This window comes from Loxodonta africana, chromosome 23 (assembly GCF_030014295.1).
Source record: "Loxodonta africana isolate mLoxAfr1 chromosome 23, mLoxAfr1.hap2, whole genome shotgun sequence".
Lineage (NCBI taxonomy): Eukaryota > Metazoa > Chordata > Mammalia > Proboscidea > Elephantidae > Loxodonta > Loxodonta africana.
In genome coordinates this window covers 54,880,037-55,168,394 of record NC_087364.1, presented here as the reverse complement: position 1 = coordinate 55,168,394, position 288,358 = coordinate 54,880,037, and the positions used below count along the sequence as shown (strand labels likewise).

Here is a 288,358-nt window from a genome sequence, read left to right as displayed (position 1 = left end):
GAAATTGCACCAACATACAACCAGGATGCATTGATAATTACTGGTGTTTAGAATGTGAAAGTTGGAAACAAAGAAGAAGGATCTGTAGTTGGAAAATATGGCCTTGGTAATAGAAACTATGCTGGAGATTACATGACAGAATTTTGCAAGATCAACGACTTCTTCTTTCCAAATATCTTTTTTCACCAACATAAATGGTAACTGCACATGTGGACCTCGCCAGATGGAATACACAGGAATCAGATTGACTGTATCTGTGGAAAAAGAAGATGGAAAAGCTCAATATCATCAGTTAGAACAAGGTGAGGGGCTGACTGTGGAACAGACCATCAATTGCTCTTACGCAAGTTCAAGTTGAAGCTAAAGAAAATTGGAACAAGTACATAAAAGCCAAAGTACGACCTTGAGTATATCCCACCTGAATTTAGAAACCATCTCAAGAATAGATTTGACACATTGAACACCAATGACCAAACACCAGACGAGTTGTGGAATGACATTAAAAAGACAGGAAAGAAAGAAAAGACCAAAATGGATGTCAGAAAAGACTCTGAAACTTGCTCTTTGACATCAAGTAGCTAAAGCAGAAAGAAGAAATGGTGAAGTAAAAGAACTGAAGATTTCAAAGGACAGCTCGAGAAGACAAAGTAAAGTATTGTAATGACATATGCAGAGAGCTGGAGATAGAAAACCAAAAGGGAAGAACATGCTCAGTGTTTCTCAAGCTGACAGAAATGAATAAAAAACTCAGGCCTAAAGTTGCCACAGTGAAGGATTCTATGGGGGAAATATTAAACAATGCAAGAAGCATCAAAAGAAGATGCAAGACTTAAACTGAATCGTTATATCAAAAAGAATTAGTCAACATTCAACCATATGATCAGGAACCAATGATGCAGAAAGACGTCCAAGCTCCACTGAAGGCATTGGTGAAAAACAAGGCTCCAGGAATTGATGGAATATCAACTGCAATGTTTAAACAAATGGATGCAGTGCTGGAAATGTCCACTCGTCTATGCCAAGAAATTTGGAAGACAGCAACCTGGCAAACCAACTGCAAGAGCTCCATATTTATGCCTATTCCCAAGAAAGGTGATTCAACTAAATGAGAAATTATCAAACAATATCATTAATAACAGACACCAGGAAACTTTTCCTGAAGATCATTCAAAAGCATTTGCAGTAGCATATTGACAGGGGACTGTCAGAAATTCAAGCCGAATTTTAGAAGAGGACATGGAACACGGGATATCATTGTCGATGTCAGATGGATCCTGGCTGAAAGCACGATTTACCAGAAAGAGATTTACCTATGTTTTATTGACGATGCAAATGCACTTTACTGTGCGGATCATAAGATTGCAAAGAATGGGAATTCCCGAAGACGTAATTGTGCTCATGAGGAACCTGTACATAGATCAAGAGGCAATTCTTTGAACAGAACAAGGGGATACTGCATTGTTTAAAGTCAGGAAAGGTGTGCATCAGGGCTGTATCCTTTTACCATACCTATTCAGCCTGTATGCTGAGCAAATAATCTGAGAAACTGGACTAAATGAAGAGGAGCAGGGCATCAAGATGGGAGGAAGATGCACTAATAACCTGCGTCATGCAGATGACACAACCTTGCTTGCTGAAAGTGAAGAGGACTTGAAGCACTTACTGATGAAGATCAAAGACCACAGCCTTCAGTATGAATTATACCTCAACATAAAGAAAACAAAAATCCTCACAACTGGACCAACAAGCAACATCAGGATAAACGGAGAAAAGATTGAAATTATCAAAGAGTTAATTTTACCTAGATCCACAGTCAGCACCCATGGAAGCAGCAGCCAACAAATCAAATGACGTATTGCATTGGGCAAATCTGCAAAAGACCTCTTTAAAGTGTTGACAAGCAAAAATGTCACCTTGAGGACTAAGGCGTGCCTGACCCAAGCCATGGTGTTTTTAATCGCCTCATATGCATGTGAAAGCTGCACAATAAATAAGGAAGGCCAAAGAAGAATTGATGCCTTTGAATTGTGGTGTTGGCAAAGAGTATTGAATGTAGTACCATGGACTGCCAAAAGAAGGACAAGCCTGTCTTGGAAGAAGTACAACTAGAATGCTCCTTAGAATCAAGGATGGTGAGACTACGTCTCACATACTTAGGACACGTTGTCAGGAAGGATCAGTTCCTGGAGAAGGGCATCATGCTTGGTACAGTAGAGGGCCAGTGAGGGAGAAGAAGACCCTCAACAAGATGGACTGACACAGTGGCTGCAGCAATGGGCTCAAGCATAACAACTATTGTGAGGTTGGCGCTGGGCCAGGCAATGTTTCATTCTGTGGTACATAGGTTCGCTATGAGTCGGAACTGACTCGACAGCACTTAACAACAATAATATCATATGTCTTTCCTTGTGCTTTTGCCCATTTGCATATCTTCCTTTGGGCTGTCTCATCAAACCATTTGCCCATTTTTTGTTTGTTTGTTTTGTTTAATTTTATTGTGCTTTAGGTGAAAGTTTATAGCTCAAGTTATTCACTCAAAAATTTATACACATATTGTTTTGTGACCTTGGTTGCAGTCCCCACAATGTGACACCACTCTCCTCCTTTCTACCCCAGGTTCCCTGTGTCCATTTGTCTAGTTTTCCTGTCCCTTCCTGACTTCTCATCTTGGTTTTGGTGGGGAGTTACCCATCTAGTCTTGTATACTTGATTGAACTAAGAAGCACGTCCCTCACTCATGTCATTGTTCGTTTTACAGGCCCGTATAATCTTTGTCTGAAAAGTGGGCTTCAGGAGTGGCTTCAGTTGAGTTAGAAGGGTGTCTGGGGGCCAGATAATCTCAGGGGTTCCTTCAGACTCTGTCAGACCAGTAAGTCTGGTCTTCTTTTGTGAATTTGAATTTTTTTGTACATTTTTCTCCTGCTCTTTCTGGGACTCTCTTGTGATTCCTGTCAGGGCGGTTGATGATGGTAGCTGGGCACCATCTAGTTCTGGGTTCAGGCTGGTGGAGGCTGTGACTGATGTGGTCCTTTAGTCTTTTGGGCTAATATTTTCCATAAGCCTTTGATTTTCTTCATTCTCCTTTGCTCCAGATGGGATGGGACCAACAGAGATATCTTAGATGACCACTTGCAAGTTTTTAAGACCCCTCACCAAAGTTAGATGTAGAACATTTTCTTTATGACCTATGTTATAACAATTGACTTAGATATCCCCCTCAAGACTGTGGCTCCCAGTTCTGAGCCCCAGCAACTTGGTGCCTCTAGGTACTTGGATATATCTAGGAAAATTGTATGACTTTGTCTTGGTCGAGTTGTACTGACTTCCCCTATATTGTGTGTTGTCTTTCCCTTCACCAAAGTTGACCCTTGTCTCCTAACTAGTTAGTGATTTCCCATCTCCACCCCTTCCCACCCTCGTAACCATCAAATAATTTTATTTTTCTGTGTGTAAACCTTTTCTTGAGTTTTTATAATAGTGGTCTCATAAAATATTCATCCTTTTGTGATTGACTTATTTCACTCAGCATAATGCCCTCCAGATTCATCCATATTGTGAGATGTTTTGAGGCTTCATCATTGTTTTTTTATCAGTGTAGAGTATTCTATTGTGTGTATGTACCATAACTTGTTTATCCATTCATCTGTTGATGGACACTTTGGTTGTTTCCATCTTTTTGTTATTGTGTCTTTTGCCCATTTTCAAATTGAGCTATTTTTCATCTTATTATTGATTTGTAAGAATTCTTTATATATTTTGCTTACAAGTCTTTTATATGTTTTGGAAATAGTTTTTTCAGTCTGTGGCTTGCATTTTTATTTTCTTAACAGTGTTGTTAGAAAAGCAGTGTCTTTTGAAGAATAGAAAATTTTAATTTTGATGAAGTACAATTGTTATAATTGTTTCTATTTTATGGCTATTGCTTGCTCTGCATTCCCCAAGGTTGCAAAGATTTTGTGTGTGTGTGTGTGTGTGTGTGTGTGTTTCAGGAAATTTGTAATTTTGGCTTTTATATAAGTCTATGAACCATTTTGGAGCCCTGGTGACATAGTGGGTAAGAGCTCGGCTGCTAACCAAAAGGTTGGCGGTTCGAATCCACAGCCCCTCCTTGGAAACCTCCTGGGGCAGTTCTACTCTGTCCTGAAGGGTCACTACAAGTCAGAATCGACTCGACAGCAACGGGTTTTTTGGTTTGGTATCAACCATTTCGAGTTACTTTTTGTGTGTGATGTGAGGAATAATTCAAGGTTTATTATTTTTCCACATGGATATACAGTTGTTTCAGCAAATTTGTTGAAAAGGCCATCCTTTCCCTATTGAATTACTGTGACACCCTTGTAAAAAAAAATAACTGAGCATATACTTATGGACCTATTTCTAGACTTCTAATTTTGTGTAATTAATCTGTATGTCTATACTTAGGCCAGTACCATACTGTTGCTTTTTAGTGAATTTTGATATCAGGCAGTGTACACCTTTCAATTTTGTTATTTTTCAAAATTGTTCTGGTGTTTTGCATTTCTATACACATTTTGCAATCAGTTTGTTAATTTTGTGCAAAAAGTCTATTGGCAATTTTATTAAGATCACATTAAATTTATAGATGACTGGGCAGAATTGGCATTTTAACAATATTTAGTCTCATAATTCATGTGTATGGGGTATTTCTCCATTTATTTATAACTCAATAATCGCTTAGAAACCCTGGTGGTGTAGTGGTTAAGAGCTATGGCTGCTAACCAAAAGGTCAGCAGTTCAAATCCACCAGGCACTCTTTGGAAACCACATGGGGCAGTTCTACTCTGTCCTATAGGGTCAGCAATGAGTTTTTAATCTCTTTCAGCAATGTTTTGTAGGTTTGTAGTATATGGGTCTTGTGTGTAATTTCTTAAGTATTTTGTGCTTTTCTCTTTTTTTTTCATTTTATTGTGGTGAAAATAAATATAACAAAATGTATGCCATCTCAACAATTGTATTTTGTGCTTTTTGATGCTTACTGGAAATGTTATTATTTACATTGTATTTTCCAGTTATTTGCTGTTAGTACATATAAGTAAAATAAACAAAAAAATTTCAATTTAAATATGACAAATGATTTTGTCTGTCATTCTACTCAAAGTGCTTTTTCCCAGAATAAGCAAATCTTGAATGGGAGATGTGACTCTGCTGTTCTTTCAGTCATACTTGGGTCCCATGTGCCTCTTGTAGTGAAAGTATTCACCTTATTACTATGAAAATAGTGACTAATGATATAGGTTTGTCCCTACAGCATGGCTTTTAAGTGTAAGCCAAGTATTTTATCTGGTGCTTAAACAATGAAATACTATTCTGTTGCAATGTTGGTGGAAAAATCAGGTGTGTGTTGACTATGTAAGAAATGTTATGGTTTCCACAAAGTGGCCCCTTTCCAAGAGCTTTTCAAAGATAACTTTTATTCATTCATTATTTTTAAAAATAAGTAATTGTGTAGTTTTCATAAAGACAACTACTTTGTCTGAAAGATGATGAAGTTTCAGGTAAATAACACAAATTCCTTTAATGGGAGTGTGTCATGGATTGAATTATGTTCCCCAAAAAATGTGTGTATCATTTTGGCTGGGCCATGATTCCTGGTATTGTGTGATTCTCCTATATGTTGTAAATCCTGCCTCTATGATGTTAATGAGGGAAGATGGGCAGCAGCTGTGTTAGTGAGGCAGGACTCAATCTGTAAGATTGGATTGTATCTTGAGGCAATCTCTTGAGATATAAAAGAGAGAGGGGAACCTCACACCACCAAGAAAGCAGTGCCAGGAGCCGAGCTCATGCTTTGGACTTAAGGTCCCTGTGTGGAGAAGCTCCTAGTTTGGGGGAAGATAGATGAGAAGGCCAACAGAGAGAGAAAGCCTTCCCCTGGAGCTGACTCCCTGAATTTGGACTTTTAACCTACTTTATTGTGAAGCAATACATTTCTCTTTGTTAAAGCCATCCACCCGTGGTACTTCTGTTACAGCAGCATTAGATGACTAAGACAGAAGTGAAAAGGTACAAGTTGCTACATCCAGACAGCTATAAGGAGCAAAAGGTGAGGCAGCAATCTCCCTGTTGGAGAGGATAAGTTTCTTGGCTATCACCTCCCAACAGGGGTAGGGGTGTCTTGCTGCTGGTGGCACCATCGGTTGAAGGAGAGAACTCTTAAAAGTCTTCAAGAAGTTCTTTGCCATTCTCTGAGGTTTTTACTCCCTCTTGATCACTCTCCACTCTTCTGGAGGCCTTGGTTATGTTCTGAATGTTCACCAGATGCAAACTAACTCATGACAACCCCAGCACATTCCTGAGTGCTTACTGTAAGAATGGGGGAACTGGAGATCAATTTCACAGGGCTGTTTTTCCAGGTGTACTAACTCCCTAGCTGAGCCAGTCCTCCAGAGTCTATTCCCAACGCAATACATGTACAATGCACAAATACTAAATGTACAAAAGAATGCAGTGAAAATAAATCTCCCTTCAATGGAAATTTTGATTATAAATAATTTTTAATTACAAAATACAAATTCACTGAAGTACTTTTAGTGTTTTAAGCTGAGTGGTTTTAGGCCGTTTGTGTTTTAGGCTGGGTAGCTTTTTTGTGTTTTGTTTTGTTTTCTTGGTGTGTGCGTGTTTGTTTTATTGGCTCTTATTTTCCTTCAATTTCCCATCCACTTTGTTTCTTCCTCAAACCACTAGTCTGATGGTGGTACACATTTTTTTTGTTTTTCATCACCATTATACTTTATAAAGGAGTCCCTGGGTGGTGTAAACAGCGCTCCACTGCTAACTGAAAGGTTGCTGCTCAAACCAAATCAGTGTTGTGTCCAAAGATAGGCCTGGTGATCTACTTCCAAAAAGTCATAGCCTTGAAAATCCTATGAAATGCATTTCTACTCTGCAACACATGGGGTCACCATAAGTTGGAATCCACTCAACAGCAACTGGCTTGGCTTGGCTCGCACACTTTGTAAGAGAAAATGAAAAAGAAAAAATGTAATCTAAAGGGATTTGGGACAAATAAGTAGACACATGTGTTTTTTTTTTTTTTTTTAATGTGTTTAGTCTGACATTTTGTTCTAAACTTCACTTTTGCCTTTGTCTTTGGCATTGTGGGTGTCTGGGCATCTAATTTTTGGCTTTCCTGCAAGGACTTTGGCTTGGGTGTGGCCTCCCCATCTCTTCCAGGTTTTTTGGGTTTTTTTTTTCATTCTTTTTCTTTTCTTTTCTTTTCTTTTTTTTTTTTTTACTATTTCAGGTACAATTCCTTCACTAGCTATCCTCTCAGAACCAATTTCTGATCCTGGTACTCTGTTTAATATTACTGACCTATCCAATTCCTCAGAATGGGGGAGGGGCTGGGGCAAGGCCTCCTATTTGGATCCCCATGTGTTGCTGTGGTGGTAGCTGCCTCTAGGGTCCACTCTGATCCCACTCTACCTTGCCCTCTCAGTTCCAGCTGCATAACATTCATGCCCAGTTTAGCTTCACTGCCCTGCCTGTTTCATGCTTTTCTTTATGTCTAGAGCAGCCTCGTCCATCCCTTCCCACATACTCAGTTATTGCTTAGCTATTTTCAGGTCTCAGTTCAAATACCACTTTCTCAAAAAAGCCTTCCCTGGCTCCCCACACAGCTAAGGCACCAGAGCACCACATTCATTTTCTTCATATCACTCATCGCAGCTTGTAATCATATACTTTTGTGTTATAATTTGATTAGTGCATTTCTTTTGAGACTAATAGCCTCACAATCATGTCCTCAGGATCCTGTCTGTTTTGCTTACCATTCTCAACTACTAGTGTAGTGTCTATTTGAATTGTTGAATAAGTGAAGTGCCGGTAAGTGTTCCGTTATGTGGTTTGAATGAAGGTATTAAACGATGGACAAAATTGATGTTTCATTCTTGTCAGATTTCTGACATTAGTAGTATTACAGGACACATACTTGTGTTTATAGGAAAAGTAAAGTTAGATAATGACAATTTTAATATGGACACTAATGAACAGATTTCTTAAAGTGAAATTCTGTTCTAGAATATTGCATTGAACAACCTCAACTCACCTATATATCAGTGAGTTACTATTTCATAAGTGGCTAGCATTTGATATTTTCATTAAATAATTATTTGATTGATTTAATTTCCCTTGTCCCCTTTTCAAGCCTAAATATGTCCTTTAATCTATGACTATTGGGTAGAAATTCTGCCCTTCCATTTGGAAGACCTGGTTTCAACTCCTGGCCGATGTACCTCATGCACAGCCACCTCCCTTCAGAAAGTAACTATGAAAACATCATAACAAGATACTTTGTTTCTATTCTCTCGGCTTCGTTAACAACATATAACATCAGTGTAAGTCATGGTTCTTTAAGCAACAAGCATATGGCTGCATTAAGCCAGCTAATATTGATACAATACATTCTATGAATTGGAATTAATCTAAATTTGGTTTATAAACATGTAGAATGGATTCTATTTCTCCCTGTGTCACAGGCATAATATAGTACAAAGGGTCCACTTACATTGATAACTAATTTTATAGTTCAAAAGTCCAATGATATTTTGGTTAGGGTTCTTAGTTAAAATCAAGCATGTTTATTATGGGCAGTTTAAGTAGCAAAGAAAACCTGTTGCCATCGAGTCAATTGTAAATCATAGCCACCCTATAGGACAGAGTAGAACTGCCCCATAGGGTTTCCAAGGAGCGCCTGGTCAAGTCAAACTGCCAGCTTTTTGGTTAGTGGCCAAACTCTTAACCACTACACCACCAGGGTTTACAAGCAGCCAAGGGTAGTAAGTAAATGACAGTATTAGAGTTGCTATGTGTCCCATCTGTTCAGGAAATTCTGGTTTACCCCTGGAATTATTTAAGAGTTGCTCTATTTTCCCGTTAACATTTACCATTTGGCAAAACAATACCAAGAAGTACCCATAGGAAATCTTGTATAAAAAACATTTCTTCTATGTCCGTATTTTGTATTCATAATTCCTTATCCCTTTTTAATGAAGCTCAGTCACCCAGTTAACATGTAACCCCCTTGTCTGCATGTTTGTCAAGCAGTTCGAGACACTTTTGTGCCCCTAGGTGGAAATATTCCTCCCTTGAATACTCAGATTTCTAAACCAATGGAGTCAAATGTGGCAAGGAAGTGAAGTAAAATTCTATTAGTGGACCATTCGGGAATAGTGAGAAGTAGCACTCCTAATTTCACTTCTTGGTTCCTAAGCTCATGTGTTCTGGCCATGGAGGAAAGAATATCATGCTTTGGTCAGAGTTTGATAGCATATACTGTATTCAGTGGGACAGCATCCCAACTTTGTGAGATATCTCCTAACAGGCACCATAACTAAACCTTCAATAAGCCACTTCACTGCTTTATAAAGTGAAATGCTTCTGGTTAACAAAGCACATAGATATCTTGATGCATCCTAAATGTATCAATCCAATGTCCTAATTATTTTGTTATAAGATCCCTGGTCAGAAGCAATGTTATGTGAGTTACAGTGACAGTGATTAGGCACTTGGTAAGTCCACAGATGCTGTTGGCAGAAGCTTGGTAGACAAGTTACACAAATCCACGTTTAGAATGTATCAATTTCTGAGGACAGACTCCAACACTGTCTGTGTTTGAAGGGCCCTATGTAATTAATCTGCTGTCAGGTGGCTGGTTATTCCTTTTGGGGTACAGTGCCATAAGTCAGGGCTCATGTTTGCTCATGCTGTTTTCAAATGGGCCTTTAGCAGTGGCAGTATGCAGGCATTTGGGGGAGAGTAAGTCCAGGTTGTGAAGCCTACGTACAAACTCTGTCTGAAATTATGACCACTTTTTCATGAGGCTGTTAAATAATTGTCAGAGCAACTGTGGGAAGAGGCTAACAAATCCATAGAGCATGTCATCTTGTCCAACTCCCTACTGACAGCCTCCCCCACAGTGTCAGTCTTTTTGTGTATTCACATGGAACACAAATTTTCTCAGAATCTCCTCTGAGTTTGAGAGGTCTTTGTTTCAGTCCTCTTTCTCACCAATTCTCCAGCCTTGTTCTTCTCAAGTCCCTGACCACCCAGTGAAATTACTAACTATTGCCAGTAAATTAACATAGATCTGCAGATGTAGTCATCTGTCCTTCCAATAAATCGATCATGAGATGTATTGTATGAAGTTCTGCCCATTGACAATATTCTTTTTTCTCCTTTGACCCTCCAGTCACCCCTCAATAGGGTTGTCATGCTGCAGCGGTCCAATTCTGCAGGTGGGATGATTGAGCCTCATTAAAATGGAATAAATAAATACTGCTACACAATGTAGATATAGAGGAATATGTCAATATAGAGCTTCCTGTAGGGTGCTTCTTAAAATTGTCATGTCCAATGGATCCAACAGTAAAATAACCTGTAATATTTCTCTTCTCAGTCTCCTAGTCATTGTTTCTGTTGTTGTGTGACACTGAGTCAATTTCGGCTCATAGTGACCCTATATGACAGAGTAGAACCTCTAAATGAGGCTAGAGGTGAGGCTTGAGGGAGCAAAGGTGATGTGGCAGGAGCAGATACACTGAGAATATTAGTCACCTGCTCTTGCAATGTGTGTTTCAGGACCTACTTGAGCCTGTTCAAATACAAACAATTTCCAAGGGAAGATAAAATGTTGCTAGGAACATCTGCCTTTATGGCTCAGTAGATGGGATAAGCCATAGTTTGTAGTGGGTAGCTTAATTTTCAAAATTACATAGGGTACCACTGTCAAACATTCAGTCTCTTCCAGGGTCTAAAAGTGAACCAAAGATTTCTCAAAAGGAAAATGCTATAGTTACTTATTGAAAATGATACTGTACTGTGAAATCTGAGGGCATGCACCACAGTCTAGATCTGCTAAAGAGCCTTCTTTTTTAAATAACATTTTATTCTGTTTTTGGTGAAAGTTTACACAGCAAGTTAGGTTCCCTTTTACAATTTCTACCCAAATTGAACAATGACATTAGTTACTTTTTTCACATTGTGTCAATATTCTCAATAATTGTGTTCTGGTTGTTCTGTTTCCCTGTCCCTTTACTTCCTAACCTTTGCTGTGAATTAAATATTGACCTTTTAGACTCATACAGGCACTTTTTTTAGTAGAGCACCAATCTCGTAGGTAATATCCTTTATTTTGTCAGTCACTCTACTTTTAAAAGGTGACCTCAGGGGATAGCTTTGGTTCAAAGTTTAAAAAGCATCTTAGGGCAATAGTCTCAGGGAATCCTCTGGTCTCAGGTGGTTCAGTTAGTCTGGCCATTTTTAAGAATTTGAGTTTTGTTTTGCATTTTTTTCTCATTCCAACTAGAATCATCTATTGTGCCCCAGGTCAGATGGGTCAGTGGCGGTAGCCGGGCACCGTCTAGTTCTTCTGGTCTCAGGGTAGCTGAGGTCGTGGCTTGTGTAGGCTATCAGCCTCGTATACTTGTTTCTTCTCTGTGATCTTGTTTACTTTCTTACTCTTTTGCTCCTGACGAATAGAGACTAATTGTTGCATCTTACGTGGCTGCTTGCAAGCTTTTAAGATGCCGGGTGCTACGCACCTCACTGGGATGCAGAACATGAATTTTGTGAGCTGTATTATGCCAAATGACTGGGTTGTCCCATGAGACTATGGTCCTAAGCCTTCAAACCCAGAAAATTGATCTTGGGAGGTATTTGTTTATGCCTGAGGAATACCTGTAGTTATGTCTTCAATGAATATATGTGTCCATCTACACATACCTGTATTTACACATACATGTAGATACTTCTGTCTGTTCTCACGTTTATGTAGATCAGCACCTACCCATACAAGTATATGTCTATACCCATCCTTATTTGATCCGGGACTCATTTTTTGTACTTTGTTGAATTCGTTGCCCTCTTATATATGTCAGATTCTTTGGTATAGGCATCCTTTTCTGCTGAGTGCTTCTCATTTGCTTTGGTCATGCTATGCTCCCTGTACTCATATTTGGTGCCACTCTTTCCATCAATAAAAATAAGTATTTGTGATCTGAAGCATGCTTCCCCTGCCCTCTCTTCTTCCTCTGGTAACCACCATTAAACATTGGTCTCTTTATGTCTATGCTTGTCTTCTTATAAAAGAGGGATCATAAAATATTTGTCTTTATGTGCTTGTCTTCTTTCACTTGGCATTGTGCCCTCCAGGTCCATCCATGTTATGTTTTGAGGACTCATCATTGTTCTTTATGGTTGTGCGGTATTCCCGTATGTACCACGTTTTGTGTATATACCACATTTTGTTTATTCATTCTTCTGCTGATGGACACTTCAATTGTTTTTATTTCTTTGCTAGTGTTAAAAAAGCTGCAATGAACATAAAACCCACTGCTGCTGAGTCGATTCCAACTCATAGCAACCCTATACAATGAACATAGGTATGTGTATATCTGTTCACGTTACTACTTTTAGGTCTTTAGGGTATACCATTAGGAGTAGAATTGCTATATCCTGGGGTAGTTCTATTTCTAGTTTTTTTCAGGAAGCACCATACCATTTTCTAGAGAGTCTTTTATACTCTGTGCTACATTTAAAGCTGGAAACCCATTTACATTTATGTTTCTCCTTCACTGACCTAAGCACTGTTCTAGTTACTAATGCTATATGCTGAGATACCTCAAACTTAATACTGTAATCCATAGGAAAACACGGTATGTTATATTTTTAGTTATACCAGCCCTGTGGCCGCATAAGATAAGGTATTCATTTGGGTATTTACAGTGCTATGCCCACGGCTCGAACCAGGGTTTCAAAACTTTGAGCCTGTGTTTTTGTACTCATAACAATTAGAAGCAACCGGCCTGATCCTCAGTCTTTTATTTCTTGTTTCCTCTTTCTCTTGTATATCTGCAACCACTTGGTCCCTGAAAGGCTTGCCTTTGATAGACTCCTCATTCTATATGACCAAATGATAATTTAAGTAATGCTCTCTCTACTTGTGCCATGAACTGGTTTCTCAGTGCCTTTTAACCAAACCATACCAGATAACCAGCCACACATTCTCATTTCCTGAAAGGACTGTTGGCCACCACCACATCTGCTAACAATTACTATATTGGTCAAGGTTCTTGCCTGCAAACAACAGAAAACACTCTGTCTGGTTATAACTGAAAAGGATTTAATAAAGGATATTAGGTAGCTTGGAATAATTGGGAAGGCTAGAGAAACAACTAAGTTTCCATAAGTAAAGTCCAGGGTTACACTGAAGAACTAATCTAATGACGGAGTTGTCACCTTCGCTCCCAGCTCCAGAACCATGCAGCAGAACTGGCTTTAGGAGAAAACTGGGTGCCAAGCCCACTGGTGGAGGTGCAAAAGTGTACTGTTTCTGGGATACATACACAAGAATGGAATAGATACAGTTAAAAATAATAATAATAATAAGTTAGCTACTTATTACCCGGTTTGAAGGAATGCTCATTTTAGAGTATTGAATACCTAATTTCAATATGGTGGTGATGGTATGATGCTGATGCTCCCATTTTTCAGATAGTTAAGTAAGAATATGGGCATTGTCTCCCATTATGTAACCATTACAGCTACTTCTACAAGCAACAAAATGCTCTAGGTTATTGTGGTAGGAAGAATTCTAAAATGGCCCCCAAGATTTCTGTCAGCTGGTGTACATGCCCTATAAAGCTCCTCCCTTGAGTCTGTAAACAGTGATATCATAGACTATCACTCCCACAATTAGGATGCTAATCTGTTGACTTTGAGTTAATCAAAGGAAAGATTATCCTGGGTGGGCCTGACCTAGTCAAATGAGCCTTTTAAGAGAGGATAAAGATTCAGAGAAATTTCTCCTGCTGGTGTTGAATACTAAGTAAATTTCCCTGTCACAAGAGGAGGAGTTTAAATGCTAAACCTGAGGGTGACTTCTAGGAGCAGAGAGTGACTCCCATTGATGACCAGCAAGAAAACAGAAACGTAAGTCCTATAACTGCAAGGAACTGAATGTTCCCAGTAACCTGAGTGGTCTTGAGCTCCAGATGAGAATGCAGCTGGACCAACATGTTGATTTCAGCCTTGTGAGACCCTAGCAGAAAATTCAGTTGCTATGTTCAGACTTCCGCCCCACAGAAACCGAGGTAATAAATAGATGCTGTTTTAAGCCACCAAGTTTGTAGTCATTTGCTATATAGTAATAAAAAACCAATACGGTCACAATTAGGAGTACTAAGAATACCATCATTGAGTAATAAGAGAATTGTGAATGGCATTAAAGTACCTCTGCAAATCTATTAACTTCATATATGCATTGGGAATGAAGGCTTTCCCAGAGACGTTGGGACAAGAGAAGAATAAACTCAGCAAATATATACATGAATTCAATGAATAGTTCTTCACAAGTAGGACTCTCATCCTCTGACCAATGAAGCAGAGAAATAAAGACCAGATTTTGCAGTGAATCAAAAAGCAGGCATTCAAGCCTCAGAATCTAATACAATATTTGCCCAGTTATTGGCATATTTTAAATAGTAGCTTTTATCATTATTATCAAATATATATAGAAAAATCTTTCTTGTTAATATTTTCATATTATTTTTTCATTCTGCATTTTATAAGCTCCTACCATTTCTACTGATAAATGTAAAAATCCGTTCGCCTGAGTGTGCAATACTACACAAAGGCATAAACCTGAACACAAGAATTCTTCATGTAAAAAAAAAAAAATACTTATATACTTATTGTCACTCTCCAAAGAAAATAATCATAGTGCCTGTCTTCTTTTCTATCTCTAATATTATTTGACTGAAATAAATGGAGAGTGGATAGTAGCATTAGTATTTTTGTCTTTCTTAATGATGGAATCATATTTTGATATGATTGATCTGATTCACCAACAGACAATTTGGCTTCAAATACTATTTGAAAATACCTAACGCCTTTACAACAGAATGTTCAATCATGCTTTGTAGGCCTATCCCAATTTTTCAGCTTCAAGATGTTGAAAACTTCATATCCTCTGTTACTGTTTATCTGACCATTTAGAAGTTAGAAATTGCATTTGGCTGTGAATAACAGAAACCAGATCAGCACTCATCTGTGAGTTTATTGTACTGTGGTGGTCTGCACGTTGCTGTGATACTGGAAGTTATGCCACCAGTATTTCAAATACCAGTAGGATAACCCATGGTGAGTAGGTTTCAGCTGAGCTTCCAGAGTAAGACAAACTAGGAAGAAGGTCCGGGGGGTCTACTTCTTAAAAAGATTGGCCAGTGAAAACCTTATGAATAGCAGCGAAATATTGTCTGATTGTGCCAGGAGGTGAGCCCCTCAAGATGAAAGGCATTCGAAATGCTACTAGGGAAGCGTTTGCCTCCTCAAGCAGAGTCAACTTTAAATACGTGGATGGAGTAAAGCTTTTGGGACCTTCATTTGCTGAAGACACATGACTCAAAACGAGAAGAAATAGCAGCAAACATCCATTAGTAATCGGGGCATGGGATGTATGAAATGTGAATCTAGAAAAACTAGAAATTGTCAAAAATGAAATGGAACACACAAAGATTGGTAACTTAGATGAGATGAAATGGACTGGTATTGGCCTTGTTAAATCAGACAATCATATGATCTACTATGCCACAAATGACAAATTGAAGAGGAATGGCATCACATTCATTATCAAAAAGAACACAAACAGCAACTATACACGTGAACCTTACCAAATGGAATACACAGAAATCAAACTGACTACATCTGTGGAAAGAGACAACAGAGCTCAATACCATCTGTCAGAACAAGGCCAGGGGCTGACTGTGGAACAGACCATCTGTTGCTCATATGCAAGTTCAGGTTGAAACTGAAGAAAATTAAAACAAGTCCACGAGAGCCAAAATAAGACCTTGAGTATATTCTGCCTAAATTTAGAGACCATCTCAAGAACAGATTTGACACATGGAAGACTAACGACCAAAGACCAGAAAAATTGTGGGATGACATCAAGGATATCATACTTGAAGAAAAAAACAGTCATTAAAAAGACAGGAAAAAAAGAAAAGATCAAAATGGATGTCAGATGAGACTCTGAAACTTGCTCTTGAGCATTGAGTAACTAAAGGAAATGGAAGAACTGGTGAAGTAAAAGAGCTGAACAGAAGATTTCAAAGAGCGGCTTGAGAAAACAAAGTATTATAAGGAAATGTGCAAAGCCCTGGAGTTAGAAAACCAAAGGAGAAGAACATGGTTGGCATTTCTTGATGTGAAAGAACTGAAGAAAAAATTCAAGCTTCAAGTTGCAATACTGAAGGATTCCATGGGCAAAATACTAAACAACGCAGGAAGCATCAAAAGAAGATGGAAGGAATACACTGAGTCACTGTACCAAAAAAGAATTGATCAACATTCAACCATTTCAGGAGGTAGCATATGATCAAGAACTGATGATACTAAAGGAAGAAGTACAAGCTACACTGAAGGCATTGGCAAAAAACAAAACTCCAGGAATTGATGGAACACCAATTGAGATGTTTCAACAAATGGATGCAGTGCTGGAGGTGCTCACTCATCTGTGCCAAGAAATTTGGAAGACAGCTACCTGGCCAACTGATTGGAAGAGATCCATATCTGTGTCCATTCCAAAGAAAGGTGATCCAACAGAATGCAGAAATTATTTAACAATACCATTAATACCACACACAAGTAAAATTTTGCTGAAGATAATTCAAAAGTGGTTACAGCAGTACATAGACAAGGAACTGCCAGAAATTCAAGCTGGATTGGGGAAAGGACCTGAATCAAAGGGATGTCACTGCTGATGTCAGATGAATCTTGGCTGAAAGCAGAGAATACCAGTAAGATGTCTACCTGTGTTTTATTGACTATGCAAGACATTCAACTGCATGGATGAAAACAAATTATGGGTAACATTGTGAAGTATGAGGATTCCAGAACACTGAATTATGCTTATGTGAAACCAGTACATAGGCCAAGAGGCAGTCACTTGAACAGAACAAGGGGATACAGCGTGGTTTACAATCAGGAAAGGTGTGCTCCTGACTCACATAGCTGCAGGTGCTGACGAATGCAAGATCAGCAGGTCATAGGGCAGGCTGCTGGTTCATGAGCTGCAGAGGCTGATGAATCCAGGATTGTCATGTAAGGCAGCAGGCTTCTGGCTCACAGACTATGGAGCCCAAGGAATCCCAAGATTTGCAGGCAATACGGCAGGCCACTGGCTCAAGTCTCCAGAACCAAACGTTAGGTGATGACAAGCTAACTGCAGGATCCAGAGTGAGCAAGAGCCAGTGAGCTTTGCTAGAACATCCATATATATTGAATGCAGACCACACCCCTTACAACTGATTGGCTGATCACGTTATATCACATCATGTAGGTGATCACATTATATTACAAAATGAAGCATAAGCTCTCAATCATTAGCCATTGGAGAAATGCAAACTAAAACTACGATGAGATTCCATCTCACTCCAACAGGGCTGGCATTAATCCAAAAAACACAAAATAATAAATGTTGGAGAGGCTGCGGAGAGATTGGAACTCTTATACATTGCTGGTGGGAATGTAAAATGGTACAACCACTTTGGAAATCTATCTGGCGTTATCTTAAAGAGTTAGAAATAGAACTACCATACAACCCAGAAATCCCACTCCTCGGAATATACCCTAGAGAAATAAGAGCCTTCACACAAACAGATATATGCACACCCATGTTTATTGCAGCTCTGTTTACAATAGCAAAAAGCTGGAAGCAACCAAGGTGTCCATCAATGGATGAATGGGTAAATAAATTGTGGTATATTCACAAAATGGAATACTATGCATCGATAAAGAACAGTGACGAACCTGTGAAACATTTCATAACATGGAGGAACCTGGAAGGCATTATGCTGAGTGAAATTAGTCAGAGGCAAAAGGACAAACATTGTATAAGACCACTATTATAAGATCTTGAGAAATAGTATAAACTGAGAAGAACACATTCTTTTGTGGTTACGAGAGGGGGAGGGAGGGAGGGTGGGAGAGGGTTTTTTACTGATTAGTTAGTAGATAAGAACTACTTTAGGTGAAGGGAAGGACAATACTCAATACATGGAAGGTCAGCTCAACTGGACTGGACCAAAAGCAAAGAAGTTTCCGGGATAAACTGAATGCTTCAAAGGTCAGTGGAGCAAGGGCGGGGGTTTGGGGACTATGGCTTAAGGGGACTTCTAAGTCAATTGGCAAAATAATTCTATTATGAAAACATTCTGCATCCTACTTTGAAGTGTGGCATCTGGGGTCTTAAATGCTAACAAGCGGCCGTCTAAGATGCATCAGTTGGTCTCAACCCACCTGGATCAAAGGAGAATGAAGAACACCAAGGTCACACGATAACTATGAGCCCAAGAGACAGAAAGGGCCACATGAACCAGAGACTTACATCATCCTGAGACCAGAAGAACTAGTTGGTGCCTGGCCACAACCGATGACTGCCCAGACAGGGAGCACAACAGAGAAACCCTGAGGGAGCAGGAGATCAGTGGGATGCAGACCCAAATTCTCATAAAAAGACCAGACTTAATGGTCTGACTGAGACTAGAGGAATCCCGGCGGTCATGATCCCCAAACCTTCTGTTGGCCCAGGACAGGAACCATTCCCGAAGACAACTCATCAGACATGAAAGGGACTGGACAGTGGGTTGGAGAGAGATGCTGATGAAGAGTGAGCTACTTGTATCAGGTGGACACTTGAGACTGTGTTGGCATCTCCTGTCTGGAGGGGGGATGGGAGGGTAGAGAGAGTTGGAAGCTGGCAAAATTGTCACGGAAGGAGAGACTGGAAGGGCTGACTCATTAAGCGGAGGGCAAGTGGGAGTATGGAGTAAGGTGTACATAAACTTATATGTGACAGACTGACTTGTAAATGTTCACTTGGAGCTCAATAAAAATTAAAAAAAAATGAAGCATAAGTACATCATTCCATAAATGCCAATCATATCATTACATAACCGTCGAACTATATCATTCCATAAGATCATTATATAACTGCTACACCATGGAGAATTGTGGCCCAGACAAGTAGACAGACAACCTTAACCATCACAGTGAAGAATATTGAACATACCACGGACTGCTGGAAGGAACAAATCTGTCTTAGAAGTACAGACAGGATGCTCCTTAGAAGGGAGGATGACAAGACTTTGTCTTAAGTACTTAGGACGTGTTATCAGGAGGGACTAGTCCCTGGGGAAGGACATGCTTGGCAAAGTAGAGGGTGAGCAAAAAAGAGTAAGACCCTCAACGAGGTGAATTGACACAGTGGCTGCAACAATGGGCTCAAAAACAGCAATGATTGTGAAGATGGTGCAGGACCAGGCAGTGTTTCGTCCTGTTGTATGTAGAGGCACTGTGAGTCGGAATCGACTTATTGGCACTTAAAAACAACAAAAAAACAACAAGCTACCGAAAGTCAAGATATTGATGACTGAAAGTGATACCAACCATGCAAACATTGGCAGAACATAGTTGGTGGAGTTCATGGCTGATGCAAATGGTTAATGCTCCTGGCTGCTAACTGAAAGGCTGGAGGTTTGAGTCCACCCAGAAGTTTCTTGAAGAAAGTCCTGGTAATCTGCTTCTGAAAAGCCAGCCGTTGAAAATTATATGCATGCTCCTGAGTTTCACTCTTCAGCCAAAGATTAAACAGGCCCATAAAACAAAACAAGACAAAACGGGCACACCAGCTCAGGGGCAAGGATGAGAAGGCAGGAGGAAACAGGAAAGCTGGTAATGGGGAAACCAAGGTTGAGAAGAGGAGAGTGTTGGCACGTCACGGGGTTGGCAACCAATGTCACAGAACAGTATGTGTACTAATTGTTTAATGAGAAAATAATTTGCTCTGTAAACCTTCATCTAAAGTACAATAAAATAAAATATACATGCTCCCAGCTGATTTTTGGGAGAAGTTTAAGTAACGGGGTGGGGGGTGGGGGGAGGAGGAGAGGTGGGGAGAGAAAACTATATGGAGCACAATTCTATTCTGACACACATGGGGTCACCATGAGCTGCAGTGGACTCCATGGCAATTGGTGTTTTTAATGGGTGAAATGAACTAGGAAGCAAGATGGTGGGAAGGATCAGGGTCCTGACAGCCTTCCTTTCAGAGTGAGAAACACCATTACAAGGACTTTTACCTGATCTCTGTTCTTCATGCAGCTAATACTCAATTTCAGTTTTAACATTTAATATCTATTTTTGTAAGTAAAAGAAAACAAAGTTGTGAGAATAATTTTTCAGAGCCCAAAAAGACCTATTCATATATCTAGATATATCTGTGAATGTATTTTTTATCTAATTATCTGGATTTTTTTTTTCTATTTTCCACTTGATGTCTGTAGAGTAGAATCACATTTGAAATCAAACACATTAAAAAAAAAAAAGTGTTTCCTAATATACCAATAAAAAGAACCCAAAGTATCCCTCTTTGATTTCCCCATTCAGATCAATGTGTATTAATTAACACATCTGAAATTCTTGTAACATTTAATATAATGCCAAAAGAGAAAAACAGAACAGAAACATTGCCCTTAGATGATTTAAAAAGCAGTTAATCATCCAATATAATTATCCTTTAAGCCCCAATTGTAATATATTATTATCCTAACTGAAAAGCAAGCCGTCTTGGGTTGTAGATAAAAGTGGTAAAAAAAAAAAAAAAAAGACTTCTTGGTCTGATAGCCAACTACCTACACACTACTAAAAAAAGTCTCAGTGTTCTTTCTCCAAGTGCCTGTGTTCTGTTCCTCCTTGCGGTTACCTTCCAACTGCAAAAAAAAAAAAAAAAAAAAATGAAGGGGAAGGTTGAGACATAAAAGTGTGTTAATGAGAGCTTATTCCTACTCTGACTCATTATTTGTTCTCTTGGTATCCTCTCCCGTGTGCAGGACGATGCCTGGCACATCCTTACACAAAGCATCAAAGAGCTTCTGCCTTCCAGAGTCTGGAGCCTGCTGGAAACCCTGCTGACTTCACAGTCTCCAGCCCCAGGAGGAGAAATGGCACGGGCTGCCCATTACCACTGACAGAGGATGGCCGCTGTCTCTGCTCTGCCTTCCAAATCTCCCACTGATACGTCTCATGGGTAGAGCTCTAAATGTATGTGCAACTCTCCTGGCAAGGGCATACTAGAACTAGTGTTCCCAGGCTTCTAGCATGCAGAACAATGGAGATGTAGGAGTGTAAAAAGTGCCTAGAACCTAGAGGTAATATCTGGTCCACTCGTGTATTAACAAATTAATGTGAGTAGTTCTGTTTGACTAGAATAGAAACAGCACCGAATACTTACAGAGAAGACCGATTTCTGGTTGGAGAGAGTTGGAAGAAGGGGAAGGAGAGAGGGGAAAGCTTGACTTAAAGATGAAATGGATTGAATGGAATTTACTAGAAGTCTGTTACGGTCTCTGGGACAGCTGAAGTTATGTGTCAACTTGGCTAGGCCATGATTCTCAGTGGTTTGCAGATATTATGCAATCATCCTCACCGGTTTTTCTCCTCTGGAGAACCCAGCCTGAGACAGTCTTTAAACAGGAAAGTTGTGTCATGAAAAGAGTATATTAGGAAGAGTGATACTACTGATGGAACAGTAAGGACTTTGTGTTTGTGTGGGGTGAAAGTGGAGAGTATGAAGGAAAGCATACAGATCTGAAGTGGAGAAACAATTTTAGGACTATACAAAGCGGTTTGGAGGCTATGGAAAGCGGTGAGAATGAAGGGATATGCCCCCTGGGTCCAGACAGTGAACCTTGTCCCCCCAAATATTCTTTTTTGGGGGGAGGGTTAGTACTTTTTAAAAATATATTTTATTGTGTTTTAGATGAAAATTACACAGCAAATTAGATTCCCATCCAGCAATTCATATACAGATTGTTCTGTGGTATTGGTTATAATCCCCATAATGTGTCAATACTCTCACCATTTCTACCCTGCCAGTCCCTTTTCTATCCAGTTTCCCTGCCCCTTCTTGACTTCTCATCTTTGCTTTTGGGTAAATGTTGACAATTAGGTCTTGTATGGTTGATTGCTTAAGGGAGCACCTTCCTCATGGGTGTTACTGTTTATTTTATAGGCCAACCTATTATTCTACTATTGTTTTAGGATAATAGTCTCAGGGGTTCCCCTAGTCTTTATCGGTCCAGTAAGTCTGGCTGTTTTTATGAATTTGAGTTTTGTCTATATTTTTCTCCCACTCTAACTGAAACCTTCTATTGTGTCCCTGGTCAGAAAGGTCGGTAGTGGTAGCTGGGCATCATCTGGCTCTTCTGGTCTAGTAGAGGCTGTGGTTTGTGTGGGCCATTAGTCTTGTGGACTAATGTCCACCTACAGTCTTTGGTTTCTTTCACTGTCCTTTGCTCCAGATGGGAAGACATCAATAGTTATACCTTAGATGGCCGCTTGCAAGCTTGTAAGACCCCAGACACTAATCACCAAACTAGAATATAGAACATTATCTTTATGAGCTAAGTTATGCCAATTGACCTAGCTGTCCCGTGAGACTATGGTCCTGAGCCTTCAAATTCAGTAAATCAATCCCACAAGGTGCTTGGGTATGTCTAAGAAGTATCCATAACTGTGCACCATATGTACTTTTTTGTGTATATGAATATATACGCAACACATACAAACATGTATATAATGCCCGCAAATATACTTATATATGTACATGCATGCACTCCTATATGCCTTCCCACACCCCTATAACCTATATATCTACCCATGCAACCACACACATATTTTTTGCTTATTACAGTCAGCCCTCTGTATCCATGGGTTCCACATCTGCATATTCAACCAACCACAGATGGAAAATATCCAGGGGGAAAAAAAAGAAAGTTCCAAAAAGCAACTTGGATTTGCTGCAAGCAGAGCACTACACTGAACGCACGTGAATGAAGTCGTGTGTAGGCATACGCTGCTTTAGCCTCGCCGCCTTTTCACAGCTCCTCAGTCTCTCTCTAGCACTCCTTGTTTGAGCATTGTTTGCCCCTCAAGTCTCATTTGTTTGCTACTCCTGTTGTGTTCACCCTTTGTTCTGTGAAAAAGTGGCTCCTACAAAGCAAGGAAATGGTCAAAGTAATCCCTCCAAGGCTAAGTGTGAGGATGTAGAATAGAGCAGGAGGAAGACTGGTAAAGGATGGCTGGCTAGCTCTGCAAGGTGCTACAGCCTCCAGAACTTAAGGTCAGGGGCAATCAGCATCGGCTTATGTCCAGGCAGCATCAGCATTCCCAGAAGAGCTATGGAAACTCATAGAAGCACAAGTCTACCTTCCAGAGTAAGTCTTCAATTGGAATAAAACAACTATCTACATAGCATTTACATTGTATTAGGCATTATAAGTAATCTAGAGGTGATTACTTATAATGTGCATAGGTTATATGCAAATACTATGCCATTTTTTAGAAGGGACTTGAGCATCCATGAATTTTGGTATCCTTAGGGGTCCTAGAACCAATTGCCCCTTGGATACCAAGGGATGACTTTACTGTTGCTGCAAAATTGTGCATGTTACAGCATTTACTCTGTCTTATACTCTTGCATACCTCTCAGTGTCTTCATTTACCTTGGTCAAGTTGTGCTGACTTCCACCATACTGTGTAGTGCCTTTCACATCACCAGAATTAACGCATGTCTACTATCTAGTAAGTGACTCCTACTCTATCTTAGTTATCTCGTGCTGCTATAACAGAAATACCTCAGATGTACAGCTTTAACAAACAGAAATTTATTCTCTCACAGTTTAGAGGCCTAGAAGTTGGAATTCAGGGTACCAGCTCCAGGGGAAGGCTTTCTCTCTTTTTCAGCTGTGGGGGAAGGCCCTTGTCATCAATCTTCCCCTAATCTAGGAGCTTGTCAGTACAGGGACTCCAGGTCCAAAGGTCATGATCCACTCCTGGCTCCTCCTGCTTGTTGATAATGAGGTCCCCTTCCCTCTGCTCACTTCTCTCCCCTTTTATCTCTTGTAAGATAAAAGGTGATGCAGGCCACACCCCAGGGAATCTCCCCTTACATTGGATCAGGGTTGTAACCTGAGGAAGGCATTGCATTCCACCCTAATCCTCTATAACGTGATCTAATTGTGCCTCATTAACCATAGGCAGAGATTAGAATTTATCACATATAGGTAATCGCATCAGATCACAAAATGGTGGGCAACCACACAATACTGGGAATCATGGCTTAGTCAAGTCAATATACATTTTTGGGGGACACAATTCAATCAATCTGTAACACCCTCCCTCTGTCTCCCATTCCTGGTAACCATCAAAGAGTCTTGCTTTCTGCGTATATACCTATTCTTAACTTTTTATAAAAGTGGTATCATACAATATTTGACCTTTTGTGTTTGGCTTATTTCACTCAGCATAATGTCCTCCAGATTCTCTCATGTTATGTTTGTAGGGCTCATAATTATTCTTGATTGTTGCATAGTATTCCATTATATGTACCACAATTTGTTTATCCATTCATCTGTTGATGGGCACTTCGGTTGTTTCTCTTTGCTATTGTGACCCCCCAAATATTTTAATGTCCGTGGTCAGTGGCCATACCATCCAACTCATCTGTGGCTCCACCCTTGTCTCCTGGAAGAGCAGCAGGCCAGCTGAGGAACTTCCTTACCAACACAGCCCCATCTACAAATCACCCTCTTCTAAGGAGAGATATGGGTTTGCTTCTGTCTTTTTATCTCCCTTTCCAGTTTCTTGGGAGTAATTACATTATGTATGAAATTAAATATGGGAATGATGAAAGCTGAGCCTGAGCAATGCCGTCATGTGGCCCCTCTTTTCTATTGCCTAAAGAAAGACTCTGAATGCCTTGTCTCCAATCTAGCATCTGACAACTAACTCCATTTTATATTCCTTCCCCACTGGAACTATCTCCTGCATTCATTCTTTCATTCAATCATTCACACTTTCGTCAGTCAATAAACATTTTATTGCATAGCTAGTCTGAGCCAGGCTCTGCTAAGGATTTAGTAGTTTAAAAAAAAACAAAAACCTTGTATTTTGGTTCATACATTCTAGAAGAGGGAGGCAAACAAGAAGTAAAATGTAGAATATGTTAGAAGGCAAATGCTGGGAAGAAAAATAAATGTAATGCCTACCTTCATGGAATTCTCTAATGACCTTGCTGCCTTTCTAAACCCAACCTACTTTTCAAGGTTCAGAGCAAATTTTCTTCTACTCTGAGCCTTGCCTAATCCCTTGAGCCCACAACAGCCTGCACTTGTTCAATGTCTTTTGCTGTCTCAAGTCTTTGTGTAGTGTTCATGCATACAACACTGTCCTCTTCGAAAAAGGATTGTGTAGAATAGATGTGGCCGCATGGAAACGTAGGAGCTTCAGAACTTTTCAATCTTCAGGGAAATCATATAACTTCTGGAGCAAGACGATACTGCTTTAATTGATGTATCTGAAGTCATGAAATAAAACTTGGAGGGAAAAACACATAATGACCTACATTTGAAACTGGGGATTAGAAATCAAAGGAAGTGGTGCTGTCAGGGCTGGACTGGGCAGATTTACAAGAAATGAAAACTTTTTTAATGAAACCATGGGCACAGGAGAAGGAAGTGGGTAGAAGAAATTTATTTAGAACATTGTGAGAGGAACCTGTTAAATAATACTTGTTGTTGTTAGTTGCTGTCAAGTCAGTCCATGACTCATCATGATCCCAGGCACAATGGAATGAAACACTGCCTGGTCCTGCACCGTCCCCATGATCGACTGTAGATCAGACCAATGACCCACAGGGCTTTCATTTCCTGATTTTTGGAAGTAGATTGCTAGGTCTTTCTTCCTAGTTCTTCTTAGGCTGGAAGCTCCGCTGAAACCTGTTCAGCATCATAGCAACACGTTAGCTTCCACTGACAGGCTAGCGGTAGCTGTTCATGCAGTACATTGGCCAGAATTGAACCCAGGCCTCCCGCATAGAAGTCGAGAGTTTTACCACTGAATCAGTCATCAAGGCCTCATAAATAGCACGTAAGAGCAAGAATTATATATAAGGACATAGAAAAGGAAGAGAAGGTACAGCAGCTGAAAAAGAAGGATGGGCTAACAGAGATGAGCAGCTCTGTTACGATGTCCTAAGGAGCTGAATGCTTATAACCATGAAAAAGGCCAATCGGAGAGATCCTTTAGCCTAATAATTCTCAAATTTGTTTAATCAGATAAATCTGCTGTTATGTGTGTGTGTTTTATTAATATAAATTCCTGACTCTACCTCTAGGCAAACTGAATCAGACTCTTCTGGGGAAAACCCAGATAGTTTGTATTTCTGTCTCCTATGTATCCTGAGTGATCCTTTTGATGTGGCAAGTTTGGCAAATAAGACTTCGGAAAGCCTATGGCAGTGAGTAGCTATAATCCTTTCCAGTTTTTAATGAGGAAAAACAAAAAAATTTTTTTTTTTTTTAAGTAGCATCATGAGCAGCAATGGTCTAGGTCTGGGCAATGCTGGCAATACCGATGTGTCAGGTTTCTGCCAGTTTATATTTGAAAGCTGTGATAGATGCTATTGGTTGGCTGACCCAAGAGTCATGCTAAACTCCCTTACCGTTTTCAATTACAGAGGCTGGAAAAACTAACTACTACTCACTTTCCACACCTTGGCTGCTAGAGGTTCCACGTGACACATAATAGTCAATCAGATGCAAGTTGAGGTTTCCTGAGGGCTTCTGGTAATTATTTTCCTGGTTGTCTTAGGCTGGGTTCTCTAGAGAAATAAAACCAGCGAAGCATATATATAGATACAGAGCGAGAGAGAGCATATGCAGAGTGAAAGACAGATTTATCTCAAGGAAATGGCTCACAAAGTTGTAGAAGCTGGCAAGTCCCAAGTCCATGGGTCAGGCTGGAGGCTTCTCCTGACTCACGTAGCTTCAGGGGCTGACAAACTCAAGATCCGTAGGTCACACGGCAGGCTGCTGGCTCACAGAGGCAAAGGTTGGAGAACCCAAGATTAGCAGGTAAGATGGCAGACTGCTGGCCCAAGTCCCAAGAACTGGAAGTCAGATGCTGACCAGCCTAATGCAGGATCCAGAGCACAGCAAAAGCCAGTGAGCTTTGCCTGAAAGTCTACCTACGTTGGATGCAGGCCATACCCGCAAGGAAACTCCTTTTCAGCTGATTGGCTACTCTCAGCAGATCTCATCACGGAGGTCATCACATTATATCAGATCTCATTATGGAGATGATTACATTATTATATGACTGCCAAATGACACCATAACTGCCAAGCCACTGAGAATCATGGCCTGGCCAAGTTGACACACAACCTTAACAATCACACTGGAATAAAAGACCCACGTGACTGGTTATCAGTCCACATCTTCTTGGGGCTGGAATGCAGGTAGGATGTTTCTCTAACCTCAGCGGTCTTCATGGGACTGAAGGTAACAAGCACCAGGGAAAAGTCAAGAGAATTACAGAAGACACAGATACTCGTAATGTGGAGCTAGATTGCTTGTTATTTAAAAAAAAAAAAAAAAAAAACCTCCATTTTTTAAAGTCACGTTAAAAGGTAGTTTTCTGTTTTGTAACGTACCTGAGTCAAAGGGAAAGTGGGGTGAGCCCAAGCCTAAGACAAGAAAAGATCCCTTATCTTTGGGGGACATACATGCCTGGAAGAGCAGGCTTAATCTCTGAAGCCAAGAATCAGAATCTGAAAGAGAGTTCTGAAAATGAAATAGAACAGAGAAAGCTGATACTTTAAGCCTATGAATCGTAACGAAAGGGGCACTGTGGCACAATGGCTAAGCCCTAGGCTGCCAACAGAAAAGCTTGTGGTTCTAACCCACCCAGCAGTTCTGCAGGAGAAAAGATCTGGTAATCCATTCTCATAAAGATTATAGCCTAGAAAGCCCTACGGAAGAGTTCTACTCTGTCCCATGGGCTCACTATGAGTTGGAATCGACAGCACTCAACAACAATCCTAATGATAGAATATTTGCCTAGGATGAAGCAAAACTAATTTTCCTTAACAGGATATATTTTGTAACCTCGAGTTCCCTCAACAAAATGCTAAAATTGGTGCAGAAAGAAGATAGAGTAGTAAAGGGAACATCAGCTATCAGGGCATCTGTTGCAGGTCTCACTGTGCTGAAAGCAAAGCATCTGATAAACCAGGAACTGGTTTTTCTAACAATTTCATCTCCCATAGGGTTGAGGAAACTACCAGGAGAAGTGCTACTTGGGTTAAGTAAACTACCAGGAGAAGTGCTACTTGGAATTTAATTCTAACCGAAAAAAAAAAAAAAAGAAAGAGAGAAACTAGTTGTGAAATGGATGCAGAGTCTGAGGGGAAAGAACCCAGGTCCCTTTAGATGTTGTGATATCCAAGCATGTCAAATGTGCTCCCAGACACCGAGAAATTAGATTTCAGGTAGTTGAAGGAAAGATAAGTCAAATGCAAAGGCCTAAGACTCTAAAAGGAAAGATTTTTTTTTTTGAAAGCCTTTCAAAACTGAAATTTTCAATTCAACAGTTATTTACTGATGACCCCTGTTTTTTTTTTTTTTTTTTTTAACCAAGATAGAACCATCTGGCCCAGGAGCTGTAATACTTACTCTCAAGGAATTTAGTCTGTAGAGGAAGGAAAATGGAACAACCACTTAAATACACAGCTACCATTTATTGAACATCTACTGTGAGAAAAATCCGATTCATAATTTATGTATGTTTAAAATATTCAGAAGTAGTCTGCAAGGTAGATACTACCCTCAGTTAACAAACGAACTAAATATTTAGACTGATTAATTGCTCAGGGACTCAGAACAAAAGGGGATTTGAACCCATTGTGTTTGTGGCTAACGCCTGTGTAGTGGTAGCTCCTCAGGAAACTGGAGCTACAAACCCCTTCCTCTTGCGTTTCTCAAATCTGCTCGATCCCAGGGGCCTGGTATGGTAAAAAAGAAAGCTTTGCTTTCTGTTCTGCTTTCTTCCCTGTATATTCAAGATAGCTGAGGGTTCATTTGTCCCTTAAAACTGGCAAATATTAACAGCTGACTACAAAGGAATAAAATTAGTTTCATCTTTAAAATTGGGATATCTGCTAAACTTCTGGTAGGAGAATTCACTGACTGAATGAAAGACCATTATCGACCTTTCTTTATTCAAAATCTTTTTCCTGCACTCAGAAATGTCAGAAAATCATCACTTAAAAGATAGCTGTTTCATGACAAGACGTGTAAAAAGACATTTTACCATTCTATGAATTTTTTTTTATTATGAGAAGTTATATATTTTTAAAAAATTGAATCTTTTTTAATAACTTATTTATTAACCACACAGTTTTGCTCTCACTTAAATACATTAATTACGATACTCTTATCAAATGGCAATGTGATTCACTGTGCTTCATTATTTTTGAAAAATTTTTTTATTGTGCTTTAGAAAGATCGACTTTTAAACGTTCAAAATAGCTTAGTTGTATAATGTATTTAGAACCCTAAAATGTTAAGAAGTAGATACAATTAAAATCTAAGAGTTTCATTTTAAACTTTAAATGAACCGTATAATAAGTTAAAATGGTTGACAAACTAAAAAATTGAAGACCTGACCAATTATATACTGACCAATTTTGGTACATATAACTATTTTCAATTTGATTGAAACAAGACACCCACTTTCTTCTCTGTTACAGTTAATCCTTGACTGAATTATTGGAAAATTAAATTTACAGTCCACATTTATTTACCTATGTAAATTCAACTTAAGATGGCTTAGCTAAAAAGTATAAAGCCAATGAAGTCACTAGATGTGAGTGGTCTAAGTATTATACCTTCAGAATATATTGACTCTGATATTTAAGGTAGCAGCAACAGGAGGTAGTTTTGGTCAAAGAATATCACTGAATTAAAAAAAAAAAAAAACCACATAGCTAACCACACCCTATTTCCTGTGATGTATTCCTGGAAGGGGAAAATACCCAATAAACTGAACTTGAAGATGACATTGTAACAACTTGTAGTATACACAACACCAGCTTTCCTGAGAGTTAAGATGAAAAGTTATGCGTGCTTTCCTCCTAATGGGTAGGGAATAAGGATTATTATACTTAGAAGTAATTAATGATGACATGTGATCTATTCCACATCCCTCCATATACAGAGAAATTAGGGAAAATCATAAACCACATTTAATCAGCTGTTTGCTTTGTACAGAGACACACATATATAGAGTTCTTCAAAATTCTCTCATTCCCTATGAAAACCAAAACCAAACCCATTGCTGCTGAGTGGATTCTGACTCATAGTGACCCTATAGGACACAGTAGAACTGCCCCATAGGGTTTCCAGGGAGCACCTAGTGGATTCAAACTGCTGACATTTTGGTTAGCAGCCAAGCTCTTAACCAGTATAGGACTGCCGTAGATGGTTGTTAGTTTGGACCTGGCACAAGTGGCATAAGTGGGGGTTGGAATTCAGCCTGTGCCCCTTTTCTAATTGATTCACCAAGAAGGGCACAAAGGATCCGAGTGTGCTGGCTGTGGCCCTCTTTGGCCCTATTCTCCTGAATGAGCAGGACAGAAGGAGGTGGCTCAAAAAAGGCTTTCTTATGGGGGAGGGGGAATGAATGTATAAATGTGACCTCAGCTTGGTCTGTCTGGGCTTTGCACACTGGGGCAGCACATGTCTGGGGCTGCAGAGTGCAGGGCCACAGTTTCTGTGCTTTGCTAGAGGGAGTGGGCTATAGAATGATCAGGTATCAGCTACCCCTGCACATAAACATGCACTTCTCAGCCTGAAGGTGTTTATATGATCTTGCTGGCTTTCAAGGAAGATAAGCTTATTTGTGTAGCAAAAATCTGGCCTCAAGTAGATCCCTGGCCAATACTATTTTATGGCTCTGATAAGAGAAATAGTCAACAACTTGCTCTCTTCCTACCTCCTTCTTTTCCCCTTGACCCTAGTTACTCCCTGACCTAGAAACCCAGGGTGTTGAAAAGTGAAGGCTCCTTTGAGATCAAACCCAGCAGCCTCTTGCTTTCAGTTTGATAGAATGGAGGCCACTTTGTGCTTTCTGCCTGACTTGTTTCTTCTCATATCTACTCACATTTTGCATCATCCCCAAAATCCTGGACAATATGAGCTAGAAAAATTTGCTCCTTGAAAATCTTGCTCTGCCTACTCCCCAGCCAAAACTAAGGAGTATGAAGAGAGAAAGGCAGTATTTGTAAACTTAAAACACCATTGACATTCATTATATTATTTGTACCCAATATCAACCTTTTCCTTCATAAGCTACAAAAAAAAAAAAATTTGAGGGTAGAGGCTGTGTCTTTTAAACTACCTTTTAATATATACAAGAGCTAACATAGCATCACAAGTGCCCAGGAGCTTCATAAATTTGTTGATGATGAACTGGTCTATCCCCTGGTCTATCCCACATAATCATCCCAGACAGATGAGAATCCAACCTGCTTGTAAAGACCTCCAGGGAGTGAGAATCTAAACTTTCTTCCATAACTCATTTCAGTGTTTGATAAGCTTTAGTGTCTGTTGGAAGATTCTTTCAAGAAGGTAGCACTTAGAAATGTTGCATAGTAAGCAATAGACTCCCCCTGGAGACCCTGGTGGTGTAGTGGTTGAGAGCTACGGCTGCTAACCAAAAGGTCAGCAGTTCAAATACACCAGAAGTTTCACAAAAACTCTATGGAGCAGTTCTACTTTGTACTGTAGGGTCGCTATGAGTTGGAATCGACTCGATGGCAATGGGTTTGGCTTGGTTTTTAAGGCACTGGAGCCAGTCACTTGAATTACTAGGACTACCCCTGGGGGAGGAGGGATAAAAAGTAAGAGGAACTGGGTGGGTGTTGGTGGAAGGCAGTCCAATGAGGAAGAAAAACAGCAGAGAAGAGATTTCTTTCCTGTTCAGAGGAAGTAGCATCACACTTACCTATTAGTAGAGCTATCCTGGCTTAACAGGATTTAGAGAAGTCCCTGGGTGGTACAAAAGGTTAAGTGTTCAGTTACTAACCAAAAGGTTGGCTGCTCTGTGGAAAAGAAGGCTTGGTGGTCTACTTTCATGAAGACTACAACCAAGAAAACCCTGTGGAGCTCAGCTCTACCCTGTTACATATGGGGTCACCATGAGTCAGAATCTACTGGAAAACAACAGTTTTTGTTTGTTTTCTGGTTAGAAGCCAGGAAGATGGAGTGGGGTTGGGGAGAGCTATAGGATCGGAGGCGACAAGGCTGTCATTGGCCATCCAGCTTTTTACACCCCTCCCTGAAGTAATCTCTCCATAAGGATCAAATTGCCTTTGTAGGCTACCCTCATTACTATTCCATGGATGTCAGCATCAGCTCCAACTAATAGAATAAGAATCTTCAAACCCTAGCCGTGCTACACGTGATCTGAATAATTCCTTATCACATGTGTGTATAAGATGAGGGTTGAAGGGCAAGTGTCCAGAGTTAGAACAACAGTAGGCAAATGAAGGAACGGTTAGTAGGAAACTAGCAACCTCTCAGGGCAACGAAGAGCTAGGCAAGTGGTCAAGACCAGAAACTGTAAATTCCATGAAAGCCTAAGAGAAGGAGGAGGGCAGAGTTGGGCAGAGAATAAGGACTGAGTGAGGAAGTACAGGTCAGAGAAAGTAGGCCTGTGGAGGTATCTGCAGAGTAGCTGAAGGGAAGAAAGAGTTTTGCCTTCAAGGAAATGGGTTGGTAGGAACCAGTTCAGAAGTTTACAGCTTTTTGAGTGGGAGGTAGGTCAAGGCTTTCATCTACCCTGTGTCCATATCCTGGGCTGGGAGGAGGGCAATGGAAATACTGTGTTCAACGTACCTAGGCAAAAGGAAGGTAGGTTTGCCTTCCCACGGGGGTTTTAGGGTGAAATACAACTAGATGGAGTGTCACTGGGTAGATTTGAGGACATATTCCAATCAGGAACAACCAAGACAAGTTTCAAACTTTGTTGAGTTCTTATCGTTTGGCCTGCAACTAGCTGGAGGCTTATTTTGAGATAGCTGGTGCCAGGCAAGGATAGGGCACAGTCCGGTAGAGGGGATTTGTACCTCAATGAAAACCAAGTAATTAGTCAGGAGGATCTAGGTCAGTTTGGGTGAAAAACATCCTAATCCATCAAGCCTTCACCAGTCTGTCTTCGGATCCCCACGAATAGAAAAGGCAGTTGATTGGAGAACAGATGAAAGCAATGGATTAAAAACCTAGGATATCATAAGAAGCTTTAAGTGGTAACAAGAGCGTGGAGGGGAAGTGTGGGTGGAAGGGAGTGAGTCACCAACAGGGGTTTGTAAGCCTTCTAAGACTGTCAACCCCTTGGAACAGAACAAAGTCTCCATACATTTGTTCCATCTCTTATTTCATATTAGCCCCCAAAGTTATTTTCTATAGCACTGCAGGAAGCAGAGGTTATTTTGCTCTTATTGTAAATGATTTATTTTGTGAATGCTGAATTGCAGGACTATGGTTCAAGGAAATAATCTCCACATAAAAGAAACGAATCCCCAGCCTGCTCCCTAAATTCTAATTTTCCTCCCTCACTCTGTGTTGATTGGGAGATCTGTTCAGATATCAGCATTTTCTTTAAAGCATGAGTCTTGAGAAGTTTTTAGGTCAACAACTAGAATTCGCATCTAAAGCTGGCCAGGGCCCCTAATATACCGCATCTGCTATTCTTGGCATTTTCAATTTTCTCTGGCATATCTGTGTGAAAAATAATGAAATATTTTTTAGGAAACTTTTTGGGTATAGTGGGGGATTTTCTAACCTGCTGCTTATGTATTAGCGACTATGTCACTCTTTTAGACAGGGAGATGTACATATATGTTTTAAAGGTGAGTTTATCTACTTTAGAAAATAATGACCCACCACATGTTGATTTAGACTTAATTACTGAGGTGTGGGAATGGATCTGACATTACTAATATTCTAATCTCACATTTAAAAAATATGAGAGGAAAAAGGAGTCTTTCTTCCACACTTAGGACATGTTTTATAATCCTTCTTTTTAAAAACTTCTCAAATGTTTTCATCACGCTGCTCTTAATGGTGGAACTCATACCCCTGGAAGTAGGTTAAGATGAAAGAAGGAGGTAAGAGCATCTGAGAAAAATGGCCCAAATCTCAAAATTCTTTAAAATTCTCTTTTATCTTAAAACCATTCCATAATAGCTCTTTATTATGCTACAAAAATGCTCCTCTCCAGCTACATACACACATACTACCCCATGACCCTTCAGGACAATACACCGTGTTCATCCGATAGCTATGTTTCCCACTTTCTTGTGGATTTATCAGCTTGAATAGTTTGGTATCATGTTTGCATCCAGGTTAACAATTCTTATCTGTGTCAATTTTATAAGTAGTAAACTTGTAGAGAATATTATGAAAGGTTCCAGACGAAAAGCTGGTTTGCTCCTGTAGATGTATTAATAATAATAGCTTATTTGGAGTGTTTACTGTGTGCCTTGTACATTAATGAATAAAACTAGCATGATCTTTGCCATGAAAAAACTCATGGTCTAGGGGACCAGATAGACTGTAAATCAAATAATCACACAAATACATGCATAATGGCCTCTTAATGAGTCAGATGATGAGTAATTTTGAAGGAGCAGAGTCCTACTGTAAACAGGCCACATGAATAATAGGGGGATATGACCTGGTCTGGGGGTCAGAAAAGTTTTCCCAAGAAAGCGATGTTGGAATTGAGATCTGGAGGTTAAAAGTGTGGGGGTTAACTAAGAGGAGTGGCTGTTGGCACTGGGACAAGGAGGATGTCCTGGGCAATGGCTACCCCAAGCAGCATGGGACCATGGTCATCTCTGTGGGAGCACGGTGCTTTTGATGAGCTGGGAGCAGCTTAGTATAGCTGGAATACAGAGCCCAGGGGCAGACAGGGCACCATGAGGCTCAAGGGCTGGGCAGTAGCCAGGCCATGCAGTGCTTCAAAGGAGTTTGGACATTGGAGGTTTTTAAGCTGCTTTGTGAGAATGTTTTGGAGAAGAGCCAGAAAGGAAGCAGGGAGCGTAGTTAGGAGTTATTGCAGATGGGAGATATTGCTACTTGGTCTAAGTTCCAAATTTTTTTTTTTTTAAATTAATTCACAGAATTTAAAGCAACCAATTTATTTCCAAACCTTCCAGGTTATTATTTTACCTAGACTACACAAGAAGATAATTGTTTATTATTGAAAACAGTTGCAGAACGTGTTCCTAACATTTATGTTGAGGTAATTCTCTTTTTACTGCTTCTCAGTTAAAAGGTAGTCTAGTAGCCTGCCTTGTCAACAAAGGAACACTTATCAGAGAGATGTGAAGGGGCTGTCCAGACCAGGGGAAATGCAAGGAGTTCAACAGGTACTTCTCAAGTTGCCTCTAGGCAGGCCCTAGGCAGGGTTTGTGGAATAGGTGACATTGTTTCCAGGACCTTTCTGCCCCAGTTATTGGCCTCTTTCATTCCTTTAAGCCTTGGTGTTTCCCAGCTGGGTGTTTGTCTCCACCTCTTTCCTTCCTATTTTCTTCTTCTCAAACTTCATGCTGCTATTGAAAACTTTTCCGTTCTTTGGCCCATACTCATAACTTTCTCCTATATTTCATTATCCACCACTCTTCTGTCAGTGTGTCGTACTGTGGTGGCTTGCATGTTGCACATTTCATTATAAGTAGTCTCTCAGACACATTAATTCATGTTCAATGTATTGCAGTGTTCTAATAATTACTTGGAAGCCATAGGTTCCTACTAGGAGAAAAAGAAGTTTTATAATCTCACCCACCCCTACCTCCCTGCCTTAAAACTGTGCCATTGTGTTAGAAGTTCAAGTCCAGAGTGGGAAGAGAGGACTGTTTGGTAACTGGATATGGGACAGATAGTTTTGGGCAGAAGGTAGGACAATGAGCTGACCCTCTAATAACAAGATATATAAAGTTGCATGCTTTATGGCTGTGCTTCCTTATTGCAAAGCTGGACTCTTTGAAGAAGAAAGTATAACTGAAAGCCAAGTTTATTGAAGGATACAATTCCTGTTGAGGGCAGGCTCTTCCCAAGGACATCGAGACATTCCATTTTTAGAGCTGAGTCGGAGAGATTCCTACTCCACTTTCCGTGTAACAGAGCAATGCTAAGTTTCATTGCTCTGTGATATTGTCTTGGGCAGGAGTTCCCAAATGGAATGTGGCATGAAACATAATTCTTGCAGCGTTGCTCATGTGTGCAGCTGTGCATGGCGTAAAAATCCCCAGAGCAAACCTTCAGGTTGCCAAGCGGAGTTAGTCCTGGAGCATCTCAGTGGAACATACCTCAGATTTCGTGAAGCATCACCAGAGTCAGGACCTTATGCCCTCTCCCTCATCCCAGTGCTCCTCCAACTCCCTAACCCGAAAAACCATACTGATGGATTTGAACTGCTGACTTTTGATTAGTAGTCGTGCTCTTAATTACTGCAGCTACTAGGGCTCCTCCGACTCCCTAGGAAAAAACCAAACAAACAAAAAAACCTGTCGCCATTGAGTCAATTCTGACTCATAGAGACCCTACAGGACAGAGCAGAACTGCCCCATAGGATTTCCAAGGAGCAGCTGGTGGATTCAAACTGCCAACCTTTTGTTTAGCAGCCAAGCTCTTAACCACTGCACCAACAGGGCTTCTCCAAACCCCCAAACTAAACCAAACTCATTATCATAGAATCAATTCCGACTCATAATGACCCTATGAGTCCAACTCCCCAGGAGGCCCTAATTAGAGTAAAATGGCAAACACTGGGGAAGAAGTCAGGGTCAGACTCAGGTAAAATGACGAGGTTTACAGGTTCTTTCTTTAGAGCAGGGGTCTGCAAACTCTACTCCATAGACCGAATCTAGACCAAATGGCTTTTACACCTTTAAAGGACTGAGGAAAAGCAAAACAAAGAAGAATATGGCCTGCACAGCCTAAAATAGTTACTATCTGGCCCTTTTCAGTAAAAGCTTCCTAATCTCTGGTTTAGAACTCTCCTGTCTCCCTTTCCCTGCCCTGTTTCCTCTCTAACCTCTCCTCTTAACTTTCTAGAGGGGAGCCTAGAGTTCTCGGTTTCTCCCAGCCTGATCCAAACCTGAGCCCAGCCCCCTGCTCCACCTTTATTTACTTAACAGTTAGAGCTAATCCTCCTATCCTAAAGCAAACCCATTAAACTAGTTGCTTTTTCCTAACCAGAGGGAGGGCCTGCTATTCTCCTACTTCCTCTCTTCTACCCACTTGACTTCCCCCAATTTCCACCGTAAGGCCAAGGAGTGGAGCCACCCTACCTCAGGCTGTGGGTGTCACCGTCCTCAATGTCTGGGGGCAAGGGTTTCGGCTAACTGAGAACTCACTGGGGGAGACCCAGGGTCCTGTGTGTATCCTCGGCTAAAGCAGTGCAGAGATTTGCTCCCTGGGGCCCTTTTGGGTTATGACTCCTATTGTCCTAAGAGCGGTTTCACAGGACCTCTGGACTCAGTTTGATGACCCATAATGCTCTGGCTACCTGCCCCTCAGTAGTTCCTTCCTCCCCTGCCAGGCTCTCATCTGTTTGCTGTAGGGAGTCACCGTGGTTAAGGGCGTGAAACCTTCCACCTAGATAAAACTCTAGCTCTGCCACTTACTAGCTACAGAACCCTGGGCAAATTATTTAATCCTCCTGTGGTTCGGTTTCCTCATTTGTGGAGAGGGGATAATAATAGTTCCCACCTCACAGGTGTGTGGCGAATAAATTAATCTGCATTGAATTATTGTGAGCAAGGCCCACCTCGTGGTAAGTGCTCTATAAAGTGCTTGTTCTTACTATTCTTTGCTATTCTGAGGTTAAGCTATGTCATTGGCTGCTCTTGGCCCAGGTCTCCACTTCCTCATGCTATTGCTCAAGGTGAGATTTGCTCCCAAAATTAGGCCAGGCCACCCCACAGTGTAGGCAAAAACTGTAAAAGAGATGAACTGTGTTTAAGAGGCTTCCTATTTTCCCTATTCTTTATCCTTTTACTCTGCAGGTAGTCCCAACTTACGTATTTGAGTTATGACAAACTGCACTGATGACCAACTTTTTTTTTTTGGCACATCTTATCATTAGTAACATGTACTAGATATAATGTTGCAGTGCACAATTTGCTGATGTCATTTTCAGATTTCACTCACAGATGTTTAATGTTATGATTTACTGTAAACTGGGTTTTCTGGGTACACCATATAGTGGGCTATGAGAAAAAAAAGCTATTTGACTTAAGTCAGAACAGACTTAGGATAGAGCCATCGGAATGGAACCCTGACATAAGTTGGGGACTACTTGTATGCAATGACTAAAAATGCCTTCCTTCTGTCTGGAGGTTCTGATTTGCTTTCACAAGCCTTATTTCATTTGATATATACAACAGTCCTGTGAAGTGGCTGGCACCTGGTGGGTGTCCATAAATGTTGACTGAATGAAGGAGATGGGCTGTGAGCCTGCTCAGTAGCCAGAATGATCTGGTATGATGTACTTGCTGTTCGGATTGATTGGTGGCTATGCAAAACTGGTTGATACATATTTTTTAATATTCTCTCTGTAACAATATAGTTAATGTCGCCACTATTTTACAAACATGGAAACTGAGGTTGTGAGAATTTTAATGTCTAAGATCACATAACAACTCGAGGGCACTGGGTGGGTGGGTTAAGATCGCATAGCAATGAGGGTAGAGTTGGGTCTAAAACCTACCTCCTTTGACTTCTAAGCTAGCCCTGTGGCTGATTATACTTATCACCCAAAATGTATAAAATCCATTTTGTTTTGTTTTATGACAATAATAAGCTTGGTACTGGCTTGCACAGCACAGTCTTCCAGGTTTATTGCTTAAGGAAAATTCACAGTATTAGAAAGCTGTATATAAAGGGAAGGAGAGTTCTCTGCAGTTGCTGCCGTTGCTGTTAGCTGCCATCGACAGAATGAAACACTGCCCAGTCCTGCCCCATCTCCGTGACTGATTGGGACTGGACTATTGTAGTCCATAGCGTTTTCACTGCTGATTTTCAGAAGTAGATTGTCAGGCCTTTCTCCCTAGTCTGTCTTGGTGTGGAAGCTCTGCTGAGACCCGCTGGCTATGCAAGCCTCCACTGACAGACATGTGGTGGCTACACATGAGATGCATTGTCCGGGAATCAAACTCGGGTCTACTGCATGGAAGGTGGGGATTCTACCACTGAACTGTTAATGCCTCTGTAGTCTCTGCAGGGCCCCTTTTTCCTCAAAGGACAAGTGACTTACAAGATTGTGAGAAGGAAGTGACTAGGCACTAAGTGCCCAGGGACTTCCTCTCTCTTTTTGTAGGAGCTTTACTTCAGGAGAAGCCCTGGTGGCACAGTGGTTAACAGTTCAGCTGCTAACCAAAAGGTCAGCAGTTTGAATCTACCAGCAGCTCCTTGGAAACCCTATGGGGCAATTCTACTCTGTCTTATAGGGTTGCTATGAGTTGGAATTGACTTGATAGCAACAGTTACAGGGTTTGCCTCAGGAAGGGAGCACTGTTAGAGGAGTGGTCAAAGCACTCATCCTTATAATCATTGTTATACTTGAGTCTGTCGTTGCAACCACTGTGTCAATCCATCTTGTTGAGGAAGCATGATATCCTTCTCCAGGGACTGGTCCCTCCTGATAACATGTCCAAAGTATGTGAGCCAAAGTCTCACCATCCTCTTTTCTAAGAAGCCTTCTGGCTGTACATCTTCCAAGACAGATTTGGTCTTTCTTCTGGTAGTCCATGGATACCCAATATTCTTCACCAACACTGTAATTCAAAAGCATCATTTCTTCTTTGGTCTTCCTTATTCATTGTCCAGCCTTGGCATGCACATAAGGCTATTGAAAATACCATGGCTTGGGTCAGGCGTACCTTAATCCTCAAAGTGACATCTTTGCTTTAAAGAGGTCTTTTGCAGCAGATTTGCCCAATGCAACACATGGTTTGACTTCTTTTTTATTGCAATTCAGGTAACAGTTTACAGAGCAAATTAGTTTCTCATTTAACAGTTAATACACAAACTGTTTTATGTCACCGGTTGCCAACCCTGTGATGTGTCAATACTCTCCCCTTCTCCACCCCAGCTTCCCTGTTTCCATTCATCCAGTTTTCCTTTCCCTTCCTGCCTTCGTGGCTTTGCTTTTGGGCTGGTGTGCTCATTAGTCTTGTATATATGATTGAACTATAAATTTTAGTACATCCATCACGTGTGTTATTTTTGGCCCTATAGGCCTGTCTGTCTAATCTTTGACTTAAGGGTGAACCTCAGGAGTGACTTCAGTCCTGAGTTAAAATGGTATCTGGAGGCCATACTCTTGGGGTTTCTCCAGTCACCGTCAGATCAAAAAGCCTGATTTTTTTTTAATTTGAATTTCGTTCACATTTTTCTCCTACTCTGTCCAGGACCCTCTACTGTGACCCCTGCCAGAGCAGTGGTGGTGATAACTGGGCACCTTCTAGTTGTTCTGGGCTCAGTCTGGTGGAGGCTATCTGTCATAGTTATGGTCCATTAGTCCTTTGGACTAATCTTTCTCTTGTGTTTATTTGATTTCTTGACTGCTGCTTCCAGGGGCATTGACGGTGGATCCAACTGAAATGAAACCGTTGACTTCAATCTTTTCTCTGTTTATTATAATGTTTATTGGTCTATTTGTGAACATTTTTGTTTTCTTTATGTTGACATGTGATTCATACTGAAGGTTGTAGTCTTTGATCATCATCAGTAAGTGCTTCAAGTCCTCTTCACTTTCAGCAAGAAGGTTGTGTCATCTGCATGTCGCAGGTTGTTCGTGAGTCTTCCTCTAATGGTGATGCCGTGTTCTTTTTCATACAGTTCAGTTTTTTGGATTATTTGTTCAGCATACAGACTGAATAAGTATGGTGAAAGGATACAACCCTGGTACATATCTTTTCTGGTTTTAAACCACTCAGTATCCCCTTGTTGTATTTGAATGACTGCCTTTTGATCTACATACAGGTTCCTCATAAGCACAATTAAGTGTTCTGGAATTCCCATTCTTTGCAATGTTATCCATAATTTGTTATGATCCACACAGTTCCATGCCTTAGCATAGTAAGTAAAACACAGGTAGGCATCTTTCTGGTATTCTCCGCTTTCAGCCAAGATCCATCTGACATCAGCAGTGATATCCCTTGTTCCATGTCCTCTTCTAAGTCTGGCTTGAATTTCTGGCAGTTCCTCGTCAATGTGTTGCTGTGACCATTTTTTAACTTATCTTCAGCAAAACAATTCAGGGAAGGGTTGTAATTGTTCAGTTCTGCCTGTTGCTGCTGAATGGAATAAGTTTAATGGACGGGAAGTATTAGGAAGCCCATTTGGCTGTGTATCAAAGCCTTGTTCTTCAAAAATTAAATAAAAAATAAAATAAAAATATTTTATCAAATAAAAACATAACTTACCTAATGGTGCTAGCTTTTTAAGCAAAAAGATTTGAGAATTTTACTAAATCTCTAAATATTTCTGTTATGTTCAACAGAACATAAGATTCATCATATTTTGTAATTAGTTTATCATATTTATGAGCCTTACTTATTTGTGATTCTTTTGTTTGTTGAGCATCTGAAATATTTTAAAAGAAGATTGAATACATTAAATGTATAAATGCAGTTTAATAATTCTAGGGAATGGAATTAACCAAATTGTAAACATCTCCTTAACGGGAGAGTTGGGTATGTAACTTGAATTTCAAAGTTGGAAATAAAAGCAGGTTTTCAAATGTATAATAAATAAAACTGAATTATTGTCTATTGTCTTCTTTGCCCAAAAGAGCTGTCTCCAAAAGTACCCCGCAGAATGTAAAACAGTATACCAAACCAAACCCGTTGCCATTGAGTCAATCTCGACTCATAGTGACTGTATAGAACAGAGCAGAGCTGCTCCATAACGGTTTTCAAGGAGCACCTGGTGGATTTGAACTGCCAACCTTTAGATTAGCAGTCATAGTTCATAACCACTACACCACCAGGGTTTCCATAGAACAGTAAAACCACTTTGGAAAATGATTATGGTGTTTCCTTAAAAAAACTAGAAATAGCAATACCATATGACCCAGCAATCCCACTCCTAGGAATATATCCTAGAGAATTAAGAGCTGTCACACGAATAGACATATGCACAACCCATGTTCACGGCAGCATTATTCACGATAGCAAAACGATGGAAACAACCTAAGTGCCCATTAACAGATGAATGGAGAAATTATGGTACAGACACACAATGGAACACTACACACTGATAAAGAAAATGAAGAATCTGCAAAACATCTCACAATATGTACGAATCTGGAGGGCATTATGGTAGGTGAAATAAGTCAATCACGAAAGGACAAATACTGTATGAGATCACTATTATAAAAATTCAAGGAAAGGTTTACACTCAGAAAGAAACAATCTTTGATGGGAGGGGAAAGGTAGGGAGGGAAAAACACTAACTAGACAATAGGCAAGTGGTAAATTTGGTGAAGGGTAAGACAGTACACAATACTCGGAAGTCAGCACAACTTGAACAAGGCAAAGTCACAGAAGCTCTATACCCATTGCTATCAAGTAGATTCCAACTCACAGAGGCCCTATAGGACAGGGTAGAACTCCCCCATTGGGTTTCCAAGGAGTGCCTGGTGGATTTGAACTGCTGACCTTTTGGTTAGCAGCCGAACTCTTAACCACTACACCACTAGGGTTTCCAGAAGCTCTATAGGCATAACCAAACTCCCTGAGGGACCGAGTTACTGGACTGAGGGCTGGGGAGTATGGTTTCAGGGGACATCTAGATCAATTGTCATAACATAGTTTATAAAGAAAATGTTCTACATCTGACTTTGGTGAGTAGCATCTGGGGTCATAAAAGCTTGTGAGGAGCCATCTAAGGTACATCTACTGGTCCCACTCCACCTACAGCAAAGGAGAATAAAGAAAACCAAAGACACAAGAGAAACATTAGTCTAAAGGACTAATGGACCACAAATACCACAGCCTTCACCAGCCTGAGCCCAGAAGAACTAGATGGTGCCCAGCTACTATAACACACTGTTCTGACAGGAATTGCAATAGAGGGTCCCAGACAGAGTGGGAGAAAAATGTTGAACAAAATTCAAAGTCACCAAAAAAAAAAAAAAAGACCAACTTACTCGTCTGACAGAGACTGGTGAAACCCCAAGAGTAGGGTCCCTGGACACCTTTTTAACTCAAAACTGAATTCAGTCCCAAAGTTCATCCTTCAGCCAAAGATTAGCCAGGCCTATAAAACCAACAATAGCACACATGAGGAAGTGCTTCATAGTTCAATCGTGTACAAGACTAAATGGGCACACCTGCTGAAAAGCAAAGCCAAAAAGGCAGGGAGAGGAAAACTGGACGAATGGAAATGGGGAACCCAGAGTAGAGAAGGGAAGAGTGTTGACACATCATGGGGTTGGCAACCAATGTCACGAAACAATTTGTGTATTGATTGTTTAATGAGAAACTAATTTGCTCGGCAAACTTTCACCTAAAGCACAATAAAAGAAAAGAAAAAAAAAAGAACACCCCCACACCCATAGTGCCATGTGGTGGCAGAGGAAGTGGTGAGAGGCAGGGAGTGAGGGGCACAAAGTCCTTCCTTTTGTGATGAGGAGATAGGTACACTAGTAGTATCAAAGAGTGCCAGAGAGCGAATCTGACTCGTCGGTTATAACCACGTCTGCATTCAATAAACATTTTTTGCGATTCCGATCTAGGAAATGGATGTCATATAAATGTGATTCAGATGGGGTTCCTCCTCTCCAAGCAGTTTCTCCTTTCCTCCACTTTGTATTTCCCTGTTCTCCTCATTCAGCAAATGCTTGCCCTTTCCCGCCTTGACCTGCTTAGCTTCACAAGGTGGAAGAGCAGATGCTGCACACAGACAGCCTTGAGTTCAAATCCTTGTTTTGCCATTATTGGCCTCGTGACCTCAGAAAAGCTATTTGGTCTCATTGCCTCATTTTCCTCATATGTCAAACTGGAATAATATTACTTAGCTCTTCAGGCTATTGAGAATATTAGAGACAACAAACATAAAATACTTTGAAAAACACTTGGCAGCATGTTCAATAAATAACTGCAATTAATATTACTATGGCTTCCATCAATATCCTTGCATAGTTAGAATACTGTGATGATGAAATATGATGTATAGGCTTCTGACTAAATCAAGAGCAGAAAGGCCTTGGTAATTTAACAACAAAAAACAACCAAAAACATTTTGGTGCAGGAGACATTGGATGTAACAGTGAACTCTTCCCTATCTGTACTTATTCCCTTATCTATTGTACCTAAGCCCATGGTTTTAAATACCCTTACTCTATTGAACCAATACCTACCAGTTGTCATTGCATCAATTCCAACTCATGGCAACCCCATGTGTGTCAGAGTAGTACTATACTCCATAGGATTTTTCAGTGGCTGATATTTTGGAAATAGATTGCCAGGTCTTTCTTCCAAGGAGCTTCTTGGTGAACTCAAACCTCCAACCTTTGGTTAGCAACCAAGCATGGTAGCTGTTGGACCACCCAGGGATGCTGACTTAAAATGATATCTTTAGCCAGATACCTCCCCTGAACACAAGATTTGCATATCTGGCTGCCTACTCAACATCTTCACTGGGTGTCTGATAGGCACATTAAACTAAAACAGCAGCTCCACTGCCTGGCACACCAAGCTTTCAATAAATATTTGTTGACAGAATGAGCAGCAAACCCATCAACGTAATTTGAGGCCTTGAGTGTCGCCCCGAGGAACTACATGGCTGGTCAGTATAAGTAAGTAATTGATGGGTATAGTACTATATTCTGTATGCGGGTGCTTTTCTGTACTTAATCACAAACACAAGACACAACCTGCTATTTCCATTCTGGGAGAGGCGTAAATAGTTGTAAGATGGTTGTGTGCTTCTTTTGTAATTTAAATTAAGACTCCCAAGTAAAGTTCATTGTTGTAATGAAATCGGGTCACAGAGGCATGGAAAACTGTGACAAGGTTCACACTGATGAGAAAAGGTCATGAGTGGCACGCTAAGGGCAGATGGAGAAAAGGAACTTGTGTGCTGAGATCTCGTGATGTGTGGCTGAGTTGTACATCAGTCCGGATGGCAAAAGCTGATAGCTGGGAGAACCACAGACAAAGAATTGCAAAGTCAAAATGAAACAGAAACATATCACAGGCTATCAGCAAGACGCCTGAGGGTGAAGGCTACAGACATAAAGCTATTGAGTTCCTGGGTGAGTAAAGAATATCAAAAAAGCACCAGGATGGTATTTTTGGTATCATATATCCTTTTCATGGTATTAAGTTTGTGTTGAACACTTTAATTGTATCTGTCAGTTCGTGTCAACAATGTAAAACATCATGGTGGCTTTAAAAAACATGAGGTCCTGTAGGCCTGTGAAGAAACCACTTTAAAATGCTCTATTTCCTGAATGATGAAAGTTGCAAAGATGTAGGCTATCCTGCCATACCACACCCCCTGGGTGTAATATTACTGTAATAAAACAAGTCAGGATTTGTTTAGTCATTTTATAACATATATGTAACTTCTGGTAACAGTTGCTAGTATAAGGTTTCTCTTTGTTGAGTAATTAGCTAGAAAGTTCAAGAGAACTTTCTTAATAATGTGTCCCTTTTTTTTTTGCTTTAGAATTTCTTTGTAACAGTAATTTCTCCTTTCTAGAAACATATTAACATTTATATTCAAAGCATAAGGCCAGCTTTTAGACTAGGACAGAGCTCTGAAGATTAGCAACAATAGTTACTTCTTTGTCCTTACGCCCTACACCTACTTACCGTGTGAATTTCAGCGCAGCCTGTGATCTTGCATACTGGGTAAGTTGGAAAGGTTAGAAGGGGAGGTAACAATACATGCAACCTTGTGGGGTGAGTATCTGAGCATTTCATGTTGAAAGCACACTGTCTTTTCAGTTAGGTCCCCAAAGTACAGAAATCAAAGTGATCAAAATATGGTCTCATTTAAAATTCCCTTCATGGGGGTGGGGCGGGGAGGGGGGAATCGGGTTTTTCTACATTAGTTGCTTTTCTTTGCCCAAAGGTACTTGAGTTTTCTCTTCGGTGAGCATGCTTTAATAATGACAGGTGAGCAGCACTTTATAAAAACTAGTTGTGGTACCTGATTCCGCCTTTAGTGATTTTTAACATGACATCCAAATGAAGGAAACCCTGGTGGCATAGTGGTTAAGTGCTATGGCTGCTAACCAAAGGGTCAGCAGTTTGAATCCGCCAGGCGCTCCTTGGAAACTCTACGGGGAAGTTCTACTCTATCCTATAGGGTCGCTATGAGTCGGAACCGACTGGACGGCACTGGGTTTGGTTTTGGTTGATATCCAAATGAAGTAATTTATGCAGAGAAATACCTTGTAACCTACGATGAGGTAAACAAACGCATGAATTATTATGATTATGCTGAGGTTCAACTAACACAACCTCTGTTATGGGAGGAGGCAGTTTGGTCTAGGGTACAAAAACTCTAGGCCAGAAGCCATGGGTCCTGAGGAAGGTGGGCCCTCTCTCCACCACGGGAGTAGTTATAGGGGTCATTCTCGGGCTGGGTAAGGCTGGGGCCCCAAGTTTGGGGATGATCCTATTAAGAACTGGTGTGGTTGGGAAGTCCTTACTCAGTGGAAGAGTGGTTTGGTTTTACGGTGGCTGCTGTCTGGAGAAGACCCCTGTGGCACAGTGTAAAACTTTAAAAACAAGCTAGGCCAAGAATAGATTTGTTTCACTGGTTGGCTCAGATAATGATAACTGTATTGAGATAGTTTACTTCTTGAAGAGAGGATTTGGTGACATACATATTTCATTAATCAACTCTTAAAATATTAAAAAAATGAAGATATTGTACTTCCATCACTTCTTAAAGAGACTTTGCAAAAATGCAAGCTCTGTGATAAATAAACCTCTTTAGAATCCTACTGAAATGCAAAACTCTTTGTTCTGTTTTCCTGTACACTCTGAACAGTGTTTTGGAAACCTGCAGTTATCTAAATTCCCATCGGGTGACATTGTTTAATCTAACATTCCCTCTTTCAAATATCAAAATAGCTAGCTCTAAGGACAAATGCTTTGAACTTTTCTGGTGGTTGGGAGGGAGTTTCCAATCACACTGTTTCCTCGCTTGTTTTTCCGGCTCCCCTCCCCCATCTCATGTGGGTCACGAAAGGCCTGTCTGCTGTCTTCAAGCTGGGGCTCATCAGGGGACACAGCTATTGACCCTAGCCAAGAAAGCTTCTGCTTTCATCTCTGAGTTTATTAGGCCACCCGGAGTCCACATGTGTAAAAGTTACTTCAAATGATACTTTTTTTTTTTTTTTTGGTGTTAAAATTTAGGTCTCTGATATTAAGGAAAAGACTATTGCTTTAAAATGACTACACCTATTTCCAAATATTGTGATAAAAGTATAAAAACTGAACTCCTCACTTTGAAAAGCTCCAAAAATATTATTTTGCTTTGAAGATAGTAAGAATTGAAAATAACAACAAAGGTTTCTTTTAAGCTGTATTTTAACTTCCAAAGGGTAGCCGCTTTTTCTGTCCTAGGCTTACACAAAGGTCTGAGAAGCACCCCCACCCCTGCTTTCTGAGAGCCTTAGAAAGATTAACACCACATTTGCTTTAAAAACTGAGGGGCCTCCGTCTTCAAAACAACATGCTGCACTCCCTTCTTCCATCGTATTGACACAATATCACTTAAGTTCTACTTTATAAGCTGCCTTGGTGTGCTACCCACATGCAAAAAAGTACACAAAGTGGATCAACTTCTACCGTGGAGACTGCCTTAAAAGGCACATATTTAGTCAACATTTAGTTACATTATTTTTTGTGAAATGAGACCTGATCGACCAAACCTCTAAAACAGACCCACCAGACGATAAATACCACCATATGTTCGATTCACATTGCATTTGGGCATAAACACTGCAATTACAGCTTTGTGTTTAGTATCAAAAAACCTTTTCTTGCGTGCATGTGTGTTTTCTCTACAGGTCCTGTGCTCTGGGTTCAATTTATTTAAAAAATCGCTCATCACAGATAAAGCGCCTGCCCAGGTACGCTCCTGAGAAACACAGGTATTTAGGCACACAAAGGTGCGTGCACATCTTCTCACAAACAAACGTCCCCAGGATGCCCGTGGCTTCTGCGCCGGGCCGGCCTCGCCGCGCAGCCCGGGAGCCGCGGGGACAGCCTGCGCCGGACACCGGGAGCCCCGCCGGCCTCCCTGGCGACTCCACCGGCGGCTCCGCAGCGACCCAGCCGGGGGGCCCCGGCCCCGCTCGGGCCCCGCACCCCGGCCGCGAGGCCGACACCCCCACCGCCCCGCACCCCGGCCGCGCGGCCCCCGTGGGGGCAGGGCGCCCAGGGCCCCGGAGGCGCCTCGGAGCGCCTGCGGGGCTTCGTTGCTTTTTTCAAAGAATGCGCCGCACACGCCCAGCCCCCAGCGCCGCGGCAGCCGGCCGGGAGGGGAGGGAGGAGGGAGGGAGGAGGGGAGCGGAGCGAGCGAGGCCGCGAGCCCCCCCGCCGCGCCCGCGCGCCCCTCCCCCGCCGCCCGGCGCAGGCCGCTCGGGTTTGTTTGGCTGCGCGGCCGCCGCCGCCGCCGCGGGCCTCGCGAGCTCATTTGTGCCTGGCTGGTCCCCGCTCCTCTCTCCCCAGTGTGGAGTGTCTGAGCCGTTGGCTGCTCCGAACCGTTTGGCTCTTTCCCTTAGTAACAGCTTTTACCTTCTGCCTCAATTCCTCTCCCCGCTCGCCCTTCCCCCGCCGCCCCCCCGCCGCCGGCCGCGCGCCCCCGCCCCTCCCCCGCGGCGGGAGCACCTCCGCTCGCCACCTGGGGACCCGCGCCGCGCCCCCGCCCCGGCCCCGGCGCCCATCCCCCGCCCTGCGCTCGCCGGGGTTATCATTGCCTCTCACCCCCCGGAGGGGTTATTTTGGGGGTGGTTGGAGGCGGCGGCGGCGGCGGCGAGGAGGGGAATTTCCTTGTGCCTCCGTTCCCGGGAGGGGGGAGCGGCGTTGGAGGCCACCGTGTCCAGGTAAGAGCTGGAGGCCGGGCCCGGGGTGGGGGCGGCCGCGGGCCGGGGCGGGGGGCGCGGGCGGAGGCAGCCGGTGGGCGCCGGGCGGCGGGGGGATGGGCGCAAGTGGAACATGCATTTTCCAACTTGGCCCTTTGGGGAGCTGGGGCTGTGGTGGGGGAGGGGGAGGGAGGGCATTTAGGGTGCCCCCACCCCCTCCTTTTTCTGCTGTCGGACTTCTTTGCAATGCTCACGTGCCCGCCCACCCCCTACCCTTTCCGGATCTCGGGGGGATCCTCACCTTTATTAGGTTGTTGTTGTTTGCCCCGAAAATGTGCACCTCGGCCTTCTCCCCCTCCTTCCACCCTTGGTGCATTTACACCCCCTTTATTCGTGTATGTCGGGGGAGGCTTTCAGGAAAGAATTTGCAACAAATTGAATCAAGGAGCCATCATGAGGCCGACTCCTTTATAGCCTATTTTTAGCAGAGGCGAAGGCTCTTTTCTGTGCCTGTTATTTTGTCAAAACCTCGGGCGGCGATGGAAACGCGCCCCCTCCCCAGGCGCCGCCCCAGCCCGGCGCGGCGACCCGGGCCCAGCCACCCCGGCCGGCGTGCGGGGCTGCGGGCGGCTGTTGGGGCCGCGCGTCCTGGGCGGGGGCGCCGGCCGGGGGAGGGGCGCGCCGGTCGCGGGGCCTCGGTCCGGGACGTGTGTGTTTGTAACTAAGTGCTCTTTATCGTCTGAAGGAGGTATTTCATAGAGCCTCTTTGAAGTTGGGTTCAGAAGTGTAGAATTGGCAAAGTTATTGCCAGCTTCCTGGTAAGTTTTGGGTGGCACAGAGTCACATTATTTTCTGACAGTGTAAAGGCCACGTTGTGAGGGTGGTTTCTTGGTAACTTCCTCTTTGCAACCGATGTCATTTTTTGAACAGAAGTCTACTTTTTTTTTAATTGAAATGTTAATCATAGGTGGCTGCTCGGGGGAAGCCATGCATGTGTCAAGATGTTCAGTATTTTTGGAAGTTCCTAATTTGCTGGATTAGACATCACTGGGCAGTGGCAGTCGAGATTGTGCTGTGAAAATGGTGTGTCTCATGTAGAACTTGGGTTGTGGTGGCTTTTGAAAAAATGCTCCCTTTGTTAGGTTACCCAATGATAATGTTCTCTAGGCTAATTTGGGGCTTAGCAATGAGAAATGTGGGAACCTAGTTAAAAGTTAGTTTTCCTCAGTGTCTTTGGTTTACTTCCAGCCTTGGGACCTGTGCCAGGGTCAGGGGAGAGGAGTCTCAGTACCTATGTAATTTACAGTTGACTTAGGGAAGTTTACTGTGGGCTTTCTTGTTTTCCAAACAAGAGCCTTATGCTAATCTAAACAAGCTTGTTAATAAAATACGGTGAGTGAAATGATGGGTTATTTTTAGTCTGAATGCTTTATCTCCCCTCCCCCTCCAGCTGTATAATTAAGTAATCATCTCCCTCTCCCGTTTTCCCGAAGACTAACCTTCACCGCACCGGATAATATTAGACCCTCGTGGTGTTTCCAGCTACTTGCCTAAAACAAGTTGCAATAAATATCCTGGTTACACACTGAAGATGCAGCAAGTGACTTTTTGGGTTTCCCAGTGTGATTCATGTTCATTTTTTAAAAATAAGACCTATGCTACGCTGAGTGTATTTTAGTAATCCTGAATTCTTGGGGACTGCATGTTCTCACCATCTTAATAAGTTTGTAGTCTAGGGAAGTAGGGCAGCTTTGTCTCCATGAACACGGAGTTTATGTTGGATTTTATCATGGGAGTTTATGGCAGGCCTCCTGAATTATTGAGAGTTCTAGAAATAGTTAGCCTGGACCTGTGGGGGAGGGGGTGACAGAAAGAAAGCCTGGCTGGGAGCCGGGAGACATGTGATTAACACACGTTTATACTTTTTGCTTTTAAATTAGGGTTTTCTTGCTTGTTTGGAGAATTTTTTTTTTTTAACTGGTTCTGCTACCCTGCACTGTGTGATGTAAATAATCGCAACCGTTACATTAATAAATGACTACTTTTTTTTTTCTTTGCCATTAGTTAGAGTTAGGACTGTAATAGGTAAAATAACTAAACTTGTGTGGGTGATGAAAACATTATGTGCAGGGAAAAGTTTTTCTCACTGTTCAGGAACTTAATTATGTGACTTGTTAATGGCTTAAAAATTATTGCAAAGCTACCGTGGGTTTGTAACAAAGACCTTTGGTTATTAATATGGGAGACACTGATGGCAAGTGGAGTGACTTCTTGGTGAGATCGGTTGCTCCAGATAAGTGTTAAACATTTTAATACTTTTTAGATATGTCCAGAATCTTGCTGATACGTTTATTCTCAATACCTAATTAAGGTTTTTGTTTGATTACCATAATGCACGCCTACTAAGAGAACAAGAAATAACTGGTTCATATGTATTGGGAGCCTCTCACGCTAATATGTAGAACTAAGGGCAGAAGCTGAATTGAGATATAGGGGTTAGTGATCAAGAGAGATGTGGTTAATGGACCTTTTGAAAAACAACCTGTTGACTACATACATCTGTTCATGTATAGCAGTGAAATATAAGTACAACTCTGTCAGATGAGTAGCTGACAAAGGAAATCCCCGTTCTCTAATGTATTTCATAGTATTACTGCAAAGAATTTCTGACTCGGCACATTTTGGTGAAGTTAGTAGAAATAATTTGTTGGGTTTTGTTCACCGTTTGTGTTATTTATATAAAAAGAACAGAGAAGTATGGGAATGATAACAAGTTAAGAGGTGTAGCGTGGCAGAAACACTGGCACTCTCTGGGACTTTGTATTTTTCTAGTGCATGTGAACTTGACTCATTTCACAGAGAACATTTACAGTATAAAGTCACTAAACGCAAAAAGGGAGAGCAGTTAACATGTGCTGTTGATACTGTGTACTCAGACTTTCACAAATACAGAAGGGCTAGAACCCCGGAGATGTACAGTAAAGAGTTGGGAGGAGTATGGTCCAGGTTGGAGACTACTGTGGTGGTATGTCTTTCCCGACCAGCAACAGAAACTTGAAGCTTAAAAAGAAAATCTGTGTGAGAGCTGGTGTGCAGACGTTTGACTTCTCGCTGCCTCTGGGCTTTTACCATTAATTACCTGTTACCACAGAGCACTGTGTAAAAGGGACATCCCTGTCATTTGCAGCTCATGCCAACCCTATGGGGTGGGTGGTTTTGGACTCTCTTTGTCAATGATGAGACAGAGAGGTGCAGAGAAGTTAGTTCACATGGTTTGTCCAAGGTCACATGTACTGGGATTCAAACCTAGGTCTGCTTGACCCTCAGAGTCTGTGTTCTTTCTAGGTGGCTATGTTTTCCAAATTTTTCCAGCTCTTTGGTCAGTCTCGTTATAGATATCCTTGCAAAACTCGTGTTTCTACTTAAGCTTAACATTTTATAGTTGGACATGTCTACTGACTGGGTCAAGTGATTGCATGATAACATGATAAATGAAGTTCATAAGACTCAAACATCATTGTGCTTAACTCCCTGGAACTATTTAATAAGATGCTATCTTCTTGTCAGTTGCTGTATTTCCTGTTTGGAGATAGATAGAGGTGAAGCAGCCTCCTGAAATATCGCCAGCAGAAAGAGATAATCTGATAGTATGCTGTTTGACAAAAATGATGTGGTTCCATGCATACAATTAAGAAGGAAGAGCAAATAGTTATTCTCAGAGAATATATCCATGAAAAGGTATGTAACGAAAACCATATGATAAGCCTTTGTACACGTAGTGTAGTTAGGGCAAGGGTCCTTGAGGTGAACTCCCTGGGTTCAAAGTCTTGACTCCACCCATTACTAGCCGTGTGACCGTGGAGTAACTTCTGCGTCTCAGTTTCGTCATCTGTATAATGGGGACGATCAACTTTGTAGGTTGTGAGGAACTGCCAAGGTGTGTAAGAGGCTTAGAACAATGCCTGACCGTGTAAGCGTAAGCTGCTTATGATGATGACGTGTTTGGTTTTGAGGTTTACTTCTTTGTATTACGTTTCTTTTGCTTGTTATTTGTTTTTTGTGGGGCATAATGTCATAGAGGAGCCCTGGTGGCACAGTGGTTAAGAGTTCGGCTGCTAACCAAAAGGTTGGCAGTCCAAATCCACCAGCCATTCCTGGGAAACCTTGTGGGGCAGTTCTACTCTGTCCTACAGGGCTGCTAGGAGTCAGAATTGATTTGACAGTAACAGGTTTTTTGGTTAATGTCATTGAAGGAATCCCAGGGTGGTGCAAATAATTAAGCTCTCAGCAACTAACCCTAAAGGTTAGTGGTTTGAATCTACCCGGAGGCACTTGGGAAGAAAGTCCTGATGATCTGCTTCCAAAATGTCACTGAGGAGCACACTTCTCCTTGGACACGTACGGGGTTGCCATGAGTCGGGATCAGCTTGATGGCAGCTGGTTTCTGTTCTGATGTCATAGAAAGCATTTGGCAGTTTTGAGTTCGTAGGGAAAATATAAAGATTTTTTGTATTTGAAATAAACTTAGCATAATTCATTTACTCTCGAGGCTGTGATTTCAGGCTTTCATACGTGATGAAGAATTACATTGAATTTTAACACTAATTGGGAAGAGCATCAAGCTACATGATTGGTGCAGGTACGGTGGTGAGCCTTTTACCTGCCTTTGTTGCTGTTTTTCTGTCACTTGGTTTTTTTTTTTTTTTTTTTTAAATCTACTCGCACTATTGGAGGCATTTTCAAGCTCTTAAATAAAAAGGGAACTGCTTTTTTTTTTTTTTTTTTTCCTTTTTGAGGCTGCATCCAGCAGTATCTAGGATCTACTTTTTAGGTTGGAGTGATTGACTACCTCAGTAGCTTGTTTTTCCTCTAGCCTTGACCTTTCACCTGTGTTCCTTGTGCCACATTTTCAGCTGCTGTGGCAGCAGTTCTTCTTGGAAGTTGTGTTCCTCTGAAATATACATGAGCCTTGTCTTTTATCTTCATTTCCTCCTTTTACTACTCTTAATTCAGTGTTGATGGTTAACTACTGTTGTCAGAGTTCTGTGTGTCAGGACTAATTGGGTACTTGAGACAATCTCCGTGACTGATACCAGTGAGGTATACCAGTGAGGAAACTGAGGTTCAAGTAGTAAGGGGCTGAGCAGACATTTAGGTCCAGTCTGTCTGAAGGAGCCTGGTGGTACAGTGGTTAAGCACTTGACTGCTTACCAAAAGGTTAGCAGTTCAAACCCACCAGCCACTCCACGGGAGAGAGATGTGGTAATCTGCTACTGTAAAGATTAAAACTTTTTGCCATCAAGTTGGTTCTGACTCGTAGTGACCCTATAGGACAGAGTAGAACTGCCCCATAGGGATTCCAAGGGAAGCAAATTGCCACATCTTTCTCCCATGGAGCAGCAGTGGGTTCTAACCTACTACCTTTTGGTTAGCAACCAGCAGCAGCTTAACCACTGCATCACCGAGGTTCCTTCCTGAAAGAGACAGCCTTGAAAACTCTATGGGGCAGTTCTTCTCTGTCGTGTAGGGTAACTAAGAGTCAGAATCAACTCAAAGGCAATGTTTTTTTTTTTTTTTTTTCCTCCCCCCTGTCTGATTTACAGGCCAGTGTCCCTAACTAGAATTCTGTTGTCTTCTTAGTGAATGAATGAAAAATGAGTGAGTAAATGGTTCTAGGTGTGGATTATTGCATTGATTTTCTGGTTGATTGCCTTGAGCAGCCTTTCTTCTCCTGTCTTCTGTAACTACTGACTGTGTAACTTATTTAAAATACTGGTTTCATCATGTCAGTTCCTCTCCTGGAGAACCCGTAATGGTTTTCTGTTGCCAACTGGATCAAGTTCATATGCCTCAGTCTGGCGTTTAAGGCTCAGTTTACTATTCAGCTTTCCTCTCTACCCTTCTCCAACTGGGACTCTTGCCTGCCTCTCAAATACTGCAGTTTTGCCATACTTGGAAACCCTGGTGGCGTAGTGGTTAAGTGCTACAGCTGCTAACCAAGAGGTTGGCAGTTCAGATCCACCAGGCGCTCCTTGAAAACTCTGTGGGGCAGTTCTACTCTGTCCTATAGGGTCGTTTTGAGTCGGAATCGACTCGACGGCAACAGGTTTGGTTTTTTTTTTTTTTTTTGGTTTTGCTGTACTCAGTACTGCTCTGCCTTTGCACATGCTGTTCCTTCTCCTTAGCCTTTTTTCTAGCCTAGTCCCACATTTTCCATGAAGCTTTTCTGGTCAGCCTGCCTCAGGCTATTCCTTCCCTGAGATTCCTTTGCATTTCATGAATACTACAAACCCATAACTATTCATTGTTTTGGGGGTATGTGTCATGTGGCCCCAACTACATGTTGCATTTTTTGAAGGAAAGGACCTTTTCCTCAAAGCATTTAGTAGCAGAATTCTAGATTTTTGTATCAAGAGCTCAAACAATAATACCGTTTTCATGGTAAACCCAGTTTCTACAAGGGTCACTGTTAAAATAAGAGCAGTGACATCGTGTTGTACTGTGTTAATGTGGCAGAATCTTCGTTTTTAATTAGGCGTTCAAGGTTTAGGTATACTGTGGTCACATTTAACTGTTAATTTGAATGTTTATGCTGCCGCTGCTGAAAAGGAAGAAAGAAGCCTGGTCACAACTTAGAGTTAAATGAAGATTGATAGTTTTTGCCTCCTAATCCTGGAATAATAGCTGCAATATTGGTGGGAAATTTAGTCTAGTTGGGAATTGTGTCCCACTAAGTTGGCTTTATCTAGCTGTATACGTGCCAGGGAAACTGCAGCTTAAGAGTTTGGACTTTATTTTTTAATGTCTCATGCTTTTTTGCACGTTTTTTTCCTTAGTGGCATGCCTAAATAAGCCTCTGTCTTTAGGTCTGACTCTCTGACTGCATTCTGACCACATTGGAGCTTCGTTTGAGCCATTGCTATTGATATGTTAACATTCACTGTAGGGGTTATATCTGTTACACATTGTTAATAGGTTTAATTTATTAGAAGAACGTCATGTTAACTGTCTCTCTTCGGTAGGTTTTTATGGTAAGGCTGTATTCCAACAAGAGTAATTGGCTCTTTCTAAAGGCAACTAATTTGGTTTTATAGCCTTTCAAAAATTTTTAAAAAATATTTTGAGTTTTAATAGAGCATGATTTTATTTGAGTCAGGTAACATGAGTTAGGTGTTACCCTGCCTTCTGAGAGCTTAGACTTCTAATTCAGGATTAATATAATCATACTGTAAGAATCGCCCTCAAAGGTCAGTAATCAAGGTTTAATAAATAAAAAGAAAACCCACTTAAGGAAAAGAATTATGTAATGTGAACGAGTTTGAGGAATGAGTGCAGAAGAGTAGGTGTTAAATGTTTAAACTGGAGAGTTTGCCACCTGTTTACTTTATCATTTATTGAAGGTTTCTTGCAGGCAGTGGAGGACGTGGAGAGCAAAGGTCAGAGATAGATCAGCCCAATATCTTAATAGAATAATAATTCTTTACATGAAATTATACCCTGGGCTCTCAAAAACATTTTTTTTCTACCTTTAAATAAAGGAGAAGCATAAATTTTTAAGTACGTTAAAACAGCGAAGGTTTTTTTTTTACTTTTAGGAACCAGTTATCAATCTACTTCTTGATAACCTTTTCTGTTTTGTCTGAGACCAAAGGTTGTATCAGTGTCCGTCCTCCCCCCCCCCCCCGCCACATTGTGTTCTTTTCGGTACAGTGGAGGGAAGGACATTGTAAAGAGATAATCAGTAACTCATAATGGATGTCTTTTTTTGTTCTTAGCAGATATCTGCTTGAATGGTCCATAGCATTTTAATATGAATCCAGTATTAAGCAAATAAATTTTTATCATTTCGTGCAAAACCATGGTTGCATGGGTAAAACATTTAGCTTCTATAAGTGGGTATTGAGAAGATTGGATGAAATGTTATCTGAAGTTTGCTCATCCATTCAATACATTACTTATACAGTCAATTTGTGTATTAAAGTTCTACAATTCTATTTAATTTTTTATGTGGTTTTTTGGGGGGAGGGAGCTATGTGGAAATTTGCTTGATTTAGAGTATTTAAGGATTAAAAATCTGCAACCCTTCGTAGAATACTAGGACAGTCTGGAAAACGCTTGACTTTAGCGTAAACAAACATCTCGCCAGACACATTACAGTAATAGCGTATTTTGGTGGTTACCTTTAACTGCTAATAGAACACAGTTTATGGGTTAGAGAAAGGTGTTTTGTGCTTTTCCCTTAATTTGAACAGGCTAATTGGGTAGAGTGTTCACTAATGTTCTGTTTCTATTTTCTGGCTATCAGATGTCATTAACTCACAGTAAAGGCAATTGGGTCATCTGCTGTGAGTTTCTGGAAAAAGGTAACGGGAATAGATAAGGAATGAATTTTTGTATCTTGTCCCCTCCCCCCCCCCGCTGTGTAATTGTCTTTTTATGGCATAGAAAAAGTGTGTGGATTTTAAGGTACTACTTGTAGTTGTAGCAATATTCTTTGACACCTTTTTATATGAAAATGTAATGTTACATGCTTAAATTTTTTCCCTAGCAAGGCAGTGGGCTCTCTTTAAATCACTGTTCTTCATAGTCCTTATGAGTGATGTATGTGTGTAAGATCATGGACTGGAGTTAGGATAAAGTCTGTTATGGTGACCAAAAATAGAGTTTTCCTATTCTTGTGCACAACTAACAGGCCCCCATTCGGTTTATGTCCTTGACTTTCCACTTCCTTATGTCCTGTCAGTGAAGGCCACCAGTTATGACACCTGGTAAGAGATGTTTTGTGTGAATTTTTCCTCTACAGAATTGTTTAGATTTGGTATTTATGAAGTTGTTAGTATTTAAAGGATCTTCTCAAGGATATTTTTAAATGGAAAAAAAAAAAAACCCCAAAAACAAGGGGGCAGAAGATGTCATTTTTGCTGCCATTTTCTGCTTAAAAAGGGGGCAGGGAGTGGAAAGGAGGCTATACAGATGATGGAGTGTGTGTATTTATATGTGTGTACGTGCTTAAGTGACTCCGGAAAGACACACGAGAGATTCCTAACAGTGGTTTGGGAGGTGGAGTTAGGACGGGGGAACACGTGGTCCCGTGTGGAAGAGGCTTATTATCATGTATTAAAAAAGTAACGGTTGTCAAAAATTAAGGCATCCAGTCAGGAATTCGGAATTCTTCTATTTCTTTCAATTTAGACAGTCAAAAGCAGAGAGAAAACCATGTTAATTTCTCCTGTGATTTTTCAGTCAGTTCTCTGAGGTAGAACTGTGTTTATTTCTGTAAAGATGTTATTTCTCAGGTTTGTTGGCAGAATTTGATCCACCGAGTAATTAATCGCATGGTTAAAAAGTGTTGCCAGTTCTTTTTCATGACTGGGTCATTAGACCAGTGGAAGTACTTACTGCTAGTGAAAGAGTGACTTGTGAGTACCATCCAAGGTTGAGCATTGGACATTAATTCAGTGCAATCTTTAAAAGGAGGTTTTCGTTGTCCAGAAGTACATAGGTGTTGTCTGATTTCAAAGGTAGGGTTTTGTGCAAGGAAACCCTGGTGGCATAGTGGTTAAGTGCTACGTCTGCTAACCAAGAGGTTGGCGGTTTGAATCCACCAGATGCTCCTTGGAAACGCTTTGGGGCAGTTCTACTCTGTCCTATAGGGACGCAGTGAGTCGGAATTGACTCGACAGTGGGTTTGATTTGGGGTTTTTTTTTTTTGGTTTTGTCCATGATTTGAAAACTGGATGAAATTGGGGTTCTCACAGTTTTGTAGTTGATTTTAATAATTATGGAAACCCTGGTGGCGTAGTGGTTAAGTGCTACAGCTGCTAACTAAAGGGTCAGTGGTTCGAATCCGCCAGGCACTCCTTGGAAACTATGGGGCTGTTCTACTCTGTCCTATAGGGTCACTGTGAGTCTGAAACGACTCGACGGCACTGGGTTTGGTTTTAATAATTATGGTAGTTTTTTGTAGAGTGGGATTTGTGGAGCTATCGATTCTGAGGATTGTGTAGATCATACTATGACTTGTGACCTTGTTATTGTTAGTTGCCATTGTGTAAATTCCAACACATGACCCCATGTGTTACAGAATAGAACTGTTTTCTGCTTCAGAAAATGGGTTTTCTGAAGCAGTTAGATTGCCAGGCCTGTCTTCCGAGGTGCGTCTGGTTCGAATTGCCAACCTCCAAGCTAAGCCCTTAAGTGTTTGCAACCAACCAGGGACTCCCTTGTGACCTTAGATGTATGTATTATTGTCTCCAAGGAGACAGATTGTTAGATTCAGATTCTGTCTTTAGTCATTGCGGTTGCATTGCTTGTAAATTGTTCATTGGCTGTTCTGCTTATCTGTAAAGGAGCTGGGCTTCTGGTCGTGCTCATCAGTTTCAACTTCAGTTCCTTTAAGTTGGAGCAACCCTGGAGAGAGGTAGCACCTGGTTTTGTGTGTTTAATTCTGCTGTGCAGTGATCTGACAGTAGCTTTCCCCATAGGCTTTGCCTTTCCCTGTGAGAGGGACTGGATAGGGTCTGTGTCTGATCCTTGGCAGTAAACTCTGATTGTAGGATGTTACTGTGGTGAGGAGCTCAGCCTCTGGAGCCAGGTATACCTGGTGTGAACCCCTACTTAAAAAGTTGTGTGGCTTTGGTTTCTGCGTCTGAAAAATGGGAATGAAGAGTAATTTAATTAGTACTGTCCTCATAGAACAGTTGTGAGGATTGAATGACAATGCAGTAAAGCAGCTAGCATGGGCCTGGCACGTAGGAAGTACTCAGTAAATGCTAGCTATTATTTGGTGGCCTTTGTTGGCTGCAGCAGCAACAGCTGTAGAGAGAGGCAGAAAAGTGACACCCATCCTGACAGCTTACTCTGTAAACCTACCATGGCTTCCTGTGGCAACTGCAGAGGATGGGATGGTTAGAATTTCCAAATCAGAGGGCTAGGATTGCATTTGTTGACTGTGCTTTTGTTGCTCACCCTAAAATGAGAATGTGTCTTGTGGGGCTTTGTTATATTTCTGATACATATGTTGTTTTACAGTAATATTTTACATGGGATTTGGTCACGCGTAGATAAGTTGTTTCAAAGAGGAAAAAAAAAAAAGGATGCCGCTTTTCTTAAAAATTGTGGTCTTTTTGCTTCCAGGGGGATGGAATGTTTACTTCTTTGCTTCTAGGCAGTCAGGCACTTCCGGTTGTCAGTGAATACCACTTGGATCAGTCATTTCAAATATGCATGTAATGTTTTATGAAAACTTTGACATGGACTGTCACTAATAAACATGACACAACACAGGACACGTATACATGCAAAAATAAGTAAAATTTTCAGGAAATGGTACTTTAATACCTGACATGTACTCCTTTTCTTTTCTTTTTATTTAAAAAAAAAAAAAAATGCTTTTCTTAACCCAAATTGATTTTATTGCTTATGACTAATGATTTTATTACTTAATGCATTTATACAATACTGATTCAAACGCGTGAAGTGTAGTAATTCTCTACCATAATAGATTGAAAATACCCAGAATGAGAACCAGGTTGTCATTCTGAATGGAAGATAAGTCTCCTTTGTATATGCCACTGTCTTTAGGTGGAGCCCTGGTGGCTGTTAACCTAAAGGTTGGCAGTTCAAATCCACCAGTCCTTGAAAACCCTGTGGGGCAGTTCTGCTCTGTCCTGTGGGGTCACTATGAGTTGGAATCGATGGGAATGGGTTTGGTTTGTTTTGGTCTTTAGGTAATATTTTGAGGCTCTATTAGGGTTCTCAAGTTCTAATGCCCCAATTTTGGAGCTTTGGTTGCTGTTAAATGTAAATACAAGACTTTTTGGAGGAAAATTTAAGAGCTCTAGGCAGAGAACCCTGAATGCTTCTAATGAAGGGTAATTATCATAACAGAGGAATGACCATCATACTAAGTTTCTTATATCCCATTAGAAGCTTAGATAGGTCAGTATTTTGTACTGTGAATATTATTTACACAAAAATTAACATGCCATAAGATGTTCATTGCAAAAAATTAGACTATTTGATTGAAGTGTAAATTGTCAGTTTAAATTGACATATCTTGCTCTTTGACCACCAATTATCCTTTCCTAAAGTGCATCATAGTACAGATCTCTCCTTGATTGAGAGTTGCTGGTTGACTCCTGTCTCACTAGGCTAGGCAGGGCCTTCCTTGAGGACAGTTCCTCTGCTTCATCTATCTTTGTATCCAGCACCTGGTACGGTGCCTGGCACACTGTAGACTTTCCATGCATGTAGAGTTGAATCCATGAGGCTCTCTGACCAGGATAAGGTTTCCTAGTACAATACCACCTTGCCTCTTTTTAGGGTGATTCAAATAGAGAAAACTGGAAAAGGGATCTATCCATTTTCACAAATTCATTGCCACTTGGACTCACTGTGTTTATATTCTGTGAGGATCAGCTTTTGATAACCTAGCTTCTTGTTCTGCAGTTTTTGGAATCTGCAGAGTCTTGTTTTGCAGAGACAAAGAATATGTGCAAAACCTAGATAAAAGAAACAGAAGATGTTAGTAGTTAAATCTGAATTGAGGCTTTGTGTGAACTTGTCTGCTGGTTTCAGATACTCATGTACTGTTTGTAGCCTATTCTCACTTGGTCTTTTTTTCCCTAATTTGAACCAGGACCTTTACCCGACACTGGTATGCCATTTTTGCCTGACCTTTACCACTGGTTCTTGATCTTGGCATGTCTCTTCAGTCCATACACCTACTGATGTCCTTCCCTCTGACTGTGGCCTTCCCTTAGGATGTGCGTGCCCCACACCCTTTGTTTCTTTAAATCAGCTATCCTGCACAAGCAATTATGTGGCTCAGATTAGCTCTTAACTCTGACCTTTCGTGATCTACTACAACCAACAGTCTAGCACAGGTACATACATCCTGTACTTTCTTACAGTGTTCCTGCTGTTTGGTGTAGCCTGACAGTGGCATTAGATTTTCATTTAAGGATGACACAGAGTTGGAAGATAGAAGAGGGTCAGAGTTGGGAGAGAGAGGAGTAGATGCACTGCGTGGTCAGAATGAACTGGGGCAAGGTACTTTACTTCTAACTGCTGATACAAATACCCAGGACAATCTGAGGTCTTGGGTGTTTGGAGTGGAGGTTGGGGATAAGAGGACTTGGTAGACGCGACTCCAGTACACCATTTGAAGCCTACCGAAGTGGAAGATAACTTGTAGAAGGGAGATAGTTGAAGATGGTTTCTAGAAACCAGAATTTGCTGTGAGGGAAGATCTAATTTCCGGTTTTAAAACTCTGAACTAAGATCATTGCCACAAGATTTCAGTGATTTAAAAAAAAAAAAAAAATTGTGTTTATAAATAAAAGTTTTAAAATTTGTCAGCAGACTTAAAAAATCAAGGTTACTATGTTTACAACATGATTATTTTTACTTTCCTCTGTTAATAAACAAGCTACTATTAAATGGGGGAGTGAACAGAATTTATCTTTCAGGTTTTTTCCCTTTTTTATCTTCTGTTTACTTGTCTATAGGAGAGTAAATAGATAACTTAATCTTTTGTATCTCTAGGTTCTTTGCTGCTTGTATATGTGGATGTTTTTTCTAACTTGTTGCTTTTCTGCTTGCTTTGTTCTCTTTTTGGGGCTCATATACCTTGGTGACTCTGCCTGGCTTATTTCATCCAGTGTCATTTGCTTTTCTTCCAGATGACTCATGTTTGTTTGCTGGTGGATACTGGTTGGCCTGACAAATCAACGTAGAAATGACTTTCTACAAGTGAGAACTGGTAGTGACAGGAAAAGTGGCTTTGTTTGGGGAGGTGGGGGTGGAAGAGTATTTGTTGCAGCATATTAATGACCTTTTGATAAATATTATAATCAGCATACATGGTATTACTTAAAGGCCATGGTTTGACGCTTTCTCAAGTTTAATTGTCAGTGTGGATGATGGGAAAAAAAATGCAGGTTTTAAGTTAGGTTTGGGAATAAATTCTGCATCTTTTGCTTTACTATCTGGGGGATTTTGAATACACTGTACTTCCTCTCAGAGTCTCAGTAGCCTTATTTGCAAAACACTCATCTCTTGAGTTTGTCTTACTGTGGTGGCCTGTGTGTTGCTGTGATGCTGGAAGCTATGCCACGGGTATTTCAAGCGCCAGCTGGATCACCCATGATGGACCGGTTTCAGCAGAACTTGCAGACTAAGACAGACTAGGGAGAAGGATCTACTTCTAAAAATATTGGCCAGTGAAAACCTTATGAATAGCAGCAAACATTGTCTGATATAGTGTGGGAAGATGAGCCCCTCAGGTTGGAAGGCACTCAAAATACTACTGGGGAAGAGCTGCCTCCTCAAAGCAGAGTCAACCTCAATGATGTGGGTGAAGTCAAGCTTTCAGGACCTTCATTTGCTGATGTGGCATGACTCAGAAAGAGAAGAAACTGCTGCAAACATCCCCTGATAATCGGAATGTGGAATGTACGAAGTATGAATCAAGGCAAATTGGAAGTTGTCAAAAATGAAACGGAACACATAACAGATCAATATCCTAGGCGTTAATGAGCTGAAATGGACTGGTATTGCCTGTTTTGAATCAGGCAATCATATGGTCTATTGTGCTTGGAATGACAACTTGAAGAGGAGTGGTGTTGCATTCATCGTCATAACGAACATTTCAAGATCTATCCTGAAGTACGGCGCTGTTAGTGGTAGGATAATATCCAGATGCCTACAACGAAGACCAGTTAATATAATTATTATTCAAATTTACGCACCAACCACTCAGGCCAAAGATGAAGAAATTGGAGATTTTTACCAACTTCTGCAGTCTGAAATTGATCAAACGTGCAGTCAAGATGCATTGATAATTATTGGTGATCGGAATGTGGAAGTTGGATATGAAGAAGGATTGGTTGTTGGAAAATATGGCCTTGGTGATTAGAAACAACGCAACTAATTGCATGATAGTATTTTGCAAGACCAATGACTTCTTCATTGCAAATACCTTTTATTACTAACTAAACAGTGACTCTGTGTGTGGACCTTACCAGATGGAATACAGAGGAATCAAAATTGACTACATCTGTGGAAAAAGACATTGGAGAAGCTCAATATTATCTGCCAAAACAAGGCCGGGGACCAGCTGTGGAACAGACCATCAATTGCTCATACGCAAGTTGAAGTTGAAGCAGAAGAAAATTAAAACAAGTCCACAAGAGCCAAAATATGACCTTGAGTATATCCCACCTGAATTTAGAGACTATCTTAAGAATAGATTTCACACATTGAATATCAATGGCCGAAGACGAGATTAATTGGGGGATGATACCAAGGACATCATGTGAAGAAAGCAAAAGGTCATTAAAAAGACAAGAAAGAGCAAAAAGACCAAAATGGATGTCAGAAGAGACTCTGAAACTTGCTTTTGAACATAGAGTAGCTAAAGCTACTGAAAGAAAGGAAGTAAAAGAGGTGAGCAGAAAATTTCAAAGGGTGGCTCAGGAAGACACAGCGAGTATTATAATGATGTGCAAAGACCTGGAGCTAGAAAACCAAAAGGGAAGAACACATTTGGCATTTCTCAAGGTGAAAAGAACTGAAGAAAAAATTCAAGCCTCGAGTTGTAATAATAATGGATTTTATGGGCAAAATATTGAACAACACAGGAAGCATCAAGAGAAGAACACATTCATTGTACCAAAAAGAATTGATCAACTTCCAACCATTTCAAGAGGTAGCATATGATCAAGAACCAATGATATTGAGGGAAGAAGCCCAAGCACGGAAGGCATTGATGAAAAACAATGCTCCAGGAATACCAGTGGAGGTGTTTGAACAGGCAGATGCAGCACTGGAGGTGCTTGTTTATGCCAAGAAATTTGGAAGACGGCTAGCTACCTGGCCAACCAACTGGAAGAGATCCATATTTGTGCCCATTCCAAAGGATCCAAAGATCCATATTTGTGCCCATTCCAAAGAAAATAAGATTTTGCTGAAAATAATTCAAAAGCAGTTGCAGCAGTACATGGACAAGGAATTGCTGGAAGTTTTGTTCTGTTGTACATAGGGTTGTTATGAGTCAGAACCAACTCGATAACACATAACAAATACTTACGCTACCGCCTGTTTGTCAATTTGTGGTGGTGGCTTGCATTTTACTATGATTCTGGAAGCTATGCCGCCAGTATTTCAAATATCAGCAGGGTCATCCATGGTAGATAGGCTTCAGTGGAGCTTCCAGACTAAGACAGACTAAGGAGGAAGGCATGGTGATCTACACCTGAAAATTAGCCAGTGAAAACCCTAGGGATCACATCAAAATATTGTTCAGTATAGTGCTGGAAGATGAGCCCCCAGGTTGGAAAAAAAAAAAAAAATTTTTTTTTTTAAGGCACTCAAAATACACAGTGGCTGCAACAGTGGACTCAAGCCTACCAGCGATTATGAGGAAGAATTTCATCAGGGTAAAAGAGATGGCATAAGTTACGAGTAGCCTGTTATGCTGCAATATGTGTGCATCCATATCCTAAATAGGCTCTTAAAACAACAATTAAAAAAAACCCGTTACCATCGAGTCCGACTTCTAGCGAACCCTATAGGACAGAGTAGAACTGCCCCATAGGGTTTCCAAGGAGTGCCTGGTGGATTCGAACTGCTGGCCTTTTGGTTAGCAGTCATAGTTCTTAACCGCTGTGCCACCAGGGTTTCCAAATAGACTCTTAGGTGACTGGCAGAATAGGAGAATTAATGTTGGTATAACAAGTAAGTTGCTCCGGTTCACGGTAGTCTTCCCCAGCTTGTCCATGTTTAACTCCACCAAGTTTCAGCATCCGAATTCAGAGTGTGCTGACAAAGCTGAATGCGGCAGGCTGTGGGCTGACTCCAGGTTCTTTTGGTATAGCTTAGCCATGTTTTTCAGTCTTGGAAGTTCTTCGAAGGCCTTACTGCGTTATTCTCCCTGATCGTTGTGCGTTTTGGCCTTGTCTAACTCAGCAGTCTCAAGCATTCCTTAGCAGGCTTCTTTCAGTGTTTTTAAAATTGCATACTTCCTGTATTTCTTCATTAGCATTTTTACTTGGGTTGCTAAATTGCTTTTGTCCCGGTTACAGAGTTGCATAGACTTTGAATCTCTCCCCTAACCTTGTTTTTCTAATAAATCCCTGTTGACTTTAAGTATGTTACTTTGCATAAAGTGAAATTTTCCATGAATGCGTACACTATTTTGTCTGGTGCCATATAAGATGTTCAGTAAACGTCCATTTGCTTCCCTTTCCCCTTCCTCTCGTTGTTTTCTGTCACACTGAGCATAAAAGCCAAATGTCTTTCTGTAGCCAGTGAGACCCCCCCCCCAGCCAACATGAGCTGGCCCCTAACTACCTCTCCTATCTTACTTACTTCACAGCACCCTTCACCTTGCTCAGCATGTCCCAGCCCAAACATACCATTTCACACCCACTGGACAAGCCGTTCTTGTCTTAATTCCTTCGTTCCCTGCCTCTTGCTCTGCTCTGAGTTGGTCATATGGCCCATTTCTTCATGTTATTCAGATCTCAGTTCCAATGTCACCACCTCAGAGAGACCGCGCTGAAGTAGCTATCCATCCTTCAGCCATTTTCAGTCACAAGACGCTCTTATTTTCCTCATACTATTTATGTCCTGAACTAGTTTTGATCATTAACTTTTTTAAAACTCCCCTAGAATTTAAACTCCGTGAGAATAGAAGTGGGCTCTGTCTTATTTGTCACTCCGTCTCTGGAACCCAGAATAGGACCTGGTAGATGCTTAGCAAATGTTTGAATAGTTGTCTTAGAAATGTTTTTGTGACGAGCCGATAGCCTTAAACTGGCTAATATTTACAATTAAAAAAAAAAAAATTATTATTATTTTTTTATACTAGAAATAATTCATTAAAAGGTCAGTATTTAAAGTGGGGGGGTCAGAAGAAGGTTTACTGAATTGGTGTTTATATACGGAAGCACATGTGTGTATGTGAGTGCTGCTTGCTTTTCTTGAAGGAATATACTTGCAGATTGTATTTGCATCAATCTGGGAAAAAAACCCCAAGCAAATGGACAGCTGATGAACCGGTCTGAAAATGCTTTGTTCCAATCATAAATGCTACACTGTAAGAAGTTAACATATCATTTTTCTTACATTAAAATACGTATTCCATCATTCAAGTAAGAAAGGTGAGGGCTAGATATTGCCATTTATGGTTAAATGAAGGTTTAGATTTCTTGATTGGCACATGGATTATGAATAACTTCCTTATGGGAAGAGCATTGAGGGAGCTGGGCTTTAGGAACAACCAGATCCAGACCCGTTTGAATGTTCCTAGGAATCAGTAGATGTAGTGGAGTAGTTTCCAAAACATTTTAATATAGTAGCATTATTTTGCATAGTTTTTCTTATTAAATATATCCTTCATGACCACACTTTCTATAGCTTTTGACTCTTTTGTGATGTCTCCTGGAACCCTTGTGATAGTGACTCAACTGTGAATTTGATAGTTTTTTTGTAACTCTGAGCTGATGAAATGATGTTTTTTAAAAAGCATGGGTAATTGTAAAATTTGGAAATTTAGACCTTTTTTATTGTAATTTACACATAACCATACATATATTTTATTAATTTTTCCATGTACACTTCAGTGATATTGATTACATTCTTCATATAGTGCACCCATTTTTGCTCTTTTTCCAAACATTCCACTACCATTAACATAGCTACAATGCATTCCAAGCTAAAGCCCCCTCTCCCCTCTGTCCTACCACTGACAACTACTATTTTTGGTTTCCAGATATTTGTTTATTTCATACAAGTGATATCATACAGTGTTTGTCGTTTTGTGTCTGATTTATTTCACTCAGCGTAACGTCCTCAAAGTCTGTACATGTTGTGACAGGATCTATCAGATCATGGCTGAGTAATATTCCATGGTGTGTATGTACCACATTTTGCTTATCCATTCATCAGTTGGTGGACGTTTTGGTTGTTTCTACCTTTTGGCTATCATGAATAGTGCTGTAACGATCACTGGTGTACATGTGTCCATTGGTGTTGCTGCTTTCAGGCCTTTTGAGACCTCTGTACTTAGGAGCGGAATTGCTGGGTCATATGGTAGTTTTATGTTCACCTTTTTGAAGAACCGCCAAGCTGTTTTCCACACGACTGTGTCATTTTCCACAATGGCTGTACCATTTTGCTTTCCACGTACAACACAGGAGGGTTCTAGGTCTGTTATTGTGAGTGGTAGGGGTTTATAATTATTGTTTCTCCTTTAGAGGTGATGATTATACAAGGTATAAACTCTGTCTTTGAAGTCTTTTAAAGAAATTAGTATCCATAGAATTCAGTCTGTACTGATGTTTAAATGGTTAAAATGATAACCCCCCCACTTTCTCTCTATTGATTTATGAACAACTTCATCCAAGAAAATAATAAAATATAATCACCATCACTGTCTTAACAACGGAAATGGAGTTTTTGTTTTGTCAAATGAACGTGTATAATGTATGGGCATGTAAACCAGAGCTTTGAACCGTAATTTTACTGTGCTGGCTATCTTTTAAGAAATTTGGTTCTGTTCCGATTTTGTTTCCTCGGCCATGACTGAACTGGTTTGAACCTGTTTTTTACCCTCTGATCTCAGATTTATATTCTGCAGATAGATAACCTGGAGCAGTTTCATCTGAAGAAATACGGCTACTAAATTAGCTCTTTATATTGTAAATAATACTGCGTTTTTATATTAGCTTGAATTTTGCTCATCTCAAGATTTTGTAGTTAGTTTTGAAAGTAGCAGTATTAAACTGTATCTTTCTATACCCCAAACAAAAAACCGTACACATTGCCTTCGAGTCGGTTCCAAGTCATAGTGACCCTGTAGGACAGAGTAGAACTTCCCCATAGAGTTTCCAAGGAGTGCCTGGTGAATTCAGACTGCTGACCTTTTGATTAGCAGCCGTAGCACTTAACCACTACGTCACCAGGGTTTCCTTTCTATACGTGCCTTAGTAATTACATTTAAAGTGGCAAGGATGTTCAATTTTAAAAACCAGTGTCTCAAAACATTTCAATGCAAAGGAAAACATGATGTAAAATACATACATATATATTTTAAATTGACTGTAGCACCGAATTACTTTAAAAATAGTATTTTGATAACAACTCTTCTGTATACTATATAAAATACTGAAGATTCGAAATACTTTATAATAGGGAATTCTTGACCTAATACTATAAAATACACTGAAAACAAGCTTAATTTAGATGTAGGCGACACTTCACTACTAACACTTCAGTAAAAAAAAAAAAAAAAAACTTTAGTAGTCATGTGAAATTGAGAAGAATTTATTCACGAAATACTAGAAATACAAAGCACGCTATCATACCTAATACATAAAGGTAAAACGCAATATTTATTTACTCCAGTTCTAAGCTGAAGAATTGCCGTATTACAGAAGAGTCTTTATTACAAATATAGGTTTAATTCATACACAATTCATTTAGAAAATATCATTGCAATAAATCATAATTATACCTAATTAAAAGAATGTCCTGTGATGTTTTTTCATTTACTTCTAGCCCTGTTGTCTGACAAGATGAATTTCAAACCTGAGAAAACTCTCAGCACTGACCTGAGTAGCTCCTGTACCCAAAACTACCATGGCAGTTTCATAGAACTGGGATATTGTAAATGGTTTTCTTCCCAAAATTCAAGAATATTTTTTTTTTCTCTCAACTCTTTGTGTACCATTAAAGCTTGTTAATATGGAATCAATATTAACAGTACAGTTGTTTGATCTCAGTTTAACTTTCATTTTTGAGAAATAATTCCATCTCATCAACATCATTTTTAGAAACAAGAATATTTCCTGAATTGCTTTCCTTTGTTATACTTTCAGGATTGCTCTTTTTCAGATTTTCTATCATTTCCCAAATGTTTTTTAAATATAACATGGCCTTCACCTTAAGTTCAGAACTAATTAGAATTTGGTAATGAGGATGTACATAGACTGATCTTACTATAGGGTCACTGTGAGTTGGATTTGACTTGATGGCAACGGGTTTCGTTTTTAATATTCTGTCATTTTTAATGGTAACTTTTTACCTGACATTAAATTTTTCCATCATTGCATTTCCAAATGAATAAGAGTTCTTAATTTTAGCTTAGTTTCTAAACCAGTTACATACCAAAAACATGATTTATGGTTAATTATTCACTTTGCAATCTACCATAACTTTCTTTAAAGGTTTTAAAGTTTCCAAAATTAGTTCGACATACGCCCAATTGTCTTTACAAAAGTAATCTTTCATATTATTCTCAACGAATACATCAGAGATTTTTGCATCCTAGTAAGATTTCTAACATGGTGTATTTACTCTTGGGCAATCAAGTACAGGTTTCCTTATTTTCCAAAAATTTTGTAGACTGTATCGGAGTACGAAGTATTTAAATGAGTTCACGACATTCTCCTAAAAATTCTTCCAGTTCAGCGTTCTTTATTATGTCTGTAATAACTAATTGAAGTGTGTGTGTAGCACACTTTATAGCAGTGAATCTCTCATAAACTTTTTGCTTTTACCGCACTCTGCGATGGTTGTTAATATCTGCAAGTGAGAGTGCGCTAAGTCAGGGTCTTCAGAATTGTCATTTTCCTTGACATTGGCCATTCAATTTCACTATCGTTTCTGAGCAAATAAACAAATTTAGTCATTAGAGCCAATATCCATGGTTACAGAATAAATCTGTTGTAAATCAATGTTATATTTCTCTGAGATTTGATACACTGTGTTTTTTATGTACAGACCTTGTGTCTTAAATTTTTCATTTCCCGGTGTCAACAGATGTATCTTAACACCTTGTGCAAACTGAGCCTTAATTCCTAGAATTGACTGACTCAGTCTCCTGCAGCATCCACTTCCAAAGAGAATATTTGTTTTTCTAGGTTACTCCTAGTTTTGGAGCTAGGTTTTAAGGACAAGTGAAGCATCATTTCCCTAACATTCTGTGAGTTGATTGAAAATTTTTGACCAGTTGAAGCAATAATTGGATTTCAGATTTCACAGAATCCTGAATATTCAGTTAACTCAACCGAGCAGCTGTTAGCAGTAACTAATTCAACACGTGCGTGGATAGCCGTTTGTTTATTTAATTTCACCTTCAGGCCTTCTGCAGTGGCCGACTTGTCTAATGTTTTTTGTTGCTTTTTTGGAACACTGACACCTTCTTCAATCTTCTTTGTCTTGCTTTGCTTTGCATTGTATTCATCCCTGTGGTGATGGTTCAGGTGCCTCTGTAAATTCACCGCATGGTCTCCAACCACATCTGTGTTGCAAATTGTACACATGCGTTTATCTTCAATCTTTCCATACTTGAAAAATTCTTGACATGGATTTTCTCTGGTCATCCCATGCTAGGATTCAAGGGATAAAAAATAATACTAACATTAGGGAGTATTTTATAGTCATGATATTACATTACAGGAAAAACAAGTCTTAGACTTTGATAACATAAAGAGAATAGAATGCATGAATACATTTGTAGAAATGAATTAGAGCCAGTACGTGTTAAAGTGCTTCTAGCCATCTATCGTCAGTATACTAGAAAAACTGGAATAATTTCGATTTTATATTCATAGGGTTTGCCGATTTCCATTCGAAGTCCCGCTTCACAACATTCTCATACATTTATCCAGCACCCTTTGAAGAAAAATCTCACTTCATAGTGATGCCATGGAGTTGTTTTCAGTGAAATAACGGTATATTGCAATTGAAGCGTTAATTTTCTTCCCACTAGTTGCTGATGTTAACATTTTGATTTGTGGAATAAATACCAAATTTAAACATAAAAATACAAACAATGTGTGAGAGTACATTTAAATCGAGATTGAATACAAGAATGGAATCATCGAAAAATTACACACTATTTTCTATTTCTTGAATTTAAATATCACACTTAAAAATGTGAATGATGTACGTCTAAAGTGTTTACGCTCACCTGACACATTTCTAAAGTGTTTATGCTCACCTGACACATTTCTGTTCACGCGAAACGGTTCAGAACTGGCTGCAGTTTAACAGCTCTTTGAGATTGCTGGCTATAACTGTTCGCAGTCACCGAGCCTTTGTCACATCTTCGCTAGGCATAGCTCACATTGTTGTGAGAGAGGTCAGGCACAGTGGAAATCGTGAACTCTGAGTGACCTGTGACTCATCTCGCATAGCAGCAGTCACAGCTGTCCTTACAGCAGCGCCTGCGCAATGTCGCTTGCTGAAACAGTGAGCTGTGCTCTTACCGGCCATGTGCCAAGGAAGCATTGGGCATCCGTGGGCGCCATGGGAGTCAAACGGAAATGGTCCAGAGGGCTTGGTTACAATTTAAAAATTATTGAACTGGTGGTTGGCGGAGTGAGAAGAAAATAACGGTTTTCAATTTTGGTTTGGGTTCACAAAAGCTTTTTTTTTCGATTCGGGCTTCGGTTTTACTCTGGAAAAAATTTCGTTTTTTTCCCCCTCGGTTTAGATTTTCAGTTCCATGCGTGTTTGAAACCCTGATGTAAACATATAGTCATGTTTTAGGGGTTCAAAAAATCCTAAATTAAAAGATAAGTTTTGTATGTTAGAAGACAGAATGGTAAAAAGCTAATTGCTTAATTTAAGCTGATGGATTGTTTACGAGGATAACCTGGTTGATAAAGCAAAGGCAGAGGGTAGGCTAACACTTTGTCCCGCTTCACCCTCCCCCATCTATATTTTCCCGTAGGGAGAACAGTGAAGTGTCTGAAGATTGTAACAAAGTAAATACTTTGAGAGATTTTAGGCTACATAGATAAATGTTACTCATAAATGGTTCTTTCTTTTTTGTTATACGTAATTATGAATTTAAACAAATGTATGCCATGGTAGTTGTCTTAGTCCTCTGGTGCTGCTATTAACAGAAGTACCACACGTGGATGGTTTTAACAAAGAGAAGTTTATTTTCTCACAATAAAGTAGGCTAAAAGTCCAAATTCAGGGTGTCAAGTTCAGGGGAAGGCTTTTTCTCTCTGTTGGCCTTCTCATCAGTCTTCCTCTGGAGTAGGAGCTTCTCAGGTGCAGGGACCCTGTGTCCACAGGACACGCTCTGCTGCTGGTGCTGCTTTCTTGGTGGTCTGAGGTCTCCAGCTCTGTGCTAGCTTCCCTTTCCTTTTATCTCTTCAGAGATAAAAATGTGGTACAGGCCACACCCCAGGGAAGCTCCCTTTACATTGGATCAGGGAGGTGACCTGAGTAAGGGTGGTGTTACAATCCTACCTTAAGCTCTTTAGCATAAAATTACAATCACAAAATGGAGGACAACCACACAACACTGGAAGTCATGGCCTAACCAAGTTGACACATTTTTTTGGGGAACACAACTCAATCCATGAGAGTAGTTTAGTATTAAATGTGCACAACTTTGTAGACAGAGAAAAACTTCACCATAAACTGTTGTTATTCTTTTATGTGTACTGACTGAAGCAGTAACAGGTCATTGTGAAATATGTGGTATGTGGAGCATTTTGAAAATGGTTTGTAATTCTTTTATTTCTTCCATGTTGATTCTTTTTCGTTTGAAGCAGTAATACGTGTCTTAAAACTTTGTGTATTCGTAAGTTTTTGTTTGTTTTCCCTCTACCTGTGGCAGAAATCTGGCTTCCGTTATATAGGTGGTCCCCGAATTACGATCGGGTTCTGTTCCGATTACTTCATTGTAAGTCGGTTCTGGTGTAAATCAAATACATTTTTTTTTTCTCTAGCTTTCACTATTATCAATATCTTTATAAATCTGGCAGTGGTTTGAACAGTAGATCATGACATTGAATATCAGTGAGCATCTGAGAATGATGGTGTCAGCATATTACGTGCAGCAGCATGTTACTAAAGGTGACATGTGTAGAAAAATCCAAACAACGGTTGTAAGCGTGGTCTGTAGGAACTCGAATATGTTGTAAGTCAGGGACTACCTTTATAACGTGCCTCGTTCTGATGTGTTTATGTATTTATATCAACACATGTAAAGATCTAGCTTAAGTGGGTTATCCCCATTTTATTGTTTGAAAGTCCAAAGTAGAATTATATAACAATTTTTTGATACTAAAAAGAAGGAGGGCATTAAGGTAAGTAAATGATAACTGTCATATATTTTGCAGTCATTGTAAAAATATTAAAAAAAAAATCCAAAGCAAAGTCTAAAATGCTTAAAATGTATTTTAGAGTAAAAGTGTGTTTACTCTCAAATGTTGTAAGCTATTTAAAGTTTTGGGACCCACGAGTTGGAATTGATTTGATTTCAGCTAACAGCATAGTCTTGCCCATAATGTACATGCAATCCAACCCCAGAAGGTCTAAACTTAATTGAGGGTGAAAACGAAGCTGACAATAAAGGAGGAGGTGTTAAAGGAACCCATCCAGGTTTTAACAGTTTAAGGGCCCTTTGGAGGTCCTTGCAAGGACTACTTCGGTAGCAAAAAAGAGTAGTAAACACGGACAAATTTTAAAATGTCAAGACACAGAGTCACAATTGACCAAGCCACAATGATGAATTTTACTTGGCTGTAGAACAAGGATATTTCGGAATTGCTATTTTTTAATTTGATGTTATTTTAAGGTGTGTTGCTGAACATATACTTTGAAATTAAGGGCAAGATTGTTTAAGTTGAGTAAGGAATATAACTTTCTCTAGAGTAGGTTTGTTGGTAATAATTATTTTTATATATTCCCTTGAGGAATATATTGGTAACCTATTTGATATAGTATGATAACCTTGTGGGCAGGAATGAATTTGGGGTGAGGAGAGTTAATGTATCATTTTTGTAGTTGGATGAAATGCTAAGTTTTTACTGTGCAACTGTAACAATTTAAATTCAGTCTATCGATGCTTTTTAAAGATTAAAATAAAACAACAAAACAACCTGTTTAGTCCAGGTTTAGTTATCTTTCTGGATGGTTCTATGATCAAATGTTTTACACATTTATATGAATGTCTCTGTGTGTGTATAAGCAAGTGATATACAGGAAACGAAGTGCATAACTGCTTCAAAAATGATTGATTAGGTAATACATTCACATTGTTCAAAATTCAAGTGTCCTTTTTCCCCCTCTACCACATTTCTTAGCTGCCTGGTGACTTTCCTGGAGCCAGTCACTGCTACCAGTTTCCTCTGTATCCTTCCAGAGGAATACTGTATATTAATAGTATGTTAATAGTATACGCTTGACATCTCTTCCCCAGTTTTCTTTTCAAGACAAATGATAGGGTTCTAGTTACTTAGCTTTACCTTGCTGTTTTCACTAACGTGTTTTACATCTTCTCAGCTCAGCATATAAAGAACACCTTCCTCTTCCTCCTTATTTAATGGCTGCTAGCTACAGTATTCTGTAGCAACTAAGTTGCTTCCATCCATTGCCATTACAAACAGTGTTGCAGTGAATAACATTGGTACATATTTCATAGGACTAAGAGGATAAGTGTATGATAAATTACTAGGAATTGCTGGGTCAAAGGGTATATGTGTTTGTAATCAGGATAGCTACTGCCGGACTGACTTCCACAGAGGCTGCACCTGTTTATGCTCCTGATGCCACGTGTGGGTTTCTTTGCCCACAGTCTTGGTGGAATAACATTACCAAATGTATGTTCTTTGCTAACCAGGTAGTAAAAATGGTATTTTAGTGTCTTATCAATTTATATTATTTTTAGTAATATTAAGCATCATCCTGTATGTTTGAACCCATTCCTTTTTAATGATTTGTATTTTTGACTCATTTACCGTTTAAGTTGTTTATTTTTTAAGCATTTATTGTGCTGTAGGTGAAAGTTTACATAGCAGATTAATTTTCCAATCACTCTTACACAAATTGTTTCATAATCTTGGCTGCAGTCCCCACAGTGTGTCAGCACTCTCCCCAGTTCCTCTCTGCTTTCCATTAGTCTGGTTTCCCTGTCCGTCCCTGTCTTCTCATCTTTGGTTTTGGGCATATGTTGTTCTTTTGTTCCCACGTAGTCGATTGTTCTAAGGACAACATTCTTCGTGGACGTTACTGCTGATGTTATAGCCCCATCTATTATTTGGCTGAAAGGTAGCCTCCGGGAGTGTCAACACTTTCAAGTTAGAAGGTTGTCTTAGGGCAACGGTCTCTGGCGGCCCTCCAGTCTTTTTCAGACCAGTTAAGTCTGTTCTGTTTTTTTAAATTTGAATTTTCTTCTACTTTTTTTAACCCGTTCTCCCTGGGACCTTTTATTCTGATCCCAGTGGTAGTGGTAGCTGGGCACCATCTACTACTTCTGGTGTCAGGTTGGAGGAGGCTGTGGTTCATGTGGGCCGTTAGTCCATTCTACTCTTTTTAAATTGTGGTGTAACTTACAGAGGGTAAAGTACAGAAATCTTAAATTTACAGCTCAGTGAACTTTTTTTTTTTAGTTTAGGAATACCTTCTAATAAAATGAACAGATTTTAAATGTATGGTTTTGGTTAGTATTGGCAGCTTTATCGACCAGTTAACTGCCACCCCAGAGGCCTGGCGATCTACTTCTGAAAAATCAGCCATTGAAAACCCTATAGAACACAGTTCTTTGTCACACATGAGGTCACCGTGAGTCGGAATCAACGCCAAAGCACCTAGTAACTACCACTGCAGTTTAGATTTAGAATACGTCTATCACCCAGAAAATTTCCTTGGGCAATTTTCCTCATCCTGGTAACCGCTTTTCTGAGATCTGTTGCCGTAAATTACTTTTGGTAATGGATTTTTGCATATTTCACACCCGTGTCACCACCACCAAGATCAAGATACAGAATATTTCGTGCCATCCAACATACTCCTCTGTGCACTCTCACAGTCAGTTTCTTCCCCACCAAAGGTAACCACTATACTGACCTATATTCACCCTGGATTAATTTGTAAATCTGTGAGTCAGTATCCCTGTTGTGTCAAGCAGTAGTTGGTTGTTTTTCATCGCTGCATATATAAATCGGCAGGAGCCCTGGTGGCTCAGTGGTTGATTGCTAGGTTGCTGACCAAAAGGTTGTTGGTTCAAACCCACCAGCCGCTCCGTAGGAGAAAGATGTGGCAGTCCGTATCCATAATAATTTACAGCCTCAGAAACCATACAGGGCAGTTCTACTCTGTCCTGTAGGGTCGACGTGAGTCAGAATCGACTTGACGCCATTGAGTTTGACGTATAAATATTACACGATTTATTTTACTGTTGATGGACAGACATTTGAGTTTTTCAGTTTTGGACTATTTTGAATAAAACTGCTGTGACCGTTCTTGTGTTTTGGTGGATTTAAGTACTTAACAACTTTTAGCTACATTAGATGTGGAATTGATGAGTCATAGGAGATACATATATGTATATATATGTATGTGTGTGTATGTATATAGTATGTATATATATATAAAAAAATTATATATAGATACATAAAATCTCTTTAACTTTAGTAGATTCCTCCAAATAGTTTTCTAGTTACTCCACATCGTTGCTAACATTTAATATTTGTCTGTCCTTTTGGGCGTCCGAGTAGGAGTGTAGTGGCATCTCCTTGTGGTTATAATTTGAATTTCCAAGGTGGCAAACGATGTTGAGCATCTTTTTATACACTTATTGTTGAGACATTTTTTAACTGAATGGTGGATCTTTGGATGATTTGTAGGAGTCTTTTTTTTTTTAAGTGAGAGAAATTAGCCTATCGTAATATGAAATTTGTAGATATCTTTTTACCAGTTTGTAATAGATCTTTTATTTTCGATTGTCACAATAAGCAGCGTTTTTTTTTTTTTTTTTAAATCACGTGTCATTCTTTCCAAATTATGTATGAGTTTTGTGGTATACTTTTGAAAAGCCATCTCTGTTCTGAGATTATCATATTTTAACGAAGCTAGTATGATAGGAAATGTAAGATGCTCTGTTGTTTCATGTTGCTGTTGTCGTTAGGTGCTGTCGAGTCAGTTCTTACCCATAGCAACCCTATGTACAACAGAACGAAACACTGCCCGGGTCCTGCGCCATCCTCACAGTTGTTGTTACGCTTGAGCCCATTGTTGCAGTAACTGTCAATCTGTTGTTTTATATATATACACCCATAAAATAGAAGAAATGCTGTTAATTAAACTGGCACAGTTTTCTCATCGCTGAGAATTTTTTATTTTGTACTATTAGCTTTAGTTTTTTCCACCTACCCATATACTGCTATTGTGAATAAATGAAATAAATTGGTTAAGGTATCCCCCAGACCTTTTTACATTTAGGTTAGGCCTCCTGAATCACTTTCCGATTTATCAGTGTGTTTCCCCGCGCAGTATTGTCCCTACACCATCAAGAGTGTTTGCTGGTGGCGGAGGATTTCTGAGAAGACTCTGTAAAGGAACTCAAAGCCACCGGTGCTGTGCTTTTAAGCTGTCTTTGCAATTACGTAGAGCTAGCCTGGTTTTTCACTCCAGCTTCGAGAATCTTCTGATTCTCTACCTCTAGCGCCCCTTTCCCTTAACTATTTGGTACTTAGGGTTTAAGAGTGGCCCACTATTTCAGGGCTTTTCACTCAAGTTGCTGCCAGCCATTCAGCAATTGTTGATGCCTTTGGCGTATTTTAAGCAATGACAGATGGGAAATGATGCTACCTGGGCAAGACTAATTCTAAGACAAATTCTGATTTCAGACAAGTTAAAAAGTGAAAAAAATGTGACTCACAGTTAATTAATACAGTATAAAATCAGAGATGCATTGTTTTGATTGATCTTTTTGAACTATTATTGCCCTAGTTAAGTTAAAGCAATCAGACTGTACCTTGCTGTTCAGTGACTGTCGTTTGTGTGCATAGACATGTATATGTAAAACTTCTCCATTTCCCATAGTGCAGAGAAGGGGGGCGGGGGGAAAGCTCTACCGTATAGGTAGCAGAACTATTTACTGCCTTCTAAATATTCACTGAGGAGGCATTGGTGGTTCAATGGTAGAATTCTCACCTTCCACAAGGGAGACCATGGTTTGATTCCTGGCTAGTGCGCCCCATGCACAGACACCACCCATCTATCTTTGGAGGCTTGCGTGTTGCTGTGATGCTGAACAGGTTTCAGTGGAGTTTCCAGACCAAAACAGGCTAGAAAGAAAGGCCTCATGATTTACTTCTGAAAATCAGCCGATGAAAACCCGGGGGATCACAGTGATGCAACCTGCAGTTGATCATAGGGATGGTGCAGGAGCCGTACAGTGTTTAGTGTTCTCTGTGCCATGGGGCTGCCATGAGTCAGGCCGACTTGACAGCAGCTAATAATGCCAGACATTCACGGCCCTGGCCAGTGCTGCTTGGGGGATCAGCCTGGTGCCGATGGTCATTTTGCAGTAATTATTTTTTATGTAGGGCTGTGGATTCTTACTGCTGAGTTCAAAGTCTTTTACTTGCATTTAGTAATTGAAAATGGAATTAACCTAACAGGCTCATAAGGTACATAAAAATGTGAAGTAGATGTAGGAAATACAGGTTACCTATTGCTGGTAAAAAAGAAAAAAAAATCAACTTTCTTCAATAAGGATTTTGCAGAAAACTTAAAGGCTACATAGACTAGCTAAAACAACCATATGAAAAGTGAGAAGGCAAGAACTGGCTCTGGGATTGTCTGACATAATGATAGGCAAAACTGTCAGAAAAACAGCAAAACATTATTTAACTTAGAGCATAACAGATGGAAAATATGGGATTGAACAATTACCAGATTTCCAAAAGGAAAAACTCAGGTGTATCTGTGTTTGTGTACGTATATGTATATAAGATTGTTGTTTACCTCGCCTGGCTTGTTGGTGCTAATACGTACATTTAAAAATTTTTAAAGTTTCTAGTATGCTCTGGAGCCCTGGGGGCACAGTGGTTAGGAGCTTGGCTGCTAACCAAAAGGCTGGCAGTTTCAATCCACCAGCCACTCCTTGGAAACCCTATGGGGCAGTTCTACTCTGTTCTATAGGGTCACTATCAGTTGGAATTGACTCGATGGCAATGAGTGTGGTTTGGTTTGTAGTATGCTCTTTAGACATGTTTTATAATTTAGGACTCTGAGTTTCAAATACCAAAACGCAATAATTGAGACCTTGATTTAAACACACACACACACGTTTGTGTATATGTATGAAAGTATCTCACGAAACCTCTGCGGAATATATCTTGGAATTAGGAACAGAATGGGAACCAGGGGCTCATTGAACGCTGTTCTGCATGACTTGATTCTTTTTTCTCTCTGCAAACTAAATACCCCTGCTTGTCCTGTTCAGGAGGCAGCCAAACAAGGCTTCTAGCAAGTCTTTTACATGTTATTGTCCAAGCTCCTTGAGAGAAGCACTCCTCCTTTTGTTCCCCTCTGCCCATCCCCCCCCTTTCAAATTCAAGGTCACACACAAATCTGGTGTTCTAGCCCTGCTCTGAACCAATACCTTATAACCAGTACTTAATATTAATTTAAATTAAATCTAAGCTATGGAATTAATTACGTTAATGTGGTATCAGTGATGTTCACCCATTGATAAATCTTGCTTTTTTTTTTAAACAGCTGTTAGTCGCCGTTGAGTTGTGCGCTAAACTAAGACAAAATGTCAAGTCCTTAGGAAGAAGTGCAGCTACTGTCTTTGAAACCCAGGGGTCTGTATAGCTTGTTTTGAAAAACATGAGTGGTTGTCCTCCACTTTGGCTTAAGCTCTGCGCGTCATTCAGGTGGCAGCTGTAATGGTACTTGCTTAGGGAGGGCTTTCTTAGTCTCATAGGAGCTGCTACTTCTTAACAACTTAAACCATTGACTATAATTATACATTTGCTTAAGGAGCCCTGGCGGTGCAGTGGTTAAGTCTTCCACTGCTAACGAAAGGCCGCCGGTTCAAACCCACCAGCCGCCCTGTGGGAGTAAGATGTGGCAGCCTGCTTCTGTAAGATTAAAGCCTTGGAAACCCTATGGGGCAGCTTTACTGTGTCCTGTAGGGTTGCTATGAGTTGAAATCGACTTGGTGACAGTGGGTTTGATACATTTACTCGGGTGATTTTTTTTTTCCTTTTCCTCTAGATTGTAAGTAACTATATGAGGCCAAGGACTGATACATCTTTAGTGCTTGGAAGGGGTACTGTAAATACTACTTTAAGAAAGAGGAGATAATAGATAATGACTGTAAGAACTCATGTTGTGGGAAATGCAATGAGAATTTTATGTCTTTGTGTTTTCAAGTAGTTATTTTGATCAGGCTTGTCACTTATATGTATGTGTGCAAATGACATATTGCCTTTTACGTAGTTTTTAATCCTGTAATTCTCATAACAGAGCATGGAACGTGTATACTAATTTAAAATAGAGAGTCCTTATTTTTATAACGTATATATTCTAATTCTTGCCATAAGTGGTAATTTCCTCTCCATTTTTGAGGAGATCTTTTTAACAGAGAATTGATACAATTTCAAGAAGCTCGTTCATTCAGCTTCACAAGTGAGCGATGCACTTTTCTCAGCAGCAGGAATCAGGCCCAGCATTTTAAACCCACGATAGGAACTGATTTCTCCTTTTTGCCAGTTGAGAAAATCCAGCAGAGTACCAGGTAGATAAAAAGCAGCCCTGTCACTAAAGGAACTAAAATATTCTTTCTGTTATTTTTGCATTTTAGAACAGAAGATTTAATGTGTTATCTGTACATTGAGGCTTTTGAATGCTAGTGGGTTTAGAAACCATATTATATTTTTGTGACTTTAATTTTTGGAGGTAGAGAGAGAGACAATATCCTTTTAGTGGCATCAGTAGGTTAAATGTGGCCCATAGGGTGAATGTTCCTATTCTTGATCTAATATTGAGCTGTGTGTGGAAGAATGATATTTATTTAGTATTACTTTAGGGAAGCTAGGTTAATTTTCTGGGCTTATATAACCTGAAGATTGTTAGTGATTGTCCAATTTTCCGTAAGCTCGTGGCTTTCAACCAGGGTGCTTGAAAGTGCCACAGATGATTTCCTAATCACATGCACACACCGGTCAGTTGGCTTTGTGCCCCATCTCAGTAACTGCTTCTGAACTGTCTCCCAGAGGGGACACCGTAGCAACATACCGGATTTTCACTGGGCTCCTGGAATGTATAATATGGAATTTAGGGATGTTATCATAGCTTAAATGGCCCCTCTGCCAGAGTTGGGGCCTTGTTTTAAATTCCCATATTTAAGCTTGAACTCGTAACAGGTTTTCCTTCAAAATAATGGTATAAAAAGTGTTTAAATCTTCAGGACTAAATATAAAATGTTTAGCTGTCCAGTGCTAAATATTATTTTCTCTCTAGTTATATACGTTGTTTCACTGAAAACTAACGTAAGAAAAATAGTTTGGAAATCTGCGACCCCATGTGACAAAGTAGAACCGCCCCATGGGTTTTCTTGGCTGTAATCTTTATGAAAGCAGGTTGCTAGGTTTTTCTCCCCCAGAGCCGAATGGGTTCGAGCCCACCAACCTGTCAACTGCCAACCTTTTTGTTAGCAGGCGAGTTCTTAACCATGGCACCACCAAGGTTCCTATTTTGTATGGATGCCCTGCAATTGTTTGTTCATTCATCTGTTGATGGATGTTTGGATTACTTCCAGTTTTGGGCTATTAGAAATAAAACTGCTGTGAACATTTGTATACAAGTATTTGTATGGACTGAATGTTTTCACCACTTTTAACTTAGGATTGGAATTGCTGGATCAAGTGGTTTAAGTGTGTGTTTAATTTTATTCCAAACTGCCAGACTGTTTTCCAGAGTTGTACCAGTTTACATTCCGACCAGCATTTTCTCCACTTTGACATTTTTAGTCTTTATAATCTTAGCCACTCTAATAGGTGTATAATAGTATCTCCTTGTGCTTTAATTTTCCTTTCCTTGATTACATTCATGTATCTTCTTTTATGAACTGTCTAAATATTTTGCTTGTCTTTACCTCGTGTTCTTTGTGGCTTTTTCAAAATTGTTTTCACATTGTTTTTTGTAAAACAGGAGTTTTAAATTTTGATGAAGTTTAGCTTATAAGTTCTCTCTCTTTTTTATTTTTTATGACTTGTGCTTTTTGAGTCCTAAGAAAACTTATCCTATGTTTTCTTTTAAAAGTCGTAGCTTTTACATTAAGGTTTGTGATCCATTTTGATTTTATTTTTTGTGTATGGTGTGAGGTAAGGGATGAAGCCTCCCCCCCATGTGAATATCCAGTTGTTTCAATATTATTTATTGAAGAAGACAGTCTTTTTCCCTTTAAATGAACAAAGCACCTTTGTCAAAATCACCTGTTTTGGGGCACACTACTAATGATTTTCTATGTACTTGATCATATTTTCTATATACATGAGCGTATTTTCTGTGAATAAAGATACTCTTACTTTCATTTCTAATCTTGATGTCTTTTGTTTATTTTTCTTTTCTATTTCAACTGGCTGTGGCCTCTAGTACAGTGTTGCTCAGGTGTGATGATACAGGACATTTTTGTCTTATTACCTATTTTAGGAGCAAAGCATTTTGCCTTTCACCATTAGGTGTGATGTTAAAACAAAAAACCAAATCTCTTTGCTTTTGGTTGGTTCAGACTCCTTACCTGCAGTCTTTTCACAGATGCCCTCTCTCAGATTGGGGAAGTTTGCTGAGAGTTTTTATTGTGAATGGGTGTTGAGTTTTGGCTGATGCTTTTACTGCATGTATGGAGATGATCATATCTGATAACTCCTTAATTTTGGTATTACGGTGAATTACACTGATTCATTTTCAGATGTTAAACTGTCCTTTCTTGCATTCCAAGGTTAAGGCAGCTTGATATTTATGTATTATTCTCTTGTATATTGTTGATGATGTACTAATATTTTAGTAAGGATGCGCTCATCCGTGTTCACGAAGGATACTGATGTAGAGATTTTTTCTTTTTATTGGGGGAGGGTGTAACTGTCTTTGTTTGGCGTTGGTATTGGGGTAACACTGTAACTATAAAATTAGTTGAGAAATGGTCCCACCATCTCTATTTTTGGAATAGTTTGTGTAGGTTTGGAATTCTTTCTTCTTTAAATGTTTGAGAGAATCTACTAAAAGTGCTTTAAAATCAGGAAAGATGTGCATCAGGGTTATGTCCTTTCACCATGCTTATTCAACCTGTGTGCTGAGTGAAATGATCGGAGAAGCTGGACTGTACGAAGAAGAATGTGACATCAGGATCAGAGGAGGACTCATCAACAACCTGTGAGATACAGATGACACTGCCTTGCTTGAAGAGGACTTGAAGCTCTTACTGATGAAGATAAAAGACTATAGCCTTCAGTATGGCGTACACCCTAACATAAAGAAAACAAAAATCCTCACAAATGAACCAGCAAGTGACATCATGCTAAATGGAGAAAATACTGAAGTTGTTAAGGATTTCGTTTTACTTGGATCCACAATCAGTGCCCATCAAAGCAGCAGTCAAGAATCAGATGATGCATTGTATTGGGCAGATCTGCTGCAAAAGATCTCTTTAAAGTGTTAAAAAGCACAGATGTCACTTTGAGGACTAGGGTACATCTGATCCAAGCCATGATATTTTCAGTTGCCTCCTATGCATGTGAAAGCTGGACAATGAATAAGGAAGATCAAAGAAGAATTGATGCCTTTGAATTATGGTGTTGGTGAAGAATATTGAATATAACATGGACTGCCAGAATGAACAAATCTGTCTTGGAAGAAGTAAAGCTACAGAATGCTCCTTAGAATGGAGGATGGTGAGATTTTGTCTCACGTACTTTGAGCATGTTATCAGGAGGGAGGAATCCCTGGAGAAGGACATCACGCTTGGTAACGTAGACGGTCAGCAAAATAGAGGAGGACCCTCAAGGAGATGCGTTGGCATCGTGGTTGCTGCAGTGGGCTCAAACATAGCAATGATTGTGAGGATAGCACAGGACCAGGCAGTGTTTCGTTCTGTTGCACATGAGATTGCTATGAACCAGAACCGACTGGATGACACCCAGTAACAACAACACTAGAAAAACCATCTGGGTGTGGAGTTTCCTTTTTTAGGGAAGGTTTTTGATAATAGATCAATTTTCTTTCATAGATACAGGGCTATGTAGGTTTTCTATTTCTTTTTGGGTCAAAATTTTGGCAATTTGTGTCTTGCAAGGAATTTTTCTATCGTAATTGCAGAATTTGTTTTTAATTGTACTTTAGATGAAGGTTTACAGAGCAAATTAGTTTCTCATTAAAGAGTTAATACACATATTGTTTTGTGGCATTGGTTGCCAATCCCGTGCCATGTCGACACTCTCTCCATCTCAACCTTGGGTTCCCCGTTACCAGCTTTTCTGTCCCCTCCTGCCTTCTTGTCCTTGCCCCTGGCCTGGTGTGCCCATTTAGTCTGTTTTATGGGCCTGTCTCATCTTTGGCTGAAGACTGAACCTCAGGAGTGACTTCAGTACTGAGTTGATGGGGTATCTGAGGGCCGTACTGTCCGTGTTTCTCCAGTGTCTGTCAGACCAGTAAATCTAGTCTTTTTTTGTGAGTTAGAATTTTGTTTTATATTTTTCTCTAGCTCTGTCCAGGACCCTATTTTTTGATCCCTGTCAGAGCAGTTGGTGGTGGTAGCCGGGCACCATATAATTGTGTTGGACTAAGCCTGGTGGAGGCAGTGGTAGTCGTGGTCCATTAGTCCTTTGGATTGATCTTTCCCTTGTGTCTTTGGTTTTCTTCATCCTCCCTTGCTCCAGATGGGGTGGGACCAGTAGAGTATCTTAGGTGGCTGCTCATAAGCTTTTAAGACCCCAGAGGCTGCTCACCAAAGTTAGCGGTCAGCTGCTAACGGAAAGGTTGGCTGTTCAAAACTGTTAGCGGCTTTGCAGGAGAAAGATGTAGTAGGCTACTTCTGTAGAGATTTATAGCCTCAGAAACCCTGTAGGTCGTTGTGAGTCAGAATTCGCTGGATGGCAGTGAGTTTTGATGAATTTAACCCCATTATGATTATGAAACATTCCCCTTTATTTCTGGTGATACTCCTTGTCCTAAACTACCTTGTATAATAGGAATGTAACCACTACAGGTTTCTTATGCCTGGTGCTTGAATATATTTTCCATCCTTTTATGAGTTGTGCATGACTGCTAACCTAAAGGTTGGTGGCTTAAACCTGTCTAGTGGAACTGTGGAAGAAAAGGCCTGGTGATCTGCCTCCATGAAGATAATGGCCAAGAAAACCTATGGTGCAGTTCTGCTCTGTAATACATGGTTGCCGTGAGTCTGAATCGATTGAACAGCAGTTAAACAGCACGACAACAACACTTTCAATCTGTCTGTGTTTTCATAAAGTGAGTTTTTTTAAAAAACAGCATATAGCTGAATCTTCAATTTTAACTGGGCTGGCAATCTTGTCTTAATTGGATTTAGATGGTTTACAGTTAATTTAACTATTGTGTTTGAATTTAAGTGTACCACCTTGCTGTTTATCATCTGTTTATCTCATCTGTTCTCCCCCCCCTCCCCCGCCCTTGCATTTTGTTGATTTAGTAGTTTTAAGCATTCCATTTTATTTCCACTATTGGCTATAGGGTTGCTATGAGTTGGAATTGACTCGACGGCGAAGGGTTTGGTTTTTGGTTTTACCGGCATATTGGAGTGCCTGGGTGTCGGCACATGGTTAAGTGCTTGGCTACCAACCGCAAGGTCGGCAGTTCAAACCCACCTAGAGTTGTCTTGGAAGGTAGGCCTGGTGGTCTGCTTCCGAAAGCTAACAGTCTTGAAAATCTATGGAGTACGTGCAGTCCCCAGGTTATGAACAAGACCATTTCTAAGTGTGTTTTTAAATAGAATTTATGAATTTGTAGGTAAGTTAGAACAGGTGCTGTGGGTCTTATGTAGACTTAGTTTAGTGCAAGAGGAGGCTTGAAGCCTTTACAATGATTTAAAAGCTCCATGTGCAGCAAATAAAGGTTGATTGTGTTGAAAAATTTGTTGGGAGTAGGGGTTGGTTCAAGGACCCTTGGTGGTATAGTGGTTAAAGTGCTCAGCTGCTAACTGAAAGTTTGGTGGTTCGAATCTCCAGCTGCTCTGCAGGAGAAAGATGTGGCAGTCTGCTTCTGTAAAGGTTTACAGTCTGGGAAACACTATGGGGAAGGGGAGTTCTCTTCTGTCCTGTACGGTCAGTATCAGTCAGAATTGACTTGGCAGCAGCAGGTTTGTTTTGGTTTTGGTAGGAGTTGGTTTATTTCACAGTGAGGGCAAATTTACATAACATTAAGGGGCAAGTAGGAGTTGTGCATAAGTTGGACATTCATAACCTGGGGCCTTCCTGTAGTTATGGTCTGCATACACGAGGTTGCCATGAGTTGGAATCTAGTCAGTTTTAACTGACAACAATTGGTTTCTTAGCCATTCTTTTTTTTTTTTTTTTTTTTAAATACTTCATTTTACTTTTGTTCTTAAGAATATACACGGTGGAACATACACCAATTCAACAATTTTTACATGTACAATTCATGTTATGTTCAATTGGTTACGTTCTTCGAGTTGTGCAAACCATTCTCACCCTCCTTTTCTGAGTTGCTCCTCCCTCTTTGACATAAACTCACTGCCCCCTAAGTTTCCTATGTAATCTTTGAAATTGCTCTTGTCAGTTTGATCCCATATAAATAGATCTGAAAGAGCACAGTGCTCATCTCAAGGCAGACATTCTTTACTAGTTAAGCTAAACCATCGTTTGGTTTTAAGAAGACTTCAGGGGATATTTTTGGTTTAAGGTTTAAAGGTTATCAGAGCAATAGTTTTAGGGGTTTTTCCAGCCTCCACGACTCCAGAAAATCTGGAATCCATGAGAATTTTAAATTCAGTTCTGCATTTTCCCCATTTTGATCAGGATTCTTCTGTAAAGTCTTTGATCAATACGTTCAGTAGTGGTAATCGGGTGCCATCCATTTCTTTTGATTTTATGGCAAAGGAGGCAGTTGTTCATGGAGGCAATTAGCCACACATTGCATTTCTTCCTCCTATTCCTGACTCTTCTTTCTCTCTTGCTGCAGGTGCATAGAGACCAATTGTTGTAACCTGATGGCTGCGTACAAGGTTTTAAGACCCCAGACATTATGCATCGAACTTGGAGGTAGAACAAAGGCACTAAGCATGTTACTAGGCCAATTAGTTGGGATTTCCCATGAAATCTTGACCCTAAACCTGCAAACCAACTCCATGAGGCTCTTGGATGTACATACTCAGCCTTAGTAACTATTCTTTTTTTCTTTTCTTTTCTTTTTGTCATTGTTGTAAATATATATATCACACCAAACCACAAAACCGAGCCCACTGCCATCAAGTCAGTTCCAACTCATAGCAACTCTGTAGGACAGAGTAGAACTTCCTCCATAGGGTTCCAAGGCTGTAAATCTTAACGAAAACAGACTACCACATCTGTCTCCTGTGGAGTGGCTGGTGGATTCGAACTGGCAATCTTTCAGTTAGTGGCAAGCTCTTAACCACTGTGCCACCAGGGGGCCTTATCGATCACACATGTTTCGCCAACTCAGCTTTTTACAGCTTACTGACAGCAGTTACAATACTTGGCTATGCGATCCTACCCTTAATCAATGTGATATTTCCATCACCGTTAATCCGCCCTTTTTTTCTCTCTTCTGCTGTTGGTAACAACTAATAAACTTTGGTCTCTGTACACTTGTCTTTTCTTGTCTTTTTCTGTAAGTGAGGTCATATAGTATTTGTCCTTTTGTGATTGACTCATTTCACTCAGCATAATGCCATCCAGCTCCATTTGTACTGTGGCATGTACTGAGGCACCTGTTACTGGCTGAGGAGTATTCCATTGTATGTATGTACCACATTTTGTTTATCTATTCGTCTGTTGATTGGCATTTAGGTTGTTTCCACCTTTTGACTGTTGTGAATAGTGCTGCAATGGGTAAGATGAATTCTCGACTGGTGAAGAATTAGTCTTTACTGTATTATATCCTGGCCTTGCCATTAATCATGTGCGGGACACTGGACAAGTCAGTTTACTTCTGAGCTCATAAACGGTAGTAATAATACATGTCTTGGTTACTTACCACTCTTCAAGCAATGTGGTTCTGCTTTGTGGCATCAGCTGGAGAGAAATGACGGGGACGGGATTGTGAAGAGCGAAACAGACTTTAGGAAAGCTGTGTGAAAGATAGGAAAAGAGCAGAAAGAGATGGAAACAATAATAATTCAGTTTGAGCTAATCAAGAGCAAAGTAAATGGGATATTAAGCTCTGAGGAGGGCCTGAGAATGACTACTAGAAAGAGCTATGTAGAAGATAAAAGCAAAATGTAGAGAAATACATAGAACCAGGGTCAACATTGCTAGAGTAGGTGAGAGAAATGATTACAGATACAGCAGTTTTCTGAAACATCTGTGAGTAAAATGTGACGCTGCAATTAGTTAAGTATTTTGCTTTGGAGAAACCAGAAAGAGTCTGGAAGTGAAAACTAAGATGCACAGTCCAGAGTGAATTTAGCAACTTAAAGGAAAGGCCCTATAAGTTGAAAATGAAAGGTGACACCCGGGAGCATCTTTGGAAGAATTTTTCAGCATTGCCAGGCCAGTTGAGTGGTCTAACTACACTTGTAATTTGCTGCAACTATATTTAATTTATTCCTTAAAATTCCCTCATACTGTTATCCATTTGAATGAACTCGGAACAAATTGTATTTCGCAGTATTTAGGATAAAAGAAACACGGGTATTATTGGGGAAGGAAATTTAGGGAAAACAGAACCAAGAACATAGCCTGTAGCGTGAAAACTCCTTTTACCCTTGAGTAGTGAGAAATTATTCTGTGATTTCATCATAGTTGAGACGGAGACTATATTGCAGGTGTTCGGGGGGTTCAACTGGCTTCACACCGAGCCTATTTACTATTTAATATGTAATTTTTTTAAACCAATTACAGAATCAGTGCAACTATTTTTAGTACTGTTTCTGACATTCACTGATAAAGTCAAGATATACTGGGACATACATACTTGGAAAATAATTCTTAAGTAGAGATCATGTAAAGATAGACTATGTCTTAGCCCCAGGAAAGAAAAAAAAAACGAAACCCACTTCTGTTGAGTCAATTCCAACTCATAGCGACCTCGTGCATGGCTTCGAGAGTCATAGAACTGGCTTTCTTCCCGGCTTTGGTTTCACATAGCATGGTGACCCTGGGTATGTGACTTAACTTTCTCTTCACCACGGCTACTTTACTGCAAAACAAAAGAGTAAAACAGCATTTTTAAGTGTCTTCTGAGTTCTGTGATTCTCTGGTGGTGTTATTTATTATTTATTAGCTTTTATGAGGTACCTTAGAAGCAGCTACATTTTATGTATAACCTTATTTCCAGGGGACAATGAGTTTTTTTTTTGAAAACCAACTCAATATTCCAAACCTATACTCAGTGGAGGACTCGTATATGGTGAGGTTAAATCTCAGATTCTCACAAGTTGTTCCATTTGTGTCCTAATTTTTAATGGAGATAAAATTAGAAACTTTGTGACATTCTCTTGTTATTTATTGTTATCTCCCTTAAAAAGGGAAGATGTCACTTTGATGACAAAGGTACACCAGACCCAAGCTGTGGTATTTTCCATAGCTTCAAATGCATGCGAAAGCTGGACAGTGAAAAAGGAAGACCAAAGAATTGATACACTTGAATTATTGTGTTGGTGTAGAATATTGAATATACCATAGACTGCCAGAAAAACGAGCAAATCTGTCTTGGAAGAAGTACAGCCATTAGAATGTTCCTTAGAAACGAGGATGGCAAGACTTTGTCTCACTTCAGACACTTTATCAGGAAGGACCAGTCCCTGGAGAAGGATATCATGCTTGGTAAAGTCGAGGATGAGTGAAAAAGAGGAGGACCCGCAATGAAATGAATTGACACAGTGGCTGCAACAGTGGACTCAAACATACCTACTATTGTGAGGATGGCACAGGACTGGGCAACGTCTTGTTCTGTTATATGTGGGCTTGCTATGAGTCACCTAACAACAACTTGCCCAGCCTTCCTTAACTGGGATTATTTGTGTGTGCCCTTAGATAATTTTTTGTCTGTTGCATTCTCAGCTCCATGGCACTTGAACAAAGGCTTGTATATAGAGAGATGGCTTGTATTCATCCACATGGAAAAGGCATTTCGGGAACTGAGGATAGTCAGTAGAGCTGAGAATGCTTCCAGCAAATGGAAGGGTTCCCCCCCCCCCAAAAACCATTCTTAAACTACTTGACCAGGAATAACAGTGCCTGAATCTGGGTACTTCAGAGGGACAAATGATTTGTTAGTGAACTCAGTGTGTAGTGACCTGGTAAGTTTTAGGCCCTGGATTTAGGCATACAGAGAAGGTATCCATTCTGCTTCTAAGTTTTTCTTAGCAGCTCCTAAGATGTTCCAGTCATCTGCCTGTGAATTTCTGTTCTTTTTTGGCTCATTTTACCTAGTTCCAAGGAATTGAGAACTCTCCATCCTCTGCTAAAATGTCAACCCCTTTGACGTTAGTTTGTGTCTCCTTTGTATTCTTGACTTCTTTCACCCCCCCGCCTTTAAAAACTCAAAAGCCGGTTATTTGTTTTTTTTTTTTTAAAAAGCAAAACTCCCTTGTTGTTGCTTTTCTCAGTTTCCTGAGAAGATGACTAGTCAGGGTAACATTTGGCTTGTGGTTATCAGCACCCCTAGGTTGTCCTGAAACAGCCCTTTTTGACACCATCTTTCTGCTTGGTATGTCCTACCTTTGCTATGGAAGCAGGCAGGTTAGAAGAAGTATAGGGCTTTCTGGTTTAACTGTAATTATGGGGTAAATTGTGTAGTATGCTACATGTCTTCGGTTCTCAAAGCTGGTAATCAAGGATGATACAAGTACATATGTATCTACTCTAAGATTTGTATACATTTGGTTAGAATTATTTTAATGCAGGAGTTGGCAAATTTTCTGTAAAGGGTTGAATTTTAAGGAACCACTCAACTCGTGTTCTAGTGCGAAAGCTGCCATAGACAATATGTAAATGAATGGACACGGCTCTAGTCCAATAAAAAAAAAATTTTTTTCCCCTTGGTAACCAACCAAAACCAAATGCTTGGTCATTGAGTCAATTCTGACTCATAGTGACCGTATAGGATAGCATAGAACTGCCCCATAGGGTTCTAGGAGCGGCCGCCGGATTCCAACTGCTGACCTTTCGGTTAGTAGACGAACGCTTGACCACTGTGCCTCCAGGACTTCTTTTTTGTGATAGACACTGAAATTTGAAGTTCATATAATTTTCACGTTCTTTTCCCCTATCCGTTTAAAACTGTTTTTAGCTTGCTGGCCATATGATAACAGGTCTGTGGTCCGTAGTTTGCCAACTTCTGTTTTAGAGCAATGAAGATAGTTTTAGTTACTTTCTTATACTATTGAAGTAATTAATTGTAGAATTTGTATAATATAGAGTTAGCAAGCTAAGCTATCAAATTTGACAGATGTGACGTCAGCAAATTACCTAGTCTTCTAGACTTCACTTTTATGTAAAATGGGAATAATACAAATGTTGTAAATTATAGTTCTTAATTACAAGCAGCAGTGCTGTGGCTAGTGTAAGCAGAGCAGTAGTTGTTTGAGAATATTGGGCGGACTGATGGGAGAGTGCTGGAGATACAGACTTGAGGCCGAGCGTCTGGGAGTACACTGTAGACCTGGATTTGAGAAAACCATTCATGTTGAGCACTAAGCTGTCAGTTCTTGTTTTCTTGCTGTCAGTTCTGATGCCATTTCAGTGACGGGAACTCTACCTTACAACCATTGGGAAATGGCTGACATTGTTCCTGCCGCCATCAAAAGCCAAATATGCCTGCTGCCCTGGGCATGAGCAAAAGTGGAAGCTCCACTCATTGTTTCCTTCCAAATTAAAGTCACTTAGAGGTTTGTTTGTATGTTAGAGGTAGAATAACATACTGTGTCCCGAATTCCTGGGTGGCGCAGATGGTTAAACACCTGGTTATTAGCCAAAAGGTTGGTTTGAATCCACTTCATAAGTGACTGGAAAGAAGGGACTGGTGATCTGCTTCTGAAAGACAGCAGCCTTCAGAACCCAGTGAAGTACGTACAGTGCTTCTCTGCACATGTGAGGTTGCCATGAGTCGGAGCGGATCCAAGGCCAGCTAACAATGACAGCAACCACAACTGGCTGGAAGGGAGGCTGGGAATTTTCAGTTCTAATTTCTACATTGTGGTGATGGATCTCATAATGTGGAAGTATCCACAATTAAAAAGTCTGTTCAAATCGTGATGGGTAGTGATAAATATGATGCATGTCCACAACATTAGACACTTAACTGTCTCACATCAGCATATGTAACTCCTTTTGTATTTAAACTTCAAACCACTATAACAAGGTCCTAAAAAGTGTATAGTTTACGAAAGGTTTGTGTTCTAAATTGGGACGTGAATTGTTTATTTAGAATCAAAAACTCATTCTCCCTTCAAAATAAGGAACTTGTAAATAGTGGACTTGTTTCCAAGGGAGCCACAATAAATTTGTTTACAAAGCTAATTGTCTGTTTCAGGGAGATAAGTTGCTACCTCCTTCACCCATGGAAAGATTCCCAGCATAATCAGCTGGCTACCAAGTGGCTGTTTGTCCCCTGTGAAATAGGATACTGTTTGGTGCAGGGGTGAGGGAACACAGAATTAATTGATGTGCCTGGTAGATTATATTATTCAAAATACTTGTTCCCTTCTTTACCCGGCTTCTCCCTGTGGGGGGAGCACTTCCTTGGTTCCTTTGACATCAGGCTTGGTCATGGGACTTGGTTTGGCCAACGGAAGATGAGTAAAAGTGATACATGTCACATCTAAAAAGAAGCTTTCGGAGCCATCGCCTGATATGGTTACTGCGCATTTCCTTTGCTTCAAGAAAAACAAGGTGCCAGATAAAGGCAGTTTCAGGATGAGGAAAATGCCTGTGGCTAACATAGCGAAAATGAGAAATACATTTTTGTTTTAGTAAACCAGTGGTTCTCAAAGTGCTGCCTGTGGAACCCAAAGCCCTCCCAGGATTGGAACTGTTTTCTTAGTTACGCCAAGTGCCCCTTTCACTGTGTGGACATTTACACTGTGTCTCAAAAGCCGTGGTGGGAAAACTGCTGGTCCTGAGGGCAAAGCGGTGTAGTGGCTTCAGACTGCGCTCTGCACCCCCACACACCTGCCCTTGACCAAGCAGTAAAAGTTCCTCAGTTTTATTAAATCTTGGTCTTGGGTGTGCATCTTTTTCGGTCTGTGACAAAACGGGAGGTGTTGACAAAGTGCTTTCGCCTGCTTAAGTATGGTGGTTGTCACAAGAAAAAGTGCTTGCGTGGTTGTTTACGAGCTGAAGTAGCCTGTTTTCATGGAAAAGAATTTTTGCTTGAAAGAAGGAGTCGTTATTTTAACTGGAGTACTTGACAGATTCTCAAGTGAACGAAGTGAGTCTTTACTTCAGGGAAGACAACTGACAGTGTTTGCTGCCAATGATGAAACTTGAAATTCCAAATGAAAATGACAATTTTAGAAAGTTATCAGCCAGTTCACAGCTTCTCAGTTTGTAGATTTTTTTTTTCTGATGAGATTGATAGTGATAGCAGTGAATATAATTTTTTTTTTTAAATGATGTATAATGAAATGAGAACATTTAAGAGATCTGTCTAACTCAGTGAACTGGTATTTTCTGTTGACTCATGTGTGATGTTACAAAATCGTAGTTGGTAGAAGATCCCTTTGTATTATCAGGCCAATGGATTTTAACAGTATGAAAAGTTCATTGATATGGTTTAAGATTTCACATGGCAATATATCTTTAAGAAACTACTCTTTGTTGAGTTTTGATATAGTTTCAAAGAAGATTCAGTTATCTGAAAAGACTGAAATATTTCCCTTTTTTTGAGTTACTTATCCTTGTTAGGTTGGATTTTCTTTGTATGTTTCAACCAAAACAAGAAACTGCAGCAGAATAAATGCAGAAGCAGATAAGAGAATCTAGCTGTCTTCTATTATGGGAGACTTTAAAGAGATGGTAAAAATGTAAAATACTCTTCTCACAAATTTTTTTTTTTTGGTGTGAAAAATGTAGCCTTTTAAATGTAAGAATTTTATTTATGCTGCACATAATTGGTTTATTATTATTTTTAAATTACTTAGGAAATACATATATTAAAGATTTTTTCATTGTAATTTCTCATGTAGTAAATATACCCATAATGCATATAAATAAAATTTCTTTGGGATTTTCAATTTTAAAGCATGTAGAGGGGCCCTAAGCTCAAAATGTCTGAGAACCGCTCTTGTTACTGCATTGTGATCTAGAGAAAGACAGTACGTTGGACACTTAAGCTAAGTTAGTCTTGGTGGAAAGTCTAAGTTGGTACAAGTTCTTGAACCCCTGTTTTGCCACCAGGTTTACTTTTGTGAGACCATCGATGAGACATTGAGGTTGCTGGGGAAAGATGCTGGCTGACTTCTAAGGAATCAGTTATTTTTTCCACATGATTATGGAGAGACTCCTCTGTAGTTGGTACCCTTTGGTGAGGCTTCCCATGGGATGAAAATATTTTCATAATCTCAGTCCTGTTAGGTCCATCCATGTACCTCTTACTCAAATTCATTCTCCATACTTGTTCTTTTTGAAGACCTGGTTTAGAAATCTAGCCACATCATTAGCCTCCATTCAAGAATTGGCATAAGCCCCAATTTTTTTTCCTTTTTGACGTAATGAACCATGAGATGTACTGGTCTGTGGGAGCATTAAATTTTTTTTTTTTTTCTTTCCTTAGGGATTGCCTCCAGTAGGGCGTTATGGTTAAAGGAGTCAGTTCCTGGTTCATAACAACATATGGTTATCCAGGCTCAAATTTTTTCTCTTCAGTTTTAGCTAGTCATAGAGAATCCTCTCTAGTTCTATGCCTAGTTCATGGAAGAAATGGCAGTGCCTCCTCAGGCAGAGGCCTACTGGAAATGTGAGCCACCTGCTCATGCTTCACAACCAGCCTGAACTCTGGCCCGTGTATACCATTACCACTTGATGATGGAGTGTTTCTGACACATCTGCTTCAACTTGGTGGATCAGATAATAATTAATTCCTGAGGGGCAGCTCTGGTTTCATAGTTACCTGTCATTCTTTACCAGTACATAAAAGTAAGCCAAGAACTTTCTTTCAAAAGAGAATCTTGACAAAGAAGGTCTGCTTTGTTGTAAAAACTCTTAGGGGCCTCTGCTGTGATTCTGTTTGAGGGTCTTGCCCATGGTTCCTGTTGGCATCCTGTTCTATTGATACATTGAGCATAGGGCTGTATAATAATCATAGGGCCACTAAGGTCAAGTGGCAGAGCCACATATACTGCAGTCTGGATTGGCTAGAGGATTTTCTCTTCCTATGGGTCATGCTCAAAACTGGCAGGGTTTCAGATCCTATGTGTTGTTTCCAAGATCCAAAGAGGCCGAGTAAGCTTTGTGCTTCTTTCTTAGTTATAGGAGTACAAAGTGCAGTGACTTGTCTTTGATGTGGGAGGATATTATGGGTTCATTTGTGTCCCCCAAAAAGATATATCGAAGTCCTTACCCCAGTACCTGTGAATGTGATCTTATTTGGAAATAGGGTCTTTGCAGATGTAACCAAGCTAAGATGCAGTCATTAGAATGGGCCCTAATCCAATATGACTGATGTCCACATGAGAAGAGACACAGGCACACAGAGAGAATACCATGTGGCAGAGTTTGGAGTGATATGTCTGCAAGGAACACCAAGGATTGCCGGCAACACCAGAAGCTAAGAGAATGGCATGGAACAGATTTGAGCTTTCAGAGAGTGTGCGGTCCTGGTGACGCCTTGAGTTCAGACTTCTAGCCTCCAGAACAGTGAGAGAATAATTTCTGTTATTTTAAGCCAGCCAGTTTATGGTAAATTGTTTTGGCAGTTGTAGGAAACGAATACAGAGTGGTTACCCTGAAGTGCCCCAGTCCACTGACCCCCAGAAACTTCAGTGAAGCGACAGGACCCTGTATTTTCGTGGGACTGACTTCCTGTCTTTTGGCATGCGTGTCTTACCAAGGCATCTAAAGTATTGCTGCTTCCTCCTCACATGGTCCTGTTGGCCTGGTGTTATCCATAGAGAAGACCAGCGTGATGTTCAGTTGTGTGGTGAAATAATCGAGGCCATAGGAGAGCTAGCAAGTTGACCTAGTCTGAGGCAACGTAGTGAATATGTACTGCTATCTCTTCCCAATGAAAGCAAATTGCTCCTGGAGTTCTGTTTGCAGAGATAGAGAAACCATTTGCCAGAACAATAGGTGCCTACTAGATACTGTACTAAAAAGATCGTGTTTGGAATGCCAGCTGTGATTGTGTTTATGAAGTTAGAAATACTTCACTGCCGTTCTCTAGGAACATTTGTGTTCTGCGTTAGCCAGACGGTTGGCTTAAACAGGTATCTACTAGGAGTTGCTACCCATGCACCTTTCAATTCTTTGATAATTCCTGCAGGGAATTGTTTACTCTGGTAGGGAGAAGGCGCCGACAGTTTCCGCTTGACCTTTCCTGATACAATACTACTCCGTTACTCCACCTGTCACAGAGTCAATGTGGGCATTCTGTCAATTGCTGAGATACATTCAGCATCTAGGGAAATAGCCATAAAATGGGAGTGTTGATCCACTAGACCCTCTGATAAATGAATTTAGGCCAAAACTTCATGTATTACTTGACCGCTACAATCGCTCATTCTGACAAATATATAGGAGTGGTGCCATCTAGGCTCTCAGGGATTAGTTTGAGAATTAGATTTTATAGTTCCAGAAAGATCTGGGTATTTGCCTTCCCCAAGTGCAAGATTACCCTCATGAGTGGCTGTCGATCCTTTGTGGAACCCAAGAGGGAAGTCACAGTACTTGTCTGAAGGATACTTTACGTCCCCTTCATTCCAGAGGCCCTGGGTCTGGGAACTTGGTGAGGGGTTGTGATTTTCCATCATGTTGGCTCATGTTCCCTCTGTAAGTCCTCTCTGTATGCCATACATTGAGTTTTTTTATTTGTATAGATTAGGGATTTATAAATTTTTTCTTTACAGGTTCAGATAGTAAATATTTTAGGCTTTGTGTGCTACACTATCTCTGAAAAAACTACTCAACCCTGCCCTTGTTGTTCTAAAGCAGCCATAGACAATACATGGGTGTGGCTGTGTTCCAATAAAACTTTATTTACAAAATCAGACAGTGGGCCAGATTTGGACTGTGCCTTGTAGTTCGCCTACCTCTTGTACAGATCATACAGGAGCATTGTGAGCTATCTTTTTATTTTGGTTTTAGGAACTTTCAAAGATTCCTGCAGGCAAGCCAGTTTGATACTACTCAGTTTCTGCCTCTTTAACCTTCCCTGGTACAACTTGATAGTATAATTAAACAATCATCAAAATCAGACTAGGCATTTGATTTTTGGCTTTGAAAACTCTAGAGCAGGGGTTGGCAAAATATGGCCTGCAGGCCAAAGGTAGCCCACTGTCTGTTTTTGTATGACTCATTAAATGTGTTTTTTACATTTTTAAATCATTGAAACGGAAATCAAAAGAAGGATGGTATTTTTGTGACAAGTGAAAATGATCCGAAATTGAGATTTTCATGTATACAGTTTCATTGGAAGATAGCCAAATTAATTTATTGCTGCTTTTGTTTCACAACTTATAGAGTTGAGTAGTTGCAGCAGAGTTCCATATGGCCTAAAATATTTCCTCTCTGGCCCTTTACAGAACTGACCCCAGTAGTAGAGTAAGATTCCTTTATATCAGTCTTCGAAACTGCCTTGTTCTTTGTCAATGCCTTGAGTCAAAAATTTACAACTGTGAATATGTTACTTTCTTTTTTTGCGCTCTCTCCAACACTGATAGAGGCAGCTGTTCCACTTGATTGTCTTTGTCTATCTACCTGATGCCCTTCATAGCTTTCTACTGGATTCGCCGCTTTATCCTCAGAGCCTTGTTTTCAGTAGGCACTTAATTACAGATGACCACAGTTGATAATTTAATTTTGTTGTTATAAGCTGCATGAACTATCAAAGGCTTATCATATAATAACTGTATCCTCCCTGCATTCAAAACTAGATTAGATAATAACCTCAGATCCCATTACCTACACCTACCTGAGGGTGATAGTAAAAATTTGATGAAATAAATAATGTTAAACCAAAAACCAAACCTGTTGCTGTCAAGTCGATTCCAACTCATAGAGACTATAGGACAGAGTAGAATTTGCCCCATGGGGTCTCCAAGCCTGTAAATCTTTATGGAAGCAAGCTGCCATGTCTGGTGGGTTCGAATTGCTGACCCTTTGGTTAGCAGCTGAACACTTAACCACTGCACCACGCCACCAGAGCTCCTGTAAATAATATTAGCCAGCACTTTATTGAGTTTTTACCATGTGCAGACTCTGAGCTAAATGTTTTCCGCACGCAAGAGATAGTTAAAGTGCTTGCCACGGAAGAAGTATTCCGTAACCAAAGCTCTTACTGTCTAGTTGATTCAAGTATTCAGTAAAGATTAGCAGATATTTATTTTTTAATTAATGAATAAGTATTTTCCATCCATGTTTCACGTACTGTAAAAACTTTTTTTAGCCATTAAAATTTTAAAAATCACATTATGATTAAAGTAGCTGATATAAATACATATAATTTTTTTTTTGTCTAGAATGTTCTTTTTTTTTTTTTTTTTAAAATTTGTAGGTAGATATTTCCCCAGGTGCCACTAATTGATAGTTTTTAATTTGTCTTTTATTGTCACACGTATTATATATATAGTGTCATTGTTGTTAATGTTAGGTGCCATCGAATTGGTTCCGACTCAAAGTAACCCTGTGAACAACAGAACAAAACACTGTCCGGTCGTGTGCTATCCTCACAATTGTTATGCTTGAGCCCATTGTTGCAGCCACTGTGTCAGTCCAGCTTGTTGAGGGTCTTCCTCTTTTTCACTGGCCCTCTACTTTACCGAGCACGATGTCCGTCTCTGGGGATCGATCCCTCCGGATAACCTGTCCAAAATATGTGAGACATAGTCTCGCCATCTTTGTTTGCAAGGAGCATTTTGTTTGTACTTCTTCCAAGACAGATTTGTTTGTTGTTTTGGCAGTCCCTGGTATATTCAGTATTCTCCAACACAATTCAAAGGTATCAGTTGTTCTTCTGTCTTCGTCATTTATTGTCCAGCTTTTGCATTCGGATGAGGCGATTGAAAACACCAATACATAGTGTAAAAACATACATAGTGTAAAAACAAGCAAATCAGTCAAATAACAAAGACGTATACTGTAAAGAGAAGCTCTTGGTTTGACCTCATTTCGTTCACCAGAGACAGCTGCTGTTAGTAAGTTTGGTGTGTATCCCCCCCGCCCAAATTTTTTTTGGTGTACAGTTAGGCATACCTGCGCGCATACAGAGAAACCTGCGAGAGCTGGACGTGGGTGGGACTGCCTTGTTTTTTCCGGGTCTCGCAAGTTTTCCGTCTCACCACTTTCCCATAGCTTGTTTTAGTGGAGAATACTTGAGTTTTCTTCTCTGACAGGTTTCTGCCTTAACATAGGTTCTGGCTTTCGCAGGTTTTCCTGTATACATAAATATGTAAAAATATTTAATACAACTTATTTATATATAGTTTAAATAGCAGTTGGGATCATATACGTACTGTTCTCACTTGATAAGCTAACGTACTGTGGGTATTTCATGTAAATACAGATTTATCTTATTCTTAACTGCTACGTAGCATTCTAGCTTCTGTATGAACCATAATTCTTTAGAAATCAAAATCAGTTTTTAAATTTAAAAATAGTGCGTGCATGTGGTAGAAAAAGATCCAAATAGTACAGAAGGGCATGATGTGAAAACTGAAAACCAAGTCTTTTCTCCCTTTACCCCGGTCTCATTTCCTAGAGGCAGCCACTGTTAATAGCTCTGTGTTTATTTCTTGTATTGCTTGATTTAATTACTTTAAATAATAAATTATACTGATGGCTCTTATTTCTTGATTTATTAGCTTTGATTATTAAATTAATCAAAAATTAATTTCTTGATTTATTCTGAGCACATCTACTATGGAAGTTTTGAGACAATTAGCGCATTTACTCTTCCTTATGCTTTCATTCTCGTTCCAGTTTTTAAATTGTTTTATTTTTACAGAGTGTAAAGATTAGATTTTACAGCTACTTAGTTCTGTAACTTTTTCCCCTCCCATAGGTTAAATCTAAAAATTGAAAAATAAACAACTTAATAGTTTGTGTCTATTATTACATAAAGTTGATGAGGAAGAAAATATAATACCATGTCATTAAATCTTTGGGATTACAGTGGACTCTCCCATTGCCTGTGAACATGTACATCTTCCTGTTTTCTTTTTTGCTTGATACTTGTTGGTCAAACTTGGCTGCCACTGTTTCTTCTGTCTTACGTTGCATTTTCTGGGATTCCTTTTATTTTAATTTGCTGGAATATCTTTTCACTTTTCTCATGTGTAAGTAAAGTTTAAGTTCTTGAATGTCTAAAAATGTCTTTGTTATGACACTTGATGGCAGACCTGACTTGGAGAGTAGTGCTTTCCAACCTTTTTCGTGCCATGACATATATGTAGAAGACGTTATCGTTTGTGTGGTGGTGTGGGGTAAGCAGATGAGGCTGCTCACAGCAGAGGTTTCTGGCTGCAGACCTGGTAGCCCATTTGGAGCACATATATTGGGGAAGCTCTGAGTTATAGGAGTCTAGTTTCAAAATGTTTTTCTCTTAGAACTCGGAGGACATTAATCTGTTGTCTTCTAACATGTGGTATTGCGGATGAAGAAGATGGATGCTAGGGAAAGTCTGGTTTCTCTCTGGAAGGTTTCTTGACATTTTGAAATTTTAACAGCATGAGTTTAGTTATGGATCTTTTTTCGTTTGTTCTTCTTGTTACTGTGTGAATCTTTTCAGTTTGAAAACTGAATCCTTCTTCAGCTCTTAGAAAATTTAGTATGTCTTCTTTTTGGACATAATTTTGGTTAATTTCTCTACCTCTCTTCTCTAATTTTGAATCTCTTGTATAAATGGATATCAGACCCACCTAGATCTTACTTCACATTTTAATTTTTTCATATAGTTTTCATCTTTGTGCTTTACCCTCTGGGAAATTGCCTCAACATCGCATGTGTTCAGACATGCCCATTCTATTACTTAACTACATTTATTTTTGTTTATACTTTACCAATTTTTAATAATATTATTGCTTCTTTTTAAAAAGTAGCCTATTTTAATCTTGCAGTATTTTCTTCATTCCCTCTGAGAATATTAATGAGAAACAAAATGTACTTGTTTCCCGATTTCTGATTCCTCTGTTATCAGTTCTGTCCATCTTGCGGTTCCTCTTTCATGCCGCTACTGTCAGGTCGCCCCTGACTCATGGTGACTCTGTGCACATCAGGATTGGACTATTGTGTTCCATATGGTTTTCATTAGATGATTCTCAGAGGTAGATTATCAGGCCGTTCTTCCTAGCCTTGATTTAGTTTGGAGTCTCTGCTGAAACCTGGTCAGCATTGTAGCAACATGCAAGCCTCCAGTGACAAGTGGCAGATCATGAAGTGTATTGGTCCAGAATCAAACTTGTGTGTCCTGCATGAAAGTGAAGAATTCTACCACTGACTGCCCTTAGGTTTCCACACGTTTGGTGGGTGTTGGTTAGTATTGGCAGTTAACGCGTGTTTCCACTGCAGTTATGTTGTTCTTTCTCCCCCAGGCCTCTCTTGAAAGGTAGTTTCAGTGATGGGTCAGGTTTGAACTGGCAGACCTTCTTCTAAGGAGTGTGGGTGAGGAGTTGGCAGGCAGAGTAGCACTCTTGTTGGTTAACTGGTTCTTCAAGCACTTTAGGGGAGCAGTGATTGGTATATTTCGCTCAGGACGTTAACATCACCTCTCCCCTTTTCCCTATTTCCTTCCTCTGCTTTTCTTCCTTCTTTGTGTTAGAGTCCTCTAGTATTCCCTCTTTTTCTGCTGTGCTGTTGTCTCAGGCTTGGCTACTCTCAGAGGAAGTCTTACCCAGGCAGGAAGGCCCACTTCGTACAGAGGTTAGTTCTCTGGCTTTATCCAAACGCAGAATCCACTGCCAATGTCCCCGTTCACAAGGCCGGAGGAAGAGGTGGTCGTATGTCCACAATATGGGATATGCAGCCCCTGACGAAATAATCCAATTGTTTCTTCCTCCTTGGAACTTCTCTGAGGTCTCCTTGAAAGGATCATGTTGTCTTGTCTGTGGTTTCTGCCTTTTTCCTCGAGTCTTTTCTACTGTCCATCTACCCAGAATTCTTTAAAATATATGCTCATCCAGTGCCTCCCCCCTCAATAGTGCGATCATTTCATTGTTATTTAAATAATTTTCCTGACATTTTGGTGGGATCTTGGGAAGGAGGAGAGAGAGAGCTAAAGTTATTCAGTTCACTGTCGTGAATTGAAGCCATTAATTTGTGACTGATGGTAACGGGTAGATATGTCCCCAAACACCTCTATCTCTTAATGTGCATTACTCCTTTTGATAAAGTGCCTTAGAATTATTATTGCTAAATTATCTGTGCCCCCCCACCCCATTCCTCCCCCAGCAACAAAGAACCTTTAAATTTTCAGTCTGTGCCATACTTGCTTACTCCGTTCTCTGGGCATGTGGCCTCTTGTAGAAGAAAACAAGCATAACTGTAGAGAGATTACTTGGCATTACCTGCAGTGTGCTTCTTTTTTGTGTATAAGGTTGTACATGTGAAATTGAATATTTATCCAATCACTCATGAAAATGGTCAGAAAATTGAGAAAATTGAGTTTTTACCTCTAGTGAAGCATAGCAAAGCAGGAAAACATTTTTGAAAATGGTTTAGTAAAAGCCTGGGGGAAGAGAGTGAATCCAGCTTCATCATTTTTATTCTTGCCATCTTATATAGATGTGCAATGTAGTTTTAGGGTACTATGATACGTATATCCCAAATGCCTTTTCCACTTTAACACCTTTTAATCCCTCCCGCCCTTTTTTGTAATATGTTTAGGACATTAGGAATACAGAACTTTTCAACATGAGACTTGAAAAATTGAGAAAATACATCAGTGTTTACAGCAGTAATAAAGATAGTGTGTGTATCTGTGGCTTTCAGACTTTTTTTTTTACTGTGCACTACAGTAAGATATACGTTTAACATTGCTGCCTTGTGTACATGTGTGTATAAAACTGAAATTAGAGTTTCATGACAATATTTGCCCCTTATGTGATGCACTCATATTGTCTCTTTCATTAGCAAAAAGGGCTGTGACCCACTGAATTTATTTCACAATCCACTAATTGATTGTGACCTGCAGTTTGAAAACCCCCAGTTTAGATCCTGGTCTGTTGGTATAATGAGAAGGTGGAGGGAGGGCTTGGTATTCAAGGAGACCTGGGTTCTCCTAGCTTAAGGGCCCTGGATAAGTTTCTTCCTTGAGTTTGTTTTTGTAGCTGTAAACTTAGGAACCATAATCTCTTCTTAGTTTGATTGCAAAGATTATGTATAAAGTTCCTAGCAGTGCTAGGGATGATACAGATATTCAGTAACTGGGAACCTTTTATCATCATCATTATTTTTACTATATGCCAGCTATTCTGTTAAGTAGGTGCTGAGATTCAAACATTATTCTTGCCTTTGAAGAGGTAACATTTTATTAGCAGACAAACATACAGGCATATAATTGCCATACAGGATGAGAAGGACATCAGTAGAGTTTGCAAGGGGTATAGGAACATAAAGGAAGAGGTCAGGGTGGGGAAATTACAGCTGTGCTTTTTTTTTTTTTAAATGTTTCAAGAAACTGTCACTCAACTTGTCCCAGCTAAATGGGGTTTTATTTTAAGGATACACATAGGGGGAGGTAAGGAAAAACAGGAGTCTTTTTCAAGTTACAAAGCCAGTGCTCAGTTTCTGGGCTTCATGGAGAGTTAGCCGTCTTCCAGAATATAACGCAGCCTTAGGGACTGAATTACTGTGAGTTGCCCTCAGTAGCAGCCATCCTAGGCTCCCGAGTCTAGTGTTCTGCTGTTTTAACTCAGTTCTGCCTCTTCCTCCCTGCCCGCGCACCTGTCCCTCAGGCACCACTCTCTGCTTTATCGGTTCAGCAGCACTGTGGCTTCCGCTTTCCTCTCTCATGCTCTTGGTTTCTGGACTCCTGGTCTTTTGGTTATAGGTAACAGATTTACGGATGGTGGGAATATAGGTGAGAAGAAAATGCCAAGTTCTGCCCCCTACAGCTTGCTGATTCCAGAATCACAGTAACTTCTGGAGGCTCTGTCTTAGCCATTTCTCTCTCTGTCTCTGGTCTTTTTTTCCCGTACTTGCGTGTTAGGACCTCCTCAACCATCTCGTTTATTGAATTCCGGTCAGGTAGTCTAAGATACCTTGAACCGGATGCTCCTAAGTTTCTCTTGCTGTTGTGGCCCTGACCTCACAGTAAGCCTCGGTAATGTGACTGGTTTCACAGCACATCTGAATTCCAAACGCTGTGGCTTTTTCTTTTAAAACATTTCTAGATGTCCTTCTCTGAGGAGTTGTTAGCAGTTATCTTTTTTGCCTGAGTTCTGATCATCTCTTTATGAGTCTCTATTTTTGCTCCCTTTTCAGGTAATTTTAACTTTATTATTTTGAGCATTTGCGCATTTAATATGGTGCAGAATTAAAAGGTACAAAAGAGTATACAGGGAAAAGCCTGCCCACACCTGCCCCTTAGCCATGTAGTTTTCCTCGTTGGAAGCTATCAGTATTACCGGTTTCTTACGTGCCCTTCCCGGAAGTGGTGTTATAATATGTGTTTGTTTTTGCAGGACTCCCCCCATCCCCCCACCCCCCAATTTGTGGTATAGCATACACACTGTTTTGCCTCTCAACAATATACCCTGGGATTATACCCATGTCGGTACCTGAAGAATTTCATAATTCTTTTTTGTGACTTTGTAATAGCTCGTTGTCGTATCACCAGACCACTGTTGCGGTCAGCGAGAAAGAGGAAGACTTTCAACAAGATGGGTTGACACAGTAGCAGCAACAATGGGCTCAAGCATAGCAACAATTGTGAGGATGGCACAGGACCAGGCAGTGTTTTCGTGCTGCTGTACATATGGTCACTATGAGTCGGAACCTACCCGACGACACTTAATAACAACAACATTGATGGAAAAGGCTGTTTCTTTCTTTCTTTTTTTGGCTAATGCTGCAGTGAATACCATTTTATATAAGTTTTTTTGCACGTGTGCAAGTATATTTTAAAGGATAAATACCCACAGTGAAATTTCTGGGTCAAAAGGTATATGCATTTTTAAATTTAGAAAGATATTGCCAGATTCTGTCCATGGGGATTGTAGTAATTTACACTCCCACCAGTAAAATTTGAGTGTAACACCACGAACTGTTACAGAGCTGCTCATCTTCATCAGGCTGGTAGATGAAAAATAGTATCACGTAATTAAGATACGTTTTTCATTATAACATACACATGAAAAGGCACAAGTCTTGGTAATACAGCTTGATGAATTTCACAAATTGAACAGACCTGTGCCCTGATGGTGCAGTGGTTAAAGTGTTTGATTGCTAACCAGAAGGTTGGCAGCTGGAAACCACCTGCGGCTCTGCGGGAGAAAGATGTGGCAGTCGGCCTCCGTAGAGATTGACAGCTGTGGAAACCCTAGGGGGTCACTATGAGTCAGAAGCGACTCGAGGGCAGTGGGTTTGGTTTTTGGTTTATGCAGTCACTACTCCAGCGACTGCTCCGTCTTCATCCTCTAGAAAGCTATTATCCTAACATGTCATCAATTCACGTTTTTGTACTTAATAAATATGAAATCATACAGTACTCACTCGTTTCTGGCTTCTTTTGCTCAACATTATTTTTGAGATTCGTCCACTTGTATCAGAAGTTCTCAGGGAAGTCTTAATTTGCATTTTTCTGAAGCGGTAGGTGAATATCTTTTAATATGTGTTAACCTTTAAAATTTCTATTTTCTGTAAGCTCTTCATTTCCTGTATCTGTCACTGTAGGGTCATCCTCTTACAGAGCTCTTTGTGTGTTGTTGGTTGCTGTCAAGTTGATTCCTACTCATCGTGACCCCGTGTGCGCAGAGTAGAACTGCTCCATAGTGTTTTCAAGACTGTGCCGTACCAGAAACAGATCGTCAGGCCTTTCTTCCTGAGAGCTCCTGGGTGGGTTCGAACCACCAACCTTTCAGCTAGTAGTTGTGCACTTAACTGTCAGGGCCGCCCTTTATATGGAAAGGAAGTTAATCCTTTGGATATGAGTTGTAATTACTTACCTCAGTTAAATGTGCCTTTTGATTTTACGTATTGATGGTTCTTGCCATGAAGAATTAAAATAAATTATAATATGGTGTAATTAATTTTGTCATGGCTTTTTAAAACTTTTTCTCATTATTTTACTTATTTGCTTTCCTCATTTTTCTTATTTACTTAATTGCTTTCATCTCATAATTCTTGTTAAGTCACATGCTGCTATCAACAAAATGTAACTGCAATAAAGAAATGAAAAGTGATGGCACTGGAAGTGAAATTTGAATTAGCCATTCAGCTCAAATTTGTGTTCAGATCTGACCATGAAGGTGCTGATGCTGCAGTTGTCCAGGAGACTCCAGTCGTCGAACCGGAAGAGATTAGCGAAGGCAAACTTCTGGGCATAAATGAGGAACATGGTAGTGATGAAAAGGATGAAGATGGTCCAGTGGTGATGCTGGCAAAACACGTCACACCCAAGGAGCTCTCTCGGAGACATTTCATGACATTGCAAATGCAAAGAATTTAATGTTAAAGCTTATCCCCAACTTGGGAAAGAATATGACAGTTTCCCAAGCCGTAGAATAGATGTCAAATCTAGGTGCTGATATTCTCAAGAGCTCTGTGAGGCACGCACAGTATGCAAGGTAAACAAAGATAGCAGTGATTTTTGTATATTTAACCCACAGTCAACAAATCACCCTCTCATGCCCAAAATAAGAGAATAATTTTTTTTTAATTGTGCTTTAGGTGAAAGTTTACAACTCAAGTTAATTTCTCATACGAAAATTTATACACATATTGTTATGCGACCCTAGTTACAATCCCTACAATGTGACAGTACATTCCACTTTTCTGCTCTGGGTTTCCCGTGTCCATTTGACCAGCTCCTATGCGTTTCTGCCATCTCATCCTGCCTCTGATCAGGAACTGCCCATTTAGTCTCAAGTATCTACTTGAGCTAGGAAGCACACTCTCTTTATGAGTCTTATTTATGTTTTATAGTCCAGTCTAATCTTTGTCTGAAGAGTTGGCTTCAGGAATGGTTTTAGTTCCTGGGTTAACAGCGTCCAGGGGCCATGTCTTTGGGGGGGGTGCGGGGTTCTTCTAGTCTCAGACCATTAAGTCTCGTCTTTTTACGTGAATTTGAGTTGCACATGACAGTTTTCTCCTGCTCCGTCAGGGACTCTCCCTAGTGTTCCCTGTCAGGGCAGTCGTTGGCAGTAGCCGGGCACCACCTAGTTCATCTGGTCTCAGGCTGGTGGGCTCTCTGGTTTATGTAGCCCTTTTGTCTCGGGGTAATATTTTCCTTGTGTCTTTGGTGTTCTTCATTCTCCTTTGTTCCAGGTGGGTTGGGACCAACTGATGCATCTTAGATGCTCAGTAACAAGCTGTTAAGATGCCAAATGCCACTTACAAAGTGGGATGCAGAACATTTTCTTGATAAACTTTGTTATGCCAGCTGACCTAGATGTCGCCTGAAACCATGGTTCCCAGATCCCCGTCCCTGCTACTCTGTTCCTTGAAGTGTGTGGAAACTTCTTAGTTCTTGGTTTAATCCAGTTGTGCCGACTTCCCCTGTATCGTGTGTTGTCCTTCCCTTCCCCTAGGATAATTCTTGTCCACTATCTAATTAGTGAATACCACCTGCCTCCCTCTCTCCCTCCCCACCCTTGTAACCATCAAAGAATGTTTTCTTCTCTGTTTAAATCTTTTCTTAAGTTCTTATTAATAGTGGTTTCTTAAAATACTTGACCTTTTGCGACTGTTTCACTAAGCATACCGCCTTCCAGATTTATCCATGTTATAAGATGTTTCATGGATTCACAGTTGTTACTTATCATACTGTTTCATTGTGTGAATGTACTTTAATTTGTTTATCCATTCATCTGTTGATGGGCACCTAGGCTGTTTCCATCTTTTTGCTACTGTGAACAGTGCGGCAATGACTATGGGTGTACATATTCACATGATGGCTCTTATTTCTCTAGGATATATTTCAAGGAGTGAGATTGCTGGATTGCGTGGTACTTCTATTTCTCGCCTTTTAAGGAAATGCCAAATTGACTTCCAAAGTAAATTGTATGTACCATTTTACATTCCTACCTAAATGTTTCAGTCTCTCCCAAACCTTTCCAACATGTATTATTTTGTGTTTTTTGAATTAATGCCAGGCTTGTTGGGGTGAGACGGTATCTCATTGTAGTTTTCATTTGCATTTCTCTTAATGGCTAATGGAAATTCTGGTGGTGTAGTGGTTAAGAGCTATGGCTGTTAACCAAAAGCTTGGCAGTTCAAATCTACCAGGTGCTCCTTGGAAACTCTATGGGGCATTTCTACTTTGGAAACCCTGGTGGTGTAGTGGTTAAGTGCTACGGCTGCTAACCAAAAGGTCAGCAGTTCGAATCTGCCGGGCGCTCCTTGGAAACTCTATGGGGCAGTTCTACTCTGTCCTGTAGGGTTGCTGTGAGTCGGGATCGACTCGATGGCAGTGGGTGGGTAATGGCTAATGATCGTGAGCACTTCCTCATATATCTGTTAGCTACCTGAATTACTCCTTTGGTGAAGTGTCTGTTCATATCCTTTGCCCATTTCTTGACTGAGTAATTTGTCTTTTTGTTGTTGAGGTTTTGCAGTATCTTGTAGTTTTAGAGATTAGACCCTGATTGGATATGTCATAGCCAAAATTTTTTTCCTAGTTCGTAGGTTGTCTTTTTACCCTTCTGGTGAAGTCTTTTGATGAACATTAATGTTTGATTTTTAGGCACTCTCGGTTATCTAGTTTGTCTTCTGGTGTTTGTGCATTGTTTGTTATGTTTTGTATTCTATTTATGCCCTGTATTAGGGCTCCTAGCATTGTCCCTATTTTCTTCCATGATCTTTATTCTTTTAGATTTTATATTTAGGTCTTTGATCTGTTTGAGTTAATATTTGTACATGGTGTGAGATACTGGTCTTGTTTAATTTTTGCAGATAGGTATCCAGTTATGCCAGCACTGTTTGTTAAAGAGACTATCTTTTCCCCAGTTAACGGACTTTGGGCCTTTGTCAACTATCAGCTGCTCATAGCTGGATGAATTTACATCTGGGTTCTCAGTTCTGTTCCATTAGTCTGTGTATCTGTTTGTTGTACCAGTACCGGGCTGTTTTGACTACTGTGTCGGTATAATAGGTTCTAAGATCAGATAGAGTGAGGCTTCTTACTTTATTCTTCTTTTTCAGTAATGCTTTACTTATCTGGGGCCACTTTCCCTTCCTATATGAAGGTGGTGATTTGTTTCTCCCATCTTGTTAAAAAATGTCACTGGAATTTGGATCAGGATTGCGTTGTATCTCTAAATAGCTTTGGGTAGAATTGACGTTTTCACAGTGTTGAGTCTTCGTATCCATGAGCAAGATATGTTTTTCCACTTATGTAGGTCTATTTTGGTTTCTTGCAGTGTAGTGTCTTTGTAGTTTTCTTTGTATAGGTCTTTTACTTCTCTGGTTAGATTTAATCCTAAGTATTTTATCTTCTTGGGGGCTATTGTAAATGGTATTGATTTGGTGATTACCTCTTCAACGTTCTCTTTGTTGGTGTGGAGGAATCCATCTGATTTTGTATGTTTATCTTGTATCCTGATACTCTGCTGAACTCTTCTATTAGTTTCAGTAATTTTCTTATGGACTCTTTGGGGTTTTCTGTGTATAAGGTCATATCATCTGCCGATAGGAATACTTTTACTTCTTCCTTGCCAATTGGGATGCCCTTTTTCTTGCCTTATTGCTCTGCTTAGGACCTCCAGCACAATGTTGAATAAAAGGGATGATAAAGGGCATTCTTGTGTGGTTCCCATTCTCAAGGGGAATGCTTCCAGACTCTCTCCATTTAGGATGATGTTAGCTGTTGGCTTTGTATAAATGCCCTTTGTTATATTGAAGAATTTCCCTTCTGTTCCTGTTTTGCTGAGAGCTTTTATCATGAATGGATTTGGACTTTGTCAAATGCTTTTTCTGCATCAGTTGATAATATCCTGTGGTTCTTATCTTTTGTATTATTTATGTGATGGATTGCACTGTTCTTCTAATGTTTCACTATTCCTGCATACTTGGGTATGAATCCCACTTGGTCATGGTGAATTATTTTTTTGATATGTTGTTGAATTCTGTTGACTAGAATTTTGTTGAGAATCTTTGCGTCTGTATTCACGAGGTCATGTAGGTCTGTAATTTTCTTTTTTTTGTGGTGTCTTTACCTGGTATTGGTATCAGGGTTATGCTGGCTTCATAGAATGAGTTTGGGAGTATTCCATCCTTTTCTATTCTCTGAAATACCTTTAGTAGTACTGGTGTTGGCTCTTTAGTAGTGCTGGTGTTAATTCCCCAGTGAAACCGTCAGGTCCAGGGCTTTTTTTTTTTTGCTTGGAGTTTTTTTAATTACCTTTTCAATTTCTCTCTCTCTTTTTTTTTATAGGTTTATTTAGTTTTTCTACCTCAGTTTGTGTTGGTTTGGGCAGGTTAGAGTGTTTCCAGAAATTTGCCCATTTCCTCTAGGTTTTCAAATTTGTTGGAATACAGTTTTTCATAGTATTCTCTCATGATTCTATTAATTTCAGTTGAGTCCGTTGTGATACTGCCCATCTCATTTCCTATTTGGGTTATTTGCTTCCCCTCCTGTTTTTCTTTTGTTGGTTCGGCCAGTGGTTTATCAAGTTTGTTGATCTTTTCAAAGAGCCAGCTTTTGGTCTTGGTAACTCTTTTGATTTCTATTTCTGCTCCAATTTTTATTATTTCTTTTCTTTTGGTGGCTGTGGGCTCTTTTTTGCTGCTCTCTTTCTATCTGGTTGAGTTGTAGGGTTAGTATTTTGATTTTGGCCTTTTTCTTCTTCATGGATGTGTGCATTTATTGCTATAAATTGACCTTTGAGCACTGCTTTTGCTGTGTCACAAAGGTTCTGGTAGGATGTGTTTTCATTCTCATTTGATTCTGTGAATTGTTTTATTCCATCCTTGATTTCTTCTATAATCCAGTAGTTTTTTGAGCAGTGTTGTTCAGTTTCCATGTATGATTTTTTTTCCTTGTCTTTTCTGTTATTGGTTCCTACTTTTATGCCTTTACGGTCAGAAAAGATGCTCTGTAATATTTCGATGGTTTGGATTCTGTTGAGGCTTGCTTCGTTGCCTAATGTGTGGTCTATTCTGGAGAATGTTCCAAGTGCGTAGGAAAAGAAAGTATGCTTGGCTGCTGTTGGTTGGAGTATTCTGTATATGTCTGTGAGGTCAAGTTGGTTGATTGTGGCATTTACATCTTCTGTGTCTTTATTGAGCTTTCTGGATGTTCTGTCCTTTACCAAAAATGGTATGTTGAAGTCTCCTACTACTGTTGTAGAGCTGCCTGTTTCTCTTTTTCAGTGTTGTTAGAGTTTATGTGTTTTGTAGCCCTGTTGTTGGGTGCATAAATATTTATTATGGTTATGTCCTCCTGGTGTATTGATCCTTTAATCATTATATAGTGTCCTTCCTTATCCTTTGTGGTGTATTTTGCTTTAATGTCTATTTTGTCAGAGATTAATATTGCCACTCTTGATCTTTTTGGATTGTTGTTTGCTTGATTGATTTTTTTCCATTCTTTGAGTTTTTAGTTTGTGTCTTTTAGTCTAAGGTGTATCTCTTTTAGGCAGCATATAGATGGATTTTTTTTTTTTTTTTAATCCATTCTGCCCCTCTCTGTCTCTTTATTGGTGCATTTAGTCCATTTACATTCAGCATAAATATTGGTAGGTATAAGTTTAGTGATGTCATTTTGATGTATTTTCTTTTCATCTTTTTCATTGTTGTTGATTTTGTATTTGCCGAATCTTTATGTTTTTCTTCTTTTTTATTTTGATGTGTAGGTTGTTAGTTTCCTTTGTGGTTACCTTAATATTTTTGTATTTTTCTGAATTTCACCCAATCTTTTATTTCTTGATACTGCCTTGACGTCCTCTCCATATGAAAGTTCAATGACTACGTTATTTAGTCCCTCTTGTTTGTTTCAATGTTGTCATCTTTTACATATTGGTGTCTGTGTTTTCCCTATTGTTGGTGTTTTAGCTTTGATTGATTTTTGTAACTTCCCTACCTGGTTTGGTATGGTTGTTCTGTCCTGTGTTCTAGTCTTGGGTGATTATCTGATGTTATTGATTCTCTAACTGGAGGACTCCCTTTAGTATTTCTTGTAAATTTGGCTTGGTTTTTACAAATTCTCTTAACATCTGTTTATCTGGAAATGCCTTAATGTCATCATGATATTTGAGAGATGTTTTTGCTGGATATATAGTTCTTGGCCTTCAAGGCTTTATGTATGTCATCCCATTGCCTTTTTGTCTGCATGGTTTTTGCTAAGTAGTCAGAGCGTGGTCTGTTGACTCTTCTTTGTAGATGACTTTTTGTTTATCCCTAGCCACTCTTAAGTCTCTATTTTTGGTTTTGGCAAGTTTGATTATAATATGTCTTGGTGACTTTGTTTTGGCGTCTACCCTGTGTAGGATTTGATGAGCTTCTCAGATACATATCTTCTCATCTTTTAAGGTATCAGGGAAGTTTTCTGCCAACAAATCTTCGACAATTCCCTGTGTTTTCTATTATCCCCTCCTGTTCTGGTACTCCATTCACTCTTAGGTTATTCCTCTTGATGGAGTCCCACATAATTCGCAGGGTTTCTTTGTTTTTTTAAATTCTTTTGTCTGATTTTTCATCAAATAAATTGGGTGTAAAGTGCTTTATCTTCAGTGTCACTAATTCTGACTTCCATTGCCTCATTCTGCTCCTCTGACTTTCTGTTGAGTGTCTAATTCTGAAATTTTACTGTTAATCTTTTGGATATCTATTTGCTGGCTCTCTGTGGATTCTTGCACCTGTTAAATTTGTCATTATGGACTGGTATAAGCTTCTTAAGTTCCTCTCTTGCTGTGCCTGTGTATTCTCTGACTTGGTCTGCGTTTTGCCTGATCTCCTTCCTGATCTCTTGAAGAGCTCCGTATATTAATCTTCTGAATTCTACCTTCAGTAACTCAAAGATTTTATCTTCCTCTGGGAGGTTTCTTGGTTCTTTGTTTTGGTGGCTTGCTGAAGCTATCATGGTCTGCCTTTTTATGTGATTTGATATTGACCTTTGTCTCTGAGCCATCAGTAAGTTATTATATTTGTTTTTTGTTTGGTTACTGTGTCCTAGCATCTTGTTTGTTCTGATATACCCAAATAGGCTGGTCGTGTGAGCTACCTTGATTATTGTCCTTTTGAAGCTCTCATGTCCTATCACCAGGTGGTTAGAGCTGCTATTCAGTATGTGAACCCAGAAGTCCATTTACTTTTCTTGTGTGGATTCAGCTCAGGTGTCCAGGTCTTTGGTCACTGAGTGTGTGGTGCAAGCTCTTACTTACACTCCTAGACAGGCAGGGCTACCTGGAGGTTATTGGAACAGCCACAGGGATCTGGAGGCAGTAGGGGGTTCTGCGCTGAGCTAGGTAGGGCGCTGATGGCTGCCTCTGAGTGCCTTGGTGGAAGGCATATCCCTGTTGCTTAGAGAGTGTTGGTGTATGGGTTTTGCAGCCAGACTTTGGGCACCCAGTCCTATTGGATGTAAGGACTAGGAGGCACCACTTATTCTCGGACCCCTGTCTTGGGTGGCTAGGTGGAGTGGGTGGAACTATCAGTCCTCAGGCCCCTTATGTGGGTTGGTGAGGACCCTGCTTAATGGCCAGGGTGGTGTCAACTGTCATGAATCTGCCACTCCCTCTTAGCTGTTGCAGCTGAAAATAGGCTTCGTGTATGTACCCTGTTGCACTCTGCTAATGAGGGCTTCGGCTGTTGAAATGGACCAGGTCTAGCCAGGGATGAAAGGCATTCAAAGTCTGTGGACCCCTTCTGCCTGCTCTGAGATCCTGGTTTAGGGGAGCTGGCAACTTATTTTTTTCCTGTTTGTTATTTGTTCGTTAGTTTGTTTCCTTTCCAAAGCCAGGAGAATGGCTTGGGGTGTGTGATGGGGTCCCACTTCTGGCCCAGAGGGTGCCACATTCACTGAAGCGAGCCTTGGATAGGAGCAGAGCTGGTGAGGGTGTGAGTGAATTGGAGAGAGGAACTTCCCAGAGGGGGAAAGTGTTTTGTTTTGTTTTGTTTTTAAATCTCATTCGGTTGGTTAGATGCTTGCACTTAACTTTTACAGCTCTAGCATGCTCCCTTGGAACCGCAGGCTTGTGCAGACTCTCTGCCCTTGGTTTCTCCCACTGTGGAAAACGTGTCCCGAGTGCTCCTGCTTGCCTCAGCCCGCACACGCTGGCCTGTCTAGCCTGCAGGGTGCCGGTTTGGTCAGGCCTGGCCAATCCTTGCTGCTTCTGAACTGTCTCTTCTTCCTCCTGCCACTCAGTCCAACTCCTCAGCTTTGTCTTTGATGTTTGGGGCTCCTAGATTGTCATATATAATGAATTTACTTGTTTTTTTGGATTGTTTAAGAGGGACCACAGGAAGCATTTGACTCTTCTGTCATTTGGGCCTTGCCTCGGAGAATAAATTTAACAAATATTGAAGAAAAAGTGTTGTGAATAAAGCATTGTGTTCCATTTTACATGTTATGTATTAAGAAGGACACAAACTAGAGCAGCTTTTTGTAGTCAGTAAGTCACAAACTTAACATGGGAAATATAAACACTTGGCGATGAGAGCCTGAGGGAAGGGTCTTCTAGTAGCTGAAGATTTTCATTGGTGCAGAGTTCCGCTTGTTCTGTGTCACTCCAGGGGCCATAAGTCAAAGTTACAGGTAGACAGATACGTTTTAGTCATAGGAAGGAAGAACTTTGAAGCACTTGTGAATAATAATGTAGTAAAACGGGCACTCCCATGGAAGAGCACTTCACTCATCAGTGGGGAAGTTCGGGCAGAGATTCAGTGATGGGTCCTTTTGTCATTGTTATTACAGAAAGGATTTCTGCTTTTAAACAAGGTTGCTTTAGAATCTTAAGGTTTCTGGTAATTCACTCAGTTGGCTGAATTAGGGATTACCATTTTCCTTTTCTAGTTTACTTTCACGTTTGTAAGTTTTTCTCTCGAGGGTTTAATCCTTTTGCAGACTTTGTCAGGTAGCAGAACCAGGGTTGAGTGAAAAGAGAACGCTGTTGTCATGAAGAATTAAATGGTAGAGGTACTCCACTTTCTGATTAGCTAACATTATTAAGTATTACTCTGAGCCAGTTCTCTTCATTTTGGCTTTCCATAAGTAACCTTGTTGGAAAGCAGAGTGAACAGTGGGCAAGAAGCACTTCATAAGCAGTGAAAGTTGGGTTAGAGCTGAAAGTTAAAATATTAATTGAACATCACGTTTGTGCATAGTTGTGTTTTGTAGATTGTGGATTGAAGAAAGTTTGAATAAATTATAGGAAAATGTAAATTACGATAGTATAAATGTAATTTCATTGTCATCCTTTCAGGAAAATCTAAAAATTACCACTACTGATTCAGGAAATTATGCTCTTAGTAAAATGATTCATTATGAGAGTAGACTGTAAAAAAATGTACTCAGGAAAAACTGTACTAATGTGTGTTTGGACTTTTGTGATAGGTATATTTGAATCATGTGTCTTAGGGGGTTGGAAGGAAATCCAATTGTTATATAATCTGATTGTGGCAAATGAATCAATTTAAACACCTGCCCTTGAGACAGCATTATTTCGGGACCTTTATACAGTCCTCAAATTCCAAAGAACTGTATTGCTCAAAGTAGAATTAGGAATGTGAAAAACTAGATGTCTTTATTTCTTTGAAGTGATATATTGGAACAATCTTCAAAATAAGGAAAAGCTTTTCATTTCACCTGCTCCACGTTTTCAAATTTTATCCTATTTGCTAATTTTAGGGGGTTTCCCTTATTGTGAAGATTATTCCAAATCTCATTTTTGAGTATAGGCTGCATCTTCTTGGGTGTGAACAACTGGGTTCAAACAAAGCCTTTTCTCTGTGACGTTGGTGCAAATTGATGAAAGGGGAGGTGTCTTTATGTAACTGCAGCTTTTGAAGGATTAAATTGTAAACTTGTGTGGATGTGTGTATTCTTTCATGATTAAGAAGGTAAAGCTGTTGTTTTCAGTGTGATGCGTGAGTTCTCGCTTTGAGTGGCTATATTCTTTTTAAGTAGACTCTTAAGATTTTCTTTTCCTTTGCCTGTTTTTGGGTGTACCCCGTAAAGATTACTTACTGTTCACAGGTTTCTCTCTGTGATCTTACCAGAATTTTAAAGACTTCGTTTTCCCTTCTCTCAGTTAAAAGAAGTAAAACATGTATGTGCAATACAAGACAGAACATGGGGGAAATACTGCACAGCATGTCTTTTTCCTATGCTGACTTTTGACCATTAATGTGTAATAGCTCTGTTACTTGAATTTAGAGGAAAGTTCATTATGTTAAAGAGGAAGCTACGATCAACTAGAATTAGCTATATTGTATTTAAAAAAATGTTGGTGTTGGAAAATGCAGACATTGTTGATACTAATTGTTTGGCATTTTGGAAGAATGTGAAAAGATTGATTTCTGACTGTGATCTGTGCTTTGATTTGCAGCTATAACCACTATTTAAAGAATCCGTTGGTCTTTGCCAGAGACCATTGATCTGTGAGCTCTGCTTTTCTTCACACTTGACTTTAATAGCTATACAAAAGCTAGCCCAGCAAAATTGAATTTCCAACCATGTGGCATCAGTTTTGGTAGACTTGCAGTATTTTAGGTTCTGAAATTTTGGGTCAGAGATCTTGTCATCTTAAAGTGCTTAAGGGTTCAAATTGTGTAGAGCCAAATTTGACATCAGTGTTAAGAGTCGGATCTCATGATTATGTTAGGGGCTTTGTATTAGTACTTGGCCATTTTCATGAGACATGATGAATTTCTTGATGCTGTTCTCCCATTTCTGTCATATCACCTCTTCTTTTACCCTGACCAGGAGTCATATCTCGTCTGAATTCCTAGATACTTTGTCACAGACTTACAGTGCTTTCCACATCTGTCTTGTATTGCAGTTATTATGGCTTCTCTCATTTGAGTGGACAAGGAAATATTTAATTCTTATATACCCTATAACACCTACTAAGAACACACTTTACTTAATAGACACAGTATTTATGGAATAAGCAAATTTGACGGTAATGCTCAGAAGCAGTGTGTTGGTGTATTTATCAACTTTGTACAGATGTTATCTTAAATACAACAAAAAGCAGTTGCTCATGGCAGCCCCACATATGTCAGAGTAGAACTGTGCTCTGTGAGGTTTTTCATGGCTGATTTTTCAAAAGTAGGTCACTAGGCCTTTGTTCTGAGGCACGTTTGTGTGGACTTGAACCTTTTTCTAACCTTTTGGTTAGCAGCTGAGCCCGTTAACTTTTGCACCACCCAGGGACTCCAATTTAAGTATGTCTATTTTTTTACTATTAATAGGAAACCCCGGTGGCGTAGTGGCTTAGTGCTGTGGCTGCTAACCAAATGGTCGGCAGTTCAAGTCTGCCATGCGCTCCTCGGAAACCCTATGAGGCGTTGCATAGGGTCGCTTTGAGCACTTTTTTTTTTTTTTAGTAGAAAAAAACTTTGCTTATTAACACTACTTTTGATTTCCAAAGCACCTTATGGTTTCATCATCGCATAAATTAGTAAATATGCAGGGATTAACCTTAATTCCTTCAACTGGGGAATTGAGGTACGTTCTCTTCGTGACTTGGTAACGTTCCTTTGTATGTACATACCACATTTTGTTTACCCACTCATCTGTTGATGTTCCTTCAACTTTTTAAAGAAATATCCTTAATAATGTCTTAGTGAAATATGTCCCCTTTGAATAATGCTTGAGGATAGAATACTGGTGTGGATTGACATCAAGGAAACATGTGAATGTAATAAGATTTAGGAATATTGGGAACAAATAGATAATCAGCAGTAGGGTCAGTCTAGATATGCTTTGAATAAAAGTATATCATATTTTTCTTGTGACCTTCTTCCAAACTTTTACCTACTTAAGCACAGATTTGAGTAGGGCTCGACTTCAAGGAGTCGATGCCAGGTCATTCACCATTCAGAGAATTCCTTGGAGGCTTGGGGTTTGAAGCAATTCCAGTTGTTTAGATTGTTTTTCCAAGAGTGGTGTGGTTATAACTGGATGGTTCTCTCCTTACTTTAGAATTTAAAGTCCATGGGGGCAGTGCCTAAATGAGATTTTAATGAATGAATGAATTAAAAAAAAAATACTTTAGAGACTTCGGACAGAAATCAAGTGACTTTGAAAGAACAGACTTTTGAATCTGGATCTTCTATATTGTCCTGATGTGGGACCAGTTTCTTAAGAGTGTGGCTTAGAGTACTCGTTGCTTGAGCATTCTACAAGTATGTCCTAAGTTTCTGACTGAGAACATTAGATAAGATGATAAGTGAGGTTAAGAAAGAAAGTCACGCTTTATGTACTGTTAAGGAATCTGTAAAGTGTCATTGGTCCCAGACTCTTGCTTACTACTTTGACAGTATGAAAATCAGCAAATTGATGAGGTCAGAATGTTCAGTGGTTGGTTGACATTCATCTTACTCCTTCCCACTGAACGCATTATACTCTTTAACACTGCTTCTCTGCTCTTTGAATGAAATAGCCAGTTTAACTTTATACTTTTCCCAATCAGTTTACATGAAAATAAAATGAATTTATTTAAGCTCCAAGTAGGATTTGCTGACTTCTTTCAAGTTAGAAAGTCACTGTACTAGTGGGATCAGGAGTTAGACTGGATCATATTGTTAAAATCTTTATTACCAAACTTGAGAAGATGCATATTAATGGCATTTATAGAGCACATTAAATTGCCTGGGGTAGCAAACATCAGGGAGAACTGAGAGCTTATACTCCCTTGAATGGCAAACTACAAGTTATTTCCTGTTAAAGTTTTAAAATTATTTTGATGCTGTATCTAGATAAAATATTTGAAACTACACAGATATTCAGTAATCTACATGACTCTCAAAACCAAAATAAAGGTACAATTTTAATATACTATATAATTATGGCGAAGGCATAATAGAAGCCTTATTAAATTTACCCATTGTTTGCTATCACTGAAAGTATCCTTCTCAGGAGCTCGGCGTTGCTGTTCTAGGCAGTAGTTTCATTGCTTCTCAGCTACTCTTTAGAAGTCAGGGAATAGGAATAATAGTACACTGACACTTGTTTTGAAAGAAATGGACATTTGATTAATCCAGTACCCATTATAGATGCTTATTTGTGATGTTAATTTAAAACGGGTATTATTTCTTACAGGTCAAAATCTTGATCCATTCCCGCTTCCTTTTCAAATAACCCATTTATCTTCTGCTGTACTTTATATCTAATATTTAATCCGGAAATGATGCCCCATTTTGGGTGTGCGAATAGCAGTCTGTTTAAAAACAAAACCATAGTTTTCTTTTTGTAAAATAAACTGTGCATAATATTTGTAGGCGTACAAGGTAAAGCATGCTAGACATTCAGGTTGACTATTTTCATTGGTAGTTTATTTCAGCATATCTGTGTTCTATTAAAGACTGCTCAGTGTTTCCCATCGCACACAAAATCTAGCAAAATGACAGTTCCTGCTGTTTGTTAAAGGTGACGCATAGAAAACCCTATGGAGCAGTTCTACTCTGCACGCATGGGGCCACCATGAGTTGGAAGCTACTTGACTGTAACAACAACAGGTGGCCAAATGGTTTGTGTTGACTGCTAACCGAAAGGTTGGTGGTTTGAACCCACCCAGTGGTACTGCTGAAAAAAAGGCCTGGAGATCTACTCTCTTAAGATTACAGCCAAGAAAACCCTACGGAGCAGTTCTACTCTGTAACACATGTGATTGCCAAGAGTTGGGATCAACTTAATGGCAACCAACAAATACTACCATTTATTAAGTGCTTTTTGTATCCCTGGTTGGCATGTGTGATCTTAATGTAGTTCTCATAATCATAACTCTCTGAGAGTTTTATTCTACAGTGATAACCTGAGGCTTAGAGAGATTAAATAAATAACCTAACATCTTACACTCAGTAGGTAATAGTCATACTACTCTTGCAAGTCTATTCTAGTTCTGTGAGTAGCCTCTTCTATCTTACTGCTTGGAATGGGGTAAAGAATAAATCAAGCTGTGAATTCATCAAAAGTGGAAGGTGTGCATAAATATTTACTGAATAATTTAATGCATTAATAGAATTGAATAATTTTAAAGGACTAGACATATGTGTTTGACAGTTGTGTTTTATAAAGTTTACAAATGAAATAGCTTGGCATGTTGTTGTTATTGTTGAATTGGCTCCAACTTACGGTGACCTTACGTGTAACAACACAGCGTTGCCTGGTCCTGCGCCATCTTCGTGATTGCTGGTATGCTTGAGTCCATTGTTGGGGCTGTTGTGTGAGGGCCTCTCATTGATGAGAGTTTCCCTCATTTTTAGTGGCTACTAAACCAAACATGATACCCTTTTCTAGTGATTGGCCTTTCTTTATGCGGTGGGTCAGTCTCTCCACCATCCTTGCTTCTAAAGAAAATCCTGGTTGTATTTTTTCAAAGACTGATTTATTGCTTTTTTTTCGGCTTTTCACAGTATATTTAATATTCTTCACAGCATTACAGTTTGAAAACATCAATTCTTATGTCTTTTTCATTAACTAGCTTTCGCATGCATATGAGGTGAATGAAAAGACCACGGGTTGGGTCAGGTGCACCTCAGTCATTAAAGTGACATCTTTGCTTTGAAATTTTTAAAGAAATACTTTGTAGCAGATTTGCCAAGTGCGGCACATTGAGTTCTTTTTTTTATTATTGTGGTGAAAATACACCCACCAAAATATTCATCAGCACGTCTACTGCATTTACAACTCAGTGACATGATGGTATTTTTCAGGTTGTGCCACCATTATCATTATCCTTTTCAAAATATTCCGCCACCATTAGCATAATCTCAGTGCCCCCTAAACAAAAGCTCTCCCTTCCCCCTCCTCCCCACCCCTGGTGACCGTTGGTAACCGTCTAACAGCAGTGGTTGTGCTTTCTAATTTGAATCTGGGTTTGTAACAGAGTAGCACTGCATTAAAATGCTTTCAAAATGTTTTACTAAAATGTGGTAGCTACGTTAATGTGTTTGGGTAACGCAAATAATTTTAGAGCTAAGTGTGATTGTTAAATAATTGGTTATAAGTTCTTATTCTTTACTGTCGGAACCAGAATTATACTTCCGATATACTGAATTTTAGATATGGTGTGCATTAGGCGAACATTTATTTTTGTACTTCCTGAATTGACTTTGTCAAGGAGTGAAGAACAGTTATACAATCTTGTTGTCATTGGTTTTTATTGTACCTGTACTGATAAGGTCTTCATTTTAACTACCCTCCCTTTTGTGGGTGGGGTATATATTTTAGCATACGTGCCAGACATTGTTTTAGGCATTTGAGTTATAAAGCTTGTTAAGGCATCTTTCAAGATACACACCTTCTAGTGAAGGTGAGATGGGCATATAAAGTGAAAATGAACACCCACAATTTTTTTTTTATTGTGGTGAATGTTTATGTAACCAATAGTCTGCATTTTAAACATTCTTCATATGTACAATGCAGTGACATTAGTTGATTGTGTTGTTCAACCAATCCCTTACCCATTTCCAAATTTTCCTATCTCTCTTAACAGAAGCTCAGTGTCCCCTATGCAGTGAGCCCTCACCTTTCCTCTCCTTGTCACTTGCCCCTGGTAACCACTAATATGCTTTGGTTTCTTTCTATCCACTTGCCTATCCTAGATATTTCATATATGTGGAATCATATATTTGTCCCTTTTTGACTGACTTACTCCACTCAGCGTGATGTCTTCAAGGTTCGTCCATATTGTAGCATAAATCAGGGCTTCATTTCTCTTTATGGCCAAGTAATGTTCCATTGTATATAGGTACTACATTTTATTTATTTATTTATCTCTTGATGCATCATTAGGCAGTTTCTGCCTATTGGCTATTACGAATAATACTGCAGTGAACATGGGTATACAAGTATCTGTTTGGGTTCCTGCTTTCAATTCTTTTGATTATATATACCTTGAGTGGAATTGCTGGATCATATGGGAATTCTATGTTTAACTTTTTGAGGAACCTCCAAACTGTTTTCCACAGTGGCTGTGCTGTTTTACAGCCTCACCAGCAATGGATGAGGGTTCCAGTTTCTCCACAACCTTTCCAACACCTGTTGTTCTCTGTTTTTTTTTTTTTTTTTTTTTTTTAATCACAGCCAGTTTAGTGGGTGTGAAGTGATATCTCATTGTGCTTTTGGTTTGTATCTCCCTAATGGCTAATGCCATTGAGCATCTTTTCATCTCCTTGGTGGCCATTAGCATTTCTTCTTTGGTGAACTGTCTCTTCAAGTCTTTTGCCCATTTTTTGTTTGGGTTGTTTATCTTTTTGTTGTAGTGAACATCTACAGTTTTGACAGAGGTTAGATGGGGTGTGAGTCACCCAAAACTTACTCAGAGGTTACAGCAGATCCGAAGTTATTAAGGTGTGAGGTGTTTGGGAAACTAAAACCATAGTTGTGAAGTAAAACTTTAGAAATAGAAAGTAATGCTATTTGATGACCGATGAACTGTAGGATATGAGGTTTGAGAAGCACTGTTGTTTCTAGCTTGGGGAACTGGGAAAATGGAGTCATTCCCCATGTACATACACCTTTGTGTATGTATTCCCCATACACAAAGGTAGGGGAATATAGGAAGAGGAACAAGTTTGGGATGGGAGACAGTAAAGTTATATACCTTGTAAATTTGAAATGCATTTGGGAGCATCTGGTGGGAGGTGAATGATGTCCAGTTAGCTTCAAGTAACTGACAATATTATTTTAGGCAAATGGAGAGGCTGGAAGCTGATTTTTTTTTTTTTTGCTCTATTGTCCTCAAGAGTGATGAATTCTCCCATGCTTATTGACTCAGTTGAAAATGGCTGCTGCTGCAGGAGGCAGCATGTTTAACCAGGTAGAAATGCTGGCTTCATCCCACTATTGGAAAGGCAGAAGCTTCCCTAGCCTTCCTCCTCCCCTCCCCAAAGCAGACTCAGTTTCAGACTTACTGGCCAGAACCGTTTTATATGGCTACGTCCCATGTGCTTGGCTGCCAACCGAGAGTTTGGTGGTTTGAGTCCACCCAGAGGTACTTGAGAAGAAAGGCCTATCTAATTCTGAAAAATCAGCCACTGAAAACCCTATAGAGCGCAGTTCTACTGTGACATACATGGGGTCGCTATGAGTCAGAATTGATGGCAACTGGTTTGGGTTTAGCTACACATAAGTCTGGGAAAGTGAGTATCTGCTTTGAACAAAATTGGGATTATGTTAGCAAGGAGGCTGAAGGAATGAATTTTGGGTGGGCAACTAACAATTGTTAAATGAATTATACATTAAGCCATGACCCCCATCCCCCCAAACCCACTATTTTCTCTCTTGCTTCAGAATTTAAAATGAGCCGAGTTTTGAGATACCAAGCGCTGTTACCTGAAAATTTACGTGGTGCGTGTCTGTTTGAAATAATTTGTGCTTTAGACTGCATCGGAGTTGCAGGAAAAGGCTAGTGAGTGTTGTGGAAGGTGGGATGGGAGAGATCAGTTGTCAGTAAATTGATAAAATTTAGTGATTGATAACGGCAGACAAAGGAGACAGGGAGAGTCAGGGATAACTTTCAGGTTTTTGACTTGGGTAAAGAATATTAAGCAGCACAAGTACTTGCTACAGAAATGACTGTGTAGTGCTTTTGTGCCTGGAAGACTTTTTTTGTAAACTTCCAAAAGAAAGGGGAATTATGCATTTTTAAAGTCCAATCTTTTCTTATAGTTACGAATGATTATGTAAACTAAGTTAACCTAACCCTCATCAAATGAAGTGCCAGTTTTTTAGCAGTTAAATCTACGTAGTGTTTTAAGAACTAATTTTTATGAAACGATCTAGATCAGAAGTATTTGGAAGCTGTGTAGGGATGTGTGGCAAAAATTGTATTTGTTGGTGGGTGTGCGGTATCTTTTGATGGGTGTGTGCCCAAGGTCCTTACTGTATTGAACCCGTCCTAACCTGCGGCAGGCAGTGAGAGAATGTGAGTACAGCCTTCCTCCGCCTAAGTGATACTTTTCGTTAAGAATTCTTTGGCTGTCAGGTTCTTTGGCTGTCAATGTTGGAAGGAGAAAACTTCTGTTGGAAACAAAGGCTTTGCAAAGAGCGGGAACCTAGAGGAGGAGAATGGTTAAGAATTTAAGAATTGGCATCTGATGTCCGCTTACTCTGCCTCTCAGCAGCTGTGTGATCTTGGTCCAGTAACTCCTTGAGCTTCAGGTAACTTACTTTTGAAACAGCACCTGATAAGTCTGTTATGAGGTTTACATGAACAAAGCACTTAGTGTCATCCCACAATGTTGAGTGCACCAGCACTACAGAGTTTAATAATCATTTTGTCACCTCTCTAGGTTGAACATTCTTAACAGAGGTGAAAAAAAAAAAAAAAATTCACCTCTGTTAAGAATGTTCAACCTCTTAGGGCCTGTCCTTATGCCTAAAATAAAGGGCATTGAACTAGACTGCTTTTTTTTTTTTTTTTAACCTTCTATTATCAAACTAGGTTTTCTGTGTTGTTTTTATAGGGTGTTTTTCAGTGTGTTGGTTTGGTTTTGTGCCTATGTTGTCTTATTTCTCAGAAGACAGGAGATACTCTCTTTCCTTTGTGGGCTTAGTTTTCTGTGAGCCTAGTTCTTATTTTTAAAAGGCTTCAGAGAGTCCCAGAGGTCAGTTCTGTCAAACTTTTTATTGCTTCTAGGAGGTGAATCAGTCTCACAGAAGTTCAAGTTCTAGGCCCAAGATCACTGGTATTCTAGAGGCACAGTAGGGATGAGGACTCAGGTGCATTGTGAGTAAAGGTTCTCCAGATCCTTTCGTCTGAGGATAGATGACTTCGAGTTAATTTTTGCTTCCTTATATTTTATTTATATTAGAAACACAGGGGTGGAATCTCAACAGCGTTGCCAGCCAACACAGGAATGGTATAACGATTGCCGACATGTAAACAGCACTGAGAGTGGGAGCGGATGCTTGGTGGAAAGTCATAGACGAGTATGGCACACCTGAGCATGTTGCTTTCTTGTAACTGATCATGTCCCTTGATGGGTCTGGTCCCAGGGAGCTGCGCTCATGAGACTTCTAAGAAGATAGTGATTTCTCTCTGGAGCTTGGATCTCTAAGCCAGGGTAACTTCTGTACCCTTCTGTGAGGTCTTGTCTGTCTCCTTGCGCTTGAGCTGTCTCATGGTCGTGGTGGTGGTGATGCTAGGGAGAAGTACACAGAGACTAGCCCCTGGATTTCTGTGAGGACCCCTGCTGACATGCCTGGCCTGTCCTATATCCTTTTGGGGACGCTTTCGTTCTTTACAGTTGAAGATATTTAAAAAAGGTTCAGCCAGTCTTTACAGTTGTAGCTTTTGTGTGTTTTCACAAAATAGTCTCACTTGTCTGGACAACTCTTTATTTCCCTTCTACCAAAAAATATTGAACACAATGAAAAAACAAAAAATAAAACCCAAGACTAGGTGTTCTTAAGCATATGAAGTAGTCTCATTTTATATCCATGTTTGTGTTTTGTTAAAAAGGTATTGTAAAGTAGTGATGGTAGGTAAATGTATGTAGTACGAGGCACGTAGGCACACCATGAACATTTGCTGGATATTTTAAAACAGTCTGTTGAATAAACTGTACCAGGACTTGAGTGACCAAATGTTATGTTTTAGTGGCATTTTTCTGCTTTTCACTGTCTTTGTCTGAAAAAGGTTGAAACTCCTTGATGCTGACTTTGTAAGGATGTTTTGAGGAAAAATAGTTCAAACAGACTCTGGGCCACAATTATGAAAGTTTCTCTGAACATATCTTGTCCTTTGATGACTTATGATGGCTTTCATAATATTGTAATGCTAAATATTGAAATGAATGTATTTATAATGCCTTATTTCTCCCCTAGGAATAGTAGCGTGACAGTGTACAGGAGATGTAAGGCTAGAATGGGTATTATTGTCATTTTAGAGGAAAAAATTAGAGTAATTGAAACATAAATGACCTATTTTGTGAGTATTGAAGTTTTTGGTATGGTTTCTAACACCACCAGGCTGACAGCACCAAGATAAGGCACGTCCTCATACCTGATTGCCTGCCAGCGGTACACAGAGTGTCCAGAGCTTCCTGAGTATCTTGTTGCCATGTTGCCTTTGAAATGCAAATTAGCTCTAACCATCCTGTTTAATACTGCAACCTGTCTTTTCCCCTCCCCCATTCAGAAGTCCCCTACTCTGCTGAGGCTTTGTCTTTTTTTTGTAGCACTTATCACTTTCTGGAAACCCTGGTGGTGTAGTGGTTAAGTGCTATGGCTGCTAACCAAAGGGTCGGCAGTTCGAATCCTCCAGGTGCTCCTTGGAAACTCTATGGGGTGGTTCCAGTCTGTCCTATAGGGTCGCTATGAGTTGGAATCGACTCGACGGCACTGGGTTGGTTGGTTGGTTATCACTTTCTAACAAAACACTTAATTCTGAATGCTGCTAGAATTTGTTTTATTTACTATTGTATTTCAGTAACCTTTTCCAGTGTTGGTAAATTAATAGTACCTTAATATAAAAGGCCATTCATCTTTTAACGTTAACAGTGGTTGTTGTAGTGTGCTGTTGAGTCGATTCCAACTGATAGCCACACTATAGGACAAGTTAGAGCTGTCCCATAGGTTTCCAAGGCTGTAAAACTTTACGGAAGCAGACTGTCAGACATGGTTCTTCCGTGGAGCCACTGATGGGTTCTGACTGATAAACTTGCAGTTAGTAGCCAAGTGCTTAACCACTGCACTACCAGGACTCCAAACTGTCTAGAAGAGATAGTTTTTTTTCCTTCTTTCTAATGTTCTTTCTCCCTTCCCCTTCTTTACTCTCCCTTTTCCTCTTTCTCCCCCCAGTTCTGTCATCTATTGCAGGACAAGTCTTACAGCCTTAAACAAGCAAAACCCTAGATTTAAATTGACTTAAACCTGAACATAGGCTTTAGATTACTTTGGCTCTTGGTTTCCTGAAGGAGAATCTGGCTTTCTTATCAGTTCTTGTTTTTTTGAGTAACTAGTGCAGTCCTAATGGGGGGAATTCATTTACAGTGTTCAGATCCTTTGTTGTTGATGGACATCTTTGGTTGCTTTGATATTTATATATTCAATTAGAACTGGATAAAGATAAGAAAATTGGTAGTTTCAAAGATAACTCTTGTCTATTTATAGATGGTTTTATGAACTTGTTTTTAAAATATAATTACAAGTACACAATTTATTCGTTTTTCTCTTCCTCTCAGATTTATCTGCAGATGAGATTAGGATTAACTGTTAGAAAATGTGAAAAAATGTCTTTGGCAGTAACATTTTAGTTTATATTAGAAGTGATTTTTGGTGTCCAGTTGTGTTCACCATGCCAGAAAATGTAAAATCTAAGCTTACTTTCTCTTTAATTTTAAAAATATGCATGAATATCATTTTTTTCTCACTATTAGGTGAAGATTAGCTGATACTGGCAAAACGTATGGCCAACTTTCTTTCTTGCTTCCGTTTCCTCTGGCCAAGAGGCTTTATATCCAGGCTTTGATTGAACATTTCCATTAATTTGTGTTTTTACATTATATTGAGTGGAAAAATGCCTTTGTATAACTTCTCCCTACAATTTTTAATTCTGGTACTAGTATTTCTAAGTTTGGCATGCATGGCTGAGTGTGGATTGGTCTCTGTGTGTCTCTTAATCTAAATGTGAGCGCCAGCAATTCTTTTTGTCTCCTTTTATGCTTCTCTGAGCAACTCCTCTGTTTCATAATCTTTCTTGGTCTTTTTTGTTTATGGTGTCCTAATTATTTTTGCCCTTTTCTAATTCATTTTTGGGGGCGTGGGTTGAACTTTTTTGTTTCTTAATCTTAAAATCAAGTTGATAAAACATTTGGTTTGCTCTTATTTTCGTACTATAGTTTTCAGTGCCACTCACTTTACAATGCTAATCTTTGAGAGAAGTGTCCACCCCACCCAGCCCAATAGATTAGTAATTAGAATCTAACTAATGAAATTCCCTCCACAGAGTCCAGTAGTTCTCAGCTCCCACTGAAATCACCTGGGAGAATTTTGGACGTAACTGCAATGTGCAGGTTTTACCCTACGCCAATGAAATCTGAGTGAGGGATGCACTGTGTCACAGTTAGGTTAGAATCTGGAAAGGTATTTCTGTAATCAAAGACCCATCATGCCTGGCAGAGCACTTCTCATTTCTGCTAGGAAGCCATTGTTCAGCTGAATGACTGTCTTGACCTAGCCTAATTTAACTATTCAAATTCATGGTATCTTGAATCAGATAGCCCTTGGAAAGAATGAGAACCCAAATAAGATGTAGGAATTATGTGAATCAGTTTTCTCTTCTAACTTATTAAGTGCCAAAGTACCCACCTGTGTGGTCTTAGGTGAATTTTGAGTAGGCACAGTATGCTTTAAAAAAAAAAAAAAAAACCTTGTTACTTCTTAGATCTTCATGCTATCCCCACTACCTGTTTGCCCTTCTGTTTCTTCCTCCTGCACTACTTAGGGAGAAAAAGTTTAGCAGCTATGAAGTTTGTGTTAAGAAGAAAACAATATTTAAATCTGTCATATTTCTAAGGCATCATAAATTATAATGAAAAAATTTTGTTACAATTATACTTTGTTGCTGTACTTTTACCTTTTTTTAAAAGTAACTGACAATAATGTGTATTTATCCATACGTTTAAACATAGTATATAAATCAAAGTTGGAGTCTTAGGTCTCATCTCATGTTCAAATTCTCTGTCATCGAAAGTGGGTGAAGTTTCGATGGGTGGACCTTAGTGCCTAAATAAATCAATTTGACTTTTAATAATGGTTGGAACTGCTCACACCAAACTTTAATTTCAAAAACTCTGTGACCTATTCTAAGAGAATTGACGATTTTACTTGTCTTTAATTGCACTGCCTACTCATGACAGGTAAATTTCAGAGTGCTCTGTAGCTTTTGTTTCTTTTCCTGCACAATAGTGTAATTTTTGTATAAATTTAATTTAAGATACAGCCACATATAATGCTGTCAATGAACTAACTGAACTTAGGTAGTAATTGGATGATTAGACATCAGTGCAGGTTTTAATTGTTCTTTATCTGGGTGTGTGTTCTTGAGTGATGCCTTATTTTTAGACAGTTGGGATCATACCATGCTATAGTGCTTTTGAGTCCATTTTCCCTAGGCCAGTTAAATAACAAAGGGAAACAAAAGCATGGGCAGTGACAGCAAAGCTGTGTTTGAGGGTCAGTTTTCCTAAGATATCCTTGGTGTTATAGCTCCCTCTCCCCTTCTGCCTACCTCACTCTCTGGCTGTCTAGAATATTTTTTGTGTGTGTGTACCTCCCTGGAAAATGAGGATAGGGTGAGGAGAGCACAGGACAGAATACTTAAGGCCTCTGATGTATGTATAGTATGTTAATTGGGATTGCAGTGTTGAAGAAGGCAACTAGCAAAGTCTTTGAATGAATCAGTGGAATTGAGAAAGTTTGGTTGAAATGCTTTGCTTACAAACATAGTCTTGTTTTTATTGTTCCAGCTAGAAGTAATCACTGGTTTTTAATTGTGCTTTCAATCACGTTCTGAACAATTTAACTTGAACTTGCGATTGTCTTTTGCCCAGCAGTTCATTTATTAAAATCTTTCTAAGTGGATTCATTCTGGTAGAAGTCCTATTGTTTTTCTCCTAATACTTAGGGGAAAATTTTCCTACATTATCCACATTTAAAAAATTCATTTGCAACTCTTATTTCTTAAGGATGCCAGGTACACTTTTTTGAATTTGTTATTGCCAACTAGATTCTAGATTAGCTTAGGTTCCTACCTTAAATTAGAAATTTTTGTTGTGTTTGTACCTTTTCCTAGTATCCAGTAAATTTTCAAAGGGGTTTATAAGTCAAATAGAGATACTTTTAAAGACTTGCAAGGTAGTATTTTTGAAGATCATGCTCTTTTATAGGATTTTCACATTTTTTTTAAAAAAAAAACTTTCTTTTAAATTGTGTGTATGTGGCAGGTCTTAGAAGATGTTTGCTGAGTAAGCAGTGTCTGTGACTGTATTGAATGCCTGTTCTAAAATTCTTTCACTTATTTTAGATCTTATTATTGCTGTTGTTAGTTGCTTGACTCATGGCAACGCCATGAGCATCCTGATGTTCTGAAATACACGTTTTAAAAGCAAAATTTTTATTTGGAGTCAAAAACAAACGTCGAAGCAGAAATAAATTCCATTACAGAAGATGGAGCAAAGCGGGTCTAGTTTATGTCACACAGGAAGTAGTTGGTCGTTTTTATGATGTGACTGAGCGTATGCTTTTGAGTTTTTAGTGGAGAAAGGACCAACCTTTCATGGCCATCTCTGGAAACCCGTAGTTGGTGTCAAGAAGTCTGATGAGGGAGGCGTGATGAGAGGTGGAGGGATTATGGAGTCATGGTAAGGCCAGGTACAGGGGTTCCCGGATTTCGCTCTTAGACAGTTGGTGGATAATCGAGGGAGGAAACTGATTGGGGCTGAACCTTGAAGGAAGAGGTGGGTTTGTGGGCAAGACCGGGGTACAAGGACGTTTCTGGCAGAGGCGGGCGGTCTGCGGCCAGAGTGGAGGATGTTGAGCGAGTGACATTAGAAATGCAGACACGCAGGACGCACATGATTGCTTTTTCTGGACAACTTGAATCATTTTAGTACAAATATTTTAAAATACATTCGGTCACATCATCCTAAATGCACCTTAACATTATATAATTCTTTTGTAAAATATATGACTTTTAAAATTCAGGCATTCATTTTTATAAGGTGAAGGATCGCATGGTATGGTTTATAAATAAATTACACAATGGCAAGAAAATAGGTAAAGGAGTTTACTTAGGAAAACATTCAAGATAAAACCCAAAATTGGCCCTGCATATGTTTCTGGAAATTCGTCAGTTTTATGGTTGTATGTACAAATTGGCATACCTCTTGACACACCATTTTCCACAGATTTATTTACCCTTCAAATCCTAGAATCAGATACTCAGCCATTCAACAAATTATGTTGAATGAATGAAGAAAACAAGGGTAGAGAAAACTGAGATTACATACCTTTATGAGGGTAATGAAAGGAAGACTCATTGACCACAGAAAAGTAACGAAAGAGAACCAGGGAAAGGAGGAAAAAAGAAAGACTAGTAACTGGAATAATCTAATTCAGTATTCTACAAAAGTAGATGTGTGCGAGTTTGTGTGTGTCTGTATATCCTAGGAGTGAATGAAAATGAGAGTCCACTGGAGTACAGTGTTGTAAGGAAATATAAGTCTATTTATGTTAATTTGAGATAAAAAAATACATTTTACTACTATTTAATGAGTCTGTGAGGGTCGCTATGAGTCGGAATCGACTGGACAGCAGTGGGTTTGGTTTTGGTTTTTTGGTGAGTCAGAATCGACTCGATGGCAATGGGTTTGGTTTGGTTTTTTTGGGAATATTTAATACAGAGGTTCGGATTTACACTGTCATATTTGGCCTTGATGTTGGGGAGTCCTGTGTAGCGTAATGGTCTTCAGAGGAAAGAATGGGCGTTACACAAAACAACAGCAGCCTTCCCATCTCCTGGTTCCATTTCCAGGAATTGCTGTGTGTTTATTATTTCAGCATACTGCTGTAGTCTACTTGTGTTTGATTATGTAGATTTATGGATTATATTATCTAGTTTTAACCAGGCCTCACAAAACAGACAAATAATCTAAAGATTCCTGCAAACAAATTGCAAATAGATGCAAGAATAGGAATAGGAAACAAGAAAATGGCAGAGCTGATGGTTATGCTGCTGGAAAGAGCTCTTTACCTGCCATGATCTAATCATTTTAGAAGATGGGTGAAAAAATATTATAGATTATCAAGAAAAATATTTGAAATGTGGACATACATTCACTATTGATGGTGATGAGCCTTCAGATATTAGCTAACGATGATATGAAATCATGATTCAGAAGACATTTAAAAAGTTAAGGATCTAGAATGTTACAAACCAAAAAGTACTATAAATGAGCAAAATAAATTATTAAAAAATTACTTTTCCTGTCTTTCTCCTGTTTTGTATGTTTAAAAATGTACATAATTAAAAAAAATTTTTTTTTATTCAATAGTAAGTATTAATTATTTATAAAGAAATAGAATCTTGTATGCCAAACACTTTTCTCTAGTCAGAGTGTACTGTTGATGTTTGGGTAACAAGCAGGCTTGTATAGCTTAGAGCTCAAAAATTAAATAATTCATGTTCATAATACTGACCCTGAGGCAGACAGAGCCTATTGATAACCTAATTTTTGTTTGGACTTAAGTCGTGATGTTTATGGAACATTTTCTCAGTAGGTACTAGAAAGGCTCTATCAACCAGCTTATGAGTGTCCTGTGCCAGAAAGTCTTGGGGCTCATGCTCATGTCTGGATGCACCAGAGGCTGATGGGATATTGGCATAACCATCTAAAATTTCAGTAAACATGTGGAGCGGTTAACAAGTATTATTTTAAATCCTAGGTCTCCTTATAACTTAACCACTGAAAGGTGACACAACTTCAGTAAATAAGTCAAGTTCTCTTAGTATGGCCATGAAGTCAGGTAGGACAGATGAGTTTCTGGTCAGTTAAAGATAAAACCAGAGGGAGCAGACTTTAAAGGATTCAAGTATATCTGCAGTTATGCATTATATTTGCTTAGTTATCATTTTAGTGTTTACTGGCTTAATTTGCTTCTTTGGTGTATGAGATAAAGCACTTACACGTAATAGGAAGTACTCTCTTTTTCTGGCATCAGTTTGATGTTACCCTCTCAATCTTACAGAAAGTTGTATTCTCTTCTAGCACATAGTGGAACCTGTTGTGACTGTCAGTGTTCCACCTGACAGTCCACTCCGATAGTGTGTGTTTAAAGTAAATTTTTCATTGATCTGAAAGATTCGTGGAATGTCAGTGTGCTGTGACTTTTACAATCAGGAAGACTGGTAAAGTGTAAACTCTTAACAAGATTAAGGTTTTACAAGATTGAATCAAATTTGTTTCAAAATGAATCATTTATTTCTCTTTATGATTACACAGAATGTAAGTTTACATCGTTCTTTGTGGCTCATGATCATAGATTATGAGTACACTAAACTGGACACTAAAGTAGTAGTTGGCGCAAGTTGAGTTGTAAAGATTCAGTGCCTGGCACGTATTACACACTCAGACACTGTTGCCGTTTATGATAATTGTGTAGAGAGCGGAAGATACCACTGTTGGGGACCTTGAAGACCTAAATAAATGGTATTTCAAACATGTCAAGTTTTGTTAGCTGAAGTCTTTTAAATGGAACTTGTTGTAGGCACACTGACTATTTTACTTGCCTTTTTTCAGCAGCAGCAGCGGCGGCGGCTTGTGATTGGCGGTACCGGATATTCAGTTGTACATCCCACATCAATGCACTGCCAATGGTAGGAATGCCACCTACTCCCACTGTCAGAGTGTTCTAATTATTCTGCTGTTTTAAAGGATCTTCTAAGGATTTTGAAAGTTTCTCGTGAGTTGACAAAATTGGATGTGTCCCCAAACTTCCACATAAATTGTTTTAATACGTAATTTAAGGTGCTTAAAAATATTTTTTGAATATTAAGTTTAAAAAAAAAAAAACCTTTATTTTAGAGATTTCCATTATCTGTAGTTTTTAACCTCTTAATTGTTATCCAGATGAAAAGTATTGTGTAACGATGGTCTTGTTTTGACAAATGAACTGTATTTATGAACAGAATTTTCTTGTTAAACATAATTGTAGTGGCAGTAATAGCTCTTGTATATTTGTCTATTTTCTTATTAGAGTATATCGTTTTGTGTATTCCTTTTATCCTAATATATATTTATAGTTAATGAGCAATTAAATGGCTAAAAATTTTCCTCGGTTATTGTAGTTAGCAAATAATTTTAAGGAGAGCCACTCTTACCTATTTAAAATGATCTTTTAGAAACCTTTCATTGTAGTGTGTATATAGTAAAAGAATATTGGGCTCTGTAAAAGTTGGGATTTACTCTCTTTCCTGAGTATGCTTAGGAATCTTGAATGATTTTCTGGGAAGTTCTCTTAGAAAATTAGATAATAGGATCAGACTGGAATTACTTAATTTCTAAAGGTTATTCTAGCTGTAGTCTAAGTAATCTTATCATTGTTAACTAGATTTCAGAATGATTACCCCTTAAAAAAGTAATTCCTTATCTCAGTAGTATTGTTTATATGTGCTTATTGGGTACCAGGAGAATGAGGAAAGTGAATTTTTACATTTTTTTCGTAGGGTAAATTACTTAAGCAATAATATCTTCTATTTCAAAACATTTTCTATAGTGCATTAACAAAACTTCTTACTATATTTGCTTAATTAAATTATTTCAAATGCTAAATCAGGAAACTGTAACTGATTAAGATTTACAGAATTTGGTGGGAAATCATAGATATATCAGTCTGACTTGAAAACTATAAAATTAAAACCTGAAGTAAGTGCGTGAGATAAGTAACCCGTGAAAATATTTCCAGGAGATGATTCATTTTAATGGTGGACTTGTCAGTATATTGATAAAAACGAGGACCTACTCAGTCCAAACTATCTTCTGAATTCTAATGGAAAAATTTTTTTGCCCTAATACACACTAGCCCCGACTAGCATGGAGAACATTTGTTCCCTTCCCTCCCCGCCCCAAAGCAATTGAGGAAAATAAGTTATTTTTTGAGGAGAGAGGAGTTATCTAACACAAATGATGACTTGGGTATTTGTCTTGAAGTTCGTAGTTAAAGTCTTTGTTAGTTTTCATGGTTGTTAGAGTCTCACTGTTGGTGACTTGCTGTGTAGCCCCCACCTGCCCCATAATCAGTTGCACAGGCGTCTTGGGTATCTGAGGTGCAGATAATGTAGAACTGCCTGTCTCTTCTAAGTGCCTGTTCTCCTGTGAGTTTTTTGTATGCCACCCACATAGACTGTAATTTGGTTTTGTTTTTTGTAATAGCTTATAAAACTATGTTTTAAATCAGATCGTCCCAAGCATATTGATGAATTGTGCTGGCAATCCCTGAAATTTTTTATTGTGATGAAATTATACACAACAAAATATACACTAGTTCAACATTTTCTACACGTGTAATTCAGTGACATTGCTTCCATTGCTCAAGGGTGTAACCACTCTTACTATCCTTTACCAAATTATTCTACCACCGTTGACATAAAGTCAGTGTCCTCTAAGCGAAACCCCACTCTTTATCCCTCTCTTCCACGCCTGGTAACCCCTAATAATTTCAGCTTTCTATATATTTGGTTATTTCATATAAGTGAGATCATAAAGTGTTTGTCCTTACGCAGCTTCCTTACTTTGCTCAGCATGATGTTTTCAAGGTTCATCCCTGCTGACCTGAAATCATTTTTATGTCGTGATAACAGAAATTTTATTTATAAAATAGTGTTAAAAAAGTGAGTGTGTATATATATATGTATGTATATATATCTGTTAGTATTAGAGATGCAGAATACCAAACATTACAACAAATTTGCTTACAGTCTGAGGACATGTGAAACTCCAATACTGAAGGTATTTCTACGTATCTGTTAATACATAATAAGCATTGGTTAAAACGGTGCTTTTCCCATGAAGCTTAAAAATGCCGTAGTGTCCTGGGCTGAGCCTGTGCTATGTAGTATCTTATATTCTTTTCTCTGAAAATACCATAAAGGACTGTTTGTTGGGAACATATACAACTACTCATACTGTTCTCCACCCCATCCTTGACTTTGTTCTTGATACAGTATATGAAAGAGTCGTAATATTCATTATTATCTTCACTCTTCACTTACCTAGACACAAGTTATTTTAACACTAACTGCGTCCTAAGTCATCATGATTTACAGCTGCTTTTCTATATAAATGTTTTATACTACTTTTATAGTTATTTTAAATTGCATTATTAGAACCGATTGGCTAACAGGTATTTATTACTATCATTTTAAGTTTTTAACATGAAAAATTTCAGGCATATACTGGAGAGAATAATGTTATGAACTCTCACCCAGCCTCAGTAGTCTCCAATCTTGTTTCATCTTCAACTACTCTGTTCCCCTCCTGTACTCCCTCTGCCCCAGATTATTTTGAAGCCAGTCCTGTATTTATGATTTCATTCATAAATATTTCAGTATGTATCTGTGGAAGATACAAACTACTTAAGAATATATAACCACATACCATTATGTCACTATAAAAATGGACAGTAATTTCTCATTACTAAATATCCATCTAGCTTAAATCTTCCTGGGCTGCTCATACATACTTTTTTTTTTTAACAGAAGCACGACAAAGTCCATATATTACATTTGGTTGGTATGTGTAGGTTACTTTTCTACCTCTTTATTTTATTGGATTTTACTTGAAATGTATTTGTCCTGTTAAGTTTTCTACATTGGGGATTTTGCTGATTGCATCCCTGTGGTAACGTGCTCCTCTTTCCCTTGTATTTTCTGTAAATTTGTTAGATCTAAAGGCTCAGTCTGCTTTGGCTCCCCTTCCCTTCCTCTGCTTTGGAGGACTGAGGTGGCAGAATATTTCATACATACTTCCATGAAGAGGTGCATGGTGTTTGGTTGTTTCCATTTCCATTATTAGCGACCATTGATAATCATTGCCTAGATGCTTTATTTACATGAGGGTGTACAAAACTGGTATTCTGATTCTCTCAAGCCTTCATTTATTATCTCTAATATTTCTGTAAAGAGAAACTTCCCCCAACATACGTTTGGTAGCCCTGTGGCATAGTTTGCACAGGAAAGGCATACTAAACATTTAATTCTTCCCTTTTATTTACCAGTTTTCAAAGTACTGAGTTGTTTCCTAGAATCCTAGAAAGGTAACCAATGAAGTTTTTTTTTTTTTTTTTGAAATACCATGAGATCATGGATTTAAACGTATTTGATGTGTTTTATTCCATTGTTGTTTTTATTTTATTGATACTCAAATTGTTTTGGCCAGACAAGCCTCGTGAGGTTATTCTGAGTCTTTTCAACATGACTGTAGTAGTCTTTGAGAGCTTCCTTGCTTTCTGAGATAACAAGGTGTTCTGAACTCATCTTGTACATACCTGTTCCTCAGTCCTCGTATCTGTGTGCAGCTGAGGATGCCTGATGCCTTTCATGGAAGGCAGATTTATAGCTACAGTCTAGCAAGGGTCTTCATTCCTTCTGGTTGGGGGAAAACAATGGATGTGTATGTTGTTTCTGATTAAAACTTAGGATTTCGTTTTTAATTTAAATGCTTTGATTTCATTATTTTCTTTACTCTCCTGTCAGAATTTACATACATGTTTCTTTTGTGTGCTATTAAAACCAATTTTTTTTTATGCTTAACCAGTACCAGCTGCCGTCAAGTTGATTCCAACTCCTGGCGACCCTGTGTGTTGCAGAGTGGAACCTCACCCCCTGGGGTTTTCAAGGCTGTGGCCTTTGGGAAGCAGGTCACCAGGGCTTTCTTCCAGAGTGCCTCTGGGGAGAACACTCTGAAGACACTATGACTTACCTTGCTGTTTTAAAAATATAAGCAAATACCTAACATGTGTATACTTAACATCCTGGAGATGACCTTAGAGCTGTTTGGAGAAGTTGTCCTGGAGGAGTTTAATTTAATCTTAGCAATCAGTGGAGAGATGCTCAAGGTTGCCATGCATAAACTTGTTTAGCTTATTGTAAGGTAGTTATAAGAAGGCACATAAGACCTCAAGACATTCCTCAACCACCAGCCAATCAGAATTAACAATTATAATGCTGGTTCAGTGGTTAGAGTCTTAATCTTTGATTTCAGGCTTACCTTTTACTAGTGGTCTTGTGAGGAAAGCTTGACCGTGACTTGGACTCTGTGGAGGCCCGTGGTAGCTAGGGTTCAAGGTCAGAGGCAGTGGTCAGGGTCTCCTCTTTGGACAGTGTCAGAATCTAGAGAGGAATCTCTTGCCTTTGTCTTCTCACAAAGAGTGAGCTTAAAAAAAAAAAAAAAAAATTTTTTTTTTTTTTTTAAAACCCACTGCTAATACAATTTTCTAACGTTGGCCTCCTATGATAGGAGCCAGGTGATACCATATTTAGTGTGTTACACCTTTTTTTTGAGGTCAGACATTCACTAATGTTGCACCTTTTTAAGGGGTTGTTTATGACATTCTTAATGTTTCAGGGCCACCTTACAGAGATACAACTTTATGTTTTATTTCTTCTATCGTATCATGTATGTGCCAAGCCATATAAGGGAGATTGTTGATGACATGTCTCACATACTTCACATACTTCCATTTTTCTATTTTTAAAGTTAGAAACTTTCTAAACAACTTAATGGCTTATAGTTTTTAAAAGCTGGTAAGTTATAATGATTTATAAGTTTCTGGTTAGAGAACATCATAGAAATATATATATTTCACTTTTTAACTTCATCTTACGAGTGAGTTGCAGTTTGAAAGCATTATAGAAAACATAACTGTGGAAAACATTATAAAAGCAACACAACAGTGACTTATACCTGTGTGATTTGAGAACATTATATAAACATGTGTGGCGTGGTGGCTAAAGAGCCCACGGCTGCTAACCAAAAGGTCGGCAGTTCAACTCCACCAGGCACTCCCTGGAAACCCTATGGGGCAGTTCTGCTCTGTCCTTTAGGGTCACTATGAGTTGGAATCTACTCAACAGCAGCAGGTTTTGGTGTTTTTGTTTTTTACATAACAGAAGGCATCCTTATATATTTTTTACAGCTGCGTGTAGTACTCCTTTATGTAGAGTATACCATAGCTGTTTCAAAAGTGCGAGCTCTACACAAGAGCATTAATGTGTATAATTTTCAGACATGCTGTCAAATTCACTTGTAGGCTTTTATACCATTTTGGAGGAGCCCTGGTGGTACAGTGGTTAAACGCTAGATTGATAACCAAAAGGTTGGAGGTTCAAACCCACCAGCCACTCTGCTTTTGTAAAGGTTACAGCCTTGGAAACCCTATGGGGCAGTTCTGCTATGCCCTGTAGGGTAGCCATGAACTGCAATTGACTCAATGGCAATAGGTTTTTTTTTTCTTTTTTCTCGTTTATACCATCTTAGATTCCTTCCAGCAATGTATGTTTTCTCACTCACAAACAGTATGCAATCATATATATATGTATTTAATTTGATAGATGAGAACTGGCTTTTTACTGTAGTTCGAATTTGTATCTTTTCATATGTTTTAGAGCTTTTTTTTTAATTTGAACTATCTCAATAATTGATATTCTTATTTTGAAGAGAAATCTTATTTTCAGGAAGAGATTGATGACCACTTCTGTTTTCCTCCTGTTCTGATTCTATAGTCAATTCCACAACTTTCAAGAATTAATTTGGTTTAACAACAAGATTTTTCTAGTGGGAATAGAAACATGTTGATCAGCTAGCTGTCTTAGGTTTGATTCTCATGGAAGTGGACTCTTGAGTGTAACTATCTTATTTGAGAGATGAATCCAGAAAGTTCATGTGAGACAGTGGTGAAGTGAGAAGGGGAAAGGGAGGGAGGGAGCCAATACAGGATTCATTAAATTGTATGTTACTGTTGTGAGGAACTGGGGCTCACATCATTTGGGGACCTCTGGGAGACAATATAAAATATGCCTCAGAGCTGTCCTGCCCAAGGGGCAAGCCAAGGAAGCTGGGGTATTTCTTTACCAGCTCTCATTCCTCATTGGTGGAATGCTGCTTTGAGGAGAATAGCGTATCAGGAGGCCTTCAGGTGCTTGCAGTAAGAAGCTGCCATCTGCTCTGAAAGGTTGAGTAATTTGAGGGAGAGGATGTGGGCAGGACACTGCCACCCTCTGCCGCAACAGTGAATATTCCAGTTTATTGACATTAACGTTTCTCATTGTAAATTCGTAATAGCCTCTCTGATTCATAAATTGCTCGAATATGCTCTATTAAAATTTATTCTCCCAGAACTCGATTATCACAGGAGAACTGACAGACTCCCAACAATTGTGACCCTACCAAGAGTGGTGAGGAGCCAGTGATCTGTTCCCTATTACTGTGAAGTGTAATTGTAAATTGATGTTTTATTCACCGTAGAAACGTTTATTGTCATTACTGCTTTCAGTCTTTCACTATCATATGTTTCTGCAGAGGTATTATTAAATGTGAAGAATGAATGACATTGCCGTAACGCAGAGTGTTCATTTTTTAGTTGAGAATTTATGCCTCTGGAGAGCTGATTTTCAAATCATCAGTAAAAGGCTTACATTGAAAAGCTCTTTGGTTTTTTTTTTCTTAATGGATAGAACTGAAAACAACTACAAGCTGAATTTTTTTTCAAAGGAGTTTGTGCCTTTGCATGTGTATAAGCAAGTGTGTTTTTGAAAATTTTTGGCAAATCTTCTATTAAAAGCAGAACAAATGATAAGCTTAAAAAAAGCAGAGCACATACACATTGGAGTTGTATTTAATTGATTCCCTGGATCTTTGCCATCAGATGACTGTTCTGTGATGAAATGTGTGAACGGGAAGAGGTGGTAATGTGAAGCTGACATAACTGTGTCTTAAATGGAACCTGAGAGATGATGGTTTCACCTGAAAGGCAAAGAAAGTTTGTATTCTTAACATGGATTTACTCCTAATATCCAATGTAGTAGTAGCACTTATTATGAGTTCCAATGATTATCTAAAAATAGATTCTTCACGCTTCTAATAATTTTGGTGTCTATTCTGCAGGCTCTGACCACAGGTGCCGTACAGCCAGGAGTCCTTTTTTCTTAAGCCAGTTAATATCAGGCATATCTTCATGTGATCCGCACCCCCCAAAAAAAAATAAAAAAAGAGGTCCTTCACTGTGCCTATTTTCCCTTCTTCCCTATGACTTTTATCTCCTGTAAGGAAGGTCTTTTAAAAAAATCACTTGGAATGCTAGTTCTCATTTCACTAAATTCTACATATATTAAGGGCCATCTGATTTGGTATTCATTTACAGTCAAATGGTTGTTTAATAGGATCATTCTGAATTTAGTAAAACCTGATTTTTTTTTTAACTTTCCTGAATTGGCTTTAATTGAAGTAATGGAAGTTATTCGTTACTGTTAGCTGCCGTTGAGTTGGCCCCCAACTAATGGCAACCCCATCCATGCACAACAAAACAAAACACTGCTCTGTGCCACGCAGTCACAGTGATCAGTTGTGGATCAGGCCATTGTGACCAATAGGGTACTTTTTCCTCTTCTATTTATTTTATCGTTGTTCGGAATACACATAGCGAAACATACCAGATCAACAGTTTCTACATGTACAATTTAGTGACATTGATTACATTCTTTGAGTCCTGCAATCATTCTCACCCTCCTTTTCTGATTTGTTCCTCTGTTGTTAATGTATAAACTCACTGCCTTCTAAGGTCCTTAACTAATCTTTCAAGTTGCTATTGTCAGTTTGATCCCATGTAAATAATTCTTAAAAGAGCATAATGCTCAAGACAGGCCTTTTTTTTTAAAATCTAGTTAAGCTATACTATGGTCTTTTTTTATGGTCTGGTTTTAGGATGACTTAAGGGGATATTTTTGGTTTAGGGTTTAAAGATTATCTCAGGGCAGCAGTTTCAGGGGTTCTTCCATCCTCCATGGCTCCAGGAAGTCTGGAGTCCGAGAGGATTTAAAATTCCATTCTGCCTTTTCTCCCTTTTGATCAGGATTCTTCTGTGGAATATTTGATAAAATGTTTGGTAATAGTAGCTGGGTACCATCTGGTTCTTCTGGTCTCATGACAGAAGGGGCAATTAGCCACGCATTTCATATCCTCCTCCTATTCCTGACTCTCCTTCTTCCTCTGTTGCTCCAGGTGAATAGAGACCAATTATTGTGTCTTGGGGAGCCCTGGTGGTGCAGTGGTTAAAAGCTATGGTGATCTGCTGTTAACCAGAAGGTCACCAGTTCGAATCTGCTGGCCACTCCTTGGAAACCCTATGGGGCAGTTCTCCTCTGTCCTATAGGGTTGCTGTGAATCAAAATAGACTTGATGGCAACGGGTTTGGGTTTTTTAAATTTTTTTCAATCTAATTTGATTGTGTCTTGGATGGCCGTTTGCAAGCTTTTAAGATCCCAGGCACTACATAGCAAACTCGGAGGTAGAACAGAAGTACCAAACACGTTATTAGGCCAATTAACTGGGATGTTCCATGAAACCATGACCCTAAACCTGAGGTGTTTGGTTGTATGTGAGCAGCCTCAGTAGCTACTTTTTTTTTGTTTTTCTTGTTGTTGTTGTAAATATATCTATCACACAACTTCTGCCAATTCAATTTATAGGTGTATAGCTTATTGACGGCAATTAAAATAATTGGCTGTGCAACCCTACCTTTAATGTGATTTTTCTATCACTGTTAACCTCCCTTTTCCCCCTCTCCTGCCCCTGGTAACCACTAATAAACTTTGGTCTCCATACATTTGCCTTTTCTTTTCTCTTGTAAGTGAGGTCATAAAGTATTTGTCCCTCTGTGATTGGCTTATTTGGCTCAGCATAATGTCTTTGAGCTCCATCCATACAGTAGCATGTGTCAAGACTTTCATTTCTCCTACTGGCTGAGTAACCATCTAATTTTTTAAAATTCTTGTTAAAAATATCTACAGTACAGCATTTGCCAATTCAACAGTTTTCAGGCATTCAGTGTAGTAATACCAATTACATTCAGTTAAAAAAAAAGTGACTTAGAGAGAATAAGGTTTTACGAATTTATAACAGCTTACATAGAAATATGGGTAGGAGAGAGACACCCCCCCCCCAAAATGCTGATTAGTTTAAAAGTTGATTTTTTTAAAGATACTCGACTGTGTTTTAGGTGAAGGTTTACACAACAAATTAGGTTCCCATTTAACAATGTTTATACAAGTTGTTCTGTGCCATTGGTAACAATTTTTACAATATGTCAGCACTCTCATTTCCTTTCTGTTTGTCCTGCTTCCATGTATCAAGCATCCCATCCCTTCCTTGCCTTCTCATCTTTGCTTTCCTTTTTGGGTAAATGTTGACTGTTTTGGTCTCATATAGTTAATTGTTTAAGGGAGTACGTTACTTACAGGTGATACTGTTTATTTTACAAGCCAATTTATTATTTGACTGAAAGGTGACCTGCAGAAATAGCTTTAATTCCAAGTTCAAAGGGTGTCTTAGAGTAGTAGTCTCAGGGGTTTCTCTAGTCTCTATTGGTGCACTAGATCAGGGTTTTTTTTTTTTTTTTTTTTAGGAATTTGAGTTTTGTTCTATGTTATTCTCCCATTCTGTCCAGTACCTTCTATTGTGTCCCTGGTCAGAATGGTCAGTATTGGTAGCCGGGTACCATCTAGTTTTTCTGGTGCCAGGTTAGAGGAGGCTGTGGTTCATGTGGGCTGTTAGTCCCATGGACTAGTTTCTTCTTTGAGCCTTTGATTTCTTTCATTCTCTTTTGTTCCATACAAGTGAAACCAATAGTTGTACCTTAAATGACTAATCAGAAGCTTTTAAGGTCCCAGACACTACTCACTAAAGTAGGATGCAGAACATTAATTTTGTGAACTATGTTATGCCAGTTGACTAAGTTGTCTCCTGAGACTATTGTCCCAAGTATTCTAACCCAGTAAAGGTTCCAAGCCTTAGAACCCAATCCCTTGAGTTATTTGGATATGTGTAGGAAGCCTTCATAACTGTGCCCCCTACGTGGCTGGTTATTTATGTGGGTATATATGCAGCACACACACCTGCCTACAGATACACGTGCGTGTGCCTTTACTCACATATGCCTCTCTATACACATATATGCATTCATATCTACCCACATAAACGCACCCATATTTTTTGGTTGTTTTTAATGTTGTTGCAAAATTGTATATCTTACAGCATTTACCAAAATTGTCCCTTTTTCTTGTGTCCTTCTTAGTGTCTTTATTTAAGTCGGTCAAGTTACGCTGCCATCGCCCATATTTGGTCTTGTCTTCGCCATCACCAGTTGGAGATCGGGAAGCATGAGGCCTCTTAATTTGTTCTTCACTATTGCTTCAGCTATTCTGGGCCTCCTTTCTTTCTATATGAAGCTGCAGATGAGTTTTTCATTTCGTTGAAGAATGTTGTAGGGATTTGGATCACAATTGCATTGTATCTATAGGTTGCTTTTGGTAGTGTTGACATTTTCATAATATTAAGTCTTCTAGTCCATGAGCATGGAATGTTTTTCATTGGTATAGGTCTCACTTAGCTTCTTGCAGTAGTGTTTTATACTTTTCCTGTGTAAGTCTTTTACCAAAGGGTTGGCAGTTCGAATCTACCAGGCGCTCCTTGGAAAGTCTTTTACATCCCTTCTTAGGTTTACTAAAAAGTTTTTTTTTTTTTTTTAATGAAAAAGTAAAGAAAAAGTCCATAGTCTAGAAAAATGGGTGACTTTTTTTTTTTCCCCTGTGATAGAGAGTAGATAATTTATTTTAGCCTTTCTGCAACTCTGTGAGGTGTGGTTAATGTTTTATGGTTGAGAAAACCGTTATTCCTGTTTAATCACCTAGTTAGTGAATTGTAGAGCCTGAACTAGGACCAAGCTTGTTCCACAGTTCTTTCCTCTGTCCTCTCAATAGACCTGTACTTCTGATGTGATACGGAGAAGATGTGGATCATGGCATCCTGGGACTCTAGGTTGCTTACAAAGATTGGTAGTTGCTCTCTATTTTGTATGAGGAACGATTTGAAAAAAAATTGTTGCAGAGCTCTTAAAAAAAAAAAAAATTATATCCTTAAAAAAAACTTAGAAGGCTCATTATTTGCAAATGTACTTAAACATTTTCTTATTCATTCAAAGGAGAGGTTTCATATTTTGGCTAAAATTTCAGAAACCGAATTAGTTATAAACAGAACATCTGATTGTAACATTACACTTTTTTTTTTAAATAATTTTTATTGTGCTTTAAGTGAAAGTTTACAAATCAAGTCAGTCTCTCACACAAAAACCCATATACACCTTGCTACACACTCCCAATTACTCTCCCCCTAATGAGACAGCCTGCTCTCTCCCTCCACTCTCTTCATGTCCTTTTCGCCAGCTTCTAACCCTCTCATCTCCCCTCCAGCCAGGAGATGCCAATATAGTCTCAAGTGTCCACCTGATCCAAGAAGCTCACTCCTCACCAGCATCCCTCTCCAACCCATTGTCAGTCCAATCCATGTCTGAAGAGTTGTCTTCAGGGAATAGCTCCTGTCCTGGGGCAACAGAAGATCCGGGGGCCATGACCACCGCCGGGGTCCTTCCAGTCTCAGTCAGACCATTAAGTCTCGTCTTTTGAGAATTTGGGGTCTGCATCCCACTGCTTTCCTGCTCCCTCAGGGGTTCTCTGTTGTGTTCCCTGTCAGGGCAGTCATCAGTTATAGCCAGGCACCATCTAGTTCTTCTGGTCTCAGGAACATTACACTTTTGAATACCCTATTTTTGAAGCTTGTCTTTTTTCCTTTACTAATCTTGTAAATAGTTGAGAAAAAATTTTGTTTCATAATGCCTTTTAATATATTTCTTACATGAAACCCTCTTTTTCCAGTTGCAGATAGGATTAATTTTCTATAAATAAAATACTTGTTAATTCACCTATTTTGAGACATCTTTTCACAACTTAAAAATCTTTATTGTGGACTCTAGCCATAGTAGAAATGATAGTTTATTTCACAAACAGATTTTCTCTTATCTATCCCTCTGCGGTGAAACAGCAGACACCCCTCATTACCATCACCAGTATGTGGTTCTTGTATCTGTATATATAAGGCAGGCAGTTCATACTCAGACAGTCTGGCTCTTGTTTGCCATTAATTCCCCTGCCTCCTCTCCCCCTTTCCAGTCCTGTCCTGTTCGTTGTGGGGGCCGCTAGTAATATGTACCTACTGAGTGCTTGAAATATGGCTAGTCAGAATTGAGATGTACTGGGTAAATGTAAACTGCACGTTGGATTTTGAAGATTCGACAGAGAAAAGCCACATTTTAATTTCCAAATATTGATGATAAGAAGTGATAATACTTTAGCTTTTCCATTGCCGTACAGTCAGTTCTGACTCATAGTGACCCTCTTAAGACCTTTACGGAAGCAGACTGTCACATCTTTCTGCTGAGGAGCAGCTGAGCACTTAACCAGTGTGCCACCAGGCACGTTAAATAAATATATTAGAATCAGGTTCACCTATTTCTAATTTTTATTGTGGCTACTATACAGTTTAACATGACATATGTGATTCTCATTGTGGCTTGCATTGTATTTCTGTTGGATGTGTTCTATGTCCTTCTAGTCACAGCTGCCTAATCTGTTGATTCTCCTTTATCTGCTAGAAGCCAGTAAATAGATTAATGAAGAACTTGGCTAATGCAAACACCTAGGAAGACTGGAATGACCCTCAGTAGTAATGGTTGTTGTTAGGTACCCTTGAGTCTGGTCGAACTCATTGTGACTCTGTACAACAGAACGAAACACTCCCTGGTACTGCGCCATCTTCACAGTCGTTGTTACGCTTGAGCCCGTTGTTGCAGGCACTGTGTCAGTCCATCTCGTTGAGGGTCTTCCTCTGAGGGTCCCTAAAATTAGACCGTGGGACTACATTACAAAGCTAAACGAGTTCTCACTGCTCATTGAGTTCATTTCTCATCTCACCGTTGAGAAGCTAAGGCTTAGAAAAGTGATCGTACATCACGCATTTTATTTGTCATGGTTGCAGAGCCAAACTTGAACTAGAGCTCCTCGTACGCAGTCCACCATTCTTTCAAAGTCTATGTGATACAGATTTCATAGAAAGAACCTGAATATTCTTCACAGGAACTCAGGAGGATAATAGGGGCTAAAGCATTTTCTAGATTTTTTTTTTTTAAATATGGAAATAGTTATTTTAGGAAAATTATTTTAACTTAGAATTTTTTGCCTTATCTGTTTGTATTATTTTCTTTTCAGGAATATCAGTTTACACTTTATCATCTTGTCTAATCATTTCCAAATATTTTTCAGTTATAAAGTTTCCGTTTGGTTCTTTTTTATAGTTGCTATTATTCTGAGAGCTTTTGTCTTTACAGTCGTTTCACATGTTGGCCTTTACCGCATGGAGGATGGATAAAATAGCTGCTTTAACATCTTTGTAATTCTAACATCTGGGTCATCTCTGGGTTGGCATCTATTATTGTCTTGTTCTTTCAGAATTGGTTAGATTTTCCTGGTTCTTGGCACCTGAAGTGATTTTAGATAGTATTCTCAGGAGAATGTTAATTGTTTTGTTTTTATGTAAAGCAGACAGTTAGCATAATTAGGTTCCGCCCTCAGGCTGATTGTCACCTTCTGTGGGCCGTGGTCCCAATGTCAGTTTTCCAAGCCGGTGCCATGCTATTTTGTGTGTGTTCTTTGCATGTGTTGGTGTATGGTTTGGACAGCGGTTTATATTGAGGGCTGTAGGGCTTGAGCAGTGGTTTATCTCTACAGTTCTCAAAGCCGGCATTATTCTCCCTCACCTGTGTTCCGTGAGTGCAAACCTTGGAATAAACTTGGGATTTCGGTTGGCTTGTGTACAGGATTGTGGAATCCCTTCTTCAACTCCCTCCTCTTGTGGTTATTGCTCATACTCTTCAGCTCTCTGAGGCCTCTTTTGAGATGAACTGGTTCAATCAAGCTTTTAAGGGAAAAATAAAGGAAAATGTGAATTACAGTGTTTACCAAGAAGAATATTAAAAAAACCCCAAAAACCCGTTGCCATCGAGTTGATTCTGAATCATAGTGACCCTACAGGACAGAGTAGAACTGCCCCACGGGATTTCCAAGGCTGTAAATCTTTATGGAAGCAGACTGCCACATCTTTCTCCTGTGGAGCGGCTGGTGGGGCTGGTGGGTTTGAACTGTCGACCTTTTGTTTAGCAGCTAAGCGCTTCACCACTGCATCACCAGCGCTCCTTAAAGGAATATTCCGGCGGAGGGGGGGAACCCAAACCCATTGCCGTAGAGTTGATCCTGGCTCATAGTGACCTTATAGGACAGAGGAGAACTGCCCCATGGGGTTTCCAAGGAGTGGCTGGTAGATTTAAACTGCCAACCTTAGTATGGTTAACAGCTGAGCTGAGCTCATAACCCCTGTGCCACCAGGGCTCCAGAATTTGTAAAATGGAGGAGGGGATGCTATCAGACAAATCTTTTCACAAGTAATAACTGCAAACTCTGAACAACGTAAAAGAAAACATATTATGAAGTTGCTGTACAGCAAACAGAAGCAAGTAGACACTGGACTGGAGTGGATTCTTGAAAGAAGAGAATGGCATTGGACGCGGTTCCCATTTTTTATGGCTTTTTGCCTGAGGGTAGATACCTGTTGACATTTGCGGTCTTATCTAAGGAATCAAAGAACAGAGTTCAGAACCGCTTCAGTGACTGCAGAATAACGAGCCGTGGTTGGACGAAAGGAAAGGGAATCTTGGAAATGAAAGAACCACAGAGGTGGAGTACCAAGTTCTGCATATAAACTGTGCCACGTATGTATGTGGCTGACCACTGAATTACACATGTAAGGGGAAGACTTCAAGCAGCCCAGCTAAAACTGAAGTAAGTGAACGTATGTTTTCAGTTGCTGTCACTGCGGAGGAGAAAGAGTTGGGAGTTTTTCAGCCAAATTAACTGCCTGCTAAAACAATTAACATTTTTTTCACGATAACAAAATAGGATTTGTATCTGTATAACATATCGTTCACAACATTTAGGATACAATCCAAAATTACTAAATGTATGACCAAGCAGAAAAATGCGTTCCATACTCAAGACAGAAGACAATCCATGAGGAAAGGTAGAATGGGGATGGATGGGGCGGGTGGCGGCAGGTGAAAGAAACAGAAAACCAGTAACAAATGGTTAAATTAAATCCAACCATACCAACAATTACATTAAATGTAATGAAATAAATTAAAAGGCAGGTATTGTCAGAACGGAAGATCCAAGCATTTGCCATCTACAAGAGGTGTACTTTAAAGACACACATAGGTTGAAAGTAAAAAAAAAAAACACAATATAAACAATAGGCACAAGAAGGCTGGAATGTTGATACTATTAATGGTTAGTTGAATTTTAGACAGAATATTATCAGATAAAGACACATTCTTCAGGAAGAACAGTCCTAATGTGTATTCATCTGATATTAGAGCTTCGAAACACTTGAATAAAAAGTGAACAGAATTAAGAGGTGAAATAGATGAATCTACTATCATATTTGGAGATTTTAACACCCTTTTGTCAGTATTTGACAGTACTGGGCAAAAAAAAATCAGTAAGGCAAAGATTTGAACAACATTCGATCACTTTGTTGTAGTTGACATTACAGAAGACTCCACCAAACAATGCCATATTAACAGACTGAAAAAGAAAAGCCATAAAATTATCTCAACAGCTGTAGAAAAAGCACTTGGCAAAATCCAGTACCCTATCATGATAAAAACACTTAGCAAATAAAGAGTAGAACTTTCTCAATCTGATAAAAGGTATTTATGTAAGACCTATAGCTAACATCAGGGAGCTGGTGGTGCAGTGGTTAAGTGCTCAGCTACTAACTCAGAGGTTGGAGTTTCATACCTGCCAGCAGCTTCGCAGAAGAGACCTGGGGATCTGCTCCCATGAAGACTACAGCCTAGGAAACCCTATCGGGCAGTTGTACTTAATGGTGAAACGCTGAATGCCTTTCCACTAAAATTAGTAACAAGGCAAGGATTTCTGCTCTCCTCACTTCTAGTCAGCACTGCACTGGAGGTTCTACCTATTGCATTAAGACAGAAAAGAAAAATAATAGGCATAAATATAAGAAAGGAAGAAGATAAACTGCCTTTATTTGCAGATGACATGATTACGGGGAAGATCACAAGGACTCTACAACCAGTAGAATCAGTACATGAACCTTACACAGTGGCAGTATACAAATATCTTTATAAAGAAATAATTGGACAACAAAATTTTAGAAATTCATTTATAATAGAGTTTAAAAAAAAACACAAAATGGGAGTATATTTAACAGAAAACACTGACAGTTACCAGATTTTTGAGAGAAATTAAAGCAGATATGTAAGTAGAGATACTGTTAGAAGTCTTCCTATTTGATAAGGCATCAATTCTCCCAAATACAGTTGTAGATTCAGCATGGTCCTCATCATAATTCCAGCACTCTTTTTGTAGAAATGAACAACTTGTTTTGTAATTTATATAGAAGTGCACAGACCCTAGAATATCCAAAGCAATATTGAGAAAGGATGAACAAAGCTGGATCCCTTATACTACTTGATTTCAGGATTTGCTATAAAGCAGTGATTCTCAGCTGAGAGTGGTTTTGCTCCCAGGGTTGTTTGCTAATATAGCTGGATAGGTTTTTTGGTTGTTACAAACTGGGGGAGGGAGGTTGCTCCTGGCATCTGGTCAGCAGAGGCCAGGGATGCTGCTGAACGTTCTGCAGTGCTCAGAACAGCTTCTGCCACAACATACCCAGCTCTTCTCAATAGTGCCACTGCTGAGAAACCCTGCTGTAGAGCTGTAGAAATCAAGACAGTGTGGTTAGCATAATGGTGGATAAATAGATCAATGGATCAGAATTGGGAGGCCAGAAACACACCTCCACGTGTAACTTTTCATTTTTGATAGAGGTGCCAGAGTAAATCAAAAATGGTGCTCTAACAACTAGCTATTCACAGAACAGAAACAAAACTCAAGAAAAATTAATTCAAGATTAGTGATAGTTGTAAACTCAAAGAAGTTAAAAGTATAAAGCCTCTAGAAGAAAACGCATAGTCTCTTTACAGCATGAGCATAATAGGCAAAGGTTTCTTAAGACAAGAAAGCAGTAATCATAAAGAAAAAATGATTAATTTTATCAAAATTAAACTGTTTCTTATTCATTCATTAAGTAAATGAGTAGGCAGATCCCAGCCTGGCACAAAACATTTTTAAAACATATATCTAACAAAAGGACTTGCATCCAGGGTATATGAGGAAAGTACTAAATTCAAAAATTAAAAAGACCACCTAATTTAAAAACTGTGCTAAACATTTTTAACATACTTATGAGTGACCAATAAGACAAAGAGGCATTGAGCAATATTGATCACCGTGGATGCAAATTAAAACCACAAGTATATACTACTGTCTACCTACCAGAACAGCCAGAATTTAGAAGACCGTCAGTGCCAAATGTCAACAGGTGTGAGGAGCAGGCGAACCTTCCTTCTATCCATTGCTGGTATAGTATAAAATACTGCAACTACTTTAGAGAAAAGCTTGGCGGTTTTTTTAAATAAAATTGAACATGCACTTACCTTCTAAACTACCTAAGAGAAATCAAAACATGGGAGACCCAAAAAAACTTGTACCATAATGTTTATAGCAGATTTATTAAAAATAGCCAATAACTGGAAACACTGAAGGTGTCTGTCAGCAGGAGAGTGGACAAACTGTGCTGCATTACATAAGGGACCATTACTCAGCACTAAATAGAAACAAATTACTGATACATGCAGGGACTGGGCTCCATCTCTAAAACATGCTGAGTAAATAGGTCCAAAAGAGTATGTAATGTATGATCCCATGTATATATGGTGTCCTAAAACAGGCAAATAATCTATGGTGGGGGGGAAAAAGGGCAAAACTAATTTGTGTTGACTAAAAATGATTAGCCGGGGGTGGGAGTGTGTAGGTGGGCATTGTGGCCAGGGATTTAGCTGGGAAGGGGCATGTAGTAACTTTCTAGGGCGTGGTAATGCCCTGTATCCTCTTAGGGATTTCGGTTACTTGGGAATACGCATTTGTCAAAACTCGCTGAATGGTATACCCAAGATTTGTCCATTACGTTAAGGATAAATTTTTTCTTAAAAGAACTGTATTGATACTGAGCCCTGGTGGTGAAGTGGTTAAGAGCTGGGCTGTTAACCACAAGGTCGGCAGTTCGAATCCACCAGCTGCTCCTGGGAGGCTATGGGACAGTTCTACTCTGTCCTTTAGGGTAGCTATGAGGCGGAATTGACTCCAGGGCAACAGGTTTGGGTTTTTTTGTTGTTGTTGTTGTTTGTTTGTTTTTTTTAATTCTTAATGATAAGGAGCCTTGGTAGTGCAGTGGTTAAGTGCTTAGCTGCTAGCTGAAAGTTTGCAGTTCCAGCCAACTAGCCCAGCCGATGCCTTAAGAGAAAGGACCTGGTGGTGATGTGCTTCAGGTGAAGCAGCCTAGAAAACCCTATGGGGCAGTTGTACTCTGTCCTGTAGGTAGACGTGAGTTGGAATCAACTCTGTGGCACACAACAACGTAGTTAATGATAAGCGTGCTGAAGGGTTTATGGGAGAAGTGTGCTAATGTCTGCAACTTCTTTTTGAAATACATCAAAAATTAAAATCAGTTCATGGGTACCCAGGCCCAGTTAATGGGTAGGTGTGGAAAAGAAGAAGTTTTTATAAAGTCTAGTTGGTGGCTATGAGTGTATTCACTGTACAAGTCTTTCAATTTTTCTGTGTTTGAAAATTTTCATAATAAAATGTTGTAAAAAATAAAGACGAGTAGATAGGATTTCTGAAAGCTAGGTTCCTGTTTTTAATATGTTATTCTTTCATCAGAATTTATGTAACTTTTTTAAAATTTGAAAATATTTTAAAAATTTTATTAGTGACATTTTACTGCCTGTGTAATGAGTTTTGAGCTGTTCAGAATGCAGAGATATAGAAATATAAATAAATAGTATAAGTAGGAAGACAAAGCATACCCATATAATAATTTGATTACTTCGAAGTGATATAGCAAAGACTAAGGTAATTTATAATACGTGAATTCTGAGGGGATGGATACGTAATTAGAGTTCGCTCAGAGTTGACTGTGATTAATGGGGGTAGAATCGTTGGGGTTGCTTAGTTTGAACAAGTTCTTGGAAATGCTGTGAGAGGAGATGAATAGATTCTCTTCCCGCTCTAATTGACCAGTTGTGATTTATGAACCGTGATTTTGTACACATTTTTTAGTGGATTGTATTCATTTTTCAGTACAGAGATGCCACCTGATTTTTATGCTAAAATTGTTAGCCATGTTTGAGTCATTAGAATTTGTTTTGAAAAATAATCAGTACTTTAGGAATATGGTTACAGTGCATTAGTGAGTTGTCGGGTTAGAAAAGCAAATGATCGTTGTTCTAGGATTTTGTAGTTCTTCTGTAAAGTGTCGAGAGACAAGTATAGTGGTATAAAAATATATAATATTTAATGTTGTTTCCTTTATAAATTCCAATCTGAGTTCTTAAGAAATCTATTCCAATAGGCTGGATTTTAAAAATGTGTATATCAGAATAAATTGTGTGACCTAGAGATGGGAGAAAAACAGGTTAAAATAGTGAGATTTTTAACCATTAATTTGATCATACTCAGTTTTTCTCTGTTGACAATCTTTTCTTCCCTAATCTTGAAGTACTTCCGATAAAACCAAGCAGTTATGATATAGATTTATTTAAGAATATTAAAAATCACATGAAATTGCTTGGTCTTATAAGGGGCATGGTATTTTCATGTGACCAAAATAATAGAATTTAGACTTCTTTTTGGACTTTTATATTTTTATCTGTACATTTATTGCAAAAAAAAAAGTTATTTCTGGATATTATGACCCAGCCAAAGTAATGTGCCGCTGTGCTGTACCCAGCTGTAGCCCTTTCAGTTGTTCCAAGGATTCGTATTATTGATATCTAGACGAGGTATTTTGGTCTTTGAGAAAATTGTGCTGTTTGCTGACTTATGTAAGTGGTAGAAGGAATTACAAATGTGGTTTTTTTGTCCTACAGGTAGAAATTTAGTGGGGAAGAATCTAATTGGTTTCATGGCTACATACCAACTAGTTATTTAGACATCACATTCTCCTTTAACTGCCGATCTTTGCACTAAGGCCTTCCTCAAAAAAACAAACCAGCCAACCAAACCCATTGCTTTCTAGTCCGTTTGGACTCACAGTGACCCTATAGGACAGAGTAGAACTGCCGCACAGGGTTTCCAAGGAGCACCTGTTGGATTCCAGCTGCTGACCTTTTGGTAGTGTCACCAGGGTTTCCAAGGCTTTCCTAGAGGAGAGTATTTTATGAAAGACAGAAGCGCAGTCAGACCTCTTGAATTTTGCAGGAGCTGGTTTACATCTGTAAAGTAATGGTCAAAGGCATTATTGCTTATCGTATGTTATCATTAGCAGTAGTATTTTAATTAGATATTTTAATGTTTAAGATTATTTAGGCAGTGTATCTGAAAAAGTAATAGGAGGTGAAGTAATTGCTCACAATAGTTCTTGGTCAGAATAGATCCCTAAAGTGTGGTATGTGCATTTCCATCTTGATTTCTGTCATTCACCACTAAGTATAAGGTTATAATAATGTGTTAATGAGGAAGACTTATTTTCGTTAACAGCCTGCAATATGCAGGTGACACAACCTCGTTTGCTGTAAAGCAAAGAGGACTTGAAGCACATACTGATAAAGGTCAAAGGCTATACAGCCTTCAGTATGGATTACACCTCAACATAAAGAAAACAAAAATGCTCACAACTAGACCAATAAGCAGCGTCGTGATAAATGGAGAAAATACTGAAGTTGTCGAAGATTTCATTTTACTTGAGTCTGTAGTCAACGGTCATGGAAGCAGCAGTCAAGAAATGAAACGACGTATTGTGTTGGATAAATCTGCTGCAAAAGACCTTTTTAAAGTATTAAAAAGCAAAGATGTCACTTTGAGGACTGAGGTGCACCTAACCCAAGCCATGATATTTTCAGTCGCCTCATATGCTTGGGAAAACTGGACAGTGAATAAGGAAGACAGAAGAAGAACTGATGCCTTCGAATTATGGTGCTGGCAAAGAATATTGAATGAATATACCATGGACTGCCAGAACAAACAAGTCTGTTGGAAGAAGTATAGCCAGAATGCTCCTTGAAAGGGAGGACGGCGAGACTTGGTCTCACATACTTTGGACATGTTATCAGGAGGGACCAATCCCTGGAGAAGAACATCCTGCTTGATAAGGTAGAGGATCAGTGAAAAAGAGGAAGACCCTTGACAAGATGAATTGGCATAGTGGCTGCAACAGTGGGCTCAAACATAGCAACGATTGTAAGCATGGCACAGGCCTGGACAGTGTTTTATTATGTTGTACATAGGGTTGCTGTGAGTCAGAACCAGCTCATAAGGTTATTTTAATTAGGTCATTACAATTATAAATCAAAATACCAAAATTACAATGGAAAATAGAGGCAGTGTAAAGGAAAGTTTTGTTTCACAAATTTCTATCTCAGGGGTACATGGATATCACAACCATTTTAAGACGAGTTGAGAACAAGTATCTTCCCCTTCAAGACTACTTTATTTTTGTGCTTGTTCCTACCAACCAGAAAGAAATTTTATGATCAATTCTGAATAATTTATTAGATACTATTTATGTATTGCTAGGGTAAGGAGTTCTCGTGGTTAAAGTGCTCATCTGTCAACGGTTCAAACCCACCAGCCACTCTGTCGGAGAAAGATGTGGCAGTCTGCTTCTGTAAATACTACAGCCTTGGAACCCCTGTGTGGCAGTTCTGCTCTGTCCTGTAGGGTCACTACGACTCGGAATGAACTTGACTGCACTGGGTTTAGGTTTTTATTGCCAAGGTAAAATGTTGAGATGAATAAGGAATAAAGTTGTGGGAGTACCAAGTTATTTTATAATCACTTTGGGTAATTTGTATTAAAACAATTTTAAAAAACAACTTTTGGCTCACCTCCCATTAAATGTTTCAGTGTATCTTTGTATCCTTTAACAGATATTCTGAGTAGGGTTTTTTTTTTTTCAAGTAGATTTTTAAATAAGATTCTTGATTGTTGTTAGGTGCCATCGAGTCGGTTCCCATTCATAGCGACCCTGTGCACAACAGAATGAAACACTGTCCGGTCCTGCACCATCCTTACAATTGTTGTAATGCTCTAGCTCGTTGTTGCAGCCACTGTGTCAGTCCACCTCATTGAGGGTCTTCCTCTTTTCCGTTGACCCTGTACTTTGCCAAGCATGATGTCCTTCTCCAGGGACTGATCCCTCCTGACAAATCATAGTGGTATGCTTACTGGTTCTCATATCCCTGGAGTTTTAAGCCTGCCAGGTAAGACGCTTAGCAACAAAATAAGCAATAAATAAAGTAGAACATCATGTAATCTGTGAGCTCAACACTAGCAGCTCAGTGTGTTAGACCCTAGAGAATATTCTGGGAACTAGGGTGTTAATTATGTATAGGAAATTCTAGTTAGAAAACAACCAGTTTTTGGAGATGACAGAGCCTTTCTGTCATCGTTACTGATACAGGCTTGATTACCTTTAGTATAGAAAACTTAAGCACAAGGACAGTCTTCTTTTTTCGTGTTTCTCTGTTTCACCCAGAAGGAAAAACACGAAAACGACAACAAAAAGATCATTTTAATTTGTGTTGTCAGAAGGAGAAGCCAGACTTGTATTTTGAGAGCTAGCCAGAAAAAAATTATTATGCATAGGGAAAATACTCATTAACAAAGAAGGATATCACAAGCATAATTATTGTTTTATTGTGTGTTAAAATTAAGTAGTTGTTTGATTTCATCTGATTTTTCTTGTCATTTTCCTCTTTGACTGTTTAGTTCTTTATTTAGGAGAAGTTATGAGGCACGTCATCATTTGAGCTAATGATTAGCCCAGAGGTGCCCTTGTACTACCTTCTAGATTGACTTGGGCAGCCTGGCTGGCCAAAGGGAAATAGGTCTTCTTAAGTCAGAATTTTGTCACTCACTAACTAATCCAGCTTATACTGTTATGCTGCTGAGGCTGGTGTATCATAAAAATCTTCCTAGCAGCTATGCTTACAAAGAAATTACTTCTTACGATCAAAGATTTGACCCGTTTTTTAACCTAAAAATTGTTTTCATTTCTGTTCCCACCTGCAGCTCCCAATGTTAGCAGCGGAACTTTACTGTTGACAAAAATTCTACGTTGTATTGCTTCTTCCTCAGTTCATCTGTAGAGTTACTCAGTGTCAAAGCTGGAGGAGTCCTTTTAGATGATTTAATGCAACACCCTTATTTTGCAGATGAGGAAACTGAAGCCTCGGACTAGCACAGAGGTCTCCTGACTCAGCCCAGGACTCTTTCTGTTACATCATGCTGCCTGATGTTTGTCTTTATGGAGTGAGCTTTTCGTGTGTGTGTGTGAACTCATGAAATGATTTAGTACTCTCATCGACTGCTGTTGCCCATTCCTGTCTCTAATTTTTCTTTATCTGTATCTAATTTAATCCGTTGTGCCCAGTTACTCGTGACACTTTTATTTTGCTGTTAGTCGTCTTGTCATTTGACCAATATTTTTGAGAGTTAAACTCTTACTGAGAAGGTTTCTCATCAGTAACCACTGTAGAGCCTTATCAGGCACTGTAGCAACAATAGATTAAATTTTATATCAGGGAGAGTTTATAGAATCTTAGATTTAAAGATGAATTACAAGTAAGTACAGGAATGTACATAAGATATGATACCAGATGTGAGAGCTTTTTTTTTTTTTTTTTTTTTAAGTTCTCACAGTGTAATGTTAGGGTAGTATAGCGTCAGAGCCTGAGTTTAGACAGGCCCTGACCCTACTGCTACTCGTGGGAATCAGCTTTGGGCTGATGATCTTGACTCTCCTTTCCCCATGAGGTGGAGGTCAGATGTAACTCCACTCTCCAGCCTTTTTACCAATTCTGACACCATCTACGGCTCTCTCTCCTTCTCTTCTGGATTCGATTACCTGTTGCAGTGGTCACACAGAACTCACAGACCGTACTTAGAGCTGAGTGGTTTATCAAAGAAGTGACTTGGGATCACGCTCAACAGGCAGCAACTCGGGATCAGGATCAGGAAACGTGTAGGCAAAGCCTGGAAGGTTCCTTTGAAGTGGAGAGCACATCCCCCCCTTCTTCAGTGCAGGGCAGCTCTCTCAGCTCCTCTCATCAGTGCAAGGCTCTTCTCTCTGCCATGCAGACCCCCTCTGCATCACTCAGTCTGCCACTCAGCCCCCATCAGAACAGGCTCCCTTTGGGCCCTCTCCTCAGGACAGGTCTCTACCCTCGGCCTCCCTGCCATCAGCTCTCCACTGCTCACTGGCCCAGTTCATAGCCAGTGAACTATGCAGTTTTGATCAGCTCCCTCAGCTGCATTCCTACCACGAGGTTTCTGCTGTCAGCACTGGTTCTGCCACAGGGCCCCTTCTGGGCCTTTTGCTGCCAGCTCTGCTGCAGGGCCCCTTCAGGGCCATTCACTATCTACAGTGTTACAGTCCTTGACCCATGTTACAGCTCTTTTAGAAGGTTGTCCTCCTCCTCTCTTGGCTTCTTCTGTCTTCTTGCCTCTCCTCCTTTTTTCTTCTTTCTTATGTCTGCCAAAACTTTGTGGGGTTGGCTGCATATATAAGCAAACTCCTGGTCAATTTCAAGACATGGTTCTCCCACTAGGGCTGTGAACTGACAAATTCCCTATTGGTAGGCTTTAGTCACTTCATTTGCATGAGTATATTGACCAATCCCTGCAAGGTGCATAAAATAGACCAATCACAGGGCAGTCTGTAGCCCAGAAAAAAAGGCTGACAAAAAGTCTCAAACCATCAAGATGTTTACAGTTTACCCAGGGAATGTCAATTAACCTGGACAGAAGTAGCAAGCCCTCTGGGGTAGAAAATTAGGGCAAAGGTAATTCCTCAGGGCTTAAATGGAGAAATCTCCTAAATGCTTTTTCCAATGAACCAAGTCAAAAGTCCACATAAAGGCACTCATTTCACCACACATAGTGAGTTCTTGATTTACAGGTTTCTGTAGGACTAAAGTATCATTTCCACATGTCCAATTTTTGCTTTTTGAATTTTTAAAAATGTTGTCCTTTTGCTTTTTTAAATGAGAAAAAGGAAGAAAACAAAACGTTTCAGGTTAATGGAAAATAACGTTTCTTTTGTATATGCATTTTTAAAAAAACTTGTTTTATCATTGAAATAACCAGGCTATCAAACTTCAGAATTTTGGAGTAAACTGAAGCACTAATGGTCAACAACTAGGAATGCTGGATACATTTTTTTTTTTTTTGAATGGACACCATACCACTACCACAATCACACATACTTCATGTCACTTTTAAATGTACACATTGTAAAGTTTTTGGAGTTCTCTGTTTCATTTAATTATTCATCAGCCATTTTCAAGGGTCTCTACTTCCTTGCCAGTTAATTAATTGTGCTTCAAGTGAAGTAAATCTGAGATCTGGAAGTATCATGTAGCTACAGTTTCCTGTTTTAATGATGGGAAGATATGTGTAGGGAGAGGCTTGTAGATGATATTTTGTTTTCGTTAAGACAGGATTGTATAGAAATAGTGCTTGAATTGTATTCCTAATTTGTGCGCCTTAGGGGGGAAAATTATTTATTTATTTATTTATTTTAGGTAGTGTATTTGAATAGCTGCTGTGTGTTGGGCACATAAAGTACAGACTTTTTTTGGTGGTAAAATATATATGACATAAAATTTTTCCGTTTTAGCCATTTTAAGTGTACAGTTCAGTGACATTAATTACAGTCACCAAGTTGTGCAACCATTTCTGCTATCCACTTCCCAAAGTTTTTTATCTCTCAAACAGAAACTTAGTATCATTTCAGGAACAACTCCCCATTTCCTCCCACCCCCCATATCCACTAATAAACTTGTCTCTGTGCACTTCCTTATTCTAGATATTTTAATATATTATGGGATCAAACAGTATTTATTATTTTGTGACTGGCTTATTTCACTTAGCATAATGTTTTCAAGGCTCATCCATCAGAATTTCATTTCTCTTTATGGCTGAATAATAGGTGTCGTACATACAAGGAATGCATATATCCGTGATATGTACGTGTATATTCTTTGTATGTATACCACATTTTGTTTATCCATTCATCTGTTGTTGGACAGTTGGATTGTTTCCACCTTTTGGTTATTGTGAGTAATGCTGCAGTGAATGTTATTCTACTAGTGTTTGAGTTCTGCTTTCAAGTCTTATGAGTATATACCTAGCCGTGAAATTACTGGGTCATGTGGTAATTCCATGTTCAACTTTTGGAGAAACTGTCAAACTTTCCCACAGTGGCTGTACCATTTTACATTCCCACCAGCAGTGAACCATGGTTCCAGTTTCTCTGCATCCTCACCAACAGTTGTTATTTTTTGTTTTTCTGTTAATAACTGTCTTGGTGGGTATAAAACCAAACCCAGCCCATTGCCGTGGAGTCAGCTGTGCCTCATAGTGACCCTATAGGACAGTAGAGCTCCCCGTAGGGTTTCCAAGGAGCGCCCGGTGGATTTGAACTGCTGACCTGTTGGTTAGCAGCTGTGGCACTTAACCACTACGCCACCAGGGGTACACATCTCATTTTGGTTTTGATTTGTATTTACCTTGAGGGCAAGTGGTGGTGTGTGGAATCTATGGATCACTTTGGGTAGTATTGACATCTTAACCGTATTAAGCCTTCCAATCCAGGAACCCTGCATATCTTTCCATTTATTTAAAATTTCTTTCAGCAATGTTTTATAGTAGTTAGTGTACAAGTCTCTCACCTCTCTGGTTAAATTTACCTCTGCATGTTCTTTTAGATGCTGTTGTAAATGGGATTGTTCTTGATTTTTTGGTCAGATTGTTTATTGCTGGCAATTTTTCTGTGTTGATCTTGTACCCCACAACTTTAGATGAATTTGTTTATTAGCTCTAGTGGATTTATTGTGGATTCTTTGGGATGTTCTATATATAGGATCATGTCACCTGAGAATACAGATAGTTTTCCTTCTTCCTTCCTGCTTTGGATGCCTTTTATTTCAAGTACTTATAAATAAGTACTTACTTGTTTCAGGTACTTAAAGTATTTGTTGAAAAACAAATATATGCGTAATAAAAGGTGACATAATAGTGGTAACACTTAATAGATTATGAATACCTTTTCCATGCATTTCTTCCTACTTTGTGGTATACAATTTAGATTTTCTTTCTGTTTTATAGGTGAAGAAACTGGGGCTCAGGACAGTTAAAGTCACATGTAAGCAGTCACATTTGAAAGAAAGCTTCAGTGTTCTGATTCCTTTTAAATACATATATTTCAGTTTTGAGAAGAGTTAAAAAAATATCCTTTAGGGTAGGGGTACAGGAGAAACGCACCCAGATATCTGCAATGCTGGTATTTCAGTAGGCTTCATAAAGAGAAGACAATTGAAGAATATAGAATAATTTCAAAAACGGTAGTTGGAACAACTTTCTAAAAAGCAGGAAGTTGGAATTTGTGGGATACAAGTATGTGAATGATGCAGATATATTCATTTGAAGGGAAAAGTACATTCAGGAAATACCGTATGGCAGTATATGTGCTTTGAGACCATAAAATGTAGAACTTAAGTGCCTAGCTTAGAGGGTTTAGAGTGAATTTTGAAGCCAATGGGCAGCTACAAACACATCGGAAATGGCCAGAGTTGTGTTTTACGCGTGTCAGGCAGTAATAGAAGACCTTGGGGACTCTGAGGCTGTTGTAATAATAACCTGAGGTGATAGATATTATAGAAAGGAAGACATGACTGTAAGACAAGACATGGTATAGGTAGAAGGTAGTGTCCAAAGGATTGCAGATAAAAGCTGAGTTAGCAAGTTGAATCCAACATGATACTAAAGTTTGAAGCCTTGTAGAATGCTGATATCAGTAATGATACTAGGGAGAAGCACATTTGGGTATGTGGGGCATAAATTGCCTCAGAGGGTGCTGATTATAAGATTCTGAAAGGACTTCTAAGTAGAACTGATAGAACAGGTAGAAATAGAAAACTGGAGTGGGAAGGATCTGAGCATATTTTATACAGAATGGCAGGTAATGGGAGGAGAGTAGTTTTCTAAATCTCAGGGCTTCTAACCAGTTCATTGGTTCAATCCCCTGCTGAGAATTTGCATTTCTAACAAGTTCCCAGGAGATGCTAATGCTGCTGGTTAGGGACCAGTTCTGAGAACCACTGGCAGAGCAGTGGTTCTCAAGATTTATTACACATAAGAATCTCCTGGGAAATTCATGGAAATGTAGGTTCTGATTCAGTATATCTGGGGGGTGGAAATACAAATTCTCAGCAGGGGTTCACACTGGAAAGAACTGGTTCGAATTTCTGCTCATCTTCAGAGTGGATAATACAGAGATGAGCAGAAGTCTAAAAAGATCTCAGCTGTACATACAAAGGGCTGAAATCAGAGTCAGTGACAGAGATGGGAGAGAGGGCAAAGTCAGGAGCCGAATGTTGTGAGTTTTAAAAAACTGTTCTCATTTTCATATTTCTCAAATGTTAGCAATGGGAAGAGGGAGGTCAAAGAATATGAAGACCGCTTGAATTTAGACATGATTAAGGGATTACTAACCTTTCAGTTACTTAGAGCTGATAAGGTGAAAAGCAAGATCTTAACAACAAATATCTTTGTTTTTCTTTGTATATGTGAGCTCAGCTACTAACCAAAAGGTCAGCAGTTTGAATCCACCAGCGACTCTTTGGGAACCCTATGGGGCAATTCTACTTTGTCCTGTAGGGTCACTGTGAGTCAGAATCAACCCAGCGGCAGTGGACTTGATTTTGGACATATTCTTTTATCTTAAACGCATAAATACGATTATACTATTTGTACATTCTTTTTTTCTTTGCCTCTCCTCGAACCCATTTCAGTCTGTTGTTATTAACGACTGCATGATATTCCAGTGATGGGGACCAAAGTAAGTCTCTTTTTCTTTTAGAAGGTACATAATATTATTCAAGTTTGAGAAACATTGAGTTAGAAGGAATGTATTTATGCCTTTGTTATAATATAAATAAAATGAAGCAGAACCTAAAGCCACTATTATTCATTAACATTTCATTGTATGAGATTGTCAAGCTTGTCATCTACCTGGCCTTAAAGGATGAAATTTATTTGTGGGGTTGAGGGTCAGGGAAGTAGTGTAGAAAATCTGTACTCCAAGTGTTGTTGGAAGAGAACAAGGGGCTCAGCTGGTGTTAAGTATGGGGGGCAGGAGAATGAGATCCAGGAAAGTTGGGAGGAGGAAGTTGACAGTTTCATCAGCGAATTAGTGCTGAGTATTGGGGTGATTGGTAAGGAAACCAGTCAGGGGAAAGAGATCTTGATAGGAGATCTCAGGGAGAGCAGTGTTTACTTGCAATTCTGTCCTGGCGTAGGCTTCCTTGCTTGGGAAGATAATAGGTTATATATGAGAACTTTGAAGAAAAGGAAAAGTCCTATCATTACGCTGAAATACCTGTAGTATATCCATAGCAATGATTAATGTGATTAGGAATAACGATGTTGAGATAGCCTAGCTGTTCGTCATTATTTTAAACACAGATGACCCTCTCTACTCCCTAGACCTTCCCTACTCTCCAAATCTCGTCTGTTCGTTCTTCGGCGTCCTCATAGTGCACAGGGACAGGTATGGAAATTGTAGCAGGCATAACCTGGAAATCTGGCAGTGACAAATTTCACATTTGTTGCTCAGCTATCCCCCTCTTATTTCTCGCATAGCTAACAGATTGAGGACCTGGTTGAATCAATACCATAGTGCCAAAGTGTCCTGTTATTATCTGTTGCTATAAATATGGCGAAGAAGGCAGTACTGATAACTTGTACTACCATTGCTTGTGGTCTTAAATAATTGTCTTCTGTAATTAAAGGCCGCAAGAGAGAGGGACCAGCTTTGGTTTGATAGGAAAGGAATTGTGGCCCTTTGGAATTTTACCACTTAGCAGGGATGATAGTCTGGACAGAAAACTTGTCCATGCAGTGCAGTGCCAATCCACAGCGGAAGAGAAAGGAGCTCTTGTCATCTTCTCCAGGAAACCAGCTGTGGTGGCAGTGCTTCTTCACTACAGCTTCCACAGCTTTCCTACAGCTTTTTATAGTGAATTTGGTAAGAAATATGATTCAGTCTGGAATTTGGCTGTGAAGCCTACTCTTCAGGATACCGTTCTTTTTATTAATGGAGTTCTGTATTGTTACAGTGTTCAGGTCATAGAACAGTGTCTAGCATATAATGTTGTCATTAGGTGCAGAGTCAGTTCTGACTCCTATTGACCCCTGTGTACAACAGAACAAAACACTGCCCAGTTCTGCACCATCCTCACAGTCTTTGCTATGTTGGAGCCCATTGTTGGAACCTGTATGTCAGTCCATCTCATTGAGGGTCTTCCTCTTTTTTGCTGACCCTCTACTTTGGCAAGCATGATATCCCGATATCCTTCTCCAGGGACCGGCCTCTCCTGATAACATGTCCAAAATACTTGAGATGAGGTCTCACCATCCTCACTTCTAAGGAGCTGTACTTCTTCCAAGACAGATTTGTTCATTCTTCTGGCGATCAGTGGTATATTCAGTATTCTTTGCCAGTGCTATAATTCAAAGGCATCAATTCTTCTTTGGTCTTCTTTACTCTTTGTCTAGCTTTTGCATGCATGTGGGGCAATTGAAAATACCGTGGCTTGGATCAGGTGCACCTTAGTCCTCAAAGAGATGTCTTTGCTTTTCAGAAGTTTTTTGCAGCAGATTTGCCCAATGCAATACATTCTTTGATTTCTTGACTGCTGCTGCTGTCGTGGGGGTTGATTGTGGATCCAAGTAAAATGAAATCCCTGACAACTTCAGTCTTTTCTCCGTTTATCATGATGTTGCTTATTGGTCCAGCTGTGAGAATTTTTTTGGCATATAATAGCACTCTAACTATTTGTAGAATGAATAATAACATTTCAGAAAGATTATTGAATCAAGTGGATGCATCTGGAAGTCCATTTACAGAGGTGCAATCTCAGAAGATTTATAATTTTCACACCTTTGATATGTTTTAGAGTTAAGTAGATTTCATATCTTTTATCTAAACTGGACCTCTGATATGCTGTTTCTAAGTACCTTTTTTGTTTATAAGTATATAAGTATTGAATAGCGAATATGTATTCCAACATGAAAGCAACAGAAATGACTGTGTCCTAGGGAGACTATTTTTCCCAGGAAAATGCCTTAACTTTGTCAAAAACATTAACATTGTATAGTTACTATCAAATTCTGTCATGATGGGGTTTTAAAATAAGTTAATTTTAGTTTTGGGGAAGCTAATGTATTGTCAAGAGAAAACAAAATTCTATACTAGCAGGTCTCAGACTTTTTAGTTTCAGTACCCTGTTACACTCTTATTGTGACCCCAAAGAGCTTTTGTTTATATGGGTTATAGATATTGGTGTTTATTTACCACATCAGAAGTTAAAAGGAATTAGATTATAAAAAAATTATATTGCATACTAGCTCATTTAAAATTAACAATGATAAAGCTATTCATAACATGAACACAAATACAATTTTTATGAAAATAAGTATTTTCCAAGGTAAAAATATTTCCTGGGAAAAGTAGCATTGTTTTATATTTTTGAAAATCTCTACTAGTCTCTGACTTAATAGAAGACGGGGGGTTCTAACATATGCGTTTACATGGTGGGATATATTGGTATAGTTGAAGCATATGAAAAAAATCTGACCTTACAAAAATATATAGTAGGAAATTTTTCAAATAAAATTTATTTTTCAAATAAATTTGGATATTCTTTTTTTGATACTATGCCAAATCTTGACAAGTGATTAGCTTCTTAATGGTTAGTTGCAATGTGTGGTATCTGAAATCATAGCAACAAATTTTGTGTTTTGTTACATTAAAATCCATTGTTCCCTTTTGCATTTTGGATTTTTTTTACTCATGCATGCTTCTGTGGTGGTCATGCTAATCCTGTGAGCTACACATGTCTTCCATTTGTTCATTGTATAATATAGACAATTAGAATCATTAATATTACCTTCGATCTCATCAAAAAAGTCTTTTAAGACACCAGAAGCTGTCAAGACCATAGTGACTGATAGATTTTCCAAAATTCCAGTTATCACTTGAAAATTTAAATTTTGTTCTTGCCGTCAAGTATTGACAGTCTTCCTTAAAGTGTCAGTTTCACTGAGTTTTTTTTCAAAGCAAGTCCCTGCCAAATTCCTAGTCAGAACAACCGTACTTTGTTCTTTGAAGTAAAAATGATGTTCCATGAAAAAAGTGACTAGTTTGTCTTGCCATTCAAACCATTTGCACAATGATTTTCTGTTTGTTTTTTATTTATTTATTTTTTGGTTGAGAATATGCACAGCAAAACATACACCAGTTCAGTTATTTCTGGGTGTACAGTTCAGTGACATTGATTACACTGTTCGAGTTGTGCGACCGTTCTCTCCCTCCTTTTCTGAGTTGTTCTTCCCCCATTCGCATAAACTCACTGGCCCTACGGTTCCTATCTAATCTTTTGAGTTGCTTTTGTCACTTTAATTCCATATAGATGGTTCTTAAAAGAGCCTAATGCTCACAACAGGTGTTTTTTGCTAGTTAAACTGAACTGTTGTTTGATTTTTAAGATGACTTCAAGGGATATTTTTAGTTTGTTCTGAGATAACTTCAGTGGTTCATTCAGCTCCCTTGGCTCCAGAAAGTCTGCAATCTATGAGAATTTGAAATTCTCTTCTGTCATTTCCCCCTATTGATCAGGATTCTTCTATGGAATCCTAGATCAAAATGTTCAGAAATGGTAGCCGGGCACCATCCAGTTCTTCTGGCAAAGGAGACAGTTGTCCCTGGAGGGAGGCAGTTAGTCACATATTCCATATCCTCCTTCTATTCCTAACTCTCCTTCTTCCTCTGTTGCTCCAGGTGAATAGAGACCAGTTGTTGTGCCTTGCATGGCCACTTGCAAGCTTTCAAGACCCCAGGCACTGCACAATGAACTAGGAGGTAGAAAAGAAGCACTAAACATGTTATTAGGCCAGTTAACTGGGATGAACCATAAAACCATGACCCTAAACCTCCAAACCAAGGAACCAAATCCCGTGAGGTTTTTGGTTGTACATAAGCACCCTTAGCAACTACCCTTCTGTTGTTGTAAATATATCTTATCAGACAACTTTTGCCAGTTCAACTTTTTACTGTTGTGCAACTTATTGACAAGAATTACAATAGTTGACTGTGTTCCCTTACCTTTAATCAATGCTGTTTTTCCACCACTGCTAACCCTCCTTCCTTTCTGCCTCCCTTCTGCCCCTGTAACCACTGATAAACTTCGGTCTTCATACATCTGCATTTTCTTGTCTTTTTATATAAGTGAGATCATACACTATTTGTCCTTCTGTGACTGATTTCACTTAGCATGTCTTCAGGCTCTTTTCATATTATAGCGTGTATCAAGACTTAGTTTCTTCTACTGGTTGAGTATTCCATTGTATGTATGTATGACATTTTGTTTTACCATTCATTTGCTGATGGCCATTTAGGTTATTTTCACTTGTTGGCTATTGTGAATAGTGCTGCAAGGAGCATTGGTGTACAAGTCGCGGCTTTTAAGTCTTTGAGTATATACCTAGGAATGGAATTGCTGGGTCATATGGTAGTTCTATTTTTAGTTTTTTGAGGAACCACCACACTGTTTTCCACAATGACTTATATCATTTTGCATTCCCCCCCAGCAACGATAAGGGTTCCAGTTTCCCCACATCCATGCCAACATTTGTTATTTTGTTTGTTTTTTAAATCTTAGCTATCCTATTGGGCGTGAAATGGTATCTCTGATGGCTAATGACATTGAGCATCTTTTAATGTGTTTGGTGGCCATTTGAACGTCCTCTTTGGTGAAATGTCTATTCAAGTCCTTTGTTTATTTTATGATTGGGTTGTCTTTTTGTTGTTGAGTTGTCAGAGTTTTATATATATTTTGGTTATTATGCTCTTGTTGGATATATGGTTTCTGAAGATACTTTCTCAGTTGGTAGCTTGTCTTTTCACTTTTTTTTGGTAAAGTCTTTTATAATAAAGAAAAGTTTTGATTTTTTTCCTGAGGTTCCATTTATTTATCTTTTGCTGTTTGTGCTTTTGTTGTTATACCAGGTAACCCATTGTTAAAAGCTAGGCCTGACAGCATTGTCCCTGTATTTTTTTTCTGAGACTGTTACAGTTTGAGTTTGCAAATTTAGGTCCTTAATCCATTTTGAATTTGTTTTTATGTGTGGTGTGAGACATGGATTCTGTTTCATTTTTCTGCGTGTGAAAATCTGATTTTCCTAGAACCTTTTATTGAAAAAACTCTTCTGTCCCCATCAAATATTCTTAGCACCATTGTCCCCCCCCCGCAAAGAAAAAATTGATGCGTGGGCTGCACAGTGCTTCTCTATGAGACTATTATCATTTCAGTACGCAACAGAAACGCTTTATGGGTACTTAAATTTTGTTACACAGAGTATTAGAAAAGTGTAATCAAGGTGTGCAGTATTAATAAAATTAATTATTATTATTTTTTTTTTTGCTGCTTCACCAAGGAGATTTTTCATTTAACAAATCTCAACACACTTTCTGAGGGGAGAGGGTGTCGAGTGTATGGCCCTGAGGAGTATAGTTACGGTTCGTACAGTTGGGTGTCACTGCCTTGATTGCTGCTAAGGTGCCTGTGATTTTATCCATCGTTGCATTTGTAACCTCGGCGTAAACGCCGATTTAGTGTAAAAATGTATGTAATGTCTTAGTATTAATATAAAAATAATTTTGACCTTGCAGAGCCCCTCAAAGTGTCTTGGGAATCCGAGGGCTCCATAGACCTCGCTTTGAGACCCAATTTTTAGACTGAACTAGAAGTTTATCAAGCTTTGTTAGGAGCACAATAAAGATAATGCATCTGGGTTTTGGTTTTGAGCACATTGAACAGCTTTAGCAGTGAAGTACATTTAACATGAAATGGAAAGAATGTATAAAATTAGCCTTCAGTTTATTGAAAGTCTGTCTGTGCAGTTCACATTCTGTAACCTGGCTGTGTCGGGTACAGAGAGGATGGGCACAGCAGGACCTCAGTGTTATCGAGGAGAGAGGTGCTTGATTTGTGCCTGTGTGGGTTTTTTTGGTTTGATTTTTAAACACAAAATCTTACAGGACAGTGATGCCAACTGTTTCTCTCACCCTGTGAAAGAAATCTTTAGGACTTTAATGGCTGATTTCCTTCAGATTTCAATAAAACTTGAAAGCCTGCCCCAACTGATAGTGTCATTTATCCCTTCGTCTTCCAGATTTACTCATAGCTGGATTGTGTGTGTGAGCACATGTGTGTCTCAGTATATTATCTGAGTGTTAAACTTGGCTTAAGTCTTCTTCACCTGATTTCAGCAAGCATTGGTCGCCCGCTGGAGCAAATTGTTGATCTCTTTGTATAATTTTTTTCTTTTTCTTTAAACTATACTTGGATACTTGATAATATATCAGTCACATATTTCTGCTACCAGACCATCTTCTGAACATTTTTACTACTGCCATTCCTAAGAATGGGCACTTTTTTAATTTGCTTAGGGCCTAGTCGTCTTTGTTTTGTCTAGTTAGGTATTTGAATTTTTTTCCTCCATGAAGAACCAAGAAATGCTCACTCTTTGTTATCCAAAAACTGTTTCATAAATGCTACTATAGGTAGTGCCAATAACGCTATTAGTTGCACCCAGTATCATTTTCTCTCTATTCTTCCTGTAATATCTCAGTTTAAGCAAACTTTCCTTCCATTCCTGTGATTTACTGTTACTTCTGAAGCTTCGACAGTATTCCAGTCTGTAAGATCCTCCTGGTACCTTTGCTCCAAAGTTAGAATAATAAATGAGTTTTGACTGAGATAGTTCCCTTCCCTTTCTAATAATCGGTTCTCATTCAAATAAACTCAACTTTTTATGCCAGTGGGATGGGATTAACTTCTTGATTTCTATCTTCTTTACCTAACTTTCTCTAATTCTCTCCCAAACTGATTGTGGTTTGCTTTAAGCCCTGGGACTGGTTGCTGCTTCATCATTCAAAAAGATATACCAGAAATATGGCCTGTCTTGTGTTAGTGTTTTAATTTCTTGTCCTTTATAACTCTGCCTGTATAACTTGACTATAATATATTTGGTCATTCACATCCCGGTTAGAGAGGGGAAAAATTGTAGAACAAAACTGAAATTTAGCACAAAGACCAGACTTACTGGTCTGATAGAGACTGGAGGAACCTCCGAGACTACAACCCTTAGAATACCCTTCTAACTTGGAACTGAAGCCATTCCCAAATAATGGCCTATAAAATTAACAGTAACACCCGTGATGAACATACCCCTTAGAAAAATCATCTATGTGAGACCAAACCAAATCCGTTGCCGTAGAGTCAATTCCAACTCATAGTGACTCTGTAGGGGCTCCAGAAAGATGAGAAGGCATGAAGGGACAGGAAAACCAGACTGATGGAAATGGGGAACTCAGGGTGGTAATGGGAGAAGTGCTGACACTTGCAGGGATTGCAACCAACCAACGTCATGGGACAATTTGCATATTAATTTTATATTGAGAAACAAACCTTTACCTAAAGCACAATAAAATGTTCAAAATACATGTATTTGATCATTCAACACAGAATTCTTGAGTTCTCGCTAGGATCATGTAATTTTATATTCTAAAAATATCTTAGATATCATCTCTGTAAAAACCTACTTTTTTGTGTGTTTGGGAAATTAAAGGTCCACATTTGTGAAGTAGCTCATCAGGAGTCTTCACAGAAATACAGTCGTTAACGTTTAAGTCAAAGTTGACTCATCACATTATGGATGCTGGTTTACTGCTCTCAGTCTAGAGAGCTTTACTGAGACTCTTAAAATTACTTAATTAGGACTCAGAGTTAGTGGTCCCTATCATCAGGTCGATGGCAAATGTTTGTATGTATGAACCATCTTTCTTTGGGGGCCGTACAGAAAACAGGTGGCAGGTCAGGTTTGACACCGAGCCTTTAGTTGCCTGACCCCTGGTTTAGATCACAAGTGAAACAAATGATTGACACTGGAAGCCTCAGTTACTAATGAGTGATTGATTTTATGTACCATTTTTCTATGTTTTTATATGAAAGTCAGTGTGTATATAGGACCAAACCCACTGCTGTTGAGTCGATTCTGACTCGCAGTGACCCAGTGGGACAGAGTGGATCTGCAATATAGGGTTTCCAAAGCTGAAATCTTTATGGAAGCAGACTGCCACATCTTTCTCCTGCAGAGTAGGTTTATACCGCCAAGCTTTCGGTTTGCAGCTGAGTGCTTTGACCACTGCACCACCAGGGCTCCTTGTATATAGGACAGTAGGTCCTAGTTGGCATTGGATGCAGTAATATGTGCTTAAATGCTTCCTAATGAGATGGGCTTATTTCTATTTCTTTATATTCCCTAGTTCCTGGGGATGCCCATCTGAGGTATGACTGGTTTTCAAGTCTTCTAACGCACTTTTGTAGGCCTATAATGAATGCCCTTAAAAATCATGACGTGATCTGGTATCCTCTGGTGGCTTGTAAGAATCTGCCTATTACTTACATTGACAAGAATCATTAAAGTTACAAATAGGAGTGACCATCTCATTCAGCCTCCCCATTTCACAGATGAGGAAAAAGAGGCCTAGAATATTCACATCACTGGTTGAAAATCATACAGTCTAGAGCAAAACTGGGCGGGGCTAGACCAGAGATCTCATTATCATTCTATCTTCAGTTTGCATCTCAGAGCTCTGGATGCATGAAAAAGGGAAGGAAGAAATGTAATCTGAACGTTCACCCCTTCTAAATTGTAATCATATTTTAATTTCCTAAATTTCAGCATCTTTGGTGATAATCTGACAACAAAACAACAACCAAAAAAATCTCCCAGCACAGAGCTTGCCCCTAACCATAAAGAATAAAAAAAGAATGTAGCGTTTATGTAAGATGTATACATTGTCAAGCACAATCTCAGGAAAATTAAGCATATTGCTGAAAACTTTAAAAACTAAAATTTAAATGCCTTCAGTGTACCACATTTTAAACACACAAAAATGATATTACCTAAGATTGGTGGGTTTTAATTATTATTTTAAATTAGGCAAAAAAAAAAAATTGAGTGATTGTGTATGTGCTGCTCTTGAGAATGGTTCAATGGAGGGAGAAGGGGAAACATTCGTGGGTAGAGGATTGCAAAATGTTGATGTCATGAGGTGAATCTCTTCATCTTTGATACTTCCAAAAGGACAGGATAGGTTCGCAAACATAGAGGCACATTTGCAAAAAGGCAGATCCTAGCAGTTGTGAACTTACCAATATTTTTAGAGTTCTCAAAGAGTGATTAAATGGAAAATGATTAAGGTTTGTGCTGATGGTACTAACGTGACTTCTGTAATGGGTAAATTGATTTAATTTCTTTCCCCACTCTGTCTCACTCCCCCCTTTCACTTTTGCTGTTTTCGTTATGATATTTTGTAGCTAAAAGATCCACCATATTAAAGAAATGGCATGTCGCACTGTGTCTTGGTTTCATTTGACAGTTTCCTGCAATAACCCAGCAGGTAGCTTCACAGTGGGTGGAGACCTCCTACCCAACAAGTAAAATAATTTTGATAGATGAGTCTGTGTGAGTTTAGAAGCTGTTAGCTAGCAGGGTGTTGTAGTGATCTCTGTGGACAGCAGAGGTGGGTGACCCACGGGCTATCTGTGCCGGGATAGCTTGCATTGTACACGATGGCCCTGGCCACATACGTTGGGGCTTGGAATCGGCAACTTCTAAGGACCTTCTGGAGCCCTGGTGGCACAGTGGTTAAGACCTCAGGCTGCTAACCAAAAGGTCGGCAGTTTGAATCTACCAGCCCCTCCTTGGAAACCCTGTGAGGCGGTTCTGCTCTCTCGTATAGGGTTGCTATGAGTTGGAATTGACTTGACAGCAACAGGTTTTTTGGGGGGGGGAGAGAGTGAGGACCTTCTAGTTGTAAAAATCTTCATTCTTTTTAGTAATTCCATACACTATTTTGCACTATACATTCATACTGGTTTTTTTGTTTCAGTTTTTCTGCACTGGTGAAAACCATTAGTATTTGAATAACATTTCCGAATGCATTTATCTGTATACAGAAACACTGTTCTCATATGTCATTACTATCATGTTAAAATGAGGAAGTTGATACTGAAGGGAAAATTAAACAACGTGTATAAGGCCTAGCTTCATATGTAGCATACATAGCAATGCAAATAACCCTTTATTTTCATAACATCCAAATTACTGAGAGCGGTTTACACACAGCTAGGAGCAAAGGTTACTTAGCACAGTTCAGAAATTTTGAATTAGAAAAAAAAGGAGCTCCTCCAACACTGCCTGTTACAGAAGCCCGTAAGCTGCCTCCATTTCACATCCTTTGCATACCTACACCTGCCCCCAACCTTAGGGTCTGTGCTCTCATAAGTTTCTGTATTTTTTTCTTATCCAAGTTGTAATTAAATAATTGCATTTGGATAAATGTTGACTCTTGGATATCCTTTTTTCCTTTGGTTTCTGGGATGACTGTTGGTTTTTCCTTCTAGTTCTCTAAGTGCTTATTTTTTCCTTTCCCTTGTAGATTCCTCTTTAGTCTATTCATTAAGTGTAGGTGATACTCAGATGCCTTGGTTTTATCAACTGTGTCAGTATGCTGGTGACTTAATAACCCTTAGAATTCAGTAGCACTAGTCGCTATGAGTTGGAATCGACTTGAAGGCACCCAACGACAGCAAGTAGTAGCAGCAACAAATCCTGTTGTGCCTACTGTATTCCAGGCTTTATTCTAAGAAATGAATTTAGCATATTAGTTCGTGTAATCTTCATAACAATCCAAAACAAAAAAAACAAAAGACCAAAGAAGTTAAAGAATTTGAGCAAAGTCTCTCATTTTAAGTGGTGGAGGTCAAACCTAGGCCATCGATCTTCAAAGCAATTCTCTGTTTCAGTAGACTGTGAACTTGGGGAAGGGACTCTGTACTTTTTATCTTTGTATTCTTAGCATCTATTAAAGAGCCTAGTATTCAGGACATGTTTTGTTTAACTGAATGGGTATTTAAATGCAGAAATTCATGAGCACAACATACTTGTTTGTGGAGAAGTAAATGTTTGCGCTCTGGATTTGAATGCAGAGATCTTCCATGAATTTGCTCTACTCTATTGTCTGCTTGGTCTTACTCTTTATCTTGAAGACTTAGCTTGTGCAGCTCCTTTATAATAGCTTTCCTAACTTTCCCAGGCATACTGAGGTTGGACCACCCACAAAATTCACAACATATTGTTTGTAGACCTGTCGCCTCTATAGGGTGCAGGTTTGTTGAGGGCATGCTTTTTCAGACCAAGTTCTGAAATCAGTAGTGGTGGGGGCAATACAAACCCAAACCCATTGCTGCAGACCCTATAGGACAGAGTAGAGCTGCCCCATAGGGTTTCCAAGGCTGTAAATCTTTACAGAAGCAAGTGCCATGTCTTTCTCATGTGGAGTGGCTGGTGGGTTCTAACTACTAACCAGCAGTCGAGCACTTTAACCACTGCGCCAGCAGGGCTTCTTGGTAGAGGCAATGGCCTATGAAAGTATTTTAGCATCTTTTAATATAATTTCTCTTCTTCAACTTGTAAACAAGCAGTTGCAGATACTGTAGCTATGTATAAATTTCCATTTCGTTACAGTCGTAATAATACTACTACAGGTATCCCTCACTTTTTGAAAGTTCATCGTACACCACTTCGCTTTTACAAAAGACATTAGTACCTGAAAGAAATCCAAAGAGGATTTTCACTTTTATGAAAAAAAAGCAGAAAGTGGATATAGCGTTCAGTGTTTGTTTTGCAGTGAGCCGTTCAAGAGGCAGCAGGCACCCCGAGCGGTGACAGTGGGTGACAGTGACGCTGCCAGCTTCCTTCCCTGGGAACTACACTCAGCATCTCAGCATCCAGCCGCCATAACTTTGAACTGTCTGTGAGCATCTGTGCTTGATCCCGATTTATTTTGTGCATCTGTTAGCAGAATGTGTCCTAAAGTATCAGAAAACCCTGTGAGATCTCGTAAGGGCTTTATGTGTTATTTGGTATGATTTGGTAGGTTATTTTTTAGGCCTGGAAAATTTTTTCCATAGAAATTAAACGCTTCTTCACCACATGGTTTTATAGGAGTGCTCTACTTTCGGATAGCGGTGGAAACCTGTGTTATTTTTAAATCTTTGCTATGCTGTGGGCAAAATGTTTTTTTTTATTATTGATGAAGTTAAACGTTTTTCCTAATTTTTCAGCTGGAGGGATTATAAATTGCCACAGCCTTTGGGCAGGGGACCCAATTTGGCGATATTCATTAAGACTCAAGGTAGCCATTCATCTATTCCCTTTGATCTAGTAATTTACTTCTAGGGAATATTCCTGATCATGAGGAATAGTCATAAATGCACGCCTACCAAAAAGAAATGGAAAGAGAAACCTCGAAGTATAAATGCTCTCCTAGCAATCTTAGAATATTGAAAACAGAATCACTTGAGTGTCAAACAAAACAAACATCCAACTCACATCTGTTATGGAACAGTGCGCCACCACTGTAAGCTGTGGACCAAATTTTGTCGGCTAAAGTAAATTGGCTTATACATTTGACTTTGCATCAGGCAAAGGTTTTCTCGGCCTCTAAACAGTGTGCTGAGGGCTGGAGATTTAAGAAGATAATCTTCCTTGCTTCCTTTTCTCTATCCATAACTCTTTCACTGTATTTTCAGTCATTTAGATTTAAAATAATGTGACCTAGGACCATGTTGGGGCCCTGACTTGTTTCAGGAATGGGATTAGGAAGGAATACGGTATCTGCGCTGATTGAGGCTGAAGTCAGAAATAGCACTGGTTGTATATACGAGGAAACTAGGAGCTGATGAAAGATTTAGGGCATTTACTGTCGTGTGTGTGTGTATCTGTGTGTAACAAGAGTTTTGTGATGCTGAAAATGCTGTAGTATGCAGGTGACTGAACCATAGCTGAATTGCCTAAATAGTCCTGTTTTTATAACATTTTAAGTAATTGATTACCTATAACATTGGAGTTTTGAATAAAAGATTTTTTGAGTTTATAAACTTCATGAGAGTTAAGATAGGATGATACTAAGTGCACCAAACCTAGATTTGAAGTTCTCTAGCAAGGCAATCAGCGTTCTCAAGGCTTTATACTTGTTCTAAGAAAAGCAGATTCTCCCAAATAGAATATTTTTCGTGTGATAATTCTTACATATGTCAATACAAAGATACTTAGTTTTTTTTTTTGGAACTCCATAATTTACTAGTTAAGATTGAATAAGTAAGATCAGGCAGAATATACAAATAAAACACCTTGTGATTTTAGGAAATGAGTTTATCTTGAATATCCTGTTTATTTAATAGGTGATTGAGCTCCTTGAAGGCAGGGCTTATTTTACCCCTAGCACCCTCTACCAGACCTGACCACCCGGATGGTACCACATAAAGACTGGATGAGTGTCTCGATCCAGTTTTGTGACTTGGTATGAAGACAGTTTTTTCTGGAAGGCACTACAGTGAAAGAGATACAGTAGTCAGGCATCTTGCCTTCCCCTTGGAAATCTGGGCTGTCTAGTATCTGAGTATCTAGTCTTCACCCAGCGCAGGTGGAGACTACATCACACCATAGAGGAACTACCTAGGTCGTATAAGACACATAAACCAAACTGAACCAGTTCTGCAAAGCCACAGTGAACAGGCTTCTAGTGAAGCAGTGGTATTTTCTCTGATTTGCTCTTTGGCACATTTGCTTTTAAGGTGTCCTAAAAGTGGGCGACACTGAGGTTTTTAAGCAAGGATTGTTCAATCTCTTGTTCTTTTCGCATGTCTTTTTGATGTTAACATTTGAAAGGATTAATTTCATGCCAAACCATATTCTAGAATTAAGCGTCCTTGAAAGTAGATAAAGGCAGGTTTTAGAGTCTATGTAGTTAACCGCAGCTGTGACTGAAACCTCTGGGTCACTGACATGTTTAAGAGACACCTTTGTTTCTGTGCTTCCTCTTTACTGCAAAAATGTAAATTCTCCAAGGTTTGGGGCAACTTTATTTCATCTTTCTATTCCTAGTCTTACGTAGGGGAAACTAGTAAGGTTCCTTCTCTCTAGGAATGTAAGAGGTGGAGCCGAAGTAGACCAGCACTCTTGGAACACGGTTAAAATTGGAAAATTCACCCTTTTCCCTTAAAAATTGACTTTCGATTGCCAGAAAGTGACGTAGCACTAAGATCAATGGGATAGACTATGGAGGTTAACCGGTTGATAATGTGAACAGATAAGAACTTTCCTGCTTTGCCTGTTCAGTATTTTTTGTTACAGCTTAAATAAAAAAGAGCAGCAATATATGTTTATTGGAAGAGTTTTACAGCCAATAATTTATATCATTTTAATACGCATTTTTCGAGTGTTTGTGGTCTGTTGTATGTGGCATTGTTTCACTGTCCTGGAATGCCTTAGGTGATGCTGTAGAGCCACGGATCACTGCTTTAAGTTGAGGCATTGATGGTATTATCAGAACCAGGCATTGGTGAAAAGCTGTGCATCGTAGCGATAGTTGATTCTTGCTATTGGCATTAGTTACGTTTATAAAGCTGCCGCAAACACTGAGTTAGCAAATACTGAAGCATTGGTTCTAAGGAAAATACAAGGTTAGGTTCCTGCAAGCCTCTGGTCCATCAACCGATCAGTACATAACCTTGTTTTATATGTTTTTCAGTGTAAAGACACCTAACTTAATTGATTCATTAACATTGAACTCAAGGCCAACACACTATAACTCAGGCTGAACAAAGCTTATCTAACACACGTTTCCTCTGTGAGGTCCATCATGCCCTTCTTGCCCTAGGGAGCACTAAACGGCAGTCCAGCTCTATGCTTGGGAGCCATTTTAAGCAGCAAAGCCAACAACAAAAAAGCACAAAAATGAGAAAGTTGTGGCAGTAAAGACAGCAAAAAGGACACTGGTTTGTACTGTGAGAGCTGAAGCAAGAAGGCAGAGCATGGCCTTGTTGGACTTCAGCTGGGAACACGCACACCAGGCCACTCAACCACTGCGCCACCAGGGTTTCCGCACTGCAGACCCTTTGGTCAGCAGCTGAACTCTAACCAAAAAGTCTGCAGTCGGAATCCACCAGGCGCTCCTTGGAAACTCTGTGGGGCGGTTCTACTCTGTCCTATAGGGTTGCTGTGTTTGGTTTTAGTTTTTTTGTACGTGTGCATGAATGACTGTGAAGGTGCTGGGAGTATTGATTTTGGAGTTACAGATAAATTTCAGCAAGTAGGCGAATTTGCAAATTTAGAATCTGAATAATGCGGGCTGACGACTTCTTCAGTGCCAGTGCTCATTAACTGAGTGTTGAACTGAATGATACATTAGAGGAAGAGAATACTTATGCTGTTTTCTTTGTCAGTCTCCCTCCCTTGAATTCCACCTAGCCTATCTCAGTCTCTTTAACTTTGGGAAATGCTGAAAATAATTTTCATTAATTGTTTCCCCCAAAAATAGAAACATGAAACCAGCACATTAAATTAACATAGCTATTTTCGGATGGCTTGAACTCTGGCATAGGGTGTCTTGAATGATCAAATTATGATTTGATTTATGATAATTTCATAAGGGATGGGATTGGTTGTTTTGTTTTTTTCAATCTTCATTAAGTTCAACAGGCATTCAAAAGTCAATTAAGTACCTACTGTGTGTGATACGGAAACCCTGGTGGCATAGTGGTTAAGAGCTACGGCTGCTAACCAAAACGTCAGCAGTTTTGAATCCACTAGGTGCTCCTTGGGAACCCCGTGGGGCGGTTCTGTTGTATCCTGTAGGGTCACTATGAGTCGGGATTGATTCAATGGCACTACGTTTGGATATTTTGGTGTGTGATGCAGTTGCAGTTTGTCCTATAGGGTCACCATGAATCAACTCAACACCAGTGGGTTTGGTTTTTTGGGGGGTTTGTGAGGGCTGACCACAGTCCTGCAGCACCATAGTGACTGGGGATTAGGATAAAGGTTGAACGAGAACCCTACACAACATTTCTCATCTAATGCGCAATACCACGGTAACATCTTGACAAGCAGTCCTGAGCCAAAATCAGGAGGGTTTACCGTAACCATTCTATTAAGTAAAAAAAAAACTTCTATTAAGTATGTATTGAGAATTCAGGTGATATAAGACTAATTGTACTCTTTGAGTTCATTTGTTTGGGGTTAACTTTTTCTTATTCGAAGATACTGTGTTATTCTTCCTCTGTGGTTTTCCATCTCAGTACATGGCAATACCACCCAGCCAGTCGTCCAGAAAAGAAACCACTGATTCTTCTCTACTTTGTAAATATCTTCCAAATTCCGGTACTCCTCTCCAGCTCTACTGTCACCATCCAGGCTGTATTCTTCTGGACTACTGCAACATCTTCCTAACTTGACTCCCTTAGTCTAGCCGAGTTTCCTTCCAGTCTGTTTTTCATATTATAGGCAGGATGATCTTTGTAAAGTGTACACCTCATCATAGCCCTACCCTGCTTAAAACCTTTCTGTGAATTCATTTTCTCTTAGTGCTGCTTTCAAAGCCCCTTCAGAATATGGTCCTTGCCTGCATTTCACGTCTTACTTCATGTCTCACTTCTTGCACTCTTAAACCAAACACCCGTCTCCTGTCCTCACTCAGCCCTCCCACTGATTTACTGCTCACTGGAATGTTTCCATTCCCTACTCACCCCTCCCCGGAACATTCTTTGCCATCCCCACCCCCACCACAGTCCTTCCAGTCTGAACACCAGCGCGACTTCCTCTAAGATGTATTCCTAGACGACTGCGTGAGCTTAGGACATCCCCTGTGTGTGTCTATTGGAAAATTGTTATTAGCTCTTTATTAAATTTTCCTCCTTTCTGAGCTATAAGCTTCATGAGTGCTTAACTCCCCCAAGAAAACCCATTGCTGTGGAGTCAATTCCGACTCATAGCAACCCCATAGGACAGAGTAGAACTGCCCTACAGGGTTTCCAAGGAGTGCATGGTGGATTAGAAATTGCCGAAGTTTTGCTTAGCAGCCATAGCTCTTAACCACTGCACCACCAGGGCTGCAGTGAGTGCTCAGTCACCACTTTTACTGCTTAGGGCAGTAGCAGTTTCTGACACATAATAATCCTCTCAAATGCTTTTTTAAAATACGTGGTGACCTCTGCATCATAAAGTGATCCATGATGTGGCAGGACTGTCTGCCAAAGCCTGCAATGTTAGATATCCCTTTTTACTGAATAGACATAAGCATATCCTTTAAATAAGACAATTATCCTTCAGATTTCAATGTCCATTAATAACATTTTATTGGAACACAGCCTAACTCATTTGTTTACATACCCTTTGTAGCTGTATTTGCACTACAACCCACACTCAATAGTTCTCTATCTTCTACTTCATGGAGCCCTGGTGGGACAGTGGTTAAGCATTTGGCTGCTAATCAAAAGGTTGGCAGTTCGAATCCACCAGCCACTACTTGAAAACCCTATGGGGCAGTTCTACTCTGTACTATAGGGTCGATGTGAGTCGGAATGGACTCCATAGCAGTGGGTTCGTTTGGGGTTTGCACTACAGAAGGAGAGTTGATTAGTCATGACAGAGATTATAGTATGGCTGGCAAAGCATAAAATATTTACCTTTCTGGCCCTTTACAGAAAAAGTTGGGTGACCTCTTCTTTAAATCATTTCTTTGATATGAGGACGGACGAATATAATTAGACATTTTAAGTCATGTCTAAGTGTACCGTTCCTTGCCCACTCTGTGATTAAGGACTAAGTATCTCCAGTAAGAGAAAGTCATTTGAGTTTTGACAACTATATTCCAATCTCTCTACCTTATACATACCTTGAGTTTTCGGAAACTTGAGCATTGCAGATTCGATATTGAGAAAGTAGAGACTTCAAATTCTGCCAATTTAGACAAAATAAGAGTAGATGGCTTGCCGTCCCTTCTGCGCCGCTCAATCCTGCCCAATTTGGATGAAAATAAATCCTTTCCTAAAAAACTAATATTCTGATTTTTCAAATTTACTTTTTTTTTTTTTTAACAGTTGAGAAAAGCAGAACAACTTTTAATGCCATTCGGTATAATCATTAAAATATGATGCTGCAGCCCTCTTAAAATTTCTGAATAATTTTTGCCAATATGTTATCTTGCAGAAAAATAACCCCAACCATATTTTAGTTGTATAATCATTTCACTAACTATTGAATATAACTTTATTTGTTAGGGTTATCATTAGATAATACAGAACCTTCATTTTATATCATTTAATAAAATCAAATGGATTTTACAACATTGTTTACATTTTGTTTAAAAATATTTTATTGAGAAAATACTTAATTAACTTTGTTTTATTTTTAGGGTTATATCCTGTGTTGTGACCTCATGGTTTAAGTGGGAATAAAGATGAGTATAAGCAGTGATGAGGTCAACTTCTTGGTATATAGATACTTGCAAGAGTCAGGTGAGTACTTTTATAAATAGGCCTCAAATTATTTTAATATTCTCAAAATAATACCCTTTTATGCATTTGAAATTTGTATCAGTCCAAACTGTTGACCTTTGTATGTTTCCTTAATGTCTGGACTGCTATTTTAAAGCTATGTGTTACTGCATGGTTTAACTCTCTGACTCTTTCAAATATGTTAGAATCATCTTAGGCAAATATTTGTAATAAAAAAATTCGGCTTTCAGTGTTCAAAGGCCACTTTCATAATTTGTTATGCACTGGGACTATTGTACATGGTTAGTAGGAACATATAAACTCTCCTATACTATTGGTTTGATACTACATATTCAGAATCCTCAATTAAATTTTATTGGCCCTAATTGCAGTTAGCATTTCAAAAGCTAAGTTACCAGTATTTTTTCAGAATGCTTTCCTATTATCCCAATTGATGAAGCATATCCTTGACCTGAATTCTTATTAATACTTGGTGAGTGATAAGTAAACCATTTGTAATAAATAAATCCATGGGCATCGAAGTTTTCTAGACACATTAAGCAGTATAGTCAGCAAACAGAAGAAATGCTGTAAGGGAGCATGTGGAATAGAGTGAGGAAACTATAGGAGTAGAAGACGGAGAACTGTTGGATATGGGTTGGGGTGTGGATGGTGCTAAAGGTTCTTGATTACAATGTTAAGTGCAGATTGTTAGCATGAGATAGAATCATTTGATAGTTGAAAATATAGCTGAGAGATTGAATTTTGGAAATTATACCTAACAGTTATCGAGTGTTTTAGTAGTAAGGCGAGGCGTGGTACAGGGAATCCTTTGAGAGCCGGAACATGATGGGACTGCCTTGTTCTTCCGGGTCTCACCTTTAACCAGTGCAGTCGTTACTTTTCTTTCACTCTCCTTTATTGGAAAATATTTGAGTTTTCCTTCTCTTGACAGTTTTCTGCCTTACACAGGTTCCGACTTTCACAGGTTTTACTATATAAAAAAGACACTTTTGGTAGTGACATATGAGGGAGGATGGAAGGAATAGAACAGAGGTCTAAGCTATAGGACAGTAAGGACAAGGAGGACTTCTTGAGTCCTCAATTTATGGTTTTGAGACTTCAGTCATTCTTATAAGGGTTAGTTGCCCTTTCTAATACAAACATGGCCTTAGGTCTTAGATCAGACTCCAGACTGTTTGCTCAGATGTTCCCAGCTGTGCTCTTAGTTCTGAGCCTTTCTCCTGGGTTTTCTATTCTCAAGTACCATCAGTGCTTCTCTCTGGCCTGGAATAACCTGAGAGGATGTGGTCCAACAAGGGCAAAGAGGGAAAGAGAGAGAAGAAACTAAATTAAGAAACTATGGGAGAATAACTTATTTTGAAATTGAGATTAATGGATTTTGTTTTCTTTTTTTTCGAAAACTGGTATTGAAGGCAGATCCAAAAGAGGTGTCTCAGAGGATGATTTGGGCAAGATAAAGTGATTAATAAAGTGAAAAACTAGTGACCTAATGATTGCTGGTAAACGATAAGTTAGGAAATTGTTGCATGGTACTCTTGGCAAAAATGGAAATAATTTATTAGATCAAAATTAAATGGTGCCTTCTGCCTTTGCACCAGACCACTACTGAAGCCAGAGATTTGAGACTTTTGGACACTGAAGCGAAAAACACTGCGAAGCATCAAAGGATAGGAAATACATTATAAAGGCGTGTTGGCGTAATGTAGAGGCAGTTATTTAGGCTGAACCAAATGAAATTGCTGCTTTTGGAGGTCAGGAACAGTTGGATAGCTCAGCAATATCCTGTTGGGTCACCTATGTTGAGGATAAACAGGGCAGGATGGAGTTAGATATGCTCATGAGCACTCAGGTCTTCCTGTTCCCAAACAGAAGTCCACATGTTGATGTTTTATGTTGCTATAGGAAAGTAGCGTCAGAAAGAATTGCAGTAAAATAATTTTCTGGATTAATTTCTGAAAGAGTATCCAGTGATTAAATATTATCAGAGGTCCTTAGAGTTGCCTATATTCTCAGAGAAAACCCTCCTAAATGCCAGGTTTTAAGTTGCAATAAAAATAAAGCAAGAATTATGGGAAAAAAATTAAACAACAACAACAAAAGACTTTGTATGGTAGACTGTTATTTATTATATTAAGCCCCCTATAATTGTTTACTGTGTTCCTCAGGTGTGTTTTATGTATCCTTTAGAAAACTTGATAACTTACAGTGTACTGGTGATGAAGTAGAGCCCTGGTGTCACAGTCATTAAGAACTTGGCTGCTAACCAAAAGATCAGCTGTTCGAATCCACCAGCCGCTCCTTGGAAACCCTGTGGGGCAGTTCTCCTCTATTCCGTAGGGTTGCTGTGAGTCAGAATCGACTTCACGGCAATGGGGTTTTTTTGTGTGTGTGTGATGAGTATAGTCTTAAAAGTCACATCTCTAAAAATGTGAACATCAGTCTCAGTAAAAATTGTAACTTCCTATATACATTATGCTTTGTAGGGGAAAATCAGACTCAGCTGCTATTTTCATTTATGGCATTTTTCCAGGAATGCAACTTACCATAAATTTAGGAATTGCCTCTACCAGAGTTCTGTGAGTTTGACCACTTGCATCAAAATCACTCAGAGAACCTCAAGTAAGGCCCAAGAATCTGCATTTTATAAATACCCCAGGTGATTCTCATGCACGGTAAAGTTTGAAAGCCATTGGTCTCTATTAGTTGTAGGACAATGAGAAGTTGACAACCGGTGTGTGGCATGTTCGCAGTATCTTGAAAGAAAAAGTATACTTAACAATTGTTCCGGATAAAATAGAAAGCATGAAATTGACACATGCTGATTTGGAGTTTGAAAATGTCCCCTAAAGTGAAGTTGCCATTGAACTTGTGGGCAAGGTTTAATAGGAATGAGGACGCATGATTATGTCATAAAGGGTGCCATGGGACATTCATTTGAAGTTACTTCCAGAAATGTGAGATGGAAGAGACTAATAGTTGTGACACAATGGTTAAGTGCTCAGCTACCAACCAAAAGGCTGGTAGTTTGAACCGACCAGCTGCCTTGTGGGATGTGGCAATATGCTCCCGTAAAGATTACAGCCTAGGAAACCCTAAAGGGCAGTTTGACTTTGTCATGTGGGGTCGCTATGAGTTGGAATCAACTTGACAGCATGCAACGAGAGCAACAACAGTGAACCCAGGGCAGGATTCAGATAGAGCTCAGAATGTCCCCCAGAGTGTAAATGCTCATGACAGCTATAGACCTGGGCAGTGCCATCTATTCCAAAAGTTTTTTCTTGCTTCTGATCTCCATTTAGACATACAAATGGCTGTTTTTGCAGTTGATTCTAACTTGGAATCACCTAGTCCAGTAATTCGTTTTCCTGGCTGATTTGGGAGTTCATTGTATTTATCGCCATATTTTCCAAAGGATACTTGTTGAGAAATATGTCAGTTACTTTATGTCATAAATATTTCTCTTGAAAAATATAAAGCAATTCAGAAGAAAGTAAAATCTTAATCTTGCCTCTTTCCCTATAAAAGGAGCACTAAATTGGGTTAGGAGATAGGCAGAAAAGGAACTGGAACCATCATGGCAAAGACAGGATCTGTGCAAAGACAGTCAATGCTGGTTTGTAAAGACTACCAAAAAGAAAACGGGATTTTCTTTCTTGCCTGTCTCATTACCTAAAGTCAGAAAGTCCAAAACACACCTTAGGAAACTTCTGTTTTGTTTCGATAGATATGTGGGTTAGACATAGAATGTTTTCTAGGAAGAATGTTCAACAGTTGTTTTCTGTTTAATGTTGACTATGCTATGGTGTCCATCTCCAGGGGCCCTGTCTTAAATACTTTAAACAGTGGGTAATCATTCTGTCTTGACTATTATCAATACTAAAAGATACTATCTTTTAAAAGCCCCTCCTACTTAAAAACACATAACTCTTTGGAGCTTCAGTTTCCTTACCCGTAAAATTTGTTGCTTATTGAAAAGGGATTACATTGTGATATTTGGCCTCAAGTCTTTAATGGGTCTTTCTGTTTGAAATAAACTATCTCCAGCCACCAAAACTAATAAAGAAGTATATATCTTATAGGATGTTTTATTTTTATCTCTCGAAAGTTCAACTTAAACTACTTTTATGAACACCAGACTTCAGTATTCAGCAGTTATTTCCTAGGGAGTAAAATTAGCTATTTTTTTCTCTTTTGAGATGACTTGAAAATTGAGTGCATTTGACATGCAGTATTGTAAGTAATGGTTGACTTTAAGTATGCTGTCTTTAATTAGCGTTTGCCCAAGGGCATTAATAATTTGATTGCCCTAATAACTCATTTGTAGCAACCTTATGCAGGTAAGTAGTTTTTTTTTTTTTTTAGTGGTAACAGAATCTGATAACAGTGTTAATTTTAGAAGACCCTAAGCAGTTTGGACCTTTTTGTTTCCCTGTTTTTCCCCCCTCAGCATCACCTGTGACTCTCCTGTACTTATTCACAGTTTTTTTTTTCCCCTGGAGAAATTGTTGCTGGCAATTATTTGTGAATAATTTGTAAACTTTCGACACTTGTGTGTGTGTTGTTGCTTTGTATAAGAAGATAATAATTTTATGTAGCTTAAACTGTACATTTGGTTCGGGGGAGAATTCTTGATCCTGGATTTAACTCTCATCCATTACGTGTCAAAGAGCTCCCTAATATCTCTATTTATACGGGCTTGATTGTTGGGAGCTACGAAACAAGTGCATCTTAACGATTGAAAGGCTGACTGGAAATTGTAAAAACAATATGTCCTTGTTATTAAGATGAGAAGTTATTTTCTAGATTGTGATTCTGATTACTACCACTTTAAAAAATCCTCTTTTTTTAGAAGTAAGGTTTATCTTACATACGGTCTTCATTCATAAGAAGGTGATAAGTATAGGTTAAAGCGTTTGGTTCATAAAAGTTCACTTTATCTCCCCCACACTCTCCTTTCACTGTTTTGTTTTAAACCTTTCAAAGGGGTATCACATCTCCCTGGACTTAGACCTGGCACCACCTGGCACCACACCACTTTTTCTGAGAATGGGCTTACTCCAGATACTCTGTTTGTGAGATCACGTGTTAAAACCACATGTTCTTTTTCTTTATTCTTAAATTTAGAAAACATGATCACACTAGGCGCAGACTAACCTGAATGTTTATGTATAACATTCAGTTTCTGAACTGTAACACCATATAACCCATTCACTTGTTTTTTTGTTTTGTTTCTCATTTAATATTTTATATCAGCCCCTGTAATGTCTAATTGGCAGTAGTCAAATGACAATACAGTTTCTCTTGACCCAGATGAAGGCAACTGAGCTGAATATCCATTCCTTCGTAGTCCGCCCCCCCCCCGCCCCCGATACCATTTATAAACAGATTTTAACAGTGAACTGGATGGAGGCAGATTAAACTGACTGTCAGTAATGTGCTTCCAACCAGGAAGACCCGGAGTGAGGGAAGTTCAGGAGTTGGTATGTCCATCTTCAGTCTTCTTTTTAATTTTAATGAGTAGATGACGAGCTATAGGATTGCAAGTAGGTATAGAGTTCTGCTTTATAATTGAAATATATGATAACATTCATATGACAAATAATCATCTACATTATAGTTCTCAAACACAGCTAATTAACAACGAATAGCAAGCAGTTGTCATAAATGGTGGCACTTAACGATACTTTGATACTTCCAAATCAGTTTTTCTCTTTATTTTTCAGTAAGCTGACTGACCCTATTTCATTGATACATGAAATTCCCATTACACATTCCTACTGACACACTTATTAAAGGATAAAGGTCTTTTAATAGTTGCCAAAAGAGAACTTGTTCAATCTTAATAACCTTTTTGTATATTTAGGAAGAGCCAGCATAGTGAGGGTGTAAGGAAACCTTTTTAAGTTGCTGGTAGCACTGTGGAAACCCTGGTGGCATAGTGGTTGAGTTCAGCAGTTCGAATCCACCAGGTGATCCTTGGAAATCCTGTGGGGCAGTTCTGCTCTGTCCTGTAGGGTTACTGTGAATTGAAATCGACTCAATGGCAACGAGTTTCCTTGGTAGCAATATAAATTTGCTCAAATTTTTTGGAAAGCCATTTAGCGATCATGAAAACTTCTTTAGTATGCTTCTGTCCCCTCTGATTTTTGAGGGGAATCCATCCAAAGGAGAAAAAAAAATTAGACACGGCAAAACCTGTACACATAGATATCTGAGGGAGATGCTTTTGAGTTGTGAACATTGTGAAAGTCCAGATGCCCCACAGTGGGGCGGATGAATCATTTACTGGCTGGAGATAAGGATGCTGGTAAAATTACTTCAGAAAATATAATTTATAGAAAATATTCATTGTCATATTTTTTAAAAAGCAAAATTAGGCATAAAATTGTATAGCCAGTGTATTATATTGTACTGAAAAAACCCTATATGTGAAGAAAACAAGGAAATACACAAAAATGCTACCAGTTGCATTGGGTTTTGGTATTGTAATTTTTCCTCCTTTTCCACATTTTCTTTTATTATTGTTGTAAGTTCTAGGTCTAATTCCTCAACAGCCAAGATCCCCTATAGCATTTTTTCCCATTTCTCTTTACCTTTTCTAAAATCCTGGTTTGTAGAGCAAGGCTTTTTAGAGCAAGGTTGGAAATATGTTTGGGGGCACTGTGGTGATGGGAACAGGGATAAATTTTCTGGACTTTTCTGACCTAAAGATTAATAAGTCCTTGGATAAATCAGATTTTCCTTGTAGACGAGAGTACTGTATTGTGATGATAACTGAGCTTTGCCTCTTTTCATCAGTTTTTCTTGTTCAGATGCCCTATGCCTTAGGCTCATTTTCTTAAGGCCCAACTTTTATGTCTGGACTCTCTGTTTACATAGTTGTCAGGCTCTGGAGGACTGACTAACTCCCTTTTGAGAACATAACCCTTCCCATCCCAAGGAAGGGACACCTTGAAAGAAACTGCATGTCGAAGATGGTTGTTTTGTGATCTCATTTCTTATGTGAGTCGTTCATGGTCTCGTGTAACTACACAGACACCCCCTGCCATTGCTCTTCTGTATTACTGAATTACTATATACTCAGCGTGTGGTTTTCAGCCATATTCCTCTCTGGAATCTTTTCTGTCTCCCAAATCTTAATTACCTAATGAATGCTTACAGTACTCGATTATGGAGACACTATTCATAACAGATTTGCTCTTACCTCTGGAAAGAAGGGAAGCTATTTTTGGCAATCATGTCAAATTTCAACATTTTCACAGATTTAGATAATCCCTTTTGCCTTCCAGTGTGTAAATCAGAAGCTGTTTCTGAAGGTATTTCCTGCATATCGATGTACAGATAACTGGGAATAATTTCTGACATAAACCGGTTCAGTTTTTAGATCGTTTTTCAAGAAACGCTTAAATCATATACTTTTTCTGGAGTCAGATTTTCTGATGTGCCAACGTGCATTGTAGTGGAATTGCATTATATTTTAGTTGAACCAACGTTTATTGAGCACCTGTTAGGTCAGATAATGTGCCAGTTTTCCAGGATTAAAAGGTAATTAGACATAAACCCCATCCTCATGCAGCCTAGTCTAGTAGTCTCTCTCTCTGTCACGAGAACCACTTAGTGGTAAGTGCCACTTTAAATGTATGTACAAATTATAGGATCAACATAGAAAAGACTGGTTAACCTTGGGGGCAGAGAAGGGAAGGACTTCACCAACATTCAAGTAGGAGAAAAGAGAAGAGGAAGAAAGGAGTGAACAGTGCACCCAAAGGCCCAAAGACATGATTAACACAGCACGTTCAGGAAGTTACTTGTAACATGCCATTACTTGAATTCGCTGTGCAATGGGAAGAAGAGTGGGGATGTGGAATTAGGAGGATGAGGCTGGAGCAATAGGCAAGGTCAGGTCTCAAAAGTAATTGTGTGGCATATTTAGGAGTTCCTTCAAAGTGCTAAAATAAGAAATGAGATGACCAATCTGTGTTTTAGAAATAGTATTCCAGTTGCAATGTGGTAAGTGTACTGAACTGAGGAAGAGAGGAAAAGAACTTTTGGCAACAATAGTCCAGGCAAAGAACAATGGTGACTGAACTCAGGTTCTGGCAGATGAAAGGTGATGACAGAGCCCAGAGAGGTAGGATGATCGGATTTGGCAAATGGTGGAATTGCAAGAGCTGAGGGAGAGGCAGGAGTTAGGATGACTTTCAAGTGTAATGAAATAAGATCAGAAAATTTTTAAGGAAAAATAAATTTTATGGAGGAGAAGAAGAAAAGTGGTATAATTTTGAACTTTAATTATTTTAAGCTGCCATGCAATGCTATGACTAGAAATAAAGACAAAATTATAGTTGAATTCAGCATTTATTTAAGCAGAGCATTTTAAAGCGTGGAGCTTCTCAAGGGTAAACATCAATGAGAAGTGCCAAAACAATGCTAATGACTACTTCAGTGTTGTTTCATGGCTGGTTGAGAGCATTCCAAGCTCATCTGAGATAGCTTGAAATGCATATAAGCACCTGTGATAGCTCCTCTCCTGGTCTGAGGGAACAAATTCGGAATACATGCACTATTATAGCCTAAAATTGACATGGTTCCAACTGCAACTCTTACGATACTCTTGGACATATTAATACTTAAAGCTTAAACTCTCAATCAGCTCGTTTAACAGTATGAATGTAATGATTTTGACTAAAATGCCCCCATGAATAGAGAGCACAGAAACAGACTTTGCTACAACTTACAAATCTGACATAAATCAAAACACTTCTGAAACCTTGGCACAAATAAGGCCGTTAAGATGTCTTAATGTTTCATACATTACTCATACCACTTTCCGAGACCGTGAGTTGCAAAAAGAAGACAGACGATATACTCTTGTACTGTCTGTCAATAAACAGTAAACTTTCTGCTTTAGCTTTATCCTGGACAGTTAACTGTTCAAGAGGAGCAGGAGGGTGTAGTGGTTAGGGTCATGGTCTGTGAATGAGTTTAAATCCTTACTCTCTTACTTAATGGCTGTATTTTCCCATCTGTTAATTCAGTTTATAAAATAATAAATTTATATGGGTGTACAGTTTCTAACACAGTTGCTAACATATGGTTGGCCCTCTGTAAATGATATCTCCTGTCTAAAACCACCCTAAATCTCAAGGCCACTTGGCTACTTGACATCACCCCTACTGCCCTACTCCCACCATGTACGATTTACTGAGGGATTTATTTAGGGGAGGTTTTAAGTGGAAAACAGGAATCTCTGACCTCGCTGTGTAGGGATTTCACTGCCACCTCACACCCTGCCCCACCCCCACCGCCACCCTTCCCAGCCCTTTTCTCCTTTCCACCCTGACGATGTGGACTCTTCTCATCTTCAAGTGGTTATGGATTCCGGACAGACAATGGAAAAAGGCGTCCTCTTGCCTGCTTTTTTCCTTGGCATCTTTCTTACCCATCTCTGAGAGCTCAGATTAAGCCAAAAACTATTTATAAATGTGTTTAATTATGATCTTGCCTGTGGGTGAAATCATGAGGTTAAAATCAAGGTCTTAAAGCTGGCTTAATTTCTTGTCTCTCGTACTGTGAGTTACAGGCACCGAATAATTTAGGTATTCTATTTTTTTTTTTTTTTTTTAAAGGGGGAAGGAGGGTGCTGTGAGAAAGATCATCTTAGGTACTGTGGCCTGTCAATTAACCAATTAAAATATTTCCTAACCACATGCTATTTGTGAGCCCGCAGTGTCTTATTACAGAATGTTCACAAGTTCCACAGGAACTTAGAATGCAAGTACAAATGCAAAAAAAAAAAAAAAGACACATACTGACCACTAAAAAACTGGGACTGACAGGCCGGACAACAGAATACTATCATATAGATTGTCAGTTTTAGCAAGAGCCAAATCAAGCCTGTATTTATTACCCTATTCAGTATGAAACATTCTATATCACATATAGTTTAATCCCACTAATAGCAATTACTGCTTAATGATAAGCTATGATAGATACTTTGGTAAAGAGAATAATCACCCTTGTCTATCAATTTACCAGAATTTAACCTTTGAATTTGTATGGACTTGCTTTTCATGAAACACAAGGCCAACATAAAGTGCTCCCTCTTATTTTAATTGACGGAAAGCCCTTTTCATTGTTCAAAGTCTCATTAGGAAATATTTCTAAATGAAGAGATTTTTGTTGTGTGAGTATTCTGGTTTTAAGTATTTCAAATTAAAAGGAAAGAATCACTGATGGAGAGCACAGAAATTGCATTTTCATTTGCTAGCTCTCCATTTCCTAAATATTCATTGAAAGTAGGTTATTACTAAGTGGCAAAAAATTAGTTAAAAAAATTAGTGTTTAATTCATACATAAAATTCCATTTAAACATAAAAATTTGCATTCTTAAATTTCAGTTTTCATTCCTTATATTAGCTTTAATTTACCTTTCGTTTCTTAAGTAGCTTGAAGGTAAATGGCAAACTATTGAATTTATAAGATGTTTCACAGTTTTTAGGAAACCCTGGTGGCCTAGTGGTTAAGTGCTACAGCTGCTAACCAAAAGGTCGGCAGTTCGAATCCGCCAGGCGCTCCTCGGAAACTCTATGGGGCAGTTCTACTTTGTCCTGTAGGGTCGCTATGAGTCGGAATCAACTCGACGGCAGTGGGTTTGGTTTGATTTTTGGTTCACAATTTTTATGTAAAAACCTAAATATACTACAGGAGTATTAAATGCCTCTTAATTTACATTGGCCACAGTAATCTTGAGTTCTGCAGTTGAACCACATGATTTCCAAACCATGTGATTTTTTTTTTTTTCACTTTAAAGTTTTGGTGCTTTTTATTGAGGAAAATATCTGAAGTTTGTAAAATTTGAAGCTGTATGTAATCAAGTATGTATTAGAAAATTTAAAAAAAGTTATGAGTACGTTAAATAATCAAAGAGAAAAAAGAAAATCTATAAAGGCAAACAGATTTTGATTTGTTTAGATTTTGCTATTTCTCTTGTTTGAAATGTTTGAAAACATACTGGACCTTAGTTACTAATCTGAGATTTCCAATGGATGGAATGTGATTTTGAAAGATTATAGATATAGAGGTCTTTCATTTGTGTCATTTAGCATGTTGCGACTAGGAGAATAAATTCTAATACTCTTTTTTTTTTTTTTGCTTTTAGGATTTTCTCATTCTGCGTTTACCTTTGGCATAGAAAGCCATATCAGTCAGTCTAATATAAATGGTGCCCTCGTTCCACCTGCTGCATTGATTTCTATCATCCAGAAAGGTCTACAGTATGTAGAAGCAGAAGTTAGTATTAATGAGGTAAGGAAGACTTATTTCAAATACTAATTCTTATTCATAAAAATATTCTTAAATTAGATGCCTTGCTTGTTTACTTAGTATCTTTTTAAGCTTCCCTGCTTAACAAAAGTGAAGGGCATCATTCCTAACAAAGCAGTCAGGTTGCACACCCAGAGCATGTTGGCTCCCAATAGTAAGAACCATTGTCTATAGCTTATTTCTCTTAATATGCTTTTCCAAATAAAGAGTAAGAATCATTACAACAACAGGATTGTGCTGTGGAATGCTGAGGCCATAATTGACGAGCAGTTAGAAAACCTTGAGTTGTTTGGAAAGATTATATATGCCCTAATTTTGGAAGGGAATTTATAATTGAAGTTAACTCTTGATACTGTTGCCTGTCTTAAGGTCCATGTATCGGTAGTTTATTTAGCCTTATTGTTATTTCAGAGATGAATACTTTTCCAAGTATGTTGAAACCGGTGAGAGTCGGAACTCAATGGGACTACCTTGTTTTACCAAATGTTGAAAGTTTTCTGCCTTTGATAGGGTGCAGTGTTACCACTTCTCTGTCACTTGCTGTAGTGGAGAATGTCTGAGTGTTCCCTCTTTGACAGGTTTCTGCCTTACACAGCTTCTGGCTTTCACAGGTTCAGTATTTATTGTTTATAGTATTTTAAAAATGATTTGTTATTTTTGGGTTTCCTCATCTTTATGACTGAAAAAACCCAGTAGTATTAAATTAACATGTATCGTTATTGTCTTATAGCACTTTCCGTCCCAAAGTACTCTTTATTTAAGAGGGAGAGAAGATAAACAAGCTCTGCCAATGGCCAGAGATGATGCTCATTTAAAATTTTACGTAGTACTCCACGATGTATCTGTGTTGGTTTGGATAATATACCAAGGTGGTACAAACGGTTAACCTGCTGACCTGCTACCCAGAAGGTTGGCGGTTCAAGTCTGCCCAGAGGCACCCTGGAAGAAAGGCCTGGTGATTTACTTCCAAAAAATCAGCCACTGACCACTGTGTAGAGCACAGTTCTACTGTGGCACACATGGGATCATAATGAATCAGAATTGACTAGATTGCAACTGGTTTTATAAATTAAAATACTTTGTTCTACTCCTCAAACATTCCATGACAATTAAAAATTCGGAAAGATGTGCTGTGTTTTTGTCACTAAGAGTACCCCATCATTCCACTGTAGATTGTCAGTGGCGCGTGTTCCCCAGTTCAGGTATAGTATTATTAGCAACCTTCACGTATGCGTTCTCCTCGCTGATGTGCAGTTTCTGATTTGTTCAGTGTCTGTCTCTTTTGTGCTCCCTGAAGATCTTTGTATTAATTGTGAAGTTCCTAGTGTCAATGAGTGGAGCTTTGGAAAATTATAGAAATGCCACAAAATTAAAGATCACTAGCCTGTGTATTGTGATGGTGCTTCTCAAATGCTAGCACGCAGAACTGTCATCCAGAAGGTGTGTTAATACACAGATTTTTGAGCCCCACTCCCAGAGATTCTGATCTGTGGGGTTGAATATACATTTCATTAAGCTACCAAGTGATGGCGATACTGTACACTTTGATCCAATAGCACTGGCTTAAGAGAGCCCAGCTGCCATCAACTAGCTTCGTGAGCAGGAACAAGTCTTTGCATTTATTGTGCTTGCCTTTCAACGTTAGTGAGATGTGATGACTGGATGGCATAATATCTGAAGTCCATTCCTGCTTTAATATTGTAGTCAGGTAACAAGAAACTTTTCAGTACAGCAAAGCTATTGTGAACTCTTTTTTTCTTCCAGTTTTAAAGAAGTATTGACTATAATGTGACTCCAAACTTCATTATATGGACTATTCCACATTGGTCATTGCTTTTGACTAATTGAATTTTGGAATCTGATCATTAAAATCTTTATTATCTGGGCCTACATCTTATTATCCCTTTTAATTTTCATCAGTGGCTTACATTGCACCTGTATCTGTATAACATTTGACGACAGCATGGACTAATTGTAGAGGAAAAGTCAAACAGCACCTGCCACTTGCGGTTTCCATCTTCCTTTCCTCCTGACTGCTTTCCTTCTTACAGGAGTTTAGAAAATTATCTAAAATCTGTTTTTGCTCGGAATGAAGATTTTTTTTTTTTTCATTTCTGCTGTTGTATGAATACAGATAACCCTAATGTTACTTTTGATTTGTCTTCTGTCACAATTTTCCAAATCCAGGATGGTACCTTGTTTGATGGTCGACCAATAGAGTCCCTGTCACTGATAGATGCCGTGATGCCTGATGTAGTACAAACGAGACAACAAGCTTATAGAGATAAGCTTGCACAGCAGCAGGCCGCAGCTGCCGCAGCTGCCGCAGCTGCCACCAACCAACAAGGATCAACAAAAAATGGAGAAAACACAGCAAATGGGGAGGAGAACGGAGCACATACCATAGCAAGTGAGCTAAGAAATCTGAAACATTTCTTTTCAGAGGCAATAGTTTGCTTTCCAGGACTGTGCCATCTTCTGAGCCACAATTTTGTCGAATAACTTCATCTGTTTCGTTTATGCCACTGGTTCCCCTAACTTGCGTTCCACGGTTCAGGTTTTTATTTCTAAAACTCCAAACCTAGATTTGTTTTCAGTGACTTTCTTTTTTAATGTTTAGAGTCCATTTTCCACAATTAAATAAATTTTTACCTCTGTATTTGTTTTAAAAAATTGCAATACTTGTTATTAACAAATACGATAAAGCTCTGATTTTGAAATATAAAGGCAACTCTGATATTATATGAATGATATCAGCAACCCCTACTGGCAGAAACTCAGAATAGTATTGGCATGGACTGTATTCAATTCAGACCAGTTTTAGCCGTATCTGGGGCTAACCTTTTATAGCCCTTTATTTCTCCCCTCCGTAACCTCACCCCTAAACATACACTCATATTCATATATGATCATATTTAACTAGAGATAGGGATTTATTTCTTTTGCGATAAAGTCTGTATAGTCTTTGTCAGCTTAACCTTGTCATAGTAAAAGTGTTATACTGCTATTATGAGTAGGTAGTTGCTGGTTAAAAGCCTCCCCTTTCCGCCCAGGATGTTGTAAAATCACCTAATGATAATTTTCCACTTGGTCCTCCTGATACAGACAACCATACTGACATGATGGAAGTCGATGGAGACGTCGAAATCCCCCCCAATAAGGCAGTGGTGTTACGGGGCCATGAATCTGAAGTTTTCATCTGTGCCTGGAACCCCGTTAGTGATCTCCTGGCATCGGGGTGTGTTTCTACAGTGCAATTACGCTGGCTTTTTTTTTTTTTTTTAAATCTTAGTGAATTATTACACATTTTAAAAATATATTACATTTGCAAGCTTTCGGTTTTTGTTGTTGCTGTTTTGTTTGGCGATCACCCTGCCTCTGTAAATCTTCATTCCTTCATGAAGTAGTTTGAGGTGTTTTAATTAAGCTTGCTACCTCAGGGGTGCTCAAGGGCCACAAAGTGGAGAACGGGAAAAATACTGGCAATAAAAACTCCCACTAGTCTGGTTTTTATTTTCTTTATTAATAAAAATAGTAAGGTGTAAATATGTTGCTGTGATTGTGTGATACTTGAGAATATGAGGATTTAAAATACATTGCATACTTTACAGGTCTGGAGACTCAACTGCAAGAATATGGAATCTTAGTGAAAATAGCACGAGTGGCTCCACACAATTAGTACTTAGACATTGTATACGAGAAGGAGGGCAGGATGTCCCAAGCAACAAGGATGTAACATCTCTAGACTGGAATGTAAGTATCTCTGCATTGTCCATGGTGGGTGTAGTTACTAGTGTACTTGACCTCCCGAGTCTCAGACTAGTGGTAGGGTTTGTCTGTTTGTTCAGATAGTTTTGGATTTCATTACTTACCAGAATAACGTGCTATGAGTCCTCATCTACAAATGTGATGTTAAAAACAAAGGCTGGCCTGAGAGTAGTCAGGCTACTGTTCAACTTGTAGCTCTTCTGTTTATCCAGCAGCATAACCTTGGAAAATTATTATGCAGCTACTTCGTTTTCTTCACATGTATGATAGAAGTGTGATAACGGTGCCTGCATCAATGAGGTTATAGGTGAAATTTCTTAGCACAACAGCAGACACATTCTGAGACCTTAACCAAGTCCTTTGTGTTAGGGATAAAGAAATCTATATAACCAAAAAATAAAGTTCTTGTTTTTCTCATTTGGCTGCGAACTAATGAAAGCTTCATTGCCACCGGCCCGTTAGGGGCCATTAGTCTTCATTACTTCAAGGTTTATTACAGCAATAGGAATTTTAAAATTTTTGGTTCTATTTATGGATTTAGGTAGACAGGCTCAGACTGTCTTTCTGGGATAACTTACTTTGACAAAACGGTTTGATTTCGTTACTGATAAAGCTTTATCCTTTCAGTTGCAAATTGATGATTCCCAGCTTAGTTGGTTTGTTTCCATTATTCCCATGATTAGTTTGTGAAAAATGAGTGTTTTCACAGTTCCCGTATTTTTGTCTTTATTCCACGTTGCCTTTTTCCTTCCTTATCCCTTGTAACTATCTCTTACAACCACCCCCCCGTCCACCACCACCACTACCACCATTTCATTGTTGCCAAGGATTTCTGGGGAATACTGTCCTTTCCTTAGCAAGTGAACAACCTTTCTTTCTAGGACGTTTATTCAAAAATTTTTTGTGAGGCTTTCCAAAGGATCTTCCAAATGTTACTCAAAGGAATGAGATCTATCTTTAAAAATGATTACTTCAGCTGAAGCTCTCAGTTCTGGCATTGATCCAGAACTCGTAGTTATGTATTTTTAATGTTGTCTTCTGAAGTTTCCAGCAACATGTTTACCCTTCCCCTCCTGTAAACTATTTACAATTCTAGAAATTTAAGGGGTTTAACACATTGCAATATTATTTGGTTATCAGATCAGGACTGAGTATTATGTTCTTAATATGGGTCCTCTCTTGGTTATCTTATGCTGCTATAACAGAAATACTACGAGTAGATGGCTTTAACAAACAAATGTATTTTCTCACAGCTGGAGGCTAGAAGTCCAAAATCAGGGTGCCAGCTCTAGGGGAAGCCTTCTCCTCTTTCTGTCAGCTCTGGTGGAAGGCCGTTGTCTCTTTTAGCTTCTGCTCCTGGGTGATCTTCATATGGCTAGGCATCTCTCTTCCCCCATCTCTGCTCCTCTTGCTTGCTTGTTAATCTCTTTTATATTTTAAAAGAGATAAACTCAAGATAGACCCTAATCCTGCCTCATTTTGTAACAAAAACCTATTCACAAATGGGATTATAACCATGGGTAGAGGTTAGGATTTACAACAGGTATTTTTTGGGGACACAGTTCGGTCTAAAACAGGTCTTCTTTATTTCTTGATCCAAAGGACTTGTACCTCTCTTATGTTACTTGAATCAGACTATATTAAATTTAAGGAAACAGTTTACACTGAAAAGGATAGTTATCAAATATAGGTATGTTTATCTTGTGATCCTGAACTTCAAGTTATTATGTTAAAAACTGTGGGCTTTTCAAAAATGTGTTATTCACCATGAATTCGAATCTTCTACCAAAAGGGGGAAATACTGTCTTCAAGTAATAGTTTGTTTCCACAGCTAAATCAAGAGTTTAGGAGGTAGTCTTTTCTTACTTTAGTTGTCCATGAACTATAAGCATTTGGGGACTGTTGGTTTAAAGGAAACCTCCCACATGCACATGCTGAAAGTAAACTTCTACTCTTGGCTTCAGTGTGCTTTCTTTTCCCTCAGGTAGTGCCCTACAGGAGTTTTGAAATCCTGGCAGGACTGAGTCCATAGCCCTCAGAACCAGCGTTTGGTTTATTTTTGGTCACTCACCAGTAAGGCTAAATGCCTCGAGAAGTCTGAAATGAGGCAGCCTTGTTTTGAGTACCCTTAACAAAAAGCATCAAGAAGGTGCTGGGTAAGGCAGGATTTCATTCTGTCTCCAGTACCGTTTCCACTCATCCCAGCAATAGTCTGTTTAATGCATCTGTAACTTCGCACTTCGCACTTTCACAGAGTGAGATCTGTCCTTCCTTTTGGCTGGTCATCAAGGCAGGGCACAGAATATAACCTTAGAGAAATTCATACGGATTTCTTTGTAGTGAAGTAGTCTACGCAGTTGTACTCACTTCATTAACTGTAGTCAAGCTGCACCCTTTCGGGCTCTTTTCCTGCTTTGCTCCGTTTGTTGGTTAGGGTTTCACAGTGAGGAGAAATTAACAAAGGAAAGAAACATTAAATAATAAAAAAACTCTGATCATTGGAAACAACAGTATTGATGGGTCAAACCTATACATTTCTTTCAACAGTAGGAGAGTTGGAGAGAGGGCCATATAAAAACTTCTAACCGCAGTTAAATATTTTGGAAGTTTTTGCTCTTTATTTGTTTAGATCGTTACAAAACTATAATGTTGATGTTCTCCCCAGCCCACCACCCTGCGCCCACCCTCAGCCCTGTGCGTCTGTGACAGTGTAGTAGACCTTGAGCATTCATGAGTGCCGTGCAGTTGATTTTGTGTCAGAACAGTTACTGCCATTACTGAGATGTGGGTTATGTCTCCTACACTAACTAATTAGACTGCCATTATCATAGGAACCTCACAGCAGGGAGGGTGTTCCATGGGCCTTTGGTGGCATGCACAAATAGGCAAGACAGGAAGTTTTGAAGCAGAGAATGTCAGGGGCCTGCTTACTAAAAATTTAGACATGAAATATTTTAATAACAATTAAGTGTTCTTTCTGGATTCTGTAATTGAGAGAGATGTGTTTCTCTGACAGAGTGAAGGTACACTTCTAGCAACTGGTTCATATGATGGATTTGCCAGAATATGGACTAAAGATGGTAAATGAAACCTTTTCCTTTTTTACCTTGCCGTTATTAATCTGAGTTACAAAGTTTTAAATAGTTTGACTGTTTTTCTTTTTCAATTTTAGGTAACCTCGCCAGCACCTTGGGGCAGCATAAAGGCCCTATATTTGCATTAAAATGGAATAAGAAAGGAAATTTCATCCTGAGTGCTGGAGTAGACAAGGTAAAAGAACAGGAAACTAATTGTCAAGGTTAATGTGTTGCATAATGTATTTGGGAGCAATGTTTTCTCTGCTAAGCACACAAATAATAAAACATTCACATTTGGGAAAGTCAGATACGAATTTATGATAGTAAAAAATGCTTTCTTAGATTCATCTATTAGCTCGTTGCTGAATTACACCTCAGTGTCCTTCATCCCTTATCTGTATGACCACTCCTCATTTTTGCTGGAATTTGAGCCATAACGAGTGTCATACCTCCCCCCACCTTTCTCCAGCTTCTAGTTGAGCTCTTCAGTAAATGTGGCTCTGGCGTGATTCCTTGGAAAATCCTAGAACCAGTCTGTTACCTGACTCCTGGTGCTTAATTGAAAACGTAAGAAATGCCAGGAACTTTTTAGTTCTCCTCACCTAACTAGGATGGTGAATACAAATGAGTTTAAAACATGGCCTCCTTCCTCCTTCATTTCCTTAGGTCATTCTCTCTACTACAGTTCCCAAAACGAGTAAGGGAGAAGGAAATTTAGGATTATTTTAATCCAGGAAATGACATGCCAATAGGGAGAGTTAACACACTGTGTTATCAGAAAGGAAAGTGTTGAGAAACTGGTTCAGGCTTTGTATTCAATTGAGCAATTAAAGCATGACAGCAAAACGGAAAGGAAAGTGGAGGAGGCTGGGAAGGGGAGAACAAAGCCCTGTTAGCAGTCACTGCTGGTGCTATACAATACGTTATGTCCATAAATTAGTAAATGGGAGAGTGCTAAAGGGATTTGAGAATATATTCATTCTAGTATATACATCGTACTTTGGTGTACTGTGAAAGGCATTGTTTTAATACTGTCAAAATTCAACCTGTCTTTTTAAGTAAATGTGATCTTTGAAGAGCTTTCAATATTGAGAACTAACTTCATTAATCAAGAACTTGTCTTATATCTAAAAAGCTGTAAGGATATTATATTAAATACACGATTGCAGTGGAGTTTCTTAAGCAGGGGCTGTAGTTCATTTCCTTTTGGGTCTGTAAAATCGAATATGATGCCCAGTACTTTGTAGACAACTAATACTTGTTATTTGAAGTGAGTTGACTGATGAAAAATCACCAGAGAAAAATTAACTGCTTAGTATTTGTTTTTCCTCCCAGAAATGGCATTCATAGCCTCATTGTACTATTTAGGATAAAATGTTAAAAACTAAATTCGTCCTGACATTTTATATTGTGTTAATATAATTAGGCATCGAATTGATGCATCTGTTATAACCTCCTTTTAACTTCATAGCAATTTATCTTTATTTTCTTACTCATCTCAGACGACAATTATTTGGGACGCACATACTGGTGAAGCCAAGCAACAGTTTCCTTTCCATTCAGGTAAATCTTTACCGTTTACATGGAGCTTTCTTCTGTTTTTCTAAGGTCCCTGGGTGGCGCAAATGGATTGCACTCAACTACTAACCTAAAGGTTAGTGATTTGAATCCACCCAGTGGTACCAGTTCCCTGGAAGAAAAGGCCTGGTGATTTGTTTCCTTAAAGTTACAGACAAGAAAACCCTATGAAGCAGTTCTGCTCTGTATAGCATGGGGTCACCATGAGTTGGAATCTACTCAAGGGCAATGGGATTTTTTTTTCCCTTTCTATTTTTCTAATTAAATTTTTAGCAGCATATAATTTATTGAAGATCTTGAAATATGAACCTCACAACTAGTCTTTTCAGGAGTTGATGTTTGATGACTTTTAAGATTGTTAATTGTCAGAGGACCATCAGACGTTTTCCATAAAGGAAGCATTTGCAGCCTAGTGCAATTAGAAGTGATATTATTTAATGGAAAGATTGTAGATTTTTGAGTCAGAAGATCCCCCTGCTTAATAAGCCTTAAGACTATGTAAGTCACTTAACCTCCTGGAGCCTCGTTTTCACTTACCTGTAAGTAATAATAAGGTATTTTTTATGAGGATAATGATATATGTGGAAACACTCTGTGAACTACTACAAGCTTAGGCATTGTTGTCATTTCTCATTTTTGGATTGATTCATCTAAATCAGTCCTCCTGTGTACCTGAAACAAAAAATAAGCTTTTTCCAGTGCTATTGGAACTTGATCCTTAGGTCGATTTCTCTGTTTTTAAGAGATGCTTTAATAACATTTTTTTACTATAAAGTATTTGTCACTTATAGATGATAATGATCATTTAAGAATATTGACATTTCGGCAACATTCGGGTCTTTGGTTTTCATTTTGTTTCGGTCAAAGTGACCAGTCCCCTGTAAGTATGGCAGAATATCAGTGAAGAGAGTATAGGCACATGGAATTGAATACACCTTTTGAGCCCCACCTTGTCATTATATATCATTTCATTGGGAAGTCTTGCTAATTTCTTTGCCCTTGAATCTTTAAGCAGTTACACTGCTTTTGCCAGAATATTCTCCCAAACAAAGGTATTGAAAGAATCACATTGAGCATCTTCTTCAAGTAAAACACCTGTTGCCATTGAGTCTATTCTGACTCAGCGACCCTATAGGACAGACTAGAACTGCCCCATAGGGTTTCCAAGGAACATCTGGTGGATTCAAACTGCCGACCTTAGCTTGGCTGCTAACCATGGCACCACCAGGACTCTTCTTCAAGTAGCACTCAGGTAATGGGAATGTTCCATAATGTATCAGCCCTCTATTAAGGCCGCTGCTAGTCTATAAAATGCCTTTGTGAAAAAAAGGCACCTCTCTGTTGATGAGCAGAGATGCCTAAATGGCAGTTAGACAATGCCTTTGTGTCCATATCTCCCCTGCCCCCGAATGCTACCTCTTCCTCCATGACACACAGCCATGCACCAGAGCACGGGACCTGTTGAGCAGAGCTCGGCTGGATTTGAGTTGCCATGCTTCGTTTCAGCTTAGAACCACAGTGCCTGCTTGTAGTGAGTGAATTTCCTCACTACTGTAACTAACTGATGATAAACTGGAACAAGATGCCCAGTCGCTGTTAGAACAGTAGCTTTAGTGCCATCTGATCTAGCCTGCTTCTTTAAAGATTTCGTTTTGCTTGGGAGGAGTTTTGATTCAGAGGCTGACTGAGATAAAAATCTTTGGAACCATCCTTTTTACGAACAGCTAGTGGCAAGGCATTACCTTCAGACCTGCAGCTTCTGACATTTTGCTTTTTTGTCTTTGTCTATTTAACGTCACTCAACAAGCCAAATAAGGTGCGAAATTATTTTTCTGTAGAACCTGGGTAACTGGGTAACAAATGTGTAGATAAGTTTGCAAGCATTTATGTTAAACTGTTCAGCTTGATTGAAGATTACCATGCTAATAGGCATTTGCACATCAGTTTTTACCTGTTTTACTTCATTTCCACCTCTGCTTCTAGCTGTCCCCCAGATGGAATTTTCCTGGGCCTCTCTTAAGCCTGGTAAAAGTTTCTCTTACCTCATAGGAGTGTAGTGAAGTTGAAGTAAGTACATGTGTGGCAGTGTTAGCTACCATCTAACGAATATCAACTTTGTGCTACAGATAGTGTTAGTTTTGTACATTATCCTATTTAGTCCTAACTAGGTCCCTGGGTGGTGCGAAAGGTTTGGGTTCAACTACTGACCTAAAGGCTGGTGGTTTGAACCCACACAGCGGCACTGTGGAAGAAGGTTGTGGCAATCCGCTTCCATAAAGATTACAGCCAAGAAAACCCAATGGAGCAATTCTACAAGGTGTCCACGAGTTGAAATTGACTCAACAGGAACAGATTATTTGAGTAAAACTGTATAAGTTTAGATATTATTGAAATCACAAACTTCAGTCTACCCACAGTATTCTTTCTTATAATTTTTTTTTCATTTCTAAAACAGCTTTATTAAGGTAGAATTGACATAAAATTAACTGTATGTATTTAAGTTGTGCAAATTGATTCATACTGACATGTGTATAACCCCCAAAACCGTTACCGTGCTCAAGACAATGAAAGCTTCCATCACCTTCAAAAATTCCCTTCAGCCATTTCTGATACTTCTCTTCTCCCTCCTGTCTTCAGATAATAACTGATCTGTTTTCTGTCGCTATAGATTAGTTTGTAATTTTACATAATTGGAATCATACAGTATGTACTTTTTTTTTGGCTTTCACGCTACCTATTATTTTGAATTCATGCTGTGACAGGTATCAGAGGTACATTCCTTTGTATTATTAAGTGGTATTCTATTATGTATGCTGTTTATCCATTCATCTATTGAAGAAAATTTGGGTTGTTTCCAGTTTGGGGCTGTTACAAATAAAGCTGCTATGAACATTCATGTACAAGTCTTTATTTGGACATAAGCTTTCACTTCCCCTGGGTAAATACCTAGGAGCTTTGGCTGGATCATATGGTATGTGCACGTTTAACTTTTTAAGGAACTGTCAAACTGTCTTTCCAGAGTGGTTTACTTCCCATCAGCACTGGATGAGAGTTCTAGTTCCTCTATATGTTTGCGAATACTTGGTATGTGGTCAGTCTTTTTAGTTGTAGCCACTCTAATAGATGTGTACTGGTATCTTGTCCCTGGTGGTGTAGTGGTTAAGAGCTCAGGCTGCTAACCAAAAGGCTGACAGTTTGAATCCACCACATGCTCCTTGGAAATTCTGTGGGACAGTTCTACTCTGTCCTACGGGGTTACAATGAGTCAGAATCAACTTGATAGCAATGGGTTTTTTTTTAATGACTGATGATGTTGAGCATTTTTTCATGTGCTCATTTACCATCTGCACATCTTCTTTGTGAAGGTATCTATTCTTTGGTTCTTTTACTTAATTGGGTGGTTTTATTCCTGAGTTTCAAGAGTTCTTTATATATTCTGGATGCAAGTCCTTTATCAGGTATATGCTTAACCAATATTTTCTCCCGGTCTGTGGCTTGTCTTTGCATTCTTTTAACAATGTTTCTCAAACACCAGAAATTCATAATTTTGATGAATTCCGTATTTACTAACTTGTTCTTTTATGGACGCTTTGGTGCCAGTCTAATTTGCCATTTTTTCGTTTTTCTTGAGGTAGAAGCTGAGGCCATTGATTTGAGACCTTTAGTCTTCTTAATATGGACACTTAATGCTATAAATTTACCTCTACTATAATGACATCTCACAATTTTTTATATATTGTGTTTTCATTCATTTCAAAATATTTTATAATTTCCATTTTTCTTTCTTCTTTGACACATGGTTAGTTAGAAGTGTGTTATTAGTTTCTGAATATTTGGGGGTTTTCTAGAGATCTTTCTGATACTGATTTCTAATTCCATCGTTCCTCTAAATGCGTATTAGTTGTTCGATAATGTTGTTCAAATCTTGTATAACCTTACTGATTTTCTCTTTTCTTGTCCCATCTGTTATTGAAAGAGGGGTATTGAAATCTCAAACAATAACTGGAAAAATAGTATTTCTTTTGGAGATATCAGTTTTTACCTCATGTGTTTTGAAGTAATATTAATAGGTGCATAAACATTTAGGAATCTTGTATCTTCATGTTGAACTGAACCCCACCCTTATCATTGTGAAGTGACCTCTTTTTTCCTGTTAATATTCTGTGCTCTGAAATCTACTTTGCCTGGTATTAGTATACCCATTCCAGCTTGCTTTTGATTGGTGTTAGCATGATATTTCTTTTTCCATTCTTTTCCGTTTAATCTGTTGGTGTCTTTATATTTAAAGCGTATTTTATGTAGGCACCATATAGTCAGTCTTGCTTTTTTACTCAATCTCAAAATCTCTGATTTTTAATTATAATACTTGATATTTAGACCATTTATATTTAATATGATTTTTGATATGATACATTAAAATTGACCGTATCTCTATCTCCTCTGTTCTTTTTTTCCCCTCTTTTTGTGCCTTTAGATTAATGGAATATTGTATATGATTCAGTTTTTTTCTTATTAGCTATAATTCTTTGTTTTATCATTTTAGTGGTTGCTTTAGAATTTATACTACACCTCTTTAACTTATCACCATCTACCTTCAAGTGATATTTTAAAGAGATTAAGTAATCTTATTTACTCATGTAGCTACTTCTCTGGTACTCTTTATTTCCTTGCATAGATACATGTTTTCATTTTTTTCTCTGCCTAATATACTTCCTTTAACATTTCTTATAGTTGGAATCTGTTGGTTATGAATTCTTTCATTTTTTTTGTGTGTGTGAAAAAATACTTCACCATAATTTTTGAAAGATATTTTGCTGGGTATAGAATTCTGGGTTGACAGTGTTTTTGTTTTTGTTTTTTTTTTCTTTCAGTACTTTAAATAATATGTTGCTCCACTCCTCATTTGCATTATTTTTGACAAGAAATCTATCATTTTTGTCTTCATCTGTACATAATTTCTTCTTTTCTCTGACTGCTTTCAAGATTTTCTTGGTACTGTTACTTTTCAACAATTGAACTATATTGTGCCTTGATAGGTTTTCTTGATGTTCTTTGACAGTAGTGTTCTTCAGCCTTCTTGGTTATGTTGGTTCATAGTTTTCATCAAATTTGAAAACTTTGTGACCATAGTTTTTCAAATATTTTTCTCCTTCTCCCCCTTTTTTCTTGAGGTTCTGGTTACATATATTTTACTCCACTTCAAGTTGTTCTACAACTTACTGATGCTCTGTTCATCACCCACCCCCCCTTCCCCCCGTGTTTCTTCTCTGTGGTTTTCATTTGAATAGTTTCTTTTAGGTCTTCAAGTCCACAAATCTTGCCTTTTGCAGTGTCTGATCAGCAGTTCATTTCATTCAGTACATTTTTGTCCTATATATTGTAGTTTTATATCTGTAAGTTTGATTTAGGTCTTTGGTTTTTTGTTGTTGTTGTTGTTTTTACATCTTCTATGTCTTAGCTTTCTGAGCATGCGGTATATAGTAACAGTGCTTTAGTGTCCTTATCTGCCAATTCTAACATCTCTGACTATTCTAGGTCAGTTTTGATAATTTGACTTCTTACTCATATTTTTCTTCTTTGCATCCTGGTAACTTTTTATTGGAAGTGAGACATTGTGAATTTTACTTTGTTGGTTGCTGGGTATTTTTGTATTCTTACAAGTATTTATGAACTTTGTTCTGAGACACAAGTTACTTGGAAACAATTTGATCCTTCTGGGTGTTGATTTTAAGCTTTGTTAGGTGGCACTGAAATAATGCTCAATGTAGGGCTAATTATTTCCTGCTACTGAGGAAGAACCTTATGTGTACTTTACTCAGTTTTCCATGAATCATGAGATTTTCTAGTCTGACTGGTAGATATAAGCACTATTCCCAGCCTTGAATATCAGGCGTTGTTTCTTCTAATCCTTTTCACAGGTTCTTTTCCCTGCCTCAGCTATTTCTTCACACTGTGCTGATTAGTGCTCAGCCGAATGAGTGAGACCCACTGCATCTTTAGAAATCTCTGTGTAGCTCTGTCTTCTTCAACCCTTTGTCCTGTGAACTCGAGCTCCCTTGGTCTTCCCAGACTCCCTGCTTTGTCTCCTGAACTCAGGAATTCCATTGATCTTTGTCTAGGGAGAGTTCCCCTGTGCCATGACCTGGAAATTCTTTCCAGATTATAAGCTTGTGCAATTAAAGGGGCATTTTGTTGGTTTTCTGTCTCTCAGGGACAACTGTCCTTTGTTCCTGATGTCCAGTGCCTTAAACTGTTATTTCATATATTTTGTAAGGTTTTTGGTTGTTTTGAGCAGGGTGTAAATTTGGTCCCTGTTATTCTATCTTGGCTGGAAGTAGGAGTCTATCATGCATTTTTAATTGCCATATTGTTGATTACTGGCACTGTATTTTCTACCATGTAAAACTCTAGCATAAGACATAAAAAGTAAATGAGTAATAAATGTGCCTTTCTCCTCTTTCTTGTAGATTTGTTCTTTCTCTTTAATAGAGGCTTCATGGGTTAATGAAAGTGATTTAAAATTGTTTTTAGGTGCATTTAAGTCAATTCCAACTTATAGCAACCCTGTGTACAACAGAACAAAACACTGCCAGGTCCTACACCATCCTCACAACAATTGTTACACATTGAGCTCATTGCTGCAGCCACTGTATCAGTCTTATCTCGTTGAGGCTCTTCCTCTTTTTCGCTGACCCTCTGCTTTACCAAGCATGATGTCCTTCAGGGAGTGGTCCCTCCTGATAACATGTCCAAAGTATGTGGGATGAAGTCTTGCCATCCTTGCTTCTAATGAGCATTCTCACTGTACTTCTTCCAAGACAGATTTGTTCATCCTAAGTCTGTCTTAGCCTGGAAGCTCTGTCCACACTGGGTGACCCTGCTGGTATTTGAAATGCAGCAGCATAGCTTCCAACATCACAGCAACACTCAAGCCACCACAGTATGACAAAACTGACAGACGTGTGGGGGAATTAGAATTGGGGAAGACATAAATTTTAATCTTAGTTCCAATATTTCAAAAGATTATGTAACCTTGGGCAAATTAACTTTTAACTTCTTTTATCATACTTAAAATGAGACCAGCAATGGCAAATATACGCCTCATGTATTGCTTAAATTAAAAGAGATTTTAAGTTAGGGCTATATTCCTAAAGAACTTGTATTTTCTAGACTCAGTTACTTTAGAAATTAAGTACGTGATTTCTAGTTGTTTATTTTGACATTTTGTTCCTGTATTATTTTCCTGAATTCTTCCATTGTTTTGTCTGTCTTTTCCATGCTTTTGTCTATTGTTTACTTATTTTTATCTGCATTTGTCTTCATCCTTCGGAGAGCCCTGAATATTAGAGTTTCGAATCCCCTATCAGGTCGTTCCAATGCCTTTTCTTCTACTGGAAGGCGATCTAGTGTTTTATTTTGGACTCTTTCTGGAGCCATCCTGTCCTATTTTTTTAATACGTTTTCGTATTGTCTGCTGTCTTTAGGACATTCAGGAATTATTTTCTTCGTTTATTGATTATAGATTTATTTGTTTCATCCTGCTTTTTTGCTTTATGTGGGTATGTCTGGGCAGGTGGGCTGGACATATTTGTTGCTTGCTCATCTGTGGTCATGAAACTTCTCACCACCTTGTCCGGAGGGCAGGGCCAGTTGCTCAGCTATGGTGCAGCAGGGCAGGTCCAGCAGAGGGGGAGGGGTGGGGACGGGTCATTTGCGGCATGTACTGGGACCGACAGGGCAGGGCCGGGGGCAGTGCCAGGTGAGGTCCAGTGGTCCACGCCTGTACCACTTGAGAGTGCTGTGCTCGATGTGTGGTACAGATAGGAGGGAAGGGAGAAGATCTGATATGTGGAGCTAAGTGGGTGAGAGAAAGAAGAGAGAGAAACAGAAGCAAAAAAATAAATGAAGGATTAAAGAAAAAAAAGTGAATAAAATTACAGCGAGGGAGGATTCAGTGAGTAGGAGCAGAGTAGACCCAGGAAGGCTGTGTGCCAGTGGCTCTCTAGCCAAGCGGCGCAGCTCAGCTTGTCAAGAAGGGGCATGGGCAGCGCACAGGGCCAGGTGGGCAGGAGAAAGGAAAGAAAAGAAGGGAAAGAGAGAGAAGAAAGAAAAAACAAAATACAGTGCAGTGGGTAGCTGGTCACTGGGGGCAGGGCGGGATTGGGGTGGCAGTGAGCTGATGTCTCTCTTGCTGAGCAGCACAGCATGGCCCATCAAGAAGGAGTGGAGGCAGCACAGGGCCTAAATGGGAGGGAGAAGGGAAAGATAAAGAAAAAATTAAAAATCATGGCACTGAGGGAGCCAACCTGTGGGGGAGGCTTAGACCTGGGGAGGCTCTCTGGGCAGGAGAAAAGAAAGGAAGAAAGTGGGGGAGGGGAGAGAAGACACAAAAAAAGGAAAAGGAAAAACAAACGAAAACAGAAATGCGCTGAAGTAGCCTTCCAGTGGGGGTGGTGTGGACCCAGAGAGGCTATGTTCTAGTGGCTTTATAGCTGAGCAGTGTGGCACAGCCCATCAAGAAAAGGGGCAGGACAGCACATGCAGCTGGGTGGGCTGAAGAGAGGAAAGAAGGAAGGGAGAAGAAACCGGGGTGGGGGGGGACGTGGTGCTGCGGGAGCCTGCTGGTGGGGTGGCACAGACACGGGGAAGCTGTGTGCTGGAGGTGGCATGTCCCGTCAAGAGCGGGCAGAGATGGCACATGGTGCTAGCTAGGCAGGCGAAAGGAAAGGAAGGAAGTGAGAGGAAGAGAAGAAGCAAAAAAAAAAAAAAAAAAAAAAAAGGCCAAAATAACACCAAAACTACCACTGCAGGAGCCACCAGTGGGGGCAGAGTGAATCTGAGCAGCAAGGAGCTGCTGTCTCTCTGGCCAAGCAGCTGTGTGGCCCGTTGGAAAGTGGCAGAGACTGAATAGAGGGAAAGGGGGGGGGGTGGGTGGGAAGACACGTGTCCCTGGCTACCAGGTGCTCTCTTTCCTGTTGGGAGCTCCGTGAAGTTGCCTTCCTGTACTCCCTGTCTGTAGTTCTTGGTGGCTGAGGTCCAAGGTGGCAGGTCTGTGCTGTGTTAGCTGGTAGGGGACCTCCACTCTATAGCTTTTCTTGTTCTGTGTTCTCTGTCCGTTTCGTATTCCATTCGGTGCTTGGTTGAGTTCTTTATCCCCTCATTTGGCTCTTAGAGTTCCAGGATTGACATTTGTATCTGTTTTACTTAGTTTTCCGGGTTTTTGCTGTAGAGGAATGGTGTGGTGCTTCTGTCTATAGCACCACGTTGGCTCTGCCTCCTAAGAATAAAGTAAGGAGGTATATGTTTTAAGATTACATCAATCTATAACCGTTGTATCTTTGGAGCTAGGCATATCAGAAACCACTAAGTATGTAACCATGTTGCAGCACTCCTTGCTCAAATAACTTTACTTGGTTATGTACAGTTTTTTTTTTTTTTTTTAAATGAATCTAAAGGTTATTTGTTTTAGTTTTCTTAGTCTTTTCTCTAGCATTCTGCAGGTTACTCTGTCCCAAATAATACCCTGGTGTACCTTGGCAGATATAGTCAATTCTCATTATTTATAGTAGTTTTGTTCTAGAAAACCCCTGTGAACACTGAATTGGTGAATATTGAACTAGCCTTGTTGAACCTTAGCCTGGAATTTTTTGCTACAACACACGAGTATGTTTGCAGATGACCTTAAAAACACTAGAAGTCCTTGTAGCAAATAGGCAAGCGTGCAAATACAGAATCTGCAGATAATGAAGATAGGTTGTATTTGACCTTCATGGCAATTTTTACATTTTTAACTTCTAAGTTAGGTTTTTCAGCCCCACCCATTCCCCTCTATTCTCCCCCGTTTTGTTTTTGTTTTTTTTTTTTTAGCCACCTCCTAACACTAGAAGCTATTTGCCCAAGAGCATTCTGTTAATACTATTTTTACAATGATATGTTAAGTAACAGTGTTTAATAAAGTTTAATATTTTGAAACCCCCACGTACCTACCCTCCACACCACCCTGGGGTAGAGGACATAGCAGCAGGGCGGTTCTCTGGAGAAGTTTGCCACTGGGAGTCTTCAGTAGCAAAGCAAAGCCTCACAAGCTGGAGATTGGATACATAGCACAGGTAAAGAGGAGCTGTTGGGGCAAGGGGTGACTACAGCTGGCCAAAAGTCTTGCTGCCTTATGACAGTAGTAGAAACAGAAATACAACCAGAATGCTCCTTGGAAGCAAGGGCAGTGAGTCTTTGTCTCGCTTACTTTGGACGTGTTATCAGCAGGGACCAGTCCCTGGAGAAGGATATCATGCTTAGTAAAGCAGAGGATCAGCAAAAGAGAGGAAGATCCTCAGTGAGATGGATTGACACAGTGGCTGCAACAAATGGGCTCAAACATAACAATTGTGAAGACGGCGCTGGACTGGGCAGTGTCTTGTTCTGTTGTACATAGGGTCATTGTGAGTTGGAACTGACTTGACGGCACCTAACAACAACAGTTAACTCAGCTTGCTAGCTCTAAAAGTATGTGATTCTTGATTAGTTCTTTTTTTAATTTGAGGTAATTCTCACAATTTGAAATTTTGTACGAAGGTAGATTTATATTAATATTTTCTTGAGCCATTGTATTTTCCAGAAGGTTGCTTGGGAGAGTTAAATATATCATAGTTTCAAGTTCCATACCCTCCGTAGTAAGTGCTCATTAAACTTTTCCCTTCCCATCTTGTAAGCATTACTTTCCTTTGCCGGGTATCCTCAATTCAGGTTGTGTCCTGACTCCTGGTTTTTCGTTGTAGAAATACACCCAAAGCTAGTTCTTCTAATATCGGGTCCTATTTCTACCTTTAGCTTACTTGAGCTACACTTGAAAGTTTGGTGTTTATTTGGTTGTCTTTAGCCAGTTAATGAAATCAGCTTCTTGCCTATTGTCCTTTGTCTTTTTTTCCCCCTGATTTCTTGGTATAGTTCTGAAAATACTGATTCATTTTTCCTTTCTGTGTTATAAATGCTTTAAGTCTTCATTTTCCTTTGTCTTTATGATTGTTGGTATGTTTGAGTCCATTGTTCTGACAATCCATTTTATTAAGGATTTCTCTCATTTTCACTAACCCTCTACTTCACCAAACATGATGTCATTTTCTAGCAATTTCCTTCGGTTACTTTTGTACTTAAATATACACAATTAGGGAGTGGCTTTTTTTCCCCCCATCCCATGGACACCAGCTCCATTCAGCTTTATTAAATGTTTCGTATATCTAAAAATGAGTATACACAGTTTAACCCTCTTGTTTTTCTCCTCTTTTAAGTTTTTGCTGTAAATCAAGGCTTCACAAACCTCTGGAAAAGAAACACTTTGGGTTTGTGGGTCATAGGGTTTCTGTTGCAGCTACACACATCTGCAGCTGTTGTGCAGAAGTCATCATTCAGACTAGGTGTCTGAATGCCCTTGGCTGGGTTCTAATACAACTTGATTTGCAGACACTAACTTTTCAATTTCATGTTTTCATATATCATGTGTCTTTTTTTATTTTACCCCCAACCAATTACAAATGTAAAAACAGTTGTTAGTTCATGGGCCATGTAAAAACAGGTAGTGAGTTGGATTTGGCTCATGGGCCATAGTTTTTTGACCCCTTTTCTAAATCCAGTGCTCTTAGTGTGTTCCTGTTGCTTAGCCCAGTTGCCTGTTGTCGTTACTCTAATCTGTGTTACTCATCATAGAGTGTCTTTGCACCTTGCTGCAGGGGAAGATGAAAGAATCTTGAATCATATCAGAGCTAAAATCGGAATAAGTATTAAAATGCCAGCCAGCTTTTGGGCCTCTGAGATTTTAAGTTCAGTGATGTAGATTTTAAGAGGTACTTGACAAGAATCAGGGGAAAAAATATGTGCAAATCATAAGCAATATTCCATGTGTCAGTTGAGTAGATGATAATGTGAATGATATTTATTCAGTGTAACATTTGTCTAGCTCTTGTAATTTATATTTCTGTACACATCATCTCACTTGGTTTTTACAACACCTCTACGTACTGTGCATAAAGTTGGTATATTATCCCTATTTTTAGATGAGGAAATAGCATGAGAAGTTGAGTGACTTGTTTAGGATTTACTAATTAGAGAATGATTTAGTCATCAAGGCTTCTTGTCCATTGAACACTCATAGAAGTTAGAAGTAAAAGGAATTATATCATCAAGTTTAATTTTATCATTTTACTAATGAGAAACCAAGACCAGGGTTAGTAATGGACAGAGCAAGCTGTCATGTCTGTATTACCAGGCCAGTGTTCTTTCCATTAGGCTGTATCTTGCATTGAGACAGCTAAACTGAAATTTATTAATATTTATTAATGTAATGTAAATACCTTATTTAAAAAGAACCCGTAGTTTCTTAAAAAGTTTAAAATATTTATAACTTCCTGTTAGCATACTTAAGAATGTTGTCCAACCATGACTCAAAACTAAAATGCCTAGATTTCAGTGCATGTGGCTTAAGTGCAAACCCTGCCTTGTTTTTCTTTCTAGCACCAGCGTTGGATGTTGACTGGCAGAGCAACAACACCTTTGCTTCCTGTAGTACAGATATGTGCATTCATGTCTGTAAATTAGGACAAGACAGACCTATTAAAACATTCCAGGGACACACGGTAAGAAACCTTTTTTTCTCTACTCTAAGTGATTATGATGAATGGGTAATGTTTCAGAGTGAATTTGAAGTATGTATGTTTCATGTCCAGAGGGCAACCCAGTCTATAAAGTGAAAATGTGTATATTTGCTGTTATTTTTAGAATGAAGTAAATGCTATCAAATGGGACCCAACTGGCAATCTCCTGGCCTCGTGTTCTGATGACATGACTTTAAAGGTAATTCGGTTATCATCATGGGAGAAACAGGTTGGGGTTTACAGTGTGGCTGCTCTGGCCATTTTAAGCCTTTTTAGAATGTTTCTCTCATATGTAGTTCATTGAAGATTTAAACCTGGATTTTTATGAGGACTCGTTTGACTTTTTAATGGTTAATCATCTTTTTTTTTTTTTGTATTTTATGTATTCTTATCTGAAATCATCATAAAAGTAATCGACTATAGCCAATAAATACTGGTATGATGATTGCTGTACAATAGGCATTGTAATACTAAAGAAGTGTATTTTACATTATCTTCACTATTAGAAAATCATGTTGGTGTAATTAAATCTTATCTTCACCATTAGAAAGTCATATATTGGTGTGATTAAATCTAAGTTTATTTGCACGTGTAAAGATTTAATAAGTATAGAAGACCTTGTAGCATTGATGGATTTGATGGAAATTCCATGAATTATATTACTTGGATTTGTCTGTGGTATGAGCACATACCACCCTTGCTGGGAATCTGATACAGAAGTGAATCTCTTAGTGAGTGAGCCTAGTTGAAATGCCAACAACTACCTTTTAACATGCGTTTGTGTTTTCTGGATGCACGAGTTAAAGCAAAACTGACATCTTGCCGTGCCTGAGCATATCACATACTACAGTGAGGGTAAAAAAGCTTTTTGTGTTTTGAGATAAAGAACAACCTGATACTAATTAACAAAGATGAATGAAGCCTTGAACCCCTACTTCCAACATGCTAACTCCCTAAGGAAAACATTTTTATCCTCTGCTTTATAACACCAATGAGTGCAGACGTAATGACCCCTACAGATAAGATAATCATGTGGGAACACTGCTTTCCCCTGTCATGAACAGGCTAGCCTTGGTAATGTGGTGATATTTTCTTCCCATAAATAACTGCTGTGGGTTTTTTTATAGACAGTTCTTCTCAAGTCTGGACTCCCTTGCAAACATTGCTAGTAAAAGTGCTTTTTTAATGGTTATATCTCCGACTTTTCCTTGAATGCACATGTGCTAAATGAAAAAGAGGAAATGAAAGAAGGCCAGTGGCTGGAGATCCTAGTGTCAGGGATCGAGTTGTAGCTGGAGGTAGGTCAGGACTAGAAATTGTTAGAGAACTGTTCTTCATCCTAACACTAATAAAAGCTCATGTAGAGTTTTAAAGCAGAAACTAGACGGATGAGTAAATTGTAGTGGAGCGATTTTCTGAGAACAGGGAACACCAGACTGAGAAGATCACGTATTTGTTTCAGACATATTGAGCTTGTGGTACCTTTTAGCCATGCAGATTGCAAAGGCAGGTGGATCTGATTCTCAGATGAGAACTCTGTTTGAGATAAAAATTTAGTAAATCTCAACAACTGGATAGTCAGTGACAGCCGTGAGTATGAATGAACTGTATAGGTAGAAAGCATAGAGTGAAAAGTGGGTAAACCCACCTCAAAATAAATAAATAAACAAAGTCTTAAAAGCAATTGCTAGCTCAAGAGGAATGTGCTTCCAAAAGGAATGACCGAAGTGGTAAGAGTGTGTAGAGAATATTTCAAGGGAGATGAGGGATGGGAGGGTTCAAAAGTCTCTCATGCTAGTGAAAAGTCAGATGAAATGTGTCATTTGGATTTATTTACACAGGGGTTAAATACATAGGGCACAAAAACACCACGGTATGGCTTTACTGTCGTTTACCAGTTACGTTACAGAGAGTATGAAATCCAGCTAATGTTTGTTTGTCTACAGCTGGCTTTGAGGTTTGTGTTTGCCAAGAGATTACAAAGTTCTCTCGCGCCCTGCCCCCCGCTACCCACCCAATGTCTTTATTGAATGATTTTGCCAGGCATAACCTTGGTGTAAGCTTCATTTAATTGTTGCTTTAAAAAAATAAATATTTTTTAATCTATATATAGAAGTATGTTTTCAGCTCAGGAAAGGTTATTCTCTGCTCACCATTTTAACTATAACTATTATTTCTATTACTTCTCATAATTTCTTCTATATAAAACATTAGTATTAATAAGTTGCTTATTTATTTTCTCCTCTCCATAGTAAAGCCTTTCCTGATTTTAGATTCTAAAAGGACTTTATAATAGAGATGTTTAAGGGATGGCATAAAAACGAATGCATTCAGCATTTTAGAATCATTAATCATAGAACGTCTTGAGTGCTGAAATTTATAACCTATGAAGCTACAGAAGTAATCTTAAGGGAAAGAAAGTAATCTTAGAGTGGCTGCAATTAATTCAGCCCTCAAGCCTCACAATAGTGAATATTTTGGAAGAGCGTAAAGCTAATTTATAATTTTTTTTTTTTAGAGAAATAAATATTAAATACAGTCTACTATATTCTAATTTCTTTGCAAATATTTCTCTGACTTCTATAATCATGATTCTGGTTATACAGCTTGTATTTTAAATGTAGCCATTATGTGGAATAATAATACCCTTTTTTGTTTGTTTAGATATGGAGTATGAAACAAGACAATTGTGTCCATGATTTGCAAGCACATAATAAAGAAATTTATACTATCAAATGGAGTCCAACAGGACCAGGGACAAGTAATCCAAATGCCAACCTTATGTTAGCAAGGTAATGTTTTTGTTTTATCTTCTTTTTATAGATCTTCTAAAAAGAAGACTTCTGGTAAATATGGGAGGAAACTAGGGAAGATTCCATGAAATGGGAATATATCCTGCAACTTTTAAAGCACAGGGTTTTGTCATTAGTGTTTCAGGTCCTAAAGGTTTTTATGTCCAATGATACCAAATATTGATTAATAATATTAAATAGTAATTAAGACCCAAATAATTGAGGTATAGTACAATAAAGGTCAATTACCATTCAAAATTGTGGGTCAATAAAAGGGCTTATTTAAAAAGAAAAGACTCACAGTGAATTAGCTCACTTACATGCAATTCAGGACCTTGAGATGCCTTTCAGCTGCTTCCTCTCCTGGCTGGCTCCCACTTCCCAGACTGCTTTCTCCCTGACTCTCCATGTTACCTCTCATAAGGAATTTGGGGCTAGCCATTAGGAGTTAGGGGTGAGGTGGGGGCGTGACAGTATTTCTTTACTTTTAAAATATTTTTTCCCCCTTGCAGTGCATCCTTCGATTCTACTGTTAGGTTATGGGATGTAGACCGAGGGATTTGCATTCACACTTTGACAAAACACCAAGAGCCTGTATACAGTGTAGCCTTCAGTCCTGATGGCAGGTATCTGGCAAGTGGTTCTTTTGACAAATGTGTGCACATCTGGAACACACAGGTATGTCTGTGTTACTTACATGGTCACCTACTCTTATATCTAGTAGGAAACATTTGTATGCTTTCTTTTTGGTTTCCCATTTGTCTTGTGGCAGCTATTCTCAGTTTTAAAATTAAGAACACTTTTTTTGGGAATTTACAGGTAAGTGAAGATTGGAACCAGCTGAAATTACATTTTCATATATAGACCACACTTAACAAATGGGTTTAGGTTCCTTCCTTGTTTTTCGTTTTTTTTTTTTTTTTTTCAAATAATTTTGCAGACACAGAATGTGACACTGTCTCAGATGCATTTCTTTAGATAAATGACATAATTTCTTTGTTTTCTAAAATAATTATCTTTGAAGGAGCTACGGTGTGAGTAGTATAAAATGTGTTGAAAGAGAAGATTTTATGACTGAACACAGTGATTTATCAGAAACAAAGTTTTGACTATATCTTTTCAAGATAATGATACAGAGATCCTTTGCTAAAACTGGAAAAGCATTCTGCTGATTTCAGTTTTTATCTTCTTAAAGTTTTAATTTTTATGCTCTATGTACGCTGTTTCTTAAATGGCACTCACATGACTTGTCCCCCTTCACTGATCAGGTATTTGTGGTTGTAGCTGTTTCTCTTTGTATATAGCTAATTGCAGTAGGTGACTACACCGATTAATTTGCATAGATCATCTTCCAGTATTTTTGATTCAGCTCTATGTTCATATAGTTTTTAAAAAGAAAACAAAACATTCTAAAAAGATACACATCGAGAATATCTCACTTCTGTCTGTCTCCCACAAGCAGCAGTTTTTATACATTTCTCTTTTAGGGTATTCTTTCTGAGTTCTATCTGTAAAACAAAAGCATAGTGATAATTCCATTTTATATTCCCACTGGCAATATAAGAGAATATGTTACCCCATAGTCTTCATTCGCTGTAGTGTTCATTTGCATTTCTTTTATGAGTGAGATTGAGCATCTTTTTATATGTTTGAGTTTTTCATATTATTTTTCCTGTGAACTGTCTAATCATGTCCTTTTTTTTTTTTTAAACTAATCATTGGTCTTTTCCTGATTATTAGTCTTCTTCATTTCCAGGAGCTCTTTATATGCTAGAAAAATAAGGGCTTTGTGATCTCAGTTGCAAATATTTTTTCCTGTTTGAACAAATAATTATTAAGCCTTAATCTTAAATTACATTTTAAACTAAAAATATTCAACTTTAATATTTTATCATTCCTTTCTTATTGCTACACCTCTGCTTTCTCTTTTTATCAGTATGTGCCTTTATTGGATTATATACTGTAACTGCAATAAAGATCCCCAAAAAGCCAAACCTGTTGCCATTGAGTCAATTCTGACTCATAGTGACCCTATAAGACAGAGTAGAAATACCCCATAGGTTTTCCAAGGAGCTCCTGGTGAGTTTGAACTGCTGACATTTTAGTTAATAGTCATAGCTTTTAACCAGCAGGGATAACTACAATATGTGTGTTTAAAAAAATTTATTTCTGATTTTTATTTATAAATTTGTGTTTATGGGAGAAAACTGATTGTGAACCTAACAACCTTCTGAAATTGAAAACCAGTTGAATAATTTGTGAAAGTGAATATGTAAGTATAGAAATCACAGTGTATATTCAAATTAGTCTTAGTTTTTGTTCATTTTAATTTATAATTATAAAATATTTTAAATACACACAAAATGATAAAACTGATATTCTTAGTTTGACAGGAACATTTTGCCACAATTGTTTTAGATTTCTTCCCCCCCTTTTTTTTTTTAAATATATATTCAGGATAAAATGTTACAAATACAGCAAAAGTATACACCTCCTCTCTCTTCTCTTCCTTCTTAGAGGCTATAGCAACTCTGAAGAAAGTATCCATCATTTCGTAATAAATGATATATACTACTATTTTTTGTGTTAAAATTGTACTAACATGAAATGAGTATGCATTGATAATTACTAGTGATTGGAATGGGAAAGTTGGGAACAAAGAATGATCAGTAGTTGGAAAATATGACCTTGATGACAGAAACGCCACCAGAAATCACGTGATAGAATTTTGCAAGACAAATGACTTCTTCGTTGCAAATACCTTTTTTCAACAATATAAATGGCAGCCATACATGTGGATTTTGCCAGACAGAATATACAGGAATCATATCGACTACATCTGTGGAAAGAAACGATGGAGAAGCTCAATGTAATCAGTCAGAACAAGGCCAGGAGCCAACTGCGGAACAGACCATCAATTGCTCATACGCAAATTCAAGTTGAAGCTGAAGAAAATTAAAACAAGTCCACAAGAGCCAAAATACGACCTTGAGTATATCCCACCTGAATTTGGAGACCACCTCTAGAATAGATTTGACACATTGAACACTAATGACTGAAGTCCAGACAAATTGTAGAATGACATCAAAGACAAATCATACATGAAGAAAGCAAGAGGTCAATAAAAAGACAGGAAAGAAAGAAAAGACCAAAATAGATGTCAGAAGAGACTCTGAAACTTGATCTTGAACGTGGAGTAGCTAAAGGGAAAGGAGGAAATGATGAAGTAAAAGAGCTAAACAGAAGATTTCAAAGGATTCCTTAAGAAGACAAAGTAAAGTATTATAATGACATGTGCAAAGACCTGGAGTTAGAAAACTAAAAGGGAAGAACCTGCTTGGCATTTCTCATGCTGAAAGAACTGAAGAAAAAATGTATGCCTCAAGTTGTAATAATGAAGGATTCAATGGGGAAAATATTGAATGACACAGGAAGCATCAAAAGAAGATGGAAGGAATACACGGAGTTACTGTACCAAAAAGAACTGATTGGTGTTCAACCATTTCAGGAGGTAGCATATGATCAAGAACTAATGGTACTGAAGGAAGAGGTCCAAGCTGCACTTAAGGCACTGGCGAAAAACAAGGCTCCAGGAATTGACGGAATACTAATGGATGCAGCACTGGAGGTGCTCACTCATCTGTGTCAAGAAATTTGAAAGACAGCTACCTGGCCAGCTGACCAGAAGAGATCCCTATCCGTGGCCATTCCAAAGAAGCTGACCCAGCAGAATGCAGAGATTATCCAAACAATATCACCGATAACACACGTAAGTAAAATTTTGCTGGAGATCATTCAAAAGTGGTTGCAGGAGCGCATCAACAGGGAACTGCCGAAATTGAAGCTAGATTCAGAAGAGTTATGTGAAATGAGTGATGTCTTTGCTGATGTTAGGTGGATCTTGGCTGAAGGCAGAAAATACGCAAGATGTTTACCTGTGTTTTATTGACTGTGCAAAAGCATTTGACTGTGTGGATCATAACAAATTATGGATAACATTGTGAAAGATGGGAATTCCAGAACACTTCATTGTCCTCGTGAGGAACCTGTACAGAGACAAAGAGGGAGTCATATGAACAGAGCAAGGGAATACTTTGTGGTTTAAAGTCAGGAAAGGTGTGCATCATGGTTGTATCCTTTTACCATACTTATTCAATCTGTATGCTGAGTAAATAATCCAAGAAGCTGGGTTTATTATGAAGAAGGACGTGGCATCAGGATTGGAGGAACGCTTATCAACAACTTGAGATATGCAGATAATACAAGTTGCTGAAAGTGAAGAGAACTTGAAGCACTTACTGATAAAGAGCAAAAACTGCAGCCTTCAGTATGGATTGGACCTCAACATAAAGAAAACAAAAACCATCATAACTGGACCAATAAGCAACATTATGATATATGGAGAAAATATTGACATTGTCAAGAATTTCATCTTACTTGAATCCACAATCAACCCGCATTGATTGTGGCAGTCAAGAAATGAAACAATGTATTGTATCGGGGCAAATCTGCTACAAAAGACTTCTTTAAAGCATTGAAAAGCGAAACGTCACTTTGAGGACTAAGGTGCGCCTGACACAGGCCATGGTATTTTCATTCACCTCATATACATGCAAAACACGGACAGTGAATAAGGAAGACTGAAGAAGAGTTGATGCCTTTGAATTATAGTGTTGGTGAAGAATATTAAACATGCCACAGACTGCCAGAAGAACAAACAAATCTGTCTTTGAAGAAATATAGCCAGAATGCTCCTTAGAAATGACATGATGCGACTTTGTCTCATATACTTTGGACATGTTGTCAGGAGGGACCAGTCCCCAGAGGACATCATGCTTGGTAAAGTAGAGGGTCAGCAAAAAAGAGGAAGACCCTCAATGAGATGGATTGACACAGTGGCTGTAACAAATGGGCTCAAGTATAACAACGATTGTGAGGATGGCGCAGAACTGGGCAGTGTTTCATTCTGTTGTATGTAGGATCACTATGAGTTGGAACAGACTAGTTGGCACCTAAAAATAACCATAACGCTATTTTGTGTATTATAATTGTCATAAATGATATGCATATTTTCAAACTTGTGTTTTTTATCCACTTGATATTTTTTGAAATTTATTTACTTTGATAACATGTCATTCTGAAGGAGAATGAAGAATAACAAAGACACAAGGAAAATATTAGCCCAAGAGACAAAAGGGCCACGTAAAACCAGAGACTCCATCAGCCTGAGATCAGAAGAACTAGATGATGCCTGGCTACCACCAGTGACTGCCCTGACAGGGAACTCAATGGAGAGTCCCTGATGGTACAGGGGAAAAGTATGGTGCAGAACTCAACGTAAAAAAACCGGACTTAATGGTCTGAGACTGGAGGAATTTTCGAAGCCATGGCCCTTGGACGCTCTGTTAACCCAGAACTAAAACCGTTCCTGAAGCCCACTCTTCAGACAAAAATTAGACTGGACTGTAAAACATAAAATAATACTCATGAAGAGTGTGCTGCTTAGTTCAAGCAAATACATGAGACAAAATGGGCAGCTCCTGCCTGGAAGCCGTATGAGAAGGCAGGAAGAGACCAGGAGCTGGTTGGATGGACATGGGAAACCCAGAGCAGAAAGGGAGAGTGTGCTGTCACGTTATAAGGATTGTAACGAGCGCCACAAACAATATGTGTATAAATTTTTGTATGAGAAATTGAGCTTTAAACTCTCACCTAAAGCACAATAAAAATAACGGCGCTCTAGAATGATGGTTTCTTTTGATGGCTATAGAGTAGTGTATGAGTATACCACAGCTTTTAAATTCATTTCTCTATTTATGGACTTTTTTATATTATCTGCAACATTCTATGAATATCCTTGTACATGTTTACTTGTGCACATGAATGAAAGTTTATTTAACTTGCACACTTTGAGTGGAAATCCCAGGCCCATAGCTTATACATGCCAAACTGCTCTCCAAAATTATCACTTTTATACCAGTTTATACTTTTAATGGCAATATTTAAGATTTCCCATTTTTCCTTATCGAAAGGGTTATCACGGAGCCCTGGTGGCACAGTGGTTAAGCACTCAGCTGTCAACCAAAAGGTCAGCAGTTTGAGCCCACCAGCAGCTCAGAGGAAATAAAATGTGGTAGTCTCCTTCCATAAAGATTATAGCCTTGGAAACCCTATGGGTCGGTTCTACTCTGTCCTGTGTTGTTGTTGTGAGTCGGAATTGACCAGACAGCAGCAGGCTTGGATTTTGAGTGTTACCAGACTTAATTTTAACATTTTTTCCAATTTGATGGCTATGAAACAGTATTTTGTTTTAATTTGCATTATTTTCTTGACCATTGAAATGTATACATCTTTCCTTGTACTTAGAATTCAATCAGACTCTCTCTTTTGAGTAGCTTTTTTATTTTTTAGCCTATTTTTCTATTTTTATATGATTGGTTGCAGTTCATTATGCATTTTGGATACTGATGCTCTTTGGTCATATGGATTGGAATGATTTTTAATTTTCTTCATGGAGTATCATAGAATTTTTAATATATTCAAATGATTAATCTTTCTCTTTTGATTGGTGCTTTTTGTAGCTTAGTAAATTCTTATATAGATGCCGCGGAGGTCTCTGATTTTTCTTCATAGAAGTTTTCAAGTTTTGTGTTTTCCATTGTATTTTTAACCCATTTGGAATTATGTTTTATATATGATATGAGGTAGACATTTAATATTATATTTCCACAGTGTCATAGCTCTGTCAACCATACGGTTTTGGTTCAGTTCAGACTTAGGAATTGATAATTGTTTTTGAAAGGAAGTTTTGTTTTTTTAACCCCAAATTTTACTTCTCTATAGATTTTACTTTCTAAACCTCATGTTTTGTTGGTGCCAGTCTTTTCTGTCCTAACTAACTGTAGATACGCAAGACGTAGTGGAATCTACTCAACAGTAATAAGTTACTATACGCAGTCTTTTCCGTTAATCTCACAAATTGTGAGAAATTTTAGCTAAGAAAGAAAAGCGTTGAGCCTGCCCAGTGTGATCAACTATAGCAGTGTGTCTATGGTTTGTGTACCATCACCAACCTGAATTTGAAGACATAGTCTTCCAAGACAGTTGGTTAACTTAGGGGCCGCTCTCTGGTAGGTATTTACAAGGTGCATGGTTTGGCGTCACGTTGTCTTGACTTTTTGTGTCACCGTAAAGCTGCAGAGATACTTCTCAGGTTTGTCAGGGCAGCACACCAGAAGCATAGGTTTCACGGCTTTCCCGTTTTCACAGCAGCACCTCTCACTTTCGCCGTACTTACTGGCTGGTCTCATAAGCAAATGCATTTTTAGGCAGCATTTTAGTTCTTCATTGGCGACTGTATGATTTTGCTTCCATTACTACAGGAATAAAATAATTTAGTTATGATTCAGTTAAATTGGTGAAATTATTGGTGTTCCTGGTTGAATTTTTTTTTTTAAAGTGTAACAAATTCTTCCAAGACTCCTGTGCATGTCTTATATTACCTTAGCTTCTTTTATAACCCCCCCTGCCTTGAGGTCTGGTTAGTAAATATGCAGTAACTAACCGACTTTTACTGGAGTTGTCTGTATTGCTCTGTTGTCTGTAGTTTGTTCTATTTCCTCTTTAGAATGTTTTGTAAAAAAAAAATTCTGAATTTTGTTTCTCTACATATTGGTCAGAGTCATGCATCCGTCAACAGCAACTGTAACAAGTTTATTCCGTGTTATACATTGAATACTATAGTTGTTATTAACTGTGTCAAAGAGGCCAAAGACACCTTAGCAAAGAAGTTTATCAACACTGGAGAAACTGAATGTGTATGTATGTGATCTGGTGAGAGCAGGCTAGTGTTTTCCAGTGTTTCAGAATTTATAGTTATTTTGGAGTTTAAGACCTCACTCTGATTGCTGGTAATAAAGCCATATAATTTCTTTATCTCGATATTTAGATTTCTAATGACATATATTGTCACTTTTATGATTCTGTTTTTTTTTTTTTTTTATAGACAGGTGCTCTAGTTCACAGCTATAGGGGAACAGGTGGAATTTTTGAAGTTTGCTGGAATGCAGCAGGAGACAAAGTTGGAGCCAGTGCATCAGATGGTTCAGTAAGTAGAGTAAGGTGTTTCCAAAGGGGATGTGGGTACAGACACAGAAACAGGTACACACACACACACGGGACAAAATGGTTTATTGTGACCGTGACTGCAAAAGAATACAGAAGTTTTTTTCTTTTTAATAAATTTAAAGATATATTGATCTTTTTTTTTTCCTGAAGGTAGCATAGTTTTCACATTCATTGCATTCAGAGAATGTAACTAAGATTTAGACTTTTTTTTTGCCAGAAAAGAGTTTTCATAATTAAGAAATAGTTCTTCTTTTATGTCAGCTTTTATTAGTGAAACAAAACACTCTGAGAGAATAAACAGTGACTGGAGTTTTAAATGCCCATTTCACCCTCTGTTCAGAAGTGTGTTGGTGGTTTCAGAGGAAGGGGGTGTAGAGAGGCAGGAAGAGGGTGTAGAGAGGCAGGAAGCGGGGAGTGTAGAGAGGCAGGAAGGGGTGTAGAGAGGCAGGCGAGTCCTGCATGGAGGAGTGTGTGTTACTGTGAGATTTTGAGGATGAAGTCGGCCAGCTCTTTATGGAAATACTGGTTACGGCTTCCAAAGCCCTAAAAGCAAAGGGAGGTTGGAAAGGGTCTAGCCACTAGCTGTTTACCCAAACTACAGCTTTATATAACCTCTACTATTTTTTCACTGGGGCCCAGGAGACAGGGAATGGTCTATTTTGAGCATATCTTTTCTAGTTTTTAGTTAACAGAGAGTGGTCCCTAAAAATCTTAACTGTCGCCTGCCTCCCCACCTTTAGGGTATTAACTCATTGTTATTTCCTCCATCTGCTTAGATGTTCTCTCTGATTTCTTTTGGTTAAGTGCCCATTTCAAGATTATTACTGGTTTTATGAACTTGGAAATATGTAACAGATTACAAGCTGTCCCGTAGGAAAGTTCAACTAAAATGGTATAAAATGTACAAGAGAATTCTGAACACATGGGTTGATCATTTTTATTTCTTAACAGGTTTGTGTATTAGACCTTCGGAAATAGCGCTACTAGTTGGAAGCCATGGACCGACTATGAATGTGTACATAGCCAAAATGACTGTCCTTGACCCATGTACTGCTATAGTCCCACTTGAACCATGGCCAGTCCACTACAGCCAAATCTAAAAGAAATATATACATACAGTGTATATAAACAAAATTGCACCCTGAAGACGACAGAGTTTTGTCACAGCTTGTGAATTCTGTTCACCAAGTGCTGGAATCTAATCTGCTGTGCCCCCAAAATAGCATTTAGAAGTTTTGGATATGAAAAACAGAAGAAAAAAGAGAAATATACATTATAAAAGCAGATCTTACATATACCAGTTTTTGGATACTAATGACAGCCTTGTTTATCTCTCTTGACTCAGCAGACACCATGGATTATATTCTTTTTTTTTTCCCTTCAGTAAGCCGTTTGTATGTACAGAGAAAATGGACTTACAAAAACTTACAGCAGTAGTTTGTTCTTGCTTTTAAACTTTGTTTTTGGTTTAGTTAATGGATGCATGAAGTAAGGGAGTGAATCAGTTTCTTGTTTATATTTTTTTTTCACCTTTTAAACAAAAAAAAATTCTTAAAAATATTTTAATGCATTCTTTTGAAGAGGTAGATGTTTGGTACATTTTATGGCTCCCAGAGCATATATTCAATTGGTGCATGTTGTGGGAAGGGGGAGTTGGAAATGAAATAGAAATATATGGCTTTGGTCATGTCGGTCTCTGAGACACAGCAGTAAAAGGGTGTTATGCTCTGGTTTTTTTGGTGATGTGGCTGAAATGCAATAGTTGCTTTTTTGGGACATACTTCTGCCAATTCAAGACTAGAAGGGCACAAAAAAAAATTTTTTTTTTAAATACCATATTGAAGATGCATAAAAAAAAAAATTCTCCTGATGTTTTGTAGCCATAGCTAAAATATGGTTAAAACGTGCACTATTGTGAAAAGGAGCAAAGTAGATCTGGGTTTTTTTTTTTGTTTGTTGTTTTTTTGTTTTGCTTTGTTTTTTAAGAGATTAAAATGTTTCTGGATAAGGAATAGCTTCTCAAAGTGTCCATCATTATGTGTAGAAGCTTAATATATAATGTAACCAAACTCCAGTATTAAAAATCTCTCATGTTATTTTTCTTTATTCAAAGCAAGATAACGGCATATAACACTGCCATTACATGGCAAAATGTTTGCTACCTTAGTTTAAAAAACAATCTTTAAAACAAAAGACTTGCTTCAAGGTGTTTTGAAATAGCAATGATTCAGAATTTAAATTAAAAAAAAAAACAAAAACATAATTGCACTAACCTCCCTGCTGCTCTGATTCTGCGTTTGTGGTACTTGTGACTACATGTTTTCAAATAGGTAGGTTTAAGCTGCTATTTTTTTTTTTCCATTCATCACTACTATATCATGTCTTTTAATCTCTTTATAATATCAAGTATTTTCCTAAGAATAGTTATCATCAATCCTCCTCTTGCGCTCATGCAGCTAAAAGCTAAGATAAACAAATGACAGCATGAAGCCATGTTTATATGTGTGATTAACACAGTTCCATGATTAACAAGAATCCAGGAGTGTTCCATTTTGGAGAAAATTGTTGTCACATTTATGTGTCAAAGATTTTAATTAAGGAATCGCTTTTTTTTTATTATTCAGCTTAGCAAATTTATAACACTATTTCTGTCACTAATTATTCTGAGTCCTTTACTACTAAAATTTTAACCCATGTTTTAAGTTTAAATAGAAACTGATGTACTCCAAGGAATGCAGCTTCGATTTCCAGTGTTTGTTGTTTTTGCTATTTTTACAAAACAGCCTTGGTTGAAGCAAGTCTTCGTTTTTCTAAGGTAGGGTAGCATTTGCTATTGGTAAAGAGAATAAATACACTTAATTTCACAGTACATTGTTAAATGTACCCCAGTTGTTGTCAGTGGGGACTATAATACTGTAATAATATTTTTTAAAATTTACATCTGGAAAGGCAGTCATTCATGATGGTTTTGTGCCAGCTGTTTTTAGGGTTTTGGAACATATTATAGATATTTAGAACTATTACCCTGTGACTTATGTAGGAAACCTAATATGCTGAGTATCTGGCACTTGAAATCTTGCTTTTATTGCTGGAGGTCCACATCTGTGCTTGACCTCTGTTGTTGTTTAAAAAAAATAAATAAAAATAAAAAAATCTGTGCAATAATTTTTAAATGTGCTCCCAGGAATAGACACAAATGTTTTGAGTATGTTTAAGCTGCATTTTCCTTTAGCGATGCATTTGTCAATTGCACTGAAGTTAAATCTGAAAGTCAGAGGTGATTATTGATAGTACTTTTGTATTTTGATATGGACAGTTTATTCATTTGCATAACAGTTAGTGATTTGCTTTCTCCCAGCCAAGTAAAAGACAGTCAAGAAATTCTGCAGCATAGCTGCCAAAATAGACAGCTACGTTTTTATGGTATTGTCATCTTTTCTGTTTTTGTTTTTCTTTTTAATCTTTAGCGATGTTACTTAAGCATAATAGCCACAATAGGACATATAAAAGATTATAAATACAGAGCTTTAATATCCTGAAGTCTTGGGTCTTTTTAAGTGTAAACTTACCTGAAAGGTATCCATTATGTAGGCTTGGGTTCTGTATGCGCACACAGTTATTTATTTATTTTTGCTGCTGTTCTCAACATCATCATTGCCTGCTGATGTGCCACGATGCTGCTCCAATGGACAAAAACAAGACTGTCTCTAATTTGGGCAGTAACGTATGATTGCAAGAGACGGAGTTTCACAGCCTGTAAAGTTCTATATTTGAGGTTCTAGCTCGATTTCCCTTCTTTTTTTTTTTTTTTTCCTGAGAACTTATCCCTGAAAATCATTTGAATCCAGTAGTTTGTTTTTCCCCCCCCATGGTATTCATTGTATATCATTGTTGTATAAGCTACTGTAAGAAAGGAATCTTATCATAGTAATTATGATATCATAGTTATTAGGATGATTACTCATCATAAGTAAGAAAACTTGAATGAATACTAATTGATTAAAATAGACAAAAGAAAGAGCAGCTGTCACTCTTACACATCCTAAAGGAATATCTTTGTTCTTATCCATGTCGGTAATTCCATAAATTCTTCATAATTTGTTCCAATTCCCATTTCCTATTGTTGATCAGCTACCATCACTGACTTTCAAATGACTTTTAAAAGTGGGAACTTTTCATTTCCTAATGGGTCTTAGAGTGTATCTAATTGTGTTTAATTATACTCTAGGTATGTTTTAGGATTAAACACCTTATACAGATACTGAAAGTGCCTCCTTTTGTGGTGTAAAAAACAAATTATGGTGCAAAAAGTAATCACTAGATGGAATTACATGAAGGTTTTTTGCTTTTTGACATGTAAAAATGTCGAGAGAAAGGCCAAAGATTTGTACTTTTTCACATAACTTATAAAGCACTCCTTTTTTTCTTAAACTTCTTTCTGTCAAATTAGATTTAATGAGAGAGTACTATTTTTAAGGAGCTGTTTATGTAGAATGATTTTAAGAGTAATGTAAATTATTGAGTAGAGGCCTGAGGAGGAGTATGCGTTGTTTTTTTTTCTTTTTTGCTCTTAAAAGCAAAATGACCATCCTTATGTGAACAAAAATGACAAGTTTTACTAGAAAAGCAGAAAAATCAATTTCAAATGCAATGCTATTTACTCATTTTACAGTGATTTTCATTTTCTTAAGCACACAGTACATTTCTACAGAACCTGTGTTTCTTCTTGCATGCTAAGGATGGTGCTTGCATATGGTGAATTACTGTTGACAGTTTCTGCAGAAATCCTATTTTCAGTGGACCAACATTGTGGCATGGCAGCAAATGCCAACATTTTGGGGAACAGCAGCAAATCTACAAGAGACCCTAGTTTTTGATGATTCCCCCCACCCCCATCCTGAATCAGCAGGGATGGAAGGAGAGTAGGGAAGTTATGAATTACTCCTTCCCATAGTAGCTCTGAAGTTTCACATTCAATATCAAATGTTTTTAACATGATTCTAGTTAAATGTAGACAAGAGAAGAGAAAGAGAAAGTGTTCACTTTTTTAATACACTGATTTAGAAATTTGATGTCTTATACTAGTAGTTCTGAGGTATTAATAGCATTCTTTATTTCTGCCTTTATGTTGACAGTGTTGAAGCAGGGTGATTAACTAGGGCGGTTTTTTTTTTGTTTTTTTTTTTTCCTAGTAAGCTGTTTCATGATGTTTTCTTTGGAATTTCTGGATAAGTTCAGGAAAACGTTCTGCATGTTGTATTGAGTCTGATGTACTTATCCATCTCATTAAAGGCAACAGCATACAGACTGCATTTTGTAGTTCTGTAATCCCTGAATACAGAAGTAATTTTCTTCTTTCCTGACTTTGACATTGTAGCTCTAATGTTTTCATTTTGATTTTTACAAAATCCTTTGGGTCTAATTCTGTGAGCCTACCTATAGCACTGGATTAAAATGTCTGCATCATTTCTTTAGTTATCCAGTTAACTTTAAAACTGTTGTAAAAGTGTAAACCAGCCCATGACAGTTTTTTGTACATGTTAAAGAACTTTTATTGTTCAGTTTTCATGATTATTGTGTAAGGAAGACTGATATAGTTGTTCTATGCTGTCCTGGACCATGTTAATTACACTTAACAATGTTTTTGGTTCGACATCACAATGATTTGTCCCCAATGACCCTTTTATCCTTTATAGGCACATTTTTTGTTGTTGTTATCGTTGCAGTTTCCCTTTGCATTGTATTGCTTTGACAACTGTAATTTGAATCAGATCTGAAAGAGGTCCAGAATAAAATATATTTTGATATTATGTTGGCTGTGTATATATATAAAACTTTTGATATCTATGTAGTTTGTATAGACTATATACTGGTCAAGTAAAGAGAGAGGGTTGCTATTTCTTGTTTACAACTTCCTGTTTACATTTTAATTGCTTTCTATTCCTCCAATGATCTGTTTTAGAATAAATTTTTTGCTCTGATTTAGCCTTACAACATAAAAACATTTCTGTTCTCGCCCATACTGGGGTTGACAGTGATAAAACTGCCATCAGAACCCAGATGACTGTTTTTCATAAACTTACTGTTCTCTAAGATACATACTTTAAAGTAAGCCCACAGATTAAATTATGAATTTTACTATTTTATTACTTCTTGCAGAAGATAAGATTTTTTTAAGTAACGGGATTAGTTACTATTTTTATTAAAGAATAATAATAGAGCATCTAATCAATTAAAGAATAGCAATTCTTAATTATTTTAAAAAATCAGTATTGTATTTAAAGGGCATTATTTCACACAAACTAAAAGAAAGCTCAGATCCACCTGTTTGCTTACCATGTAGTTGAGCACAAAACAGTACGTACGCGTTGTTGAAAATTTTTAGGTCAGGAGGGTCAGCTTCCTTAATGGTATTTTTTTCTTTGCATAAACCAATTATAACTTAATCACTTTCTCTCAGCCAGTTGCCTGTGTTCCTAACAAAGCTTATGTAATCTAATGAGAAAAAATACTAGGCATCTTTCATCTTTAATTAATTCCAACTCCGGTAACTGTTAAGAGATTTTTTTCCAACACTATTAAGCATACTTTTGGTTTATGTTTTTTTAAAAACTTGTATTCTCTAGGTCTTTCACTTTTCCCTTCCACTTTCTTAACAAAAACTAATACAGGCCTAGCCTTATAATGTCTTATTGGATGATAAGCTGGGGCAATTGCTAGAACTTTCTAACAACATTTCATTTTCAAAGGGTTAACTTTTATTGCATGGCATAGATTGTTAGTTTTCTACATTTTACACTTCTTCAAAAGGTATTTAAAGATTAATAAGATTTAAAATTCATCTAAGTCTACGGTAAAACATTCATTTGAGCAAGCACAGAAAGGATTTCCAGTTTCTTAGCTGTTACACTTTACATAGATGAGATTGCTTGCCTATTATAATACATAGCAGATCAGATTAAAGATTACTCTTGTCCCAGTATAAAACCCATTATAGTCATCTGCAAGATACAGTGTAGGAAAAGACGCTATGGACAGTAGTTTTACGGTGCTTTTCTCTGCTGAAGCTCTCTGTCAGGAACGAAATGTTAACCCTCTGCTTTTTCTGCATGATTCTTTTCAAATGTCATATCTCAATGCTTATTTGTCCTAACTTGTAATATTTTTGTATTAAATTTTTTAGGAGTTCCTTGTAATTTCTTTATAATTTAAAATATATTAAACACGAAGTGTTTAGTAAAGTACAAAAGACAATTACTAATGTTTCTTGGTTGTTGGGGTCATATGATCAGTTGGGTAGCGAGGTCACACTTTAAGAACTAGGACCAGTGGAAGGGAAGCTACCCAGAAAAAGATCACAGCTCTATTTAAATTATTTTCTAACATACAAATTCAGTGTTGGAATGGGCTTGCTTAGAAGATACCGCGCTGCCAAAAATGCCAAAAGCATAGGTTGGGTGGCCATCAGGCAGGACGACTGGAGGAACTCAACCATTGAATGGGTACCTTAAGTTGTCCCTTCAAGCCTCGCGTTAAAATTTCAGTCACACTGACCTTGGTCTGAGGTCAGACGTTTGACAATACCAGCTTCCGGAAAAATCGCACATTCAAATTAGAGGGTTTTGAAAATGTACACATTGCCTTCAAAATAGCAGTTGTAAGCTCTCTGTAATAGAGCGTTTTCTTTTTCCACATAAGCTTCTCTGGGCTTAATTTATAGCCAATTACCGGGGAATTATCTGATTTTCCAGCTTGAGTCCTGTGGAGCAGTACACCCCAATAGAGGCCAAGAAATAGCCAACACTAACAGAAATGGAGAAGTGCACAATTGGCGTGGATATCCTAACGATGGCTTAGAGTCATCAAATAATTCCAATGAAGATTATTATGACAAAATGTCGGTACGCAGTATATTTTTAAAATATTGCCACCTAAAGCCATTGAAACGTTTTAGCAAGCGGGATAGACTTAAGTTTGAAGTTGGACACTTAGGACTGAATTAGAGGTAAGTTTGCTTTTTAAACATAGTTTTTTTCAACCTGGAGTGTGCATTAGAACCATTTTTTTTCCCCCAAATTCCTTGGTCTACTGGCTAATATGATAGCACCTAGGTATGTGTGTGATTTTTTTTTTAATGCTTGTTTGTTTTTGTGCCATAGGTGACTGTTTTGATGATTGTATATTATAAAACTCATGCTTGTAAAGAAATTCACAATAACAAGGATGTAAATAATAGGTTAAAAATTTTTTTTTTTTTTTTTTAAATAATAGGTCGCCATTTCCAAACTCCCAATCCTTTCCTCAGTGGTAACCACTGTTAACGACTGGTATGTGTCCTTCCAAACATTTTCAATGCATACTTCTAAAAAGCAGAGAGATGAGATTGTAATATTGCACCGGTTTCAGAAACACCTTTTCACCCAAATCCTCGGGCCCTTTTTCCCATCAGTGTAGGTGTACCTCTCTAAGTTTGTGTGGATGCAGAGTATACCATACAGGTTAAGAGCATGGATTCTGCATGACAGCTGGGGTTGAATCCCAGCTCCATCTCAAACTAAGGAAGCGGTGACAAGGCAGCTACTGTTACGGTTTCCCCATCTGTAAAATGGGGATAGCAAGAGTACCTAACTCAGAATGGTTATGAGGATTCAAATGTTAATATATCTTAAGTCTTTAGAGAATAGTGCCTGATTGTACAAAGCACTATATGTTACCATTTTTGTTTTTGAAAGGCCACATTGTAGCATATTCCCATAATTGGGTCCCCTAAATTTTTTCACTATTTCCCGTTTCATAAAAAATGGTGCAGTAAACAAAATATTTGTCTCTCTGTAGGACAAATTCAACAGTTGATCCTGACGCACACTCCTGTTTGTAGCCACTTTGAAAGAATTTGTAAAACTCACCTCCCAGCCATTTCCTAGCCTTAACCAAACCTGTCATGTTAACAATCACTGCCTGATTGATGGAAGGGAGAGTCAACCAGCTGTGGAGCCGATCCCGACTCACAGTAACCCCGTGTGTATCAGGAGTAGAACTATGTGCCGTAGGGTTTTCAATGCTCAATTTTTGGAATTGAATTGCCAGCCTTTTCTTTCAAGGTGCCTCTGGGTGGACTCGAACCACCAATCTTTTGGTTAGCAGCCCAGTGCTTAACTGTTCGCACCACCGAGGGATCCTGACTTGTATATTTACTCGCTGTGCGTGTGAGAACAAGAGAAAATACTTTAGACCAATGGAGTCATGGGGCAGAATTGGAAAACAACTCATATTTCAGACTTACACTATAAAAAAAATAAATAATGCTATCACTAAAAAAAACAAAAACTAGTGCCTATGCTACTAGTCATTAAATACTAAAGATACGGCCAAGGTTTTGTGACACGTGGATGAATATTTCTCTACCACAGAGCACACTTTACAGGCTAAATGTAATTACAAGCTTCATGTAGCTATGAGAATATATAATCCCATATGCTAACCTTGTTGGAAACTGAGTTCCTAGTCCATGGATTAGAACAGCGGCATTATAGGACTTTTTAATAAATGTCACTTTTACCCATTTCTGCCTTCCTGAGCCCTGGGTCCTCTTGTGTTACTTTCTTCAACAAATATTTCTTTGTTGAGTATTATTGTGTCCCAAGAAGTGTGTGTGACTTGGAAATAGTGAGCAAGTAAGACAGAGGCTCTGCTCTTGTGGAGTATAACTCAAGGCGAGGTAATTCACAAAGTGCTGTAACAGGGAAAATACACTTAGAAGTTGTTCTAAGTAAAAACCCGCCAAATATTGGTACTTCCAAATGGTTTAACCTACTTCAAGTTACTGTGTTTATAAATGACCAGGGGTACCTGACAGCTTGCAGAGTTGACTCCTTACACCAGGAGAGCACAGGAGCCTGTATATGTCACAGGATACCCAGTACTTCCCTCTCTGTGACCCACATTATACCTGTAGTTGTTTTATGTCTGCCTTCTAGTGGTTACTTCTGTAATTTTAAATAATAAGTTTTCCACTCCATTTACTACTTTAAACAATGTCCACAGATTCCTAACCATCAACGGAAAGACATGAAGCACTTTTCCCTACCTCAGTTTAGATCAGATTTCTTCTTGTTACAAATGAAAGCCGTGTTTTTGCTGTTACTGCTATTACAACAGCAGCTCAGAAATGTTGGAACCTGTGCCATCACTGTGTATGCACCTTCTCAGCCCCACACCCCTACCACGTTTCTAAAGGCAACAGCACATACAAGACACATGTGCATGGATCAAAGTACCCCTTCATTAATAGCTGCAAAATATACTCCTACAACCCAGTTCACCTCTATAGAGAGACTGCTTTGGGGTTTGTGATTTAGGGCTTTACTACTCAAAGGCCTAAATCAACAATAACCTACCTGGAAACTTGTCAGAAGTCATCTGGGAGCCATTAGGTCCGCCATGCCAGAACCTAATGAATCCATCAGACCAAACCAAACCCAATGTCATCGCGTGGGTTCTGACTCACCACGACCCTGTAGGACAGAGCAGAACTGCCCTGTGGTGTTCCCAAGTCTGTAATCTTCACAGAAGCAGACTGTCACACTTTCTTCTGCAGAGTGGCTGGCGGATTCAAACCACCAACCTTTGAGTTAACAGCAGAGCGCAGAACCACTGCATCACCAGGGCTCCTTAATGAATCAGAAGCGGCAGTTTAATAAGATCCCTCAGGGAAATGCACACAAAAGTTTTAACAGGAACTAGTTTAGGGTTCAAGTCAAAATAGAGGATTTTATCCTTCCTCCCCACTCCTGAATCTTGAGACTAGCAACAAATACTGAGACCACCGTACACAGTTGCTGGCCAGGGTAGTAGTAGAGGAGAGGAGGAAAATGAGAGAGCCGGAAACCAACAGAGAGTGGAAAAATTCATTAGAGAGTTATAAATTGCTTCAGAGTCACACACTGCGGTTCTGAAACAGGAAGCCCAAGAGAGAAGAGGGCTCTCACAAAACAGGAATCCTGCCCTCAGTTGCCACCATTCAATCATGTTAACTGGGTGATCTTGGATCCATTACCCTTTCTCTGCCCCTGTCTTTCTGTGAATTGAGACATCATAATTTGTTCCAGTTACGGGGATTAAGTGAGATGATTCATACAGGTGCAGTGCCCAGCACATCATAAGGGATTATACACCAAAACCAGCTGTCGTGGAGTTGATTCTGACTCACAGCGACCCTATAGGACAGAGTAGAGCCGCCCCGTAGGGTTTTCAAGGCTGTAATCTATAGAAGCTGACTGCCGCATCATTCTCCTGTGGTGTAGCTGGTGGGTTCGAACCGCCGACCTTTTGGTTGGCAGCCGAGTGCTTTAGCCCCTGTGCCACCAGGGCTCCTTGAATCTGCCCTAGAATGTAGTAAACTCTCTAGCCACACTTTTCATGTTTTCCTTTAGTTCCAAAAAGCTTGTTTATAATTCTGAGTATGTCTTTCCTTTTCATGATACTTTTGTGATTCTTGCTATAGGCCCAGCTGAAGTTAGTGATACTGAATATACAATGGCACCAATCTGCTCCATTGGGCGATCTTTCTCTACTTACGTGCTCAGCAGGCATGGGCAAGGTGGGTGTCTTAGGTGGTGATCAAGACTAACAAGGACACAAAAACCAAACCCATTGCTGTCAACAGTCAAATTGCCCCATTGGGTTTCCAAGCAGCAGCTGGTGGATTCAAACTGCCAACTTTTTGGTTAGCAGCCAAGTTCTAAGCCACTGCACCACCAGGTCTCCAATAAGGACACAGGACATGGAGCATTTACACACTACAATTTGCAAGAGAATTAGCCACAGGTACTTCCAGGAGATGGGGCCTTCTAGTCAGTCAGGATAAGCCTGGGGCAGTATGGCTATGCTTGTGAGGAAGTTCAGGTGTCTGGTGTCTCGGAAGGCTTCCATTTCTCTGGAAGGAACCAGTGTGGCCAGGCTTGAAGTCAAGGCACCCTCTGAGCTGAAGTTATGCTGGCATGTAGGCTTGCTGGGCGAGATGAGAAGCTCCACTGAACGGGCCTATGGAATCCGTTATAAAGTTATCGATGCTCTGAGTTGTGGGTGAGGCTTTGTGGCAATGAGGGGAACTGGGATAAGGAAGGTGTTCTGATCTTGTTGTTAGGTGCCATCAAATTGGTTCTGACTTACAGCGACCCTATGTACAACAGAACGAAACGCCACCTGGTCCTGTGTCATCCTCACCATTGTCGTTATGCTTGAGCCCATTGTTGCAGCCACTGTGTCAATCCATCTCATTGAGGGTCTTTTTCTTTTTCTCTGGCCCTCTACCAAGCATGATGTCCTTTTCCAGGGACTGGTCCCTCCTGATAACATGTCCTAGTACGTACGTAAGATAAAGTTTCACCATCATTGCTTCTAAGGAACATTTTGTTCTGATTGGTAATCATGAATTTAAGTGGCTGAGGAAGTGTTGGCTCCACCCTGCATTCAGTCATGTCCTTATCTTGTTCAGTCGTACTCATCAAAAAAAACCTGTCACTGTCGAGTTGGTTCCGATTCCTAGTGACCCTATAGGACAGACTAGAACTGACCCATAGGGTTTCCAAGGAATAGTTGGTGGATTCAAACTGCTGACCTTTTGATTAGCAGCTGTAGCTTATAACCACTGTGCTACCAGGGTTCCGATAGCCATACTGAAATACATGTGCCTCCCTTAAGGTTTCTTCTCCCTTTTGTTCTTTTATTCATATAATTCTGTCTTACTGAAATGCCTTCTCCCCTTCCTTATTTGCCTAATTCTTAAAAATTCTTAGATTCAATCAAGCCAAGTTCTTCTGTGGAGACTGCCAACTCACCTACTGAGTGCCTACTTGTTCCTTCTGCTTCTGCTTCCACTCTGAGTTAGGTCCCCTCACTCCCCATTCACTCTCTCATTTTGGATATGCATTTTATATTATGCATAGCTCGGTTTATAGAATGGCTCCTTATGCTGCTCTTATTAGCCCTCGTTTCTTAAGAGCAAAGACTGACTATTGTACTTATCTCTAGATCCCCAGAGCCTAGCACCAAACCCGCTGCCTTCGAGTTGCGTCTGACTCATAGCGACCCTATAGGACAGAGTGGAACTGCCCCATAGAGTTTCCAAGGAGAGCCTGGTGGATTTGAACTGCCAAACTTTCGGTTCCCAGCCGTAACACTTAACAACTATGCCACCAGGGTTACCAGAGCCTAGCACAGTGCCTGGAAAATAGTAGATGTTTGATTAATTTGAGGTGTTGAGAATAGGGCTTCAAAACGGTTTGTTCTGGTTCAAACACCTGCTGATAATTTGCCTTTCTAACAAGTTCGGAGGTGATGTTAACCCTGCTGGTTAGGGACCAATTCTGAGAACCACTGGTAGAGCAAAATGTATGATACATAAAAATCTCCTGGGGATTTTGTGGAAAATGTAGATTCTGATTCAGTGTATCTGGGGTGGAAATGCAAGTTCTCAGCAGGAGTTCAAACTGGAATGAACCAGTTGGAAGCCCTGGTTGAGAAGAGGGGATAGGTTTGCCATCAATCAAGGTGATTGATAGAAATACCGCATAACTAGACACTCCTGGAGAATGAATTGTAAAAACGAGGTGCCATACTGTCATGAGAAGAGTACAAATTTTTCCTATCTATGTACACTTAAACAAGTTGCCGGACGTCTGAACGTCAGTTTCTCATCTGTAGGAAATATCTGTATCGTGCTATTGGGGTTGTTTTAAGCACTGTTGTTAGTTGCTATCCAGTCAGCTCTGACTTTGACAGCACCATGTATAACAGAACAATGAAAGGTTGGTCAGTCCTGAGCCATCTTGATGATCTTTGGTATATGTGAGTCCATTGTTGTGGGCACTGTGCCAGTTCATCTTATTGAGAGTTTCCCTTGCCTTTGCTGGCCCTCCATTTTACCAAACATGAAGTCCTCATGATGCATTCAAAGTAAGCGAGTTGGAGCCTTGGACAATATTCTGTGATCCACAGGGTTTTCATTGATGAATTTTTGGAAGTAGATTGCCCAGCCTTTCTTTCTAGTCTTAGTCTAGAAGCTCCACTGAAAGCTGTCCACCATGGGTAACCCTTCTGCTATTTGAAATACCGGTGCAAAGCTTCCAGTATCGTAACAACACGTATGCTACCACAGTAGAACGAATTGACAGGATCCAAACCAGAATATCACATTGTGGTTTTAAACATGAGCAGTTATATAAATCATTTAGCACAGTGACTGGCATATATTAGGCTTTCAAACATGGCATAATTATTGTAGTTACTACTTTTACTGTTATAAACACGTCAGAGCAAAGATTCGTTTTCCAGGATGATTTGTTGAAAATAATTTGCTATAGTTAGGTTTATTCCGCACACATGGGGTCTCCATGAGTTGGAATTAACTCAATGGCTACTAATAATAACCATACAAGGCACTTCTACTGTGGACAGGAATGTAGAAATAGTGTAGCGAACAAAATGTTCTTTAAAGTTGTATTTTGTTTTGATGGGACATCTTAAATATAAAATTGTTTTTTGTATGCAACCTTGGTGGATGATGACAACAGTGATGATAACGATGATGATGGTATGTGTGTGTGTAATCAGTTCCCTTGTGTTACTTTATTTTTTTATGTTTTGTCTCAACCACATTTTTTTTCTTTCTCATTGTCAAGAATTGGAAAACAGCACTTTCAAAAACAAGTCTGGTACCAAACAGCCATTTTATGACTTATTATTTATAGAGAAACATCAGAAACTGCATCCATATTAAGAACTAAGATTCTAAGGGCAGAGCATCTCACATTTTCTTTTGGCTTCCATTTAAATTATCTCAGACTTCAATTTTGAAACATTAATCAAGGTCAAAATATCACTCTAGCTTTTTGTGTGTGTTTGGTCACCTTTGCCTTCCACATGTAAACCTTTCTTTCTATATGATATTTTCCCCTTGTTATTGTTAGTTAGGTGCCATCAACTCCATTTTGACTCCTAGCGACCCTGTGTACAACAGGATGAAACACTACCTGGTCCTATGCCATCCTCAAAATCATCGCTATGTTTGGGCCCATTGTTGCAGCTACTGTGTCAATCCATCTCATTGAGGGTCTTCCTCTTTTTCGATGACTGTCTACTCTACCAAGCATGGTGTCCTTCTCCAGGTCCCTGTTCAAGCATAATCATTTTAGAAAATTTTAAAGTAGTAAAAAAAGGTATGTTTGTGTGTATAAATAGAGTATCACAGACATACATGCTATCTAGCTTTGAGCAGCATTCTTAGGTGTTGCTAAACATAGGCCATTGAGTCATTTTTGTGCAGAACAGGACATTCTGCTGACCCACACAGGACATGTAGCATGAGCAAGAAGGCAATATGTTGTATTTAGTCACTGAGACTTTGGAGCTGTTTGTTATTGCAGCATAGCCTAGCTAATACTGATCGATATAATCACTCTCCAACCCCACCTCCGACCTTGCTGCACAATCTCCTCTCTAGCAGCAGTCCTCCGTTAACTACTAAATATTCTGGACATTTTCCTGTGCAACTTTTATGTTTCTTTTTTTTTAACATAAAAGGATTATGCTCTATATATTTTGTGTGAATCAATTTTATTTTGCTTAATAATCTTCGTGTCATATTTAAACATTTATTAGCTGCAATTGACATAAACTACTTTTTTTGTTTGGTACATATTAAAATTATACGGTTTGATGAATTTTGCTATTACATACCATGAAACAATCACATTTAATAAAATGACATATCTATCACCTTCAAAGTTTCCTCTTGTCCCTTTGTAATCTTTCCCTCTTAGCCCTCCCTGTCCTGCCCCCACCATGCTCAGGCAACCACTCACTGATTTCCTTTCTGTCACTCCAGATTGTTTTACTTTTTCTAAAATTTTATAAAAATGGAATCATACATTATGTACTTTTTTGGGGCGGGGGTGTCCAATCTGAATTCTTCCACTTAGAATAATTATTATTTTCTAGTATCTTTCAGTTTTTGATTTCTAATTGAATTTTATTAGTCTCAGAGAGCATAAAAACATACTTAGTATGAATTCAATTCTTTTAGCTTGGTTAAGGTTTGTTTCATGACCCGGAATAGACTGTATCTTGGTGAACGATCTACACATGCTTGTGAGAACATGTGTTCTGTCGTTTGGGTGGAGTGTTCTATAAGAGTCAATTAGGTCAAGGCAGTCAAATGTTGTTCAGGCCCTCTACATCCTTACTGATTTTCTGTCTTCTTCTTGTACTGATTAATATAAGAAGAATGTTGAAGTCTCCAAGTGAAAGTCTGGATTTGTCTTTTCTCCTTTCAGTTCTATTATTTTTTTTACTTCATAGATTTTGAAAGCCTCTTGTTTTGTTGCAACATATTTAGAATTCATAGACCCTATACAAAGGAACCTCGGTGGCAGAAGTGGTTTTGTGATCGGTTGCTAACCCAAAGGTTGGCAGTTCGAACCCACCCAGTGGCTCTGTGGAATTAAGGCCTGGCAAACTGCTTCCATAAAGATCACACCCAAGAAAACCCTCTTGGGCAGCTCTACTCCATAACACATGGGGTTGCCATGAGTCAGGACTAACTTGACTGCAGCTAGCAAAAACAACAACATGCCACAGTTAGGTTCTTCTTGTCCTGGCATCCTTTGCTCCATCTCAAAATTTTGAGTCCATGCTTAGAAACTATTGGTGTATCAGCAAAAATATTTAACTAGTGCTGATCAAGAAACCCTGGGCACCTACTACCTCTCTGCCATTTAGCAGCTATGGGGAAATCTTTTACCTTCTCTCAGTTTCCTCATCTAGATGAATTAGATTTATAGTGCTTACAGGATGCTGGTGAGAGTAAGTGTAAAAGGGACTAGAACAATACTTGTTACAGAGAAAGCACCATTAACTATGTGTTGAGGAGATACCTTGATAAGATGCCATGTTAGTGAAGTACATGCACACACACACACCTCTAAATGTAAAAAAAAAAAAAAAAAATTTATTTTCTGTGCCTTCAGGACTTGCCAGATAGTATCTGTTGTCTTTCAGCTTCGTAGTTGTCTTTTGTACCCTCTTCTGTCTGCTGCAGCAGGAAGCCTACAAGTCTGTTTTTTAGACATCCTTGTCATCTGTATTTCTGGCAATTTCTACTAAGAGGTACTGGGGGAAGATTGGAATCCGGGGAGAAGTCAGAGCTAATTCATCCTGTGCACTCAGTCTGTGGCTCCTCAGGCAGTGACGCAACAGCAGTGGCGATGACAGCAGTGTCTAATGAATGGACTCTTGGCATCCTGCTTAGGCAGCCTGGTTTACCATCCATCTTAGTGGCCCATGGACATAGGTTCTGAGTAGCACCATTTCCTTTTACTGTGCTGATCCTAGGGAGGCTAGCTTCCTGCAGTTACAACCCCTTGCTGCCAAGTCAACTCCTACTCAGTAGTGACCCTGTAGGACAGAGTAGAACTACCCCCTAGGGTTTCCGAGGCTGTAATCTTTATGGAAGCAGACTGCCACATCTTTATTCTGTAGAGCGGCTGGTGGGTTCGAACTGCCAACCTTTTGGTTAGCAGTTGAGCGCTTAACCACTGTGTCACCAGGCTCCTTTTGCATCATCTAGGCCCTGCCGGTCCTTCTGACTTCATCTCCTTCTGTCTCCCATTTGCCTCCCCTTCTCCAGCCACACGTCTTTTCTCTGTACTTCCACTTCAAGGCCCTTTTATATCTGCTGTGCCCCTGGCCTAGAATGCTTTCCCCTTTCATCTCCATTTGTCACTTAGTCATCAGCTTCCGCGCCACCGCCTGAGAGGCCTTCTTGAGCACCAAATCTAAAATCTCACTACCATCAACTTGACTTTTATATCCCGTTTATTATAATCTATTCACCTGGTATCCATGTGAGTTTAAAAACTAGTGATAATATGAGAAGGGAAAATAAATTGAAAATAAAAAATAAATTATGTGAGATTTGACATAAATAGTAGTAGCTTTTTTTTTATTTTTTGTGCTTTGAAAGTCAACTGCTATGCTATAGGCCTGGTTATTACGAATATTATTAACATCTTGCAGAGCTATTCACTCTAAAATTGTAACAAAAATTACATTTGATTCCGATGCTCTGTGATAAAACGTGCTTAATGTCAGGTAGCTGAGAAATAGCAGGATCGTTCTGCTGCCCACTCTCAAATCATAGGTATTTTTTTAGCTTAAATATGCTTTGAATGAAGTCTTAAAAAATTATATTTTGTATGTAAAAGTGCTACATTAAACCTCACTGTTTACCAACTCTTATGAGCTAGGACTTTTTTTTTTTTTTTCCAGACTGTCATGGATTAAATTGTTTCTCCCGAAAATATGTGTATCAATTTGGCTAGTCCATGATCCCCGGTGTTGTGTGCTTGTCCACCATTTTGGCATCTGATGTGATTTTCCTTTGTGTTGTAAATCTTACCTCTATGATGTAAATGAGGTGGGGTAGGTGGCAGATATGTTAGTGAGGCAGGACTCCATTGAATTTTGTCTTGAGGCAATCTCTTTTGAGATATAAAAGAGAGAGGCATGCAGAAAGGCAGGGGAACCTCATACCACCAATAAAGCAGTGCTGGGACCAGAGCACATCCTTTGGACCTGGGGCTCCTGCACAGAGAAGCTCCTACTCCAGGGGAAATTTGATGACAAGGACCTTCCTCCAGAGCTTGCCCTGGGGCTGATGCTCTGAATTTCGACTTTTAGCCTACTTTACTGTGAGGAAATAAATTTCCCTTTGTTAAAGCCATCCACTTGTATTTCTATTACAGTAGCACTAGATAAACAAGACACAAAGGAAGAACCAAAAACTCAAAGAGGGACATAGGGTTTGTAAGGGACAAGGCTGAGATTTAAATCCAGGTGGTCTCATTACAAGGAGCCCTGATGGCACAGTGGTTAAGTGCTTAGCTTCTAACCAAAAGGTCAGCGGTTTGAACTCACCAGCTGCTCTGCTGAAGACCTGGCAGTCTGCTTCCGTAAAGATGACAGCCTATTCTATAGGCTCGCCATGAGTCGGAATGTCCTACAGGGTTGCTGTGAGTCTATAGAATGGCAAGCGGTTTGGTCTCACTACAAATCTTGCAGTCTTTCCACAATATCCGATGTTTTAGTTTTCCTTGGTTGCTGTAATAAAGTACCACAGATTTAGTGGCTTAAAACCAGGGGTGTCCAGATCATCTCTGGTGAACAATTTCACATTTTTTTCACCACGTCTTTGAAATCCATGTGAAATTGTTCACTACATATTAGTAAGTAAGAGAAGTAAGCCCACACTTAACCTTGCTTACTGGGTAATCCGTCCCTGTTAGGAATTGTAAATTTCAAAAGAGCCCTTGATTCTGTAGGAAGGTGCTGTGGGGCTGGGAGAGAGAGAGAGATGGCAGCCATACCTAGAAGCAGAATCTTTGATGTGGCAAAAAAAATGCAAAACTGTTCACTATAGATGATCTGGTAAGCAAGGTAAGCACCGTGCTTACCCTGTCTATTGGATAATCCACCCCTGCTTAAATCGATGTAAATTTATTATCATATAGTTCTGTCGTGCACAAGTCCGAAATTGGTCACAATGGACTAGAATCAAGGTATCGGCAGGACTGCTTCATTTTTCTGCAAGCTCTGGGGAAGAATCTGTTTCTTTCCCCTTTCTAGCTTCTCAAGGTTGCCCACATTTATTGGCTTGTGGCCCTCTTCCTCTATCTTCAAAGCTGGCAACATCAAACCAAGTCTTTCTCAACCTGCCATCTCTCTTATTCTCACTCTGGTTCTCCCCTGCCCCCTACTTCTAACTTTTAAACCAAACCAAACCAAATTTCATTGTGGTGGAGTCAATTCCGACTAAAGACTCTTATTATCTACATTATGGAGCCTTGGTGGTGCAATGGTTAAGCACTTGGCTGCTAACTAAAAGGTAGGTGGTTCAAGCCCACCAGCCTCTTCATGGGAGAAAAGACCTCGCGATCTGTTGCCATAAAGATCACAGCCTCGGAAACCCTATGGAGCAGTTCTATTCTGTCATATACGGTCGCAAGGAGTTGGAATCAATTTCACACACGACAGCAACGTTATTTACGTTGGACTCATCCAGATAATCCAGGATGATCTCAGTATTTAAGGTCAATTGATAACCTTAATTCTATCTGCAACCTTAGTTCTCTTTGGTCGTGTAAGGTAAACTATTCACAGACTCCTGGGATTATGAAACGAACAAATTTTTTTTTTGGGGGGGGGTGTTTATTCTGCCTACTACACTCTATATTCTTAAAAAAAAAAACTGTTTTAAAGAAGATGAAATGAAGAATACAGGGTTAGAGCATTGCTTCTACTATGGCTGCTAGGCAGCTATTGGTATTGCCAGATAATATTTAGAGACACTAAGCTATGTTCTACCGCCTTCTTTCTACTCAAGCAGATGGCTAGCTCTGTGTTCACTGCTTCAGGGAAGGCATGTGGCAGAGCAGAAAACAGAAATAGGCTCCAAGACTTTCCCAGTTTTGTTACCCAGTAACTCAAGGCCTTCACAGAACTGACTGGATTTGTGGACGTGCAGGAAGTAGGATTTTCTCCAGACATCAGGGCTTGTGGCAGGGGACTGGGAGCCCTTGGCAAGAGAGAGAACAAAAAGAGTGGAAGATCCCTGGGTCCCAAGAGCAGAGGAGACCATTTCTTGCTTCCTGAAGACACCACTGTGTAGTCCGCAAACCCTGATGGAACAGCAATTAAGATGTGTCTTGACAGATGGGACCTGTGCAGCCAGCAAAAGATTTCCATGCTCCAACAACAGCCTAGATATACCAGAGAATCCAGTCCTAAAAAAGCCAGACCACCACTGGGTGCTGCTGAGTGTTCCCTGACTCATGGTGGCTCCATGCGCGTTGGGGTAGAACTGTGCCCCATAGGGTTTTCAGTGGCAGACATTTTGGAAGCAGATTGCTAGGTCTTTCTTCTGAGGCACCTCCAGGTGGATTTGAACTTCTAACTTTTTGGTTAACAGCTAAGCGTGTTAACCATTAGCACCACCCAGGGACAAAAAAGCCATAGGGCCAGGAAAGATGTGCTAATCTGTTGCTTGAATACAGGATTATCTGAAAAACATATCCTTCCTTATGCTTTGGCATATCAGAAACCCCTGGAGAGGAGAGTGGTGGGAAATTCATAAAGCGCTAAGGTATTTTTTCTCTGACCTAGTAGAAATTAAGTTCTATAAAAAACAAGGAAAATTATATTTCTTGGACACTTCAGTTGTCGAATGACATTCATACCTGGTACTTTAATTTGTGGTTAATTTACCTGAAAATCATTTATTCTGCCAGAGTTCACAAAGTACACTGCTTCCCTGTTTCCACACGGTTGACAAAGAATAAGAGTTACATCCCAGCTATATCTCTTGCCAATTCTATGATAAATGAAACTTATTTAAAAATCTTCAATTGCAGAATATAAGTCAACGTGTAAATAATTTACTTTGGAAATCAGTTGGTTTAGACAAAATTTAGCTGGAGTAAACAACTGCAGTCAGGAAGATCCAGGTAGGATCTAAGCTCAACCTGCTTAAAAACTTCCCCTTTAAAGTCTAATATTGTAACATGATAACATTTTTACCACCTCCTTGTTGTTAGGTGCTGGTGAATCAGCTCTGACTCTGTGGCCCTGTGTACAACAGAATAAAACACTGCCCAGTCCTGTGCCATCCTCACAATCTTTGCTATGTTTGAGCCTACTGTTGCAGCCACTATGTCAGTCCATCTTGTTGAGGGTCTTTGTCTTTTTCACTCACGCTCTGCTTTACAAAGCATGACGTCCTTCTCCAGGGACTGGCCCCTCCTGATACCATGTGCAGAGTCAGATGTGCAGAGTTTAAGTGAGATGAAGTCTCGCCATCCTTGCTTCTGAGGAGCATTCTGGCTGTACTTCTTCCAAGGCAGATTTGTCCATTCTTCTGGCAGTCCGTGGTGTAGTCAATGTTCTTTGCCAAAACCATAATTCAAAGGCATCAATTCTTCTTCACTCTTCTTACTTCAAACTCCTCACTTCCTCTTAAAAGAAGTTCTCTAAAATTGCCTCTTGACAGGTAATGACAGCATTTTAGACAAATAGCCTGAAATGGTGTTGCTTCATTTTCAGTACTATGTTCCAAATGAAATTAGGGTTCTTTGGAGTGAAGATTGTTTTTTGAATACTCACATTTAACCAAAGGAAAATAGAAACCATGTTGGTAAATCTGAACTGACTGAGAATCCTTGCATCATCACTCTGTACTAAGGAAGTCAGCAGAATGACGAAGAAGATGCTGTATGGAGGCAACTATTTTGAAATGAAATGCTTGGATGCTGTGTTCATTACAAATATTAAACTGACTACTGTAAATGCAGCCATTGAAAACCAAAAACTCCTGCCTAATAGCCATTTCTTTTTTAAAAATTTAATGGGGGTAAAATATGTATAACACAAAATTTGCTATTTTAATCATTTTAAATATACAATTCAGTGTAATTCACTAATTACACTCACTACTTTCTGCAACCATCACCTCTTTTCATTTTAAAAAGCTTTTCATCACCCCAAATAGAAATTCAGTCTCCCTTAAGCAGTAACTCCCCACTCCACCTCCTAGCCCCTAACAGCCACTAATAAACTTTTGTCTCTAAGTATTTGCCTATTCTAGATATTTCATAAATATGGGATCATATTTGTCCTTTTGATTTATTTCACTTACCATAATGTTTTCAAGTTTCACCCATGCCGTAGCATCTATCAAAACTTTATATCTCTTTATGGCTGAAAAATATTGTATGTATATACCACATTTTGTTTACCCATTAATCTGTTGATAGACACTTGGGTGGTTTTTGTTACCGGAATAAGGTTCTTGCCTCTCACTGGTCAAGAATGAGCAGGTAAGTCACACGAGCAAAGGTTTATTGAAGAGGCTTGCGAGCGGAGACGAGGAGGGCCTAGAGCAACGCTTACCCTCATCTCACAGAACAAAAGACGGCCTGAGTTATTAAAAGTTCTTTGGCGGGAAAAGATTCATGTTTTTTCATAGGCACAGGCGGGATGTGTTAACTAAGGTGCGCACCCCACAGGAGCTTTCCACGATGGCTCCTGTCCCAGAGGCCTCTGGGGTTCCTAGCAGGACTTATTATGGGGTGTCACGCCTGCACAGTCTCTCGCTCCCAGGGTTCGATTCCCCAGCTGGGGCCTTAGCCCCCTCACTGCCCTGGTGTAAGGTCACACAACGGTCACAGGTGGATGTTCTGTGCATATCCCTGGGGCTGGTTTTCTCCAGCTGCTTCTGAAAGGCAACTTTAAAGAAGTTTGTGGGCTATTTTTAGATACTCTGACCCATTGTTCTGGGGAATGGCTTTGTTTCTGCGCCCTGGCCCATTTCTGTTACATTGTTTGCAGATTTGCGGGCACCTGCGTTCTCTGTCTTACTAAGTCTTTCTTCCACACTCAACCACCTATTACCTCCCTGATAGTATAGTCTATTTCTCTTTTACTTGATTCTCCTCTAACCACACCAGTCTCTTTGCTATTTCTCAAACAGGGACCCTCCGATCTCAGGGCCTTTGCTCCCTGTCTTATTTTCACCTTTTGGGTATTTGGAATACTGTTGCTATTAACAAACAGTTAAGCGCTTAGCTACTAACCAAAAGGTTGGAGGTTCAAACCCACCCCAGAGATGCCCTGAAAGACGGCCCTGGCCATCTGCTCCTGAAGGGTCACAGCCTTGAAAACTTTACACGTGGGGAAACAACAGGGTCAGTTTGGGGGGTTGCCATGAGTCAGAATCTGTGTCAACGGGTTATACAAGTATCTGAGTCCTTGCTTTCATGTTTTTTGGGTACATACCTAGGAGTGGAATTTCTTAGTGGAAATTCTATGTTTAACTTTTTGAGGAACCTTGAAATTTTCCTCCATAGCAGCTCCACCATTTTACATTCCCACCAGCAACCTGCAAGGAATGTGCTCTGGCTTTCACAATTCCTCCATGCACGTGGTGCTTTTGAAAGCCGTAATTTCCCAAAGTAACTCTCTTGGCTTCTCCTTCCAATCTGTAGCTGTTCATTGTATTCCTTAGTTTCATTCTTTAGCCTTTGGCGGCTACACAGCCTTCCCGGGTTGCCGCAGCCCCTCAGCCCTGGTGAGCTCTGAGAGGCCAACCTGAGAGGACGCCTGGCTTCAGTCCTTCACACAGCCCATTCAGGTGAGAACAGACACAACCATTTGGGAATCAGTTCTGCTCGCTTCCTCTGGAGCCAGAGAACCAGTGCCTGTCTGCAGTGTGGTGCTGCTGCTCTAAGGTGGCCGCCAGCCAGGAAGGCGTGAGCATAGGCGATGGAAAACCAAAACTTTCCCGCCGTCTGTATGTGGACTCCTTCTTGGTTCAGTGTTCACTTTGTTACTGTAATCCTTTGACTGGTTTCTGGAGTTCTGACAAAGTTGATTGCGTCTGGCTTTTGGTGTTTTTGGTGCTGGTGGTAGGGTGGGTAGGGAGTACGGGGGAGCCAAAGGGTGAGGCCACTCATGCGCCATCTTGATCCAGACCAGGACCATTTATTTTTCATTTTATATTTGCAAAACCAACCCTGTTACTTCATCATTGTGTACTTTTAGTATTTTGACCTGAATAATTGAATAAATTGGACTCATTTATCTGTATCACTTGTATATTGCAAGGAATCCTTGGGTCGTGCAGTTAAGTGCTTCGCTACTAGCTGAAAGGTTGATGGTTAAGCTCACCCAGAGGCGCCTCAGAAGACAGGCCTGGTGATCTGCTTCTGAAAGGTCATAACCTTGAAATCCTCGTGGAGCAGTTCTACTCTGCACGCACTGGGTCGCTGTGAATCGGAATTGACTTGAGGGCAAGAGGTACTTGGCAAACATTGTTTTTTTAGATTTCATGAAGGGAGGAACAAATGAATGAACTATACATGGCAACTGTGTATCAGTAAGGTCTGGTATTTGCTGTCTTCACAAGGGTAGAGATGGTTGTGTGAACAGTACAGCGTTTACACCGGCACCAACTGTGTACCTTGGCTAGGCCACGGTCTTGACTGGTTACTATGCTGTGGTCTTTGGAGGAATGGAGCAGAGAGATTGGGACACCTGGGCTTGAGTCAGTGTGGCCTTATGCATTCCACCTAACCTCTCAGAAACTGTTTTTTCTTTTGTGACGTGAGAACTCCAGTGCCTGCTTCACAGGCTTGCTACGAGGATTAACCAAACCCATGTACAGAATGCCATATATTCTACAGATGTTAAATCTTATTATTTGTGGGGGAAAAAACAAAGGTTCTGTGATTATGGCAATGCTTCGTATGAAAGTGCCTATTGGTTTTATTCTTGAAACTTTAATTTGTATCAGTTGATTGATTTACTAGGTAAGCTTTCTAGAGGTTACTGTTAGGCAAATTCAGTGGAATTGTGTGTCCCCATAAATCCAAACTATGCTTTTATCAGTCTCCCTTTATTACCCTTAGTTGTCTCTTATTCAAAGTCATTTAGCTAACTTCTAAAATTTTTGATAATGGAAAAAAGAAAAAATCATGGTTATTATCGAGGTAGGTTAATCTAATTGCTTATGGGACTTGAAACCATTCTCCATTGAAGACAGTAAATTACAAAATAATGACCTTACATTAAGGATGAAATTAAAAATACATTTTGCATAAATATTTGAGATTACAGACCTAAATGAAATATCAAGATTATGAGTTTAAAGACCTAAGAAGAGTTAAGGTTAAAAAACAAGTGGTTTGATGAGAAAGATAAGATGACAGGTTATATCTTAATGATATTCAGCCATCTTGGCACAAGAATTTTAGAATTATGAGGGAATATAGAGATAACCTTTAAACCCAACTGCTGCTTTATTTTCAAGAGATGGAAGGACTGAGGCCCAGAGAGGTTAAGTGATCTATCCAAAGGTTTACAGCGGAAAGTAAATAAGTATTTAACACTTGATAGTAAATATTGAAATAGTGGTACAGAACAAAATCCAAAATCCCGAAAGCAGGGACTATATCTATGGAATATGTCCTACTTGTTTGTTACTTCATAAGTTGAGTCAATAACAAAAAAAAGATAGATACTAATATTTGGTCCTCATTAATAGTGGTTCAAACCCAGCCAGAAATACTACAGAAGAAAAGTCCTGGCAATCTTCTTCCATTAAGATTACAGTCAAGAAAACCCTGTGCAGCAGTTCTACTCTGTAACACATGGGGTCATCATGAGACGGAAGCCATTCGATGACAATTTGCAACCACAGCAGTATTTTCTCCAATTAACTGTTCATTGAACGCACAGTGGAAATCTGGCCCTGAATGCAGCAACTTGTATAACCTTGAGGAAGCCTCGTGGTCTTTAAAATTCTATTGCAGCTGCTTTTTTGATCCATATAGTGGAAATAAATGATTTGCATCATGTATCTGGTGATAACAAGGTACATGCAAAATATACTTAGAAAATACTTAGAAAAGAATAGAAAGTACTTGGGAAAGTACTTAGAAAAGGATAACTAACATGTGCAACATACTGTTTTTTCTATTAACAACACCCTGGCCTGTACAGATGTTCAGGTGTTAGAACATGTGACCATGACATTAAGTGAACTGGCACTCGGTTGTGAGAGATGTTCATGTTTGGCCTTAGGATGAGGTAATGTGGTAACAGTGGTGGTGGTGATGGTGGTGACAGCTGTCTGAGGTCCTCTTCCCTACACCCCATTGTTGGAGCGCTGCTGGTATTCCCTGTCACTCAGCTCACCTCCCAAACTGCACAGTGATGGTTAATTCACGGGATACTCTATTATGGGTTGAATTGTGTCCTCCCCAAAGTTATATAGAAGTCCTAACTCTGTACATGTAAATATGGCCCTGTTTGGAAATAGGGGTTTTTCTTTTGTTATGTTAATTGGACATACCAGAGTAGGGTGTGTCCTAAATCAAATTTCTTCTGCATAATGTCTTACAAAGAGGAGTACAGACACAGATAGACACACAAGGGGAACAGTCCATATGAAGAACTGCCTACAAGCCAAGAAATACCCAGATACCTGGATACCAACAAGGAAGGACCCTCTCCTAGAGCCAACACTCTAATTTGGACTTCTAGTTTCCAAAACCGTGAGACAGTAAATTTCTGTTCTTTAAAGCCACTGTCTTAGCTATCTAGTGCTGCTGTAATAGTAATACCACAAGTGGATGGCTTTAACCCACAGAGATTTATTCTCTCACAGTCTAGGAGGCTAGAAGTCTGAATTCAGGGCATCAGCTCCAAGAGAAGGCTTTCTCTGTTGGCTCTGGAGGAAGGTCCTTGTCATCAAAGGCTTCTTCTGGTCTAGGAGCTTCTTAGCACAGAAATCCTGGGTCCAAAGGACGTGCTCTGCTCCTGACACTACTTTCTTGGTGGTATGAGGTCCCCATGTCTCTCTGCTTGCTTCTGTCTTTTACATCTCAGAAGAGATTGACGTAAAACATAACCTAATCCTGTAGATTGAGTCCTGCCTCATTAATATCATAGAGGTAGGATTTACAACATATAGGAAAATCACATTAGATGACAAAATGGTGGACAGTCATACAATTATTCAAATCATGGCCTAGCCAAGTTGACACATATTTTTGGAGAACACAACTCAGTCCATGACAGCCACCCACTTTGTGGTATTTTATATGTCAGCCCTAGAAAGCTAAGACACAGTCTGATGGCTACAAAGTTGGAGAAGATCAGTTTCAGCTGAACAAGTGTAAGGAAGAGCCACTTAAGGAACAGATAATTAATACAACACTTCAGCAGCGATAAAGTCAGAGTCTTTTTCTTTCTCTCCTTTTATCTTTCACTAGAATGGTTCTTCAGAATAGGAGCTCTTGTATTGCTCCCCTGGAAAGCACTGGGGAAAACGTTGGGTGTTTTTGGTTGTTACGATGACTGGGTCACTACTTGTGTTTAGTATGTCCTAGCATTTTGTAGCATGCCAGGAAGTCTTACACAATGTGAAGTAGATATACTATAGGATAGATTTTTCTCTGAAGAAGAATGTAATGGTCTAGAACCCTAGGACTTTTCTGAGTCCTGCTGTATGGAGGCAGTATGTCCAGTGCAGAGAATGTCTGGATCAAATTCTTCCTAGCTCAACAACCTTCAGCAAATTACTTAATTTCTTTAATGTTCTGTTTCTCCCATTTGTAAAGTTGGGATAATAACACCTACCTTTTGGGACTGCTGTGTGGATAAAAAGGCATGATGTATGTATGAAGTGCTTAATGCATACAGTAGCAGTTTGATAAATATTAGTTTCCTTCCTTCCTTGGAAAGAAATGTGCAGTTTTCCACATGGATGCCTGATCTAGAAAAAGATGTAGGTGTAGATTCCACTGTTTCTCCAGAACCACAGAGATATATTTACAGTTTCCACTGGGCCTTGTTGCTTCTTCTACAGAGACTGGCTAAATCCCATTGGCTATTGGAGGGCAGGGCAGGATCAAGCCAAGTAATCTGAGGTGGTTCCCCTGGGTGTCTCTGACAGTAATTTGAAAGGGTCCTTCTCCTCAACTTGTGGGCAGTGCCATAGCATATGCGGAGTTCCTCAGCTTCCCCTCTTTGAGGTGCCGATGTCAACGCCAGAGTAGTGAAGTTAGAAACCAGAGTACATACAGGAAGGTGTCTGTCTTAGTCACGTAGTGCTGCTGTAACAATAATACCACAAGTGGATGGCTTTAACAAACAGAAGTGTATTCTCTCACAGTCTAGTAGGCTAGAAGTCCAAATTCAGGGCATCAGCTTCAGGGGAAGGCTTTCTCTTTTGGCTCTGGAGGAAGGTCCTTGTCATCAATCTTCCCCTGGACTAGGAGCTTCTCTGCACAGGAACTCTGGGTCCAAAGGATGTGCTCTGCTCCCGGTGCTGCTTTCTCAGTGGTGTGAGGTGCCCACTCTCTGCTGTCTTCTCTTTCCTTTTGTCTCTTGTAAGATAAAATGTACTGCAGGCCACACTCCAGGGAAACCTTTTATGTTGAATCAGGGATGTGACCTGAGCAAGGGTATTACATCCCACCTTACTCCTCTTTAACAATTTAATCTTGCCTCATTAACCACAGCCAGAGTTTAGGTTTTATAACACACAGGAAAATTGTGTCAATCACAAAATAGAGGACAACCATACAATACTGGGAATCATGGCTCAGCCAAATTGATAAACATATTTTTTGGGGACACAGTTGAATTCATGACAGTGTCCAGAGCTGATGTGGGAGGATCACGGGCAAAGTCAGGTTTAGATTATCTACACTTCTGAGCTAAGGTAGAGGTGAGGCCCATGTTCTGAAAGACCCCTGAATTCTGGACCAGCAAAGGTGTAATAAAGAAGTATAGGTCCCTGGGTGGCTTTTATGGTTTGCAATTGGCTGCTAACCTAAAGGTTGGTGGTTTGAACCCAGCCAGCAGCTCTACAGAAGAAAGACTTGGTGATCTGCTTTCACAGTGATTACAACCAAGAAAACCCTATGGAATGCAGTTCTACTCTGTAACACACCGGGTCGCCATAAGTTAGAATCAACTCGACGGCAATGGGGCAATTCAGGAGAAAAGTTCTCTACAGGCCTCAGAATAACATCCAAATTTCCTTAAAATGGATGTAGTTGTCTTGTGGGGACCTGACCAGAGTTCACGTCTCCAGCATCATCCCTCCTCACGTAGATTTTTCTTCAGTTACACTGAAGGAATCACAGTTCTTTTATCTGAAGTCTTGTTCTTTGGTCCTTTGGTTTCTGAACCTTTTCCAGAAGGTCCGTTTGTCTGCTTGGGATACTGTTTCCATCCCCATGTTTGCCCAGCAGCTGTCTTTCAGGTCAACCACACTCCTCTCTGGGTGTTCTTCCTGTGTGTTTTCATTGTATTAATTAATTAATTAATTAAACAAATGCAGTAAAACATGCAAAAGTGGGAACCTGTGTAAGGTGGAAACTTGTCAGAGAAGGAAAACGCAAATATTTTCCAGTAATAGCGATAAGCGATAGAAAAGTGGTAAAACTGTACACTGTCAAAGGTGAAAAACTTGGGACACCTAGGAAAACAAGGCAGTCCCATTAGAGTTCCAGCTCTTGCAGGTTTCGCTGTAATGGTTCTGCTCTTACTATGTAGTGGATATGAATCTTGCTCCCCCAACTGAGGTACAAATAAGATTTTTATTTTCTAATACCGAAGTTCCTATCTGGCTGTGGTTCCTTCAAGCTAGAAGAGAATTTTAACCTCAAAACTTCTCAGATTCTCTGCCCCACCCCAGGGTTAAGCTACAGTTTCAGGATCCAAAGCCTGAGGGGCTTTGGGGGCGAGGGACCCTGTTTGTTGTTGTTAGGTGCCGTCGAGCCAGTTCTGACTCATGGCGACCCTGTGCACAACAGAACAAAACACTGCCCGGTGCTGTGCCATCCTCACAATTGCTATGCCTAAGCCTATCATTGCAGCCACTGTGTTAATCCATCTCATTGAGGGTCTTCCTTTCATTCACCGACCCTCTACTTTACCAAGCATGATGTCCTTCTCCAGGGACCGTCAGGGACCCCTAGTCCTTGGTAATTGGTATTCACAGGTTGTTCTTGAGATGCTTACTGTGCCTGTCTGTGTCATCCCCTGAGGTTCACCTTCTCCCTGCTGCTCTTGTGCTCTCCAGGGACATAGGGACAGCCTTGGCCCTAATGGCACTACTGGCCCTATTGGCTACTGGCTTCCTGCAAGCATCTATGGGGAGCAGGACGGGAGTCTCTCTGCTCAAGGAATTCCTCCCTTTCTCTTTTCTTACTCAAGCCCTGGAAAGTTTCCTGCAGATCTGGAGGAAGAAGTCATAATCTTCTCCCTTCACTGAAAACAACAACAACAACAAACCACTTGCCATCAAGTCGATTCTGACTCATGGCGACCACATGTGTGTCAGAGTAGAACTGTGGGCTGTAGGATTTTCAGTGGCTGATTTTTGAGAAGTAGATCTCCAGACCTTTCTTTTGAGGTGCCTTTGGGTTGACTCCAACTTCCAACTTTTTGGTGAGCAGCCAAGTACGTTAACCGTTTATACCACCCGGTGACTTCAGAGGAGGAAAACAACACTTAATATCCTAAAATGCTATCCTGCCCAAGCTATATGCATTCATGGCTGAGCGTAGGGACATAAAGTCAATTAAACGAGCAATTAAAACATGCCTTATGCTTATCAAAATCCTAGAATTTATCATTCGATATTTTAATTGTTCCAGTACTTTGATTCCAAAAAAAGAAAAAACTGAACCTGTTGCCGTTGAGTCCATTCCAACTCATAGTGGCCCTATAAGACAGAGTAAAACTGCCCCATTGAGTTTCCAAGGAGAACCTGGTGGATTTGAACTGTTGATCTTTTGGTTAGCATTCAAGTTCTTAACCACTGTGGCACCAGGGCCCCACTTTTACTCCAGGATTGATTTTTTGCGCTGCTCATGTCTCTTGTTACCTTCTCCAAGATCCTTTTATATATGCCATATCAGACATAACTATTAACAAAGTATATATCCAAATTGGGGTATTAAAAATAATAGAGTTGAGGGAAGTCAACCAAAAATCTGTTCCTTCTTTCTGTCACATAAAGAATACATATAGGTTAATTTGCCTTTTCTGTGAAAGAATGTACCCATCACAAGTCAAGTTATGGAATAATATTAACTTATATTAGAATCAAGGAGACCTGGTGATGCAGTGGTTAAAGTGCTCAGCTGCTAACCAAAAGGTAGATAATTCGAACCCTCCAGTCGTTCCATGGGAGAAAGTTGGGGCAATCTACTTCTGTAAAGATTACAGCCTTGGAAGCCTTATGGGGCAGTTCTACTCTGTCCTCTAGGGTTGCTGGGAGTTGGAATCAACTTAACGGCAATTGGTTTTCTTGTGGTTTTATATTAGAATAAAAGGATTTTTTTTTTCTTATTTCTTTTTTGGGGCATTATTATTTTACTGTTTCCCAAAAAAGGAGATAATAAGTCCAGCAGTAAATACTCACATACATTTAAGAGTAGATTTCATTTCTCCTTAATTTATGCATTTGGCTGTTTTTAATTATCAAGTTCAATACTGCCACATATAAATTCTTCGGTTTTTCTAGAGAATATAATAATCACTTAATGCACTTTATTTGTCTGTTCACCATGTAGGCTTGCTCCGGTAGCTGTCAGAAGCAGAGCGCTTCCTTGGGAGGCACTTGTATCGTGTTTATGTGCATATTAATGAAACTCTACCACTTTCCTATTCTAATTTAAACACTTCAGTGCCACTTCAGCTGATTATAGCTCTGGATAATTGCCACAGTGAATCCCCGTATTTAGTGGAAACAAAATATATTGATGACAAACATGTTTCCTATCAAAAGCCAGAAAGATGGATCTGAATTCAGATTGTGCAGTAAAAACAAGTATGTAAACTCATTAGATAGACAAGATGCAAATTTACAGAGCCTGGGAAAATTGATGAGAACAGCTTCAAATCCAAGGGAAGAGGCAGCTTCAGGCCTCATTATTGTGAAAGCTTTGCTAGAAAATAGATTTTTCAGGATGTGCTTGTGTGGAGGGGAATGTTAAATCATCTGGTCCTCTGGGAGGTGGCAGAGCCAGTGCCCGGTAAATGTGGTGGAGCAGCCAATGGACTGGAATCACTGCAGTCACGATTGTTGTTCCTCACTCTGCTTCTGCTCCACTACTGCCCAGTCGGAGAAGTAAACCTGTAATTTAAGGCCACGGGTGCACTCTTTATATGGGCTAGGTGGCGTCACAGTTTAGAAAACGATTCAGTGTTTAGATACTATGCTCCTGTCATGGATTGAATTATGTCCCCCAAAATATCTGTCGACTAGGCAAGGTCATGATTCTTTTATATGATTGTATGATTGTCTGTCATTTTTTCATGACCTGATGTGATTTCCCTATGTGTTGTAAATCCCATCACTATGATGCAATAAGTATTGGAAGCGTCAGTTATGTTGATGAGGCCTACAAGATTACATAGTGTCTTAAGTCAATCTCTTTTGAGATACAAAAGAGAAGCTAGCAGAGAAACATGGGGACCTCATACCATCAAGAAAGCAGTGCCGGGAGCAGAGTGCGTCCCTTGGACCTGAGGTTCCTGCGCTGAGATGCTCCCAGATCAAGGGAAGACTGATGCATCACAAGGACCTTCCTTCAGAGCCGACACAGAGAGAAAGCCTTCCCCTGGAGCTGACACTCTGAATTTGTACTTGTAGCCTACTTGACTGTGAGAAAATAAACTTCTGTTTGTTAAAGCCATCCACTTGTGGTATTTTCTGTTATAGCAGCACTAGATGACTAAGATAGCACCTAACCTCACCTATAGGTTCTTAGCCCAAACCAAGCCTTCAGGACTAAGAGAAAGGATACATACACACACATAAAACATATAGGCTAACTCCTAATTATCTTCAAAGCTCTTTGAAGTCACACCTGGAAAATTACTTCTGTAGTAGGCTGAATAATGGTCCCCCAAAAGATATACATGTCCTAATCCCTGGAACCTGGAACCTGTGAATTGTACTTTATATGGGGGGGGGGGGGGGTGGCGGGGAAGGAACACTGCAGATGTGATTAAGTTAGCAAACTTGAGATGGAGATATTACCCTGGATTATCTGAGTGGGCCCTAAATGTAATCACATGCATCCTTATAAGAGGCAGACAGAAGGAGGTCTGGCAGAGACAGAAGAGAAAAAGGCAACGTGACCACGTAGGCAGAAGTTGGAGTGATGCTGCCTCAAGTCAAGGAATGCTGGCAGGAAAGAATTTTTCCCTAGAGCCACTGGAGGGAATGTGGCCCTGCCAACACCTTAATTTCAGACTTTTGGCTTCCAGAACTGTGAGAGCATAAATTTATATTGTTCCAAGGCACCAAGTTTGTAGTAATTTGTTATAGTGGCAATATGAAACTAATACAGCTTCCTTTAGGCGGCCTCTGCTGATGTCTCGATTTGAACAGCACCCAGTACTTGGCGTACTCTAGGACTAATGGCACTGCTTAGTAATTTCTTGTTTCATATGTTTTTTGGGCTGGGTAGAAGCTCTGTGAATATAGGGCCTGTGTGAGTCTTAGTCATTTTCGTGGCTCCCTAGTCTAGCATTGTGCTTGGCATGTGGTAGGTACTTTTTAAATAATTGAGAAATTAAATACGTTGACATTATATTACTTAAAATTCTAATATTTAAAAATAGATATCTTAGTTCTCTAGAAGATAGATGTGTGGAAGTCTGAGATTTATCTTAAAGGGCCAAATTCCGGAGTTCCAAAAACCAGTTGCAGTTTAAAAAGGAAAAAACAAAAACAAACAAAAAAGATAAAAACAAAGAGAAAACAACCTTCTGTTGGAAATCAGCCTATATTTATAAGAGAACTGACATTTCGAAAATAATGTCACATTACAAAATTTTGTAGGAATATGGAAGTAAACCTCTAAATATAAATGTTAAAGTGGTACATATGCCAGTATTACGTCTCTTATGTTTGGTTTTTTAATTGGTCTCTCTACCTCATTCTGAGGCCCCTGGCGGTGCAAACAGTTAAGCGCTCGATTAGTAGCTGAAAGGTGGGGCAGTTTGAACCCGTCTCAGAAGACAGGCCTGGCCGTCTGCTTCTGAAAGGTCTTAGTTCTTCTCTGCACACACGGGGTCGCCATGAGTTGGAAGGAACTTGATGCCAACTAACAGCAACCTCGTTCTACCTTTTATGGCCCATCGTAAAAGGGGTAAAGTTGAAACCTGATAGAGGTGCATTCATTCCAAAGTTTGCGCCAGTGTGCTTTTCTGGCCTTATCACCCACCGCTAACCAATATGTAAACTTCTTATTGCTACACTGAAGTAGTAACTCTCTCAAGGTCGCCATGGGGTGTGTGTTTTGCAGCACCTGTACTTTTTCACATTACTTTTTTTTTTTTTAAACCTTCGAGACTATTTTCTTTCATCTCTGCTTACCCTTTCCTTTCATCGTTCTTGAACCTAAGTGCTTGCTCCCTTTGAAGCCTCACCACTCCAGTGTTAACAGATTTCTTGGAACTCGGATAGCACTTAGCTTTACCACTTACTTTTATTTCATTAAATAGTGGGTGTTTTTCATGTGTAGATTCGTTCTCTTTTCACCTGCTATGGAAATGGAGGGAAAAATTCTTTTTATTGTGTTGCTTATATTCTGTAAATATTATATAATAAATTAGTAACACCCAGCAACTACTTGAACAATCCAAGATTATTTACTGAGTGCCCAACAGTTAAATTAAACATAATCTCCATTAGTATTGCATGACTGAAATGTCAGGTAGTTGGTCTCATAGTTTGCAGCATCCATATTCTGGTTAAATGAAATATCCTTTGCTTTAATTTTTTTTTTTTTTTTTTTTGAGCCTGGCATAGAGGTCACCTTAATAAAATGCCTTTGTAATAAAACAATTGTAGAATGAATAAATAAGTTAGACTTGGGAAGTGTGTCAGTGTCAGGCTATGTTTTCATCTTTGTCCCTTTGGGGCCATAGGGTGCATATTGTACCTGTGGTGGGAACCGGAATCCACTTAAGGGAATGAGTGTTACCACTGTCATCATCTTGGGAAAAGGTAAATCCTGGGTTAGTAAGATGCAGCCATTAATGAGGGAAAGACTTCCTTACTCCCAGGGCCCAGAAGTGAGCTGGATCCAAATTCCCAGGCCTGAAGAAGCCTGAAATGGTTTCAGGAAGGGGGCTGAGCTTCTCCTGGACATCGGGAGATGTGCTGAGAACAATAACCAAAGCAACTCTTTGCTTTTTGGCGGCGATAACACTATTGGCAGGGTAGGTGGGGGTCAGCATCCAGTAGAGCCAGTATCTGGGGAAATTGTGAAGTCTTCTGGTCAAAGGAGATTGCATTTGATTTTGGCTTTATTAGTAATGATAAGAATGACTTGAGAAGTGAATAAACAGTCATGAAAATTTTTAGATAGAGGGAAAGGGGCTTTGAGAATGATTAAACTTTCTTCCAGTCTGGGCATACAAAGGCTTGAGGTTGGCATATGTGAGAACTAATTTGTTTACCCTAATTTGGCAAAGATAGTTTATTTTGACTGATACAATTGGCTAGGCTGTGCTTTAGTTAGACTTCCCAACTCCTTTCTCTAGTGTCTGTCAGTAGCTGGGTGATGCCTCTGACATTTCTTCTTCCTCTCCCAGTACTTACAGGGTACTCATTTAGTGACCAGATGACTCAATTTGAGCCAACGGATACAAGCAGAAGTGATACGTGCCACTTCTAAGTACTCTCCAATTAAAAGAGAAGCTATTACCCTTGGATTTTGTTTTTCTCCCTTTCCCATAGGTTGATATATTGATGTAGTGTTGACCCAGCTTCAACCACAAAGGACTATGCCCTGGAGTAATGCAGAGCAACAAGATGGTAAGGACTCGGGTTCCTGAATGAACTCTTGGAGGAGAGCTACGCCACCAGCCTAGTCTAGTGTTATATGAGAGAGAAATAAAAGTCCGTCTTTTTGAAATCACTCTATCTTTAGTATCTTTGTTTTAACAGGGTAATTTTTATCCTAAGTAATATAGATATTGATACCTATTATTACAAAAACCTTACAAGTGGCGTTTTTCTCCACACTGGGCAGTGGGCAATGAGAAGACAAATATTGCACGTGTTGGAAAGTTGTTTAACCTTGTAATGTTAAGGCAACATTTAGTAAAATTGTCTTCTGCAGTTGCATGAAAGGCAGACCATGTATCTATATAATCATTGTTCCTGTTGTTAGGTGCCGTCTAGTCAATTCCGACTTATAGCAACTGTATAGAACAGAGTAGAACTGCCCCATAGGATTTCCAAGGAGTGGCTGGGGGATTCGAACCTCCGACCTTTGGGTTAGGAGCTGTGGCTCTCAACCACTGCACCACCAGGGGTTCCACTATGCCACCAGGGCTCCATATACTCATTAGTTCTAAGGAAAGCCGTCAAAAAAGCCGGAATATGTGTATCTTGGCTGCTCCTTGCTGCTCTTCACAGCTTATTATAAGAAAGAGATGAGCCCAGGGAAGAATTGGCCAATTTTCTGTGAGAGATGGAAGAGAATAGAGCTCCATCTGGCTGGAAAATCGACTGCTTTGAATCCACAAAGGCAGGAGATAAGACATAACTACTAGTGTTCTTTGAAGACTTCCCATTAAAAGATTCTCGACCAATGGTAATTAAATCAGATTAAGCCTATTGTATCAGATGGCTTCAAGGGAATTGCCATTGAAGTGGAGGAGTGGTGGTTAAGCTCTAAAACCAAGAAATACAGCACGCTTTAGAAATAAGTCCAGAAAAAAAATTCTGGTGTAGTTACTGATACATTAAACTAGAATCAAGTAGACCAGAAGCCTACTGTGTATTTGAATAAAATTTATTGCTGAACAAATCACAAGCCTGTGATTGTTCAGTCCTAATACAGTCCTCAGGCTTCTAAAACTGCAATGTTTTTGTTAGTGGCCATAGAGTCAATTCCTACGCGTGGAGTCCCTGGGTGGCACAAACGGTTAAGCGCTGGACTACTGACTGAAAGGCTGGGGGTTCAAACCCACCCAGAGGTGCCTCGAAAGGAAGACCTGGCGAACTGCTTCTGAAAGGTCACCCTATAGAGCGCAGTTCTACTCTGCATACGTGGAGTCGCTGTGAAAATTGCACTAATAGGAATTAATCTTAAAAACAACTGTCCATCCTCTAAGAGGGCACAAGGAAGCCCTGTCTCCAAACTCAGATGTGGCCATAGAAGATAAAGGGCAAGGAAGAACCACCAGAGGCAAAGTAAGGGGCCCAGGGGATGTGGGACAAGGGAATTCCTCCCCGAAACCAGAACCAAGGTCTAACCATGGAACATACTCTTCTGCCTGGGCAAGGCCCTTTATAATTACTGCCCAGCAAGACTTCATCACTGCTTAGGACCAGTAGCTGCTGTGTATTATGTTTCCCCTCTTTTCTGAAAAGGAATTTCTATTGTGCATATCATATTTCACCCACCATTGTTTATTAAGAATGTTTGGGGTACAGGGATGGAGATGGGGTAGAGCTGGCAAGTAACTTATTTACCAGGAGGCACATCCAGATCCGGTGAAAGAGACTGCATGTTGCCCTGATATCCTGGACTTTAAGTTGGGTGCAGTAAATGGATGGGGTCCTGGGCTGTCTGTTTTGGAGCAGGGGTGAATGTGTTTCTGTGTGGGAAGAAGGATTGTCTTAGTTATGTAGTGCTGCTATAACAAAATACCACAAGTGGGTGGCTTTAACAAACAGAAATTTATTCTCTCACAGTCTAGTAGGCTAAAAGTCTGAATTCGGGGCATCAGCTCCAAGGGAAAGCTTTCTCTCTCTGTCGGCTCTGGAGGAAGGTCCTTGTCATCCATCTTCCCCTAGTCTACGAGCTTTACAGCAGAGGGACCCCAAATCAAAAGGATGCACTGTGTTCCCAGGACTACTTTCTTGGTGGTATGAGGTCCCTCGTCTCTCTTTTATATCCCAAAAGAGGCTGACTTAAGGCACAACCTAATCTTGTAGATTGTGTTCTGCCTCATTAACATAACTGCCTCTAATGCCTCTAATCCTCCCTCATTAACATCATAGAGGTAGGATTTACAACACATAGGAAAATCACATCAGATGACAAAATAGTGGACAATCATACGATACTGGGAATCATGGCCTAGCCAAGTTGACACACATTTTTGGGGGACACAATTCAACCCACGACAAGGGTGTATATAGATATGTGGGTGATCAGAGTGGTGGGCTTTGGGAATATGCAAATTACTTCCCTGCCTTCTTCTCATGTATATATTTCCCAGGCTTCTCTCCAGCTAGGTGTGGACCTGCGACTAAGTTGGGGCAAATAGGAAGTGAATGATGTGATATACATAGCTTTCAGATATTTTTCAATTTACAGACAAGCGTCTTTCCCAGGATTTTGTCTTTTCCCTTCTTCCTATAGGCTGTAATACAGATGTGGTGACAATCAAGCCTTGACAATGTAGATGAGGGTAATACCTATGGGGATGGCGGAAAAACAGTGAGAAAGAACTAGTGTCCCTGACCTCTGTAGCCCTTCCAGTTTATACTGGACATATCATTTTGTGAAAGACAACTTTCTCTTTTATTCACGTCACAGTATTTGGGGACTCTTTGTTACAGCAGGTTAATCTATCGTTTTTGTTAGGTGCCGTTGAGTCGGTTCCAACTCATAACAACCCTGTACACAACAGAATGATACACTGCCCGGTCCTGTGCCATCCTCAAAATTGTTGTTAAGCTTGAGCCCATTGTTGTAGCTACTGTGTCAATCCATCTCATTGAGACTCTTCCTCTATTTTTCTGACCCTCTACTTTACCAAGCATGATGTTCTTCTCCAGGGACTGGTCCCTCCTGATAACATGTCCAAAGTATGTGAGACATAGTCTCACCATCCTTCCTTCTAAGGAGCATTCTAGTTGTACTTCTTCCAAGACAGATTTGTTTGTTCTTTTGGCAGTCTATGGTATGTTCAATATTCTTCGTCAACACCACAATTCAAAGGCATCAGTTCTTTTTTGGTCTTCCTTATTCATCGTCAAGCTTTCGCATGCCTATGAGGTGACTGAAAAAACCATAGCTTGGGTCAATCTTTATTCCAGCTAACACCTATCTCATATTGGGTTCATGTAAAAACATTTATTAAGAGAACATATGAGAACTCTCTAGATTATACATAGCTAGATTTTAGTATTCTAAAGAGCAGATGTTAAGATTGCTTAAGACAAGGGCACTTTTCTCACAGTATTACCTGAGTTACCACTGCCACAGATTAGAGAAAATGTGTGATCCTTCTTGCAGATGACTTTGAAGCCCATTTTTGAGAGTGTTGGGGTAATACAAAATGTGGAGTACGTAAAGCACTCAGTAGTTCTCATACTGAATTTTTTTTTTTTTTAACTTTTATTAAGCTTCAAGTGAACGTTTACAAATCCAATCAGTCTGTCACATATAAGTTTACATACATCTCACTCTCTACTCCCACTTGCTCTCCCCTTCTTGAGTCAGCCCTTTCAGTCTCTCCTTTCGTGACATTTTTGCCGGCTTCTCTCTCTCTCTATCCTCCCATCCCCCCTCCAGACAAGAGTTGCCAACACAATCTCAAGTGTCCACCTGATATAATTAGCTCACTCTTCATCAGCGTCTCTCTCCCACCCGCTGACCAGTCCCTTTCATGTCTGATGAGTTGTCTTTGGGGATGGTTCCTGTCCTGTGCCAACAGAAGGTCTGGGGACCATGGCCGCCGGGATTCCTCTAGTCTCAGTCAGACCATTAAGTTTGATCTTTTTATGAGAATTTGGGGTCTGTATCCCACTGATCTCCTGCTCCCTCAGGGGTTCTCTGCTGTGCTCCCTGTCAGGGCAGTCATCGATTGTGGCCGGGCACCAACTAGTTCTTCTGGTCTCAGGATGATGTAGGTCTCTGGTTCATGTGGCCCTTTCTGTCTCTTGGGCTCTTAGTTGTCGTGTGACCTTGGTGTTCTTCATTTTCTTTTGCTCCAGGTGGGTTGAGACCAATTGCTGCATCTTAGATGGCCGCTTGTTAACATTTAAGACCCCAGACGCCACATTTCAAAGTGGGGTGCAGAATGATTTCATAATAGAATTATTTTGCCAATTGACTTAGAAGTCCCCTCAAACCATGTTCCCCAGACCCCCGCCCTTGCTCCGCTGACCTTTGAAGCATTCATTTTATCCCGGAAACTTCTTTGCTTTTGGTCCAGTCCAATTGAGCTGACCTTCCATGTATTGAGTGTTGTCTTTCCCTTCACCTAAAGTATTTCTTATCTACTGATTAATCAATAAAAAACCCTCTCCCACCCTCCCTCCCTCCCCCCCTCGTAACCACAGAAGTATGTGTTCTTCTCAGGTTTACTATTACTCAAGATCTTATAATAGTGGTCTTATACAATATTTGTCCTTTTGCCTCTGACTCATTTCGCTCAGCATAATGCCTTCCAGGTTCCTCCATGTTATGAAATGTTTCAGAGATTCGTCACTGTTCTTTATCGATGCGTAGTATTCCATTGTGTGAATATACCACAATTTATTTACCCATTCATCCGTTGATGAACACCTTGGTTGCTTCCAACTTTTTGCTATTGTAAACAGAGCTGCAATAAACATGGGTGTGGATATATGTTTGTATGAAGGCTCTTGTATCTCTAGGGTATATTCCGAGGAGTGGGATTTCTGGGTTGTATGGTAGTTCTATTTCTAACTGTTTAAGATAACGCCAGATAGATTTCCAAAGTGGTTGTACCATTTTACATTCCCACCAGCAGTGTATAAGAGTTCCAATCCCTCCGCAGCCTCTCCAACATTTATTATTTTGTGTTTTTTGGATTAATGCCAGCCTTGCTGGTGTGAGATGGAATCTCATCGTAGTTTTAATTTGCATTTCTCTAATGGCTAATGATCGTGAGCATTTTCTCATGTATCTGTTGGCTGCCTGAATATCTTCTTTAGTGAAATGTGTGTTCATATCCTTTGCCCACTTCTTGATTGGGTTGTTTGTCTTTTTGTGGTTGAGCTTTGACAGAATCATGTAGATTTTAGAGATCAGGCGCTGGTCGGAGATGTCATAGCTGAAAATTCTTTCCCAGTCTGTAGGTGGTCTTTTTAGTCTTTTGGTGAAGTCTTTAGATGAGCATAGGTGTTTGGTTTTTAGGAGCTCCCAGTTATCTGGTTTCTCTTCATCATTTTTGGTAATGTTGTGTATTCTGTTTATGCCTTGTATTAGGGCTCCTAGGGTTGTCCCAATTTTTTCTTCCATGATCTTTATCGTTTTAGTCTTTATGTTTAGGTCTTTGATCCACTTGGAGTTAGTTTTTGTGCATGGTGTGAGGTATGGGTCCTGTTTCATTTTTTTGCAAATGAATATCCAGTTATGCCAGCACCATTTGTTAAAAAGGCTTTCTTTTCCCCAGTTAATTGACACTGGTCCTTTGTCAAATATCAGCTGCTCATACGTGGATGGATCTATGTCTGGGTTCTCAATTCTGTTCCATTGGTCTATGTGCCTGTTGTTGTACCAGTACCAGGCTGTTTTGACTACTGTGGCTGTATAATAGGTTCTGAAATCAGGTAGAGTGAGACCTCCCACTTTCTTCTTCTTTTCCGTAGTGCTTTGCTTATCCGGCGCTTCTTTCCCTTCCATATGAAATTGGTGATTTGTTTCTCTATCCCCTTAAAATATGACATTGGAATTTGGATCGGAAGTGCGTTGTATGTATAGATGGCTTTTGGTAGAATAGACATTTTTACTATGTTAAGTCTTCCTATCCATGAGCAAGGTATGTTTTTCCGCTTAAGTATGTCCTTTTGAATTTCTTGTAGTAGAGCTTTGTAGTTTTCTTTGTATAGGTCTTTTACATCCTTGGTAAGATTTATTCCTAAGTATCTTATCTTCTTGGGGACTACTGTGAATGGTATTGATTTGGTTATTTCCTCTTCGGTGTTCTTTTTGTTGATGTAGAGGAATCCAAGTGATTTTTGTATGTTTATTTTATAACCTGAGACTCTGCCAAACTCTTCTATTAGTTTCAGTAGTTTTCTGGAGGATTCCTTAGGGTTTTCTGTGTATATAATCATGTCATCTGCAAATAGTGATAACTTTACTTCTTCCTTGCCAATCCCGATACCTTTTATTTCTTTGTCTAGCCTAATTGCCCTGGCTAAGACTTCCAACACGATGTTGAATAAGAGCGGTGATAAAGGGCATCCTTGTCTGGTTCCTGTTCTCAAGGGAAATGCTTTCAGGTTCTCTCCATTTAGAGTGATATTGGCTGTTGGCTTTGCATAGACGCCCTTTATTATGTTGAGGAATTTTCCTTCAATTCCTATTTTGGTAAGAGTTTTTATCATAAATGGGTGTTGGACTTTTTCAAATGCCTTTTCTGCATCAATTGATAAGATCATGTGGTTTTTGTCTTTTGTTTTATTTATGTGATGGATTACATTAACGGTTTTTCTGATATTAAACCAGCCTTGCATACCTGGTAGAAATCCCACTTGATCATGGTGAATTATTTTTTTGATGTGTTGTTGGATTCTATTGGCTAGAATTTTGTTGAGGATTTTTGCATCTATGTTCATGGGGATATAGGTCTATAATTTTCTTTTTTAGTCATGTCTTTACCTGGTTTTGGTATCAGGGAGATGGTGGCTTCATAGAATGAGTTGGGTAGTATTCCGTCATTTTCTATGCTTTGGAATACCTTCAGAAGTAGTGGTGTGAACTCTTCTCTGAAAGTTTGGTAGAACTCTGCAGTGAAGCTGTCCGGGCCAGGGCTTTTTTTTGTTGGGAGTTTTTTGATTACCGTTTCAATCTCTTTTTTTGTTATGGGTCTATTTAGTTGTTCTACTTCTGAATGTGTTAGTTTAGGTAGGTAGTGTTTTTCCAGGAATTCATCCATTTCTTCTAGGTGTGCAAATTTGTTAGAGTACAATTTTTCATAATAATCTGAAATGATTCTTTTAATTTCATTTGGTTCGGTTGTGATGTGGTCCTTCTCGTTTCTTATTCGGGTTATTTGTTTCCTTTCCTGTATTTCTTTAGTCAGTCTAGCCAATGGTTTATCAATTTTGTTAATTTTTTCAAAGAAGCAGCTTTTGGCTTTGTTAATTCTTTCAATTGTTTTTCTGTTCTCTAATTCATTTAGTTCAGCTCTAATTTTTATTATTTGTTTTCTTCTGGTGCCTGATGGATTCTTTTGTTGCTCAGTTTCTATTTGTTCAAGTTGTAGAGACCGTTCTCTGATTTTGGCTCTTTCTTCTTTTTGTATGTGTGCATTTATCGATCTAAATTGGCCTCTGAGCACTGCTTTTGCTGTGTCCCAGAGGTTTTGATAGGAAGTATTTTCATTCTCGTTGCTTTCTAAGAATTTCCTTCTTCCCTCCTTGATGTCTTCTATAACCCAGTCTTCTTTCAGGAGGGTATTGTTCATTTTCCAAGTATTTGATTTCTTTTCCCTAGTTTTTCTGTTATTGATCTCTAGTTTTATAGCCTTGTGGTCTGAGAAGATGCTTTGTAATATTTCGATGTTTTGGACTCTGCAAAGGTTTGTTTTATGACCTAATATGTGGTCTATTCTAGAGAATGTTCCATGTGCACTAGGAAAAAAAGTATACTTTGCAGCAGTTGGGTGGAGAGTTCTGTATAAGTCAATGAGGTCAAGTTGGTTGATTGTTGTAATTAGATCTTCCGTGTCTCTATTGAGCTTCTTACTGGATGTCCTGTCCTTCTCTGAAAGTGGTGTGTTGAAGTCTCCTACTATAATTGTGGAGGTATCTATCTCACTTTTCAATTCTGTTAAAATTTGATTTATGTATCTTGCAGCCCTGTCATTGGGTGCATAAATATTTAATATGGTTATGTCTTCCTGATCAATTGTCCCTTTTATCATTATATAGTGTCCTTCTTTATCCTTTGTGGTGGATTTAAGTCTAAAGTCTATTTTGTCAGAAATTAATATTGCTACTCCTCTTCTTTTTTGCTTATTGTTTGCTTGATATATTTTTTTCCATCCTTTGAGTTTTAGTTTGTTTGTGTCTCTAAGTCTAAGGTGTGTCTCTTGTAGGCAGCATATAGATGGATCGTGTTTCTTTATCCAGTCTGTGACTCTCTGTCTCTTTATTGGTGCATTTAGTCCATTTACATTCAGCGTAATTATAGATAAATAAGTTTTTAGTGCTGTCATTTTGATGCCTTTTTATGTGTGTTGTTGACAATTTCATTTTTCCACATACTTTTTTGTGCTGAGGCGTTTTTCTTAGTAAATTGTGAGATCCTCATTTTCATAGTGTTTGACTTTATGTTAGTTGAGTCGTTACGTTTTTCTTGGCTTTTATCTTGAGTTATAGAGTTGTTATACCTTTTTGTGGTTACCTTATTATTTACCCCTATTTTTCTAAGTAAAAACCTAACTTGTATCGTTCTATATCGCCTTGTATCACTCTCCATATGGCAGTTCAATGCCTCCTGTATTTAGTCCCTCTTTTTGATTATTGTGATCTCTTACCTATTGACTTCCATGATTCCCTGTTATGTGTATTTTTTTTTTAATTAATCTTAATTTGTTTGTTTTTGTAATTTCCCTATTTGAGTTGATATCAGGACGTTCTGTTTTGTGACCTTGTGTTGTGCTGATATCTGATATTATTGGTTCTCTGACCAAACAATATCCTTTAGTATTTCTTGTAGCTTTGGTTTGGTTTTTGCAAATTCTCTAAACTTGTGTTTATCTGTAAATATCTTAATTTCGCCTTCATATTTCAGAGAGAGTTTTGCTGGATATATGATCCTTGGCTGGCAGTTTTTCTCCTTCAGTGTCTGTATATGTTGTCCCATTCCCTTCTTGCCTGCATGGTTTCTGCTGAGTAGTCTGAACTTATTCTTATTGATTCTCCCTTGAAGGAAACCTTTCTTTTCTCCCTGGCTGCTTTTAAAATTTTCTGTTTATCTTTGTTTTTGGCGAGTTTGATGATAATATGTCTTGGTGTTTTTCTTTTTGGATCAATCTTAAATGGGGTCCGATGAGCATCTTGGATAGATATCCTTTCGTCTTTCATGATGTCAGGGAAGTTTTGTGTCAGGAGTTCTTCAACTATTTTCTCTGTGTTTTCTGTCCCCCCTCCCTGTTCTGGGACTCCAATCACCCGCAGCTTATCCTTCTTGATAGAGTCCCACATGATTCTTAGGCTTTCTTCATTTTTTTTAATTCTTTTATCTGATTTTTTTTCAGCTATGTTGGTGTTGATTCCCTGGTCCTCCAGATGTCCCAGTCTGCATTCTAATTGCTCGAGTCTGCTCCTCTGACTTCCTATTGCGTTGTCTAATTCTGTAATTTTATTGTTAATCTTTTGGATTTCTACATGCTGTCTCTCTATGGATTCTTGCAACTTATTAATTTTTCCACTATGTTCTTGAATAATCTTTTTGAGTTCTTCAACAGTTTTATCAGTGTGTTCCTTGGCTTTTTCTGCAGTTTGCCTTATTTCATTTGCGATGTCTTTAAGCATTCTGTAAATTAGTTATTTATATTCTGTATCTGATAATTCCAGGATTGTATCTTCATTTGGGAAAGATTTTGATTCTTTTGTTTGGGGGGTTGTAGAAGCTGTCATGGTCTGCTTCTTTATGTGGTTTGATATGGACTGCTGTCTCCGAGCCATCACTGGGAAACTAGTTTTTCCAGAAAATCCGCTAAAAAAAAAAAATGCAGTCAGATCCCTATCAGAGTTCTCCCTCTGGCTCAGGCTATTCGGATGTTAATGAAGCCACCTAGGGAGGGTGGGGGAGGGAACAGAGAGATGGGAGAGTAGCACCTCAGAATATAGCCAGAGTTGCTTGTCTTGCTCGGAATGACTATTATATCTGAGACTCCCGCAGGGCGCGTCGCCTATGTGTGCTGGCTGTGTGGAGATTGCCCCCGGGGGGTCTGGCCCACTGGAGTCAAGGTCAGATCCTCTGCTTCCAGCCCCACGCCCAGTGTCAAGGCTCCCCTACTGGGACGGTGCACTCTCGACTCCAAAATCAGTCGCTGCCTCCTGGGGACTTCTCGTCCCTCCAGCCGCGTTGCCGTGCCGCCTCCGAGAACCAGTTGGGCCGCCTCCCGGGGTTAGTTCAGGTGGGTGGAGCAGCTCCCCGTGCTTGTGCCGTGACCGAGTGTCCCGGCTGGGACGCTGTTCTCCCTGCTCCAATACCAGTCGCTGCCTCCCGGGGACTTCTCCTACCGGCTGCGTCCCACGCCGCCCGCACGACCCAACTGGGCCCCCTCCCGGGGTTAGTTCAGGGGGGTGGATCAGCTCTCCGTGTTTATGCCGTACCTGCGTCCAGTCCAAATCCCGGCGGGATGGTTCCCCGGCTGGGATGCTGCTCTCCCCGTTCCAAGACCAGTCACTGCCTCCCGGAGACTTCTCCTACCGGCTGCATCCCACGCCGCCCGCGGAACCGGCTAGTCCCCCTCCTGGGGTTAGTTCAGGGAGGTGGAGCAGCTCTCTGTGCTTGTGCCGTACCTGACTGGTGCGCTGGCTCCAGGCTCTGAAAACAATCGCTGCTTCCCCGTATTAGTTCGTTCTCCGTCTCTAAATCTGTGTTTGTTGTTCAGGGTTCGTAGATTGTTATGTTTGTGATCGATTCACTTGTTTTTCCGTGTCTTTGTTGTAAGAGGGATCCGAGGTAGCGTCTGCCTAGTCCGCCATCTTGGCTCCGCCTCTCATACTGAATTTTTATTCCTGCAGCTTTCATCATAATCATGATTTTCTCCTTTCACAGTGATCTTAATTTTCCTAGTGATTCCTCCTGCAATCTAAGTAATTTGCAAGTATAATGGAAAAGGTCCTTGTGAGATCCCTTCCAAACCTCCAAACCCTCCAGATTATGCTAAAAATTAGTGAGAACACATCATGGAGAATCCTGTGTATGCTAGCCCTATCTTCAGTTAGAGTCCTCTCACAAATGTCTTTGCACGAGGACCGAACACACATGCTTTGGAGATAGCCATAAACCTGATCTCTAATAGAGAAATCAGAAGGTTGCAGTCTAAAAATACTGCTTTATTTACAATTCTGTACCCACTATTGCTGTTGCTGTTAGTTGCTGTTGAGTGAATCCTGACTTATGGTGACCCCGTGTGTGCAGAGTAGAGCTGTACTCCATAGGGTTTTCAAGTCTGTGACCTTTTGGAACCAGATTACCAGAGCTGTCTTCCAAGGCGCCTCTGGACCTGGAACCACCAACTGTTTAGCTAGTAGTCAAGTGCTTAACCATTTGCACCAACCAGGGGTTACTATACTGTACTATATACTATACTACCCTTGTTTGCCACTAGGTTTCCTGATAACGGGAATCATAGCGAAGTTAGAGGGCTTCCTTTTTGTGGTCTATCAAGATACTTCTCAGTTTCGCTTCATTGTCTCAGACAAGGTATGAGAGTGTGTTGTTATTCTCCCTTAGACTGGACTCTTCTTGAGAGTGATGACCAAAACCAAACCAAACCAAACCAAACCAAACCAAACCAAACCAAACCAAACCAAACCAAACCAAACCAAACCAAACCAAACCAAACCAAACCAATCCAAACTCATTGCCATCAAGTCGACTCTAACTTATAGCACCTTTTTTGTAGGTGGCTATTTTTACTGCTCCTGTAAAGATTATAGCCTTGGAAATCCCGTGGGACAGTTCTACTCCATCTTGACTTGATGGCACACAGCAACAGTCCCTTAATAATCCTGACTCTGATTGTGAATGAAAAACATTAAGTATCTAAAAGTTTGTAATTGAGTTTCTAGTTTTTCTAGTTTTCCAGCAACCACGGGTGATCTGAAAGTCTTTGCAAAAAGATCCCAATTGTCAGATCCCAGAAGAATGACTTAGAATCTATGATATTCCTGTCAGCTTGGATTTCTCCTTGCTTAGAGTTTTTGGATGAGACAGTTCAGTTTTGAATCTGACCGGACTCCCCGTCTGTCTTGTGCACTGGGTTTAGTATTTTACCTTTGTTCTCTGACATTCTACTTCTTGCCAGTCCCTGGTTTTGTTTTCATCACTCCCATTTTTGTGACAAGTATTTGAAGCGGTCTTAATGCCTCATGTATCAAAGAGAACACCCCCTCCTACTTTTCTTTTTTCTGCTTTAAATAATACATAAATTCAACAATACCCCCATAACCTTTATGATTATTTGGTATAATGCCACATATCTTTGGATGACATAATTTAATTTTTATGCTCACATGCAAATAACCATTATGCAACAGTAAAAAGTGGTAGATATATTTGAAATAAAAGCTCTGATAATTATACAATCTTTAAATTAATTAATGAGCCAAAGGCAGCTAAACATTAGCATTTAGAAAGATCTCTACAGCATTAGCTACTAATGAGTTCATTTAGATCCATCATGCAACCAGTTTTCGAAAGCACAGGCCGTATTTAATCATATTCAATCAGAACTAATATTGAAATTATGAACACAAGGCATTGTTGAGTGTGAAATTACCATAGAATTTTAATTGTTAAACATGTTTCTTGTTGGTACCCCTAGAAGAATGATAATTTGATGAGGAAGTAGGTGATCTGTATACAATGAGCCTGTTTACTGAATAAGAATTCTAAGGTGTCCTGATTTGAGTTGATCATTTACATAGACACTCTAAGTTCATTTATCTCAGCTGGTTTAGAGGTTTTACTGCCCTCAGCCAAAAGCACCCATTTAAAAAAATTTCTCCTTTTCCCTTCCATTTTGTGATTTTTTTGCACGGGGCTGGGGGGGACAGGAAGCGTAGACAATTTTAGAAATGTGTTACATTAATGAAGTCTCTGGATGATGCAAATGATTAACACGCTTGGCTGCTAATGGAAAGGTTGGAGGTTCGAGTCCACTCAGAGGTCCTAGAAGAAAGGCCTGGTGATATATTCCCCCAAATCAGCCACTGAAAACCCTATGGCGCACTGTTCTACTCTAACATACATGTCGTTGCCATCTGTTGGAATCAACTGGACAGCAACTGGTTTCGTTTCTAGTTTGGTTACTTTAACAATCAATTTATATCACAAAATAATAGTTTACATTGAATAATAATAATAATACAGAAATATCCTACTTTGGCTTCTTATCGGTGCTACCCACATCCCAAAGGTAATACTTGTCCTGACTTCTAACAATATATATTTGCTTTACCTGTGTTTGTGCATTGTATGAATGGAATCATACAGTATGTATTCTATTGTCTGGCTTTTTCTGCTTAACATAATGTTTGTGAGAGTTATGCATATTGTTGTGTGTTGTAGACCATTCATTCGTCATTGCTGTGTAATGTTCCATGGGGGGAATAGCACACAATTTATTTGCCCATTTTACTGTTGAAGAACATTTGATTAATTTCCAGTTTCTAGCAATTATGAATTATGCTACTCTGAACATTCTAGTACATGTTTCTGATGAACAAATGTACACGGTTCTAATGGAATTACACATAGTTGGGTCATAGAATATGCAGAGGTTTGGCTTTAGCAGGCTCTGCCAAATGGTTTTCTGCAGAGGTTGTGCCACTTTATCCTCTCACCAGACATATGTGAACTGGTTACATTCAATGCAGTAAAATCATTGTTTCTTCCAGCCACATACTGACCAGGTGCCAGTTCTAGAATTATATTGAGTATATTTTCATTTTTAATACTCCTGGTATTAGTTAAGGAAACACCAGCTTTTGTAGTAGATACAGTTCATTTCTCAGTCATTAAACAGTTGAATGGGGGTGTTTCTAGTAAGGAAGTCTGCTCTGAGAAGTGATCCAAGGGTTCAAATAAGTCTTCCACGTTGTGGCTCCGTCATCTTCAAAACGTGCCTTCCAATGTCACCCTGGGCATTGACAACAGAGAAAAGAATTTGGAGAAGGCACACTGTCTTCTTAACCTTTTAAGCTAGGAAATGACACATTTTTTCTGTTCATATTCCCTTAGAAAGATCAAGTCACATGCGCCCACCTAGATGCAAAGGAGTCTGGGAAAAGTGATCTCTGGCTGGGTGGTTCCTTCCAGTAACAACTCTGCACTATAGAAGATACGCACAAGTACATGTTGGACATGTTTGCCACACGTGCCTTTACATTTTTATTACTGGTAATTTTTTAATTATGTTAGGTTCCCTGGATTAATACAGTGATGACAGAGATCAACTGAAGGATTTTAGAAAACTTGCTGGAATCATGGACAAACATAATATGTTGTTGATACACACTTCATAAAAAAACCCAAAAAACCAAACTCGTTGCTGTCGAGTCGATTCCGACTCATAGCAACCCTATAGGCCAGAGTAGAACTGCCCCCATAGGGTTTCCAAGGAGCGGAAGGTGGATTCAAACTGCCAACCTTTTGGTTAGCAGCCAAGCTCTTAACTCCTGTGCCACCAGGGCTCCTCCACACGCTTCACAGGAGAAATTCTTTACAAAATGTTTACATAGGATAAGGCCTCCTCTTCACAGTAACATCTTTATAATACAGAGTGTAGCTCTTTCCCATAACCTTAAGCCATAGTCAAAATAATCAAGAAGAGAGAGAGTGACTTACAAGGAAACTGAGATGTGAGACTCCACACTGGCCCACTGGAGGATATTCGTCCCCTGTGATCTTATCCAGTGATCTTGGTAGATCCTTGAAGAGGATCAGGTATTCAGTATTTGAAAGGCTGCCTAGAAAGCGTCAGGTCATTCAAGTCTCAGCCATGTCCAACATCTGCATATCAAGACAAACATGTACATCGCATAAATCCAAGGTGACAAATAGGAGAAAGGTGGAGGCCCCTGCAGTAGTTATCTATTCTGTGGCCACAATAATTTGCTTTTATAAAATCAAAGGGTGCCACCCATTACTCACAGTGTAAGTACAGAAAGCAGCAAAATGTCTGTCCAAGGTAAAGAAGGAGAGAAATTTAGCTAAGATCTGTTTGAAGCAACTACCAATCTCCCATCTCCTGGTTTCCTAACGGGAGTGGCCTGTTGGAGTAATTTCCTTTCCACCTGCATCCTAAAATGTGTCTATGCTTCTAGGTTATGTTATGAGGCTGTTTTCAGTTGAATGAGTTCTGAGGCTTTAACAGTGAAACGGGGCCTGGGTTGCTACTTGGAATTTAAAGCTGTATATACAGGGAGGAGTGGTGGGTAGGAGGAGGATGGAGAACTCTCCAAAAATAGATAACAGCTAAATGTATTGAATCCTAATTATGTGTGATTACTGTGTGCTGGGTACCCCATTAGCAGTAGTTCATTCAACCCTCATGTAGAAGACGAAGCTGAGGCTCAGAGAGGGGACCTGTTCACAGTTGCTCAGGCTATCAAGAAGAGGAGCCACAATAAGGAAGTGGCTCTGTCTGACTCCAGATCTTTCACAGCCTCGTCACAGGCTCCACAACAGGGTCCACAACCACGAGCAAAGAGGTCCCCCTAGAGGGAAGTACAAGAGAAGCCTGCGATTGGATAATGTCTCCTGGGTTATCACTGAGTCATAGACTTGTCTGTACTTAAACCAGCAGCCCCGTCCCGGTGAGGACTCACTGCCGTTTACATTTGTCATGGTGACCTTTCCTGGTGGCAGTTAGAACTATTTATAAAATAAACAAAAGCTAAAAAGCAATTGCAGTTCCTGCTGTCTTAATGTCTTAATATTTTCTCATTTTCAACTGATTTTTACATTGTAAAAAAGTGGGCCAGATTTTTTCCCAGCCTTCACAATTAAAATGTGAATAGCCAATTTGCAGCATATGCTCCAAGTTTTCTTTCACCACTCTACTGCAAGAAGAAAAATTTATTTTTTAAAACTTTAGCATAAGCCCATCTATAAAGCTGGGTGCTGGTTATGGTGAACGTCTCGCAGGTGACGGATGGCAGTGGTGTTCGGGGCGCCACTCCAGCCTTGCTATTTGTTTTGAAAGTGTCGAGCAGCCGGGTTTCACAACTCATTAGAAGTACTGGGTTGTTAACAATAAATACTGAAAAACGATACACCTGCTCTAGGGAATTGGATTTTACAACAAGGTGGCTTTCTGCTTGTATACTGTATATCAGGTTACCTCAACGTGATAATGTATTCACCAATGAAAGAGGCAAATTAGTTCTGTAGTAAAAAGGAAGTTTAATTTGTAACCCAGTCAGAAGGAAACTATAGAAATACCAAGCTATAACTGTATTAAGAGTTTCTGTGTCTTTACAATGCCTCATTTTGTTTACCAAGGTATTGGCCACTATTTGGACTCTGCCAATAGTGTTATCTTCCATTCCGTTCTGACTCATAGCAACCCTATGTACAACAGAATGAAACATTGCCCAGTCCTGCGCCATCGTCACCATCGTTGCTATGCTTGAGCCCATTGTTGCAGCCACGGTGTCAATCCCTCTTGTTGAGGGTCTTCCTCTTTTTCACTGACACTCTACTTACCAAGCATGTTGTTCTTCTCCAGGGAGTGGTCCCTCCTGATAATGTGTCCAAGGCACACGAGACGAAGTCTTGCCGTCCTTGCTTCTAAGGAGTGTTGTGGCTATACTTCTTCCAAGACCAATTGTTCGTTTTTCTGGCAGTCCATGGTATATTTAATATTCTTTGCCAACACCGTCATTCAAAGGCACCAGTCCTTCTTCAGTCTTCCTTATGCATTGTCTAGCTTACCCATGTATAGGAGGGGAATGAAAATACCAGGGCTTGGGTCAGGGGCACCTTAGTCCTCAAAGTAACATCTTTGCTTTTGAACACTTTGAAAAGAGATCTTTTGCAGCAGATTTGCCCAATGCAGTACATCATTTGATTTCTTGACTCCCGTTTCCATGGGTGTTGATTGCAGATCAAGTAAAATGAAATTCTTGACAGCTTCAGTCTATTCTCTATTTATCCTGAAGTTGCTTGTTGGTCCAGTGTAAGGATTTTTGTTTTCTTTATGTTGAGGTATAATCCATACTGAAGGCTGTAGTCTTTGATCTTCATCAGTAAGTGCTTCTAGTCCTTTTCACTTTCAGCAAGCAAGCTTGTATATCTGCGTATCACAGGTTGTTAATGAGTCTTCCTCCAATCCTGATGCCATATTCTCCTTCATATAGTCCAGCTTCTCGGATTATTTGCTCAGCATACAGATTGAATTAAGTATGGTGAGAGGATACAGTCCTGGCACACATCTTTCCTGATTTTAAACCACACAGTATTCCCTTGTTCTGTCTGAATGACTGCCTCTTGGTCTATGTACAGGTTCCTCACGATCACAAGTAAGTATTTGGGAACACCCATTCCTTACAATGTTATCCATAATATATGATGATCCACACAGTCGAATGCGTTTGCACAGTCAATAAAACACAGGTAAAAATCTTTCTGATGCTCTCTGCTTTCAGCCAAGATCCATCTGACAGCAGTGGTATCCCTCATTCCATGTCCTCTTGTGAATTTGGCTTGAATTTCTGGCAGTTCCCTGTCAATGTACTGCTGCAACCCTTTTTGAGTGATTGTCAGCAGAATTTTACTTGTGCGTGAAATTCCTTATATTGTTTGATAGTTTCCACATTCTATTGGGTCGTCTTTCTTTGGAATGGGTACAAGTATGAATCTCTTCCATTCAGTTGGCCAGGTCTCTCTTCCAAATTTCTTGGCATAGATGAGTGAGTACTTCTAGGATTGTATCTGTTTGGTGGAACATCTCAACTGGTATTCCATCAATTCCTGGAGACTTGTTTTTCACCAGTGCCTTCAATGCAGTTTGGACTTCTTTCTTCAGTACCATTAGTTCTTGATCATATGCTGCCTTCTGAAATGGTTGTGTGTTGACCAGCTCTTTTTGGCACAGTGACTCTGTGTATTCCCTCCTTCTTCCTTTTGATGCTTCCTGTGTCATTTAGCATTTTCCATATAGAATCCTTCAGTATTGCAACTTGAGGCTTGAATTTTTTCTTTGGTTTTTTCAGCTTGAGAAATGCTGAGCATCTTCTTTCCTTTTGTTTTTCTAACTCCAGGTCTTTGCACATTTCGTTATAATACTTTACTTTATCTTCTTGAGCCGCCCTTCGAAATCTTCTGTTCAGCTCTTTCACTTGATCATTTTTTCCTTTTGCTTTAGCTACTCTACATTTGTCATTACTGAATTGTGTCCCCCCCAAATATGTATCAACTTGGCTAGGTCATGATTCCCAGTAGTGTGTGATTGTCCACCATTTTGTGATCTGATGTGATTTTTCCACGTGTTGTAAATCCTAACTTTATGATGTTAATGAGGCAGGATTAGAGGCAGTTCCGCAAATGAGGCAGGACTCAATCTACAAGATTAGGTTGTGTGTTAAACCAATCTGTTTTGAGATATAAAAGAGAGAAGTGAGCAGAGGGACATTGGGGACCTCATACTACCAAGAAACAAGAGTCAGGAGAACAGCGCATCCTTTGGACCCAGGGTCCCTGCACTGAGAAGCTCCTCAACCAGGGAAGATTGATAACAAGGACCTTCCCCCAGAGCCTACACAGATAGAAAGCCTTCCATTGGAGCTGGCACCCTGAATTAGGGCTTCTAGCCTCCTAGACTGTGAGAGAGTAAATTTCTCTTTGTTAAAGCCACCCACTTGTGGTATTTCTGTTATAGCTGTACTAGCTGACTAAGACACGCACTAGGTAACCAAGACAGTGTTCAAGAGTGAGTTTCGGAGTCTCTTCTGACAGCCATTTTGGCCTTTTCTTTCTTTCCTGTTGTTTTAATGACCTTTTGCTTTCTTCAGGAATGATGTCCTTGATGTCATCCCATCTGATCTTTGGTCATTAGTGCTCAGTGTATCAAATCGACTCTTGAGATGGTCTCTCAATTCAGGTGGCGCATACTCTAGGTTTTACTTTAGCTCTGGAGAGCTTGTTTTGTCTTCAGCTTCAACTAAACTTGCATGTGAACAGTTGATGGTCTTTTCCACAGTTGGCCCCTTGCCTTGTTCTGACTGATGATATTGAGCTTTCCCACCATGTCTTTCTACAGATGTAGCTGATTTGATTCCTGAGTATTCCGTATTATTGCCCAATTCAAAATGGCTAATAACAGTCCGTTTCAGCTCACTAATGCCTAGGATACTGATCTTTATGCATTCCATTTAATTTTTGATGACTTCCAATTTTCCTAGATTCACACTTGTACATTCCGCATTCTGATTATTAATGGATGTTTGCAGCTGCTTCTTTTCATCTTGAGTTTCCTGCATTAGCAAATGAAGGCCCTGAAAGCTTTACTCCATCCGTGTCATTAAGGTCGACTCTACTTTGAGGCGAGCCCTGGTGGCACAGTGGTTAAGAGCTTGGCTGCTAACCAAAAGGTCTGCAGTTCGAATCCACCAGCCACTCCTTGGAAACCCTGTGGGACAGTTCTACTCTGTCCTACAGGGTCACCATGAGTTGGAATCAACTTGATGGCAACGGGTTTGGTTTTGTTTTCTGCTTTGAGAAGGCAGCTCTTCCCCAGTCATATTTTGAGTGCCTTCCAACCTGAGGGGCTCACCTTCCAACACTATTATCAGATGGTGTTCTGCTGCTATTCATAAGGATTTCACTGGCCAGCTTTTTCAGAAGCAGACCCCTAGGTCCTTCTTCCTGGTCTGTCTTAGTCTGGCAGCTCCACTGAAACCTGTCTACCATGGGTGACTCTGCTGGTATTTGAAATACCAGTGGTATATCTTCCGGCGTCACAGCACAGTAAGCCACCACGGTTTGACAAACTGACAGACAGATCCTGGTGGTGCTTTTAGGTAGGGGTTGACAAACTTTTTCCATTAAGGGCCAGATAGTAAATATTTTCTATTTTGCCACATGATCTCTGTTGCAGGTACACAGCTCTACCTTTGTAGCACAAAAGCAACTACAGGTAGTATGTAAACAAATAGGTGTGATTGTGTTCCAATAAAACTTTATTCACACACAAAAAAAGTGCACTAGGCTGGATTTGGCCCATGGGCCATAGTTTTCAGACCCCTGCCCTTAACGCGCACTAATTACTGGTATGGAGATTAAAACAAAAACAAAACAAAACAAAACAAAAAACAAGCAGAACTGTGCCTTACTGGAGGGTGAAATTTAAAAAGTACAAAATTATGAGAAATGAGAAAGAATTATTATCCTAATTTTGTAGGGCAACAGGTTAAGCTCTTGTTGGATTGAATGAGATTAGTGTAAGTCTTTAGCCTAATGCTCAGCACATTTATTATTCATGTTATACCAATACAAAATATAAATAAGACTGATAGGCTAATTAAATAAAACTCAAATTTCTTCTCGAAATCCAGTTAAGATAGAAAGGGAAATAATCCAATAGGTGTATAAACAAATGAATAGCTGCCACTGAGTTAATTCCGACTCACGGTGACCCTACGTGTATCAGAGTAGAACTGTGCTTTCTCTAGGGTTTTCCATGGCCGATTCTTTGGCGGTGGATTGCCAGGCCTTTCTTCTAAGATGCCTGTGGGTAGACTCACACTTCCAACCTTCTGGTTAGCATCCGAATGCATTAGCCACTTACACCATCCAAGGATTCCATGAGGCATATGGCCTTTGCCAATATGGTTATCACTTCTGCTTCACCAGCCTGGTCACGCTGTATCTTACTATTAGGAAATTCTTTCTTTCCTCCTATGGCGTCCCTTCCTCCATAGACTTACTCAGTCTAAGATATCAGTCTTCAATGTATTAACTTCTTAGAGAAAAAAAGGAAAAGCTAACTAGTCTCCAATGAGCTCAATGTTACAACCACAGGCTGAGGCACTGGGAGTCAGCTCTTTGGTTGCTCTTGAAACATGGCATCTGATGTCCGACTGCTCCTGAGTTGATGGCACGAGAGCTTGGATGAGTGTTCCTGATACTGGACACCACTGACACTGCTGCAGAGCTACAGTTAATGATGTTGAGGGGAGGGGAAACATGAAGGGGGTGTCTGGGGACACTTCCTTCCCATTCTGCCTCCTGAGGCCAGGGGCTGCTCCCTATGGTCTTTGCATTATCTTCTTATTGCTTCTAAGATCTGTCGAACTATTCCCACCCTGCCCCAACGGTTTTTCTGGTCCTAACAGACCTTTTTTTTTGTGGTGGTGGTAAAATGTATGTAACAATACATTTGCCGTTTTAACCATCTTTAAGTGTACATTTCAATGACATTAATTACATCCACCAGGTTGTGCAACCTTCACCACTATCCACTTTCAAATGTTTTTCATCCCTTTAAATAGAAACTTGGGGTCCCTGGGCAATGCACTTGCTTGCTAATTGAAAGGTTGATGGTTCTAGTCCACCTAGAGGTGCTTTGGAAGAAAGGCCTGGTGATTTACTTTTGAAAAATCAGCCATTGAAAGTTCTATAGAGCACAGTTCTGCTGTGACACACACGGGGTTGCCATGAGTTGGGGTCAACTCCATGGCAACTGGTTTTAAACGGAAGTTCTATATACCTTAAGCAATAACTCCCCACTTCCCCCAACCTCCCCCCCAGCCCCTGGTAATCACTGTTAAACTTCTGTCTGTATGCATTTTCTCAATTTCAGTGGTCTTTCCAAAGTTTGGGCTGGCCATGTTGCTACATAAATATTACAAATAATGCATTATAATAACAAGTAAATATGACTAAAATATATACAGGTAACATTTAATATCCACTGAAAAACTGGTTAAAGAATATGCATAGATATTTCACAAATGAAGAAATGCAAATTCTGATGACGTCTTCCCTGTCCCCTGCAAGAGGAAATGTGATTTCTGGCTTGTCCTTTATAGCTCAGCTTTTTCCGTGCGCCCCTGTTTGTTGTGCTTGGGAGAGAGAGTTGAATTGGTATTCCTGCCAAAAGAGGGACTTTGAAAACAACAAATGCCACAGGCTTCTAATCAGAGATTTGATAATGATAAAAAAATTTGATTGAAATGTTCATTTTCTTAAAGAAATCTAAGTTCTAGTTACAATAAAACCTCGGAGAAATAAACTTTGATAGGTGATACCAAATGGACCATAAACAGATTGAGGAATATGACTTTGAAAAACTAAACAAGGTGATAGCTAGACTCAGAGGTTTTAAGAAATAACCATTTTTCCCCCTTATGACACTAGTAATAAATTTTCACTGTATGAAAGAAGAAAATAAAAATAAGCGGAAAGGTTAGGAGTCTGGGCTCTGAAGTCAGACTTAAATCCCAGCTCTGCCACTTACCAGTGTGACCTCGGGTAAGTATTTTAACCTCTCTAAACCTCAGGTTCCTCATTTGAAAAGAGGGAAAATAATAGGAGCTCTCTCTGGGGGTTTCTGTGAATATTCAATGAGATCATGCTTGTAAAGTGCTTAGCATGCATAGCGAACACTCAATTAATGTCAGTTCTCATTTTTATTACCCATAATTCCACCACTTAGCAATCACTGCTGTTAACGTTTTGATGTACAGGGGTGACCAATTATCTGGATATTTATTATCTGGTTCACAGCAGTTACAAAGTTGGTTAGAGTATAGCAGCATAAAAATATCTCCTAATTGACCAATTATAAAAAGTCTGCTCTCAGACAGCCCCCGCCCCTGCTTAGTCTTTTGTGTCCATCCCACCTGGTGTGTCAGCATCCTATGATCCCGCGCAAAAACAAGGCCAATTGAAATGTGAATCCACAAATCTTCCGAAAGAAACGAAATTTCTTGTGAGTGATGTTGGGGACTCACCACTGGGAAATAAGGCTCTGGCAGAGTGAGGCCTGTTAACAGCTGAAGAAGGACTATCAACTGTGTCATGGATTGAGCTGTGTCCCCCCAAAAATCTGTCAACTTGGTTAGGCCATGTGTGGTTGTTCTCCATTTTGTGATTTTCCTATGTATTATAAATCATAACCTCTGCTTTTGGTTAAAGAGGATTAGGGTAGGATGTAACACCCTTGTTCTGGCTACATTCCTGATCCAACCTAAAAGGATTTTTCTCTCAAGAGATAAAAGGAAAGGGAAGGAAGCAGAGAGTTGGGGACCTCATACCACCAAGAAAGCACCAGAAGAAGAGCATGTCCTTCGGACTCGGGGTCTCTGTGCCTGAGAAGCTCCTCGACCAGGGGAAGATTGAGTACAAGGACATTCCTCCAGAGCTGACAAAGACAGAAAGCCTTCCCCTGGAGCTGACACCATGAATTTGGACTTGTAACCTACTAGACTGTGAGAGAATAAATTTCTCTTTGTTAAAAGCCATCCACTTGTGGTATCCCTGTTATAGCTGTACTAGATGACTAAGACAAGCTGTGATGATGGCATCAAGAGGCACTTTAAACAAGAAGGATTTGCATATCAAGGATTAAGAGAGGCTCTTGGGAGACTTGATGAAGCCCTCCAATATTTCTGCCAAGGAGACTCTTTACTCTTGCTTTTTGGACAGGAGCTAATTTTACTAGATTCTGTTCCTAGACAGACTCCATGCCTACTTCCCCCTAGTTGTGTCTTGCTTTGCCCCATGACTGACAATGTGCGAGAGCGAGGGTAGATTTTCTGACATAAAAAAATTCTGTAAATATGGCTTTCAAATAAATTGAGGTCCACAGTGACAAGTTTTCTTCTTTCCCCTTCCCAGTCAGGAGACTTGTATTACGAAGAGGACTGTTGGTTCTGTAGAACATAAATGATTTGAAACAAAGAAGAGATGTCTTTGCCTTTTTGCAAACTTAAGAGAGTTTTTGGTAGGAGAGTGCTACGGTTTTGGTAGACCCTCCCGTGAGAAGCTAATGACAGCTGTTTACCCTCTTTCCAGAAAAATGGACATGTGTGCCTGCCATGGAAATTTTGCATAAGGTTTGAAGGGAGGCCCCATGAAATCCATCTATAGACTACAGATTAAGAAACCGTGTTTTAACTGTTATATTTCAGTATCTGAAAGTATTTATACTTGAGTGGGTACCCTGGTGGTGCAGTGGTTAAGAGCTCTGCCGCTACCAAAATGTCAGCTGTTTGAATCCACCAGTCACCCCTTGGAAACCCTATGGGGCAGTTCTTCTCTGTCCTATAGGGCTGCTGTGAGTTGGAATAGACTCATCAGAAATGGGTTTGGTTTTTTTGGTTTTAAACTTGAGTGAGGCTTAACTGAATACATACCTATTGAACATTTGCCCTTTGCTTATACCTGTAAGGGATAAAGGAAAAATATTGGACATAGCTCCTGAGTTTCACCTAGACTGAGTTAATGTCCTGAAGATGTAGACAGGAGACAGTGAAACAGACACTGTCAGTGCATTGAGGCAGAGTTACCCCAAAATGTCACTGGCAGAAGGTATTAGGAACCAGTCTATAATGTGGGGTCCTGGAGGTCAAGATATGGGGAAAGTGTGCAGAGAAGAAATACAGACTTAAAGAAAAAGAAGAGAGCTTGAATCAAGGGCTTCTTACACGTTCTCATTCAAGGCCGGATTGATCTTAGCCGTGTAGAGACCAGGCAGCCTGCTCATTCCTCAGTCCAATACAGGCATCTGCATGGTGACTGCACTGTGATGGGGTTCTACCTTGTCCAATGTGCCCAGAAAACTTTTTAACTTTATAATGAAAATAGAAAGAGAATAAGTGAATCCACGTGGTGAAAAAAATGAAGTCTCAAATAAACAGCACACCCACGCCCATATACAGAGATACAGGATTTACAGGTGCTGGCAGGTACAGGTGTTTGTCATCATTTCCTCCTCCCATCATTGCTGAAGCCATCAGCCAGGCAGTATGACTTATTTCTGCACACGTTCTGGAAGGGGCAGCTCTTCTTACTATAAACTCACTGTGCAAAACACCTGCTATAAAATGAATTCTTCTGTGTCCTTCTGTGGCTGGTGGGGTTTCATAGACCATTGTAGCTTTTAGCAGGAAACGGACTGACTGTTAGCTAGAATTCTTCCCTGTGGCTTTGTGTCTCCTCTTTCACTCTCCACTACCTACTTTTTCCTCCCTCTTTATGCTGTAGAACCAAGAGTTAAAAGGCATCAGGTTGCTGCCTGGCCAAAATTTTGCTGTTTCATCTTCAATACAAATGGCTCCCACCTGCAGATTAACACAGACACACCTGGCTGGGCTGAAATAAGGAAGACTGAGAGGAGCTGGAGACCAGGCAGACATACAATTAGAAACCAATTTAAGACAGAGTATGACCAAATGCTCAATTTTGTGATATGTTAATATGAGCGGATTCATTTGGGAAGACGAAGGAGGGAGACATGAGTGCTGTTTTGCAGCAGAATATTTTTTTTTTTTTTAATTACCTAGGTTTGAAGGCCAGCCTGGGTGTGGTGGTGGAGAGAATAGGGTGTACCAGAGAGTGAACATCATTCAGAGTACAGGTATTATAGTATCACGTGTTACCTAGGGAGGAAGTGGGATGCAGTCCATTCACTTGACAAATACGCACTGACAGCCAACTATGTGGCAGGCATTGGTCTAGCCTCTGGGGACACAGTTGTGAATAAAACAAAATTCCTGCCCCTCAGAGTGCTGACTTTCTAGGACAAGAAGACTTGTGTTTGAGCCTGGCTCTACAGCTTACTCTCTTGTTCACGTTGAGAAAGTTACTCAACC

At 39.4% G+C, this 288,358-nt stretch overlaps 1 protein-coding gene across 10 annotated transcripts; it reads left to right on the top strand.

Annotated features, from left to right (window-relative positions):
• Nucleotides 1-45,235: 45,235 nt before the first annotated feature.
• On the top strand, nt 45,236-235,528 carry TBL1XR1 (TBL1X/Y related 1). Of its 10 annotated transcripts, XM_064275498.1 has the most exons (18): nt 48,901-49,065; nt 109,334-109,424; nt 134,835-134,911; nt 176,220-176,345; nt 182,787-182,889; nt 194,054-194,199; nt 196,405-196,627; nt 197,323-197,455; nt 197,829-197,970; nt 201,002-201,065; nt 201,158-201,255; nt 202,565-202,625; nt 215,145-215,266; nt 215,409-215,483; nt 217,949-218,076; nt 218,589-218,754; nt 226,082-226,183; nt 227,155-235,528. In XM_064275498.1, exons 5-18 carry the CDS (start codon nt 182,832-182,834, stop codon nt 227,179-227,181), a joined length of 1,545 nt encoding a protein of 514 aa, XP_064131568.1. In that variant the 5' UTR covers nt 48,901-49,065; nt 109,334-109,424; nt 134,835-134,911; nt 176,220-176,345; nt 182,787-182,831; the 3' UTR covers nt 227,182-235,528. The 10 variants fall into 10 exon arrangements, with proteins under 10 accessions (XP_064131565.1, XP_064131568.1, XP_064131569.1 ...); XM_064275499.1 differs by lacking the exon at nt 109,334-109,424; XM_064275493.1 differs by lacking the exon at nt 176,220-176,345 and having other exon boundaries at nt 134,838-134,911.
• Nucleotides 235,529-288,358: the final 52,830 nt, after the last annotated feature.

Bases quoted from the DNA above. Each gene is read 5' to 3' on its own strand.
- TBL1XR1 (XM_064275495.1), top strand. From the start codon at position 182,832: ATGAGTATAAGCAGTGATGAGGTCAACTTCTTGGTATATAGATACTTG. The intron at 182,890-194,053 runs GTGAGTACTTTT...TTTTGCTTTTAG, and splicing joins TAGATACTTGCAAGAGTCAG to GATTTTCTCATTCTGCGTTT. The intron at 215,484-217,948 runs GTAATTCGGTTA...TTGTTTGTTTAG, and splicing joins CTGATGACATGACTTTAAAG to ATATGGAGTATGAAACAAGA.